Genomic DNA, 223,857 nt, shown 5'->3' with positions numbered 1-223,857 from the left:
TGCCAAAACCATCCCTTAACTAATAGCATACAAAAGACAGAGCACTACAGAGAACATGTACTGTTTTATTAATAGGGGAATATGTTGCCTTTTGGGATGAGTACTGGTTGAGTTGAACGTCAGCATTCTCCCTCTAGCACAGACTTATTGATAGGTATTCAATATTTAACTCTGTTACAGACTGTGGAAATGGTGCTACATGTAAATAGGTCCCTCTCTCCAGAGTTAGCCTTCAGTTAGTACTGTACTGTCAATGCCCTTATTAAAGAGAACGCTAAGCCATGTTGTATTGGATGCTGTGTTTGCTTCATCAGGAGAACACGTCACATCTCAACCAGCCAAGGCTCAGATTAGCCTGGTCCCAGATCTGTTAGTGCTCTTACCAACTCCATTGCTGTCATTGTCAAGCCACAGATGTTTGGCATAACAATGAGTGACATGGAGTTGACATGGTACCAGGAACAGACGGGCACCCAGGCTAGCTCAAGAGTGTACTTTAACTTAACCTCACGTTATGCCGCTTCACACAAAATAAATAATAAGAAAGACTGTAAGTATTAACAAATGAATATGTTAACATACAATAGCTGGTTGTTGATTCTTGAATTGATCTACATTGTGATGTGTAAAATATCCTGTCTATTTAACATTTGTTGATTGTATATAATAAGGTTTATGGTACGGAACATGGTGGTAACTGACAATATTTTAACATGTGCATATTTTGTAGATTTGATATGCAAATACTGTACTGGAATACTTTAAACTGTTTTTATAATATAGAAACGTATTCTGATCTCTTGGTGTTATTTATGATAACAAGTGTTTGAAAGACCATTTTCATTCAATGCCTTTTGTTTTACCCCCCCCCCCCCCCCCCCCCCCCCGCACACACACACACATACAATAACCCTATTGCACAACTACCCCAGCCAGACAGTTCTTTAGCAACACATTTTAACTGAGATGACTGTTCAGCAAACTGATTGTCTAGAGTAGACTAAGGCCTCTTTCACATAAGCAATCCATGGAGACAACAAGGGGACCAATAGAGAAAAGGCCTCAGCGTTGTGAAGATATCTAAACAAACCCAAATGTGTCCTCGCTCCAAACATCATAGTGTCCAGACACACACAGCAGTCTTTCTCTGTGGTTAGGGATCACCCGACCCCCTGTAGTGCGAAGAGACCTCCTCGGACCAAAGCTCTTTCAGTCATAAAACCGGATTAACTTTCCAAATGGTGTTTGGCGAGAGCTCTAGCCTGAGTGGCCGAAGAGGCGTGGGAGAAAACAGTTGATGTCAAAGTAATCAATGAAATGCGTGAGAACATCAGTAATGGCTGATGATGTTGAAAAGGCTTTCGACCGACCGTCTTGAGTGGTGTTTTCTATTCAAAACATTGGAAGCATTCAACTTTCCAGCTAAAATAATACATTTCATAAAAATATTATATAAATATCCTAAAGCAAGAATATACACAAATAATACATTATCTGAATAAATTGCTTTAGAAAGGGGCACCGGACAGGGATGTCCTCTCTCCCCCCTCCTGTTTGCACTGGCAATTGAACCGCTTGCAGAAATAATTGGACAAGAGGACCCAAACATAACAGGTATCAGTATTGGTAAACATGAATATATACTAAACTTATTTGCCGACGATCTCCTGATATACCTGACTAATATTGAGTTTAATGCCCCCTTTGTTAAAAATATTTTTGGAATACTCTAAAAACTGAAATAATGGCAATAGGAAAAAATAAAAAGAATAACTCATGATCTACAGCAATCCGTTAAGTGGACAACAAAAAATATGAAATACTTAGGATGCTTAATAGGTTACGACAAAGAAAAAATACATAAAGATAACTTCATCTCATTGCTCAACAACTTGAAAGCAGATCTAATTAAATTGATCAATCTCCCCATAAATCTTACAGGTAGAATACACCTCTTTAGAATGCCATTGCTCCCAAAGTTTTTATATTTTGTTTCGGTAATATTAATTACCCCACAGATGACATTCTTAGTATACTTGGCCATAACATACTTTATATGAGCAAATAAAACTCATTAATTAAATAGGAAAGTTTTACATTTCCCTAAGTCTAAGGGTGGTTAGAGACAAAGTAGAGTCGCTCAAACACGAGACGTATGCGGCAGGGTCTACAGTCAATCACGGATTACAAAAAGAAAACCAGCCCCGTAGCGGACATCGATGTCTTGCTCCTAGACAAATTAAACAACTGCGGGCTTTGAGGACAATACAGTGCCACTGACATTTAAATGTGTTAACCCTCGCAAGGCTGCCGGCCCAGACAGCATCCCTAGCCACATCCTCAGAGCATGCGCAGACCAGCTGGCTGGTGTGTTTACGGACATATTCGCTCAATCCCTATCCCAGTCTGCTGTGCCTTCATGCTTCAGGATGGCCACCATTGTTCTTGTTCCCAATAAATCTAAGGTAACTGAACTAAATGACTATCGCCCCTTAGCACTCACTTCTGTCATCATGAAGTTCTTTGAGAGACTAGTCAAGGATCATATCACCTCCACCCTACCTGATACCCTAGACCCACTCCAATTTGCTTACCGCCCCAATAGGTCCACAGACGATCCAATCGCCATCACACTGCACTCATCCCTATCCCATCTGGACAAGAGGAATACCTATGCAAGAATGCTGTTCATCGACTACAGCTCAGCATTTAACACCATAGTACCTTCCAAAATCGTCATTAAGCTGGACGAGGTCCTGGACTTTCTGACGGGCCGCCCCAGATGATGAGGGTAGGAAACAACATCTCCATCCTGCTGATCCTCAACACTGGGGCCCCACAAGGGTGCGTTCTCAGCACTCTCCTGTACTCCCTGTTCACCCATGACTGCGTGGCCATGCACGCCTACAACTCAATCATCAAGTTTGCAGACGACACTACAGTGGTAGGTTTGATTACCAACAACGACGAGACAGCCTACAGGGAGGAGGTGAGGGCCCGTGGAGTGTGGTGTCAGGAAAATAACCTCTCACTCAACGTCAACAAAACAAAGGAGATGATTGTGGACTTCAGGAAACAGCAGAGGGAGCATCCCCCCATCCACATCGACGGGACAGTAGTGGAGAAGGTAGAAAGTTTTAAGTTCCTCGGCGTACACATCACGGACAAACTGAAATGGTCCACTCACACAGACAGCGTGGTGAAGAAGGCGCAACAGCGCCTCTTCAACCTCAGGAGGCTGAAGAAATGTGGCTTGACACCTAAAACACTCACAAACTTTTAGAAATGCAGAGAGCATCCTGTCGGGCTGTATCACCGCCTGGTATGGCAACTGCTCCGCCCACAACCGCAAGGCTCTCCAGAGGGTAGTGCGGTATGCACAACGCATCACCGGGGGCAAACTACCTGCCCTCCAGGACACCTACAGCACCCGATGGCACACGAAGGCCAAAAAGATCATCAAGGACAACAACCACCCGAGCCACTGCCTGTTCACCCCGCGAGGTCAGTACAGGTACATCAAAGCTGGGACCGAGAGACTGAAAAATAGCTTATATCTCAAGGCCATCAGACTGTTAAACAGCCATCACTAACGTAGAGTGGCTGCTGCCAACATACAGACTCAAATCTCTGGCCACTTCAATAAATGTAATATATGGATTCAATAAAGTCACTTTAAATAACACCACTTTAACAATGTCTACATATCCTCCATTATTCATCTCATGTGTATATACTGTATTCTTTACCATGCACCGCATCTTGCCTATGCCGCACGGCCATTGCTCATCCATGTACTTACAGTGGGGAGAACAAGTATTTGATACACTGCTGATTTGGCAGGTTTTCCTACTTACAAAGCATGTAGAGGTCTGTCATTTTTTATCATAGGTACACTTCAACTGTGAGAGACGGAATCTAAAACAAAAAAACAGAAAATCACATTGTATGATTTTTAAGTAATTAATTTGCATTTTATTGCATGACATAAGTATTTGATACATCAGAAAAGCAGAACTTAATATTTGGTACAGAAACCTTTGTTTGCAAGTACAGAGATCATACGTTTCCTGTAGTTCTTGACCAGGTTTGCACACACTGCAACCCCACACATGAATGGTCTCAGGATGCTTTACTGTTGGCATGACACAGGACTGATGGTAGCGCTCACCTTGTCTTCTCCGGACAAGCTTTTTTCCAGATGGATGCCCCAAACAATCGGAAAGGGGATTCATCAGAGAAAATTACTTTACCCCAGTCCTCAGCAGTCCTATCCCTGTACCTTTTGCAGAATATCAGTCTGTCCCTGATGTTTTTCCTGGAGAGAAGTGGCTTCTTTGCTGCCCTTCTTGACACCAGGCCATCGTCCAAAAGTTTTCGCCTCACTGTGCGTGCAGATGCACTCACACCTGCCTGCTGCCATTCCTGATCAAGCTCTGTACTGGTGGTGCCCCGATCCCGCAGCTGAATCAACTTTAGGAGGCGGTTCTGGCGCTTGCTGGACATTCTTGGTTCCCCTGAAGCCTTCTTCACAACAATTGAACCACTCTCCTTGAAGTTCTTGATGATCCGATAAAAGGTTGATTTAGGTGCAATCTTACTGGCAGCAATATCCTTGCCTGTGAAGCCCTTTTTGTGCAAAGCAATGATGACGGCACGTGTTTCCTTGCAGGGTAACCTTGGTTGACAGAGGAAGAACTATGATTCCAAGCACCACCCTCCTTTTGAAGCTTCCAGTCTGTTATTCGAATGCAATCAGCATGACAGAGTGATCTCCAGCCTTGTCCTCGTCAACACTCACACCTGTGTTAATGAAAGAATCACTGACATGATGTCAGCTGGTCCTTTTGTGGCAGGGCTGAAATGCAGTGGAAATGTTTTTGGGGCATTCAGTTCATTTGCATGGCAAATAGGGACTTTGCAATTAATTGCAATTCATCTGATCACTCTTCATAACATTCTGGAGTATATGCAAATTGCCATCATACAAACTGAGGCAGCAGACTTTGTGAAAATTCATATTTGTGTCATTCTCAAAACCTTTGGCCACGACTGTAGACATTTATATATGCAACAAAATGTTGACCTAAAAGCTTTTTGACATCAGAGCAATGTTAAGGGAATGCAATTTGAGTCAGAAACAGATACTCATATGATAGATAGGTCCAGTAGCAATTTTAGAATGTAAATCTTGGTGTGGCAAATAGAAAAGAATGGGGGGGGGGTGCATGCAAGCAAAGCCTCTACACAACACAACACTAACCAATACATTAATAGCATTATAAAGGTGAAGAACTGTGGCCACAAACTGTAACGGCCTACATACCTTGCATTCGGAAAGTATTCAAACCCCTTGACTTTTTCTACATTTTGTTACGTTACAGCCTTTTTCTAAAATTAATTACATTGTTTTTTTCCCTTGTCAATCTACACACAATACCCCATAATGACAAAAGAAAAACAGGTTTTTAGAAATGTTTAGAAATGTATTAAAAATAAAAAGCTGAAATACCACATTTACATAAGTATTCAGACCCTTTACACAGTACTTTGTTGAAGCACCTTTGGCAGCGATTACAGCCTTAAGTCTTCTTGGGTATGACGTTACAAGCTTGGCACACCTGTATTTGGGGAGTTTCTCCCATTCTTCTCTGCAGATCCTCTCAAGATCTGTCAAGTTGGATGGGGAGCGTCGCTGCACAGCTATTTTCAGCTCTCTCCAGAGATGTTCGATCGAGTTCAAGTCCGGGCTCTGGCTGGGCCACTCCAGGACATTCAGAGACTTGTACCGAAGCCACACCTGCATTGTCTTGGCTGTGTGCTTAGGGTTGTTGTCCTGTTGGAAGGTGAACCTTACTTGTCTCCCAGCCCCTGCCGCTGAAAAACATCCCCACAGCATGATGCTGCCACCACCATGCTTCACCCTAGGGATAGTGCCAGGTTTCCTCCAGACATGACGCTTGGCATTCAGGCCAAAGAGTTAAATCTTGGTTTCATCAGACCAGAGAATCTTGTTTCTCATTGTCTGAGAGTCTTTAGGTGCCTTTTGGCAAACTCCAAGCGGGCTGTCATGTGCCTTTTACTGAGGAGTGGCTTCTGTCTGGCCAGTACCATAAAGGCCTGATTGGTGGAGTGCTGCAGAGATGGCTGTCCTTCTGGAAGATTCTCCCATATCCACAGAGGAACTCTGAAGCTTTGTCAGAGTGATCATCGGGTTCTTGGTCACCTCCCTGACCAAGGCCCTTCTACCACGATTGCTCAGTTTGGCCGGGTGGCCAGCTCTAGGAAGAGTCTTGGTGGTCCCAAACTTCTTCCATTTAAGAATGATGTGATTTTGGGGACCTTCAATAATGCAGAATTTTTTTGGTCGCCTTGCCTAGATCTGTGCCTCGACACAATCCTGTCTCGGAGCTCTACGGACAATTCCTATGACCTCATAGCTTGGTTTTTGCTCTGACATGCACTGTCAACTGTGGGACCTTATATAGACAGGTGTGTGCCTTTCCAAATCATGTCCAATCAATTGAATTTACCACAGGTGGACTCCAATCAAGTTATAGAAACATCTCAAGGATGATCAATGGAAACATGATTCACCTAAGCTCAATTTCGAGTCTCGTAGCAAAGGGTCTGAATACTTCTGTAAATAAGGAATTCCCATATATATTTTTTAATACATTTGCAAAAATGAATAAAAAACAGTTTTCGCTTTGTCATTATGGGGTATTGTCTGTAGATTGATGAGGGAAAAAAATATTTTATCCATTTTAGAATAAGGCTGTAACGTAACAAAATGTGTAAAAAGTCAAAGGGTCTGAATACTTTCCCGAATGCACTATAAAACTGTCCCAGCAGCAAATCCCAACAACAGTCCCAACACTGTGCATGTGTCTGCTCAAAGGGTCAGAAACAGACTCCATGAGGGTGGTATGAGGGCCCGACGTCCACAGGTGGGGGTTGTGCTTACAGCCCAGCACCGTGCAGGACGTTTGGCATTTGCCAGAGAACACCAAGATTGGCAAATTTGCCACTGGCGCCCTGTGCTCTTCACAGATGAAAGCAGGTTCACACTGAGCACATGAGCACATGTGACAGAGTCTGGAGACGCCGTGGAGAATGTTCTGCTGCCTGCAACATCCTCCAGCATGACCGGTTTGGCGGTGGGTCAGTCATGGTGTGTGGTGGCATTTCTTTGTGGGGCAGCACAGCCCTCCATGTGCTCGCCAGAGGTAGCCTGACTGCCATTAGGTACCGAGATGAGATCCTCAGACCCCTTGTGAGACCATATGCTGAAACATGCACATTTGTGGCCTGCTGGAGGTCATTTTGCAGGGCTCTGACAGTGCACCTCCTTGCACAAAGGCGGAGGTAGCGGTCCTGCTGCTGGGTTGTTGCCCTCCTACGGCCTCCTCCACGTCTCCTGATGTACTGGCCTGTCTCCTGGTAGCGCCTCCATGCTCTGGACACTACGCTGACAGACACAGCAAACCTTTTTGCCACAGCTCGCATTGATGTGCCATCCTGAATGAACTGCACTACCTGAGCCACTTGTGTGGGTTGTAGACTCCGTCTCATGCTACCACTAGAGTGAGAGCACCGCCAGCATTCAAAAGTGACCAAAACATCAGCCAGGAAGCATAGGAACTGAGAAGTGGTCTGTGGTCACCACCTGCAGAATCACTCCTTTTTTGGGGGTGTCTTGCTAATTGCCTATAATTTCCACCTTTTGTCTATTCCATTTGCACAACAGCATGTGAAATTTATTGTCAATCAGTGTTGCTTCCTAAGTGGACAGTTTGATTTCATAGAAGTGTGATTGACTTGGAGTTACATTGTGTTGTTTAAGTGTTCCCTTTATTTTTTTGAGCAGTGTATTTGTTCAGCACTTTTGAAATGTACAGCGACACCATTCAGAAGATGGGCCGTTCTTACAGTGTTCTCCCTGTACACCAAGTCAGAACCGTAGGATAAATAAAGGGGACATATAAGCAGACAATGAAAGCTCTTACAAAATTCGATGATTACATTTCTCGAAAACAGGTTATAGGCTACATGTGCACCACCAAGTCAGAACAGTAACTTTAGGTGAAATTATTAAGAGGGAAAAATAGACCATATTATTAGGGTGCGGCATATGGACGACTAACAGCCTATTACACAACATACACTTAGTATTACTTTCTTAGCTACAGTATACATATCTCCCTGGCATATTACATAATTTATGCAGCAGCATACAAGGCATTTTTGGACTCACCTTGTTGTGCTGTGTTCACTTGAACAGGACTTGAGCAGATTTTGTCATCAAAGTTAGTCATCAAAGTCTGGCATTCTCTGGATTTATGGTGCTTTCAAGACAATTGGGAACCCTGAAAAAAAAAGATTGAATGATGATGACGTCAGTGATCTTCAGGTTGTAGCTCTAGAAAAGGCCAGAGTTCCCGACTTACAATTCCGAATTGGATGACCGTTCAAAAAGTAAACTTGTTTTTCCCCAATTTCCCAGTTGTCTTGAACTCACTGGTCAGATTTCTCAGTTACAAGTTAACAGCTGTTTTGAGCGTGGCAGAAATCATGCTGGATTGACAGCATGGCCAATGTTGAATATTTATCATTTTAAAGTTCGAAAAGAGACTCTTAAACCCAGACCTGGGACCACACAGCCACCACTGAATAGCAGGCTAGTGATTGCTTTGCAAAGCTTGCAGTTAGCCACGGATTCCTTCCAAACTCATTGTTGAATTTGCGATTTCCAACTTGTTGTGTAATGTTTAGGTCCAATGGCCGGTTAGCACCAATACGTTTTATCTATAATTTCTCTTCATTATTTCTCTCCATATGACAAGGATAAAAAGGATTTGCCAGTAGATTTTCGACTTGATTCATGATGATGACTGCTAGCTAAGATGTTGAAAGACCTTGAGCCTTCTTGGATGGGCACTTCTAATGTAACTCTATGGCAGCACCCAAGGGGCTTGAGTTTTCGAGCTCCTCATGAGTGACAGAACACTGAGCCAATCACTGTGCAACTATAGAACATTACAAACTGCTACTCTCAGTGTTTTCCGCTGGCTGACCCACCACCACAGAAAATGCTGAAACACATGCATTTTGGATCTGCCTTGCTCAAGAAAGCAAAACAAAGTTTGTATGTGGCTTTATTAACTAAATTATTTATTTTCCTTTATTTACATTGTTTGCAAACTGATATGTGACACGTATTAATGGCAAAATAACATGCCCCACATTTGCTAAAAATAACGGGTCGCCACTGGATAGGTCAGATATACAAAACCTTGCAGACAGTCTACTCAACTGACAATCTATTCAAAACATATAGAAACTATTGGATCCAAGACTTAAAAATAACTGATATTGATGGAGGGAGTTTTGAAACATAGTAAACGAAATTACATGCCTTATTATTTAAATATATATTTTTAAATCTGGCTACAGACAGAAACAACATAAAACAATTTGAGGTCTTACAAGCATTAGAAACAACATTGGGTGTGGATATGGTGGGAACATGTGGGTCTGAGCAAGTGTGATATCATTAATATTTGTGGAAATGTATGTAAAAGTTAAGTTGTCTATTGTTTTTGATAACGTGTGTTTTAGTTTATTGTAAAAAATAAATACAGGTAAAATAAAAATACATAAAAATAAAATAAATGCTTGAGTACACAAGAGTCAGTCCTAATTCATTCAGAGATGGAGGCCTGCCACTGTGGTCTCTCTTTAGTCTAGTCACTGCCGTATGGGAAACAAAAGCAGCTCCCAATGCATACAATTTAACATTCATTAGGAGCCCTGAAATTGGCATCTGTTGTGTTTACTCGCATTAATATCCCATTTTCCAAATGAATCATTTACCTAGGAGAGAGAAAGGGAGGGAGGGGAAAGAAAGGGATGGAGGGGGAGGGATTTAAAGAGAAGGGAGGGAGGGTGGAGTTGGAGATTCTCTGAAGTAGATTTATTGTTTCCTTTCTGCTCAGACTGCTGAGCACAGCACTGGGTATAGTTATTTTCAGTTATTCAAATGAGTCTGGCTTATATGCAAGGCACTGGGTTGGGGGACTCACAATCTAGGCCCTATTGAGTCTATGTACTGATCTAATACATTTTTCTAGAACATTTCAGTGAATCAAATGAAATTGAACATCCATATCATAATGCATGGTATGCATTGCAAGTTTGTGCTATTCAGTATTATAAACGGGGTGGTTCGAGCCCTGAATGCTGATTGGCTGACAGCCGTGGTATATCAGACCGTATAAGTTAGTAACCAGTTTATAATAGCAATAAGGCACCTCGCAAGTTTGTGTTATATGGCCAATATACCACAGCTAATCGGCTGTATCCAGGCACTCCGCGTTGCTCGTAAGAAAAGCCCTTAGCCGTGGTATATTGGACATATACCACATCCCCTCGTGCATTATTGCTTAATTGTTGTTGTTCTATTATAAGGAGGGATATATCCGCAACTCAATATATTCATATTTATTCAAGTCACAACATCAGTCAGCAGGTCTTAGTCAAGGACTATATACACTGCTCAAAAGAATAAAGGGAACACTTAAACAACACAATGTAACGCCAAGTCAATCACACTTCTGTGAAATCAAACTGTCCACTTAGGAAGCAACACTGATTGACAATAAATTTCACATGCTGTTGTGCAAATGGAATAGACAAAAGGTGGAAATTATAGGCAATTAGCAAGACACCCCCAATAAAGGAGTGGTTCTGCAGGTGGTGACCACAGACCACTTCTCAGTTCCTATGCTTCCTGGCTGATGTTTTGGTCACTTTTGAATGCTGGCGGTGCTTTCACTCTAGTGGTAGCATGAGACGGAGTCTACAACCCACACAAGTGGCTCAGGTAGTGCAGCTCATCCAGGATGGCACATCAATGCGAGCTGTGGCAAGAAGGTTTGCTGTGTCTGTCAGCGTAGTGTCCAGAGCATGGAGGCGCTACCAGGAGACAGGCCAGTACATCAGGAGACGTGGAGGAGGCCGTAGAAGGGCAACAACCCAGCAGCAGGGCCGCTACCTCCGCCTTTGTGCAAGGAGGAGCAGGTGGAGCGCTGCCAGAGCCCTGCAAAATGACCTCCAGCAGGCCACAAATGTGCATGTGTCTGCTCAAACGGTCAGAAACAGACTCCATGAGGGTGGTATGAGGGCCCGACGTCCACAGGTGGGGGTTGTGCTTACAGCCTAACACCGTGCAGGACGTTTGGCATTTGCCAGAGAACACCAAGATTGGCAAATTCGCCACTGGCGCCCTGTGCTCTTCACAGATGAAAGCAGGTTCACACTGAGCACGTAACAGACGTGACAGAGTCTGGAGACGCCGTGGAGAACGTTCTGCTGCCTGCAACATCCTCCAGCATGACCGATTTGGTGGTGGGTCAGTCATGGTGTGGGGTGGCATTTCTTTGGGGGCCGCACAGCCCTCCATGTGCTCGCCAGAGGTAGCCTGACTGCCATTAGGTACCGAGATGAGACCCTCAGACCCCTTGTGAGACCATATGCTGGTGAGGTTGGCCCTGGGTTCCTCCTAATGCAAGACAATGCTAGACCTCATGTGGCTGGAGTGTGTCAGCAGTTCCTGCAAGAGGAAGGCATTGATGCTATGGACTGGCCGGCCCGTTCCCCAGACCTGAATCCAATTGAGCACATCTGGGACATCATGTCTCGCTCCATCCACCAACACCACGTTGCACCACAGACTGTCCAGGAAAAAGCGGATGCTTTAAAGCGGATGCTTTAGTCCAGGTCTGGGAGGAGATCCCTCGGGAGACCATCCGCCACCTCATCAGGAGCATGCCCAGGCGTTGTAGGGAGGTCATACAGGCACGTGGAGGCCACACACACTACTGAGCCTCATTTTGACTTGTTTTAAGGACATTACATCAAAGTTGGATCAGCCTGTAGTGGTTTTCCACTTTAATTTTGAGTGTGACTCCAAATCCAGACCTCCATGGGTTGATACATTTGATTTCCATTGATAATTTTTGTGTGATTTTGTTGTCAGCACATTCAACTATGTAAAGAAAAAAGTATTTAATAAGAATATTTCATTCATTCAGATCTAGGGTGTGTTATTTTAGTGTTCCTTTTATTTTTTTGAGCAGTGTATATATAATCCATATATATCGACTTTTGAATTGGTCACAGCATTTACGTCTTCATCACCATACAATAGTATGGTGCAATGTCGCTCCCATGTGGACATTAAAGGTATTACATCCACACAGAATGCATTGAAATGACGCGAGCAGAAAAACATAAAATAATATAATAATTTGGTATGATTATTCATTTCCGTTTATTTCGGACCAAATCCCCCCAAAAGTGCAACTTCGTCAATATACTGGAAAGACGTATTTAAATCACTTTTGTTTAGGGAATTGTGCACGTGTTCCATCAGTACAGCATTGTGGGTGCAAGCATAATCCACTTCCTCCACTTGAAGAAGCGCCATTTTCGGCGTTGTCATACAGCATGTCGCTAATGTTTATGACACAATAAGAACCTATTTCAGTGTTTGTTATTATACGTTAGCTTTCCAAGTACTATCTGAAAGATGGGGCGAAAGAAGAAGAAGCAGATGAAGCCATGGTGCTGGTATCCTTTGGTTTGGGGAATAGACAAAACGCATGAAAAGAAAGTGAGGGCTCGAATGCTTAGCAAGGTAGCTAGCGAAGTAAGATAATGTAGGCCTCACAAGACCTGTTCGCACTTTTGATACTTTGTCGTATTTCTGTAATAATGTTGTGGCAATTACATTTTCCAACACTCTCTTTTAGTTTTATCTCAACAAAGTAAAGCCAAATGGTGTATATTGACGAACATTTTAGGCGGAAAACTAGCTATGCTAGCTAAGTAGCTAGCGGCATTATTAGTTAGCAAAGTAAATTATTGTATTCATTATGTAGCTATCTGCAACGACCCAGTTTATGAGGCTTAGTCGGCATACTTTGTCATAGATGGTGGTCAGAAGTTGTGCACAAAGAGTAACTATACCTTACGTTCAAATAAAGGAGTAACGTTAATAGCAGGGAGGAGGCACCCTCGATTGAATGAAACCAACTAGCTAAGTTAGCTTGCTAACGTTAGTATATACTCTATGACATTTCCTTAATTCACAACTTGAAGGTATTGTAATCGAGATTTCGATGATGAAAAGATCCTCATCCAACATCAAAAGGCCAAACATTTTAAGTGCCATATATGTCACAAGAAGTTATACACTGGTCCAGGGCTGGCAATCCACTGTATGCAGGTTGGTATTCACATTAATAACATGTTGGTTATTCTTTAATCTGTGTGGTCATACCTTTTATTTGTGATATGAATCATTGATGGCGTGGGTCGTGTGTGTTTCAGGTTCACAAAGAGACCATTGACGGGGTCCCCAATGCCATACCTGGAAGGGTAGACATAGAATTGGAAATCTATGGCATGGAAGGAATTCCAGAGAAGGATATGCAGGAGAGGAGACGGACATTAGAACAAAAACAGGGTTAGTTAGTGTCAACATAATTTCCTGCATTTGTACTGAGAACCATAGAAGTCTACAGCAATAACAAATCATCTTAAAGAACTGCTGTGTGGCTAAAATACCCCTTTACTTTGTGTTCAGAGAGCCAGAAGAAGAAGCAGAATCAGGACGACTCTGACGAGGATGAAGACGATGATGATGCTCCAGGCCCTTCGTTCGTTCAGCAGCAGATGCCTGCTGCCCAGCCCCAGGCTAGCTATGTCCCTCCCATGGCCCAGCCAGGCATCCCCCTTGGGGCCAGGGCTCCAGGCATGCCACCAGGAGCTTACTCAGGTAGAACATGGGCTGAATGGCCATACGATTGCTGTGTTCAGCCAGTAAGACATTCACATCAAGTAATGATGATTGGCAAAAATGTTCAACTGCTCTGAATTGTGAATGAATCATGCCCATTCTGAACAAACCACAAACTGGAAAAAATACATTCCCAGCATCACCAAATAATGGCTAATAAATTATACCTGGTGTATTGCTTAAAATCTAGTTTCCTTCCCTTTTCTTCCCAATGCAGGAATGCCCCCTATGATGCCAGGTCACGGTGTCCCGCCTATGATGCATGGGATGCCCCCTGGTATGCACGGAATGCCACCAGGGTAAGTACTAACTCATACTACTCAGTGGGTGACATTTTCGTCTCTCAATGACACATGGCATCATCACTCCCATGGTGCGTTTGCTCACTCTTTGCAGGCGTTAAATGTCGCCCTGAACTGGTCCGTCGCTGCAGGATCTGCCTTATTATTAAAACATCAGACAGTTAGATTTGATCATTCAGATTGTAACTCACACCTGTTGGTTTGATCTCCTTACAGCATGATGCATGGGATGGGAGGGATGATGCCTCCAATGATGCAAGGGATGCCTGGTATGCCGCCAGGTAAGCACCGTCGGTACCCCTCTTCCCCTCCCTTACTCCAGTCACTGCACCCAGTGGGGTGGAATGGCATTGACAGGGGCTACAGCACTGTGGCCCTCTCACCTCTCTCATCTAGGACTATTCTCCTATATGAGGCTTGTGAGAGAGCTGACAATTTCAGAAGACTAGCATAGAGCTGGCCGACATGGTCTCAATTCTATTTACCGATAAGCTTATAACATGAATGTGCACCACAGTTTTAATATTACCCTTAAAAATACTACTACTACTACCTTGAATGTTGTAGCTATCAATTGTCTGGTTATCAATCACCTATATTAGCAAACGTATTTTGTTTCAAACTTCACATTTCTCTAGTAGGGCCCTATAGGTTATCATAATGAACAATATCAGCAATATGCCCATGATAAGTGGTCAATGTCGATCATTTTCGGTTTATTGTCCAAGCTCTAGTAGAGCAAAATCATGTTCATTCTCAATTCTATCATGACCTAGAAACAACCTGCTATGATATTTGTCATGGATTCCCTAACTTCCTGAGAAATAACTGTGATTTGATATTGAGACCTGATGTCTTGTCTTCAGGAATGCCACCACACATGGGTCACCGTCCTGGTATGCCCCACATGGCCCAGGTCCCCACTCCGGCAGGGATGCCCCGACCTGCCGCAGCAGCCCCTGCTGCCGTCAGCAAGCCCCTGTTCCCCAGCGCAGTACAGGTGGGTCACCTTGCCAAGAGGCGAGGTGGGATGGAGCTGTATCTTGTCATAACTGTCTCATTGGTTTACCTTGTTCATTTTAAATGGTGTCCATTGAATAATTCACCAAGAGGATTTCCTCTTTATTAAGATGGTTGTACTGGTGCGCTCATCTCAGGCACATGCATACTATCAGAATATCATCATTAATGATGGGGAGTAGGCTTGGGCAGTATCCAGAGTGTCATACCTTCATACTGACCTTGTGCCATATTGGTATATTCAGTAATACCGGCACTGAACACAAGGGGCACTATTTTCAAACCCCCCCCCCCCCCGCTGAGCTTTTGTAATCCAAAGGTTAGCAATGCTAATAAGTAAACTAATAATGTAAAATCCCATAGAATGCAAACTAAATGATAAAGAGTGCATTGCGAACATTTAGACAGCCTCTGACCTAAACTATTTTCAGGACAGACGTCCCAGCTCACAAAGTGACATCCCAGCTAAAAGTAACTCAGAAATGCTACAGGTTGCTGCACGTACAACACAATTATTAGACAGCAAGGCTCTTGATCCAAGAGGGGATTTTCTGCTGTTACCGGCAATATAATACATTTTGTAAGACGCTAACCACTTAGCTAGATAGCTAACTAGCGACTAAATTAGCAAACCAAATGTATAGCTGCAGAGCATTTAGTGCATTTTAGACCGTTTTTACTTAAAAGTTGTAAAATATCTAGCTGGTGAACATTTAGTTGTGAATTCCATACTGTAACCTGATCATCTGGCGTGTGCTGCACAACAATGAATGACTCACAAGGCTCTGGTGTCTCGTTATTGTGTGCTTGTAAACAAACACCATGTGACTGGGTACTAGCGGTAAGCTTCATAATGAAAAATTCTGACAGGTGAAATGAAATACACAATCATTATCTCTTAACATATTGCACAAGTTAACTGCAGGTATTTACTTGAAATGTAGCAACAAATATTCACATTTATGCAATCTTCAAAGAAATAGTTTCAACAGTATTGAAAAACCATCCTGTGGCTATTTCCAAATACCCCGGTATATGGTATACCGCCCAAGCCTAATAGGGAGCAGCAATACCAGCATTGTATCAGTAATGCATCCATAGTAAGGAACTAAATCTCATTATCAAAATGCCCTCGTTTTCCTCTCCAGAGCTGCTGGTATTCACTCTAGGTTCTGCTAGTGTTGTTCACACTCTGCCTCTCTTCTTTATGCTGCAGATGGGCTCTCATGTTCCAAACACCATCACAGCCTCTCCCAGTAGCACTGCAGACTCTCAGTCTGCTGCCTCTAAGCCTCTGTTCTCTAATACTCCACAAGTAGGCAGGACTCTTTCACTTCCATGTCCCATAGACTCTTGTGGCATGCAGCATATCAGCTTGGTTTGGTTGGGAATGCTACAAAATGTCTGTGTTTTGACATATGAACTTAAGTTAACATATTCAACAGGCTTTTTGTCATTCCGTGTGCATTTTTGTGAACCGCTCCACCAAAAGGATGAGCTGACGGTCAGCTTTCCCTTGGGAGGACTTGCTGCATGCCTGTGTGTGGCCTGCCTTAGTTTTCTTAGCACTGGATTGGTGATTTAAAATGTATTTTTGTTTAGGCACAGCTTGCTTTTTGCTTATTTTTCCCCCTCCCCTGACTTGTTGTCATGGATTTCCTCAGATGGTATTTTGCACAATGCAATGCTCATCAGCAATGTGTGATATGATATGAGTTTTTCTTGAGTGTCTCAGCTGAACTGATATTTCAATCACTTTTTGAAACTGATATTTTCTAGTCATTCAAAGTGATAATCTGTTCAGCGTTAGTTTGATGTACAGTGCACTCTGCTTGTGAAAATCTGAGGAATCAACCAATCGCTTGTGATCAAAAATCATGGGACAAATTCTGTTTAGAAAGCACTTCTAAGGAATCAGTAGGTCAAATGTCTGAATATCTGATTCCTCTGAGAGGAGAGCATTGTAATCTGTGTGTGTGTGATCATGATGAGTCACTCACCCATCTGACAGTGCATCTTCCTTCCGGTCTCCCAGGCCCAGCAGAGTGCCTCTGGAGCTGTGCCCCACAGCGCGCCCTCCACCTCCTCTGACCTTCCCAAAGCAACATTCCCCGCCTACACCCAGTCCTCTGCCTCCTCATCCTCCTCTAATCCCCCTAGTAACACTGTGGCCAAGCCCCCCGCCACAGTGACCAATAAGCCAGCCACCCTTACCACCATGAGTGCAACCAGTAAGTTGATCCACCCTGATGAGGATATCTCACTGGTAAGTTGCTCCTGCTTTGCGTTTTGCCCTTTCACAGTAAGTAATGAATGAGAAAGTACATTTTTCTATGTCGCGTTACTGTTGTGATACCTGTAATATTTGTTCAAAACAAATTAGTCAAATATAATGTAATTGAGTTGTGTGATTTGTCCTTGCCGTTGCACTGAAAGGGATAGGCTAGTGTTGTGTCCTGTCTAAGAATCCTCTCTGTGTTTGTCTGCCCGGTAACAGGAGGAGCGACGGGCTCAGTTGCCCCGGTACCAGCGTAACGTGCCCAGGCAGGGGCAGGTTCACATGTCTGCCCCTCCTGTGGCGGCCGTGGGCGGCATGATGCCCCCACAGCAGGGCATGCCTCCGCAGCAGCCTGGCATGAGGCACCCCATGCACGGTAAGATGTTATGGCATCACTAGACCAAAAAATGATCTGATGGAGAGAAACTTGTGGCCTTTGATGGCACGAAAGACCAAGTATCATACCAGTCAAAACATGTTTTTTTTGCGTTTGCTTGCATTGTGATCGTGATGTTTCAATATACTTCCTCCTCCCTCCAGGTCAGTATGGTGGTCCCCCCCAGGGCATGCCTGGCTACATGCAGGGTGGGATGCCTCCGTATGGGCAGGGCCCTCCGATGGGATACCAAGGAGGGCCTCCCATGGGCATGCGGCCCCCCGTCATGTCTCCTGCGGGACGATACTGAAGCAGTCGCAACGACCTGACCCCTCACTAGGTTTGGAGGTTAAACCTTTTCTCACCTTGTGCTTTTTAAAACTAGCCCAAGCCAATGAGCTGTAAGACCAACCAGTGATGGTGAAGAAAAGTATTGATGAAAAAATATATATATACGCAGCACACGGACATTTAACATGACATCTTTAATGGGGAAAAACATAGAAACAACAAAACACACAAAACAACTTGATGATAATGACAACTTTGTCGTTGTGCAGATTTGATACATGTATGGTGTTTTTCTTATGTTTCACTCAGGTTTGTAGAAGTGAAGTGTGTTAAATATGGTTCATATTGTTTTGACTGCTCGCTGCTGGAGTAACATGATCGTATCGCCCTCCCCTTACAAAAAGGCAAGTTTCCTGTAAATATATGATTTTCTGTTGTGTAGAGTAAGTCGGTGACGAGGCCCTCACAGCACACTTGTGTGTTGTTGGACGCCCTGTCCCCAACCGTATGGTTGGTGAGGGTCCTCCTTTATGATGACGATTCCAACTGTTTAGTAGTTTACCACCAGATCTATGGATTATTATTATTATCTTTCAGTCTCTAGCTTCATTCTTATTTCAGGTTTATTCCATGATCAAAAGGGTAACTTGTTTGAATTTATTCTCTGTACTGTTTTAAACAATCTGTTGTAATAAAACTCACTTAAAATCCAACACTGTTTTCTTCCTGACCCGTGGATGGGGATGAGGCTTCATGAAGGTTTGTACCATGGAGGTTAGTACCTTCATCATGAAGGTTTGTACATAAATGTTGTATTTATGAAATATTGCTCAAATAATAGAATGTCAACATTCCAGATCTGGTATTTTTAAACATGTTTTAATATACAAATAGTCTTGATGCAGATAAGTTTATAGCCTGATGTTCTTTAATAATAGTAATCCAATCATTTAAACCTGCACCCTGAATCAGTTTATCTTCCTCACCTTAGGTTCACTAACATTTGCATGCAAGTGCTCTATACTCTGTGTGAGTGGTTGATGATAAATATACATTTTACTTGATGTTGGGTGTATTTTTCCTAAACTACCTACTCATGTCCTCTGGGTGTCTAGCTTTTCAAGTCAGAGGGCCTTATTTGGTGTTATTCCACTATGGTGCATCAGTGTTTCCCCTATATGTATTTAGCAGCGGCACAACGCCGCACACTGCACTTTTTTTTTTTAATTAAATGACTAAAACCAGGAATATAGAAACGATAATGGCGCAATATATTTTTGAGAACTAAAAATCGCCAAAATAAGGACTAGACAGTTGGAGAATGTAAAATAAAAAAATGTCATGATCTAGGGCCCCTTTTGATTTTGTTTGTAATTTAGATAAATTAGGAACAATGCATAAGCCATTGTAGAAAATGTAGCTTTAAAACTAAAATGTTCATGTCAAAATGTGTAGAATTGCAGAACATTTGTTTTAGAACAGCTACAGGTTCTCTGGCCGAGAGGAGGGCCACTAAAATGTGCCATTTGTCATGCCCACTACCCCCACATGCTAACTTTGCCACCGCTGTTGGAAACAAAAATACTGGGGGAAACACTGCATAGCATATTAAAATCGAAAAACCATTACTTTGAAACTTTTTGTAAGCCCATGTCTATTTTGATGGTAATGTCCTTATCTGCTTTTCAGCCTAAAACACAGATTTCTTGCGAAACAGGTCAGTTATATCTGTAAGTACCCATTCCCTTACCATAGTGTGGCTGTATCTTGCACCGGATGTACCGTTTAGTAGTAACTAGTTATTGAATCTGAAGTAATGCATTTTCCAAGATTTGTACATTGTTTTGAGTATTGTAGAGTTATTCTAAAGTACTTGCTCAAGATTTGTTACACCATTTGGTTGCATACAAATGTAATGAATGTTGAATGCTGTGGTGTGCCATTGTTGCCTCTTTCTGTCTGATGGTGAAGGGGGCTGTTCGGTGGAAACTGGACACATTTTTACCCCACTCATTTGGTAAGTAGGATTTCACATCGGCTATGATGTACAGTGGCTTCAGAAAGTATTCATACCCCTTGACTTGTTCCACGTTTGGTTGTTACAGCCTGAATTCAACGGATTAAATAGATTCTCACCCATCTACCCACAATACCCCATAATGACAAAGTGAAATCATGTTTGAAAATGAAATACATATGTATTCAACCCCTTGAGTCAATCATTACATGTTAGAATCACCTTTGGCAGCCATTACAGCGCAAGTTTTTTGGGGTAAGTCTCTTAAGAGCTTTCCACACCTGGATTGTATTATATTAGCATATTCTTCAAACTCTGTCAATTTGGTTGTTGATCATTACTAGACAGCCATTTTCAAGTCTTGTCATAGATTTTAAAACAGATTTAAGTCAACTCTTAACTAGGCCATTCAGTAACATTCAAGCAACCCCAGTGTATATTTGACCAGAGTTTTAGGTTATTGTCCTGCTGAAAGCTACATTTGTCTCCCAGTGTCTTTTGGAAAGCAGACTGAATCAGGTTTTCATTTAGGTTTTTTCATGTGCTTAGCTCTATTCTGTTTCTTCTTATCCTAAACTCCCTAGTCCTTGCTGACGACTAGCATACCCATAACATGATGCAGCCGTCACCACCATGCTTGAAAATATGAAGAGGGGGTAGTCATTGATGTGTTGGATTTGCCCAAAACATAACAATTTGTATTCAGGACATAAAGTACATTTCTTTGCCACGTCTTTTATGCTGTACAGGCTTCCTTTTCACTCTCATTTAGGTTAGTATTATGGAGTAACTACAATGTTGATCAATCATCAGTTTTCGATCACAACCATTAAACTCAAATGTACCTTTTATTTTGAATTTGCAGAACCATCTCATCTTTGCATATAAATATTTTGTGTCATTTTGTAATGGTGGGCGTGGCCTCATGGTGAAATCCCTGGACGGTTTCCTCTCCGTAGTGACTGGGTGTATTGTGTGGTAGAAATTCTAATCGATGAGAGACGAGGTCAATCACCAATCAGGACATTACTTTATTCAAAATGTATTAATAAGGAAAGCATAGAGTCATTGCTTCTATAATGATGAGGCTGGTCGGCTCAACACTTCCAAGTGTTGTGGCGAGTAGCTCTGACATACGAAGAATACATATCTTTTATAGAAAAGATACGCCCTTTTAGTCTTCCTGACAAACAGATGCATGGAATGGGTCACAGGGTGAAACTTGATATATGAGAAAGGAGTATCCCGCCAGATAGCATTTGCTTTGAAGACTGTTCTTATTTAGTCTGGCCCCTAAGACGAGGCTCTGATCTCGTTCCTGGTACTTCAAAGCACAGAAACACCCATTAATTCTATGGCATAACTCAATTGTCAACTCCAGATACTTCCATCTCAAGTAAAACCCGTTCTTGACCACACGCCTGGACACTAAGGGGAGTGAGCCTCTAGGTCATACACTCCCCCAGGACAGGTGCAACATCAGAGATGACATACAATGGTTCCAGACACTACCCCACATCTTTTCTCAGACCTTATCTCCCCCAAGGAGGGAGTGACTGGCTCACAGACATTGTGGAGACAAGTGGTTCCCCATCAATTACGCCATCCCTTCACATGGTTTAGAATAGGTAAAGACACATTCACATATGAAGACAATGCTCCCTCCTGTCCTCTTCTCTTTCTGATATTCTGCATAGCACTAGCGGCATTTGAAAGACGAGCCTGACTTCTCCCCTCTCTGGGCCCCAGCTGAGGGAGGAAGTGCAACTACCAACACCAGAGTCCAAAGGGATACATTCTAATAACAAGCATATCATATAAGCGTATTATGCAGATAAGACATCTTAATTATCTATGTTACCTAACTCATTCTGAGTCTTCCACCACAATTGATATACCATCCAAGTGTTATAACTTCACCATGCCCAAAGGGATATTCAATGTCTGCTTTTTATTTGAATTGTACCCACCTACCAATAGATACCCTTTGCGAGGCATTTGAAAATCGCCCTGGTCTTTGTGGCGAATCTGTTTTGTAATTCACTGCTCGGCTCGGGGACCTTTTTATCTGTATGTGTGGGGTACAGTAATGAGGTAGTTATTCAAATCATGTTAAGCACTATTATTGCACACAGTTAGTCCATACAACTTTTATTGTGACTTAAGCTAATTTTTACTCCTAAATGTATTTAGGCTTGCCATAACAAAGGGGTTGAATACTTTTTGATTCAAGACGTTTCAGCTTTACATTTAATTAATTTGTAAAATTCGAAATAACAATTCCACTTAAACATTGTGCGGTATTGTGTAAGCCAGTGACACAATCTCAATTTAATCAATTTTTAAATTCTGGCTGTAACACAAAGTAGAAAAAGTCAAGGGGTGTGAGTACTTTTGGAAGGCACTGCACATGGCTGTTGTAAAATAATGATTGACAAGTTCATTTGAAAACATTCCCAGACCATATTACAGTAATGTTAAAAAAAAAAGTTATGATCATTGTTTACAGATTAATAGGTTATTCATACTTATGGATTATAGTATTTGGCCTGTTGGATGTCGTCGTCAACACTCGTCCGAACTCCTCTTCCAACTTTCGCAACAATGCTCAAAACTGTCTTGATGTGCTGCTGTCATTAATACTTAAAACTGTTACTCGGATTAGCTTCACCATTATAATTCAGTTCTCCCCAGTTTTATAGTCAACATGCATCCTATGACGTTCTTTTAAAGGGAACATTGGCCTGTTTGTTCATTAACTATACATTTCACATAAAACAAATAGACATGTTATTTCACAAGACAATGTAGGCAGTATCACAGTTTCTCTCCACTTGCTGATGTGCATAAATGTATCCTAATGTACAAATCCAAATGCTTTGTATCAAAACACACTATTATAAGAATAAATCATGTGTATTGTGTACAATTTTCACTGTCTGTTTTTTCAAGCCTATCTTGTTAAGAACCCATTTTATATCAGGAACAGGACAGGTCTGAACCATCTTTGTAAGAGGACCACTAGATAGTCTTGGGTTGTGAACTTGACTTTCTCAAGTAACTGTTTGCAATATCTCCCACGACGTTACAGTGAATAGTTGGTCATTTGTGGTATGTTGTAACTTATATCAGAACATTTTATAAACCTTAAACAACTTCAAAGTAACTAATGTTTTGATACCTAAATATATTCTCTTATTAGCAGTATTTGGCTGAAATTGACAGATTCTTGCAGCTTTACAACTGGCTAAATACTCAGTATTTTATACTCTTAGTATAAGGTCAACACACTTTCTGTCTGGCTTCAGTATTTTGTATTTGCAGAACCCTCATCTTTACAGATAAATATTTTGTAGTAATTATGTAAAGGTGGGTGTGGCTTTTTGCTGTGACACGTGTGAGTAGTTAACAAACAACTCTTCCTGTTATGGTTTGAGGTGGAGAGGTTCCTGTAGCTAGTCACCAATTTCCCCTCATCTGGCTGAGACCCCCCCCCCCCCTCAGTCAAGTGAGTCACACAACAATTCTAGTTTAATACAGACACTTATGTCTGAGGCTCACTGCATGCTGCTCAGTGTGTGATAGCATCATCATATAAGAACAAGGGAAGTCATGACTCTTCATCTGACAGGTGTTTGGCTGTTGCTCATCACACATACAGTGTTGGGTAAGTCTTGTTTTTGCAACTTTTGGTGTGGGGTTAGTTTATTGGGAACTGTGTTGGCCACAGGAGGCTGCTGAGGGGAGGGCGGCTCATAATGGCTGGCGTGAATGGAATGGCATCAAACACATAGAAACCACAGGTTTGATTTATTTGATACCATTCCACTCATTCCTCTCCAGCCATTAACACGAGCTTGTCCTCTCCAATTAAGGTGCTACCGACCTCCTGTGGTGTTGGAATTTTTCTTCTGCCATTGCAAGTTTTGGATGACTTTATCATGGAGTAGTTTAATGCCTATAAAAACAGAACTTGTTTGGTCTAACCAGAGGCCTGTATCTGTTCCATATCACTACATTGATCATTATGCAGATGCTTTCTTGACCAGGGTAGGGAGGTCCAAACCATGCGTCAGTACAGTGGGCTTCCCTTATATGACCACCAACAAGCCATAAAAAACAACCAATGACACTTACTGTGCGCCCGAGTGGCGCAGCCGTCTAAGGCACTGCGTCTCAATGCTAGAGGCGTCACTGCAGACAGCCCGTTTCGTTTCCAGGCTGTATCACAATCGACCGTGATTGGGTGTCCCATAGAGCGGCTCACAGTTGGCCCAGCGTCGTCTGTGGGGTTGCGCCTGGGGAGGCCACCATTGTAAATAAGAATTCGTTTTTAATGGCACTGCCTAGTTAAATAAAGGTCAAATGAAAACGGGGAGCTAACGTTGTATTACCTTCTCTATATGTTGCCTCCTAGTGTTCTGTGATATGGAATTCCTGGGGAGAACGCAGGGTGACTCTGTAGAGTTCTACTGTATCTCTGAGTTCAATGCCTCCAGGCCCATTGGGCTCTACCTGAAACGCAAGTGGCTGCAGCCCAACCAAGAGGTCCTGTTCATGTATACTGAACAAAAGCCTTCGTTTTACGATGACGTCAAAGAGCGCATCCATGTCACGGGAGACCCGAGTACTCACCGGGTCAACGTGACCATCAACCAGCTGAACGGAACAGACACAGACCTCTACTACTGTGAGTTTGTCTTCCCCGATGCCTCCAGCGTCGATCAAAAGATTCCAAGCAATATGGAGTTCTTTCTGTACGTCGACAATGTTGGTGAGTATTCTTTATGGATTCGTTCATTTTTTTTTTTTTTTATGTTTCTTGATGCGAATGGAGTTGTTGATGACTCCAGACGCCACAGCTGAGCCACGCTGTTCATGTTATGCATCCTGCCACTGCTTCCTCCTTAGAATAGCCCTGGTTCTAGCAACATACTCTCCTCTACCCCGTCCACAAAGCCAAGTCGTACTAGTGTTTGTTTCCCATCTGGAGAAAATGTCCCAGACAACAAGATGGATGTAGGCCTGATAGAGACGTGCGCCGCGGGTTCAGCTGTCCTCCCCTGCCTCGCCCCCTACGGTTCCCCCTCGGCCATGGAAGGGGTATGCCTGAAGAGGCGGTGGGGCCGGGCTCCAGTGGAGGTGCTGTTCCACTCAAAGCGCCCCTCTTCCTCTGCCTCGTTCCCCCCAGAAGAGAGGCTTCACCTGGGCACGGGGCTGGGCGGCCTGGCATACAACCTCACCCTGCTAAAGATCTAGCCGGAAGTTAGCGCCTTTTACAGCTGTGAGCTGCTGCTCCCCGGCAGGTCCGACAACAGTGCCAGGCTAGGGCGACACGTGTACTTTGTGTCTGTGCAAGGTGGGTGTTTATCATAGGGCTAGTGGATTCAACCTAATAAGACACCGGATTTATATGGGGCTAGTGGATATAAACAAGTAACACTTGATTTAGTAAGGCTTGTTAATTTGTTGAGTTTACACATCACATTGGGAACTTTCTTTGCGTGCCTATGCGTTGTCTGTCTATACAAGTTTTTGACCAGACCTTTACGAAAAGTCTATCCACTTCCCCTCCCCACATCGGTCTCTATACTCCTTTTGAAAATAGACAGATGCAGTAGGAAACTGTGGTTTTGGTTTTAACGGATAGTTTGTGATTTTGGCAAGGAACGCAATCTACTTCCCCAGAGTCGGATGAACTAGTGTATATATTTTTTTATGTCTGCGTCTAGTATGAAGGAAGTTGGAGGTAGTTTCGCGAGACAATGCTAACTAGCGTTAGCGCAATGATTCAAACTGCACACAGATATAAAATGGTATCCAAAAATGAATCTACCAAAATCCCAAACTATCCCTTTAAACGGTAAATTCATGCCAGTAAATGTCCAGGTCATCTGTGGAAGCTGTTTCTATGACGCTGTATTGTTTATTAACTATAGTAGCCAATTCAGTAACCCAGGTAACAATTATCAAACAGACAATGGTCTGTTAGTAATTAATTTCATGTCCATCATACACAGTATATGGTTGTCAATGTATTTTTAATTTAGGAAATGATTTGACATTCTTTAAAGTCTGACACAACATATTGCTCATTGTTTCCCCAGGTGTTAGGTGTAGCTGTACTGGTTACACTCCACTGCTCTATGCCCTTTCTGCTGTTGTGGGGCTGTTACTCATCTTCCTTATGGCCCTGGGAGTGGCTCATTATGTGAGTAGGACTGTAACCTACTTACTATGGACAAAAAGATTGACACACAGAATATTATTTATATAAATGGTAGCCACTCCAGTTTTTTGCTGCTTTTATGGTCATAATTTAAAAAGCATTACAACCTCACATTCTGCAAATTTCTCATTCATATGACATTTTCTTGAAATCAAACAGTTCTTTGCTCTGAGTTTATAAAGCCACTTTGTAACACTCTATGATTGTTGACTGGGGAGACATGATATTGTAATGTATTTAGGTACTTACTCATTTGGTAGCTACTGTATTCCTCAAGTGACAAATTGTCAGTACCATAACAATGACTAAGAACCAGTGATTTGTCAAACACCTCAAATTGAGGAAGGATGCCACTGAATCAAAGCATCCATCCTCTTACTATTCACATCATTTCACACAGGAAAGACACTAGTTTCACTAGTTGTTTTCACCTGCTGCCTTCTCTGATTGGCTTCTGTCCTCTGTCAGGGTAAGACCCGAGGAGACTGTGTCAAACCGCAGCCCCACCAGGCTTCCACCTACGAGGAGATGGTTGGGGTGCGGCCCCCCAACCGGAATGGAAAAGTGTCTCCCTCTTACCCCCGGAGGCCCCCCCTGCATCTGGAGGAAATGGATGCTTCTGCCTATGAAAACCCCCCTCTGAGTTCTCGACAGGAAAACCACTACGAGAGGCCCGAAGAGTCACCGCTAGTATCTGAAACTGCTGGGGAGATGTGAGGAACAAGGTCAGCCCAATCTCACCAACATGGTGTTTGACTATTTATAAACTGGAGTCTGGACTATAACTACAACTTATATAACCTTCAATTTGGACAAACAAACATCCACCTAACTTTGTTGTTTTGTAAATGCTGGCAGCTAAATGTTGTAGCCTTGCTTTAATTTTTAAAGGTATTGTATTTAAACCCCCAAAAATATTAAAAGTGTAATACTTGTCTTTATTAGTGTTGTATTTTGACATGGTACATTTGTCCAGTCCACAGGGAACTGTCGTTCTTGCCAATCATGGAGATTGATCCTGTGCTGGAAACAGACAAGAATCATGGACTTACAAAATACCAATTTATACCTGGTGCTAACATCCCGTCCTTTGTCTACGTTCTGAGACAGATGTCGACTATTAAATGCATTGTGATCAGATCTTCCTGACCTCAGAATATAGTCAGGTAAATTGTCTTGATATCAAGTGTAGACTGATATAACCATTATAGCGTCAAGATGTCTCAATATTTTGAATACCGGATGGGACCAGGAAACCTGGTCTTAATGCAGACTGTGGAATGGCTAATATGTGGACAAGCTCCAGGACAAAGGACACATGCTCGCATCAGGTATAAAAGGGGCTAGAGAGCAACAGGGTGCCTTTCCACATTGGTTAATACAGATCATTTCTGATATGTAGCATGGTCAGTCAGTGGGATGGTCCCATGGTGTGCTGAACCACAGCATGGCTTCAAAATCTAATTGTATTTGTCACATGTGCTGAATACAACAGGTGTAGACCTGACAGTGAAATGCTTTACTTACAAGCCCTTAAGAAAAGTTAAGCATATAGAAAAATGAAGAGCAACAAAGTGAGGCTATACACAGGGGGTACCGGTACACAGTCAATGTGCGGGGGTACAGGTAATATGTAAGCGACTATGCAGTTAAATTGGATGTAAAAGCTGTAATGTCCTTTTGTGATTTGCAAATTCTGAGAACTCACTGACCTGAAAAAAAGCACAATAGAGATTTAACTCAACAGCTTACTGTAAAAAATAAATTTATAACAAGGGGTGCCTCCAGTGTAAAGTGGATTCCTTGGTGGTGTGTGGCTTCTTTGTGTGTGAGTTGCTTCCTTATCTGGCTTCTTCTGGGGGTTGTGGCTTGTGTCGCTAGAGGTGCATTAATACTAAATGCCCACAAGAAATCGACAAGACGCTTTAACAGCCAAGAAAAATGTCAATTTATTAATATATTCCGAAAGAAGCTCCATGAAACATGTTTTTTTCCGGTGCATGTCATTAACAATCACATTCTATGAGGAGAAAAATAAACATAAAGCCACAACTTTCTCAGTACAGACATTTCTCCTTAATGTTTTTTTAAAATAAAAAGGCAGAGTACCACCCCCCCCTACAAAAACCAGACCGCCTTAAAAGTCATGGGCTTTTTCTCAGTATAACCCACAGTGCTTTAGCAGAAGGATAAGCGCTCATTGCTTAAGGATTACACAGCATGGCGAAGCAATAGAAAGTTTTGCCATAAATCTGATGAGGGGGAAGAAAATCTAACATAGCAAATTTGTAGCACAAAGACACACCCCTACATCAAACCCTGAACCCCAGAGTACAAGTCCCAGGCCCCAAGAGAAAAGAAGGCCTAGACTCTCCCTCCCACTTGTGCATAGATCATGATCCTTTAAAAACCAGCTATCCCCCCCCTCCCTCTCCACTTCAAATCTGTCTCCTGAAAACCATCTATTAGACAGAATCTCTTAACTCATTGAATACCTGCCACAGGAACAGAGACAGTAATGCACAAAGCTCCTGAAAGTTACAGGATGGAACCGCAAAGAAAATGCATAAGTAAAACTATCACTGCCTTTTGACAATTAAAACCACTGATCAATTTTGTTTACATGTAAAGCACTCCACTTTTTCTCTCTCAAAGTTCATTTTCAGTCATTTATTTGGTAAATTATGTAACCGCTATGGATTTTTAGAAGCAATGGTATATCATATTCTATTTAAATCCCTAACTTTCAGTGCCTGGAGTTACATTTCTCAAAGTTATTGTAATTTATAACTCTCAAATTTAAATACAAATGGCGGAGTTTGAACTCTGGAAATCCTGGCCTTTCCGAGACAAGATCCACATCTTTACGAGTGTGCAAGATAGTGAGCAAATTGCGTTGTCTTTTTACAAGACTAAATTCAAATAAATCAATACATACAGTCTGTCGACATCAAAAAAGAGAAATTAGAAATTGAAATACGACAACACTGATCAATCCCAGAGTTCTGAAAGTAGCATAAATCTTCATTTTGCAAAGTTTGTTTTATGTTCATTTTTTGATGGAAGATGGAATTAGTATTTTTCAACATTTCTTCTAAATTCCTTTTTCCTCAACTTCAGACAAATGACATGTTTGTAAACGACAGGTGGCTATGCATAAAGAAAAAGATAGGCACCTCTGAAATGAGTCCTGTAACAAACTCATCTCCCCACATGATCCCTTTCTCCATGAAGTTAACAGAGATTACTAGTCCTATCTATGGCCACAATTCTTAGATCATTTTTTTTGTCTTTTTTTCATTACATTTGTATGTAATCAGAACAAAATGGTGCAATACTCAATGATAATCCTTGTTTTGGATTATTCCACAATAAAAGCCACTATAAGGTAGATAAACATTTTACAGATAAAACAAAAACTTTTTTTCCATTAAGTCCTTGAGTAAACATTTACACATGAATTGTCACCCTCTCCCCTCGTTTGTCTACGATTAGCTGAGTGAGGGGTAGAAGACACTCAGTGCAACGTTAGAAGATAAATGTCTATCAGAATATAGTTTTGACAAGCAACAAATAAACTGAATAAAAGAACAGACAACAATGTCAATACACAACATACTGAATGGAACATGACAGCAGTCCTAAGCCTGCCAAGCACACAGTTGTTTGCACACATACATTTGACTTTCAAGCACACAACCAAATGATTTTTGCACTTTTTTTCTCCAATCTTTTTATTTTTTATATATTTTTTAATTGATGACCTCAAAAAGCTTGGAAGTGTACTAGTCAATTTGTTTTTTTTTCTTTTTTTCTTTCTACAAAAGAGACTTCACATTACGTTATTGGCGCTCCTTGATTCAAGTATTTGTGTTTATATTTTTGTGTTGATATGTTTAATGATATTTTTCTCTACTGGGAAAGTATGCATTTAAAAAACAGGTGATTTCAGGTTGGGTTATTTAGACAAATTCACATACAGTACAAGTAGTTCAAGGTACTTACTGTAATATGTTCATAAATCCAGAACGTGCATATCCAACTCCAGGTAGGAAAGACATTACTCATGATCCATCAAGTACCAGTTTAACCCCTAACCCCATTCCATTTCCTTCATATCACTTATTTGCGGGGGGAATACATATTGCTCATCTTCAGTTTGTATTGAACCCAGACCTTTTAAAAGGAATAAAAAGGTTTTAGAGATTGAGATCCAAGGTGTCTGTTGATGTGCTACCTACCACACACCGTACGTACATATCCGTATATATCTATAGTTAAGCAGTAGAGAGAGAGCATGGCGTGCCCCTCAGTGCTGGTGCACACACACACCGAGCGGACGTTTGGAGGCCCCCACCCGGCTAATTGGTCTCTCTGAGCTTGGATCAAGGCAGTTACAGAAACAGGCAATAGTGATTTTTGCTAGTGTGCTGCAGGACGCCAAACAGTCCCAAAAAGGTAGCCTTATGCCATTTTAGTATTTTTTTTTTTTAAAGACTTTGTACCTTTTGAAATGCGCCCCCTCTCGTTGCCTACCGCAGACACAGTGAGGCGAGCGACCTGGGCTGATACAGTGGGCCCGAAGTCATCTGGGTCTGTGGAAATATACAGTTGTGGGTCCGCTTTGAGAGGAAACACTAACAAATAGGATAAATACAGCATCCACAAAAAGGCTCCCCAGCCTGCATTCTGACTCCCTGGATGGTAGAAGTTAGAGGTTGCTGGACTGGAGACATTTCAGCTAGAAGTGCAGAGCTTAAGTTTTAACATATTATAGATCTTTTATTTATTTTAGTCTGTTTATTTTTTTAAACATTTTTTTAAAAAGATTTTTTGTCAAACTTCATATTAAAATTACGTTAAAATGCAAGAAATTCATTTTTGGTTTAAAAAAATATGTACCCAGGATTACCCAACATCAAACTGACTGTGCACCGTAGGATACTTGGATCCCCCAAACTTAGTAACGATTATATCCTCGACAACAGGGCATTCCCCACAAATGGCACCCTATGTCCCTATATAATGCACTACATAGTGAACAGGGTGCCATTTGAGACCCGGCCATATTATCTCAGTAGTTCAGGATGAGGTGTGTTGCCCCCACCCATCTGTTTGATCCCTCCTGCCCCCCTGCCTCCATCACAAAGGTAAATCAAAGAGCCTCCATCACAAAGGTAAATCAAAGATCCTCCATCACAAAGGTTATCAAAGATCCTCCATCCTGGGAAGAGAAGAGCTCTTTCTCCAGATCGTATAACATGGGCTAGTTTGAGATCTATATAATTTGATTGTATTGGCACATAGGATAACATTGGCATGTTACATGCATAATGGGCCTCTACATTGTAACATTACAGTAGGCCTATAGTTGGGAAGGGAATTCATTACTATCCCGTTCCCAAAAACAATTCTCCAGCCAAAACAAGACTATAGTACTACTGCACAGCTTGCCATTAGTTAGTGTAGAACTTGGCTCTCTTATACTACAGCAAAAGGACATACATACAGAGAGCTGCATCTTTTAACGTCGTCTCCTACCCTGAGATCAAGCTGACAGGAGATCAGTCTTCTTCAGCACAGTAAAGAGAGGCCTACTATACCTCCACTCCAGTGGTACTAACTCCCCATAGAGGGAGGGTGGAAGTTTGGAATACGACAGTGTTGTGGTTTAAACCCAGCTATAAGGACCAGGAGCGGACATATTCTAAGTGCCGAAGGGTACATACATCAGGAGGTTGTTGGGTCTAGCTCTGTGAGTCGGTGCTCAACCCTTAAGGCAGGATTGGCACGTTGGCTATAAAGGGCCCGCAGCCTCTAGTCTTTTGCATAGAAACAGAACTGACTGTTTATGTCTGGTCAAGGGGAGGGCCATGGCCGTGGTCTAGGTTGGTTGCTTTGGAGGGGACTGGAGGGTGTAGCGTAGCAGCTGTGTGAGGGGGCGAGAGGGGACAGCCCTGGTGGAACCCAGGTGGAGCAGCTAGGGTCAGGCAGGACACACTCACCCATCTGAGACACCCTATTGGTCTAACTTACACGTCTTGAGATACTACCTGGAAGTACTACAGAATACTGTCCAAAACAAAGCAATGATCAATCAATCAGTTAAGATACTAACTAATAATAGACAATCAATGACGGGCTGTAGTATTGATCCTCGTTTGCATTCAATACACAGGATGAACATACAGAGGCACCTCTGACCAAAGTGTTTCTGCATATGAACAGTGAAAAGGGCTAGTTTCAAGCAGCCATCTTGAAAAGACCACTGCATGTAGACAAAAATAACAAATCAAAAAATACATAACGTCAAACGAAAACTAAATAAAATTCATCAAACACTGGCAAAATTCCAGAAATTTGACTGTCTCTTGACTTCCAGCTAAAGTGATCTTTGTGTGAAAGAAGATTAGGGGAAATGGAGAGGGTTGGTTGAGACGAGGTCGAGTGCTGCTGGCGCGGTCGTTAGCTAGCTAGCTCCGTGCTGATTGGCCAGTCTTGGAGGGAGCGTGGTTTCCTGCCGGGCTGAGGGTGTCCAATGGGAGAGCTTGGTGCCAGCCCAGGAGGAAATGCTGCTGTGGGGGTAGCCTTGCCTAGCGACCATCGCCATGGGCACCACAGCAGAGAGGCACTCAGTGGACCGTCACCGTCCCCCTCCCCACGCCGACCGACCGTTGGCCGGAGACAGGTAACATTGCATGTCTAGCGTCTCCAGACAAGAAAAAGGCTAAACATTTTGGAGTAACAGTGATATTCACTTTGATATAGTTAAAAGAAAATGTCTTTAGAAAAAAATCAAACACTGCAGACTTTTTTTTTTGTCAGATAAAAGTAGACTTCCTTTTTTTCTCTTCTCTTCATCCTGCTACCATTTTAAAGTTCATACAAGTCCTTGGACCAAAGAGAAACAAACCAATACCAGAAGTTATTTCCAAGTATAGATACAGTACAAAAAGAGCAAGAGTTCTTTTTTGTGTCTTTTTTTTTCAGTTTTCAAAGTTGCTGCTCCATTTATCTGATTTATTGGTTTGCAAGTTGAAGCGTTTAGCTCTCTTCATAAGTGCTATGATAAAACCCTTTGAAATAGACAAAAGGTTACTTAGTCTATCTTTTACATTTTTGTACAGTACCAAATACAAGGAACACTCGTAGTAGATCTACTGCATTAGGAGAAACCCCTCTTATTTGGTATTGTGCCAGATCTCCAGTGACTTCCCCATCTGGATTCAGTCTGTTCGGTGTGGCAACTGGGAGAGGAAGGGCTTTCTGATGGTGCTTTCTCATGTACCCCAGTTCAATGTTTACGTATGAGGAGTTTCAGGGCTGCAGAGACAGTTTCTGAACACACAGTTATAATAGTAAGACCATCCTCGCTCCTCCTCTCCGGCAAGAGTTAACGCAACAGTTTTTCATGGGGGGGGGGGGGGGGGTCAAGAGGGTGGCCTGGTGGGAATCAAAAATTAGAAAAGGTAAAGTTTCTGTAGTTCTTAAGTTCTTTGCTTTGATCAATGACAACAAATATCAAGAACGAAAAATGTAAAGAAACCAGTTCCTGTTTCGACTTGAGCGTGGACGGAAGAAGAAGGGTCTGGCGTATATATTGCACAATGTAACTGTCACATCAAGTTGAAGCGGGTTTTTTTTGTCGTCGTTTCCAGAAACTGGTGGTCCATAATGGGGACGAGGGTCAACAACGGAACCGACAAATAATGTTAATAATTGACAAGAAGCACCTGTAAGTCTCGTTAGGTGAGTATAGCTGAAGTCGTAGTTCTTCTGAGCAGTGGTAATCTGAACTCCCAGACGTGAATGATTAGGTTCCATCAGACATATACTCAAGTACACACATAAAACAGACGCAGCTAGGTCGGTCGATGTGTAATAATCTCTCAGCTTATGTTGCGATAGATATAAAAATGCGCCTCATATACAAAAAGAACAAAAACAGCAGTGTAAATCCCTTTAAGAACAAATGAACGACCAAAAAAACAGAAAAAGGTTTTAACTGATGATCGGTTGGGTCAGTGTTGACAGGCCTCATACTGCCGAGTGACTTGGGGTCATATTCATTAGGTGCACACGTGGCAAAACGTTTTGCAACAGCATGCGAAAACAAGCATTTCTTATTGGACAAAGTTCAGGTAGTCCCTCAGTTTCAGTCCGCTTGCTTCCGTTTCGTTCCTAGTGAATACGACCTTGGTTGATCACACTTGTTCTGTTCCATTCACTGGCTCAGAGATGGGAATTGTGCAAGCTTTCAAACTCACAATTTCTCTTGAGTTTCAAAACAATGAAAAAGGCTTGAGATTGAAGGAGGACCTGGGCTGCAGTAGAGCACTTAAGGCTAATATTAGTGCTTGGAAACAAAACAATAACATAAGTAAAAGGTCTTTGAGCCACATCATTGGCCACAGGCATGCTGGGAATGGTCTTTTTTTAATCAATTTGGAGTTTCGTGGGCAAAGGAAAGATTCAAAATGGCAGCTTCTTCGATTGCTTCTCCTTAAAACACTTCACACAGAATGTGCGATATTCATGGAAAACTTAAAAACACTTAATGGTTCTCTCTTCATTGAGTCTTTTCGGCATTTCATTTTTGTTTGCTTCCAACATTTATCAAATACTAAAAACAAAATCCCCTTTAAAAAAGAAGGGGGAAAAAAACGTAAAAACCGAAGGGCGTAGGGGTCAGCAGTCTTGTGTCGTCGCCCCCAGCCTTCCGGTACACGATTCACAGTTCCGTTGATACTGATTATCGCCACATGATTTGCTTGGTTTTGTTCCTGTTCATTGTCATTTTTTTTGTGTATTTATTATTATTTTTCCACTGTCTGTTCCAGCGTTGAAACATTCATCCTCATGGTTGGTTTGTTAGTGTGTTGTCCTACATGGACTCTCCACTCAGCAGGTCGCCTGGCAACAGCGTGTTGATGGGGTTGGGGCTCCCGATGACGCCGCGACTATCATCGACACTAGGGGGCCCCCACAGGCTGGAGTACTGGGGCACACCCCCCCACAGCAGGTCTCCGCCTCCGCCGGTCTTGGCTCCTCCCCCCAGGCCGCCGCTGCTCCAGTGATGGCCAATGGCGTGCTGCTGTGAGCCTCCGCCCATGCGCGTCTGATTGGTGCCGGGGTTGGGCTGCCAACTGGTGGTGGGCGGGAGCTGCTGCTGCTGCTGGCCTTGCGCAAAGTAGCGGTTCACCTCCTCCTCCCCAGCAAACTCTGCCAGGATGGTGGTGTTCCCCAGCACACACCTAAGAGGACAGGGCTCAGTTATATATCACATACTTACAGTTGTTATAGTATCAACATGGATTTTCTTACACGTAGTGAAGTACAGTACAAGCATTTCTTTATATGCTTTGATATTTTGTCAGTGAGATGTATATAGCCTAGAAGTTGAGACAATATTTTGGGTTTTGTTTAAGGTCAGACTGAGATAATCACTACCCTGAAGAGCATAGAGTATGGATAATAGAGAAAGCCCATTCCAAAACTATCTTTTGGTATTTTTTTTTCATTAGTCCACTGATACAGTCCCACAATGCTTTTTTGTGTCAGCAGTCAAGTTCACACGATATTGGACTTTCAAGAAGCAAACGAGTCACCGGCCACATCATCATGACGACACAAAATCCAGATTGGTTTTCCCCATTCAAGTTCGGTAGTCTTACATGTGCAGGGACTTCTGGGCCTTGGCAGCCTCCTCCTTGGAGCTGTATCGCACCACAGCGTTTCCCTGGGTCAGGAAGAGGTGGAATGTGATGAGGGGGCCGTGCTGCATGCACAGCGTCCGCAGGGTGGAGCCGTCTATCTGGGGGGTGAGGTTCCTCAGTACCAGCCAGCTACTGGTCCTGTTGGAGCTGTCTGTGCTCCAGGTTGTGCCCTCTGAGAGAAACAGAGAAGGGAACATGATCAGTCAATATTCAGGTCCACATAAAATATAAAGCAATCATTTTTGGTCAATAACTTGTCTTCTATTGATGACAACATATTTGTATGCATGTTCATAAGTTGTCCATTGTTTTTGTCTATGGATGTTCTTTTTATCAAAATTACATATTTTCATTGTCTCATGTAAGCACTTTTACACTTGTACTATTACCTTAGTGTGACCTTAGGACTCATGTCAAAATAAGGTCACACGGTTTAGGTTCTCTTTGAAGACATGACAAAAGTCCTTTAAGTCTCATCTGGTAAGCTGCAAGACTTCAGTTTGACAAGGGCCTCTAACCACAGCGGGGTGTGTATTGCTCCACCTTGCTACAGCGAGTGACGAGGGGAGAGGAGCTCAAAACATAGTGGGGGAGAATCACACTCTACAATGAACACACCTAGGAAAATGACACGCCTATGTGGTTTCCTACACTATGCTTCTTTAGGTAAATGTGTCAAAAACATTATGTTAGGGTAGGGTGTTGACAAAGCACAAGGTAGTGTAGTCGAACATATAGGGTCAGCTCAATTCCAGAGTCAATGCTTTTCAATGAGCATCAAGTCATGAATTGACTTTAAAAATCTAATCTCAAAATGACTAACTCCAAACCACAGCGTTCATTGATTTCTCTCTACTAGGTATATTACCAGGTTTAAGTCTTTCCAGTCTTCTTACAGAGCAACTCCCCCGGTCTATATTTCAGGCTGAGGAGTTCTACTGTGGCATCTCACCTGAGGTGTATGAGCTGCTCCAGCCTTGGGCCAGGCCCAGGGAGTTTCCTCCCCAGGTGGAGGAGGGCTTGGTGGGGTTGGTGAGGCCCGGAGGTGGCCTGGAGGGGGCTGTGTTGTTGCGGGGCCCCTGGGGGACCTTCCACAGCTCGTGGGACAGAGAGGCCTGGGAGGGGTGGGAGATGGGCCCCGGGGACCAGGTGGACTTCATGTCAGATAGTTTACCTGAGAGCGAGAGAGAGAAGAGGGGAACCTATGAGATACTGTTGTAGAGATGGAGACCCTCTGTGGAAGCCTATGTTCTATGACAGAATGAGGTCATTTATGTAGGCCTATAATCTGCTATTAGAAAGATTCTTAGACATCTAACTTTGGGCAGATGCAAAGTTTAAAAGTCCCCCCACATTAAGACTTGTTCATCAACAATAAACCTCGGCTTCATGGGTTTATATGTTTCATATCGGAGATCACACTGAGGACTACAGGAAACATGAAGGTAAAAACAGAATGCGGGTCACTCAGACATTTAAAAAGGGGACCGTTTTTAAATATTCATAACAATTCTCAGTGGGTTGCTTAGCGGCAACAAAAATGTCACGTCAACACATGCTTATGCATAGGGGTCTAGAGCCACAACATTCAAAGCATTTCTTAATTCAAACACTCAAACTTTTAATTCCATGAGGAGCACAATGCAATCACATCGTGGAGCACTTGATACACCAGCACTGGGTAGTTGGTAGTAGGATTACATTTGGCAAAGGAAGGACTTATCTACCGTAACACTCAACAAACACAGACCACACACAAACAATAGGATAAAGGTGTGTTGCTATGGTGGTAATTAGGGGAAAGAAGGGGGGTCAAGCATGGGGACCATGGGTCAGCTTGTCCACATAGGGGGCTGTGGTCTGTACCTGCACTCTCCTCATCCGGGGAGGACAGACTGAAAGAGCTAGTGAAGCAGCCACTGACTGGCCAGTCCATGGACGGGGGCAGAGCCCCGTTCTGAGGCGGTGAAGGAGGGGAGGAGCCTAGTCGTGGTGGCCCATTGTTATGGACAGAGGGGGTGGTGGGGAAAGAAACATGTACAACTTGATTTAAAGAAAGTATAAATACAATAGGACCTGTGCTACTGGGTGGCACGGTCACAACAAGTGAGGTAGTACTGTAACCCCTTCAGTGCCATGGAAAGGAATAGGATATAAGCTTAAAGTTGTCAATACAGTGAAATGTCAACACAGTAATACAAGTCAACACATGTGAGACCTGCCCTGTTAATGAATGTATATAGTCTATTTGACGATCCGTGTATCTTAAAGCCAACTATCTCCAGACCCTGTCTCCCTGATAGACCCCCCCTCCTCACCTCCGCTGCGGTCCCGGAGCAGGTAGCGGTTGACGTCCTGGATGTTGGTGTTGATGGTGGGGCCGCTGGGAACACTTCCTGGGGTCATGTTGGGGTCGTTCTCAGGGTCAATGTTCTGCAGGCCCTTCCAGGGCACGCCTGGACAGAACTCTGAGACGACAACATGGAGGACAATACAGTTTAAAACTCACATGTTGTGGGGAACAATTTAAATGCGTTTATCTTTCTAAAATCAAAAGAGTTTAGAAGAGTTTTAAATCGCTTTTCTTTGTCCTCCATCAGTAAAGTGTGTCAGGATCATGTGTGAAATAAAGTTTGATCTGATTGAAAGGGAGTTAGGAATGTCGGTCTTCTCTACCAACCTGGGGGCCAGTTGATATTTGTTCCGTTGGTGATCTGGTCCTTGGGGCTCTTTCCCGGTCCCTGGCCCCAGCTGTCAGGGGGAACCAGGGGGGAGGTGGGGGACTCAGACCCACCCATCATACTGTAGGGGCTGTAGGAGTCATCCATGTGGGGGGGCTTTCCAGGGGGGCCCAGATTAGAAGCAGCAGAAATGGCACCTAGGAAAAGTCAAAGGAATTAATTAATTTATTTATTTGACATTTAAAATACATACAGTACAAGTCAGAAGTTGACACATCTACTCATGAGTTTCTTTATTTTTTTACTATTTTCTACATTGTAGAATAATTCTCTCAACCAGCTTCATGAGGTAGTCACCTGGAATGCATTTCAATTAACAGGTGTTCCTTGTTAAAAGTTAATTTGCGTTCTTAAAGCGTTTCAGCCAATCAGTTGTGTTGTGACATGTTAGGGGTGGTATACAGAAGGAAGACCCAGAGTAACCTCTGCTGTAGAGGATAAGTTAATTGTTACCAGACTCAGAAATTTCAGCCCACTAAGCCACTGCATCGCAGTGATAGCTGTGCCACTAGAGATCCTGGTTCGAGTCCAGGCTCTGTCGCAGACAGCCGCGACCGGGAGTCCCATGGGGCGGCACACAATTGGCCCAGCGTCATCCGGGTTAGGGGAGGGTTTGGCCAGCCGGCAAGTCCGTGTCCCATAGCGCTCTAGCAAGTCCTGTGGCGGGCCGAGCGCATGCACGCTGACACGGTCGCCAGGTGTGCATTGTTTCCTCGGACACATTGGTGCAGCTGGCTTCTGGGTTAAGCAGGCATTGTGTCAAGAAGCAGTGTGGCTTGGCGGTGCTGTGTTTCGGAGGACGCATGTCTCTCGACCTTCGCCTCTCCCGAGTACGTACGGGAGTTGCAGCGATAGGACTAGACTAACTACCAATTGGATACCACAAAATTGGGGAGAAAAGGGGATAACAAAAAAAGAAGAAGATTGCAGCCCAAATGCTTCAAGGTTCAAGTAACAGACACATCGCAACATCAACTGTTCAGAGAAGACTGCGTGAATCAGGCCTTCATGGTCGATTGGTGCATAGAAACCACGACTAAAGGACACCAATAAGAAGATGAGACTTGCTTGGGCCAAGAAACAGGCAATGGACATTAGACCGGTGGAAATGTGTCCTTTGTTCTGATGAGTCCAAATTTTAGATTTTTGGTTCCAACCACCGTGTCTTTGTGAGCCGCAGAGTAGGTGAACGGATGATCTCCACATGTGTGGTTCCCACCGCGAAGCATGGAGGTTGTGGTGTAATGGTGCTTTGCTGGCGACACTGATTTATTTCGAATTCAAGCACACTTAACCAGCATGGCTACCACAGCACTCTGCCATCCCATCTGGTTTGCGCTTAGTGGGACTATCACTTGTTTTTCAAAAGGACAAATCAAATCAAACTGTCACATGCGCCGAATACAACAAGTATATCAAGAAAGAGTTATGAAAAATATGTACCAAATAAACAAAAAACAAAACAAAGTAACAAAACAACAAGGCTATATACAGGGGTTACCGGTACCGAGTCAATGTGCGGGGGTACAGGTTAGTCGAGGTAACTTGTACATGTAGGTCGGGGTGAAGTCACTATTCATAGATAATAAACAGAGAGAAGCAGCAGTGTACAAAACAAATGGAAGGGTCATTGTAAATAGTCCGATGGCCAATTGATTTGTTCAGCAGTTTTATGGTTTGGGGGTAGAAGCTGTTAAGGAGCCTTTTGGTCCTAGACTTGGCGCTCCAGTACCGCTCGCCGTGCGGTAGCAGAGAAAACAGTCTATGACTTGGTGACTGGAGTCTGCCAATTTTTTGGTCTTTCCCCTGACATCGCCTAGTATATAGGTCCTGGATGGCAGGAAGTTTGGCCGCAGTGATGTACTGGGTCATACGCACTACCCTCTGTAGTGCCTTACGGTCAGATGCCGAGCAGTTGCCGTACCAGGCAGTGATGCAACCGGTCAGGATGCTCTCGATGGTCCAGCTGTAAAACTTTAAGGATCTGGAGACCCATGCCAAAACTTGAGGGGGAAAAGGTGTTGTCGTGCCCTCTTAACTGTCTTGGTGTGTTTGGACCATGATAGTTTGTTGGTGATGTGTACACCAAGGAACTTGAAACTCGACCCGCTCCACTACAGCCCCCACGATGTTAATGTGAGCCTGTTCAGCCCGCCTTTTCCTGTAGTCCTCCTTTGTCTTGCTCACATTGAAGGAGAGGTTGTTGTCCTAGCACCACACTGCCTGGTCTCTGACCTCCTCCCTATAGGCTGTCTCATTGTTGTCGTGTGATCAGGCCTACCACTGTTGTGTCGTCAGCAAACTTAATGACGGTGTTGGAGTCGTGTCTGGCCAGGCAATCGTGGGTGATCAGGGAGTACAGGAGGGGGACTAAGTGTTGAGGATCAGCGTGGCAGATGTATTGTTGCCTACCCTTACCACCTGAGGGCAGCCCGTAAGGAAGTCCAGGATCCAGTTGCAGAGGGAGGTGTTTAGTCCCAGGGTCCTTAGCTTAGTGATGGGCTTCATGGGTACTATGGTGTTGAACGCTGAGCTGTAGTCAATGAACAGCATTCTCACATAGGTGTTTATTTTGTTCAGGTGGGAAAGGGCAGTGTGGAGTGTGATTGAGATTGCGTCATCTGTGGATCTGTTGGGGCGGTATGCAAATTGGAGTGGGCTAGGTTGTCCGGGAGGATGCTGTTGATGTGAGCCATGATCATTCTTTCAAAGCACTTCATGGCTACCGACGTGAGTGCTACACGGTGGTAATCATTTAGGCAAGTTACCTTCGCTTCCATGGGCACAGGGACTATGGCGGTCTGCTTGAAACATGTAGGTATTACAGACTTGGTCAGGGAGAAGTTGAAAATGTCAGTGAAGACACTTGCCAGTTGCATACTCAAAGCATGAGCGGACCGTCCTGGTAATCCGTCTGGCCCTGCGTTTTTGTGAATATGACCCGTTTAAAAGTCTTGCTCAAATCGGCTACCGAGAGCGTTATCACACAGTCGTCAAGAACATCTGGTGCTCTCATGCATACTTCAGTGTTACTTGCCTCGATGCGAGCATAAAAGGTATTTAGCTCATCTGTTGCCTGTAATCCATGACTTCTGGTTGGGATATGTAAATACGGTCACTGTGGGGACGATGCACTTATGGATGAAGCCGGTGACTTAGGTGGTATACTCCTCAATGCCATTGGATGAATCCCGGAACATATTCCAGTCTGTGCTAGGAAAACAGTCCTGTAGTTTAGCATCCGCATCATCTGACCACTTCCGTATTGAGCGAGGCCACTGGTACTTCCTGCTTTAGTTTTTGCTTGTAAGCAGAAGGATAGAATTATGGTCAGATTTGCCAAATGGACGGCGGGGGAGAGCTTTGAACGCATCTCTGTGTGTGGAGTAAAAAGCCTGAGGTCGAGAAGACTGAGGTCGAGAAATTACCTGACCACCTGACCTCAACCCAATTGAGATGGTTTGGGATGAGTTGGACTGCAGAGTGAAGGAAAAGCAGCCAACAAGTGCTCAGCATATGTGGAAACTCCTTCAAGACGGTTGGAAAAGCATTCCAGAGGAAGCTGGTTGAGAGAATGCCAAGAGTGTGCAAAGTTGTCATCAAGGCAAAGGGTGGCTTCTTTGCAGAATCTCAAATTTGTTTAACACGTTTTTGGTTACTACATGATTCCATGTGTTATTTCATAGTTTGTCTTCACTATTATTCTATAATGCAGAAAATAGAAAAACCCTTGAATGAGTGTGTCCAAACTTTTGACTGGTACTGTATATAGCCACTGGCATACAAAAATACATAAATGACAATTATAGAGGCTTAAAAACATGACAAAGCAAGAGTGGTTGTCAGTGTTGCTCTTAGAACAGTATGGAGGGCAAAAGGAACACTGGGTCGCAAGGATACATCAAGATGAATACCAACATGAGACATCATTTGAGAAATAGATATGGATTTTAAATAGTCATTTAAACACTAAAGATATAAAAGATACACTAAAGACACTAAAGATATAAACAACTGATTTCCTACTAAATACTTCCAGTTGAGATTTCCCACACCGTTTCATCACTGAGACATGTGGAAACATACAAAAGCCTTTGAGTAATGACAACGCCTGTTTACTGGTGCAAGTTGATTACTATAAGAAGGGCAGAACAGCAGCTTGATGCTCACGCTACAGTGGGAGAGGTTAGGGGACGTGGTGTTTGTGGCTCACACGTTATATTTCCAGTGTTAACGTGTCTGTTGTGAATGCCAAACCGTGTGAAAGAAACCCAGAGAATGTCTGTGTTGGGTGGTGAGAGAGTTGGTGTGAAATACGTTAATGTTATTCAGAGCGAGTCAACAAAGTCACTATTTCTTAGAAGAAAGCGACTAAGTGAGCAGCAAACCCAATTTTGCTATCGAGAAGACTAATAGATTGATTTCTTGTTTGACAGCGTGTATATTTATTGCCCTCGAGGGAAAAACAGAATTGAATGGGACTTTGTCCTACAGTTCCTAGTGTTCCTCCTACCGTGCTTATTGAGGTTGGCCTCCATGTGGGAGGAGTTTCCAGAGAGGCTGTCCATGGAGTTGGGGTGGGTCCACTGAGACAGACGGGACTGGGGCTGGGGAGGCTCCTTCATGGACAGGCCCCCCACCTCCATGCAGTTTACATTCATGTTTAGATTGAGTCCAGCTAAGAGAGAAAAAAATCTAACATTGAATACAAAGCTCAACACAAACCAGATAGATAAAGTAGGACATTGCAGGGACTTATACTGACATATATAAAGCTTACTAGTTATACAAACAGCTTGTTTGTGAGAGAAGTAGCGAGAGCGTAGTGGCTGAAGGAGTGCGTGTTTGAGTGACAATGTGTGTGTATGACCTGTGTGCTGGACTCACAGAGGGGGTAGGGGCTGTAGGAGCTGGGAGAAGAATGCGGCTCTTTGGTGTGCAGGTCGGAGAGGCCCGGAGCCTGGGGGTGGCCTGGGAACGAGTCCAGGGCTGATTTGCCTTGGCCTGGGTGCAGGCCGGAGGAGGAGTGGGAGCCGGGGGGCTGCTGCTTCATCAGCAAGGCCTGGTACAGCTGACGCTGGTGCTGTTGGATCTGCTGCTGCATGTTATTGATTGTACGTGCAACCTGGGGGAGGGGGGGGGGGGAGCATAAGAGAGCGAGAAAGAGAGAAAGAAACAGAACGGGAAAAAGAGGGGGACAAAGGAGAGAGAAAGAGAATGGGGGCATAAGGCTACAATGACCAAGTCCAACAGACCATGGCATGACTCCTACAATCAGCACCTCATCAAGAGTCACTTTATCTAGTGGGAAAAGACTGCCTTTAGTGCGGCGGTTCCCAAACTAGGGATCTATGAAAATGGGGCCAGGTTTGTCTCTCAAAATCATTGTAAATGTGTTTAACCATAAATCTATATCAAAATTATTCAAATCTAAAAGTATAAATTCAACCAGAGAGCGCCTTTAGGTCGTGGGAAAAGGCCGCACTTGACCATTGCACTTGAATCATTCTCACGGTCAATGAATAAGAAACCACACACTATTGCAGAGACTGATGTTACCGACCGCAATCGATATGGTGAAAACGTGTGGGGAAGCAGAGGCACAGAAAAATGACATCAATACCTTTGTCAGATAACACTGAATTGATGCTATAGCTAGCAATCAAGATACAGATGAGTGACCAAATCAGCGAAATCCGTTTATGTCAACTGAGCCAGGATCACGTCGGTAAGTGAAAAGGAACAGCTGATCGAGCTGTGATGTTGCAGACAACGCATTCACGGGTCACTATTGAGGAGTTTTGGTTCCTGACAAAAGGGAATACAGTGTTGTCTCCCTCCGAGCATTAGAACTCATAGTACGCCCATTCAGTGCTCTCGTCTGCATTCAAAACAAATATGGATCCAGGTTGGATGTGACAGGAGAGATGAGGTGCGCACTGTGGACCACTTCCCTTGACTTTAAGAAGCTCAGACGCGACATGTATCAAGTACACCCATATCATTAGTGGTGGTGAGATAATTGATCTTATGTCAGACTAATTTGTAATTGACTCTCATAGGCCCACATTAAAAATACGTGATGGCGAGTTGAGAATACATATCAGAAATACTGTTAGAATGTTTTGCAATTGACTGCCATAGCCCCAATTAAAGAAGAAAACACTGGCTGTTAACCATATGGTTGGGGTCATGAGAATTTTCAGATATCAAAATGGGGTCGTGTGCCAAAAGCGTTTTGGAACCCCTGCTTTAGTGTCTTATCACAGATTATTTTAAAGAAGTTCCTAATTTGCAAGAAAAAAAGGATCCAACCACAGAAACAACCAACTTCCGTAACTACTTCTCCATACATTCTAGAGAAATAGCACGTTTGAGCAACTGGAGATGCTTTTGACAAACACATTTCTCCTGCAACTTTAAGTAAGCATATCCGGTCTATTTCAACACTCACACACAATACAATGTATAGCACATATCTACGCTGTTATAGATTTTTTTTAAGCGTAATTTTTAACTTTATGTCAATGATCAAAAAATGTGTAAAGTGATTGCAGATGTAGCTTAGACCCGATTTTGATATAATCTTCGGCGTTGGTTGAGAGCATGAGACACACCATGCTCTTCAACACAGCGTGGATGTTCTAAAATGGGAATACATTTTAAATGTCAACTTTCAAAATGGTAGCACAAACATGGTTCGAGGTCCACACATCAGAATGTTGACTTGAAAGGTGAATATCAGTTGTACATTATACTGTTAGTCCTCCATAGGAAACCTATTGAAATAAAACAAATAATAGGACATTTATGTTCACATTCGACGGTGGGTGGACCAGCGGCCATCTTTGTCGTAGTAATTGGAAGTAAACGTTTCAATTCAAATGTCAATGGTGTACCAGCTAAATTGCACCGGTTTGAAGGGATATGTCCATTCTGTTTCTATGATTGAAATTACACACACCTTGTATTCAAGAGCATGCCGTGTCTCAATCGATTGCGGGCACAACAACAACCTCAGATGACGTCAAACAGGGTCAAAGCTACAACATATTCAGAAATGCTCCCCCAAAAATCAGAGTTCATGCGGTTTTTGATCAACGACGGTAAAGGATATTCTTTTTTTGTATACTTAACATTTTTCAAGAAATTATAAAATAGTTTGTAAGCGTTTAAATGATGACTGTTTATCTTCTCCAGTGATGAAGACATGGATGTAGGTAGGGTGGGGTATGCAAAATGGGTCAACTTTTGTGGCTCCATCTTCTCACTTTCTGACCACTTGTACCATGGGCAAATACGTATGGAAAGTTTAGTTCAAAATCAAAAGGAGTGCGGTCAAAAAGTGATTGAAATCAAATGGAACGAGCCAGAAGGTCACACACAGTGATGAGAATGTATTGGGGTTGAAACAGGGGCCTCTTACTTGCTGCTCTTGTTGTCTGATGGGACCGGAGACGTTGCGCTGAGCTTGCATCATCTGCTGCTGGATTTGTAAACGCTGGTACGCCTAGAAACACACACACACAGAGAGAGAGCGCAAGAAAGAAAAATAGATGGAAAGAGAGGCGCAACGTGAGAGAGACAGAAAGAGAGAAAGGGTCATCACCTTATCCAAAAGACTGTGGGGTACCCCTGAGGGTGTCCATAAAAAATACAATAAGAATAGCCCATCCTGTCTGGTTCAGTTAGTACGAACCCTGTTTCTAATAGAGCCCGGCCCATCCTGTCTGGTTCAGTTAGTACAAACCCCGTTTCTAATAGAGCCCGGCCCATCCTGTCTGGTTCGGTTAGTACGAACCCTGTTTCTAATAGAGCCCGGCCCATCCTGTCTGGTTCGGTTAGTACGAACCCTGTTTCTAATGCAGATTGGCCCATCCTGTCTGGTTCGGTTAGTACGAACCCCGTTTCTAATGCAGATCGGCCCATCCTGTCTGGTTCGGTTAGAACAAACCCGGTTTCTAATGCAGATTGGCCCATCCTGTCTGGTTCGGTTAGTACGAACCCTGTTTCTAATGCAGATCGGCCCATCCTGTCTGGTTCGATTAGTACGAACCCCGTTTCTAATGCAGTCAGGGGACTTTGGCTTTCACTCACCATTTGCAGTTGCTGAAGTTGGTACAACAGGGTCATTTGTTGAGGGTTTATTGGTGAGGTTAAAAGTGCAGGGTTCAGACCAATGTTTTTTGCAGCAAACTGCAAGAGCTGTGCTTGAACCTGGAGGGGAGGACAAGGAGACAGAGAGAGGAGATGAGAGTTGGTCAGAACACCTCAAAATATCTTCAAACAGAGTAAAGGAGTCACGAGGAGACAGAAAACAAGGTGGTGTGTGTACGGAGAGGAACTTGGCTGAGGTATAGTGGATGTGTGTACCTGAGGGGTGAGAAACTGAGGCACTTGAGCGCGTAGACTAGGCTGGGAGGAGCCGAGAGGCGGCACTGACGGCTGAGGAGGAGGCTGCTGCATGGCCCGGGATAGTGCTGCTCCACTACTGCCCAACATTCCACTCTGCATCTACACACACACACACACACACACACACACACACACACACACGAGAGGAAATGACTAAATGTCAGTAAGAGTTGACATGGCAATCACTCATTCCCTACAGACAGCCGATGAATAGGATGTCCCTCACAATACCCAACTCTGGTATTTGCTCACAGTCTCAGAGAAACCACAAATAAAGACACTACAGTAGTGATCAGCTTATTTCTCCACCACTTTCCAAATCATCCAGGGTCCATTTGAAAGAAAATAGTTGAAAACCTAAGGTCTACCTTATCGAACCACTTACCAATACTGGAGAAGCTGGCACATTTGGAGTGCATTCAGTTGGATTAAATGGTGATCGTGATTAAATGATAGTGCTGTTTAAATGCCTCCCGCAATATGCCAATAAAAGGAAAATTGGACAAGTCGGGAAAAGAGAATTTTGTTCAGTGTCAGGCAAGAAGTTGTTCAATTCAATACTGTTATGACAGAGTTACAGTGCTTTGTTGGGCTTTCAAGGACTCTTACTTTCTATTCAATATCAATGGGCTCTCCATGCAAGGTTACCGATACTTGAGACAGAGTGGTGGCAAGCTGAATGGAATCCTCAACTACATCTGAAGTGTTTTCTCTTGAGGCCCCTATATTCTCCAGCTCCTGGCAATGGGTTCGTTCGTGTGTGAGTGAGATTGTCATGTAAGCATAATGTGTATCTGTGGGTGGGTGCTACTGTATACTTATCTACAGTAAATGTGCTTGTGGGTGTGTGTGTGTGTATACCTAAACTCAGCAAAAAGCCCTTTGTCAGGACCCTGTCTTTCAAAGATAATTAGAAAAAATCCAAATAACTTCATAGATCTTCATTCTAAAGGGTTTAAACACTGTTTTCCATGCTTGTTCAATGAACCATAAATAATTCATGAACATGCACCTGTGGAACGGTTAAGACACTAACAGCTTACAGACGGTAGGCAAGGATGTCTAGGAGGAAATGTCTGTCTAGGACATTAGGATGTCTGTCTATTAAGGTCACAGTTATGAAAACTTAGGACACTAAAGAGCCCTTTCTACTGACTGAAAAACACCAAAAGAAAGATGCCCAGGGTCCCTGCTCATCTGCGTGAACATGCCTTAGAAATTTGTTGCAAGGAGGCATGAGGCCTGCAGATGTGGCCAGGGCAATAAATGGCAATGTCCGTACTGTGAGACGCCTAAGACAGCGCTACAGGGAGACAGGACAGACAGCTGATTGTCCTCGCAGTGGCAGACACCTGCGCAGGATCGGTACATCCGAACATCACACCTGCAGGACAGGTACAGGATAGCAACAACAACTGCCCGAGTTACACCTAGAACGCACAATCCCTCCATCAGTGCTCAGACGGTCCACAATAGGCTGAGAGAGGCTGGACTGAGGGTTTGTAGGCTGTTGTAAGGCAGGTCCTCACCAGACATCACTGGCAACAACGTCCCCTATGGGCACAAACCCACCGTCACTGGACCAGACAGGACTGGCAAAAAGTGCTCTTCACTGATGAGTCACGGTTTTGTCACACCAGGGGTGATGGTCGGATTCACGGTTATCGTCGAAGGAATGAGAGTTACACTGAGGCATGTACTCTGGAGCAGGATCGATTTAGAGGTGGAGGGTCCGTCATGGTCTGGGGCGGTGTCACAGCATCAGCGGACTGAGCTTGTTGTCATTACAGGCAATCTCAGCGCTGTGTGTTACAGGGAAGACATCCTCCTTCCACATGTGGTACCCTTCCTGTGGGCTCATCCTGACATGACCCTCCAGCATGACAATCCACCAGCCATACTGCTCGTTCTGTGCGTGATTTCCCGCAAGACAGAAATGTCAGTGTTCTGCCATGGCCAGCAAAGAGCCCGGATCTCAATCCTATTGAGCACGTCTGGGACCTGTTGGATCGGAGGGTGAGGGCTAGGGCCATTCCCCCCAGAAATGTCCGGGAACTTGCAGGTACCTTGGTGGAAGAGTGGGGTAACATTTCACAGCAAGAACTGGCAAATCTGGTGCAGTTCACGAGGAGGAGATGCACTGCAGTACTTAATGCAGCTGGTGGCCACACCAGATACTGACTGTTACTTTTGATTTTAACCCCCCCTTTGTTCAGGGACACATTATTCCATTTCTGTTAGTCACATGTCTGTGGAACTTATTCAGTTTATCTCTCAGTTGTTGAATCTTGTTATGTTCATCCAAATATTTTACACATTAAGTTTGCTGAAAATAAACGCAGTTGACAGTGAGAGGACGTTTATTTTTTTGCTAAATTTATTTGTGTGAATGTATGTGTCACAGACGGGATCTGAACCAACGTCTTAACAGTAAATCGCAGGAAGGACTACCTCATTACGAGACTTTGAGTTGAGTTGAGTTTGAGTTTATTTTTACAGGGACAGTGCACATTAATCAACGTTTCATTAAAAGTGCCGGTTTTAGCCAGCCGGCTAATTTTCAACCGCAGTCCCTGGGCAGGTTATTAAAAACAATTACAATATAGACAATAGCAACATAGAACAAGCAAGACATAGCAACATAGGACAAGCAAGACATAGCATACAGACAGAGCAACATAGGACAAGCAAGACGTAGCATATAGACAGAGCAACATAGAACAAAAAGCAGCAAGACAAAATTCATAAAAGCAACAAAGTGTTTCCACACCTCACAAGTTACAGACAACAGACATGGAAAGCGGCAACACACAGCTAGGGACCATGTTCACAAATCTGAAATCTTTGTTCCCGACTCCTGTCCTCTACAGGTGCAGCGCATGCCTTTCACCCCCCTTACCTGTCTGTTGTTTAAGTTTTGCATGTTGAGCCCCGGGGAGCCCAGGGCCAGCCCAGGCTGCAGGTTGTTAACCAGAGGGAGCTTCAGGCTGACGGGAGAAGGCAGAAACGGTGAGGGGGGGGCGTCATCTGACAGACCACCGTCCTGGAACCAGGGAAGAGGGGAGACAAGATCAGTCAGTAAATCATTTCAGTTAATCACTTTTTTTGTATGGCACGTTTTACAAAGGATGTAAACTTCTCATAATCCCAACCCCGGTAATAAGAAAAGGTGGGACTGAAAAACTCAAAGACCTCTGTATTTTCACCATTTCATTTTCATTGGCAGGTGTGTGTGTGTGGTTTAATCCTTCGTCAATGGACATGCCTTTCACTAGCTAGCTTTCTATTGTATGGACAGAACTGCGGTCGATTCCTGATACAATGCTAGTGGCATTCATATAGTACCTTGTCTAGGAATGGGCTGCGGTCCGAGGAGGGGTCTTTGGAGAGGGCCTGGGGACGGCAACCCAGCGGCTTGTTCATCCCGTTGTTGTAGTCTGACATGCCCATGCCCCGCTTGTCCAGTTCAGTCTTCTTCTCCAACAAAGCGCCTTGGGAGAGAGAAAGGTCAGATAAATATGGAATACGCATACACACACACACACAGTCAGACCCACACACAGTCAGACCCACACACAGTCAGACCCACACACACACACAGTCAGACACACATACGCACAAAGACAGTCAGACCCACACAAAAACACACACACACAGTCAGACCCACACACAGTCAGTCAGACCCACACACAGTCAGTCAGACCCACACAGTCAGAACCACACACACAGTCAGTCAGACCCACACACAGTCAGTCAGACCCACACACAGTCAGTCAGACCCCCACACACAGTCAGTCAGACCCCCACACACGCAGTCAGACCCCCACACACGCAGTCAGACCCCCACACACGCAGTCAGACCCACACACACGCAGTCAGACCCCCACACACGCAGTCAGACCCCCACACACGCAGTCAGACCCCCACACACGCAGTCAGACCCACACACACGCAGTCAGACCCACACACACGCAGTCAGACCCACACACACGCACACACACGCAGTCAGACCCACACACACGCAGTCAGACCCAAACACACACACACACAGACAGTCAGAGACACAGACAGTCAGAGACACAGACAGTCAGAGACACAGACAGTCAGAGACACAGACAGTCAGAGACACAGACAGTCAGAGACACAGACAGTCAGAGACACAGACAGTCAGAGACACAGACAGTCAGAGACACACACACACACACACACACACACACACACACACACACACACACACACACACACACACACACACACACAGTCAGAGATACAGAGGGAAAACCTACTCATGGCCTGGTCCAGGTTCATGTTGTTGCTCTTCAGAGCCTCCTCAGCAGGATCCCTCTGTAACACATTGACAACATGAGACACCAAGTCAGTGACAACCTCAACTATACAACACACTGACTACATGCTTGATACAGTTGAAGTAGGAAGTGTACATACACTCAAATAGTATTTGGTAGCATTGCCTTTCAATTGTTTAACTTGGGTCAAACGTTTTGGGTAGCCTTCCCACAATAAGTTGGGTGAATTTTGGCCCATTCCTCCTGACAAACCTGGTGTAACTAAGTCAGGTTTGTAGGCCTCCTTGCTCGCATACGCTTTTTCAGTTCTGCCCACAAATTTTTCTATAGGATTGAGGTCAGGGCTTTGTGATGGCCATTCCAATACCTTGACTTTGTTGTTCTTAAACCATTTTGCCACAACTTTGGAAGTATGCTTTGGTCATTATCCATTTGGAAGACCCATTTGCGACCACTGACTGATGTCTTGAGATGTTGCTTCAAAATATCCACGTAATTTTTCTTCCTCATGAAGTCATCTATTTTGTGAAGTGCACTAGTCCCTCCTGCAGCAAAGCACCCCCACAACATGATGCTGCCACCCCCGTGGTTCACGGTTGGGATGGTGTCTTCAGCTTGCAAGCCTCCCCCTTTTTCCTCCAAACATAACAATGGTCATTATGGCTAAACAGTTATATTTTTGTTTCATCAGACCAGAGGACATTTCTCAAAAGTACAATCTTTGTCCCCATGTGCAGTTGCAAACCGTAGTCTGGCTTTTTTATGGCTGTTTTGGAGCAGTGGCTTCTTCCTTGCTGAGCAGCCTTTCAGGTTATGTCGATATAGGACTCGTTTTACTGTGGATATAGATACTTTTGTACCTGTTTCCTCCAGCATCTTCACAAGGTCCTTCGCTGTTGTTCTGGGATTGATTTGCACTTTTCGCACCAAAGTACGTTCATCTCTAGGAGACAGAACGCGTCTCGTTCCTGAGCGGTATGATGGCTGCATGCTCTCATGGTGTTTATACTTGCGTACTATTGTTTGTACAGATGAATGTGGTACCTTCAGGCATTTGGAAATTGCTCCCAAGGATGAACCAGACTTGGGAAAATCAAAAGAACTCGGCCATGTCAAGCAAAGAGGCACTGAGTTTGAAGGTAGGCCTAAATCCACAGGTACACCTCCAATTGACTCAAATGATGCCAATTAGCCTATCAGAAGCTTCTAAAGCCATGACATCATTTTCTGGAATTTTCCAAGCTGTTTAAAGGCACAATCAACTTAGTGTATGTAAGCTTCTGACCGACTGGAATTGTGATAGTGAATTATAAGTGAAATAATCTGTCTGTAAACAATTGTTAGAAAAATGACTTGTGTCATGCACAAAGTAGATGTCCTAACCTACTTGCCAAAACTATAGTTTGGTAACAATACAGTTGAAGTGGTTGAAAAACTAGTTTTAATGACTCCCACCTAAGTGTATGTAAACTTCCGACTTCAACTATACATACATTTAAATACATGGATTCTGAAACAATTTGAAATAATTTCAAATACTGTGCTTGACTGAACTTGCCTGGCTTAATGGACAAAATCATCACAAAACTGTAACCCCCCCCCCCTCCAGGAGGCTGGAGCAAAAGTTATTGAAATATATCAAATAGTTTTTGAAACCAGGTCTGATTCTGACATTGCAAAATGTATCACATTCATACCGGGAAACCCATGTCAGTGAGCTGCTTGATGAGACGGTTCATGATCCAGGCTTCGTCTGGCTGGTTGCCCATCTTGCCCTTGGGCGGGCCCTTCTTGGGTGGCTGGCCCCACGAGTTACAGGAGGTGCTGTTCTCCTGGGAGGCGGGGCTGTTCCACATGTCTCCGGCGTCAGCATCCCATTGGCCAGAAGACATGCCCATCTCCTCCTCCCTCCCACCTCCCCAACCGTCTTGCATAGATTTGAGGGCTGGAAGAGGAGCAGTGCAGTGTAAATGTGAATGTTGTGGAGTTGAATACTAATTAAAGATTATTTAGTAAGTGCCTTCTTGTAATATAGCTAGTTCACTGAAATCTGACACCTGACTGCAGTGCCAAACAATAGTCTCAAGCTAACCTTAGTATCTGTGTTTCTGCTGAACCAATATACTGCAATCTTTGGAGTCTAACCATAGCACGTTGACAAGCAAGAATTTAACTGTACTATGTGCATGGGACCAATACACTTTGATTTGAGTTTTGACTGCTTGCAAAGATCAAGGGCAACTCCTTTGCGTGCAATTGGCAATGCAACCACTTGGTGCCAGTATTGTCACACAAGTCCCTTCATTTCTTGCTTGCCTTCTTGTATAACAGTTATTTAAAAAGCACAAACAAGAACTGCCAAATTGATCAAAGCATGCAACCAGGGAAACCTCTAGTGACACAATGTTATTCAAGACATCTAGAAAAGCAAATCTTTAACAGAAACTTTCAGATGCATACAAACACAATAGAGTATTATTTTTGTTGTTGTTTACTGATAAGATGAGTGTTGACCATGTTCGTATACCAACGGCGTGTGGTCCTAACCTGGCTTGCAGGGTGCAGGTCCAGAGGGTCCGTTGTTTCCCCTCCTGTAGGGTCCATTGGGCTCGTGCCCCCCATCGCCCCAGCCTCCAGGAACACCAGGGGGTTTGCCCCAGGCAGAGGTGCCGTTGTCCACTGCAGGAGAGGGGCCAGCGGGCTCCCCCCATGCCGGCTCTGGCTTGGGCTGCTGGACACTGGGCAGCTCCCCCCAGCCTGGGAGAGGAGAGGACATATTTATAATGTATGCTTTAAAGTTGTGTGCGCAACACTATTGCAAGTATTTTCACTTACAAGACCAGCAAACAGTGATCTGACATATTGTTAGCAATTGCAGTCTGGCAGTCTAGTTTTACTGCCAACTAACTGGTTCCATTACTGATGAAAATGTAACCATAAAACTACTGAGGAACAGTGTGTGCTAGCTTCCATTCATTCACTTGCACTACACCCCGTTCTACTCTCAATCCTCAGGCTTTTCCTCGTAAAACAGTGAGCCAAGTTGTTACATGTTAATCAGAGGCAGTATTGTTTTGAACCAAATGCATCCTATTCTTTATATAGTACACTACTTTTGACCAAGGCCCATAGGGCTCTGGCCAAAAGTAGTGCACTATATAGGGAACAGGGTGCCATTTTGGACTAGAACATTGGTTGACTCTGTGCCATGATGGTGCTCTATATAGTCAGATGGCTTTTAGGCTCTGACAGAAAAGTCTGGCGGAAGAGGGAAGGGAGAGAGGAAGGGGGAGAAGGGGAGGGAGAGAGGAAGGCGGAGAAGGGGAGGGAGAGAGGAAGGCGGAGAAGGGGAGGGAGAGAGGAAGGCGGAGAAGGGGAGGGAGAGAGGACGGCAGCCATGACTGTTTAATTCCTGGCCCAGTTCCCAGACCCTCTTGTCCAGTTCCCAGACCCTCTTGTCCGAGCTGGCTGAGTCCACTGAGGAGGACTGTAAGCAGGCAGACTAGAGCAGTGTGTGCCAAGCCTGGCTGATCAGTCTCTGGTTACAGGGGGGTTGTACATAGAAAAACAGCAGGGGGCACTGGTCTCACTCATCCATAACCTTTCAGCGAGAACAGTGCCTTCCTACCAGTCAGCTTTCACTGAAGCTTTTGTCTTTGCAGTGGGGTGCCCTGAAAAGCCCTGGCATTGTGCATGTTCAATAATGCTGAGCGATTAGTGCTTTTTGAGATCGTTTCGGTTTTGATTAAACACATTTTCAATTCCAATCATTTTACATTAAATGCACTATGCATTATGTGGGTTAAATGCTGTAACACACAATAAAACAATAAATAAAAGTCCCATGATGGTAGTGACTGTCCATTACTGCTCATCACCTATTAACCTTCATTCACATTACTTTAATCAAATATCTCACTTGTTGTGTATATTATTGTGTATATTAAATGTGTTTTATTTGATGACTATTATTTAAACCAAAACATTATCTCATCTCTATAGAGTTGCTGCATGTATTGTCTGACAAAAATCTGTATTTTGTAGTTCTTCAAAGTAAATAAGGCATGACTACTGAATACCAACTATCAATCATTTAGATCATGTATTTTCAGTTAGAGAACTGCTATGCAACTGCTCTCTATCACTCTTGATCACACATTCTTCTGTCTCTTATGTAGCAGGCGTAAAAGAAACAGACCGGACAAGTAGGCACGCAATGGATTATGATCATTGTAGGCAATTACCAAACTTCTTCCCACATCGCACAGTTCGGGCTTCATCTGTTCCATATCTAGCGCTGTGCGCTGTGTGTGCATTGAGCTCACAGAAAACCCCCAAACAAAATAGAATTTCAATAATTGAACCATAGTCGCTCAATTAGTTGTTTAAAAACGATTAATAAAACATTTTGGTTAATCGCACTGCACATATATTTAATGACAAAATATATACTTCAACATTGGATATTTCTTTAGACATACGACATAAGTCTCTCACTTGCAGTCTTTCCAGTATAGGTTAATCACAGGGCTAATACCACAATACATTACAGCGGTGCATAATAACCAGTTTAACTTCTGGGGGCAGAATTGAGTAGCTTGGATGAATAAGGTGCCCAGAGTAAACTGCCTGCTACTCAGGCCCAGAAGCTAAGATATGCATATTATTAGTATATTTGGATAGAAAACACTCTGACGTTTCTAAAACGGTTTGAATGATGTCTATGAGTATAACAGAACTCATATGGCAGGCAAGAATCTGAGGGAAAATCTAACCAGGAAGTGGGAAATCTGAGGTTTGTAGGTTTTCAAGTCTTTGCCTATCCAAGATAGGAAGTGCATTTGGACCAAATTTACACTAAGGCTTCCACTAGATGTCAACCGTCTTTAGAACCTTGTTTCAGGCTTCTACTGTGAAGGGTGAGAGAATAAGAGCTGTTTGACTAAGAGGTCTGGCAGAATGCCATGAGCTAAATCATGCGCGCACCCGTGAGAGCGAGCTGCGTTCCATTTCATTTCTAAAGACAAAGGAATTGTCCGGTTGAAACATTATTGAAGATTTATGATAAAAACACCCTAAAGATTGATTCTATACATCGTTTGACGAGTTTCTACGAACTGTAATAGTCCAGACAAAGTCAAAAAGTTCTAAGTGTGCCTGCGCCTCATGAATTTGGATTTGTGAACTAAATGCGAACAAAAAGGAGTTATTTGGACATAAATGATGGACTTGATCAAACAAAACAAACATTTATTGTGGAACTGGGATTCCTGGGATTGCATTCCGATGAAGATCAAAGTTAAGTGAATATTTATAATACTATTTATGACTTCTGTTGACTCCACAACATGGCGGGTATCTTATCTGTATGGCTTGTTTTGGTGCCTGAGCGCTGTACTCAGATTATTGCATGGTGTGCTTTTTCCGTAAAGGTTTTTTGAAATCTGACACAGCGGTTGCATAAAGGAGAAGTATATCTTTATTTCCATGCATAACACTTGTATTATCATCAACATTTATGATGAGTATTTCTGTAATTTTATGTGGCTCTCTGCACTTTCAACGGATGTTTGTTTGAGAGTGCATTTCTGAACATAACGCGCCAATGTAAACAGAGATTTTTGGATATAAATATGAACTTTATCGAACAAAACATAACATGTATTGTGTAACATGAAGTCCTATGAGTGCCAACTGATGAAGATCATCAAAGTTTAGTGATTAATTTTATCTCTATTTCTGCTTTTTGTGACTCCTCTCTTTGGCTGGAAAAATGGCTGTGTTTCTGTGACTAGGTGCTGCCCTAACATAATCGCATGGTATGCTTTCGTCCTAAAGCCTTTTTGAAATCAGACACTGTGGTGGGATTAACAACAAGTTTATCTTTAAAATGGTGTATAATACTTGTATGTTTGAGGATTTTAAATTATGAGATTTCTGTTGTTTGAATTTGGCGCCATGCACTTTCACTGGCTGTTGTCAAATCGATCCCGTTAACGGGATTTCAGCCGTAAGAAGTTAACCTGTTTGGGCTGCAAGGGGCAGTATTGAGTAGCCAGATAAAAGGTGCCCATTTCAAACGGCCTCGTACTCAATTCTTGCTCGTACAATATGCATATTATTATTACTATTGGATAGCAAACACTCTCTAGTTTCTAAAACCGTTTGAATTATTTCTCTGAGTGAAACAGAACTCATTCTGCAGCACACTTCCTGACCAGGAAGTGGAAAGTCTGAAATCGAGGCTCTGTTCTTCTTCCTGCCTATAAATGGGCATGAGACCTATTAGTATACATGCACGTCATACACCTTCCCCTGGATGTCAAGAGGCTGTGAGAGAAGAAATTAGGTGATTATCTTGGTCTGAGATGGAACACATCATCTTGGAATGACGTGTCCCCCATTTTCGGTACTCTGAAGAGCGCGAGGTGGACAGTGGGATTGCCTTCTGTTTACCTGCCGTTATAGGCGACTACTATCTCCGGCTTTGATTTTATTTGATACATGTCACCATATCATCGTAAAGTATGTTTTTTCAATATAGTTTCATCAGATGATTGAAAAATTTTCGGTAGTTTTGCCGTGTTCCGTTCTCTTCCGTTTGTTGACATGGAGAGCGTCGTGCCACTTGGCTAGTGTGCTTGCTAAATGAAGAGGGAAAGTTGCCGTTCTAAATCCAAACAACGATTGTTCTGGACAAAGGACACCTTGTCCAACATTCTGATGGAAGATCAGCAAAAGTAAGAAACATTTTATGATGCTATTTCATATATCTGTCGTAGATGTGAACTAGTCGTCGGCGCCCAAGTGTTTCTGTCTATTGTGGTAAGCTAATATAACGCTACATTTTGTTTTCGCTGTAAAACACTTAATAAATCGGAAATATTGGCTGGACTCACAAGATGCCTGTCTTTCATTTGCTGTACACTATGTATTTTTCAGAAATGTTTTATGATGAGTAATTAGGTATTTGACGTTGGTGTCTGTAATTATTATGGCTGCTTTCGGTGCAATTTCTGATTGTAGCTGCAATGTAAACTATGATTTATACCTGAAATATGCACATTCTTCTAACAAAACATATGCTATACAATAAATATGTTATCAGACTGTCATCTGATGAAGTTGTTTCTTGGTTAGTGGCTATTTATATCTTTATTTGGTCGAATTTGTGATAGCTACTGATGGAGTAAAAAAGTGGTGGAGTAAAAAAAGTGGTGTCTTTTGCTAACGTGGTTAGCTAATAGATTTACATATTGCGTCTTCCCTGTAAAACATTTTAAAAAAATCGGACATGTTGGCTGGATTCACAAGATATGTACCTTTCATATGCTGTATTGGACTTAGTGTGTGAAAGTTAAATATATAAAAAAAATATATTTTGAATTTCGCGCCCTGCACTTGAAGTGGCTGTTGTCATAAGTGTACCGACGCCGGGCTGCAGCCGTAAGAAGTTAACAGACATTTCAGACAGTGAATGGGGTTTGTTTCTTACCTGGGTTGGCCATAGGCGGTCTGCCCTGGGGTCCTCCGCCCTGGTGCGGGGCAGCGGTGTTGGCGGATCCATTGTTGTTGCCGTGGTGCTGGCTGTGTGGCGGGGGCTGTCCGTGGTGCAGGTGGTGGTGGTTCATGTGGTGATGATTGTTGTTGCTAGGGGGGACGGAGGAGTGGTTGTTGTGGCTGTTGTTGACGGTCAAGCATCCGCTACTCTTGCTGATCGGCGGCTGGGTGGGGTTGTTCCCTTGGCTACCGTTACCTCCAGTGGGGTTGTTGCGGTCCCACATATTCACGGTCTTGTTGTAGGCGCTGGGGTCTCCCCAGGTGGACGTGCCGTCATCGATCTCCATCTTGCGGCGGATGGAGGGAGGAGAGGGTTCCTCCCAGCCAGTGGGCTCCATCGCTGGGTCAGGTTTGGCTCCGGAGCTCCCCGGGCCCCAGCCGGGGTTGGAACTCTGCCTTACAGATGCAGGGCCGCCCCAGGACCCCATGCTGCCTCCTCCTGGTCCACCTCCTCCATTATTGCAGTCGGGGCTTTCTTGAGGCTTGGAGCCCCATCCTGGGGAAGGACCGTTGGGGCTTTCCTGGGGCTTAGAGCCCCATCCTGGTGCTGGGCCGTTGGGGCCTTCCTGGGGCTTGGAGCCCCATCCTGGTGCTGGGCCGCTAGGGCTTTCCTGGGGCTTGGAGCCCCATCCTGGTGCTGGGCCGCTGGGGCTTTCCTGGGGCTTGGAGCCCCATCCTGGTGCTGGGCCACTGGGGCTTTCCTGGGGCTTGGAGCCCCATCCTGGTGCTGGGCCACTGGGGCTTTCATGGGGCTTGGAGCCCCATCCTGGTGCTGGGCCGCTGGGGCTTTCCTGGGGCTTGGAGCCCCATCCTGGTGCTGGGCCGTTGGGGTGCTGGGTCTGGGTCTCCCCCCAGCCACCAACTCCAACAGCAGGGGCAGGCTTCAACCCCCAGCCGCCCCCATTTCCTCCACCCCCTCTGGGGCTGTCCTTCCACCCTCCTCGTCCATTTCCTCCTTCTCCTTCCCACATGTGGCTGGAGGACCCATTCTTCTTCACCTCGGCCGGTTCTCTCCACTCTCCGCCGTTGGAGCCGTTGGATCCATTGCTGCCACTTCCGTGGCCGGAGCCCCAGCCGTGAGAGGAGGACTTGGGCCCCTCTCCCCAGCTCTGGGTTTGGTTCTGCTGGGTCTTGGCTGGCCCGTCGTCCCAGGTAGGGGAGGACTTCTCCTCAGGGACACCCCAGGATTGACCTCCACTCTTTGGGCCATTGTTTGTGGTATTGGGGCCTTGGGCCATGGGGTCCCCCCAGCCACTGACGGAACCGTTGGGGGCCTTGTTGACAGGCTGCTCCCCCCAGCCTGAGGGTGGAGGGCCTCCCCAGCCTGAGGGGCCTTCGCTCTTGCCTCCGGAGCCCCCTGAGCCTGGCCTCTGAGATGGTCCCAGGTTGGGGTTGGCTCCCCCGTTCCGGGGATCCGGTGGGGATCCGGAAGAGGGGCTGTTGGAGCCCCTCCATGTGTCCCCTCCACCGCCTCCCCTCATCTCGCTGGTCTTCCTCTCGTTGGCGACACGCTGCTCCTCCATCTCCCAGGAGGTGTGCTGGCGGACGGGCGTCTGGCCCCAGCCTGTGTTGCAGAGCACACGGGGGTCCAGGTCCTGCCGAGGCAGGGAAGGGGGGCCTCCGTCCTCGCTGCCAGTCTGATCCCTGCGATGGATGCGCCCCTCGCTGCCACCGCTCCCGCTACCCTCACTAGCCGGGGCCGGGGTTGGCTGGCCCCAGGAGCTCACCTGCTGGTCCTGGGCTGGGCCATCTGAGGAATCCCAGCCTCCTTTGACCTCTCCTCCACCGCTGGAGTGCTTTCCCCAGTCTCCTCCCCAGCCTCCTTCTCCACTGCCACTCCCGCCTCCTCCGCTGCCAGAGTGGCCCCAGCCGGACATGCCTCCGGAGGGTGCTGAGTCCCAGCCTGAGTTCTTGGAGGAGGAGTCAGCAGATGTCTTGGTGTCTCCGTTGCCCCAGACGGAGCTCCCTGAGTCTCCGTTGAGCTGGGAGGACTCAGTAGGGGACTGGCCTCCCCAGCCGGGCAGACCGTGGATGGGGCTGAGGGGTTGCTTAGTGTGATGGCTGTTTTGTCCGTCAGTGTTAAGGTTGGGGTGTTCCATGCTGCTGAAAGACACATTCTTATTGGAGGACGGGGCATCAGGGCTCATCATGCCTCCCCAGGTGCTGCTGCTGTTGTTCTCGTCCCCTCCCAGGCTACCGTTGGGTGGTAGTGAGGCGGGGTTCGGGCCACCTCCAGCCCCCTCTTGCCCCAGCACGGGCCAGGCCGAGGGGTTGGCGTTGGGGTTCAGGTTCAGGCTAAAGCTGGGCTGGGAGTTCCAGCTGGGTGCTCCTCCACTCCGACCCATGTTGGGCCCAAGGCCGTCGGGTTTGGCTCCCTCAGTGGGGCCCATGGTGATGGGGCCTGGTCCGGAGCCCCAGCCCCTGCTGCCGATGGCTCCAACTCCCTGGCCACCGCTAGGCTGCATCATGCTAGCTACGTTAGCGACGTTAGCTTTGAGAGAGGAGGGGTAGTGGGCCTGCTGGCTAGTAGCCCCCGCGGCCATGCTCATGTTGCTGCTGGTCTCTGGGTTTGTACAGTCAGCGGCTGTGGCACATTCTGGAGGATTCGCTGGTCGGCTGACGCTGCTGCGACTGATGGAGGGCCAGGCCTCGGTGTCGCTCCCGTCGATGATCACTTGATCCCAGCTACTACTGGTGGTGGTGTTGCTGCGGTCGGTGGCTGGTGGTAAGGCTCCCCAGTGGGGATTCTCATACTGGGCACCAGGACCACTCTGGAAGGGCAGGTCTGGAGGAGAAAAAGAGAGAAAGTTGTATTTATTTAACCAGGAGAAAACATTTGAGAGAGAGACAGAGAAACAGAGAGAACACCATGTAATAAACTCCCTCAGCTCCTGGAAGAAGTCATTGTACTGTATCTCCTTGGTTGGTTAAACTGTTACCATCCGACTTGGCGGCAGTGAGAGGAGAGCAATGGTCACGCTCTCCTGGTCTGTTCTCCAGTCAGATGCCTGCCATAATCAGAATGTACAGCAGACCATGCTCCATATCCTATTAGCTATGGCATATCCATATATTCCTGCTTTGGTGCAGTCAGATGTGGAGTGACTGGGTGAGAGATAGGAGCCCTCCCTCTCCTACTTTCACTCCCACTAGCCCTCCTTCCTTCCTACTCTTCCTCTATGTGAGTGGGTGAAATGGAACACTCCCTCCCACCTGCTCTCTCCCTCTCCCCCCTTCCCTCCCTACTCTCTCCCCCTGAACTGAGAGGCCCATTAGTCTCCATGTAGTCTCCCCTAGCTGTGGCCGTGAAGGGAAGCCCAAGTGGAAAGCTGCTCATTTATTGAAATGAAACCAAAATGGCTCCTCATCTATCACTCCCTATGCTCCAGCAGGTCCCCACAAAGCACTACCAGGTCTGGGCTGCTAGACACAGCTATACTCCGACACTGTGGAGACTGCAGAGTACGCACATTAAAACTCTGCTGTCTTCAATTCTATATTTCTTTCCTTCACACACACACTGAAAAAACAAAATAAAATAATTCATAAAACAGCATAAAAATGTATAATAATCAGAACACAAAAAAATGCTCCTATTAATATATGTCCTCACACCAAAAGAGGGAGAAAAACAAGATATACACTACCGTTCAAAAGTTTGGGGTCACTTAGAAATGTCCTTGTTTTTGAAAGAAAAGCACATTTTTTGTTCCTCGTCAGTCTATTCTTGTTCTGAGAAATGAAGGCTATTCCATGTGAGAAATTGCCAAGAAACTGAAGATCTTGTACAACGCTGTGTACTACCCCCTTCACAGAACAGCACAAACTGGCTCTAACTAGAATAGAAAGAGGAGTGGGAGGCCCCGGTGCACAACTGAGTAAGAGGACAAGTACATTTGTTTCTCAAACTAGACACTCTGACGCCTCACAAGTCCTCAACTGGCAGCTTCATTAAATAGTACCCGCAAAACACCAGTCTCAACGTCAACAGTGAGGAGGCGACTCCGGGATGCCGGCCTTCTAAAGCAGAGCTGCAAAGAAAAAGCTATCTCAGACTAGCCCATAAAAAGAAAAGATTAAGATGGGCAAAAAAACAGACACTGGACAGAGGAACAGGGCCTAGAAGGCCAGAATCCTGGAGTCACCTCTTCACTGTTGACGTTGAGACTGGTGAGTGGAATAGCCTTCATGTCTCAGAACAAGAATAGACTGACGAGTTTCAGAAGAAAATTCTTTGTTTCTGGCCATTTTGAGCCTGTAATCGAACCCACAAATGCTGATGCTGCAGATACTCAACTAATCTAAAGGCCAGTTTTATTGCTTCTTTAAATCAGCACAACAGTTTTCAGCCGTGCTAACAATTGCAAAAGGGTTTTCTAATGATCAATTAGCCTTTTAAAATGATAAACTTGGATTAGCTAACAACGTGCCATTGAAACACAGGAGTGATGGTTGCTGATAATTGGCCTCTGTACACCTATGTAGATATTCCATTAAAAAAATCTGACGTTTCCAGCTACAATAGCCGTTTACAACATTAACAATGTCTACACTGTATTTCTGATCAATTTGATGTTATTTTAAAAATTGACACTTTTTGGGGATTTTCTTTGAAAAACAAGGACATTTCTAAGTGACCGCAAACTTTTGAACGGTAGTGTAAGTCTAGCCCACACTGTGCAACATAGCCTCAGCCTACAGACACACAATACTCTCACTAACACCGATGAGAGAAACCAGTCCCGGTAACAACTAATAATAGGCTCATTTCATGCCATGAGGCTGTAATGAATCAATGAGAGGCAGCTAATCCAATGGCCTTATTAATGCTGCTGAAGAGAGGAGGTGGTATTGATCCACCAACCACCATGCAAAGCCAAGCCAACCACTAAACTGGTCTTATCTACAGAGAGGACCTCAGAACACTGCTGTTCCCACTCGCCTTCATTACTTTAGAGCAGGGTCGGGGCCCATTGTAATTTCAATTGAGTAAATTCAGACTACATAGAAATGAGACTGACCTCAATCCTGCTTATGTTATGAAACTGCTCATTGTTGAAGGCTGTATTATAATATATTTGTTTTTGTAATTCACAAATCCAATAACCTCATCAATTGTCATATCAAAAAGAAAGGTATCCCATTGCTAGCTATATTATCTATGACAAAAGCATTCAATGTCAAAGTATAGCCTCCGGGTTTTTTATTGCGTCACGGAATTTTTTATTAATATGCGTTTGTGTGAAAGTCGGGTAGGCCGTATTTGGTCATCACCTCGTTTCAAATGGAGATTCTTACCTTCTATTAGCTCGCTATTGGAGTCCATTGGATTCTATCAGATCGTTCCGTGATTTGCATAATTGCCTGGAGTTTATCCATCACAGATAAAGCTATGGTCAACACAATCCTGTCAAATAGTGGGGGGGACTAGCTTCCGTTTGAGACGCACTGACTGACAGATATGTGGTTAGGCTTAAGATACTGCGCAACACGCCTCTGAGTCCCTCCAAATGCAATTTCCCCCTCAACATACTTATCTCCTCTTCTCAGACTGCCTTATCACAAAGAGTCGTCAGTGTGTGTGTGTAGAAAGGCACTGACACACACACTGTAGGCTATATAGCTCTACGCATGCACACACACAACCTGCAATCAGCTCTACACTTCCTAGAAAGTGTAACCACAGAGGTACCACAAAATTCCCATCTAAAGTCCTAACTTCCAACAATGTTGCAAAAGATTTCCCATTAAAAGTTTCTCCTATTACATTTTTGGTGAGCAGGCTGTTCGGTTCCGCCTCTCCCACCCCCCCCCCCCTCTCAAAACTGCACAAATAGAAAACATCTGGGGCATCTAGGGTCAAGCTGAGCTGCCCGTCCAAGACACATCATCCCACAATGCACAGTGACAGACCAGCATGCATTAGGCTGAGTGATCCTTATGTAAGCACACCATGGATCCTTATGCAAGTACCCTATAGGCTCTGTTCAAAAGTAGTGCACTATAAAAAGGGAATCGGGTGCCATTTGGGCCAACTTTTCTATGGCTTTGTTCACTTAGGAACACATATCTCCATACCACATTGATCGTAACTCTCCATTGTTACTCACCGGGACTATTTAATACATCTTAAACCCACAACTGAACCACAACCACCATCACTTCCTCATGGCCTTCGAGAAACAAATGCATTAAAGACAGTACACGTAACATCTAATGTCAGTGGCCAGCGCCCACAACAACCAAAGAGGTTTTGCATGATTTGCATATTTCAGGAGTCGTTCCAACAGAGAGCCCTGTGTGAGTGTGGGAGAGTCAGTGTCTTCGGCAGGCTTTTGCTTTGGTAGGTTTGGCACCGTTTCAACACCATTGTTTTGTTGCCGTACGCCTGCCTGCCTTTCAGTCAAATCGGAGAGTTAGCTAACCGCTAACCTAACATAGAAAAGCTCATTGTGGGTGTTGGCGTCAGCAAAAGAATGTCAATCCATATACCTGCAAGGCGGCTAGGTTTTTGTTTATATGTGAGAGGAAGGAGCGAGAGAGAGGACGACAGCACCAGCGGTTCTGACGCACACTAGAGTCGCTCCCCCCCTCTCTCTCTGGGTCTCTTCAAGCCCGCCGAGCAGCAAGGAACGCCATTTTATCAGGCAGACCTGAAACTCAGCCAAGAGCTCAGAGGCTGCTGCCTGCAGCAAGAACGTCTCGCTCTGCCCTCTGCTTTCTCCCTCTCATTTAGTCGCTCCCCCGCTCTCTCTCTCGCACACATTTTCTCTGAAGGGGCATAAAAATAGGTTGCATGATAAATCAATCACATACTACACAGAAAAGCGTGCAGCTCAGCCCTATTTTTTTCCGTCACTGCCTGTCACGGACAACTCTACGAGCAAAACAAAATAAAAACCCTGGAGTAGAGAGAGAGAGAAAAAGAGAAGAGAGCTGACGGCAGCTGTAAAGAAGGGGGTCAGGGGTTGAGCGGAAAAATACCTGAAGAGAGGTGGTGCTGCTGCAACACCATGCTGTGAGGCGCTACGCAGAGCGGGGAGACGCGGCAGCCATCGCCATCCTCCTCCATTCAATATGTCTGCTACTGCTCGCTGCAAAGCGTCGCAACTGCTTACTTGACATGATGCCAAGAAATTGAGGCTGGCTGCGTAGTGTGTACGTGTGTGTGTGTACGTGTGTGTGTGTGTGTGTGTGTGTGTGTGTGTGTGTGTCACGTCTCTTAAGTCTACTCAACCTTGCCCACTCTTTTCCTTACAACTCTGTACGACCTTATTTCTGGTAGGCATTCCAATAGATTAGTGAGAAGTCTTCCTGCTTTGGGGAAAAAGGTGTGTGTGAGAGAGAGAAACGGGGGACAATACCAAAACAACAAGGGAAAACGGGGACAGTTCTATTCCATCTCTGTTTGCGTTCAACCGTCAGTAAGTCTAGCTGCTTCCATTCTGGTCCCAATTAGGAGGGCATTGGGTACGATTGTGCACGCTGAATGAACAGCGGCGTCAGAAATAAAAACAAAAGGGCTTCTATTCTTTGGTTCTGCTGCGGCTCCCTGGCACCAAAGATGCAGTGCTGTGAGAGCACGCACACACTACATCTATCTGCATCAACGAAAACACTTCACATACCAGCTCAGCTTCCTATCATAGAGCACTAGTCCACTACTCAGAATAAGACAAGGCGACAGTGATGCTAGTAGCCCTGCCGGGGAAACAACTACCAGGAGATCAAGCTGCTGCTGATAAATGAGGATGCTGCTAGCAGGCAGCTCACATGGGGAACATGGGCAGGTAGCCAGAAGTTAGACACCGCCTTTCTCTCCCTATGAAAGCCAGGGTGACAGGGAGAGGGGGAATGGGGGAGGGGTTGACAGTGGCAAAGGAAGAGAGAGAGAGCGGAGAGAGAGTATGTATGAAGAGAAAGAAAGACACGGTGCACCAAAAAGGATAAAGTGCCTGAAGCCAACATCATGAGCAATAGCGTAGCCTTGGAGCTAGCTGTGAAATGCAGCAGAGAGCCATACGAACGGGGCCGAACCGGACGCCATTATTCTCCCATTCATTCAACACCGCCAATCCACCACATTATCTCCAGCCAAACCGCACGGTGACGCACCACAAGCAGTAAACGCACCATTTAATCCCCTTTGTCCTCAAAATAGACCCTCTTTCCCCTTTCAGGAACTTCTGAGTTCCGGTCTCTGGGATCAAAAGATTCTGGTTAGTTTTCCAGAAATGGAGAGACAGAGAGAGAAAGGGAGTGAGAGTGGCCACAGGAGGGTTTAAAACCGGAGAGGTAGTTTCCTCTTGGTTCCCTGGCAGAGTCTGGGCTAATGAGGCCACTAGGGGCTGGAGGGGAGAGCGAGCGAGAGAAAGGGGAGAGCGAGCGCGCGAGAGAGGGGAGAGGGCTGGCATTCTCTCTAGCCTAGTCTGGCTCGAGAACGGCATGTGCTTCAGCCAACTCCATTGACTAGTGCAGTCATTGTCATGCATATACCTCTGAACATTGTTCACTTACGTGGCCCTGACAACGATGATCAAAGGAATCGCCTTACAGCTAAAGCACATCAGGCAGTGATCACTGATGGGAATACCTGGCTGAACAGTCATCAATGGGACGTGTTATGGATTGGTCTTTATCCGCAGACAAAACAATAGCGTCTGGAAGTGGAATCAAAAGAACAAATATGCCACCTCACCCAGGCATTTGAAGACAAAGCCAAGGGGCCAAATGAGAAGGGCGGCAGGGCCAATGCGTGTTAACAACATCTAGCCAACAGTATGCCTTCTGCCACACATGCTATGTCACCCGGGGGCTTAGGAGACAGAGCCATGAATGAACCAGCTGTTGTAGACCACTGAGTGCGTTTCCCACAGCATGGCTTGCATCTCAGACCCCCACTGTAGCACCTGCTATGCTACTAGACGAAGAGTTGTAATGCCATCAGCTGTTGTATTGGAGAGAATGGGGAGGGGGGTTGAGATTGTGTCTCAAGACATTGGGGTGTGGAGGTTGGGTTGTGTCTAATGAGGACCACAATGGAAATAGGACCACAATGGAAATAGGCCCACAATGGAAATAGGCCTACGACTTACGTGTTTGTGTCCATTTAGATTTTTAATGCATTGCTGTTCTCGCACTCGAGTCATGTGCATTTTAAAATGGTCAGACAAAATGTATTCATTATTGAATTGTTTGATTGTGTTGTGACCATCCAGGCCTACAGTGTGTATAGCCAGCTGAGCCTGTGGGCAGACAGATGTGAGAGGGTGTATCTGGATCAAGGCAGTAACTGACTCCTGTAGTACAGCCACAGCAGGCCTCTGGGGCTGGAAGCGCCTGTGTCGTCTGAATACCCTCTGAAACATGATGACTACACCAGCAGGGAGGTCAAAGATAAGCTGACCCCAAAGACAGAGCTCATCTACATACACAGTCTCTCACATTCAGCCTGGGGACAAATTAGATTGGCCCATGTTTGCATGAATTTTGTACCATGCTGGCAGGAAAAATGATGTTTTCCTCCTAAAATTGAGAGAACGCAGCTAGATACCAAATCAAATGCATACTTCTCAATACTGCATCCATCCAAAATCTGTATTCCTCACTGTCAGTGCCAAGACTAATGCTGTATCTCTTTCCATAATTGGCAGTGGAGTACAGCAGTAGAAAAATAAGCTATTCATGGTATGACAAGGCAGACAGCCAGAGGGAAGAACAGTTGATCAGAAACCCCAGGGACTTAAAGCCTTCCCCAGCATGGGCCTCTCCTGCCTGCGGCCGTGTTGTGCAGAGGGCCCCTGGGAGAGCTGTCCAGCCAGTCAGTTAAAAAAACGTTGGATATCAGACCATCAGTGTGTGTGCTTGAGTGCGTATACACACACACTGTGTGTGTGGCGACATGTGTCTGCAATGCCCTGTGCTGCCCAGGGTTCTGCAGAGAAATTCTGTTTACAGTGAAGCTGCAGGCAGCCCCCTCAGAGTAAACATGTCAGTCAGTAATGGAAGACAGCACCACCGAGGAGGAGAGAGATTGGAGTAAAATAAAAATGTGAACAGACACCGGAGCAAGCTCTTCCTCCGTCTCGTCCTCTAAGTGTCGTACAACAATTCACGGTGTGCTCATCTGTGTATGTTCTGCATTTAAAGACAACAGATACTAGAGGTGTTGGTTGAAATACCTTCCATTGGGATGTGAAGACTGGTGGTCAGAGAAAAGCTGCAGGGTCGAGGCTTAAAAAGGAAGACGGTAGGCTAACAGTGGTTCACCAGATAGCTTGCAGAGACAGCGCGACTCCACTCCCTCACTGGAGGAAAAACAATGCTGAGAGAGATCTACTCAAGGCTTATATTGTTTGTCCACTCAACTCTTTCTTTTGCTCGAAATTAAAGCCCACTGGCAGAGTGGGTCTCTTGGCCTGACATGTTTCTCTACGCAGTCCACAGATCCAGTCACTGGTGAGTTCATTAAAAAATGTGACCGCGAGCGGTACAGGTCCTGAGTGCTCTCCAGTCTCCACAGCACGTACACTCACCATCACGGCCATATTTCAATAGCGTCAAGCTAAAGCCTATCTGCAGTGCACAGAGCCCCTGTAGAAACACAGTTGAACCAATGGGTCAGAGTGGAGGAGAATCTCAGAGTAACACACCATCATCAATTCCCTAATGTCAGTGGACTAGTACGGAACGAGAACAGGGGTAGTATCACCTGCCCTGAGTAACACCAAGGTTTCGGACTGACCCACAGATGGACCCATCATACGAATTTGCAATTCGCCCCATTCTTCCTCAACCTGTTGCAGGGCTCTAGCACAATATCTGCCTTAAATATTTTGCTGTCGACCTGGAATTTGAATTCTAGCGCACCTAGGGATTTTTGGGATTATAGCTTTAATATCTCAAATACTATTCATTGCGCTCCTAAATGTATTTGTGTGCTCCTACAATTTTTCAAGTTAAGCGCACACGTGTGCCTTGTAAAGGTCAGCGTAGAGCCCCGAGTTGAACAGCCTCATCCATCTACCATGATGACCTGTGACACTTCATTTCATGGGACCAATTTAGTAACATCAGCTTCTCTATCAAGTTACACGGAGAAACGGGCCACATTCCTACTGAGGAAACAGATCTAGCCAAGGGTAAGATGCAATAAGCAGGGAACTGACCTGTGTGGCGCTTGCCTGCGGAGGAGGAAGAAGCGGGGACACCGGGGATGAGCGGGTCAGAGGCAGGGGTCACGGTGAGGCTACTCAGGGCTCCGGCTGGCAGTGGCTGACCCCTCTTCAGTAGCTGCTTGTGCTCCTGCTGGCGGAAACGCGGGGGCACCTCACGGGGCGGGTAGCGGGGGCCTGAGGACGATGACGGCGGAGGTGGGGTCAGCTGCTGTGGTGTTTGCTGGGTGCTAGGGGGGGCGCGCTTCCCATTGGTTCTGACTGAAGAGGAGTAGGAGGGGGGATGTGAGGCCTGGGGCAGGGTCACACTGGTGGTGGGGTGGTGGAGGGGACCGGGGCTGGGCTTAGCTGGCTCTGGCACTGGAGGAGGACGCAAACACAACACAGGAAGCAAGGTATTAGCTAATGCTGCACAGCACACATCACTAATCCACTGTACTTTACAAGACAACATTGTTGGTTGTAGCACCCAGAGCACCCTCTGCACATGAGCTGTGCACCCCTGAATGTGTTATCATTTCCCTGATCGAGTATGACATGAACACACTGATCATTTGAACTGATGTTCATAGGTGGATTTGAACTGATGTTCATAGGTTGAAACATCAAGCGACCTCTAACCCTAGAGCAACCAGGCATGGTTTTATTCTCAAAAACGTTATACCCCAAATATCTGACACCCGTATAACATGGATTGAAAACATATCCCTTAAGGAGAAATCAAGCGAAACTTGGTTAGTAATAACATGTACTAACCTTCCTTATGAGCCGACCTGTGCTTGAACACCACCGACAGACAGCCCAGACAACATGAAAGGGCAGGTTCTTACACACACTCACCTCTGCCTGACCCTGTGCATTCCTCTGTCTTAGTTCCCCAGAGAGAACAGCCCTCTAATCAAACCTTGCCCAGACTGAGTGGTATTAGTAGTCGGTACTAGCAGGACCTACTGCGTCAGCCTACTGTGGCTAAAGGAGCTTAGCTGAGCCCTCTGGGTGAGCAGGAGGCTGAGGCTGGACAGGCTAAGAGCTGCCCGCGAGGGCTGGAGGGGAAACAGCACAGAGGCTTACGGAAGTGTGTGTTTGTCCGCACCAAGGCTTATGTAGCACAAGTGTGTGGGTGCGCATTACGCAACTGCATTGGAAAGAGGTTAACACCCTGCATATGTGTGCTCACTGTCCATGCTGAATAGAAGAGCATGGCAGCCATATTGTCTCTCAATACTTTATGACCTTCATGAGCTGCTACCTCAGTTTGGTGAATGTGAACACTGATTGTTGTGGTTCTATACTCCCTAGGTGGCTACAGAGGAGAATTCATAGGCTGCTTTTAAAAACAACAGGCTGGCAGCTATGCCTCAGGGGGGGGAAAAGAAGAGAGAGAAGACGGGAGAGAGCGAAGGGATTGGCACAGGAGAGATGTAGATTAGCAACCAGGCAACAGATCTCTCACTCTTCTGGGAACACAGGAGCCACTGTCAGGACTCTGTCACGACACACATGAACACATAAAAATGCACACAATGACATTTGAAGTCATATCATTCTGACCAATTAGGACAACTGCAGCTTTTGTCATTTTTTCATGTTTACCAAGTTGTGGCTCCAGAGAAAATCGAGCAAGAAGCTAACATGGTGTGACTGTGTAGAATCCCACACGTGAACAGTTGAGGCCTGATGTGGCTGACTAGCTGTCCTGTGCTGCAGCAGCGGGGGTTAAAGCAAACACTGCAGGCAGGCCCACGTATTCCCTCTGCCTGCCAAAGGCCTGTCCCACTGCCAACACCGTTTCTATAAACAGAGCACCCTCTGCACATGAGCTGTGCACCCCTGTGCCTCTGACACACACACTCAATATACTTTCAAATATGCGCATACACAACTAGGTTCTCTCGCTCATAAACTGCATACTGCCTGCTGATCTACCTCCATCTCTGGTCAGAGCTGGCCCCTCCAGCAGCAGGAACTAGCTAGCTGGTTGGGCGCTGTAGCAGGCAGCTGGTGACGCACATATCTGATTAAATTCAGCCTCAGCCCGCCTGACGCAGTCACAGCCAATCAGCAGGCAGGGTGCTGTGTTCTCACCACGCACCCCCCTCGGCTCTCTCCCTCTCCTTCGTCCTGCGCCTCTCTCTCCTTCCTCGCTCTTGCCTTTTACAATGTCCACCCTCTCCTGTTTCGTTTCACCCTTCGCTCAGCCATTCCATTCTCTCCCTTCAACCTGTCCCTCGCCCTCCCTTTTATTCTCTGGTGCTCCCTCCCCCTCGTTCATCCAATTCAGTCTCTCTCATTGTTCACCGCTGCTCTGAATCCATTAGAGGAAGCAGATGGACTGCTGGGCTGTTACTGGGCCGGCAGCCTCTCACACACACCCTATGAATCACAGCTTCTATGACGTAGGGGGAGGGTGTGCGGGCGTACATTGTGAGTGTGGATATCCCACATTATGTGAGTGTATCCGAGGGGGGTTGGTTGGGTGTGTTTCCAGTCTATTCTCCAGTAGCCTCTGTTTAGGACAACACTGGTGCTTTTACAACACAATTAAATAGCTATTAAAGCACTATGTTGTGCGTGTAAATGATCACAGTTTATCTGGTCTATGATGGGAAATTGCTGTTATTCCAGCCAGCTGGGTATTGTGTATCCATCTTTGGAATAATCTGCATTTAATAACTCAGTGAAAAAGAGTGTACTCAGGAGAGAGTAGCTGTGTGTGTGTGTGCACACGAGCGTGTGTGTGTGAGCATGAATGGCGGCTACGATACGACGTCTCTCGGCTCTAAATAAAAGAGATCTAGCAAGACATTACTCCTTTTCTTTGAGGGAAGAGTTCGTTTTTAATCCATAACGGACACTAAAGCGCTTCGCGGGAGATTTCCGAAGCGAGGGGAAACCAAATCCCTTCACAAGGATGAGAGAAAGCGATATCAAAATTATGTCCAGTCAAGTTCTCTAGCGCCATCATTTGTGAGAGAGAACTTTTTTTTTATATATATGGGAGATTCACCTGTATGTCTGATGGGAGAGATAGCAGGTGATACGTGTGACATTGTCCTACACCAAAGACTTAGAGGGGAGATTGAGAGATCGTAGGAACACCCAGAGCAAGAGGCAAAGTAAAGGGAGAGAATGAAAGATGGAATGAATGGATAATGAGAGTCAAAGAATGGTATAGAGAATTCGAGAGAGAGCGCAAATATGAGTGTGAGAACGAGAGAGAATGAAAGAGAAGGAGCGCAAACAAACTGCAATACTAGACCCTTTCGGGTCGCTAAAGCCTTAAAAACACTATTTGATGTTCAAAGGAGAGTCAATTAAATAAACCATTATAACGAGACACACACTGTAAATTCCATTAAACCCTCAATGGAGAAGCACTCCTAACCAAACTTGTAATTTTGGCCTCCTGTCCCCCACTCAATGGTTAACTAAGCCGAAAGAGAAGAAAAAGCTTGAGCGAAAAGGATGATGGTCAAGAGGGCAGGCCCTGGTGCATAAGGAGCCATTGGCTCGGTTGTGGAGTGTGTGCCTGGCTTTGAAGGGTTCTGGGAATCGTCCATGTCAGAGGTTAGCTACGTGCTGCCATTGTGTGATGAGGACGCATTTTAATATGTGACCGTGTTTATAGTGGGGGAGGGCTGTGTGTAGAACACATAAGTGGACTACAGAAGAGGTTTATCTGCATCCTGTATGTTGTTACATACATGACTCTCATTGGAAATCAAATGTTAATGTGACTCCATGAAAATACATATTTTTCATATCCAAGAAACACATTGGAAAGAAGTGATGTAGCGGAGATTTAACTAAACCATTTGACCGATGAGGTGTATTTGTGTTTAGTGGCCTTGTTTAAGTGGATACAGAGTAGTTGAGAGGACTGACAGTACTAAAGGTTAAGAGGGGCTATAGACTTTAGTGGTACTGAAAGATCAGTAGCTTTGATGGTTGATTGTTAAGATGCACCCAGACAGTCTCTTGTGAGTGCGTGCCATGGGGAGGGGGGGGGGGGGGGGGGGGGGGGTCTGCGGTTCCATCTGTCAGTAGTAAATCCTGTAGCAGGTCAGAGAACCCCACACACACAGAGACTAAAAGGCACAGCTTTCCACCCTTCACCCTTCCCTGGGTACCAGGCCGTCGCCATGGAGATGAGCAACTGTTTCCCTGCCTAATGCACCTCTGCTCTGCGGGCCTCCTGTGACCCACCACCCCACCCTGAGCCCCGACACACACACTAATGAGCAGAGGGCTCATCTCAGCAGTGTCGACCCATTCTCTCCACACTTTCTACGTGCTTTAGGAGTCTGGTTGATCCAGAGATGATTCATAGAGACGGCTTGTTAGAATTCACTGCAGTTAACTATGGGTAGATAACACTAAGCCAAAATCCCACACGTAGATACGATTCAGTCAGTCTTCCCTTATCCATACAGTGTATCCAAAGGAGATTGTTGCCCAAAGACTGATCTAAGGTCAGAGGTGTGTTTTCTTCACGCTACGGTGAGGAGAAGGTAAGCTGATCCTAGATCTGTGCACAAGGACAGCTTCTATCAACGTGCCTTAGGAGTCATTGAGCCAATGCTTCCCACGTAGATATGATTCGTCAGCATATCCTCACCAACACACAAAAATGGCATAGTGGTGTTGGTGGTTTGGACATGAAAAGGCAGAATGTGACCTGAAGCAGAAGACAGGAGGGCAGCCTCTTCCAGACAGTCCTGCTCAGCAACACATACCGTCTCCCCCATACAAAGCCTCATCGTTAAATGCCATTCATATCAGCGCATACGCTTTTCTATTAATCTGCCTTTAAATGTGACTTGAGCCCTCTCAGCTATGATATAATGGAGGGTATATTGAATTGCCTCATCTGCAGCATGTGAGTGATAATCCAACATGAATACATGCAGAAAATCCCCCCCCCCCCCCGCCTTCTGTCCCCTCCCTTTCGCTTCATCCCCCTCTCTACCCCTAAATCAACCCCCTCTACTTGACATGCAAGCAAAGAGACAAAGCAATTATCCTTCGCATCCATAAATCCACAGGACATAAACCAGGATCCATTCCCTCACTATTCATTTAGAGTATTTATTAATGTTGCAGTTTGACACAGAAAGGCGACGGCGCCCCTCCCCCACGGGAAAGTCAATTATCCCCCAATTAGATTGCGATTCAAGAAATCCAACTAAAAAGTGTTGACAATTAATTGAATGTGAAATCGCAAATTAATCCAATATGCATATTACGATGTGATGTCGTCCGGTTTCCCGGGTGGAAATAATGCAGTTCTCCTGTCGCCACGGTGACACCTTGTAAATATGTCAGTCGCTGTGGCAATTGTTGGGTTGCCATGGTAGCAGGGCGGGGGGGGGGGGTCTCCTGGGAAGGGGAGAAAACAGCATGGGTGAAGGTGTCCGCATGCTTCCCAGCCGAAAACAGTTCGGTAGAGTACGTGCATATAATGACGACATTGTGACGTTTTTGTTCATTTTTTTTTGTTGGTACGTTTATCTGGCGCTGTTCGGGCACAGAATTTCTCTCGAATCAAGCCGAAGTCAGTAGCCTAAGTCTACGCCCTTTCGTCGGTGATTGGTCAACAGTAGTGATTCTTCAATAAAAGACTTGTCATTCAACAAGAGAACTCCTTTTCATGCATTTCTCATTGAGAAATACTACACCAAACATCTTACTTAGATGTAAAATTACATAACTAAGAGCTCTTGGATTAATTCGGACTATTTTAAGATGGTGTATACTGGCTATGGCGTCTCAAATGGACAAACCACACTATAGGCGCTTTTTTCATCAAAGGACTTTTAAGGGAGTATGCAAGTACACTCATTCGGGTCGCTTAGCCAGCCGAACTGAAGCATGCCGAAGATTGACACGCATTACAGTTTGTTCTATAACACTTGAAAAGGGCAGGCGCTGTTTTTCTGATTACACCAGGGCTGGGTAGAGAATGCGTCAGGCATACCCGGGTATTACTGATGGCTTTCGCTCACGAAAACTCGGAAGCCGCCACCTGTTTCCATTAATTGCGTCACTCTGAGCAGGGGGGGGGGGGGGGGGGGGTATGGTGCATTATGTGTATGCGTGCAGCAAGATGGGGTTTGATTGTGGGGAATAATCAGCGTTCCCCTGCCCTCCATACTAATAGAGGGCTGAGGCGCTCTCATTCTACCCCAACAGGGACTGCCTGGGTGGGGGAGGCTGGTGGCTGGTCCCCCGTCTCACTGGAGCTCCATGGCTAATGGGGGGCACAAGAGTTAATTCTACAGCGCCAGCGCCTTATCTAATTTTCATACGAACGCACCAGGCAAGACCGATTACCGCAAACAAATTGAAACGTGAGCGGAAGGGAGGAGAAGGAAGCGGGAGAGGTGATTGGAGAAGGGATGAGGCAGCATGGTTGTGGGTGTACAAACGTGTGTTAGAGAGTGATGAGAGATCATTGATATGGACGAAGAGACATCACAGCTGCATACTGATTTGCCCACACACACACCTTATTAGTGACATGGATGCTAACTGAAGTAAAACAGTCCTATGCTACTTAGAGGGCTCTATAGCAAATTGAGCGGAGAACATTTTCTCTCTTGTTTACTTTAAAAGTAGGCTATACTGTGTCCATTTAGTTGTTTCAGCTCTACAAGTTCCTTTTTGGTCCTATTCTCTGTAGGCTGACGCTTGAATGCACTCATCCCACTTTCTTTCCGACTCACTTCCTTTCCCTCTCAGTTTGTACACTCCTCTGTCATCTGACTTCAAACTAACCTTCTCAGTCTGCTGTTAGACGCCCTAAGTCACCCCTCGGCTTAAAATGGTTCCTTCTCGCTTGGTGACTCCCCAACAGACGGAGCAGAGTCTCCCCCCAGAGATAATGAGACAGACCTTAACAAGGTCAGAGGTCAAGAAAGTGCCATTGACCTCTACACAATGCAAACGGATGTCGGGCCAAACCCCAATGCCTATTGGCGAGGGCTGTTAGCTGTTGGGGTGTGTTGGGGCCAATCCCCGGTAACACAAACAGGACACACACACACACCTTTTAGAGGGCGAGGTGCTGACCAGCGCAACCTGAACAGATGCTCTAATGGGCTTTAGAGTGAACCAAAGCCCTGGCCCCATCTGTCTAATGCCTCCCTGCAGGGGTTTAACACCTACACGCATTAACAACGACCCCCTGGCTTATTCACACGCAATGACACACATTCTTCACACACGCTAGACTAATTTGTTGACTAAATACAATAGGAAACGTTTGATGTGGGGGACCGAGCGGCGCTGCGGTCTAAGGCACTGCATCGCAGTGCTAGAGGCGTCACTACAGACACTACAGCTGTATTGAGGCGTCACTACAGACACTACAGCTGTATCACAACCGGACGTGACCGGGCGGTTGTCCCAGCATCGTCCAGGTTAGGAGAGGTTTGCTGGGACAAGGTTAGCATTGTCCCAGCATCGTCCACAATTGTCCCAGCATCGTCCAGGTTAGGAGAGGTTTTGGCCGGGGTAGGCCGTCATTGTAAATAAGAATTTGCTCTTAACTGACTTGCCTAGTTTCAATAAAGGTTAAATTAAAAACGCGCTGAATGGAAACGCATGCAGATTGAGCATACATACTACCGATGTTGAGCACACATGCTGCTGGGAGAGAGCGGAACAAGTCACCATAGAAGGCAAGATGCCCCCTTAAATAATGTCGCCCCTGGAACTGACTGAACTCCTTACCCTCCCAAATGCCCTCCCCACACTGTTAGAGCTCCCATCTGGGTGCCCTCTTCACAAATCATTGGCCAGCACTGCTGAGCTCAGAGGAGAAGTCATTGTGTATCTATGTGTTAGACGACACTGCGCCTGCTCCTACACAGCCCTTATCTGTATGTATACGCCTTTATGGCTCATATGTACTCCCTTAAAATCAGAGCCGATTAGGGCCGTGTGTGTCAATCATTTTCATGTATTTTTAAAAAGCTATGCGGCTATGAGCGGCAGTTAGTCATTCCACTCACCTTTGGTTTTCGTGTCAGCAGCCTAGAAGACACACAGGGAGAGAGAAGTCAACAGCTGTAAACGTAAAGTTGTTTTTGTTCAATGATTCATGTGGAGCTAGCAAAATGGTGTGTCATAAAAGTTTGTCATTAACCAAAACATTAGTGCCTTACAGGAAGGAATGTATGTACTTTTACACAACAGGGAAGGAAACTGTTAAACTCATAATCAAAGTAAACATGAGAAATTATATTCCCAGTAGAACGTCATCACATTGCAGGCTGCCAAATTGGATGCAGCCCACAATCACATATTCATACAACGAATGGGCAAATATCTTAAATGAAAAGCCAATTGAAATTAGCTGAAAATGTAGGGATGTGGGACAGTGAGACATATAACTGGCAAGGTAAAACGCCTCAGTCTTCAAGACCCAAACAGCCCCACCTGGGAAGACGCCTGCTATAAAGTGCCTTGGCACGGCTGCTGGCTAGTGGAAGTGATAACAGGCTGTCTGTCTAATCTGTCTGAGTGCAAATGTGTGTGTTAGCAGCCTGATCAATATGGGATTTGTGGGTCCGATACTAGGAAGGCAAAGGTCACCGATATACACACCAATATGTTTTTTCTTTCTTTTAGGAGGCAGAATGAAAAATATATTTTTCACAAATTTCACTCCAAAGGATTAACAGATAGTCTAAATGATGATTTATTAACTAAATATTAAAATGAACAATATTTAAGAACATTTTATCTGTGGCCTACATAACCACCAAAAAGCCACTATACCCTCTACGAATACAAAAGTAAATAAACTTATTCAGTTGACCTACATCTTTAAGTTGTGTCCATCTATGGCAGTGGATAAGAATGCAGAAGTGAAGCACGACAAGCACACTAATATACAACAATGTCTGAAAGAGTTCCTAATGTCACCACTAGATGTCAGCATCTGTATTGAGTAGATTCACTACAGTGCTTTAAACAGTCAAGTAAAGAACCACTATGTCAACCTCGCAACAAGAGCTTGTTATGACAAGCACAAGCTAGATGTTCATTCCGAAAATGTTTTCTTACTGAAACAATAATGTGAATTATACTGTTATTCAATACAAAATGTATGTATTTGGCTATATATTTCAACTGCAGATGGCATGCGCTGATGTCTGAATACACTGGTTTTAGTCACACACGTTCACGGATGTATCACGGATGAGTCAGTGATCACTTTGGCGCCAGTCCAGTCGCATAAGTAGCACAGATTGCTAGCTAGCTAGGCTAACTACCTTGCTGGCTAGCTAAGTGAGCATACGATGAGGACAGGGCTCCTTGCTTGGTAAAGGGTACTTTTGATTATTTCCTCATTGAAATACACCGCCGCTGGCTGTGGAAAGCCACCATGCCCACTCTCCCACGTCCTGGCGGGCTGAAGGATGTTCAAGGAGCAGCTCTCAGAGCGCCCCCTTCAGGCAAACATTGAAAACAAATTTGTTCATTCTATGTATATAATATCAGCGCTTTATCTGTCTAATAAAGACAGAAACAAATATTTCGGTGAAAAGGCTAATATCGGCCGATAACGTCGGGTATTTCTCGAGTATGTTTGAGCATATCATTGTGTTTTTATATGCCTGTGTATACAATTGTATGACTGTGCGAATGACGTGTGTCTATGTGCGACAGCAACATCTCCTTGGTTACCAGAGCCAGGCTAGTGTTTCCAACAGAGCAGTGTGTGTAGCTTGTGTGCCAGCTCTAATCTGTCTTTAAATAGGGTCCATACACCTTGCAGTGTGCTGCCTGCAGGGTTATAGGCTCCAGGCTAATCCATGAGGTTAAACTAGGGAGGAACTCCCACACTCAGTCATATAGAGACTATACTGAACACACCTACCTGGGGAATAGAGGTGAATGAAGGAGAGGGAGGGAGAAGGTGTAGCCTGACGGAGACGTTTTTCAGAAGGAGGTACTCAGTTTGAGGAGAGAGACGTAACACAACTCACCTGTTTCTGAGCAGCTTCCTTCTTGGTCTTTTCTTGCTTTTTATTTTCTTCCATCAAATGGTTCTCTTCTCGTGTTGTTTGCTTCTTTCAGCTGCAAACAGAAAGGGAGAGGTTTTCAGAACAGGGCAGAGAGGAGCAGCAGGCTTTAAGTTCAGTAACCTAGGGCTACAATTTCCCTTTCATCCGCTTAGAGGTCAATGTCAGAGCTAGCAAGCTTTCTCCAGAGAAGACTTTTAGAAGCCAAGCACATTCAGCATTTCAGAAGTAACACATTGAGTTGCTTCTTAAATGCAATTTCCTTCAAGGCCAGAGAGAGATTGGGGGCGGGGGGGAGCAACGGAGACACCCGGAAACTGACAGAGGGAGAAATGGGGGGGAAGAGATAGAAAAAAAGGAAAGAATGAGAAAGAACAAACTCAAAGCCTTTCCCAAAGTCGGTCTCCAGTGGCCTGCCAAGCAGCCAAAGGAGAGATCAGATAGCTGGAGAGCCTGCGAGAGAAAGTGGTTTATTTAAGCCTTTATTTGTTTTGGCTGAAGTTCGGTGACGGTTCCTGGAAACTATTAAAAGGCATGAGGAGAAGGACTGGGGGAGCCTGTGTGTATACGTATGTGTGTACTTGTGTGTGTGTGTATACGTTTGTGTGTTCTTGTGTGTGTGTGTGTGTGTGTGTGTGTGTGTGTGTGTGTGTGTGTGTGTATACGTATGTGTGTACTTGTGTGTGTGTGTGTGTGTGTGTGTGTATACGTATGTGTGTACGTGTGTGTGTGTGTGTGTATACGTATGTGTGTACGTGTGTGTGTGTGTGTGTGTATACGTATGTGTGTACGTGTGTGTGTGTGTGTGTGTGTATACGTATGTGTGTACGTGTGTGCGTGTGTGCGTGTGTGCGTGTGTAAAGCCTGCTAGTGCCGGTTAGCCATTTCAATCTGGTCAGTGTTGCCAGCTAAGTAACTGCCACTCAGTGGACATTCTGGTTATTATCTGGTCAATGGGAAAACTCAAAAGTGTGGTCAATACTAGACAGCTTCCAACTGACTGGCTGTTCCTCTCACCGCAAATCCAGCCCGTTATCGTGGAACTCTGGGATCTCAACGTACTCTTCAACTCCCTCCACACAAACAAAATCGGCCATTGTGCTCTTTCCTCAGCAATAATAAGGCCATAAACACACATTTTTCTCAGTGCCTGAGTGACTGACACACACACCGGAGCTGACCGGAGTTTCTCCAGCCTCAGACAGTGTCCATAGGGGCCTGCACATGAATACATTGATGAATTATCATAATAATGACGGGAGAGTAATGACATGCCCGCCTCCCAGTGTGTTGCCTGTTGGTAGGGGAATGGAACTGTCAATCAGAGTGACAGGCAGAGGCAGGCTGAGAGTGAGTAAATGATGGGGAGGAGTGTCCATAGGGACAGCCATGTTGAGAGAGAGAAAGAGCGAGAGGGGAGAGGGGGAGAGGGACCTGTTGCCTCAAGTTAAGGGCAACCAGTGAAGAACAAACACCATTGTAAATACAACCTATATTTATGTTTATTTATTTTCCCTTTCGTACTTTAATGATGTGCACATCATTACAACACTGTATGTATGTGTGTGTATATATATATATATAGACATTCTTTTGGAACTTGTGAGTGTAATGTATACTGTTAATTTTTTATTGTTTATGTCACTTATTTATGATCTATTTCACTTTCTTTGGCAATGTAAACATGTGTTTCCCATGTCAATAAAGCCCCTTAAATTGAATGGAGATAGTGCGAGAGAGGGAGAGAAAGAAATTGGCAGGCATGGCCATTAACTGTCAATCTACAGTACAGCTAGTGTACTGCTTAACAGCAAGGAATACTGACAGAGGCCTTGTCTAGCTGTAATGACTGAGGGAGTTCAGTACAACGCACTATCAGACTCCTATTCATTATAGAGGGAACTGTGTGTGTGGTGCACTAGTATCTAATCAGGCAGAAAGGCTGGTTGATCTCTGCCTGGTAATAAGTAGGAGCTCAATAGTGTCTCCTCTCTCAGACCTGCCTATCAACCAGACCAGCGCTCCTGCACAGCACTAACAATCCAACAACCTCATAGGCTACCACTCCCCCTTCACCCGCCGCCTACTACCCCCCTTGACCAATCACAATGCCCGGTCAGTCTAACTGGCATCTCTCCCCACCACCATCCTCCCTGCTGATATTGCTTGGCACCTGTCCAAAAAGCAGGGGGGGAAGCTCGCTGGCACTGTTCTGAATGTTGAAATCACCCTCAGAATAGAAAGGGGTGGAAGGAGGGGGAAGGGGACATTGGATCGGGATATAAAAATATCCGGTGGAACCCTTCAAGTGCTGGAATTTTCCGAAAGAGAGCCTCCGACTCAGTCCATCTACTGCTTAGTGACTACTAGCCTACCGCTGTCCTAGCTGTTGTTAACATGGGATCTCCCATACAGCCCATCTGGTGGGCCAGCTTATGACTGAGAGGAGACAGTAGCGGGGGAAGAGTTATGACAATAATAGTACACCGCGCGTATTTACTTATTGACCTCACTTCCTAGAAAATACACAGTTAACCTGTTGGGGATGGGGGCGCTGTTTAGACTACTTATGCTAATTTGGCTAATTTTTTAAACGGCTTCCCACAAAATCCTTGATCGTACAATATGCATATTATTATTATTATTGGATAGAAAACAGTCTATAGTTTCTATAGGAGTTGAAATTTTGTCTCTAAGTGGAACAGAGCCCATTCTACAGCAATTTCCCTGACATGGAGTCAGATTTGAGAAATGTTGGCCACTGTTCTGAAGTCATTTAAAAGGGCACTGTCGTTGCTATGACTATACGGACACTTCTTACGTCTTCCCCTGGATGCCTTTACGTGATGACGATTCCAACGGGGTCGATTGCGCGTTCACAGGCCCTACAAATGAAAAAACCCTGAAGCTAGTCATTCTTTGGGAGCTGCGTCATGAGCCAAGAAGACACCGGCGCGCACCTGTTCCAAGCGTTAGTTTAGCCTGTTATATTTCTCCGGTCATCTTTTCACTCGTTATAGGAGTTAAAAACATCATAAGGTAGTTAATTTAAAGCGTTTTATAGCAATTTATATCCGTTTAGTGCGATTTTGGGACATTTATTTTTGCAACGATGTGAAAAGTTGGGCACGCTTTTCAGTTCATCCCGAACGCAGTTGACATTTCCACATGGCAAGAGGACAGCTTTCCACCAAAAGACGATTTCTCCCAAGAAAGGATCCTTTGCCCAAGATACTGATGGAAGAACAGCTCAAGGTAGGACATTTTTATTATGATAAATCGTGTTTCTGTCGAAACATTTTAGTGGCTTAGGACGCCATGTTTTTTGACGTAGCTTCGCTTGGCGCAAACTGTATTGAAAAGTAAGGATAAATTAAAAAATGTAATAACGCAATTGTATTAAGAATTAAATTGTCTATCAATCCCTGTCCACCCTGTATTTTTTAGTCACGTTTATGAGTATTTATGTATAAGAGTAGATCACTGTCTAAGTGGCGCAAGGACATTTTCTGACCAACTGAGCTACATTTCACATTGTCTAACCATGATTTTGGGGGCTAAATATAAACATTTTCGATCAAACTGTATATGCATGTTGTAATGTGATGTTACAGGAGTGTCATCGGAAGAATTCTGAGAAGGTTAGTGAAAAAATTAATATCTTTTGGCGATGTTGACTTTTATCGCTCACTTTGGCTAGAATCAATGCTGGGCTGCTAATTGCTATGTGCTAAGCTAATATAACGATTTATTGTGTTTTCGCTGTAAGACACTTAGAAAATCTGAAATATTGTCTGTATTCACAGGATCTGTGTCTTTCGATTCGTGTATGCTGTGTATTTTTACGAAATGTTTGATGATTAGTAGTTAGGTAAACACGTTGCTCATTGTAATTATTCTAGTCCATTTGTGATGGTGGGTGCAATTGTAAACTATGCCATCTACCTGAAATATGCACTTTTTTCTAACAAAACCTATCCCATACCATAAATATGTTATCAGACTGTCATCTAATGAGTTTTTTTGTTGGTTAGGGGCTATAAATATCTTAGTTTAGCCGAATTGGTGATGGCTACTGGTGTTGGTGGACAAATAAAAGATGGTGGATTATGCTAATGTGTTTTTAGGTAATAGATGTACATCTTTACATATTGTGTCTTCCCTGTAAAACATTTTAAAAATCGGAAATGTTGACTGGATTCACAAGATCTGTGTCTTTCATTAGCTGTATTGGACTTTAATGTGTGAAAGTTAAATATTTTAAAAAAATATTTTTTTTGAATTTCGCGGCACTGGTTTTTCAGTGGGGGGGGGGGGGGGGGGGGGTGCCGCTAGCGCCACGCTGATCCTAGACAGGTTAAGGAAACGGATGGAGGATGACAGATGGTCTATTTTGGTAGCGGGCTAGTAGAGGTTGATCTAACACACCACGCTGTACAGTACACAACCACCTGACTGTGTTCCTGTATCCAAGATCATAACAAGCCATTGTTCCCTGCTGTGCTGCCCCACTCATCCATAGGAGCAGCATTGAAATCGAAACCTGTGTATTGATGTGTAGCCTATATTTTGGGTAATTACAGGGCTCATCCGTAAGAGACCTTGGTCTCAGAATGACTTCCTGTCAAAATACAAGGTTAAATGAAACATTTACCCTACGTGTATGCGATTCCAAAAATATCATGTTACAGATATCAATTTCTGCACTGCAGCAGACAAACTGAAAATCATTTTTTTATTATAAATATCCGAAACATACAATATACTTGCAGTGAAGCCACTCAACAACTACAGAATACCAGTCATTCAACACACTCCCATTCAGAGCGACACACAAGCATCCAGGGTCAATGCACTGCTCAAGGGAACGTTGAAAGATCTCCAACGAGCCCAAAAAACATGAACCTGAACCCTCCAAGATTTCCCCAATGTTCCTCAATCATTCGAGACCCCAACCACAGCCCCAAGAGGAAAAAAATACAATTAATTCCATTCTCCACCCCCAAGAACCCCCCCAATGCACCAACAACCAAGAGAATGAACTAAAGAGCAAAATAGCCCACCCCCAAAAATAAAAAATAAAGTTAAAACAAAAGGACATCAAGGACAACTAAAATCAAAACAGCAATGCCAACTGTATATGTTTGTGTGCATGTCTGGCACTATTACATGTATGTGTGTGTGTTCTTGTATGTGTTTATTTGAATGAGAGTGTGTGTATATGCATGTGTACAAACACCTGCACGGCATCAGCCTCAGGCAAGCCGGCATTAGCTTTAAAAACACTGCCCCTCAGTGTCATTCAAACATACTTTTTATTATGTTTTATTTTGACTTTTACCTTTGACCATCATTCTAACGCCACTCGTTGCCAATTCCACATCCCAAACCTCAGCCCATCCCATCTGTCTCTGCTGGCCACCCACGTCGGGTTTCTACGCAACACATATCTTTCAACTATGCCGTGATGTTTAACGTACAATTTCAAATCTATCTAATCGAATAGAATCCACAAATTGCGAGTTGAAGATAAATACTTTTACTTAGAGTATTAGTATATTAGTAATTGACTGACCCGGTCTCTCCATATCTCCTAACAGTACTATTTCTAGGGTCAATTTTAGATCAACGCTATGCATTTTCAGCCATTCCTGAACCTGAGACCAGAAACAGGCTACCTGAGGGCAATACCAAAATAAAGTGTCTACTGATTCTGTATCCTCACATCAAAATCGGCAGAGCCTCAAAGATTTTATGCCCCAAATATTCAACATTTTGTTGGTGGCAAGAACTCAATATAATAATTTTAGCTGAAAAGCACGAAGTCTTGAATCTTGCGTTGTTTTATATATCAACTCATACACACTCTACCATGGAATCGGTACATCAAAAATCTCTTCCCAAATATTTTGCAATATATCTGGCACAGTTGTCAACGTCCTGGTCCTCAAATCAAACTGGTATAATTTCCTATTTATGCCATTTTTATTCCTCCTCCAGTTTAGATCCTTTATATTGGGCAGACAGACCAGTTCCCTAACTCCTCCCGTTGCCACCTGCCTCCTCCATTTTTGGGGTAATGCTGTAATCAATTGGTTGTACTCTTGGATTGAGCAGACCTTTCCGTACAATTCTGATTACTCCAAGAAGGACATAACTCTACCAATTCCAAATTTATCAATATAATTTAATAAGAAAATACCCTTTTCAAACATCTTTCCCATAAATACTGGTATTTTATCAACCAGCACATTTGAGTTCAGCCATAATATATCTTTACAGGGTGATGAAATCGAAGCCAGCTCTGCAATGCTTGTTTGAAAAAGAGAGATACTTTGAAAAAAGTATAATTTTCAATGAATTGAAAATGAGACATGGCAATCTGCACAAAGGCAAAAAGGCAATTTTTAAACAATGGATGAGCTTTTCTTGGTAATCTACTTGAGAACCATTTAGGGTTCAAGTAAAACGTTTGAATAAGTGAAGCTTTTAGAGAGGTTTAGTGCTTTTATATTTAATAATCTCAACCCACCCAATTCATATTCATAATATAGATAGGCACGTTTTATTGCTCCGGTTTGGAGCGAGCGGTCGCATTTGCATTCGCTCTGCAGGTAGTATAAATTTTCATTTCATTTTCATTACATTTCATTATAGTACAACGGTTTAATTTGTCTAACCTTAGCAATTTCTTCTTAGCTAGCTACTTAGCCGTCTGTGTATAAAAGATAATTGCGTAATTATCGTATTCCGTCGTCTATCGTAGTCCACACTGCTATCTGCCCAGTAGCTAGCAAACGTCCACCGTCTACCGAATAGTAGTATAAACTTTTCATTATAGTACAACGGTCTGATTTTCATTTTCACTACAGTACAACGGTTTGATTTGTTTGATCTTAGCTAGCTACATAGCCGTCTTTGCATCAAACATAATTGTGTAGTTATTGAGGTTCGCCAGCCAGCTATTTTCGCCCTAACATAACGCAACGTAGCCAAACACTGCTAGCTAGCCAGCTTGCCACCGAATAGCAGCATTGTAGAAACGAGTGCATTACAACGGAACGACTTGATCAGTGTAGTGTTGGCTGACTACACAGTTGTCTTTGCTATCTTTGATTTGTATTTGTTCGATCTTAGCTAGCTACTTAGCTGGCTACATAGCCGTCTTTGTATCGGTGATAATTGTGTAGTTATCAAGGTTCGCTGAGGTTCGCTAGCCAGGTATTCTCGCCCTAACGTAACGTAGTCAACCCTGCTAGCTAGCCAGCTAGCCACCGATTAGCAGCACTGTAGAAACGATTACATTACAACGGAACGACTTGACTTGTGTAGTGTTAGCTAGCTACATAGTTTTCTTTGCTATCTTTCTATCTAAGATAATTGTGTAGCTTTGAGTAATTATCGGTTAGCTAGCCAGCTATTTTTCGCCTCCCGCGCTGCCGTCCTCCTACCTAGCCAACACTGCTAGCTAGCCAACTTCTACCGAATAGCAGCACTGTAGAAACTTACATTACAATAGGAACGACTTGATTAGCGTAGTGTTAGCTAGTTGTCTTTCCTGTCCTTGTATCCATGATAATTGTGTAGTTTAGAGAAATTTAGTGAAATTGTCGAGGTTACCTAGCCAGCTTCACTTTCAACAACGTAGCCACTGCTAGCCAGGCTACTTCACCAGCCAGCAGTACTATATCATTTTAGTCAATAAGATCTTGTATTTTATTCTTATTTTTTGCAACGTAAGCTTAACTTTCTGAACATTCGAGACGTGTAGCCCACTTGTCATTCTAATCTCCTTTGCATTAGCGTAGCCTCTTCTGTAGCCTGTCAACCATGTGTCTGTCTATCCCTGTTCTCTCCTCTCTGCACAGACCATACAAACGCTTCGCACCGCGTGGCCGCGCCCACCCTAACCTGGTGGTCCCAGCCCGCACGACCCACGTGGAGTTCCAGGTCTCCGGTAGCCTCTGGAACTGCCGATCTGCGGCCAACAAGGCAGAGCTCATCTCAGCCTATGCGTCCCTCCAGTCCCTCGACTTCCTGGCACTGACGGAAACATGGCTCACCACAGATAACACTGCTACTCCTACTGCTCTCTCTTCGTCTGCCCACGTGTTCTCGCACACCCCGAGACCTTCTGGTCAGCGGGGTGGTGGCACCGGGATCCTCATCTCTCCCAAGTGGTCATTCTCTCTTTCTCCCCTTACCCATCTGTCTATCGCCTCCTTTGAATTCCATGCTGTCACAGTTACCAGCCCTTTCAAGCTTAACATCCTTATCATTTATCGCCCTCCAGGTTCCCTTGGAGAGTTCATCAATGAGCTTGATGCCTTGATAAGCTCCTTTCCTGAGGACGGCTCACCTCTCACAGTTCTGGGTGACTTTAACCTCCCCATGTCTACCTTTGACTCATTCCTCTCTGCCTCCTTCTTTCCACTCCTCTCCTCTTTTGACCTCACCCTCTCACCTTCCCCCCCTACTCACAAGGCAGGCAATACGCTTGACCTCATCTTTACTAGATGCTGTTCTTCCACTAACCTCATTGCAACTCCCCTCCAAGTCTCCGACCACTACCTTGTATCCTTCTCCCTCTCGCTCTCATCCAACACTTCCCACACTGCCCCTACTCGGATGGTATCGCGCCGTCCCAACCTCCGCTCTCTCTCCCCCGCTACTCTCTCCTCTTCCATCCTATCATCTCTTCCCTCTGCCCAAACCTTCTCCAACCTATCTCCTGATTCTGCCTCCTCAACCCTCCTCTCCTCCCTTTCTGCATCCTTTGACTCTCTATGTCCCCTATCCTCCAGGCCGGCTCGGTCCTCCCCTCCCGCTCCGTGGCTCGACGACTCATTGCGAGCTCACAGAACAGGGCTCCGGGCAGCCGAGCGGAAATGGAGGAAAACTCGCCTCCCTGCGGACCTGGCATCCTTTCACTCCCTCCTCTCTACATTTTCCTCTTCTGTCTCTGCTGCTAAAGCCACTTTCTACCACTCTAAATTCCAAGCATCTGCCTCTAACCCTAGGAAGCTCTTTGCCACCTTCTCCTCCCTCCTGAATCCTCCTCCCCCTCCCCCCCCCCCTCCTCCCTCTCTGCAGACGACTTCGTCAACCATTTTGAAAAGAAGGTCGACGACATCCGATCCTCGTTCGCTAAGTCAAACGACACCGCTGGTTCTGCTCACACTGCCCAACCCTGTGCTTTGACCTCTTTCTCCCCTCTCTCTCCAGATGAAATCTCGCGTCTTGTGACGGCCGGCCGCCCAACAACCTGCCCGCTTGACCCTATCCCCTCCTCTCTTCTCCAGACCATTTCCGGAGACCTTCTACCTTACCTCACCTCGCTCATCAACTCATCCTTGACCGCTGGCTACGTCCCTTCCGTCTTCAAGAGAGCGAGAGTTGCACCCCTTCTGAAAAAACCTACACTCGATCCCTCCGATGTCAACAACTACAGACCAGTATCCCTTCTTTCTTTTCTCTCCAAAACTCTTGAACGTGCCGTCCTTGGCCAGCTCTCCTGCTATCTCTCTCAGAATGACCTTCTTGATCCAAATCAGTCAGGTTTCAAGACTAGTCACTCAACTGAGACTGCTCTTCTCTGTATCACGGAGGCGCTCCGCACTGCTAAAGCTAACTCTCTCTCCTCTGCTCTCATCCTTCTAGACCTATCGGCTGCCTTCGATACTGTGAACCATCAGATCCTCCTCTCCACCCTCTCCGAGTTGGGCATCTCCGGCACGGCCCACGCTTGGATTGCGTCCTACCTGACAGGTCGCTCCTACCAGGTGGCGTGGCGAGAATCTGTCTCCTCACCACGCGCTCTCACCACTGGTGTCCCCCAGGGCTCTGTTCTAGGCCCTCTCCTATTCTCGCTATACACCAAGTCACTTGGCTCTGTCATAACCTCACATGGTCTCTCCTATCATTGCTATGCAGACGACACACAATTAATCTTCTCCTTTCCCCCTTCTGATGACCAGGTGGCGAATCGCATCTCTGCATGTCTGGCAGACATATCAGTGTGGATGACGGATCACCACCTCAAGCTGAACCTCGGCAAGACGGAGCTGCTCTTCCTCCCGGGGAAGGACTGTCCGTTCCATGATCTCGCCATCACGGTCGACAACTCCATTGTGTCCTCCTCCCAGAGCGCTAAGAACCTTGGCGTGATCCTGGACAACACCCTGTCGTTCTCCACCAACATCAAGGCGGTGGCCCGTTCCTGTAGGTTCATGCTCTACAACATCCGCAGAGTACGACCCTGCCTCACACAGGAAGCGGCGCAGGTCCTAATCCAGGCACTTGTCATCTCCCGTCTGGATTACTGCAACTCGCTGCTGGCTGGGCTCCCTGCCTGTGCCATTAAACCCCTACAACTCATCCAGAACGCCGCAGCCCGTCTGGTGTTCAACCTTCCCAAGTTCTCTCACGTCACCCCGCTCCTCCGCTCTCTCCACTGGCTTCCAGTTGAAGCTCGCATCCGCTACAAGACCATGGTGCTTGCCTACGGAGCTGTGAGGGGAACGGCACCTCAGTACCTTCAGGCTCTGATCAGGCCCTACACCCAAACAAGGGCACTGCGTTCATCCACCTCTGGCCTGCTCGCCTCCCTACCACTGAGGAAGTACAGTTCCCGCTCAGCCCAGTCAAAACTGTTCGCTGCTCTGGCCCCCCAATGGTGGAACAAACTCCCTCACGACGCCAGGACAGCGGAGTCAATCACCACCTTCCGGAGACACCTGAAACCCCACCTCTTCAAGGAATACCTAGGATAAAGCAATCCTTCTGCCCCCCCCCCCCCCCCCCCTCCCTTAAAAGATCTGATGCACTATTGTAAAGTGGCTGTTCCACTGGATGTCATAAGGTGAATGCACCAATTTGTAAGTCGCTCTGGATAAGAGCGTCTGCTAAATGACTTAAATGTAAATGTAATGTAAATGTCTGGTTTAGTGTCCCAGATAAAGCAAAAATATTTTTTGCTCATATCATTTGAAAAACGAATCAGGATTAGGCAGCGCCATAAGTGAGTAAACAGATATGACTAAGGAGTTAATCAGGGCAATTTTTCCATAAATAGACAGGTATTTACCACTCCATGGTTGCAGGATCTTGTCTATTTTTACAAGTTTTCTATTGAAATTCAAAGTGGAGAGCTTATTTATATATTTTGTGATGTGAATACCGAGTATGTCTACTTCATCAGCCCATTTTCTAGGTAAACTGCAGGGTAATGTAAAAGTTGTATTTAAGGATCCAATACATAATTGTACACTTATCATATTTAGGTTTTAGTACAGAGAGCACAGAAAAGTTATCTAGATCTTCAATGAGACACTGCAGGGATCTATCTAGCTTGGGGACTTAATAAAAAACTTGAGTCATCAGCATACATGGACACCTTTGTTTTTAAGCCTTGGATTTCTAATCCTCTAATGTTGTTATTGGATCTGATTTTAATAGCTAGCATTTCGATGGCCATAACGAATAGATATGGTAACAGCGGGCACCCAACCCCTCCTGACAATTCAAAACTCCGAGAAGTAGCCGTTTACTATTTTACACCTGGGGTTGCTATACATTATTTTACCCCATTTTATAAAGAGAATTACCGAAATTGAAGATTTTCGGCACTTATAAATAAAATAGTCTTACTTTATCAAATGCCTTTTCAAAATCTGCTATAAATACCAGGCCTGGCTTTTTAGAGGTTTCATGATGTTCTATTATTTCTAGTAGTTGTCGTATATTATCTCCAATGTATCTTCCATGTAAAAAAATCTGTCTGATGAGGAACAATACCTGCTAAAACCCTTTAAATTCTGAGCTGTATACATTTCGCTAGTATTTTTGCATCACAACATTGAAGTGTAAGGGGCCTCCATTTCTATAGGAGTAGTTAAAACAATCTAACAATGGACTTTCGTATATCAAAAAACACCTCGTATACCTCTACCGGTATGCCATCAAGCCCTGGGGTATTTCCAGACTGAAAGGATTTAACAGCCTCAAAAAGTTATTCCTCTGTAATTTGGCCTTCGCACTGATCTTTCTGTACATTTGTTAAATTTTTTAATTGTATATTATTTGGAAAGAATTACTTACCGTAATCTTCATTCAGTGGGAGAGGATGAGACGGAAAGAGAACATCTGCCTAAAATAATTAGCTTCCTTTTAAAATATAATTAGGAGAATCATAGATGACGTCGTCTTCAGTAACGAGTTTCTGCTAATTATTTTTGTTAGCGTTCCTGTATTGGAGATTCAGGAAGAATTTTGTGATTTTTTCTCCATATACCATCCAGTTTGCTTTATTTTTGTAATAGATTACATTAGATTGTTCTTGAATAAGTTCAAGTTCTTTTTCCTCTTACTTATTTTGTATATCTCTGAAGTATCATTTGTATTGCTATCTACACGTACTATTAGTTCAGGGATTTCCCTTGTTAGTCTTGTCTCTTTAGCCAGGAACTGCTTTTTTATTATTGATATTGACTGACCCCTGAAGGTACATTTAAAAGGTAATCCCAAACAATAAGGGGATTTGCTGAACGTATATTATACTGGAAAAATTCAGCTAAAAATTATTTTGTCTTAGTTAAAAATAAGTTGTCCTCCAGTAAACTTTGATTAAATTTACAATCTCAGTCCACGTGGAAACTCTATAGGACTTTTGTGAATGCCAATTAAATGATGATCCAATCGCATTCTGTATCCTATTAAAACTTTAACCTTTGATGCAAGAGAGAAAGAGACAAGAATGTTGTCAAAACGACTAGTCTATGTATATCTCACTAGGTCGGGGATTTTTTGTCTCCAAAGATCCACTATTTCTAATGTGTCCATAATATTTGTGATTTCCTTAAGGGCACGGTGATGATAGTTTGTAGAGTGATTACCATCACGGTCCATTGAGGTACTTAACTATGTTCTAGTCTCCTACCATAATGATTTGATCATTTGTTGGCTGTAAGTTCAAAAAATTTGAATGTTTTCGAAGAAGTATGGCTCATCCTGATTTGGACCATATAGAATGAGCCAAATCACTTTTTCGTTCACTTTCATATTTAAAAGGTTCACCTTCCTTTTTTATTTATTTATTTTTTATTTCACCAGGTAGGCTAGTTGAGAATGAGTTCTCATTTGCAACTGCGACCTGGCCAAGATAAAGCAAAGCAGTTTGACACATACAACAAAAGAGTTACACATGGAATAAACAAACAGTCAATAATACAGTAGAAAAATCTATAAACAGCATGTGCAAATCAGGTAGGATAAGAGGGGTAAGGCAATAAATAGGCCATGGTGGCGAAGTAATTACAATATAGCAATTAAACACTGCAATGGTAGGGTGTGCAGAAGATGAATGTGCAAGTAGAGATACTGAGGTGCAAAAGAGCAAGATAAATAAATACAGTATGGGGATGAGGTAGATTGGATGGGCTATTTACAGATGAGCTATGTACAAGTGCAGTGATCTGTGAGCTGCTCTGACAGCTGGTGCTTAAAGCTAGTGAGGGAGGAAAGAGTCTCCAGCTTCAGAGATTTTTGCAGTTCGTTCCAATCATGGGTAGCAGAGAACTGGAAGGAGAGGCGGCCAAAGAAAGAATTGGCTTGGGGGTGACCAGTGAGATAAACCTGCTGGAGCGCGTGCTACGGGTGGGTGTTGCTATGTTGACCAGTGAGCTTAGATAAGGCGGGGCTTTACCTAGCAGAGACTTGTAGATGACCTGGAGCCAGTGGGTTTGGCGACGAGTATGAAGCGAGGGCCAGCCAACGAGAGCATACAGGTCGCAGTGGTGGGTAGTATATGGGGCTTTGGTGACAAAACGGATGGCACTGTGATAGATTGCATCCAATTTGTTGAGTGGAGTGTTGGAGGATATTTTGTAAATGACATCGCCGAAGTCGTGGATCGGTAGGATAGTCAGTTTTATGAGGGTATGTTTGGCAGCATGAGCGAAGGATGCTTTGTTGCGAAATAGGAAGCCGATTCTAGATTTAATTTTGGATTGGAGATGTTTAATGTGAGTCTGGAAGGAGAGTTTACAGTCTAACCAGACACCTAGGTATTTGTAGTTGTATACATATTCTAAGTCAGAACCATCCAGAGTAGTGATGCTGGACGGGCGGGCAGCGAACGGTTGAAGAGCATGCATTTAGTTTTACTTGCATTTAAGAGCAGTTGGAGGCCACGGAAGGAGAGCGAATCATTCCTGACTATTTGCACATTCAGATCGAAATTTTTGTTCGTTAATATCACCACACCTTTTGAGTTCCTCTGTCCATGAAAGAGAATTATTTCACCACCCCATTCCTTTTCCCACGCAACTTCATCTAAGGATGTAGAGTGAGTTTCCTGTAAACAGTATATGTTATATTCCTTTTCTTTTAGCCATGTAAAGACAGATTTTTTTATAATCTGCTAAACCGTTATAATTATAACTGGCTATACTTATTTCACCCCTTACCATAACTAGATACTATTCTTAGTCTAAATTGACCATAATTAGTGCTTGTAAAGTTACTGCCATCAGAGGTATTATGATGGTCAAAACTAAAGCTTTCAAATGTCTGATATTTAGAATTCAAGAAATAGGTTCAAGCAATATTCGTTTTATTCCCTGAGCCAAGGCCCCAGTTGTTATAAAATTAAGATTTGTTTGTTACAATATATATTACAAGATATTATGTGTGTAGTAAATCTGAGTCGGTTGATGTGTATGATATTGGATGTGATTTAGTGAGTGTGTACGATGTCTGTATAAGAATAAGACTATAATGTGTGATGTCCAAATAAAAAAATAACTCCACCAATTTGCATGGTTGAGTGTCTGTGTGTGTAACATGTAGTGCGTATATCCTTAATATTCATGATAATTGTAATCCATATCGTATCGCCGTCATAATTACATCATAATTACCTTTAACATCATTGAAAAACACATCCCAGCATTTCCATAGCAATTGACGTGTCACATGGTCATGAAAGAGACTTTGCATTACTCTAGAGACGGCTTCACTACAGTACAAATGTTGTGAGCTTATATAAACTTGTAGACAACTGCAGAAAAGACCAACAATAAAACACATTAAATTATTAAACAGTTTGACAACAGAGAGGGAGAGAAGAGAAAGAGAGAGTGAAGAGAGCGAGATCGTGTGTGTGTGTATGTATAAGTCCGTATGTGTAAGCGAGCATGTAATTAAGTACGTGTGTTCATATCCACTTCATGATGTTGAGATATTTTTACCGTTCCCATACTTTCTTTTTTTGGTAATCTGAAATTGAGATACTGTAGAATTTAGTACAGCCATGGTGTTATGGAGCTGTCTCGAAATAGCTGTCCATCTACAAAGAGTTTGTCCACAATGAGAAAGGCACGCTTACCCTTCTCCCTTTGTTGCCTTCGTACCGGATACAGTCTCTTACGACGTTCGTTTATCTCCCTTGGGAAATAATTTATTGTTATTGTGCTGAATGTGCCCTGCTGCCCTTCATAGAAATAGATTCAATGTAAACGGTCATCCCCATTCAAGTCAATGTTCTACTCGTCTGGTCTGAGCCAGACATTTAACATGACAGCACAGTGCCAGTGCTCTGTCCCGAACAGAGTCTTAACCTGTTGGGGATGGGGGCGCTGTTTAGACTATTTATGCTAATGTGGCTAATTTTTTTACCGGCTTCCCACAAAATCCTTGATCGTACAATATGCATATTATTATTATTATTGGATAGAAAACAGTCTATAGTTTCTATAGGAGTTGAAATTTTGTCTCTAAGTGGAACAGAGCCCATTCTACAGCAATTTCCCTGACATGGAGTCAGATTTGAGAAATGTTGGCCACTTTTCTGAAGTCAGTTAAAAGGGCACTGTCGTTGCTATGACTATACGGACACTTCTTACGTCTTCCCCTGGATGCCTTTACGTGATGACGATTCCAACGGGGTCGATTGCTCGTTCACAGGCCCTACAAATGAAAAAAACCTTTAGCTAGCAAGTCTTTTCTTGCTGCGTAACGCGCGTGGAAGACACCGACCCTCTCCTGTTCCAAGCGTTAGTTTAGCCTGTTATATTTCTCCGGTCATCTTTTCACTCGTTATAGGAGTTACAAACATCATAAAGTAGTTAATTTAAAGCGTTTTATAGCAATTTATATCCGTTTAGTGCGATTTTGGGACATTTATTTTTGCAACGATGTGAAAAGTTGGGCACGCTTTTCAGTTCATCCCGAACGTAGTTGACATTTCCACATGGCAAGAGGACAGCTTTCCACCAAAAGACGATTTCTCCCAAGAAAGGATCCTTTGCCCAAGATACTGATGGAAGAACAGCTCAAGGTAGGACATTTTTATTATGATAAATCGTGTTTCTGTCGAAACATTTTAGTGGCTTAGGACGCCATGTTTTTTGACGTAGCTTCGCTTGGCGCAAACTGTATTGAAAAGGATAAATTAAAAAATGTAATAACGCAATTGTATTAAGAATTAAATTGTCTATCAATCCCTGTCCACCCTATATTTTTTAGTCACGTTTATGAGTATTTATGTATAAGAGTAGATCACTGTCTAAGTGGCGCAAGGACAAATTCTGACCAGCTGAGTTACATTTCACATTGTCTAACCATGATTTTGGTGGCTAAATATAAACATTTTCGATCAAACTGTATATGCATGTTGTAATGTGATGTTACAGGAGTGTCATCGGAAGAATTCTGAGAAGGTTAGTGAAAAAATTAATATCTTTTGGCGATGTTGACTTTTATCGCTCACTTTGGCTAGAATCAATGCTGGGCTGCTAATTGCTATGTGCTAAGCTAATATAACGATTTATTGTGTTTTCGCTGTAAGACACATAGAAAATCTGAAATATTGTCTGTATTCACAGGATCTGTGTCTTTCGATTCGTGTATGCTGTGTATTTTTACGAAATGTTTGATGATTAGTAGTTAGGTAAACACGTTGCTCATTGTAATTATTCTAGTCCATTTGTGATGGTGGGTGCAATTGTAAACTATGCCATCTACCTGAAATATGCACTTTTTTCTAACAAAACCTATCCCATACCATAAATATGTTATCAGACTGTCATCTAATGAGTTTTTTTGTTGGTTAGGGGCTATAAATATCTTAGTTTAGCCGAATTGGTGATGGCTACTGGTGTTGGTGAACAAATAAAAGATGGTGGATTATGCTAATGTGTTTTTAGGTAATAGATGTACATCTTTACATATTGTGTCTTCCCTGTAAAACATTTTAAAAATCGGAAATGTTGACTGGATTCACAAGATCTGTGTCTTTCATTAGCTGTATTGGACTTTAATGTGTGAAAGTTAAATATTTTAAAAATATATTTTTTTTGAATTTCGCGGCACTGGTTTTTCAGTGGGGGGGGGGGGGTGTGCCGCTAGCGCCACGCTGATCCTAGACAGGTTAATGTTGTTACTGTCTCACACTAAACCCAAAGTAGTTGCCATTCAATCTAAATCCTAGAAAGCACAGTACAATTTGAAGACTTAACTAGCAGCTGGGCCTACTCCGAAAAGAGCCAAAAAAGCAGCATAATTGTGCCGACTAAGACAAGAGACAGTACTGCATCCAGCTACGACACTGAAGCAACCGCTCTGTCTGCTCCAGGAGTTCCTCCTCACAGGAGTTCCCTCCAGAGAGCACAGACTCGCAAGGGGTGGTGGTGAGCATGGTGCCCTGCTTCTCACTTCTAATTACCCTCAAGGAAGCCAGGTGAGAGGAGAGGGGAAGAAAAGGAGAAAAGCAAAAGGGGATGAGAGAATGAAAAGCGCGAAAGAGAGAAATGTACAGTAAAGTTCGTCAAATAGCATAGTTGTCCCATGACAGAACGAGAGAGAAAGAGAGAGGAAGCAAGCAATATAGCGATACAGAGAGGGCACCAGTTTAGGGAAATGACAAGGGCAGTGTGACTGTGCCCTTGTGTCCCTACTGAACTGCTGACACCGTCACCCCCAGAGTCAGGCTGACACGTTGGGTTGGCTGGGGATCAAGTTACACCTGCTTGGCAGAGGCACTCCACACAGAGAGAGACTAGCTGACACACTCAAGTGAAGCAGTGCTCTCTGAACCTGGTTGGCACTCCAGTCTAATAGGCCTATACAGTGTCATATGCCTGTGTTATATACTGTGGAAGACCTATAGCCTAGATGCATGTAAACTCAGCAAAAAAAGAAACGGCCCTTTTCAGGACCCTGTCTTTCAAAGATAATTTGCAAAAACCCAAATAACTTCACAGATCTTCATTGTAAAGGGTTTAAACACTGTTTCCCATGCTTGTTCAATGAACCATCAATAATTCATGAACATGCACCTGTGGAACGGTCGTCAGACATTAACAGCTTACAGATGGTAGGCAATTAAGGTCAGTTATGAAAACTTAGGACACTAAAGAGGCCTTTCTACTGACTCTGAAAAACACCAAAAGAAAGATGCCCAGGGTCCCTGCTCATCTGTGTGAACGTGCCTTAGGCATGCTGCAATGAGGCATGAGGACTGCAGATGTGGCCAGGGCAATGAATTGCAACGTCCGTACTGTGAGACACCTAAGACAGCGCTACAGGGAGACAGGATGGAGAGCTGATCATCCTCGCAGTGGCAGACCACGTGTAACAACGTCTGTTGTTGAATCTGATGTTCATACAAATATTTACACGTTAAGTTTGCTGAAAATAAACGCAGTTAACAGTGAGAGGACATTTCTTCTTCTGCTGAGTTTATATCGCCTTTCCCCATGTTTTTGGATTACACACCCTTTGTACATATAGATTGATTTGCTTAGCCACTTTATAGCACACTTCTAACAATTGTTTATGGATAAAAATAGTAGCAGTGTTGAGCATTCAAAGGCATTGCAAAGGTTTCCTTCCATCTGTGAGCTGTATATAAACTCTGCATGACCAGAATCAAAGCAGACAGAAAGCATAACAGGGAGGAAAGACTTTTATGGTCTGTGAGGATCCTGCTACACAAAAATAGCAGCGCTTGTTAAGAGGGACTAACTGGTGTGTGTGTGTGTGTGTGTGTGTGTGAGATGCACAGCGGCACAGGGAGTCAGATGTGTTCACAGAGAGATGCTGGAGCTGCTGCTCACACCGGGGAGGAAGAGAGGAAAACCAGAGGATGAAAAGAGAGGCAGAGCAACACCAATTAAGAACGACAGCCGTCGGGAGAGGGAGATAGGGCAAGAAGAGACGAGAGAGAGGGGGGAGAGCATCTGTGAAGGGAGAGGGAAGAGAGAAAGCTCACTGGGGAGCAGAGGAAAAAACGCAGCAGGATAGAGGAAGGCGAGAGAGAGAGATATGGAGAAAAGAGAAGCTTAATAATATCCATGCACCTTGGGTGAGCAAGCGAGGAGAGCCAGAGGAGAAGAGGGGGCTATAGCAGGGGGGAGAGAGAAAGAGAGAGACAGTCAGGCTCGGGCAGTGTGCAGAGCAGAACTAGACGTCCCTGACACAGAAACAAGGTTGCCGTGATGGCCGCAAGGCAAACAGTGCTGCTGCGTGTTCTGGAGCCCTTCCGGCTAACACTGCCACTGTACGAACGAACGACGGAGCAAAGCCATGGAGGATGAGGAAGGGAAGAGAGGGGGGTGAAGCCACCACAGTCTCCATCCCCCTTCCTTTTGCTTTCCTGCAGCCAGGCATTAGGAAAGCCACAGCTCTCCTGAGTCCTTTCACACGGCCATTATCCAGGACGGCTACCAACAACCTGGCTGGAGAGTAATAATCCCACAGCCACCATTAAAGACTGAGGAGACTAGTGTAATCTTAGGCTGTGTCCAAAATGGCACCCTTTTCCATATAAAGTGCACTGCTTTTGGCAAGCTCTGGCAATAGCCTTAGTCTAGTTCAGTTTTAAAGGATCAGTCAGCAGTTAATACATACATTTTTGGATTTATAAATGAATGATATGTACCCATTGACTGTGGAAAAAATAACTTATAAATGTCTCATGCGCTTTTAGTTTAACTCCCGTACCACATCAGAATCAAAAATAGGCTTGTTTTAATCCAATGTTCGTAAACAAAGTAAATGTAAACACTATTTAGCTTCAAAACATGCACAGAAATATACATTTTTAAATCATGGATGGTCAGTACTTGCATCCATAGCCCGGTCTATGAATTTGAGGGTGGTTACATTTCTCCAGCCCCATCCCTCAGCTTTTTACCGAAACAGTGGTGGGGAGTTGGCTTTGTTATCGTTTCAATTGCTCATTGCCGCTTTAATGCTGATGGACAGGAAAACACGCCTGTAAATTCCCCAACTGAAGTAATAAAAACAGTGTGTCAGTCTCAGTTTTGGAGCATTCTGCTCATTCCAGTCACCAGTGCACTGCTGCTTTAAAGCCAGGTGGAGATCAGCATGTGGAAATATGCCGCCTGCTCTTATGAGTGGGAACAACAGCCATCTCAACTATGCTGCTGGGCTGACTCAATGAATGGAAAAGAGGGGGGCGGTTTTCATGCTCTTGGTTGCTGGCGGCGAGAGCCCAATGAAAGCTAAGAATAAAACTCCTTTGAAGTTTTCTTTTAGAAATTATTAGACGTCAATGTCGTCCATAGCTGCTTCCTCACCAAGTCGACAGGGAACTTTTGTTCTGGCAGTTCATTAGGTAAAGAAATCAAACTTCAAGTTGATAAAAAGCTTCTGTTGTGCCAAAGGCTCTCGACTATTGAGCATATTGCAGTGTATAGAGAAGGCACGGAGAGTCTGTCAGTTTCTATACTTTTATTTATTTAACGAGACAAGTCAGTTAAGAATAAATTCTTATTTACAATGACAGCCTACCCCGGCCAAATCCTCCCCTAACCTCGGACGACGCCGGGCCAGTCACGGGATCGAACCAGGGTATGTAGTGACGCCTCGAGCACTGCCTTAGACCGCTGCGCCACTCGGGAGCCTAAAGGACAAGGCTGTCAATGGCTGCGTTTAGACAGGCAGACCAAATCTGATATTTCCCCCCACTAATTAGTCTTTTCACATGGGATCTTTTTCAGAGCTGATCTGATTGGTCAAAAGGAGAGAAAAAAAGATCAGAATTGGGCTGCCTGTCTAAAAGCAGCCTAAGCTGCCAGAGAAATGTCGATTGTGGACTATGAACCCGACAATAAGGAAAAGTACCCTAGTACTTTTTTCTAAGGCTGAGAAGAGTTACATGACCATAACGGTAATTGAGAAAAGCTCTTAGTAGAGCACTGTACTCTGATAACCTGTACTTTAGCTGGGTTGACAAGCCACATAGCCACTTTTCTCTCACCTCTTCTGTGGCCTTCATTTGTGAGACAGTCATTCTACTTTTTTTTTTCTCACCTTTATTTAACCAGGTAGGCCAGCTGAGAACATGTTCTCATTTACAACTGCGACCTGGCCAAGATAAAGCAAAGTAGTGCGGCAAAAGCAACAGAGTTACACATGGGATAAACAAACGTAGAGTCAATAATACAATGGAAAATCTGTGTACAGTGTGAGCAAATTAAGTAAGGAGGTTAGGCAATAAATAGGCCAATAGGGGCAAAGTAATTTCAATTTAGCAATTTACACTGGAGTGATATATGTGCAGATGAGGACGCGCAAGTAGAAATACTGGTGTGCAAAAGAGCAGAAAAACAAAACAAATACGGGGATGAGGTTGGTAGTTGGTTGGATGGATGGGCTATTTACAGATGGGCTGTGTACAGCTGCAGCGATCGGTAAACTGCTCTGACAGCTGACGCTTGGAAGGAACTGGAAGGAAAGGCGGCAAAAGGGGGTGTTGGCTTTGGGGATGACCAGTGAAATATACCTGCTGGAGCACGTGCTACGAGTGGGTGTTGCTATGGTGACCATTGAGCTGAGATATGGCGGAGCTTTACCTAGCAAAGACTTATAGATGACCTAGAACCAGTGTGTTTGGCGACAAATATGTAGCGAGGACCAGCCAACGAGAGCATAGAGCGGCAGGGTAGCCTAGTGGTTAGAGCGTTGGTCTAGTAACTGAAAGGTTGCAAGTTCAAATCCCCGAGCTGACAAGGTACAAATCTGTCGTTCTGCCCCTGAACAAGGCAGTTAACCCACTGTTCCTAGGCCGTCATTGTAAATAAGAATTGTTCTTAACTGATTTGTCCAATTTGTAAGTCGCTCTGGATAAGAGCGTCTGCTAAATGCCGTAAATGTAAATGTAAATGTATAGGTCGCAGTGGTGGGTAGTATATGGGGCTTTGGTGACAAAACGGATGGCACTGTGATATATTGGATGCAGTCTGAGTAGAGTGTTGGAGGCTATTTTGTAAATGTCATCAATGTAAATGACAATGATGTACACAGAGAAAAGAGTCGGCCCGAGAATTGAATCCTGTGGCACCCCCATAGACTGCCAGAGGTCCGGACAACACGCCCTCTGATTTGGCACACTGAACTCTGAGAAGTAATTAGTGAACCAAGCGAGGCAGTCATTAGAGAAATCAAGGCTGTTGAGTCTGCCGATAAGAATACCGTGATTGACAGAGCCAAAAGCCTTGGCCAGGTCGATGAAGACGGCTGCACAGTACTGTCTTTTATCGATGGTGGTTATGATATCGTTTAGGACCTTGAGTGTGGCTGAGGTGCACCAGCTCAGAAACGAGATTGCATAGCAGAGAAGGTACGGTGGGATTCGTTTGTTCTGTTTGTTCACTTGGCTTTCGAAGACTTTAGAAGGGCAGGGCAGGATGGATATAGGTCTGCAACAGTTTGGGTCTAGAGTGTCTCCCCCTTTGAAGAGTGGGATGATCGCGCCCGCTTTCCAATCTTCAGGAATCTCAGACAATACGAAAGAGGTTGAACAGACTAGTAAATAGGGGTTGCAACAATGGCGGTAGATAATTTTCGGAAGAGAGGGTCCAGACTGTCTAGCCCAGCTAATTTGTAGGGATCCAGATTTTGCAGCTCTTTCAGAACATCAGCTATCTGGATTTGGGTGAAGGAGAAGCGGGGGGGCTTGGGCCAGCCGTAAAGAAATGTTTATTGAAATTCTCAATTATCGTGGATTTATCAAGGTACGGGAGTTACCCCATAAGTAGTTTAATACAAAAGCTGTTTGTCATTTAGTGCAGTGTGCAACTCATGGGAATCTACGACGTCTTGTAAGATGCTGAGAAAAACAGCTAACTTGTATGTAGGCTAAATGCAAACAGACTCCAACCTGAAATGCAAGCCAATGTTACTTCAACTCAAGATAGAGTGTAACATTGGCTGGTTGACAACAGTGCTGCGGCAACCTTTAAAAACTCAGCTTTTGTTAATGTTATGAGGTTGTTTTTATTACTTCATCAAGATATCTACACAGATCAAGAAGTTTATCAGGACCAAGACGAATGGGAGTCCAGGACAAGCTGCAAAGCACCAAGCGAAGACTCCAGTATCTACTATTTAGGCATTGCAAAGCCTCGAGGACTCAACGAAATGAAACCGACAGAAGAAAAAGGCAAACAGTTGGTCTCCTGAATGGAGCCAGTTGACTACATTCCCTCAAGGTTGCTCTGACATTGACTGTCTGCCTTTCACTGCTGCCAACCACAGCAGAGAGACAGGATCTGTCAAAAGAAAAAAAAGCAGAAAGCACAACAGTCTGAGAAAGAGGAAAAATAATATAGCTCAGATCTGATATGTTTGAAAGATGCTGCGAGGAGAGAGACTGGGGGGGTCTGAACTTACTAATGCCTTCATGAAATGGCTGATAAGATAGATGGGAAATTGAGCTAATCTGCAATAGGACAATCAGGCCATCTTATCAAGGTACTGAAGTTACCTCATAAGTAGTTTATTGCAAAAAATGTTTGGCATTTAGTGCAGTGTTCAACTCATGGAAATCTATGAAGTCTTGTAAGATGCTGAGAAAAACAGCTAACGTGCATGTAGGCTAAATGCAAACATGGACTCCAACCTGAAATGCAAGCCAATGTTGAAATATTTTTCCATTCAAAAGTGAAGTGCACAAACAAGTTCTCAATTGCCATGTGTAATAAAGCACTGTCAACACTACGCAGTCAAACTATGCCAAGTATGAATGTCATTCATTTCACTGGGCTGATTTCAAAAAAACATTTTTTTTTATTTTTTACATTGAACCTTTATTCAGATGTGAGTGGGGATTTTGGCAGGTATGTTCAAAATAAACAAAGTCTCAATCTGACCTGGAAAAGCCTTAGCACACATGTGACTTATCCCACAGCATGTAGCCTAATATAACTTAGTTATCCACATAACGGCAAAACAAGCATTGGCTATCCCAGAGAATTTTTATGCGTAAGTAAATTGTCATTACATTGTCTAATAGTCTGACAAACAGTACGATAAGTTCAGGTTCTCACTGTCCTTGACATGTTATGATGCCTCTCCTCACGTCTCTCCAATTAGCCAACATAACAGGGAGGCGGGAGAGGGAGGCCCCCACCGGCCCCCCCTCGACTGGACATTCCCCTAGATTGCTGCCAGACAGTTCCTGCCTGGGCTCCCCCTCCCGACCCCCACCCAGGCCAGGCACTCCCCTCTAACACGGACCGGACGTGCACAGGCAGGCTGCACCATCGTTAGTTACAGCATTCTACATTATGGGTCCTGGCCGATCGACCTCACCCACACCATCCACATAAGCAACGGTTATGGCACTGGGGCCCTTGGGGGAGGGGGGGATATTTCCATTTCCCACTTTCAACCTCTCCTGGCCTCACACACACACACGAGAGGCCGACTCCCCTTGAAGTAATGACATATTGATTTTGTTTACTTTCAAGGAAGACTGCCTTAGTAGGAACTGACAAGTGTTGGCAGGAAAATAACTAAAAACTAGCCGCCACCGTCCACCCCATTGAAAGATCTTCAATTCATTCCAATTTTGATTACATTACACCAGTCAGACAACAGCTGTTTGGCCCAAGCTTTACCCCGGGATTTATAAAGAACACCACACTGCTATAGGATAATGGGTTTGGCAGAAGCCCTCATTGAATTACGTTGATTTCACTGTTGATGCCCCTCTACCGCCAGCCACTGACCAGCCTCAGCCATGATGGCCCCTTGGCACACAGAGAGAGCATGTCATCCATCAGGACTGGGTTGTTGTTTTTTGTTTTAAAGGCTCGTAATCGCCAGGCTTAGTATTGCAGCGGTGCGCGGCAGCCTGGGCGAGACTGAGATCAGTGTGGGATGTGGATGGATGGATAGACTGAGGCAAATGACACCCCGTGGATTTGCCTACTCTGCTCATGATGTTTTGTCTGCAAGGCTGTTGAGGACGTCGATGGAGAGAATCCAAAACGGCTTGTGTTCTTACATCCGCCTCAGGCAGCCTTCACTCTAATTTCAAACAAATGATCCTTCTGAACAGGAGATAAGGAAGGGTTTTGGTGTAGTGTTGCTAGGCAGCCATCCCTCGGCTCCTTTACAAGACTCTAATCAAAACAAACGTGTCGTAATCAGTCCGGGAATGAAACAGCTCCCTCTCCAGTTCCATGCATATTTCATTCCCTAAGCACAGCTCTACATTGTTTTATAACATCAAAACTGTCAAGTCAAATATTTTAATAAAGAACGCTTTTATTCATGAAATAAAAATTATAACTGAAGGCAAAACAATACCTGTAGGTTACAGGAATGTCATAAGTAGCCAACATCCTCATCATGTTAATACAACAAAACTGTCAAGTCAAATATTTTAATAAAGAACGCTTTTATTCATGAAATAAATAAAAATTGTAACTGAAGGCAAAACAATACCTGTAGGTTACAGGAATGTCATAAGTAGCCAACATCCTCATCATGTTAATACAACATGCCCAGTCAGTCCCTACACTGCCCCTTCCTTCCCCATTGCCCTATCACCTGCTGTTGTCTGGAGAGGGTAATGTGTCCGCATGTCTCCAATCCCAAACAGTTTATACATATATTATGACTTTTTTCGTTTCGGTTTTCAGCAAGTTGTTTTCCCCCAGCTGTTCGCAGAGCCGAAGTCTACGCCCCATCGCCGGTCAACAGTAGGGATGCTTCAAATAAGTGTCTGTTGTCCATAACGATGTTCGGTGCAGTATTTTCTCAAAAAACACTTGAGAAATACTGCACCAAACATCTTCGTTAGATGTCAAATTAAAGTGACTAAGATCTCCTTGTAAAAAACACACATTTGTGAAAGATTTGTAGATTAATTCGTAATTCGACTATTTTAAGGAATTGTATAGTGGTTACGCCATCTCCAGATGGACAAAGAGTACTATTGTAGTCTTTTCTCATTTTTCAAGCGAAGGTATTTTAAGGAGGTATGCGAGCACACTCGTTCTGAACCGAAGAATGCAGAAACCCTAAGCCACCAAACAGTATGGCAACCGACATAACTCCCCTTCACCAGCGACTGGCTTCCCCCCCACCCCTTTTTCACATCCACTGAGTACATACAGACCCCTAAAACGTCTTTACAATTTTCCCATCCCCTCCCCCTTGAATGCCCCCTGCAGGGGGGGTGAACAGGGTTGGCAAAGGAGGGGGGGCCGTCCCCCTGATCCTGGGAGAGAGGAAGGTTGCTGGGGTGGAGGGTTCGGGTGCTGTCAGCTGGGCTGAGGCGTTGCAGGGTGGAGGGAGAGGGGAGGCACCTTTACGAACTGATTAAGAACTGCAGCGCATTAACCAACTGGCAGCCAGAGCCTTCAGATTGACATTAATGGTCACACTCCTCCCGGTAAGCACGTTAAGCATACTATATACCCACCATGTCCCCCACTCCCGGTCTCTCTCACTGCTCGCTATGCATTTCATTATTGCCCCACTGGTGTCTGACGATTGAGATAAGATGGGGGGGTGGGGACTATAGGATCTACTCCACCACTTTGGTAAGGGAGGATGCATACGGATAGCAGGGGTAAAGCGACAGTTCAATCACAACTCATACCTTCCTCTACTGTATGCAAAGGGGGTAGTGATGTCTAACAAATAAACAAACACTGCCCAGTGCAGTCCACATTATTGTAGCAATTTGATGGAATGGAATCAGAGGAATAACAATGAAAGGTCTCAAATATTATGGTGTGTGGGGTCTGCCTTTAGCCTACATTTCAAGATCAATATGACACAATCAACTGACTTATGACATGGAAAGTATTCCCACTTCAAGAAAAGCTGCTCTGTTCCTGCAACACACATGTGCTCGCTAGAATCAGGAGAGCCAGTCCATTCCAGTGCCATTTCGACCACTAATTAGATTATGATATAATCTGCCTCTGGTGTTCCTGGTTTGCGATTCTGAACACAAAACCTTCGTGCATTTCCATCCAAACCCATGGATAAATTATGGTTTGTATTTTAGAGAAGACAACCCCTGTCAATAACAGCTAACGTTACTAACGAGTTCTCATCAAATGCTTTATAACCGTGAAACTAAGCTGATCAGCAATGCGCGTTACCCTGTAGTTATATTTAAAGCTTCAGATAATTGGTATCAAGTCTTATCAGCCTAGCTACTATCATTTACATTGGCTCGTTGACTAAAGCAAACTAAATACTGACTAGGCTCGATGTAATTTCATGGTGGTAGGAATTTAACTTGCCATCTAATATAGCTGACGTTACCCTTTCCCATAATGTATTGCTATAAATCATCAGCTAATACAAGTTAGTAAATAAAAGCAACGTAACTATGAAAACTGGAAGAGTAGAAAAACGAACGGTAGAGTTAGTGCTCGAGTCACATAATAATAGAACACAATGTATGGGGCTCGAGCTGGTGTGACGCCGCTTGTCAAACAAGCTGTGGTTGGATTTCAATAAAGTATTCCTTACCTTGCGTAATCACACGTTGAGCTTTGGCAGCTTTCAATACAGAGTTGGTGCATGACAGAGAATGATGCAGAAAAGCATTCTGCTGTGCCTTTTCCGAAAAATACCCGTAAATGACAAATCAGGAATTCAGTCTTCGCAGTTATCCAACTAGCTAGCATTAGCCAAGTTTAGCTCTCCTGCTGCAGGGGCTTACTGACTGGATAACTGTTTGAGCAGCTTAACAAAAAATACCGAGATCGATACTTGGAAAAACACACAATAAGAACTTTGTATTTTAGCGCAACGATGCACTAAAAGTACAATTTTCGCAACAAAAAAACATGCTAAACGTTAAAGTATCACGATATAGAAAAAAAAGCAGCAAGACGAAAAAGCAAGAGAAACAATTCCGATTCGAAAAGTAGCGGAGTTAACGTTAGCTAGTTGGCATTAGTCATCGACTGTTGTAAGGAGTAATTTGCAAATGAAAGTAAATAGGCAGATTTCAGTAAATTGTCGACGAAAATGGCTAGCTAGCTAGGAAACTTGGGTTAAAGTGCAAAATGAAATAATTTGTGTTTAGGCCGCTAGCTGAGGAGCTAGCAGGTTAGCAACAACATCTGACCGACGACCTTGCTACTACGAATGCAAATTGAAAAACGAATCCAAGAAAATACATTCTCGAAAAATCCAAATGTAAGAGTGGACAGTCATAATGCGTTCAGTGAGCTCTCGTTGACAGCGTTCTTGCAGCCATTTTGTTCAAACTAAGACCGCTCGCTCTCTCCTCTGAGCAGAAATCATGTAGGAAGTGGCCCCCATGCCCAAGCAGCCAATCCACGTGATCTCCCACTAACAACACAGCATGATCCAGCCCCGTCGTACCCTTGACAATGGCATTCTGATTTGCTCAGTAGAATAAATGATGGACAGGCAGATACAGAGGATGATAAAATAGTGCATATCTTATTTGCAGCCTACCTTAGGCACTCTTCGGTTGCATTTGTGTGGTAAATGTGTGTTAATCACTACCATATAGGTTATTTCTGTAGGCCATGTACATCACCAATATGTTTATATTTATGGCAATGCAAAATAATACATTGAGTTCTGTGAATAAAAGACTAAATAGTTTCAGTAATGTATCAACATAGTATGTGATTAGTTTGCAAATTAGAAGTTTATGCAAGAAGAATAAATATTTTTACAAGGGCCCTTGATTCTATCACACAACCTTCCTCAAAATCTTGAAGTCACATGAAGTCCACCAAGAAGGAGCATATTTAAATTCCAGACTAATTAACAATTGGTTGATGAAGGACGACTATTCCCCTTGTTCTGCTTCTCAGATTCAAGAAAGGATTCTGGCCCCAACTCATTCTCAATGCCTCTTTTCTTATGGAAATGACCATGCATCGTGCAGTATGCACACAGTGGGAATAGGTCAAAGTTGTGGTCCACAAAGGGGAGAACTGACCAGTGAGAACAGCCTAGACTAGACTGCACAGCCCCATAGATCACAGAAGAGACTGTCAATGAGAAAGCCAGAGCCCAGACAAAGTTTCTTCCTATTCAAGGCAAGCTGCCCAAAGCTATTGCGAAAACCAACTCTAGCTGAATGGGAAAAACAGCTGTTTAAACTTGGGGGTTAAGGGAGGTGAGCAGAGAAGGCTGCATTCCTTGGAGTTTTCATGTGATAACAAACTTGTAATACTGCCACACACACAGTGAGCTCCAAAAGTACAACTATGAGGTTAAAGTACAGACTGCCAGCTTTAATTTGAGTGTATGTTCATCCATATTGGGTGAACAGTTTAGAAATTATAACCCTTTTTGTACATAGTCCCCCCATTTTTGGGGACCAAAAGTATTCTGACAAATTCACTTATATGTGTATTAAAGTAGTAACAAGTTAAGTATTTGGTCCCATATTCATAGCACGCAATGACTAAATCAAGCTTGTGACTACACATTTGTTGGATGCATTTGCTGTTTGTTTTCGTTATGTTTAAGATTGTTTTGTGCCCAATAGAAATGAATTGTAAATAATGTATTGTGTCATTTTAGAGTCAATTTTATTGTAAATAAGAATATACTATTTTCTAAACACTTCTATATTAATGTGGATTCTACCATGATAATGTGGATGCTACCATGAATCCTGAATTAATTGTGAATAATGATGAGTGAGAAAGTTAGACGCACAAATATCCTACCCCCAAGACATGCTAACCTCTCACCATTACAATAACAGGGGAGGTTAGCATTTGGGGGGGTATGATATTTGTGTTGGCGTAGATGTCAGTGTCACTGTCCCAATACTTTTGGAGGTCACTGTATATACTGTAGGTAGGTGTGAGGTTATTTACGTTACAATACTGCACTTTTGTAGAGTGCATTTTGCAAGCACCTGCCAGCATCAGAGCAAGCCTGCCATCCAGGCAGGATAATGCAGAACTAAGTTTGCAGAACTCTCATCACCAATTCTGTGACCTCACAAGTCATTAGTGCACTTTAAAAAGAGAGATGGAGATCTATGCCCCCACATAGGACACCATCACATCTCCCACTGTAACAGTGAGTGGCAAATAGATGGACGTGAATACTGAGAAGAACAAAAGGGTAAACAATTGACATCTATTCTGAGTTTACATCCCAAATGGCACCTTTTTCCATACATAGTGCACTACTTTTGACCAGAGCCAGTCAAAAGTAGTGCACTACATAGGGAATAGGGTGCCATTCATTTTTAGGTGTCTCGGATTATTCTTTGACTTGGGCCAATTTCCCTAATTGCTTTCACATTTAAGATAGCCGTCTGATGGAGTGGCGGCAATGAGAAAGGTCTGGTTGATATTCTGATAAGAGGAAATCCAGACGTAAGGCGAGGCGGACGGACTGCGGCGCTGGCAATCACTCACTTTCTCCTCTCCTGGGATACTCCTCTCCTCCGTCTTTCCCTTTCTTTCTTTTCTTCGTTTAGGCGCCCTGTGCGCATGTCCTTTGTTTTAATTCCAGTTCAATCATGAGTGCGTTCCACAGAAGGTTTTAATTTCATGCCTGCCGTAAGATCTTGCTAGCAGAGAGACACTCCCACACACAAGTTACTGTATATCTGCGCACACACACTATTGTGGCTACGGTGTACATGTATATCTGATTCATGTGCTTTGGCAACAGTTTAACATTTGTAACATTTTATACTTTTAGCATGCTTGCCATGAGGGGAAGTATCACTCCCTTCTGAAACATTTATAGACAGTCAAAACTGAGACAGACACATAATCAGGAACCAATTGTACAAAGCGAATCTCACTAGGTTTGGCATTTCTTTAAGAAACAGACAGACATATTCCATGTGTTATGATGATGAAGAATACTAGCCTGGTCCCAGATCGGTTTGTGCTGTCTTGCCAACTCCTATGGTCATTGGCGAGCTTAACATTGAAGTTGTCAAGCCCGCAGAAACAGATCTTGAACCAGGTCAGAAGAATAGTACATCTAAATGACAATCCAGCTTTTCCAACAGTATACAATTTAGCAGTTCTCATAACACTTAAGACCCTTTCCCAATTTCAGTTTATTGCCTTATCTTGTGGAATTAGGAATTAACAAAATAAATATGACCGGGTGAGAACCCAAACAATTCACTGAACGATGAGCCAAAAAGTGGATCTTTGTTTAGACTCCCTCCCTTGTCATTACGTCTGAAAATGGCACCCTATTCCCTATATAGTGCACTACTTAATATTGTAACTAATGCACTATATGCAGTAGACAGGGAACCCATCACTGGTTCCCTATCTGGTGCAGAATGATAGATGATAGGCCAGGTTTTTGGTATTGATCATGAATCCTGAATCATCCAGTCTGGAGATTATGCCTAGGAGTAATCAAAATGCAGACAGTGGCTGCCGCTCCGTTCAAAGTGACATTTCCAAAGGCATGACTTGACGTATGCTAAATGCTACAGTGATGATAATTCTGACATGGGAGTACCAAAAGATAACAACCAAAGTAGAGCCTGAGTGTCCCCAACTCTGCTGTTTTCACCCTACTGAATAGACAGGTGACTATCAACGCTCCACACACCAATGATACAAACAAAAACATAATTCCATGCCGCTACAGATTCATTTAGCAATCTATAAACTGTGAAACTAGTTTTTTTTTTTTTTTACTGTATTAGTGGTAGGGCTGTCATATTACCAATACTGCCATCTTCTCTGAGGGCCATACCATTGTAATGTGAGAAGAGGGGCTTTAGAAAGCATATTACCATACCCATCAGGTGGACAGGCCTTTTTTTATTATAGGCCTTGTAAACATTACAGTGAATTACCCAGAGAACAAGGCCAATAAAATCTGTGAAAGAGAGCGAGAGGAATATAATCTGAAATAGAGAGAGAGGCAGAGCCTGTTCACCGGTGCAGTGTGTAGTGGACCTTGGCCACAGAGTGACTGATTCAATTTCTATACAGGGGACAACAAACAAGCAGAGCTTCGACAGAATAGCCGGTTACAGCAGCAAGCCTGGGGGACTGTATCGACTGAGGGAGGGGTGTGTGTGTGTGTGTGTATGTGTGTGTGTGTGTGTGTGTGTGTGTGTGTGTGTGTGTGTGTGTGTGTGTGTGTGTGTGTGTGTGTGTGTGTGTGTGTGTGTGTGTGTGTGTTGTAGTGCTGGTGGTTTGTTATATGGGCCGAGAGGAGAGTGGAGCAGTGTGGTGCAGTAGGACAGCGTTTCTGAGCTGTGGTAATTTCCCCCGAGAGTACTGGCCAGGGAGAGGGAGGAGAAGGAGGGAGGAGTGGAAGAGGAAGAGGAAAGGAGGGAGGAAGAGAGTGGGTTCAGAAATAATGAGGCATGATACAAACAGCATAGACTGGAGTAATGGAAATAGTGGTGAAAGAGAGGAAAGGAAGGTTCATCCAACGCACAGCATCATTAAAAAACTATTTTCAAGCTTTATTTTTGTGACCACTCCTGTCAACACATTTAATAAGCCCATTTCTATTCTCCTCTCCAACGTGTCATTTTTATCAATAAGCATTTTAAGTCTATTAATTACACTTCAGGTTTACTGATGAGCTTGCTTATTTTGTTATTCGTGGTGCCCCTGAATATTATCATACATTAAGCCCAGCTTATCTTTCATCCCCAATGAATAGCCGTTTGCATCTTGTTTTGTGTGTGTGTGTGTGTGTGTGTGTGTGTGTGTGTGTGTGTGTGTGTGTGTGTGTGTGTGTGTGTGTGTGTGTGTGTGTATACCGTTCTGTTTGTGTGTGTGTGTACAGTGCTTGACTTGGGCAGGAGCTCACCGGAGCAGAGTACCGGCAACTTATTTTCTACTTCTAGAGCTCCTGTTCCGCTTATAGAATATTAGCGCAAAGGTATTGTGGAGCTCCTGCACCTAAATATAAACAGTACCGGCACCCAAAATTAGTACCGGAACCTATTTCAGTCATAGTTAAGCACTGTGTGTGTGTTTGTGTGCATACATGAACGTATGCATGGGTATTTGCCCCCGCCTCTCCACATATTAATTAAAGGGAATAAGACCTGCGTGGATTTTATGGTGTTTTGGTAACCGACTGGCTAATCAGATTTATTGCACACTTAAGCTTAATTAATTTCCTTTATGGATTCAAATGAATAATGAAGTGCTAACAAGCGTTGTTTCTGTTTCATCAACCTGCAGAGAGGCAAGCCGCTGGAACGATGATAATGACCTGGGGATGGGACAGGAGAGCTGTCAATCAACTAAGGTTCAACTCAACAATATCTACTCTTACTGTATAGAATGCCATGTTCCTCCAACTACCAATGGAATTAGCCAAATGTAGCCTATTAGATGTATTTCAAATGGAGTTGGAATAATTCGTTTTGTATGCAAATATGGCTTCTGGTTTAGAAATCTATGATTATAGGAACAGACAACTGATTCAACCACTAACAGATTTACAACAGAGGGGGAAAATAAGTGTGTGTGTCTGCACGCACGCACGCTCTACGTCTTTGTTCTCATTCCCATACGCTCCAAGATTCTATTAGAAAAGGTGGCACTTGTTCAATGAAAGCCAATGTGTATTACTGTGTATTACTACCTGGGCCTCCACAAACAGACAACATATCCTGACCTTCATATGATCTACCACCAGATCAATAGCATCATCATTGCAGAAGACTGTCCACAGATTAACCCAGCCAGGGCCCTGGCACGCACGCCTTCCCCCAGCAGGGCCCCATCGTCTTCGATCAGCCTGTATTGACTGACACAGAGCCACAGAACTGCCGAGTGTATTGTACACACACACACACACACACACACACACACACACACACACACACACACACACACACACACACACACACACACACACACACACACACACACACACACAGCTGTTGACTTTAATTTTCACTGGCTGCCTGGCTGGTGTGGAGATTACTGGGGGGAGGGAGAGTGTGGGTGTTTTGGAATAGGAGCGATGGCTTGACCTTTGACTTGAGAGCACATACTGTACACAATGTAGGTGGGACATGCTGTGGTTTCACATTAGCTGGCAGAGTCACAATGTTATGTCTATGGATGGAAATCATATTATGCACACACACACACACACACAGACAAACCGCATCTCCATAAACATGCACCCACACACAAACAAAACAACAATGCGAGGAACAAGCAAATCAACAACAACACGGCTTTTATCGCCGAAAGACAGCCAAGTCATTCCCTCTCCCATGTAAATGTAGGTGGCATATCCAAAGGCTAGGGCTGATATTTAGGAGTCCATTAACAGAGGTCTGAGATGGGTTAATTCACTGTTTGCAGCACCAGGAACCCCCGGGCCTCAGGGCACAAAGAGAGAAGGGGGGGATGCAGAGAAGATGGAGGGGGTGTTGGTTGGGCGTTGGAGAGAGGGGTTTGTGTTGAGCAATATCATCCCTTTCCCCTCTTTCTCTCTTTGCCTCTCTGCCCACCGCCGCGTCATTTTGATTAAAAAAAGGTCACAGGAATAGTGGGAACTCAGCGACCCCCCCCACACACACACACACACACACCAGCACTGGAGGGGGGTAACGGCGGCATAATTCACTCCCTGGTGAAAGCTGTGCTCTCTCCACGGCGGCTGTGGCTCTAATCTGAAATGTAATCAAAACTGTCCATAATGCAATGTGTTTCAAGAGGCTAGAGAGAGATGGAGGGAGTGGAGGAGGGAATGGAGGGAGTGGAGGATGGAGGAGTCCCGAAAGGGGTTATTGGGGCACACACTAATGCTCAGATATATAAATATACAGTACCAGTCAAAAGTTGGGACACACACAATACTCATTCAAGGGTTTTTCTTTATTTTTACTGTTTTCGACATTGTAGAATAATAGTGGACATCAAAACTATGAAATAACACATGGAATCATGTAGTAACCAAAAAACTGTTAAACAAATCAAAATATATTTTATATTTGAGATTCTTCAAAGTAGCCACCCTTTGCCTTGATGACAGCTGTACACACTCTTTACATTTCAATTAACAGGAGTGCCTTGTTAAAAGTTACATTTCTTTCCTTCTTAAAACTTCTTATGGCTGCAGGGGGCAGTATTGAGTAGCCAGTTAAATCGTGCCCATTTCAAACGGCCTCGTACTCAATTCTTGCTCGTACAATATGCATATTATTATTACTATTGGATAGAAAACACTCTCTAGTTTCTAAAACCGTTTGAATTATTTCTCTGAGTGAAACAGAACTCCTTCTGCAGCACATTTCCTGACCAGGAAGTGGAATGTCAGAAATCGATGCTCTGTTCAACTTCATGCCTATACATGGGCAATGAACGTAAGAGTCTACGTACACTTCATATACCTTCCCCTGGTTGTCAAGAGGCGGTGAGAGAAGAAATTTCGTGTCTATCTTGGTCTGAGGTGGAATTAAAGCTCTTTGTATGACGTGACCGTCCATTTCCTGTTTCTGGAGCGCGCGAAAGAAGACATGGATTTGCCTTCTGTTTAGCTGTCGTTATGGATCTCCGGTTACATCTCCGGTTTAGATTTTATTTGATACATGTGACCATATCATCGTAAAGTATGTTTTTTCAATATAGTTTATTCAGATTATTGAATTTTTTTCCGGGAGTTTTGCCGTGTTCCGTTCTCTGACTTTGTTGACGTTGGAGAGATCCGTGCCACTTGGCAAGTGCCCATGCTAAATCAAGAGGGAAATTAGCCGTTCCAGATCCAAACAATGACTGTTCTGGACAAAGGACACCTTGTTGGAAAATTCTGACGGAAGATCACCAAAAGTAAGAAACATTTTATGATGCTATTTCTAATATCTGTCGTGCATGTGAACTGGTCGTCGGCGCCCAAGTGTTTCTGGCTTTTGTGGCTACGCTAATATAACGCTATATTGTGTTTTCGCTGTAAAACACTTGAGAAATCGGAAATATTGTCTGGAATCACAAGATGCCTGTCTTTCAATTGCTGTACACTATGTATTTTTCAGAAATGTTTTATGATGAGTATTTAGTTATTTGGCGTTGGTGTCTGTAATTTTTCTGTCTGCTTTCGGTGCAATTTCTGACTGTAGCTGCAATGTAAACTATGATTTATACCTGAAATATGCACATTTTTCGAAAAACAAACATATGCTATACAATAAATATGTTATCAGACTGTCATCTGATGAGGTTGTTTCTTGGTTAGTGGCTATTTATATCTTTATTTGGCCGAATTTGTGATAGCTACTGATGGAGTCAAAAACTGATGGAGTAATAAAAGTGGAGTCTTTTGCTAATGTGGTTAGCTAATAGATTTACATATTTTGTCTTCCCTGTAAAATATTTTAAAAATCGGACAAGTTGGCTGGATTCACGAGATGTGTACCTTTCATATGCTGTATTGGACTTGTTAATGTGTGAAAGTTAAATATTTAAAAAATATATATTTTGAATTTCGCGCCCTGCACTTGAAGTGGCTGTTGTCATAAATGTACCGACGTCGGGCTTGCACGCCAAACAGGTTAATTCGTTTGAGCCAATCAGCTGTGTTGTGACAAGGTAGGGGTGGTATACAGAAGATAGCCCTATTTGGTAAAAGACCAAGTCCATATTATAGCAGGAACAGCTGAAATATGCAAAGAGAAACGACAGCCCATCATTACTTTAAGACATGAAGGTCAGTCAATGCAGAACATTTCAAGAATTTCAAGAACTTCAAGTGCAGTCGCAAAAACCATCAAGCACTATGATGAAAATGGCTCTCATGAGGACAGCCACAGGAAAAGAAGATCCAGAGTTGCATAAGCCCAGTATATCATGAACAGAGAGGAGGTTGTTGGGTTGGTCGCAGGAGTGTCAGGGAAGGTGTCTCTCTGTGTCAATTTGTGCCACCTCCGTGGAAAGTCCGGACCAGGCCAACCACGTCCCTATCCCGGAGCAGTACCGGGACCTACAAGTTGACTTTTCGAAGACTCGTGCCACGTGCCTGCCCCTTCATCGCCCAATCAATCTACTGTCTGGTTCTACCCTCCCGCGGGTGCACATCTACCCTCTCTCGCATGCAGAGACCGAAGCCATGGAGGCCTACGTCCAGGAGGCGCTGGCCCAGGGATTCATCCGTCCGTCCACCTCTCCGGCCACCTCCAGCTTATTTTATGTGAAGAAGGAGGGAGGTCTGCACCCCTGTATCGATTACCGGACAATGAATAAGGCTACTGTTAAATTCAGTTATCCCCTGCCTCTCATACCCACTGTGACCGAACAGATGCATGGTGCTAAGTACTTTACTAAATTGGATTTACACACTGCCTACAACCTGGTGCGCATCAGAGAGGGGGATGAATGGAAGACCGCCTTCAGCACCAGCACCGGGTACTACGAATACAGGGTAATGCCCTACGGCCTGACAAATGCACCCTCTGTTTTTCAATCATTCATTAATGAGGTGTTTAGAGACATGTTGGGCCGCTGTGTAGTGGTGTACATAGACGACATCTTGGTGTACTCCACTACACGCGAGCAACATGTCTCTCATGTCAAGTCTGTTTTGGGGAGGCTGATAGGGATTCACCTGTATGCCAAAGCGGAGAAGTGCCTGTTCTTTCAGCAGGCAGTCTCCTTCCTAGGCTATCGGATATCCACCGCGGGAGTGGAGATGGAAGAGCAGAGGATCAGTGCAGTACGGTCGCGGCCTTTTGCATCCCACATCAAGGAGGTGCAGCGCTTCCTTGGTTTTGTCAACTATTTCAGGCTCTTCGTTAGGGGTTTCAGCAAAGTGGTGGACCCTCTCACCTCCCTCCTGAAGGGAGGTTCTCGACAGCTGCGCTGGACTGGGGAGGCCAACGAAGCCTTCCGTGCGCTCAAGGAACGTTTTACTAACGCGCATGTTCTGGCTCACCCTGACCTGTCTCTGTCCATCGTGGAGGTGGACGCCTCCGAGGTTGGAGTAGGGGCTGTTCTCTCCCAACACAATGGATCGCCGCCTAAGCTTCATCCATGCGCCTTCTACTCACGGAAGCTGTCTCCTGCGGAGTGGAATTACGACGTAGGGGATCATGAGTTGTTGGCCGTCAAGAAGGCGCTGAAAGCATGGCGGCACTGGCTGGAGGGTGCTAAATACCCATTCATTGTCTAGACGGACCACAGGAACTTGGAGTACATTCAAGCAGCGAAGAGGCTGAAACCGCATCAGGCCAGGTGGGCCCTATTCTTCACCAAGTTTGACTTTACCCTCTCCTACCGGCCGGGATCAAATAACTTTAAGGCCGATGCTTTGTCCCGGGTGCATGACACAGAGGATCGGAGGGAGAAAGTGACACCCATTATTCCCCTGAACCACATTGTGGCTCCTGTCGTGTGGAATGTGGACCCGGACATCAGTCGAGCCCTGCGACAGGAGCCCTCACCTGCCCACTGTCCCGAGGGGCGTACCTACGTGCTCTCTGTGTGGGACCGTCTCCTCGCCTGGGTACACACAGCACCTGTGTTGGGGCACCCGGGTATAGCCTGTACTATCGACTGTCTCTCTGCCAAGTACTGGTGGTCCACCTTGGCCCAGGACATCCGGGTTTACTTCTCTTCCTGCTCTGCGCACAGTGCAAGACAACTAGACACCTCCCCTATGGCAAACTCCACCCGCTGCCGGTTCCACAACGACCCTGGTCCCATCTCTCCGTGGACTTTGTCACAGACCTTCCCCCCTCAGAGGGGCAAACCACCATCCTTGTCATTGTGGGCCGGTTTTCCAAAGCCTGATGTTTGATTCCTCTGACTGGTCTCCCTACGGCCCTGCAGATGGCGGAGGCTCTCTTCTCTCACGTCTTCCGGCACGGGATCCCAGAGGACATCGTGTCTGACTGTGGTCCTCAGTTCACCTGCCGTGTCTGGAAGGCCTTCATGGCACGACTGGGGGTCACAGTCAGCCTCACCTCCGGGTACTGTCCCCAATCAAATGGGCAAGTGGAAAGGGTAAATCAGGAACTGGATAGGTACCGTCGTAGTTACAGTCAGGACCAGCCGGGGGAGTGGGCTGCGTTTCTGCCTTGGGCAGAATATGCACAAAACTCCCTCCTCCACTAACCTCACACCCTTTCATTGTGTTCGAGGCTATCAGCCGGCCCTGGCACCGGAGTCAGATCGAGGCTCCTGTGGTGGACGATTGGTGGGGAGGTATGGAACACCGCACACCTGTCTCCAGCGCGTCGTCCTCCAGCAGAAGGCGCAGGCTGATCGTCACCGCAGTGTGGCCCTAGTCTTTCACTCTGGTGACTGGGTCTGGCTTTCTGCCGGAAGCTGAGCCCGCAGTTTGTGGGGCCGTTCAAAGTCCTAAGGAGAGTCAATGAGGTGACCTACAGATTACAGCTCCCCGTATCTCACCCTCATTTCATGTATCTCTCCTCAGGCCGGTGGCAGCTAGTCCCTTGGCTAGTGCTGGACCCCACGACGCACCTCCCCTCCCTTGGACGTTGAGGGGGCCCCGGCGTACCTCGTCCGCAGCCTGTTGGACTCACGGCGTCGTGGGGGCTTCTCCAGTACCGGCTCGACTGGGAGGGGTATGGTCTCGAAGAGCGGTGCTGGGTTCCGGCGTGGGACGTTCTGGATCGTTCAGCCTTCGCTTTGGCTCCCCCTCCTGTCCAGCTCAGGCGTTCAGCATCACCGGCCTTCTAGCTGCTGCCGAACCTACTGCTGGCAAACGCCCTTCACTCATCAACCCCGGACTTGTCTCGTCATCATTACACACACTTGGTTCCAATCCCCACTCTATCACTGTATATATACTCCCTCTGCCATATGTCTTTGTCGGTCCTTGTAAACTTGTCAATGTGTTTTCCTGAGAGGAATCTCTCCTACTATTTTCTGAGCACTTTATATTTTGCACTTTGGGTTCACTCTGCCTTTTTGTTTATGAAGATATATTTTGAGCACAACAGCATTTTGGCTTCGTCCCTCTTTGTTTTTTTAACATTTATTTAACTAGGCAGGTCAGTTAAGACCACATTTTTATTTCCATTGAAGGCCTAGGAACAGTGGGTTAACTGCCTTGTTCAGGGGCAGAATGACAGGAAAGAACGACAGATTTTTACCTTGTTAGCTCGGGGATTCGATCTTGCAACCTTTCGGTTACTAGTCCAACGTGCCAACCACGAGGCTACCTGCCGCCTGTTCTATGGAGTTTAAATAAATTCAGTAGTTCTAAACCTGCGACTGCCTCCTGCCTACTCCTCTCTACACCAGTGACAAATAGACTCCCGAAGACACATACTGACACACACAAATACAAACACACATACTGTACATCATAAATGGACACTGACACATCAGCATTCTATGTTTGCTTCAAAGCCACAACACGAGTCCTCCTTCTCCTTTCCCATACCCATTCCCAGATGACTACCAGAGTGATGTCACAATCTTATGAATAGAGATGTGTTGGCTTGGCTCTGTCACCATGCTTCCTTTGGCCATGGCAGCTCTTCGCCACCGATGCCCCAGTCACCCACCCACCCCCCCCCAGTTTCAGTCTGCCCCGGCTTGGCACAGACCTCATAGGATACGTTCCAAATGGCAACCTACTCCCTATATACTCCAGAACCCTATGGGCCCTGGTCAAAAGTAGTGCACTAAAAAGGAAATAGGGTGCAATTTGGGACGCATCCATAGACCAGACTGGAGCACGGGAGAGTGTGCCAGCCTGATTAACTCCATCATTATCACAGCACATGTTAGTACAGCAGACGCCCTCTGCTCTCTCCGTCTGCTCTGAATTCAATACTGGTCCATCAGAGAAGCATGGAGCTCTATGGCCTACGGTCTATTTTAAAGCCCATTAGAGACAATGCTTCAGAAAGAGGGCATATAGGTTCTGTGAGTCAGTAGTGTGTGTGTGTGTGCGACCCTTGCATGTGTTTGATGTGTACGTGTGTTTTTTGTGTGTGTGGGGGTCAGTGACCAGTGCAGTGAACCGCAGGCCTGACCAAACAAGATGGCCGCCTCTGACTTTGGTCAAAGGAGAAGCCTGTAATCTCAGCCTGGAAGCCAGTCCTGCTGTGCACCATCAATTTGTCTCTCACTTCTTTCTCCCCCTCCCCCTCTCGCCTTTCTTCTCTCCCTGCTCCCTTTTTCCAGTCGGCGTGCACACACACACACACACACACACACACACACACACACACACACACACACACACACACACATACACACACACACACACACACACACCGGATCGTCATGAATCTTTCATGGCATCACTCTGTATAATCCCTGAGGCGTGCTCCCCCGAGACCCACACACACCCCGCCTCCATCACCTCATGCCAGGCGAGAGAGAGGGAGGGAGGGATGGCGAGAGAGAGGGAGGGAGAGAGAGAGAAAGAGATGGGGAAAAGGCGAGAGGGAGAGAAGGGCGGGAGAGCGAGAGTGACAGAAAGGGGAAGGGAAGATAGATAGAGAGGGGGAGATGGAGAGGGAGGGAAGAGAGAGAGAGAGAGGTAGTCAAAGACAATTTGTAGGTGTGCAGAAGTACGGGCTTCACAGGGGTCTGAGTCCACCACACCTTGGACCAAAGAGAGCGACTGACTGATGAAAGGAGGAGGAGATAACAAAAGAAAGGTTTGTTCTTTTCTTTCGCGCTCCGGGCATCAGTGCAAAGTCAATTGGCTGAGGAATGGTCTGAGCGAAACACTGCTGAAGATATTGATCCCTATGATAATAAAAAGAGCTGTGTGTGTGTGGTGTGATTAAAAACGTACACATGTACTTAATATGTATTGTGTAATAAATGTGTAACTTATGCTACGTAACTAAATTCCCATGATGTAACGTAATACAAGCTTAATAAATTCAGCTCAATAAATGCTGAATATTTTAACCTCGTGATGTCACATAATTAACGTCATATAATACATGCAGAGTATGCTTAAATGCTTAATAGTAAATGTATTCCGGTGCAGTGGGTTTTTGAGAGAGAAAGTATCTTGGGGACATAAGTCAACGTGGGAGCAGCAATGCACCCTGGGAGAGATGAGGTTTAGTGTGTGTGTGATGTATTCATGGTAGGAGGAGGGATGGATTAGATGCGTTAATTATGAGGAAAAACACACGGGAGGCGTCAAGGCATGGAGCAGATCTCCTCACAGCCCAGATGAGCTTATTACGCCTCCTGATTTACACTGACACTGATTAAGAAGGCTGTCCAGAAGTGAAAGTATGTGTGATAAAACAATAGAAAGAGGTCATTCCTCGACTGAGGTTGCAAAGTCCCCATACATGCAGAGAAAAAGAAAGAGAGAGAGAAAGAAAGAAATTAAGAAAGAGAGAGAAAGAAAGAAAGAGAAATAATGTCATTACGCTGCTGAGGTTACAAGGTCGCAATATACAGTATGTGCCATATATACTCAAGACATGAGGCACCCCTCTCACCTTAAAGGAGGAGGGTACACTTCAAGGTCTTTGATAAACAGGTTAGATAAAGGGTAACGTGTGTGTGTCATAAATATCAGTGCATTTGGAGGGTCAAAAGTAGTGCACTATATAGGGAAAAGGGTGCCATTTGAGGTGCATACTAAGAGGTCAGTAATGTGTCCCTGCTGGACCTCTGCCCTTTTTTCCATTACGGCTCCCATAAATCCTGCTGTATTAAACATAGCAGAGGCTCTTTGCACATCACACACATACACACTGCTCTGCCATGCGCTCTGTGTTTGAGCACCACCTACGAAATGTAATTAGGGTGAGTTATGGCCAGGCTGTAGTGGTGGGGGAAGGGGGAGGGAGCGGAGGCTAAGGGGTGAGAGGGGGATGCATCCCCTCAGCAGCACAGCAACAACCTCACCCTCTGCAGCCCAGCCCAGCCAGCCAGCCAGTAAGCCAGCCAGCCATCTATGGTCCTTCCAGTCAGTCAGTCAATCAGCCAGGCAGCAGCTCCTTGGCAAGCAGAGAGAGAGGGGGCAAATGGAGGGGGCAGTGCCAATTTCACGCCTCTGCTCCTGCCTCTTCAAGGTGCACGTTGCCTGCCTCGCTCGCTTCAAAACCTCCCTATCCTATCACCCTTCCTCCACTGACTATACCCTCTCTCCCTCCCTCCCTTCATCTCCTCCTCCCCCGGTCAGAGAGTGACAACGCGGTGGCATGGGCATCCATCTCCAGATAATAACCCAGCTGCACAATAAACCGCCGCCCGCCACATCTGAGCTGCCGAGGAGGAATAAAAAAAGAACATTTAGCATCAGCCAGCAGCAGCATGACAAACCATGTCCCCTTTTAGCAGCTCTGCAGCGATGCCTCGCTACGAGAAGACAAATGCCTCGCTGTAGTCGCTAGTACATACCCAGTACAAGGACAAAAGGAGGGCATAAAAATGCCTTTATTTGCATGCGTAAAGGTAACATTTGTTTACCATTTGCGCAACACGGCACCAGATTGAAGCGCCTGCTAATTAGCCGTAATTGCTCAACAATAGAATCAGCAATTAATGTGAGATGCAGATGTACGTTGACATATTCCCACCTGTGCAAATGTCAAAAATGCATTATTAAATGCCTGCTGTGGCTACCGCTATCTAAACAGTCATTAACATCAGTTGCTAACGTGTATATCTTGTAGCTGTCCGCACGCATGACACACACGGTGAAACACACTACAGGACTACAATACGGTCTCTTTTTCCCAGTAACATGGCAAACAACACCCCTGATGAGTTTCCTGCCGCTAATTGGTGGCAGCAGTTGGATTTTCAAAGGCAGGGGCCGGTGAGGGTTTCCCTTTTTAGTGGCACACTGTTTACAGCCTCCACTGCAGAGCAGAGATGTAGGCTGAGTCCCACATGGCACCCTATTCCCTTTTGAGGGCACTATGTTTGACCAGGGCCCTGGTCAAAAGTAGTGCCCTATAATAGGGAATAGGTTACCATTTGGGAGTCAACCAGAGCCAGGGCCGCATGGCTGCCTTTGTTTGTACAGCAGCTCCTCCACGCAGTAACAGATAATCTCCACTGCTGCTCAGAACAACAGACTGCTGGCTAGCAGAGAGCCATGGTAGTCTAGCGAGAAGCCCCCCGAGGGAGAAGGATGGGGGGGGTGGATCGTTGTGAATGTCTGGGTGGGAGGATGGAGGTAAGGGTGATGAGGAGAGGGGTGGGGTAGAATGAGCAGTGTGGATGTCTGGGTGGCTGGGGTGGGTTGGATGGAAGGCTGATGAGGAGAGATGTGGGGGTAGAGTAGCATGGATGTCAGGGGTGGGTCAGCTGGATGGTGGATGGATGGAGGTAAGGGTGATGGTTATGGTGGAGGTAGAAGTGGGGAGCAGGACGTATTCTGTTCAGCCAGACATGAGATGAACGCAGTCTTGTATAGAGATAGAAGAGCACAGGAGGTTGGTGTCACCTTAATTGGGGAAGATGGGCTTTTGGTAATAGCTGGAGCATAATAAATGGAATGGTATCAAATACATCAAACATTGTTTGATGCAATTCCAAACACTCCGTTCCAGCCATTATGATGAGCCGTCCTCCCGTCAGCAGCCTCCTGTGGAGAGGGGGTACTGTATAGGGAGGGAGTTTGGGGGAGGGGGGGAAGGGGTTTGACAACTTAGAAATCGAGAGCGTCCCTCCCAAGGCCATCAATGGGATTAAGCAGTGCTACCAAGATACTTTTATTGAACCAGGGGGACCAATTGAATCAGGGGACAAATTTCATCCAGATTTTCTCACCATTATATCCATATGGTGCCTTGCCTTTTCCCCCACGATTTAAGGGAAAGAGACCGTGTCACCTGTGCTCCCTCTCCGGCCTCTAGGGCACCATGCTGCTCGTTATGCCGCACCCTTGTCACCATCGTTACGTGCACCTGCGTGTCATCCCTCAGCTGGACTTCATCACCTCCCTGATTACCTTCCCTATATAAACTCAGCAAAAACGGCCTCTCACTGTAAACTGTTTTTATTTTCAGAAAACTTAACGTGTAAATATTTGTATGAACATAACACGATTCAACAACTGAGACATAAACTGAACAAGCTCCACAGACCTGTGACTGACAGAAATTGAATAATGTGTCCCTGAACTAAAAGTAAGTATCTGGTGTGGCCACCAGCTGCATTAAGTACTGCAGTGCATCTCCTCCTCATGGACTGCACCAGATTTGCCAGTTCTTGCTGTGAGATGTTACCCCACTCTTCCACCAAGGCACCTGCAAGTTCCCGGACATTTCTGGGAGGAATGGCCCTAGCCCTCACCCTCCAATCTAACAGGTCCCAGACGTGCTCAATGGGATTGAGATCCGGGCTCTTCGCTGGCCATGGCAGAACACTGACATTCCTGTCTTGCAGGAAATCACTCACAGAACGAGCAGTATGGTTGGTGACATTATCATGCTGGAGGGTCATGTCAGGATGAGCCTGCAGGAAGGGTACCACATGAGGGAGGAGGATGTCTGTCTGTAACACACAGCGTTGAGATTGCCTGCAATGACAACAAGCTCAGTCCGATGATGCTGTGACACACCGCCTCAGGCCATGACGGACCCTCCACCTCCAAATCGATCCCTTGCTCCAGAGTACAGGCCTCGGTGTAACGCTCAACATTAAACGCGAATCTGACCATCACCCCTTGTGAGACAAAACCGCGACTCATCAGTGAAGAGCACTTTTTGCCAGTACTGTCTGGTCCAACGACGGTGGGTTTGTGCCCATAGGCGACGTTGTTGCAGGTTATGTCTGGTGAGGACCTGCCTTATAACAGGCCTACAAGCCCTCAGTCCAGCCTCTCTCAACGGACAGTCTGAGCACTGATGGAGGGATTGGGTATTCTTGGTGTAACTCGGGCAGATGTTGTTGCCATCCTGTACCTGTCCTGCAGGTGTGATGTCCGGACGCACCGATCCTTTGCAGGTGTTGTTACACGTGGTCTGCCACTGCGAGACGATCAGCTGTCCATCCTGTCTCCCTGTAGCGCTGTCTCACAGTACAGACATTGCAATTTTTTGCCCAGGCCACATCTGCAGTCCTCATGCCTCCTTGCAGCATGCCTAAGGCACGTTCACGCAGATGAGCAGGGACCCTGGGCATCTTTCTTTTGGTGTTTTTCAGAGTCAGTAGAAAGACCTCTTTAGTGTCCTAAATGTTAATAACTGTGACCTTAATGGCCTACCATCTGTAAGCTGTTAGTGTCTGAACGACCGTTCCACAGGTGCATGGTCATTCATTGTTTATGGTTCATTGAACAAGCATGGGAAACAGTGTTTAAACCCTTTACAATGAAGATCTGTGAAGTTATTTGGATTTTTACGAATTATCTTTGAAAAGAGTTAATGCAACACCGTTTGGTTCATTCCCCAGGCGTTATTGTTTTCAGTTTCATGTCTGTGTGCTGTTAGTGTTTCTTGTTTTGTATTATGTTCCGTTTATTTCATTAAAACACTCACTCCCTGAACTTGCTTCCCGACTCTCAGCGCACTACTCTCAGCGCACATTCATTACAGAATGACGCCTCACCTAAGGGAAGCAGCAGGGAGTGTTTTTTGTTTCGGTGGGCATAATGTCGGGTCTGGAAGCTGCTACAGGCTCTCATGCCTCAGACAGATTGTCAGGCTCCCCTGCCTCAGCCGGTTCGTCAGGCTCTCATGCCTCAGCCGGATCGCCAGGCTCCCCTGCTAAAGCCGGCTCGTCGGGCTTTCATGCCTTCACCAGATCGCCAGGATCCGGTCCGCTCCTGATCTCCGGGATCGTCCTTTTGGTTGGCGTCCTGCGGCTCGAGCCGAACGCGCCGGGGACGGTGCACCGTCACGTATGCTCTTTTCGGCGCTCTAGGTCACCATGCTCCTGCGTCTCAGCCGGACTGACAGGTTTCCCGTGCCTCAGCAGAGGTGATTGGTCCGCTCCTGATCCCCAGGATTGTCATTATGGTCGGCGTCCTGCGGCTGGAGCCACGGGAAGGGGGTACTGTCACCTGTGCTCCCTCTCTGGTCACCAGGCTGCTCGTTATGGCGCACACCTGTCACCATCGTTACACGCACCTGCGTGTCATCAGACTCACCTGGACTCCATCACCTCCCTGATTACTTTCCCTATATATCTCACTCCCTTTGGTTCCTTCCCCAGACGTTATTGTTTCAGTTTCATGTCTGTGTGTAGTTAGTGTTTCTTGTTTCGTTTTGTTTTTTAAAACACTCACTGCCTGAACTTGCTTCACGACTCTCAGCGCTCATCGTTACAGACAGCCAATTTGTGATCTACAAATGAATATAATCGCCAACATGGATTGCCAAGACCACCTCAGAACTCACGATACCTGAAAATTCCATGATTCCCTGGAATATCCCTGGAGAACGCCAGAAATGGATTTCACACAAATTAACTGTGAGATTCCTTTTTTTTCCCTAAGGCATCTTTCAGAGCGTTGAGAAAACCCTGCCATTTTCTGGTCAATCTTTCCTTATTCCCTGGCACGTTGTCCCAATTACACATTAGTCTTGGATTTTCCAGAAAAACGGGAATAGCCTACATTAACGGTCTAAGAGAGGTCCTTTTGCAAATGACACATTATCCATGCGCGGGAAGTGGAGACCTATTAAAGTTGAATCAGACATCCACGCTGTGCGTATCTGGAGAACAATCCCCCGGTTACGTTAATAACGGGCAATTAATCACCGGTCACTTAGCAGACGGATAACGACATGCTGTTAAAGACGTCCTAATCTGTCCGTCCGCCGAGGGAAGGATGGAAGCAGAGAGTAGGATGAGGAAATTCGCACCGTGTAATCTGTCCGTCAATGGAGACAGAGGAGAGAAGGGTGGGGGAAATTGGCACAAAGTGGAATCTGTCCATCCGTCGATAGAGGAAAGAGGTAGATACAGATGGAGGGAAATTGGCAAAGTGTAAAATCTAAGAAGAGAGCTGGGTGTTTTTCCTTGACAGCCTGCCAAGGTGAGGGGGTTATAGCCTGGTCCCAGATCTGTTTGTGCCTTCTTGCCAACTTGGCTAGATAGCAATAACAGATCAGGGACCAGACCATGAGGGGGTAGCTGGCTGCTGAGATCCCTTGCCATGCCCAGTTTCTGGGCACTGTTCTGGGCAAGGGATGAAAGCTGGAATGGGGATTAGATATGGGCAACAGCACTGGATAATGGCATAATGATCCAATATGTTCACTACATGTCTCTAATGCTAAGAGTTCTGAGGATGGACCTGCGACAGAAAACCATTCCATTGTTCTGTCAGAAAACCGAGAGAGAAGAGACAAGGGAGTAGGCAAGGAGAAACCAGTGGTGTAAAACATTTTGCAACAGAGCTGCACCCCCTCTCATATTCACTCCCTCCCTTCTCTCCCTCTCCTATCTCCTCTTCATCACCCCCCCTCTTTAAACCCTTTATACCCCCCCCCCCCCCTCCCCCACGATGGTCTACGCCAGTGACACTTCCCTATAGAGTTCTCACTGTACAACAACAAACTACCCTGTCCCTGAACCTGTGAAGTCTACCCCCTCTCCAAACAAAACAATGACTGCACTTCCACCTACTACAATACCTGATAGATGGGAGGGGTCAACCGAGATTAAACTTGAGCATTGAATATTAGAGTGGGTGAATTGCGCACAACAAAGGACATAATTGAGACGCTCCAACAAAGCAATTACATCCTTTAATAAAGCCATAATTGTGTTTCATTACGACGCACGCGGCAGCGACATCTATTTGCGGCCTCCTTTTATTCTCTCCACTTCAAGTGTTGTGTGGGCCGCTAACCTCCAAGTGCCTCAAACAATGCCTACTATTCTTTTGCTGGTGATCAGAGCCTATACGTACACGAACACAAAGTGCACACACACACACACACACACACACACACACACCAGCGAGACACTCTGCTCGCAGCGACACCGTGGAGATCTCTCCATTGAGAACCTGTAATTATAGACTCTCAAGATAAATCAATTAACGAGAACATATAGCCTTTAATTTAATCCACAGCTAATTAAAGAGGGATACAAGGGTGAGGAGAGGGAGAGGGAATGAGTTATGGGTGGTGTGTGTATCTAATGTTGTGAGTGAACGAGGCTGGGGGATTGTTAGGGTATAGAGAGAGTATAATTGCGTCACAAATGGCACCCTATTCCCTTTGTAGTGCACTACTTTTGAGCTGGGCCCATAGTGGCTCTGGTCAAAAGACGTGCACTATATAGGGAACAGGGTGCCATTTGGAACATACGTATGAATAGCCTGATTGAAGCCAAATCCGTTGGTAGTTAAATCTCCAATGTTAGTTCAACCAACTAAAACATCACCAGCAGGTAGAGAGACTGACAGGTGACACTTTAATTGAAATGAATGAGAAGTTGATTAGAGAAAAGGTAGGTCTGATGGGAGTGTGGGGTAAGAGGGGTATAAATGAACGCTGGAGGCAGACACAAAAGAACCTTGATGAACGAATTGTGGAGAGCTCGAAACACGTAATCCTCCATCCTGCAGACCCGAATCTGTCACGATCTTGGAAATGAGCGGACCAAGGCGCAGCGTGATTGGAGTTCCACATCTTTATTTTTTGTGAAACTTAAAACAAACCAAGAAACAAACAACGACCGTGCAGTACTGAGGTGCAACATGCACTCACTCAAAAACAATATCCCACAAAGCAGGTGGGAACAGGGAACCCTTAAGTATGATCCCCAATTAGAGACAACGAACATCAGCTGCCTCTAATTGCGAACCATACCAAGAGCACCAACATAGAAATATATAACCTAGAACACCCCCTAGTCACGCCCTGCCCTACTACACCATAGAGAACCAAGGGCTCTCTTGGTTTCTCCAAGGTCAGGGCGTGACAGACTCTCTATGCGCAAATAAACATTCATTCTCACATTCACTTTACTATACCAGCAGTCTATTCGCAAGATGTTGTGTGTCTCTTGCAGTGGTAGTCAATGGGAAGCATTTAAACAGGATATGACAAGTGTGTGTGTGTGGATATTGGAGAAACTCACTTCGCACATATCCCCCAATCGGGGATGGGAATCTGCATCAGCTGGTTGTATGTATGCGGCCCTGCTCTGCGCTGATGGCAATCTCCCGGTTTCAATTTAGCCGAGCGGCACGGAGATGTCGGTGTGTTCCGGTCCCGCTGACTATCTCCTTTTTCAATCCCCCTCACCTCCACATCTTGCCGCGTCCGCCTCTCACACCGGCAAATTGAACAGAGTGGAACCGGAAGGAGGTGACAGACATCAAACTGTCCCGGTTAGGATAGGTTTGAACAGTTGAGTCCCTGGGATGGAGGGGTACCAGGGGTGGGGGTGGGGGGAAGTGGGTCTAGTCTTGTGATAAGGCTAGACCCAGAGTTTTCAGTGTGATACCAAGGTGCAAGGCAAGGGTTACAGTATAAGCCCTAACTTTACAATATTTTGATCTGATAATTTATGATAGCAACTGTATTTTTACTGAATTTTGAAAAGTAATGTTAGCTGGTATTACTCTAATGGTACACTATGCTGAGAAAAGTGATATTGGATGATATTCCAAGAAGTTAATCAATAATCACATGTAGTAAAATGTGTATAACTATCATGAAACTATGTCAAACTCAGAGGGACTTACAGGAATCTCTTTGATCGATAAGAGAGAGGGAGAAAGAGAGAAAGGATAGGAAAAATGAAAGAGAAGCCTTGACTGTGTCAATGTGAAACATGATGGATTCCTCCTACTTACGGTCATTTCTCTTCCTTGCGTGGCGTGCTGAGCGTGATGTCACCACAACACTACCACTACTGTTTATGACACAGGGAGTGTCTCTGGTCCGCCCCACACTGGGCACCAGTGGTGTAAAGTACTTAAGTAAAAAATACTTAAGTAGTTTTTGGGGGTATTTGTACTTCACTATTAATATTTTGGACAACTTTTACTTTACTACATTTCTAAAGAAGATAAAATACTTTTTAATCCATAAATTCTCCCTGACACCCAAAAGAACTCCTTAGCATGACAGGAAAATTGTCTAATTCACACATCAAGAGACCATCCTAAACACATGCTTATTTTGTAAATTATGTCTGAGTGTTGGAGAGTGCCCTGGCTATCCGTAAATTGAAAAAACAAGAAAATGGTGGCGTCTGGTTTGCTTAATATAAGGAATTTGAAATGATTTATACTTTTGATACTTAAGTACATTTTAGCAATTACATTTCCTTTTGATAATTAAGTACAGTGGGGCAAAAAAATATTTAGTCAGCCACCAATTGTGCAAGTTCTCCCACTTAAAAAGATGAGAGAGGCCTGTAATTTTCATCATAGGTACACTTCAACTATGACAGTCAAAATGACAAAAGAAAATCCAGAAAATCACATTGTAGGATTTCTAATGAATTTATTTGCAAATTATGGTGGAAAATAAGTATTTATGTACAACCTTGAATCAAGATAAGGACAAAAGAGAACCAGTGTAAGAGAAAAAATATAGGCATCTGAGCTGTATCTAAATGTATATGCATCATAAAGCTACCTTCAAGCTAACGAAGATAGACTTCCAACCAACTGCACTACATCTAAGGTAACCTATAGGCTACTGAGTGCATATAGATGGATTATATGCGTACATTCCGCACATACACACTGCACACATACTCTCCCCCCTCTGGGCTCATAGAGAGCTCATTAATTCCATAAATTAGCTTAAATGCCCTTATTTGATAATACCTTTCATGATTATTTGGACCTTAAGTATTCCCTAAGTGGGCCGCCGCCTGCGTGCCTCTGGTTCTGACAGTTTAGGGAAGGGGCTGTGTCCCAAATGGAACCCCATTCCCTATAGGGCTCTGGTCAAAAGTAGTGCACTACATAGGGAGGCAGGGCGGCTAGACCTCTCTTGCCAAGCACCGAGGGTCTTCACTAGCACGGTTACCTAGGCAACGGGCATCTCACGGCTGGCAGCCGATATAAAGGCTGCCAAATGGAAAATGTCAATTACAGGAGAATATGTAGATCTAGAGGAGAGAGGCGGGGGTGGAGGGAGGGAGGCTGGTGCCTCGGAGGGGGAAGAGGTAGACAACAGGCAGAGAAAGGCAGGGAGGATGGAGAGAGGGATGGGAGGGAGGAAGGGGTGTTATTTATGCTGCAGTAATTTATGTGTCACGGGGCTAGGGTCAGTTTGTTATATCTGGAGTACTTCTCCTGCCTTATCCGGTGTCCTGTGTGAATTTAAGTATGCTCTCTCTAATTCTCTCTTTCTCTCTTTCTTTCTCTCTCTCTGAGGACCTGAGCCCTAGGACCATGCCTCAGGACTACCTGGCATGATGACTCCTTGCTGTCCCCAGTCCACCTGGCCGTGCTGCTGCTCCAGTTTCAACTGTTCTGCCTGCGGCTATGGAACCCTGACCTGTTCACCGGAAATGCTACCTGTCCCAGACCTGCTGTTTTCAACTCTCTGAGACAGCAGGAGCGGTAGAGATACTCTTAATGATCGGCTATGAAAAGCCAACTGACATTTACTCCTGAGGTGCTGACTTGTTGCACCCTCGACAACTACTGTGATTATTATGATTTGACCATGCTGGTCATTTATGAACATTTGAACATCTTGGCCATGTTCTGTTATAATCTCCACCCGGCACAGCTATGAGCCACCCCTCATAGCCTGGTTCCTCTCTAAGTTTCTTCCTAGGTTTTGGCCTTTCTAGGGAGTTTTTCCTAGCCACCGTGCTTCTACACCTGCATTGCTTACTGTTTGGGGTTTTAGGCTGGGTTTCTGTACAGCACTTTGAGATATCAGCTGATGTAAGAAGGGCTATATAAATACATTTGATTTTATTAATGCAGAGATGAGAGGCTGGCTGGATTCGGAGAGAGAGCACAGTGCTGACAGGGAACGTCTGTCTACATCCATTATAACACCTTTCCCTTTGGAGAAGAGAGCCTGCTGTCTGTGTGGAAGTCTCACCTAACTCTCTCTCCCACATCTCGCTCTCTCGCTGCCTTCCCCACCACCGCCTGCCACCTCGACTGGCAATTTGATTACGCTTGTGAGATAAGGTCGGAGGGGTGAGCGGGGGATAGCGAGAGCGAGAGAGAACAGGATAGAGGGACAAATAGAGAGAGAGAGAGAGAGATAACCATTCTGTGGGTAATCAAAACATTGATCTCCTACCATGTGGCAAGTGCTGATTGTGGAAGAGAGTTAGGTCCATCATGGGGTGACTATAAAATGGAGAGACCATGGGGAGGGGAGTGTGTGTGTGTTCTACTGATCTATACAGCAGGAGTGATGAGATAATGCTGAATTAATGTCCCCCAAACCTCCCTCACCCCTACCACCATCTGAGGTTCCTTGACCCAAGCACTCACTGGAATACACAATGGTTCATTCGAGGTTTGGAGGAGACCATTGCTGGAGAAAACAGGGCTGAGGCTATTTCCATAACATTGGGACATGTACATGTATTACCCCACTCCTTTGTGTCTGGGTGGTCACATGTGCGATCTCTACTGGGGACTACACAGCACACATGACAGGTAACAGAAAAGGATCACAACGAAGAAGACAAATAGACATTAGAAAGGCAGATATATATTTAAGCAAGAAGGCCCGAGGGTGTGTGGTATATGGCCAATATACCACGGCTAAGAGCAGTTCTTAGGCACGACGCAACACAATTTAATATTGTCTCGCAGCCGACATGCTCTCTCTCTCTGCTGACCTAGTTCGCAATGATATCTTCAAGGACCAAGATGAGTAAGAAGGAAAATAAATTAAAAAGGCAATTTTAGTGTTTCTATAGGATCTGAGTTTGTCTGGGGTGCTGGTAGCCTGGAGGGAGGAAGTCTCTCCATTAATTTGTTCATGGCTTTTTGTAATGGGATTCACCTGGGTTTGTGACAGATGGCTATTTCATCACACACAAGGGAGAATAATGTTGATGAAGGGAGAGCGAGCTCATGATGTTGTTGTGGGGGATGGGGAGGTGTGTGTGTGTGTGTGTGTGTGTGTGTGTGTGTGTGTGTGTGTGTGTGTGTGTGTGTGTGTGTGTGTGTGTGTGTGTGTGTGTGTGTGTGTGTGTGTGTGTGTGAGACAAAGAGAGAGAGGGATCCCTATATATGACTATTCCTGCACAATTTTGCCACTGGACCAATCACTGACTGGAGTTTATAAATGAGCCCCCTCCATAGAGCTTATGGGTATTGTGGCGATCCTTAGGCAGATATGTAACGCTAACTCCCAAATGAAAAGTACTATCACACAAAATACCATGGCAACTATTTAAGAATATAGGTCCTCCTGGTACTTGTCTATGTACTTGTCTATGAAGGTACTCAAGTGTATTAGAATGAGGAAAAGGAAAGTTAGTAGTGCAGCTGGTATGAGACATGCTGTCACCTACAGCGAACTCTCTAAGCCTGCACTGACTAAGGACTTGTGCTCCCACAGTGCTAACAAGAGCCTGTAGCATATGCAAAAAGACTCGTCTTCTACAACCTCAACATCAGGAATAAAGCGTGGCAGTTCCTCAACAAAATGGAGTAGTAGTAACCCAATGGAGTCATTTGAGATGGCCTGCTGCTCTGGGTCACCTGTCACAGCAGACCTCGGACAACGTCATTACGTGACATTAACCCCCTCCCCCTTATATCCTTCTCCGCGTCTTTCCCCCCCTTGCTCAATCCCTGCTCATTTACTCCTGGCCATGCTGACTAATGATGGGGACGGGGGGTGAGGGGGGAGGCAGGGTGGGGGAGGGAGAGGGCAGGGTTGGAGGCCAGACGGACTCGCATCCAGAAGACCCAGCCAGAAGACCCAGCCTGGACCCCCTCCAACTGACCTGGAGCCAGTGTCTGAGATGCGTGAGGGCGTGCATAGCCAGACAGAGGCACTGTAGACTCTAGACTGAGGGAGAATGTGTGTGTAATGTGTGGGTGTGCCTTTATGTCTGTATGCAAGTGTGTCTTTGAGAAAGAGTGTGTGCGCGAGCGTCGTGTGTGTGTGTGTGTGTGTGTGTGTGTGCGTGCGTGCGTGCGGGCGGGCGGGCGTGCGTGCGTGCGTGCGTGAGAGACACATACATGAATCATAAATAAATCACCCAGCCAGAATGTGAGCCGAAACAAAAGGTAAAGGACAAAGCAACCAAGGCGACCAGAAAATGTCAACGAAAAATAAGAGAAGGAGGAAATGGAGAGGAAAAGGTTGACTGAAGCGTATAAAAAAATCAATATTATGAAGGGAGAGAAGAGGAAGTGAAAGCAGAGTTGGGGAAACCTTGTTCTGTCTGTTGACAAGGCTGTGCTCTGGAACACCACAGAATAGGAATGTCTGTTCTGTCTGTTGACAAGGCTGTGCTCTGGAACACCACATAATAGGAATGTCTGTTCTGTCTGTTGACAAGGCTGGGCTCTGGAACACCACAGAATAGGAATGTCTGTTCTGTCTGTTGACAAGGCTGGGCTCTGGAACACCACTGAATAGGAATGTCTGCTCTGTCTGTTGACAAGGCTGTGCTCTGGAACCCCACAGAATAGGAATGTCTGCTCTGTCTGTTGACAAGGCTGTGCTCTGGAACACCACAGAATAGGAATGTCTGTTCTGTCTGTTGACAAGGCTGGGCTCTGGAACACCACAGAATAGGAATGTCTGTTCTGTCTGTTGACAAGGCTGGGCTCTGGAACACCACAGAATAGGAATGTCTGTTCTGTCTGTTGACAAGGCTGGGCTCTGGAACACCACAGAATAGGAATGTCTGTTCTGTCTGTTGACAAGGCTGGGCTCTGGAACACCACAGAATAGGAATGTCTGTTCTGTCTGTTGACAAGGCTGGGCTCTGGAACACCACAGAATAGGAATGTCTGTTCTGTCTGTTGACAAGGCTGTGCTCTGGAACACCACAGAATAGGAATGTCTGTTCTGTCTGTTGACAAGGCTGGGCTCTGGAACACCACAGAATAGGAATGTCTGTTCTGTCTGTTGACAAGGCTGGGCTCTGGAACACCACAGAATAGGAATGTCTGTTCTGTCTGTTGACAAGGCTGGGCTCTGGAACACCACAGAATAGAAATGTCTGTTCTGTCTGTTGACAAGGCTGGGCTCTGGAACACCACAGAATAGGAATGTCTGTTCTGTATGTTGACAAGGCTGGGCTCTGGAACCCCACTGAATAGGAATGTCTGCTGCGAGAGAATGATAATGAAATGGGCCTGCACATTGGATAGGTAAGAGAACAGTGAGTGAGTGAGAGAGAGAGAGCGAAGAGTGACAGTGAGCAAGAGAGTGACAGAGAATGAAAGCCAGAGAGACACTGAGCCAAACAATCCCATGACAGATGACAGAAGTCAACCTCAACAAAACATCCGCTTTACATAAACGACAATCAAACGAACACATGGCGCGATAATCACATTAAATCATAAACGCTTTCAAACACATGCAAATATATCATCTCAGAATTAATCACATGCACAGTACACACGATTTGATTAGGCTACGACGCTAACGTGATTGATATAATCCTGATTATCATTGTCATAATTACAAGTGACACACACACACACACACACACACACAGTCCCATGCTAAAGTACTCTTCCCTTTCAGTGTATCAAGGTGAGAAACCCCTCTCGTCACATACAGTGGGTCTTAGCTAGATTTACTTAATTCATCCACTCATAATCTCTATTAATCTGCCTTTCACAAATAGGGCTAATTTACTCTCTCTCCCACACAGTTTATTAGCGAGTTTGCGCTAAGACCCAGCAGTGCATTACTATCGCCGCTAATCCAATTAGCGCAATGTGTTGGTGGAGGCCTACAGGGGAGGCAGGGGGAGCGGGTAGGCAAGGCATGCAGCCGAGGCAGATCCCTGCTGGGGGGGGGAGCGCATTAGGGAGGCCCCCTCCGGTAGGGAGGCCCCCTGCCTTTTGATCGCCATCGTTGTGATAATGGCCTGATAACCCATGTGTGATTGTTTTGGGACTAGGGAAAGGCAGTGTGTTGTGTGTGTATACACAGCTCAGGCTGGGTGATCACGGAGACCTCATGGGGCAGCCCACAGCATACAGACTGTAACGTCCTCCTCTCTATCCCCCTAACTCAACTGGTCACCCTGACCAGCGGCTCTGGTGTCTGACATCCATAGCCAAAGCCATAATTCAGTTGTACATGTAACACAATACTGTATAATATGATTATACTGTATGTGTACAGTGTCTTCGGAAAGTATTCAGACCCCTTGACTTTTTCCACATTTGGTTATTCTATAAAATGGATTGAATTGTTTTTCCCCCCTCATCAATCTACACTCAATAACCCATAATGGCAAAGGAAACACATTTTAGACATGTTTGCTAATTTATAAAACATAAAAAATTGAAATATCACATTTACATAAGCATTCAGACCCAATTACAGCCTCGAGTCTTCTTGGGTATGACGCTACAAGATTGGCACACTTGTATTCGGGGATTTTTTTATTTAACCTTTATTTAACTAGGCAAGTCAGTTAATAACAAATTCTTATTTACAATGACAGCCTAGGAACAGTGGGTTAACTGCCTTGTTCAGGGGCAGAACAACAGATTTTTACCTTATCAGCTCGGTGATTCGATCTAGCAACCTTTCAGTTACTGGCCCAACGCTCTAACCACTAGGCTACCTGCCACCCCTTCAAGTTTCTCCCATTCTTCTCTGCAGATCCTCTCAAGCTCTGTCAGGTTGGATGGGGAGCGTTGCTGCACAGCTATTTTCAGGTATTTGATCATGTTCAAGTCCGGGCTCTACCTGCGCCACTCAAGGCTCAACCTGGGCCACCCACTCCTGCCTTGTCTTGGCTGTGTGCTTGGGTCGTTGTCCTGTTGAAAGGTGAACTTTCGCCCCAGTCCGAGGTGGTTTTCATCAATTTGCCTCGATCCTGACTAGTCTCCCAGTCCTTGCGCTGAAAAACATCCCCCACAGCATGATTCTGCCACCTAGCATTTTTCTTCCAGATGTGACGCTTGGCATTCAGGCCAAATAGTTATATCTTGGATTCGTCAGAATCTTGTTTCTCAGGGTTTGAGAGTCCTTTAGGTTCCTTTTGGCAAACTCCAAGCGAGCTGTCATGTCTTTTACTGAGAAGTGGCTTCCGTCTGATCACTACCATTAAGGCCTGATTGGTGGAGTGCTGCAGATACGGTTGTCCTTCTGGAAGGTTCTCCACAGAGGAACTCTGGAGCTTTGTCAAAGTGACCATCAAGTTCTTGGTCACCTCCCTGACCAAGGCTCTTCTCCCCCGATTGCTCAGTTTGGCCGGACGGCCAGCTCTAGGAAAAGTCTTGGTGGTTCCAAACTTCTTCCATTTAGGAATGTAGGCCACTGTGTTCTTGGGGACCTTCAATTCTGCATAAATGTTTTGGTACTTTGGTGTTTTTTGGTGTCTCGGAGCTCTACGGACAATTCCTTCGACCTCATGGCTTGGTTTTTGCTCTGACATGCACTGTCAACTGTGGGACCTTATATAGACAGGTGTGTGCCTTTCCAAATAATGTCCAATCAATTGAATTTACCACAGGGAGACTCCAATCTAGTTGTAGAAACATCTCAAGGATGATCAATGGAAACAGGATGCACCTTAGCTCAATTTCGAGTCTCATAGCAAAGGGTCTGAATATTTAAGTAAATAAAGTATTTCAGTTATTTTTAATACATTTGCAAACATTTCTAAAAACCTGTTTTCACTTTGTCATTATGGGGTATTGTGTGAATAACGCTGTAACGTAACAATATGTGGAAAAAGTCAAGTGGTCTGAATACTTTCCGAAGGCACTGTACGTTGCTCTGACTATCTAGTTGTTTGACAGTAGTTTGACAGTAAGTAGCCTTTGGTGTATAGTTTTGAAATTGATGGAAATCTTCCATTACCAAGATGGACTAACAGCAGTTGTTACGCGAAAATGCAAGACTAAATTCTCAGGCTAATTTCGCCGCAGTGTTCAGAATTTCAGACAAGTAAATGGGTTCACATTATTTCACACAACAATTTTATCCACTGCGGTATAAAAACCCAGACTGAAGAGTGGTCTTAAGAGGGGTCTTAAAATATTTTGTTCTTCACAAAATAAACACTCATACACAAACACTATGCACGTCACACACTAGCATTAGCACTTGGGTGCCAACCAGTCATCTCCTGTTTTCCACATTTCTTCCTTCTGAGCCTCTCTCTGCCCTTCTGAGCCTCTCTCTGCCCTTCTGAGCCTCTCTCTGCCCTTCTGAGCCTCTCTCTGCCCTTCTGAGCCTCTCTCTGCCCGTCTGAGCCTCTCTCTGCCCTTCTGAGCCTCTCTCTGCCCTTCTGAGCCTCTCTCTGCCCTTCTGAGCCTCTCTCTGCCCTTCTGAGCCTCTCTCTGCCCGTCTGAGCCTCTCTCTGCCCTTCTGAGCCTCTCTCTGCCCGTCTGAGCCTCTCTCTGCCCTTCTGAGCCTCTCTCTGCCCGTCTGAGCCTCTCTCTGCCCTTCTGAGCCTCTCTCTGCCCTTCTGAGCCTCTCTCTGCCCGTCTGAGCCTCTCTCTCCTGAACCAGCCGGATGCACTAATAATCTGCACTATTGTCCTGGTTCCATTGTGAACAGGAGCGCAGAAGGACACGCACGTGTGTGTGTGTGTGTGTGTGTGTGTGTGTGTGTGTGTGTGTGTGTGTGTGTGTGTGTGTGTGTGTGTGTGTGTGTGTGTGGTAGAGTGGAGAGCTCTAGTCCTGTGCAATTATGACTTGTATATTGAGGATGTACGAGGTTTAAGGTTTAACGCCAACAAATAAGACCTGCTCAGGCATCATTATAAAGAAACACCCGGCAGTGACGTTCTCTCAGTGTCCTTACCCTCAAGGAATATTCATTTCTCTCAAATCAGAGGACGCAAGCTCCACTTGAGTACTATTTGAAATCATTTAAAATCCTTTATTTTGTGCTGGATTGAGATTGCATGGCTTAAATGGACCGAGACAATAGTCCCAAACCCCACACATCTAACACTCCAAGCAGGCTTGGGAAAATGCTCAAAGTATTTGAAAGATGTCAAATGCTGCTTGAACCCAGGACTGGCACGCTAGCTGGATAGTAGATAGGTTTACAATAGGATTTAGTCAAAAAGGCTCAACTAAAAAGGCTTCATGTACACGCTCATCCAGTGTGAATAGAGCAATTTTCCAAGGCGCATTAGCGACCCAACATCCATCTTCATGTTATTACCATGCACTTATGAATACAACAACCCCACTTTGGCTTCTAAGACGAACCATTTTTTATTTGTCCTCCTTGCTTTTTTCTCCTTCCTATTTCCCTGAAAAGCCTGGAGGGCAAATGTTAAAAATGGAGTGATTGTCAAAGCTATTCATGGCCTTCCAACGAATTCCATTGAAGGCAGCTAGCAAATCTTTCTTCCATTAACAATCATGTCTTCTTTGTGTCAGGACTAAGTATTGAGGCCTGTAGAAACTGGGCCTCAATCAGGAAGCCACCGAGGGGAATCATACACGACAAGCCTAAAATGAAGAGAAATCAGGCCCTGTGATTGGACTGGGGACTTTACCGCTATGATGGATGTTTGGGAGCTCTATTTCATGGAGCTATTCGACTGGGTTGGATCTATCCATTTGGATGGTCATTATCGACGGAGAACCTAAACTCCTCATTGGGAATAGTACAGAGGGGTACTAGAAAAGTGTTAACACAAAAACATGGGAGAACAGACAAATAGCACTGGCCAACACACAGAGAGATATACCCCACCCACCTTGATTATTAGGTATAGTAAAAAGGGTTAACGAAGGGCTAACTTAAAAACATAGGAGAGCACACAGGCCAAAACACAGAGACATTGAAACACACGCGCGCGCTGCCCTGGCCTGCACTGATCATGAAGCCCAGTGTGTTTCTATGAAGTTGGTCTGAAAGAGGTGTCCCATGCTGGCCCAGAGGCTCCCTGGTGGACAACCAGTCAGGCTTTTTCTCCTTGATCATAGTTACAACTGAATCCGCCGACAGAAAAAAACAGACCGCTATGTATTTGACTACACACAACGGCGCAGGTGATCATGTGGAGCGTATCATGACAGCTTTACAGTCGGAGGAAAGACAAACGGCCCTGGATAGAAAAGCCACGTAATTAATTGAAATGTTCACAACCGTTTGGGTGAACATTAGTGGTATTTCTCTACAGAGGCTCATCTGAAACATGTGGGGATGCGGATCCCTGACTGCGTCTCCCAGGACACCCCTGCTGTGGCTCAAACTGTACCCTGCTACAATACCCCTCCTCAGAGCTTACTGAGGCACACCACCCATGGAGCACTGCTTTCACTCCCATAAGCCTTTCATTCAGAACTTCAATGTATATTTGTATAAGGGTAAATTATGTATCATGTGTATATTATGAAATTGTATTATATGATTTTTTCTTCAGTTGAAGAGACAGAGGACTGAAGCTGTCAGTCCAACCAGCAGGGAGTCTTAGGTTGTGAGAACGATCCATATACACCTTTTACATAAATACAAAGGATATATACAGTTGAAGTCAGAAGTTTACATACACCTCAGCAAAATACATTTAAACTCAGTTTTTCACAATTCCTGACATTTAATCCGAGTAAAAATTCCCTGTCTTAGGTCAGTTAGGATCACCACTTTATTTTAAGAATATGAAATGTCAGAATAATAGTAGAGAGAATGATTTATTTCAGCTTTTATTTATTTCATCACATTCCCATTGGGTCAGAAGTTTACATACACTCCATTAGTATTTGGTAGCATTGCCGTTAAATTGTTTAACTTGGGTCAAACGTTTTGTGTAGCCTTCCACAAGCTTCCCACAATAAATTGGTTGAATTTTGGCCCATTCCTCCTGTCAGAGCTGGTGTAACCAAGTCAGGTTTGTAGGCCTCCTTGCTCGCACACACTTTTTCAGTACTGCCCACAAATGTTCTATAGGATTGAGGTCAGTGCTTTGTGATGGCCACTCCAATATCTTGACTTTGTTGTACTTAAGCCATTTTGCCACAACTTTGTAAGTATGCTTGGGGTCATTGTCCTTTTGGTAGACCTATTTCCGACCAAGCTTTAACTTCTTGACGGATGTCTTGACGGATGTTTTCAATATATCCACATAATTTTCCATCCTCATGATGCCATCTATTTTGTGAAATGCACCAGTCCCTCCTGCAGCAAAGCACCCCCACAACATGATGCTGCTATCCCCGTGCTTCACGGTTGGGATGGTGTTCTTCGGCTTGCAAGCATCCTTCTTTATCCTCCAAACATAAAGATGGTAATTATGAACAAACAGTTCTATTTTTGTTTCATCAGACCAGAGGACATTTCTCCAAAAAGTACGATCTTTGTCCCCATGTGCTGTTGCAAACCATAGTCTGGCTTTTTTTATGGCAGTTTTGGAGCACTGGCTTCTTCCTTACTGAGCGGCCTTTCAGGTCATGTCGATATAGGACTCGTTTTACTGTAGGTATAGATACTTTTGTACCTGTTTCCTCCAGCATCTTCACAAGGTCCTTTGCTGTTGTTCTGGGATTGATTTGCACTTATCACACCATAGTACGTTAATCTCTAGGAAACAGAACGCGTCTCCTTCCTGAGCGCTATGACACCTGCGTGGTCCCATGGTGTTTATACTTGCGTACTATTGTTTGTAAAGATGAGCGTGGTACCTTCAGGTGTTTGGAAATTGCTCCCAAGGATGAACCAGACTTGTGTGGAGGTCTACAATTGTTTTCTGAGGTCTTGGCTGATTTCTTTTGATTTTCCCATAATGTCAAGAAATGAGGCACTGAGTTTGAAGGTAGGCCCTGAAATACATCCACAGGTACACCTACACTTGACTCAAATTATGTCAATTAGCCTATCAGAAGGTTCTAGAGCCATGACATAATTTTCTGGAATTTTTCAAGCTGTTTAAAGGCACAGTCAACTTAGTCTGACCCACTGGAATTATAAGTGAAATAATCTGTGTGGAAACAATTGTTGGAAAAATGACTTGTGTCATGCACAAAGTAGATGTCCTAACCGACTTGCCAAAACTATAGTTTGTTAACAAGAAATATGTGGAGTGGTTTGTGGAACTGGAAATGAACAACCAATTTGACAGAGCTTGAAGAATTTTGAGCAAATCTTGCACAATCCAGGTGTGGAAAGCTCTTAGAGACCCAGAAAGACTCACAGCTGTAATCGTTCCCAAATGTGCTTCTACAAAGTATTGACTCAGGGCTGTGAATACTAAATGAGACACTAAATAGTAAATTAGATATTTATGTTTTCATTTTCAATACATTAGCAAAAAGTGGGGTATTCTCAATCTAATCTATTTAAAATGCAGGCTGTAACACAACAAACATGTGGAATAAGTGAAGCGGTATATATACTTTCTGAGGGGTTCTGATCGTCTAGTCCGAGGGACAACGCATCCGGAGGAACAGCTGTAGAATCAGCAATTCCATGGGGACATCAGAGCTGGCTAAAGTGACTATCTATTACCAGGCAGCACGCAGCATGCAGGGGAGCGAGCGCGCGCACACACCCTAGAGGTCGACTGATTATGATTTTTCAACACCGATACCAATACCGATTATTGGAGGACCAAAAAAAGCCGATACTGATTAATCGGACGATTTTTATATATATTTGTAATAATGACAATTACAACAATACTGAATGAATGTCACTGTTATGCTGATGAAGGAGGACCCAAAAGCGACGTAATAGAAACAGAGTCTTTATTCCAGTCTTAAACAAACAATGATGTTCCTGGATATAATCCAAAGGTAATCCAAAACAGGAAACTGAAAACCTCTTGTCAGTAGAGAGGAACGACTGGAGACGCGACCACCGACTGCAGGTCGCTTCAGGAAGGCACAGACCGTAGCTGACATAGACACCTGCTCACACGCAACATCTGACAAATGCAAAAACAACAACAGGGCGGAACAAGGACACAGAGCAGCTAACCTCAAACAAGAATCCGACAAAGACAGAAGCGGAAAACAGAGGGAGAAATAGGGACTCTAATCAGAGGGCAAAATAGGAGACAGGTGTGAAAGAGTAAATGAGGTCGTTAGGAGAAAGAGAAACAGCTGGAAGCAGGAACGGAACGATAGAGAGAGAGAGCGGGGGAGGGAGAGAGGAAGGAGGAGAGAGAGGAATAGAAAGAGGGAAAGAACCTAATAAGACCAGCAGAGGGAAGCACAGGGACAAGACATGATGATCAAAGCCAAAACATGACAGTACCCCCCCACTCACCAAGCGCCTCCAGGCGCACTCGAGGAGGAACCCTGGCGGCGACGAAGGAAATCATCAATCAACGAACGGTCCAGCACGTCCCGAGAAGGAACCCAACTCCTCTCCTCAGGACCGTAACCCTCCCAATCCACTAAGTACTGGTGACCACGTCCCTGAGAACGCATGTCCATGATCCTCCGTTCCTTGTAAATAGGAGCGCCCTCGACAAGGACGGGAGGGGGGGAGGGAAGACGAACGGGGGCGCGAAGAAAAGGCTTGACACAAGAGACATGGAAGACAGGGTGGACGCGACGAAGATGTCGCGGAAGAAGCAGTCGCACAGCGACAGGATTAACGACCTGAGAGACACGGAACGGACCAATGAACCGCGGAGTCAACTTGCGAGAAGCTGTCGTAAGGGAAAGGTTACGAGTGGAAAGCCACACTCTCTGACCGCGACAATACCTAGGACTCTTAATCCTACGTTTATTGGCGGCTCTCACAGTCCTCCCCGCAGACGAAGACAGACCGGTCATAAAGTCTAAGGCGATCTGAGACCATGGTCGAGAAGGAATGGGAAGCGGTCTAAGACGACCGGCAGGAGAAGAGTTACCTGACTTAGTCTGCGCGCAATCCGAACAAGCAGCCACGAAACGGCGCGTGTCCCGCTCCTGAGTAGGCCACCAAAACCGCTGGCGAATAGAAGCAAGCGTACCCCGAACGCCGGGGTGACCAGCTAACTTGGCAGAATGAGCCCACTGAAGAACCGCCAGACGAATAGAGACAGGAACGAACAGAAGGTTACTAGGACAAGCGCGCGGCGACGCAGTGTGAGTGAGTGCTTGCTTTACCTGTCTCTCAATTCCCCAGACAGTCAACCCGACAACACGCCCTTCAGGGAGAATCCCCTCGGGTTCCGATGGCGACAATCGATGAGAAAAGTAAGCGCAAGGATGGACCTTATCGTCAGACTGGAAGCGCTGGGACAGAATGGCTCCCACGCCCACCTCTGAAGCGTCAACCTCGACAATGAATTGTTTAGTGACGTCAGGAGTAACAAGGATAGGGGCGGATGTAAAACGCTTCTTGAGGAGATCAAAAGCTCCCTGGGCGGAACCAGACCACTTAAAGCAAGACTTGACAGAAGTCAGAGCTGTGAGAGGGGCAGCCACTTGACCGAAATTACGAATGAAACGCCGATAGAAATTAGCGAAACCGAGAAAGCGCTGTAACTCGACACGTGACTTAGGAACAGGCCAATCGCTGACATCCTGGACCTTAGCGGGATCCATCTGAATGCCTTCAGCAGACAGATAATCATCGAGAGCCTTACGTTCTGGAGCCGACAGAGAGAATAATCTACCCCGAGGAGAAGTGGTCCCCGGATGGAGATCAATACAACAATCATACGACCGGTGAGGAGGAAGAGAGTTGGCTCTGGACCGACTGAAGACCGTGCGTAGATCATGATATTCCTCCGGCACTCCTGTCACATCACCAGGCTCCTCCTGAGTAGAGGGGACAGAAGAAACAGGAGGGATAGCAGACATTAAACACTTCACATGACAAGAAACGTTCCAGGAAAGGATAGAATTACTAGACCAATTAATAGAAGGATTATGACATACTAGCCAGGGATGACCCAAAACAACAGGTGTAACAGGTGAACAAAAAATCAAAAAAGAAATGGTCTCACTGTGGTTACCAGATACTGTGAGGGTTAAAGGTAATGTCTCATATCTGATACTGGGGAGAGGACTACCATCTAAGGCGAACATGGGTGTGATCCTCCCTAACTCTCTGAGAGGAATGTCATGTTTCCGAGCCCATGCTTCGTCCATAAAACAACCCTCAGCCCCAGAGTCTATCAAGGCACTGCAGGAAGCAGCCGACCCGGTCCAGCGTAGATGGACCGACAAGGTAGTACAGGATCTTGATGGAGAGACCAGAGTAGTAGCGCTCACCCGTAGCCCTCCGCTTACTAATGAACTCTGGCCTTTAACTGGACATGACATGACAAAATGTCCAGCAGAACCGCAATAGAAGCAAAGGCGGTTGGTGATTCTCCGTTCCCTCTCCTTAGTCGAGATGTGAACACCTCCCAGCTGCATGGGCTCAGTCTCTGAGCCGATGGAAGGAGATGGTCGAGATGCGGAGAAGGGAAACCCCGTTAACGCGAGCTCTCTTCCACGAGCTCGGTGACGAAGATCTACCCGTCGTTCTATGCGGATGGCGAGTGCAATCAAAGAGTCCACGCTGGAAGGAACCTCCCGGGAGAGAATCTCATCCTTAACCTCAGCGTGGAGTCCCTCCAGAAAACGAGCGAGCAACGCCGGCTCGTTCCAGTCACTGGATGCAGCAAGAGTACGAAACTCTATAGAGTAATCCGTTATGGATCGATCACCTTGACATAGGGAAGCCAGACCCCTGGAAGCCTCCTTCCCAAAAACAGAACGATCAAAGACCCGTATCATCTCCTCCTTAAAGTTCTGATAAACGTCAGAACACTCAGCCCTTGCCTCCCAGATAGCTGTGCCCCACTCCCGAGCCCGCCCAGTAAGGAGTGATATGACGTAAGCGATCCGAGCTCTCTCTCCAGAGTATGTGTTGGGCTGGAGAGAGAACACAATATCACACTGGGTGAGAAAGGAGCGACACTCAGTGGGCTGTCCAGAGTAACATGGTGGATTATTAACCCTGGGTTCCGGAGACTCGGAAGACCAGGAAGTAGCTTGTGGTACGAGACGAAGACTCTGAAACTGTCCTGAGAGATCGGAGACCTGAGCGGCCAGGGTCTCAACGGCATGACGAGCAGCAGACAATTCCTGCTCGTGTCTGCCGAGCATTGCTCCCTGGAACTTGACGGTAGTGTTGAGAGAATCCATAGTCGCTGGGTCCATTCTTGGTCGGATTCTTCTGTTATGCTGATGAAGGAGGACCCAAAAGCGACGTAATAGAAACAGAGTCTTTATTCCAGTCTTAAACAAACAATGATGTTCCTGGATATAATCCAAAGGTAATCCAAAACAGGAAACTGAAAACCTCTTGTCAGTAGAGAGGAACGACTGGAGACGCGACCACCGACTGCAGGTCGCTTCAGGAAGGCACAGACCGTAGCTGACATAGACACCTGCTCACACGCAACATCTGACAAATGCAAAAACAACAACAGGGCGGAACAAGGACACAGAGCAGCTAACCTCAAACAAGAATCCGACAAAGACAGAAGCGGAAAACAGAGGGAGAAATAGGGACTCTAATCAGAGGGCAAAATAGGAGACAGGTGTGAAAGAGTAAATGAGGTCGTTAGGAGAAAGAGAAACAGCTGGAAGCAGGAACGGAACGATAGAGAGAGAGAGCGGGGGAGGGAGAGAGGAAGGAGGAGAGAGAGGAATAGAAAGAGGGAAAGAACCTAATAAGACCAGCAGAGGGAAGCACAGGGACAAGACATGATGATCAAAGCCAAAACATGACAGTCACGTTCCTGACCTGTTTTATGTTATTTTTGTATGTGTTTAGTTGGTCAGGGCGTGAGTTTGTAAGGGCTGTCTCTCTCCTCATCCTCGGACGAGGAGAGGAGAGAAGGATCATCAGACCAAAATGCAGCATTCGGGAAATAAGCCATCTTTTTATTATTAACACGACGATGGCAACACGAAACAAAACACTTTCAAATATACAAAACAAGAAAACGACGTTGACGAAACCTGAACATAAACTTACATAACTAAACGTAAACTCACGGATAGGAAACAGACGACATCAAAATAAACGAACAGCCAAACAGTCCCGTATGGTACATACATTCGACGACACAGGAGACAATCACCCACAAACAAACAGTGAGAACACCCTACCTAAATATGACTCTTAATTAGAGGAGAACGCAAAACACCTGCCTCTAATTAAGAGCCATACCAGGCAACCAAAACCAACATAGAAACAGATAACATAGACTGCCCACCCAAAACACATGCCCTGACCATAAACACATACAAAAACAACATAAAACAGGTCAGGACCGTTACAGAACCCCCCCCTCAAGGTGCGAACGCCGGGCGCACCAGCACAAAGTCCAGGGGAGGGTCTGGGTGGGCAGTTGACCACGGTGGTGGCTCAGGCTCTGGACGCTGTCCCCACACCACCATAGTCACTCCCCGCTTCTGTCTTCCCCTTCCAATGACCACCCTAAAACTAACATCCCCTAAATAAACGGCCAGCACCGGGAGAAGGGGCAGCACCGGGAGAAGGGGCAGCACCGGGACAAGGGGTAGCACCGGGACAAGGGGCAGCACCAGGATAAGGGGCAGCACCAGGATAAGGACCAGCACCGGGATAAGGGGCAGCACCGGAACAAGGGGCAGCACCGGGACAAGGGGCAGCACCGGGACAAGGGGCAGCACCGGGACAAGGGGCAGCACCGGGACAAAGGGCAGATCCCGGCTGAGGGACTCTGGCAGGTCCCGGCTGAGGGACTCTGGCAGGTCCCGGCTGAGGGACTCTGGCAGGTCCCGGCTGAGGGACTCTGGCAGGTCCCGGCTGAGGGACTCTGGCAGGTCCCGGCTGAGGGACGCTGGCAGGTCCCGGCTGAGGGACTCTGGCAGGTCCCGGCTGAGGGACTCTGGCAGGTCCCGGCTGAGGGACTCTGGCAGGTCCCGGCTGAGGGACTCTGGCAGGTCCCGGCTGAGGGACTCTGGCAGGTCCCGGCTGAGGGACTCTGGCAGGTCCCGGCTGGACGGCTCTGGCAGGTCCCGGCTGGACGGCTCTGGCAGGTCCCGGCTGGACGGCTCTGGCAGGTCCCGGCTGGACGGCTCTGGCAGGTCCCGGCTGGACGGCTCTGGCAGGTCCCGGCTGGACGGCTCTGGCAGGTCCCGGCTGGACGGCTCTGGCAGGTCATAGCAGGACGGCTCTGGCAGGTCATAGCAGGACGGCTCTGGCAGGTCATAGCAGGACGGCTCTGGCTGGTCATGGCAGGACGGCTCTGGCTGGTCATGGCAGGACGGCTCTGGCTGGTCATGGCAGGACGGCTCTGGCTGGTCATGGCAGGACGGCTCTGGCTGGTCATGGCAGGACGGCTCTGGCTGGTCATGGCAGGACGGCTCTGTAGGAAGGAGAAGGAGAGACAGCCTGGTGCGTGGTCTAGGCACTGGCTGCGCTGGAGAGGAGGAAACATCTGGAGAGAGAACCCGGAGAGACAGCCTGGTACGGGGGGCTGCCACCGGAGGACTGGTACATGGAGGTGGCACCGGGTCTACCGGACCGTGAAGGAGGACACGTGCTCTTGAGCACCGAGCCTCCCCAACCCTACCAGGTTGAATGGTCCCCGTAGCCCTGCCAGTGCGGCGAGGTGGAATAGCCCGCACTGGGCTATGCAGGCGAACCGGGGACACCACCTGTAAGGCTGGTGCCATGTACGCCGGCCCGAGGAGACGTACTGGAGGCCAGATACGTTGGGCCGGATTCATGACATCCGGCTCGATGCCCAACTTAGCCCTCCCAGTGCGGCAAGGTGGAATAGCCCGCACTGGGCTAAGCACGCGTACTGGGGACACTGTGCGCTTTACCGCATAACACGGTGTCTTACCAGTACGACGCCTTCTACCTCCACGGTAAGCACGGGGAGTTGGCTCGGGTATCCTACCCGGCTTTGCCACACTCCTCGTGTGCCCCCCCCCAAGAAATTTTTGGGTCTGACTCACGGGCTCCCAACCGCGTCGCCGCGCTGCCTCCTCATACCAGCGCCTCTCAGCCTTCGCTGCTTCCAACTCCTCCTTGGGACGGCGATATTCCCCTGGCTGAGCCCAAGGTCCTCTAACATCCAGGATCTCCTCCCAAGTCCAGGAGTCCTTGTTGCTCTGTTGAGCATTCCCTTGCCGCTTGGTCTTAGCGTGGTGGGTGATTCTGTAAGGGCTGTCTCTCTCCTCATCCTCGGACGAGGAGAGGAGAGAAGGATCATCAGACCAAAATGCAGCATTCGGGAAATAAGCCATCTTTTTATTATTAACACGACGATGGCAACACGAAACAAAACACTTTCAAATATACAAAACAAGAAAACGACGTTGACGAAACCTGAACATAAACTTACATAACTAAACGTAAACTCACGGACAGGAAACAGACGACATCAAAATAAACGAACAGCCAAACAGTCCCGTATGGTACATACATTCGACGACACAGGAGACAATCACCCACAAACAAACAGTGAGAACACCCTACCTAAATATGACTCTTAATTAGAGGAGAACGCAAAACACCTGCCTCTAATTAAGAGCCATACCAGGCAACCAAAACCAACATAGAAACAGATAACATAGACTGCCCACCCAAAACACATGCCCTGACCATAAACACATACAAAAACAACATAAAACAGGTCAGGACCGTTACAGAGTTGGGGTGGGCATTCTATGTTTTGTGTTTCTATGTTTAGGTCACTTGTAATTAGCCTAATATGATTCTCAATCAGGGACAGGTGTTTGACGTTTTCCTCTGATTGAGAACCATATATAGGTTGGCTGCTCACACTGTTTGTTTGTGGGTGATTGTCTTCCGTGTCTGTGTATGTTGCACCACACGGGACTGTTTCGGTTTGTTCGTTCGTTAGTTGTAGTCTGTACCTGTTCGTGCGTTCTTCATGTTATATGTAAGTTCTCATGTTTTAGGTCAGTCTACGTCGTTTTGTTGTTTTGTAATTTTCCAAGTGTTTTTCGTGTTCGTCTTCGTCTGTCAATAAATTCATTATGTATTCACAACCCGCTGCATTTTGGTCCTTTGATCCTTCTCTCCTCTCCTCGTCCGAGGAGGAGGAAGAACTAGACACCCGTTACAGAATCACCCACCTACCAAAGACAAAGCGGTGTGGGAGAGCGCTACAGCGAAATCAGGACTCGTGGACATGGGAGGAGATATTGGACGGAAAGGGACCCTGGGCTCAACCAGGAGAATATCGCCGCCCCAAAGCTGAGCTGGAGGCAGCGAAAGCAGAGAGGCGGCGATATGAGGAGGCAGCACGGAAACAAGGCTGGAAGCCCGTAAGTCAAACCCCAAAATTTCTTGGGGGGGGCTCTCGGGTAGTTTAGTTGGGTCAGTCGGGAGACGTGAGCCAACTCCTCCTGCTTACCGTAAGGAGCCGGTGAGGGCGGATTTGGAGGTGAGTGACGCAGAGACAGTAAAAGAGTTAATGGAGAAATTGGAGGAGAGAGTTATGAGGGATGTACTGGTTTGGTGCATGAGGTACGGCATCCGTCCGAATGAACGTGTTGGTGAGTTAATGTCACCGGGAACAGCTCTCCATACTCGTCCTGAGGTGCGTGCTAGCCGTCTGGTTAAGACAGTGCCTACAGCACGCACAAAGCCTCCTGTGCGTCTCCAGAGTCCTGTGCGTCCTGTTACTGCTCCTCGCACTAGCCCTGTGGTGCGTGTCCCCAGCCCAGTACCACCAGTGCTGACACCACGCACTAAGCCTCCTGTGCCTCTCCAGAGCCCTGTTCCTCCTCCACGCACTCTCCCTGTGGTGTGTGTATCCAGCCCAGTGCCTCTAGTTCCGGCACCACGCACCAAGCCTCATGTGCGTATCCAGAGCCCTGTACGCACTGATCTTTCTCCCCGCACTCGTCCTGAGGTGCGTGCCCTCAGCCCGGTACCACCAGTCCTGGTACCACGCACCAGTCCTATAGTGCGCCTTGAGAACTCAGTGTGTCCTGTTCCTGCTCCCCGCACTAGCCTTGAGGTGCATGTCTCCAGTCCGGTACCACCAGTTCCGGCACCACGCAACAAGCCTCATGTGCATCTCCAGAGCCCTGTACGCACTGATCCTTCTCCACGTACTCGCCCTGATGTGCGTGCCCTCAGCCCGGTACCACCAATGCCGGTACCACGCACCAGGCCTATAGTACGCTTTGAGAGTCCAGTGTGCCCTGTTGCTGCTCCCCGCACTAGCCTGAAGGTGCGTAGCTTAAGCCCGGTACCTCCAGTTCCGGCACCACGCACCAGGCCTACAGTGCGTCTCAGCCGGCCAGAGTCTGCCGTCTGCCCAACGGCGCCTGAACTGCCCGTCTGCCCAACGGCGCCTGAACTGCCCAACAGCACCTGAACTGCCCGTCTGCCCAACGCCATCTGAACTGTTCGTCTGCCCAACGCCGTCTGAACTGTCCGTCTGCCAAGCGCCGCATGAACTGCCCGTCTGTACTGAGCCTTCAAAGCCGCCCGTCTGTACTGAGCCTGCAAAGCCGCCCGTCTGCCATGAGCCTTCAGAGCCGTCCGCCAGACAGGAGCCGCTAGAGCCTTCCGCCAGACAGGAGCAGCCAAAGCCTTCCGCCAGACAGGATCAGCCAGAGCCTTCCGCCAGACAGGATCAGCCAGAGCCTTCCGCCAGACAGGATCAGCCAGAGCCTTCCGCCAGACAGGATCAGCCAGAGCCTTCCGCCAGACAGGATCAGCCAGAGCCTTCCGCCAGACAGAATCAGCCAGAGCCTTCCGCCAGACAGGACCAGCCAGAGCCGTCAGCGAGCCATGACCAGCCAGAGCCGTCAGCGAGCCATGACCAGCCAGAGCCGTCATCCAGCCATGACCAGCCAGAGCCGTCATCCAGCCATGACCAGCCAGAGCCGTCATCCAGCCATGACCAGCCAGAGCCGTCATCCAGCCATGACCAGCCAGAGCCGTCATCCAGCCATGACCAGCCAGAGCCGTCATCCAGCCAGGATCCGCCAGAGCCGTCATCCAGCCAGGATCCGCCAGAGCCAGCCAGCCAGGATCCGCCAGAGCCAGCCAGCCAGGATCCGCCAGAGCCAGCCAGCCAGGATCCGCCAGAGCCAGCCAGCCAGGATCCGCCAGAGCCAGCCAGCCAGGATCCGCCCGTCATTCTGGTGTTGCCCCTCATTCTGGTGTTGCCCCTCATTCCGGTGTTGCCCCTCATTCCGGTGCTGCTCCTTATCCTGGTGATGCCCCTTAATTTAGGTGGGGTTATTTGGAGGGTGGTCATTGTGAGGTGGATAAAGAAGCGGGGATTTATTATGGTGGGATGGGAACCACACCCAGAGCCTAAGCCACCACCGTGGACAGATGCCCACCCAGACCCTCCCCTAGACTTTTGGTGGTGCGTCCGGAGTTCGCACCTTGAGGGGGGGGGGGGGGGGGTTCTGTCACGTTCCTGACCTGTTTTATGTTATTTTTGTATATGTTTAGTTGGTCAGGGCGTGAGTTGGGGTGGGCATTCTATGTTTTGTGTTTCTATGTTTAGGTCACTTGTAATTAGCCTTATATGGTTCTCAATCAGGGACAGGTGTTTGACGTTTTCCTCTGATTGAGAACCATATATAGGTTGGCTGTTCACACTGTTTGTTTGTGGGTGATTGTCTTCCGTGTCTGTGTATGTTGCACCACACGGGACTATTTCGGTTTGTTCGTTCGTTAGTTGTAGTCTGTACCTGTTCGTGCGTTCTTCATGTTATATGTAAGTTCTCATGTTTTAGGTCAGTCTACGTCGTTTTGTTGTTTTGTAATTTTCCAAGTGTTTTTCGTGTTCGTCTTCGTCTGTCAATAAATTCATGATGTATTCACAACCCGCTGCATTTTGGTCCTCCGATCCTTCTCTCCTCTCCTCGTCCGAGGAGGAGGAAGAACTAGACACCCGTTACAATGAACAATGAACCCTTTCATTTGAACTAATATAATACATAAATAAAATCTATTAAGTCTCAAATAAATAATGAAACATGTTCAATTTGGTTTCAATAATGCAAAAACACAGTGTTGGAGAAGAAAGTAAAAGTGCAATATGTGCCATGTAAAAAAGCTAACGTTTAAGTTCCTTGCTCAGAACATGAGAACATATGTAATGCGGTGCGTGCTGGTGGCAGGGAAGTCAGACGCAGGAGAATGAACTTGGTAAAAACTGAGCTGTTTAATAAACATTCAAAAAACCTCAGAAAACCAAAGTATACAAAAATAACATAATAGGGTGCAAAACCCGTTGCACACCAGAACAAATAACACACCTATATACAACAAAGAATCTCTGACAACAATCTCTGAGGGGAAACAGAGGGTTAAATACACAACATGTAATGAATGGGATTGGAACCAGGTGTGTAGGAAGACAAAACCAATGGAAAATGAAAAATGGATCAATGATGGCTAGAAGGTCGGTGACGTCGACCGCCGAACACCACCCGAACAAGGAGAGGGACCGACTTCGGCGGAAGTCGTGACAACAAATGAAAGCTGGTGGTTCAATATTCCCAGTTAAGAAGTTTTAGGTTGTAGTTATTATAGGAATTATGACGTGTCGATTATTCTCCCTATACCATTTGTATTTCATATACCTTTGACTATTGGATGTTCTTATAGGCACTATAGTATTGCCAGCCTAATCTCGGAAGTTGATAGGCTTGAAGTCATAAACAGCGCTGTGCTTCAAGCATTGCTAAGAGCTGCTCGCAAACGCAGTAAAGTGCTGTTTGAATGAATGCTTACTAGACTGCTGCTGCCTACCACCGCTCAGTCAGACTGCTCTATCAAATCATAGACTGAATTATAATAAACACACAGAAATACGAGCCTTTGGTCATTAATATGGTCAAATCCAGAAACAATAATTTCGAAAACAATGTTTGTTCTTTCAGTGAAATACGGAAGCATTCCGTATTTTGTCAAACGGGTGGCATCCATAAGTCTAAATATTGCTGTTACATTGCACAACCTTCAATGTTATGTCATAATTATGTACAATTCTGACAAATTAATTACGGTCTTTGTTAGGAAGAAACAGTTGTCAACGAGCCAGGCGGCCCAAACAGTTCCATATACCCTGACTCTGCCTGCACTGAACGCAGAGAAGTGACACAATTTCCCTACTTAATATTGCCTGCTAACTTGCATTTATTTTAACTAAATATGCAGGTTTTAAAAAAAGATACTTCTGTGTATTTATTTTAAGAAAGGCATTAATGTTTTTGGTTAGGTACATTTGTGCAACGAATGTGATTTTTTCACGAATGCGCTTTAGTTAAATTGTCACCCGTTTGGCGAAGTTGAATTAGGCTTGATGATAAATTAACAGGCACCGCATTGATTATATGCAACGCAGGACAAGCTAGATAAACTAGTAATATCATCAACCATGTGTAGTTAACTAGTGATTATGTGAAGATTGATTGTTTTTTATAAGATAAGTTTAATGCTAGCTGGCTACTTGCCTTGGCTCCTTGCAGCCACAAGGTCCTTTTGATGCTGCACTCACGTAACAGGTGGTCAGCCTGCCACGCAGTCTTCTCGTGGATTGCAATGTAATTGGCATCCAAAAAGGCCGATTACCGATTGTTATAAAAACTTGAAATCGGCCCTAATTAAATCGGCCACACACAGGGGTCTAAGAGAGGCTGACTTCAAACACACAGAACATGCCTCCTCCCATGGCCTCCTCTCCACAGCCCTGTGGGAGGCCCACACACACACACACACACACACACACACACACACACACACACACACACACACACACACACACACACACACACACACACACACACACGCACACGCGCACGCGCACACGCACACACGCCATGGCTGTCGGACGAAGAACACACCCTTGCCTTTAGAACACACACATCACAGACTAGCCATCATAGGCCCACCTGTCTGCACCAGCACACATGCACACAAAAGTGTAAACACACACACAGACACACACACACACGCCCCTCTCATTCTTCCATCTGCCAATCATCCCATTCCAAGCCCTGTCTGTACGGATGACCACAATGGATAAGGAAACTGCTTTCTGCATTTACGATTGGATTCCACTGTTCAAAAGCCACAAAGCCACAATTGATATACTGCTTTGGGATTGATGGATTCATGCTAACATTACTGGTGAGCACATAACACATCTCCATACATTATGCTACACAAAAAACTTCTACTCAAAAACTGCTACGTGCATGCAAGTTTTATAATCTTCTACGTACCCCAAGTGTGTGTGATAAACATCTGCCAGTAGCGGATGCTAATCTGCAGTGAAAGTCATTAGCTGTGTTTCCTGGGCCATTACGTAATGCTAAGGGATTAGCATAGGCTGTGAATGAGGCTACATTGCTAACAGGAGCTAATCAGGGGGCATGTTTGGGCTGCTGTAAATGGGTTGTGAATCCCTTAAACCGGAGCAGTTTACATAGTACGTTTTGCAAACTGGTATTATACAGTCAGTGTCTCTGCATACTATTGGACCAATGAAGAGTTTCCATTCAATTTTTTTTAATCACTGTATTTTACCTAGCAACAGAAAGTCTCCAAAGCTTTCCTCTGGCATGTAAGGTAAAAACCATCCTGGGGGGCCTCCCGGGTGGCGCAGTGGTCTAGGGCTGCGCCACCAGAGTCTCTGGGTTCGCGCCCAGGCTCTGTCGCAGCCGGTCCGTGGGGCGACGCACAATTGGCCTAGCGTCGCCCGGGTTAGGGAGGGTTTGGCCGGTAGGGATATCCTTGTCTCATCGCGCTCCAGCGACTCCTGTGGCGGGCCGGGTGCAGTGCGCGCTAACCAAGGGGGCCAGGTACACGGTGTTTCCTCCAACACATTGGTGCGGCTGGCTTCCGGGTTGGAGGCGCGCTGTGTTAAGAAGCAGTGCAGCTTGGTTGGGTTGTGCTTCGGAGGACGCACGGCTTTCGACCTTCGTCTCTCCCGAGCCCATACGGGAGTTGTAGCGATGAGACAAGATTGTAATTACTAGCGATTGGATACCACGAAAATTGGGGAGAAAAGGGGATAAAATGAAAATAAATAAAAGTATTTTTTTTTAAACATCCTGGGCTTTTACTAAATGATCAAATCCGTCAGCTAACGAGGCATGTTTCACAGCCATTTTACTTTTTAATGAGCTGCTACCCAGAGAGGTTGACCCGCCACTCTGCAACGGGCCGCTGCTATCGTACGCACCGCCAAGAATGAATCAAGGCCATAACTCCATATTAAACAGTCACAGATCCATATTTACCGAGGGTTAATTCACAAGCCCGGCCCCATGAGATATATACTAACTCACTATATGGCGGTGGGCAGTGTCGGTGGAGGGGTGCTTGTGTGTGTGTGTGTGTGAGTGGGGGGGGGTACTTTGTGTGTGTGTGGGTGGGGGGGTACTTTGTGTTTGTGTGTGTGTGTGTGTGTGTGTGTGTGTGTGTGTGTGTGTGTGTGTGTGTGTGTGTGTGTGCTTGCTTGGGGAGGGGGGGCTCGTACGGTGTGTGGCAGGACGTCGCCTTGTCACAACCTGATCTGTTTCACCTGTCCTTGTGATTTGAGACACCCCTCCAGGTGTCGCTTATTTTCGCTGGTGTATTTATCCCTGTGTTTCCTGTCTCTCTGTGCCAGTTCGTATTGTATGTTTGTCAAGTCAACCAGCGTGTTTTTTTCTGTACTCCTTTTTCTATTCTCTTTTGCTAGTCCTCCCGGGTTTGTTCCTTGCCTGTTTTCTGGACTCCATTCCCGCCTGCCTGACTTTTCTGCCTGCCCTGACCTCGAGCCTGCCTGCCACTCTGTACCTCCTGGACTCTGAACTGGTTTTGACCTTTTGCCTGTCCACGACCATTCTCTTGCCTTTCCCTTTTTGGATCAATAAACATCTAAGACTCCAACCATCTGCTTCCTGTGTCTGCATCTCCACCGTACTACTATGGCTGACCCTGTAAAACAACACAATTCACTGCACCTATCCTGTGTATGTGACAATAAAACATATATATACAGTATTAGTCAAACGTTTAGACACACCTACTCATTCAAGGGTTTTTCTTTATTTTTACTATTTTCAGCATATTTGTGAACTCCTTCAAAACTGTTGGAAAAGCATTCCAGGTGAAGTTGGTTGAGAGAATAACAAGTGCAAAGCTGTCATCAATGCGAAGGGTGGCTGCCTTGAAGAATCTAAAATGTAAATATATTTTGATTTGATTAACACTTTTTTAGTTACTACATGATTCCATATGTGTTATTTCATAGTTTTGGGGTATTCACTATTATTCTACAATGTAGAAAACAGGAAAAATACAGGAAAACCCTGGAATGAGTAGGTGTGTCCAAACTTTAGAGTGGTACTGTATATCTTTTTTTCATTTGTTATTTTTATATGTGCATGCGCCTGTGTCAACATGGAGGGTAACTGGTCTGGGTTAGAAAAAAAACTTCCACTTCAGACAGACTCTTTAAAGCTTTAAAAGCAGAAACAAAATGGTGGCTTCTTCTTCTTAGACCCTGGGCCATCAACATCTGCCTGCATTTCAAAGCTGGATCTGGAATAGATGACTGGATGATGCAGAGCAGAGCTGAAGGAGAGCCAGGACATTTGATTAGGGATACGGAGGAACAAACTCTGTGGCCAGGTGGGGAGATAGACGGCTCTGATAGCAACCCCGCGGCGGAAGAGAAGACGAGAGTTGGCGAAAGGAGCAAGCGAAGGAGTGAGGCAGAAAATGAGGGAGAGAGCTTCAAACGGTTACAGGATGAAAAGAAAAAAGAAACAGAAAAGAAGAGGACGAATTGGACTAACAGACGTCCTCAGTGGCCGCCCTGCTTAGCATATTAGCCCCTTCATTAGGCAGGTCTACGCTGATGGGGGAGGCGATGGAGGGATGAATGGAGCGATAGAAAAGAGAGGAGGGGGAGGTCAGGAGCAACCCTATTAGCACGGTCCTTCACCTCTTCCCCTCTGGATCATCTCCATAAAAAAGCTGACCCCCTGTGTTGGTGGCTCATTAGACCAGGGGGAGGGGAGACAGACTCCTGTCACCTCCGAGACAGATGAAACGATGGAGGCTGGGGGAGGGGGCGAATGACAGGTTTGATCCTCAGAGGGAGGAGAGGGGAGAGCTGAACAGAGCTGACCCAACTGGAGGAGGCGGGGGGACGATGACGACAACCACAGAAGGTGGGTGAAGACAATGGGGGCGGAAGGTTTGATCCCTAGACGTAGGAGAGCAGCGAGGTGAAGTTGACCCTTCTCTTCTTTGTCCCTATCTGAAGCTATAATACAGAAATGGACTGGAGGACGGCTCTCAATGGCACTTCCTTTAGTCAGTTCTCCTTATTCATTCTGCCGTCACTGAGGAACCAATATTGTAAATGAGAGCTGGTTTTCTATAGATCTGGATACCAGGTAAAGATGTGTTTTGCAGAACAGGTCACCTCAGCTGTGTCTACATCTATAGTCTCACTTCCACACTGAACCGCAACTGAGAACACATTTTCCAGTGAGCTGATACACAAGGATATGGAGTGCGAGAGAAAGATTGATTGACAGATTGTCTGGCCATTCGGGTCAGTTCAATGTTTTTTTGGGATCCTCGCTAGGTAGCCCAATTAGTCCATGCAGTTCCCTCCCAACCTGCCATTGATTAAGCCTCGCGTCCCCACGCCAGACTCCCACAGGACCAAACCAGGACAGGGGTCATAGTTTAGAAGTTAGGGGTCAGGTACCCAGTCTGGCTCACTCCTATTGGATGTTGATCACCTCATTGCAAACAGATTGATATATTGCAGACTGACCAACTGACCAATAGATATATAGCAGCTGGCCCCAACAAACGAGTATCTGATCCCTGATTAGTAGTGTTTGATCTCCATTGCAAATGAACAGATCTGTGACAAATGGACGTATTTGGATCTAAGACCTCTTGTCTCTTGCCTACCATCCAGAAGAATGCTTTTGATGCTTTGAGGCCATCGCTTTAAAATAATGTTTTACAATTTCTAATAATATACGGAAATGTAATGGTCTTCTATTGGTTTGTCAAAACAGAATTGATGTGGTATTGGAGATATTGTAAGTCTTCTCTGGCTAGTGAGTAACGGCTAGCCATCCTTCATGTGTCTTGCCTGCCTTCTTCATGTCCACTGTGATAGAATTTCCTCAGAGAGTTGTGTTATAGACTGCAGAAAGCAGAGAAGAATGAGAATAACCTCACATCTGAGGCTTCACGGCCCACCGGCAGAGAGGAACACTGTCAGAGCAGAGACTGTGCACGTGAGTGTGGCACTGTGTGTTGGCGTGCATGCATCTGTGTGCCAGAGTGTATATGTGTGTGTGTGTGTGTGTGCGTATTACCCAGTGGTTGTGTGTCCTTCCCTGTTAGCCCTGAGCGTCTGGTCCAGTGTGATTACTGCTGCCTTTCCTCATCACTGGCCTCGTCTCTCCCAGCTCATTTCCCCTGCAGCTCCGCCGGCGATTGATAAGCCTGATCTCATCTCACCCCTCTCTCTCCCTCCACCCTTCCCCCCTCTCTCTCCATCTCTTTCCCCCTCTCTCTCTCTCTCAAACTCCCTATCCTCCTCTCCCATTTTCATGCTCTCTCTCTTTCTGTATCCCTTCCTCCCATTTGAATGCTTTCTCCATCTCTCCCCTTCAATTTCTCCCTCCACCTGCCTCCCGCCTTTCCAGGGCTGTGAGCCTGCTTGCAATCTGCAGCCTAACACACAGAGGGCTCCCCAGAGAGCGGTGTGGGCTGGTTCATACTGTATGTCCGATTGGCTTTGAAAGGTGTATCATCTGTGCTTTCATGGATCTGAGAGTGTGAGCTCCCCACAGGCGATCGCTTCCTCCCCAAAGGGTCCTCTAAGGATTAAAGTGTAAACAGCACAGCCCTCCCAGCAAGGTTCCCACCTTTATTTGTGATACTGGAATATTAGTGCGCTTACAGTCTCGCACACAAACACGCACACGTACGCACATATTGCATATCAATACACACATTTACCTCTGAGTGAATTAAGGATTCAGTACCTTTTCCCACCAAAGGGAGATCCCTAAACAAATTTGCCGATCTCACAAACCGCTGTCTCTCTCTACCGCTTTACCTCTCACATTCCTCCTCTTTCGGACTACTGTTTTAACGTGTTCCCAGGGACCTAGTGGCCATTTAAACATTTAAACAGGCACACCTGCCTGTCAAGGGCTAGAGAATGGAGAAATAGAGATGGAGAGAACGGGGTAAACTAAGAGAGTCTCTCTTCTCCTCCTCTCACCCTGTCCCTCTGCCACTACAACACCACCCTGACTTATCTAGGATATGTCCCAAATGGCACCATAATCACTTTATAGTGCACTACTTTTGACCAAGGCCTATTGGGCTCTGGTCAAAGGTAGTGCACTATATATGAAACAGGTTGCCATTTGGGATGCATAATCTAATGTTTGCTTTAATTTGCTCAGCGGGCTGCGGCCCCTCAGCTTCTTATTTATTTTGATAAATCCAAGGGGAAGTCCTGCTAATAAATCAGCCTGGATGATGAATACAAGCCTTAAATAGGATATTAAGATTTATATCAGCCAGGCCTTGGACTCGCTGACAAGAACACAATCGTGGAGCGATTCTCTCTCAAGTCAAATTGGCCTGACTGATTTTCATGGCGCCGACAGAGAGGAGATGGATGGAGAGAGAGGTAGGAGCGAGAGAACGAGAGGGAAGCGAAGGAAAGAGAGAAGGGGAACAGAGAGTGAAGGGGGGGTGGAAGAGAGAACGAGTGGTAGCAAGTGAGAGGGAGGGAGGGAGTGATAGAGCGGAGGGGGCTCTTTTTGCTGCAGCCTGTGTGTCCTTGGCACTGTGTGTGTGTGTGTGTGTCCCTCCCTGGGTCTGCAGTGTGATCACACACAGCCTTACTTACCGTGGAGGAGAGGCAGGGCTCTGACCCCAGGTACTGAAGCCCCGCCTGGAATAATTGCTTTTTTCCATCCCCCTGCGGCACCAATCCCCTTTGTTCCTAAACCCAGAGCTCAGATCTGTTTGTGTGTACGCGTGTATGTGTGTGTGTGTACGTGTGTGTGCACAAGCGTGTGCAACCAAATAAATGAGTGACTGTGTGTATTTGAATGTATGTTGTGTGTGTGTGGCTTTCTCTGTGTATGTGCTTTCATCTTCACATGTCCCCTCTATAAATGACGCACGGGCTCTATTGAATCCCCCTGCACACACACACACACACACACACACACACACACACACACACACACACACACACACACACACACACACACACACACACACACACACACACACACACACACACACACACACACACGTGAGTAATTGCTGTTGCAGCTTTCGTCAGTCACTCCAGTATCTGCTCTATTAGACTGTTGAGTAATGCAGCTTTTAACTCGGTTCCCATAATTAAGCCCAGTGTACAATTGAACACTCGGAGGCGCTGGGTAAGTTTCATGGGTAATGATTACAATTAAGGGTCACGCACAAAGCTGGAGGCTGCCATTGGAGGCACGAGCGCACAACGACGGCAATTAATTGAAAATGCAAATACGTACAAACGCTGCCACTGATGAATCAGAAAGTCCCTCGCTCGGCTCGGCGCCGACCCGCCTCAGAGGGGAATGGGGATGCTTCTTGAATTCAAATCAAATCAAAAATCAAATTTTATTAGTCACACGCGCCGAATATAAAAGGTGTAGACTTTACAGTGAAATGCTTACTTACGAGCCCCTAACCAACAGTGCAGTTTCAAAAAATACAGAAAAGAATAAGAAATAAAAGTAACAAGTAATTAAAGAGCAGCAGGGAAATAACAACAGTGAGACTATATACAGGGAGGTATCGATACAGAGTCAATGTGCGGAGGTACTGGTTACTTGAGGTAGTATGTACATGTAGGTAGAGTTATTAAAGTGACTATGCATAGATGACAACAGAAAGTAGCAGTGGTGTAAAGAGGGGGTGGGGGGAAATGCAAATAGACGTTCAGGAGTCTTATGGCTTGGGGTTAGAAGCTGTTTAGAAGCCTCCTGGACCTAGACTTGGCACTCCGGTACCGCTTGCCCTGCGGTAGCAGAGAGAACAGTCTATGACTAGGGTGGCTGGAGTCTTTGACCTTTTTTAGGGCCTTCCTCTGACAGAGCCTGGTATAGAGGTCCTGGATGGCAGGAAGCTTGGCCCCAGTGATGTACTGGGCCATTTGCACTACCCTCTGTAGTGCCTTTGTCTGTGATCAGGCCTACCACTGCTGTGTCATCGGCAAATTTAATGATGGTGTTGGAGTCGTGCCTGGCCGTGCAGTTATAAGTGAACAGGGTTGTGTTGAGGATCAGTGTGGCGGATGTGTTGTTACCTACCCTCACCAACCGGGGGGCGGCCCGTCGGGAAGTCCAGGATCCAGTTGCAGAGGGAGGTGTTTAGTCCCAGGGTCCTTAGCTTATTGATGAGCTTTGAGGGCACTATGGTGTTGAACGCTGAGCTGTAGTCAATGAATTGCATTCCCACATAGGGGTTCCTTTTGTCCAGGTGGGAAAGGGCAGTGTGGAGTGCAATGGAGATTGCATCGTCTGTGAATTCTTGTGGGTACAGAGAAATCAAATAAATTGGATGGAGAGAAAAGGAAATGCATTGCTGTGGGACTAGGGGGAGTCACACAGTGGGATGTGTAAGATACAGAGCCAGAACACAGACAATGGATGGTTCCATGTAATGCTCTCAAGGCTACATGATCTATTGTTGGATTCTAGCTTGAAATATACTGATTCATGTTACCAGACTAGAACTTCTTGATTACTGTACATGTATAAGGAATGCATATGTTGGGGTCAATGGAGGGTGGATAGGAACTAAGTTTATGAAAAGTTACTGACTGAGACAAGAGAGAGTGCAGAAAGTTAATATTCTGTTCAAACATGTTATTGTTGAATATCAATGTTCCTAAGGAGGGAGGCAAAGGGCTATGGTCTAGCTTCAGTTCCTGATAAGGCAGGCCAGCTGCAGAATGAGGGAGGAGTGATGAATTCGGCTCGAGGTCAAGACAACAGATGAAGTGAGAAGAAACCTCTGGGAGGGGAGCCAAAGGCGCCGACCACAGACCCTCCTACTACAGTCCTATCTCACACACATACACTTCCACCAAGGTTATAGCATCAGGCAAGGCCATGAGAGGAACCAATTAAGTTCCTGCCTAGCAACAGAGATGAATTGGCTGTCTAAATGTGTAAGGAGTTGACCCCGCCTAGTAGGAGTTTATAAATATATATACTTGTGTAATCATACTTTCTATTTGCAGCTGTATGACTTGGTGGGTGAATAAACTTGGTTTGAGCTTTTCCTAGTCGTCCGTTTGAGTTATTACTCTGTTTGTTCAGAACCTAACAGTATCTATCCATCTACAGAAATATAGCATGGATTTGTCATTAGAGGTACACGTTGAGGTTACATACCAATGATCCAGCAATCAAACCATCACCTGTTAGTGTAACCTGATTGGAGTGAAATATAGGGTTACCATACGAGAATACACCCCGTCAAGGTACGCATAAACACAGGTTTGCTGGTACGCAGGCATAAACACACACAGCCCTGCAGTGTGCTGTTGTCTTGACAACAATGGAGGCACAGTGGCTCAACCCTGAGCTTTGGGTAGCGTGAGGAGAATGAATAAACAGAGTGCGAGAACGAACATAGAGGGCAGGGGAGCTTCATGCATTATAGTCTGCACACATGGAGACAGCCAACACATCACATCCAACACACGCCTGTGAATGAACATCAGTCTCGACACAAACATGCATGCACTCAGGCAGACAGCAACAGGAACCACAGTCCTACATAGACCTCATAGAGCTGGAGGAACAGCCTCAGTGTGTGTCTAAAATGGCATCCCATTTCCTAAACAGTGCACTAATTTTGACCCGAGGCCAAAGTACTATTTAGGAAATAGGGAGCCACTTTAGATGCAGCTTCAGTCTCCTTCTCTCATTAGTATGTAGTACTCCAGACTGAGCAGCGCTGAATATTCCCAGTGTTCCCAGTCATTAAGCCAGTAGCTTCCTCCTTCTCCTGTGCATCATTAAAAGAACCAGAGAGAAGCCCCCAGGACCAAGAGGCTTAGAGCCTCTTCACACTTACTACACTCTTGGTAAAAACACTGGCTACACGTATTACTCAAATGTAAACTTGTGTACTTGTTACGTCTCAACCGATACCGTCGGAGATAACACACAACACTCGCCCCGACACTTACCTGACAGTTTCCCCCCTTGAAGCAGGGCAGTGTAAATGGAATGGTCTCGTTGAGCCAACAGTCCCACAGTATAAATGGTAATGGCTGAGTGGTGTTTTTGAATCAGAGGACATTTTGAAATGTTCCTAATATTATATAATATACCTGAAATTGCAGTAACAGCCTGTTACAGTCTGAAATGATCGCAGTAGCTGTCGACTGCACAGAGCCAAGTAAAACTACGGAAGCCCATCCCCACCAAAATGTACAGTGCACTCGGAAAGTATTCAGACCCCTGCCATTTTTCCACATTTTGTTACGTTACAGCCTTATTCTAAAATTGATTATAAAAATGCTTTTTCGTCATCAATCTACACACAATACCCCATAATGACAAAGTGAAAACAGGTTTTTATAAATATTTTCAAATTTATAAAATATATAAAACAGGAATACCTTATTTACATAAGTATTCAGACCCTTTGCTATGAGATTCGAAATTGAGCTCAGGTGCATCCTGTTTCCATTGATCGTCCTTGAGATGTTTCTACAACATGATTGGAGTCTCCCTGTGGTAAATTAAATTGATTGGACATTATTTGGAAAGGCACACACCTGTCTATATAAGGTCCCACAGTTGACAGTGCATGTCAGAGCAAAAACCAAGCCATGAGGTCGAAGGAATTGTCCGTAGAGCTCCGAGACAAGATTGTGTCGAGGCACAGATCTGGGGAAGTACCAAAACATTTATGCAGCATTGAAGGTCCCCAAGAACAGAGTGGCCTACATTCCTAAATGGAAGAAGTTTGGAACCACCAAGACTTTTCCTAGAGCTGGCCGCCCGGCCAAACTGAACAATCAAGGGGGAAGGGCCTTGGTCAGGGAGGTGACCAAGAACCTGATGGTCACTTTGACAGAGCTCTAGAGTTCCTCTGTGGAGAAGGGAGAATATTTCAGAGGGACAACCATCTCTGCAGCACTCCACCAATCAGGCCTTTATGGCGAGAGGGAAGCCACTCCTTAGTAATTGGCACATGACAGCCCGCTTGGAGTTTTCCAAAAGGCACCTAAAGGACTCTCAGACCCTGAGAAACAAGATTATCTGGTCTGATGAAACCAAGATGCCTGACTGCCAAGCATCACGCCTGGAAAAAACCTGGCACCATCCCTACGGTGAAGCATGGTGGTGGCAGCATCATGCTGTGGAGATGTTCTTCAGCGGCAAGGACTGGGAAACTAGTCAGCACCGATGGAAAGATGAACGGAGCAAAGTACAGAGAGCTCCTTGATGAAAACCTGCTCCAGAGCGCTCAGGACCTCAGACTGGGGCAAAGGTTCACCTTCCAACAGGACAACGACCCTACGCACACAGCCAAGGCAACGCAGGAGTGGCTTTGGGACAAGTCTCTGAATGTCCTTGAGTGGCCCAGCCAGAGCCCGGACTTGAACCCGATCGAACATCTCTGGAGAGACCTGAAAATAGCCGTGCAGGGTCTGAATACTTATGTATATGTGATCTGTTTTTTATTTTTAATACATTTGAAAAAATGTCTAAAAACCTGTTTTTGCTTTGTCATTATGGGGTATTGTGTTTAGATTATTTCAGGGAGCTGTCTGACAGGCGTGATCTAGTGGATCTAATTGAACTACTGCTATGGTATAGAATAGGGAGTAGGGTGAATCTGCCCCATGACATTAATCTCAGGTCAGTTTGACGTTTTACCCCCTGGTAGGGATGATTCTAAATCTGTGCCTAAGGGTAACTTCTAACTGGAGATTGCTTTATAGGAGCAAGGTCAATGAGAGGCCAGTCACTGTAAGTGGTTTCTGATGAAAGGGGAGAGTGGAAAGAGGGGTGAGACTGGCAGGCTGGTCCACTCAGAAGGAGGGTTGTGTGTGTGCCCATATATCTAGGACTAGATGAGCTTCTCTCTGTGCCAAGTCTGCACCAATGCCCCACATTACTGCCACTGGTTAACCCCGGTCGGTCGTCTGTGCTGTGGCAGGGCACGGCTGGTTGTGCATGGCAGGGAGTGGGACGGCACCTGACTGGTGCCAAACCTGATCTATGGCAGCGCCAGCCTTCCTCCTCATGGGCCTCACTGTGACACGAGGAACTAAGGGGGATAGCAGAACAAAGGGTTACTCCAAGACACCCCATCAACCCTGTCAGCCCCCCCCCCCCCCCCCCACACACACACACGAGGGGGAGGATGAAGCAGTCAGCCAGGCTCTCACACAGTCACGGTGATGTAGCCAGTCAGCCAGTCTGCTCGTTTACGTGTTAATTAGCCAGCCTGGCTCTCTTGTAGGGTAATTAAACTCAGCCGGGGCCACTGTCACTCGTTACGGACCACTACTCATGCCACGCAGGGTTGGCATGACAACATCCGGGCAGCGGGGAGACGTCACACTGGCATGAAGATAAGACGAACCCTAAGATTCTACCTCTACTTGGGGACAACAAATGCTAATATTAAGAATTACACCACTTCTTTATACTGTATAGTATAGAAAGAAAGGTCAAAAGACAGGGAGAAAGAGCATGAAAGAAACAGAGAAGAGAATGCAATAAAATTGTTCCTTTAGAAATCAGTGCGGGTGTTAAATTCAGAGATGAGAGTGAGATGGAGAAGCCCAGTGACTGGTGTCTCCCTCACACGAGAAGCGGCCCGTCTGCCTGTGTGCATCTGTCTGACAGGCCAGATTAAGAGGAGTTTGTTTTATGGACGGCAGCTAATTGAGTTGGTTAGATTGCAGTCATCCCCTCGCCTCATTCCCTCCTTTCATATCTCAGTGCTGCAGCCGCCTAGCACATCTATCTCCATTCCTCCCTTCTCTCGCTTCTCCTCGTCTTCGTTTGGGCTTATAATCCTTCGTTTTAATTAGAGCCCTCGCCTGCCCTCCATCACCAACCGCCCCAGACACCTTGGCCTGCCTCATCCTCTCATTTCTCGCTCCCTCCATCTCTATAACCCCCTCGTTCTTGTTATCTCTTCCCTTCTCTGAATTCCACCCGTCTCCATCTTTCCCCTCTCCGTTTCTACCATTCCTCACCGTTCTTCACTGCCCTCTCCATTTTTCACCGCCCACTTCTGTTTCTCTACCCTTCTTTCCATCTTGCTCTCTACCCCTACTTCTCTCCTCCTTTTTCATCCCCCTCTCATTGTCCATTAGTTAATTAGGCTCGTCTCTGGCACCCTCTTGCCAAGCCCTGTACCCAGAGGGGCAGCTGCCTGCCTGACCCACTACGCTGATGATTCGGGGAGACTTTAAGAAGACAACAGAGAAAAGAGAGGAGGCAGAGAGATGGTCATCCAGTACACACTTCACACTGTGTGTGTGTGTGTCTCTCTCTCTGTGTGTGTGTATGTGTGTGTGTGTGTCTCTCTGTGTGTGTGTATGTGTGTGTGTGTGTCTCTCTGTGTGTGTGTGTATGTGTGTGTGTGTCTCTCTGTGTGTGTGTATGTGTGTGTGTGTCTCTCTGTGTGTGTGTATGTGTGTGTGTGTCTCTCTGTGTGTGTGTATGTGTGTGTGTCTCTCTGTGTGTATGTGTGTGTGTGTATGTGTGTGTGTGTGTGTGTCTCTGTGTGTGTGTGTGTGTGTGTGTCTCTGTGTGTGTGTGTGTGTGTGTGTCTCTGTGTGTGTGTGTGTGTGTGTGTCTCTGTGTGTGTGTGTGTGTGTGTGTGTGTGTGTGTGTGTGTGTGTGTGTGTGTGTGTGTGTGTGTGTGTGTGTGTGTGTGTGTGTGTGTGTGTGTGTGTGTGTAGAGAGCAAGAGTGGACATAATAGTGAGGAGGAAGAGAGCGAGAAAGAAAAACATCATTATGGATTTGACAGTCTCTTCACAGTCACGTGTAGAAGACTACAGTATTTCCCAATGAAAATGGTTCCGTTATAAAACCCCTATAGACCCCAAGGCAAAAACGAGCCGTTTCACAGGAACACAGCAATGGCACTAGTAATGTGGCTCAACATTCCTCCATATCAGTGTGTGAATGAGAGCTAGAGTACATGCTCAGTGTCAAGGCTTTTCCATTGGAGTTCTCAAGCACAAGCCACTGACTATTGTGTCGAATTATAAACTGGCCTTTCATTCTCTGCTAATTAGCACACTGCTACTCTGAAGAGGGCTACGGTGCTGAAGCCTCTGTCTCCATGGAGAATCTGTCAGCGGAGTAGTGATCCTCTGGACAAAAGGGCCACAATTTAACCCTCACACTGCTAGAGTACCTAGTCCTATGCCAACACGAGAGAGTCAATGAGGTTTCTCTATGGCAGGGGTATTCAACTCTCACCCTACGAGGTCCGGAGCACGCTGGTTTTCTGTTCTACCTGATCATTAATTGCACCCACCTGGTGTGCCAGGTCTAAATCAGTCCCTGATTAGAGGGGAACAATGAAAACAAGCAGTGGCACTGGCTTCAAGGTCCAGAGTTGAGTTTGAGGGTGTTTCTCCATGGTTAGACAGACGTTTTTAATTTCGTAATTGGTTGATTAATAATAGTAATTAAAATAGATGAGACTCATATAGCGCTTTTCGAGGGCCCAAAGTCACTCAATAATTGTTGAAACGAAACAAAAAAACCTGAAATCAAAGCAACATCAGACTAAACAAAAACATGAAACAAAGAGAAAGAGTGTGGCGTGTCAGTGTATGGAAGGTGGAAGAATGATGATTTGACCGTCTGTCTTTATGTGGTGGTCGAAGGACAGGGTGGAGTCCAAGGTTTTCCAAGCTTGCGTGCGTGGGGGCAGGGAGAGACAGTGATGTCGTCAATGGCGGGTTGCAAACTTTGGTTAGGGTGGATTTGTGCCTAAAGATCAAATTGAATTGCTACTTGCTATTTATATTTATTATGGATCCCCATTAGCCAAGGCAGCAGCTACTCTTCCTGGGGTCCAGCAAAATTAAGGCAGTTTATACAATTTTAAAAACATTACAATACATTCACATATTTCACAACACACTGTGTGCCCTCAGGCCCCTACTCCACCACTACCACATATCTACAGTACTAATTCCATGTGTATGTGTGTGTGTATGTGTGTATGTGTGTGTGTGTGTGTGTGTGTGTGTGTGTGTGTGTGTGTGTGTGTGTGTGTGTGTGTGTGTGTCTTTGCCTATGTTTGTGTTGCTTCACACTACATAGAGCCATGACTACATGGAACTCTATTCCACACCAGGTAACTGATGCAAGCAGTAGAATTTTTTTTTTTTTTTTTAACAGATTTAAAAAAAAAACACCTTATGGAACAGCAGGGACTGTTGTGCACCACCCATAGTCTGTTCTGGATTTGGGGACTGTGAAGAGACCTCTTGTGGCATGTCTTGTGGGGTATGCATAGGTGTCCGAGCTGTGTGCCAGTAGTTTAGACAGACAGCCCGGTGCATTCAACATGTTAATACCTCTCATAAATACAAGTAGTGATGAAGTCAATCTCTCCTCCACTTTCACCCAGGAGAGATTGACATGCATATTATTAATATTAGCTCTCTGTGTACATCCAAGGGCCAGCCGTGCTGCCCTGTTCTGAGCCATTTGCAATTTTCTTAAGTCCTTTTTTGTGGCACATGACCACACGACTGAACAGTAATCCAGGTGCGACAGAACTAGGGCCTGTAGGACCCGCGCTAAACATGCTATCATGTTAAGAGTGGGTATGCAGAAGCAGGGACATTTTAAAGATGACAACTGTATACGACTTCTGGTAAGTAATCTCCTTTTCCCGTATGTCCCCCTCGTCTTCCTTTTCAATCCAATACATTTACCCTACAGTGTCATTTTAATATGTGATAACCAACCAATTTGGTGTCGTTACGAAACATGTTCCACTCCGTCACGCGTTGTCAGGACGACCAGGCGGTTCTACTTTCCATGATCAGCTGAACCCTTACTGTAGGAAAACAAACGACTTGTCAGGAGTACCGGGTGTACTTTCCCTAACAACTGAGCCCTTACTGTAGGAAAACAAACAGGTTCAGGCTGTTGATCATGCATCATGACAAATATAGAAACACGAGGTCTAGAAAGTGGTGAGCTGGCCAGGAGATCGTTTCCCTGCCTCTCCTCGATAAACAAAGCAATTGGTGACAGTCTGTGACACAATGAGGTAATTATAGAAAATAACTATTTCCTCTTCAACCTTCCGTGCACACACATATATTTGCATACACACACACACCACCCCCCCAGAGCCCCTCTTAATTAGCAACCAATAAGCCATCTCATGGCAACACACTTGTCCATATCACTCCGCGCCGTGGAGAGCACTAATTAACAGATTTAAAAGTGAGTATGTAACAGAGTGACACAGAACACAGGTCTCCCCTTCCCCCTCCCCCATTCCTCCATCCCTCGATTGACCTGGCTGATTACTGGTATCACCGCGTGAAGCGCCTCTCTGCCAACTGGCAAGCCCCCATGCTCTGTGCCAGAAATAGTGGGTTGCATGGCTGGCTGGCACAGGCTAACACGTTTCACAACATGGTCATTATACAATGGCTGGGTCCGTTGGGAGGGGATATGCTAAATGTTTGAATTAGAATGACATCGTGGTTTCAGAGAGCAGTAGTGAGTGACTGAGTGTTGATGAAAGCTAGGCAGGTAGCCTGAGGGTGAATTGAGCAAAAAACAAAAAATATATGAAAATAATAGAAATATCTTGGGGGCACTAAGACAAGCAAACTGTCATTTTTTGTAAGAGGGGGATGAACAAGATTGACAGTCTCTAGAAAGACATTCTCTGTTTTTCTTAGGGCGTCCAGGCTACATGGGCCTAGTACCAATGCAGAGAGGGCAGATACACAGGGGTACACCGAGAAGACAGATCGCTGTGGTCCCCTCTGGGTACCCGATCCTAACTAATGTTGAAGGCCAGCTCCACCAGAGGGATGTTAGCAGCATTAGGAGGATAAATGATGGTCAATAAATCCTCCTGACCAACTGGGTGACTAGCACCACCTCCTTCTCCAGATGAAGTCTGGGAGGAGGCATCATGGGAGGTCCTGGCCTGGGCGAGGCGTTACCTAAATATATATATACACACACAGTGGGGAGAACAAGTATTTGATACACTACCGATTTTGCAGGTTTTCCTACTTACAAAGCATTTTTACTTACAAAGCAAAAATCCAGAAAATCACATTGTATGATTTTTAAGTAATTAATTTGCATTTTATTGCATGACATAAGTATTTGATATATCAGAAAAGCAGAACTTAATATTTGGTACAGAAACCTTTGTTTGCAATTACAGAGATCATACGTTTCCTGTAGTTCTTGACCAGGTTTGCACACACTGCAGCAGGGATTTTGGCCCACTCCTCCATACAGACCTTCTCCAGATCCTTCAGGTTTCGGGGCTGTCGCTGGACAATACGGACTTTCAGCTCCCTCCAAAGATGTTCTATTGGGTTCATTTCTGGAGACTGGCTAGGCCACTCCAGGACCTTGAGATGCTTCTTACGGAGCCACTCCTTAGTTGCCCTGGCTGTGTGTTTCAGGTCGTTGTCATGCTGGAACACCCAACCACGACCCATCTTCAATGCTCTTACTGAGGGAAGGAGGTTGTTGGCCAAGATCTCGCGATACATGGCCCCATCCATCCTCCCCTCAACACGGTGCAGTCGTCCTGTCCCCTTTGCAGAAAAGCATCCCCAAAGAATGATGTTTCCACCTCCATGCTTCACGGTTGGGATGGTGTTCTTGGGGTTGTACCCATCCTTCTTCTTCCTCCAAACACTGCGAGTGGAGTTTAGACCAAAAAGCTCTATTTTTGTCTCATCAGACCACATGACCTTCTCCCATTCCTCCTCTGGATCATCCAGATGGTCATTGGCAAACTTCAGATGGGCCTGGACATGCACTGGCTTGAGAAGGGGGACCTTGCGTGCGCTGCAGGATTTTAATCCATGACGGCGTAGTGTGTTACTAATGGTTTTCTTTGAGACTGTGGTCCCAGCTCTTTTCAGGTCATTGACCAGGTCCTGCAGTGTAGTTCTGGGCTGATCCCTCACCTTCCCCATGATCGTTGATGCCCCACGAGGTGAGATCTTGCATGGAGCCCCAGACCGAGGGTGATTGACCGTCATCTTGAACTTCTTCCATTTTCTAATAATTGCGCCAACAGTTGTTACCTTCTCACCAAGCTGCTTGCCTATTGTCCTGTAGCCCTTCCCAGCCTTGTGCAGGTCTACAATTTTATCCCTGATGTCCTTACACAGCTCTCTGGTCTTGGCCATTGTGGAGAGGTTGGAGTCTGTTTGATTGAGTGTGTGGACAGGTGTCTTTTATACAGGTAATGATTGGAGAACAGGAGGGCTTCTTAAAGAAAAACTAACAGGTCTGTGAGAGCCGGAATTCTTACTGGTTGGTAGGTGTTCAAATACTTATGTCATGCAATAAAATGCAAATTAATTACTTAAAAATCATCCAATGTGATTTTCTTGATTTTTGTTTTAGATTCCGTCTCTCACAGTTGAAGTGTACCTATGATAAAAATGACAGACCTCTACATGCTTTGTAAGTAGGAAAACCTGCAAAATCAGCAGTGTATCAAATACTTGTTCTCCCCACTCATATATATATATATAAATATCACTCTCCTTTGTCCTCTAGTCCTGGGATCATCAACTAGATTCAGCCGCAGGCTTATTTGTTCTTAAGCGGATGGTCAGGGGGCCGGAACATAATTAAAAAGAATTTGTAGACTGCAAATTTAACACAACAAGCCCAAATATATTTAACATTTGACTAAAACAATAATTTCAAACCTTTTTGTATACGATCACATACACTACTGGTCAAAAGTTTGGAATACCTACTCATTCAAGGGTTTTTCTTTCAAAGTTCTTGAAATTTTCCTGACTGACTGACCTTCATGTCTTAGAGTAATGATGGACTGTCATTTCTCTTTGCTTGTTTGAGCTGTTCTTGCCATAATATGGACTTGGTCTTTTACCAAATAAGGCTATCATCTGTATACCCTCCTACCTTGTCACAACAGAACTGATTGGCTGAAATGCATTAAGGAAAAAATTCCACAAATGAACTTTTAAAAAGGCACACCTGTTAATTGAAATGCATTCCAAGTGACTACCTCATGAAGCTGGTTGAGAGAATGCCAAGATTGTGCAAAGCAGTCATCAAGATAAAGGGTGGCTACTAATCTCAAATATAAAATATATTTTGATTTGTTTAACACTTTTTTTATTCTACAATGTAGAAAATAGTAATAGTAAACCGTTGAATGAGTAGGTGTTCTAAAACTTTTGACCAGTAGTGTCGTCTCTCTCTCTCTATTGTGCGTGGGAATACTTTGGAACAGATTTCCAAAATTAAAATCACTTGGCGCTGATTTGTTGGTGTTTGTAGAGTCTTATGTATAACTGTATTTGTTTGTTAAATGTGATACGCCGTGTGTAACGTCCATTTTTATAGTTTACTTTGCCACTTGTTATGTATTTCCGCTCTGTTTCTCTCTACATGCCACTTTCCACACAGACCGAGCCTCGCCCCGTCACTGAAGGAGCGCATTTGTTGTTCCTCGACCACGAGACACTTGCGCTCAGTCTCTACATGGTCAATGCAACACATGCAACAATGTTGATGACAATGATGCTGTTTTCACTTTTCTTCTTAATATAAATCCACTAGACTTCTGTAATTACTCTTTTGTATGTAGTTATTTTTGTAAACATTTTATTTTTCCATAATTTTTTGAATGTTATTATTATTATTAATTTTTTTAATTACCGTTAAAAAAAATGTAAATAATTTGTATATCTTTTTTTCCCCAAAAAATGTTTATTCGATTTTTTTAAACTTATTTTAATATATATAGATTTTTTTTATTTTTACTAATGCCAATTGCTAGCTAACTAATAAATGTACTGAGTCAGAGCAAACATATCTAGCTATACAGCCTGATAATACCAGTGATTGTGTAGACCAACATTTGCATATTTTTTGTGCAGCAGTATCTTCTAAATCAAAGAGGAATATGCGAAGCAAGAATATGTTAGCTTCATGAAAACATTTAATGTAGCCAAAGATTATAGAGTCCCCTAGGAAACACTTGTCAACACTTTGGTTCCTACCTCATCACAATAACTCCTCCCTGGCATTTTCATTTGTTGTCATGTCAAACACTGTATTCAAAGTGACCACTATTATATTCTAACTATAGAATTAGAAAAATCATTATATTTCCATGATTCCAACAGTTCACCCAAGTGTTTTGCTCAAAATCACAAGTCAATTGCAACATTTGGTTAAAAATAAGGCCTAGATTGTTTGCTTACATCGAGCAGCCCTATGTGGCAGTGTGGAAATGATCTCAAATGAGTGCAGGAAATGCAGCAATTGATTACAATTATTTTTGGTTGAAGTTTAATTGAACAGTATAAAACAATCAGAATGGAGAAAGACCCATTGAAATAACTTAGAATGTATGTGTTGCCACCCTAAGGTCACGCACTACTCATAAAGCAAACGTAGAACTTTTATTATTCAAAAACATAAAATACCATCAAATACCGTCATACCGTCCAATTGTTTCAAACATACTGTGATATGATATTTTGGCCATATCGCCCACTAGTCTTTGGCTGTGTCCCACTAGTCTTTGGCTGTCCCACTGGTCTTTGGCTGTCCCACTGGTCTTTGGCTGTCCCACTAGTCTTTGGCTGTCCCACTGGTCTTTGGCTGTCCCACTGGTCTTTGGCTGTGTCCCACTGGTCTTTGGCTGTGTCCCACTGGTCTTTGGCTGTGTCCCACTAGTCTTTGGCTGTGTCCCACTAGTCTTTGGCTGTGTCCCACTAGTCTTTGGCTGTGTCCCACTGGTCTTTGGCTGTCCCACTAGTCTTTGGCTGTGTCCCACTGGTCTTTGGCTGTGTCCCACTGGTCTTTGGCTGTGTCCCACTGGTCTTTGGCTGTGTCCCACTGGTCTTTGGCTGTGTCCCACTGGTCTTTGGCTGTGTCCCACTGGTCTTTGGCTGTGTCCCACTGGTCTTTGACTGTGTCCCACTGGTCTTTGGCTGTGTCCCACTGGTCTTTGGCTGTGTCCCACTAGTCTATGGCGGTGTCCCACTAGTCTTTGGCTGTGTCCCACTAGTCTTTGGCTGTGTCCCACTGGTCTTTGGCTGTGTCCCACTGGTCTTTGGCTGTGCCCCACTGGTCTTTGGCTGTGTCCCACTGGTCTTTGGCTGTGTCCCACTAGTCTATGGCGGTGTCCCACTAGTCTTTGGCTGTGTCCCACTAGTCTTTCGCTGTCCCACTGGTCTTTGGCTGTGTCCCACTGGTCTTTGGCTGTGTCCCACTAGTCTTTGGCTGTGTCCCACTAGTCTTTGGCTGTGTTCAATGCAGGCCATCAAAGGATGCATCTGAAATGGCATCCTATTGGGTGCCATTTCAGCCGGCATTGAATCCAGGGCCCAAAGCTGTGGGGTTGGGATCCCATAAGGTCCAGTCTCATCGATATTCTCCATTATCACTCTCGTTCTCCCCTATTCTGTTTCTACCATTTGCTGGACTAGTCTATAATAGCCTGCTTTGAATTGCAGCCCCCTCCCCCCCAAGTAGTAGCTGTATCACGGTGGATGAAGAATAAAATAAATAGTCAACACCTGAACAAAACCCATGACTATGCCACAGATGTGGTTAAATCAGGAGGAAACAAGTCCGATTGTGTGTAAAGTGAAGCCTGAATTCAGCAACAGGCTCAATAGAAGGTCTATTGGTCCAAAATAAAAGCCTACAGTGGGGAGCTTGGCCACCCCAGGAGATTGTGCCACAGACCCATAAAATAACCCAGGCTGCCTGTCAGCTTGGGATCCTATCAGACCTGGTTGTTTACAAATCACTCTCTCTTTTCAGGACAGATGGGGGGAAATTATAAAAGAGGGATGAATTGAAAGTAAAGGGGTTGTGCAGTGCTGGGTCTGGGCAGCCCAGTTCAGGAGGGCATTGTCCGTTGGCCATTCATTCTCCACAGCAGCTACTGCATATCTAGGATCATCACAATCCCCAGTAATGCCCTCTCTTCCTCTCCTCCTTCCTGCGCTAGGCTCTCCATCACGTCTCGAGATCCTCCGTTTTTCATCATTTTATCGCGTATAACCAATTCTTGCTTTATCCCCGAGTAATATTGCCCTTATCATGGGGGGAGGCGAGGGGAGGCAGGAGCCAGTTGGAAGTTGGAATGTCAGTATGGCGGAACTGATTGTGAGCGCCCAGCGAGGCGTGCTTTGCCGTGCGGCTGCGGCGTAACCCAATGCTGCTCCATTAACTCCCCCAGGGCCCCTGCCCTCCTAAGCCCCACAATATTGCCACTGATATTGCCCTTGCGTTACATCACTCAGCCCACGCACTGTCACTACTGTCACACCAACCCCGCTTGCCCACCACACACACACACACACACACACACACACACACACACACACACACACACACACACACACACACACACACACACACACACACACACACACACACACACACACACACACACACACACAGAGAAAGGCTGATACACACACGTCTGACTGACACAGCCAGGGAAAAGCCATTTCATTCCTTCAACCCCCCTCACCCCACCGCCTCTATTTTCTCCTCCCACCTCCTTTTCTCATTCCCCTTCTCAATTACTGGCAAGATACGGTGGGTGCAATCCTCAGCAACCCCCCGCCACACACACAGTAAACAAGGTATAGATGTCAGGGAGCATAGGAGTGTAGAGTACAACACCACACACTTATAACGTAACCTGTATACACACACACTCGTGCATGCGCACAGTCCCAAGGTCAGTTTACATTGCTGTGAAGTAAATGACACAAGAGGTTCTCACTACATACAACATGTACTGTACTGTATGCAAATCATCCTCCCTTCAATGTTTTATAAAGTACATTCAATTTGACACACATCCCTCAAACCGGGGACCTTCCAGGACACACTTTTACACTTTTATTAATGAAAAACTATGACAGGTGTAGAATTGACATTTAAAGACATTCTTCATCTGTCCTTTTGCACCATTTTGTCCTGTGTGTCTGTCGGTCATTGGTTTTGGACCGAGAAACAAGCAGACAGACCCTGTAATGTGGAAACAAGCTCTGCCCTTGGCTACTACCCTCTCCCCTCTTTTCATCACCCTACCTTTCTCCCTACTCCCCTCCCCGTCTCCGCTCTGCTCTGAGGGCACAGGCACTGGGTGATTGATGTGGTGAGTGAGCGCGTTGCCATGGTGCTGTACCTGATGGGGAGGAATATGCTGCGGTGGTGTGTGTGTGCTGCTAGCATTGCACGGGTCGCCTGCCAATGAGAGAGCGGTTAGAGAAGCTCTTGTTTCACACACACACGCTGTCAGAAACACACACGCACACGCACACACACACACACTGTCAGAAACACACACACACACAGACGTGCACAGACATACACAAACACACACCCTCTCACCATTCTCCACCAGAATTAAATCATGGTAGCTCCCAGACAGTAGTGCAGTTGAATTATTTATGGGTGCCCGTTGCTGAGGCTGGCCGTAATAAAGTTACCACGGCGACTAATTTGCAGTTTGATCAGGTGGGCTTTTAGCAGTGGGTCCTGGGCCCCAACATTAAGTAAATATTGTTATTACAGATTTGATTACTTTTTTATTGTTATTTTTATTAATGCACTGGGTTTGCACAGTGTAAAGTAGGCTAGACCGCCCAGCCTGGCTAGCCGGCTCAATACAAAACCAACGGGAGCTTTTAGATTAGACTGAATGTCTACTACCATGTGGGGAGCACAGGAGGCTGGTGAAAGGAGGGCGGCTCATAATAATGGCTGGAAGGGAGTGGTATCAAACGCATGGAAACCCTGAGTTTGATGTGTGATACCATTCCATTAAATCCGTTCCAGCCATTACTATGAGCCCGTCCTCCCAAATTAAAGAACCACCAGCCACCAATTGTAGGAAGCCATACACATTATATAGGGATATCAACTAAGCGCTTTAAGCATCCCAATAAGCTCAGGGCTATGTGATTAAAAATACATAAGGCTGAGTATGAATCAGAGCTGAATTGGACCTGTGCGTGTGGGGGCGTGTGCATCGAACAGTCGTCGTGTTGGGTGATGATAAGGACTGTATAGGACAGAAATGGGAATGGCAATATGTCCTACACCAAATCCTCTTAGCCATTATGAATGCTATGATAATCTGTACTATTATTTAATATGTACCATTATTTATTATTATAATAACCTAATAATAATACTACTTTTAGTGATGTTAATACTACAATTAACATTATCCTCATTATTGGTATTGGTATTACTTCTGATCCTATTTATCGTCATTATTGGTATCTTCAATAATATCCGTTTGCTTCAATAGTTAAATTCTACTGACTGCTCCTGGTTAAAGTGCCTACATTATTACGTGTATTATCTCATTTGAAAGGAATTCATGCTTTCAGGGATATTTTTTTTCCAAAAGTTATTTTCAAGGGAAGGGTTACAATTTGTTATGGGCCCTAGGATCTATGTGAAAAATGGAAACCGACTGATCAAAAACTAAAACAAAAATTTTAAAATACCTAGATCAAACTAAGTCGGAAAACATAGAAAAGTGTTGATATTTACTAAACAGAAATATTACAATAGTGGCCCAGAGGCCCAGAAATTACTAACATTGTTGTTACTAACAAAACAAAGTAAAAGGGCCAACATTCCAGGAATTAAAGATCCTCCTGAAAATAACCTAAATAACTAATGAATTTGTCAAATAATACCAAAAACTATATACTCCAGGAAGTACAAGAATCTAACAGAGAAATTAAGTAATATAATTCCAGATATCATAAACCCAAACGGGTTGTGTCCAGCAGACTCCTGAGTGATAATGTTAAGTCAACGTTTAATGTAACGCAACACGGTCTCAAGAAAAAACATCGCCCGTCTATGCGAACTCTAGATGCAGATAAAGCCTTTGACAGGGTGTCATGGCCTCTCATCTTTGAAACATGTAAAGAAATTGAACTTTTGTGAAACTTTCCTGAACTGGCTGCAAATGATGTACAAAACACCAAATGGCAGAACAAGGATAAATGGTACACTATTGCGCTCTTTTGACCTCCTAAAGACTTCCGCATGATTCGGTTCGGCTGGCGCCCAGCCTAACTCACCAAGGTGAACCGAACAAGTGCGCTCATATAACTCCCTTAAAAAAATTCTAAGACCTAAACTTGAAAAATGAGAAAAAAGCGGCAATAATAGTGTTTGTCCATCTTGAGATGCCGTTGCCGGTATACTTTTCTTCAAAATAGTCAGAATTCATTTAAGATTACTCAAGAAAACATAAACATTTATGACAGTTTTACGTTTTTGCCAAGGAGATCTTAGTCGCGCAATTTCACATTTAACTAAGTTGTTTGGTGCAGTATTTCTCAAGTGAATATTTTTGCATGAAAACCAGTCTATCATTGAAATACAACAAACACTTAATTGAAGAAACCCTACTGTTGATCAATGACCCACAAAGAGACGTACTGTAGACTTCGGCTAAAAAACCCTTGCTGAAGACCGAAACTAACAAAAACTTCAGAATATATGCACAAACTGTTCTGGAGTGTTTCGGATGGGAAGCATGCGGTAGGTCAACCAACAACCCAAGACGTCAAGTTGAAACTTAAATGGGATCAAAATAAAGTGAAATACTTATGGATTACTATCCTTCAAGATCTGATGAAACTACATCAGTATTGCTTTAGAACACTGGAAAACCAGTTTAAACAGGACCTTCAAAGATGGAAATGAGTACCTTTAACAATAACAGGAAGACTTGAAACTATTCAAATGAATATCCTCCCAAGATTTGTATTCCTGTTCCAAAGTCTACCAATAACTATTACTTCAAATACTTTTAAACAGTGGGACAAATTCCTGAGTAAATGTATCTGGGGAGGAAGAAAAGCCCGTGTCAAACTTAAAACAATCAAACGATGTAAACAAGAAGGAGGACTAGCACTACCGAATCTAATTATTACACAGCCGCCCAACTAAATTAAATTATTGTATGGATGAACCCGGCATCAACAGCTAAATGGAGACAGATGGAACTCCAACTAATGGAAAAACCAATAAGTACAACTATATTTATGAAGACAACCAATACACACACTAGGAAGATAGAAAACACCTGCATCAATAACACCTGGACAAATATCACCAAAACAAAATGCATCCAAACAGACCTGATCTACCTGCGAGAAATTGTTATAGACAGCGACTTTAAGTCAAGTATGATTCGCGATACATTTAAAAAAGGACAGACCCGGTATCAGATGTTCACAGACATTTAGATCCATTTGAGAATCGATCCAAAAAAAGGTACAACCTCCAGAACTCTTAGTTTTATAATTATTCACAAGAAGTTATCTTACTAAGGAACAGTTCGCAATTTACTGGACACGCTCCCCCCTCATAGAAGAATGTTTACGACCACAAATAACAGTAACTAGCGACCCTGTGTTTATAAACATGGATATGAACTTTGCCACTTCAGCATGCTTTGTGGCACAGTCGATGTCACGCAGGGCTACGGGCCAAGAGGTTGAGGGTTCGCTGACCACCATGGAGGAGCTCGCTCTCCCTGCCAGTTTCATTACACTGCGATCAGAGCCGGCTGCAGACAATGACCAGCTAGGGGGAAATCCGATGTTCAACATTTTTATGCATATTTATAAACATATCAAATATATGCAACACATTTTCCACCAACAGGCTTCTATGCCAATGCAGCGCAGAACCAATAAACAAAGTTGAGGCACTTCAATATCATGGTTTGCATTTACAACACCACAGTACATAGATAATGTCAATCTTGACAAACAGAAAATACATCCCTATCTTGTAGGCATACCCAATATCGAATTGTTTTGTAACAGAAGTCGCATTCCATTCATCAAATGGCCGCTGTTTGGATTGATTTATTTTATTTGTCACTTTAAAAAAACACACACACACACAAAGTACAAAGATTTTTTAAAAGTACATAATAAAGTCGGGAACTTATTTTCATTGTGGTCCCGTTTTTTTTTACACAAATACATATAAACTCAGCAAAAAAAGAAACTGCTCTTTTTCAGGACCCTGTCTTTCAAAGATAAATCGTAAAAATCCAAATAACTTCACAGATCTTCATTGTAAAGGGTTTAAACACGGTTTCCCATGCTTGTTCAATGAACCATAAGCAATTAATGAACATGCACCTGTGGAACTGTCATTCAGACACTAACAGCTTACAGACGGTAGGCAATTAAGGTCACAGTTATGAAAACTTAGGACACTAAAGAGCCCTTTCTACTGACTGAAAAACACCAAAAGAAAGATGCCCAGGGTCCCTGCTCATCCGCGTGAACGTGCCTTAGGCATGCTGCAAGGAGGCATGAGAACTGCAGATGTGGCCAGGGCAATAAATTGCAATGTCCGTACTGTGAGATGCCAAAGACAGCACTACAGGGAGACAAGATGGACAACCAATGGTCCTCCCAGTGGCAGACCACATGTAATAACACCTGCACAGGATCGGTACATCCGAACATCACACCTGCAGGACAGGTACAGGATGGCAACAACAACTGCCGGAGTTACACCTAGAACACACAATCCCTCCATCAGTGCTCAGACTGTCCGCAATAGGCTGAGAGAGACTGGACTGAGGGCTTGTAGGCCTGTTGTAAGGCAGGTCCTCACCAGACATCACCGGCAACAACGTCACCTATGGGCACAAACCCACCGACACTGGACCAGACAGGACTGGAAAAAAGTGCTCTTCACTGATGAGTCACGGTTTTGTCTCACCAGGGGTGATGGTCGGATTTGCGTTTATCGTCGAAGGAATGAGGCCTGTACTCTGGAGCGGGATCGATTTGGAGGTGGTCTGGGGCGGTGTGTCACAGCATCATTGGACTGAGCTTGTTGTCATTACAGGCAATCTCAACGCTGTGCGTTACAGGGAAGATATCCTCCTCCCTCATGTGGTACCCTTCCTGCAGGCTCAGCCTGACATGACCCTCCAGCATGACAATCCACCAGCCATACTGCTCGTTGTGTGCGTGATTTCCTGCAAGACAGGAATGTCAGTGTTCTGCCATGGCCAGCAAAGAGCATGGATCTCTTGATTTTAACCCCCACCTTTGTTCAGGGTGTCACGTTCCTGACCTGTTTTTCCTTTTTCTTGTGTTTAGTTTAGTTGGTCAGGGCGTGAGTTAGGGGGGGTTGTCGAGGTGTTATTTTCTTGTTGGGTTGTTTGTGTTCGGCCGGGTATGATTCTCAATCAGAGACAGCTGTCAATCGTTGTCCCTGATTGAGAATCATACTTAGGCAGCCTGTGATTCACGTGGTGGTTGTTGGTGGTTGTCTCCTGTGTCTGTGTATGTTGCACCACACGGGATTGTTTCGGTTTGTTCGTTCGTTCGTTTATGTAGTCTGTACCTGTTTCATGCGTTCTTCGTGTTTATGTAAGTTCGTTAGATCAGGTCTGTCTACATTGTTTATTTGTTTTGTAGTTTAATCAAGTGTATTTCGTGTCAGTGTTTGTCTTGTCAAATAAATCATTATGTGTTCTCAACCCGCTGCATTTTGGTCTGATCCCTACTCCTCCTCTTCAGACGAAGAGGAGGAGAGAAACCGTGACACAGGGACACATTATTCCATTTATGTTAGTCACATGTCGGTGGAACTTGTTCCGTTTATGTCTCAGTTGTTGAATCTTAGGTTCATACAAATATTTACACATGTTAAGTTTGCTGAAAATAAATGCAGTTGACAGTGAGAGGACGTTTTTTTTTGCTGCTGAGTTTACAATTACATGGATACAGACACATTACAGAGATACAGACAAAAAATGCTCAACCTCCAGATGAGTACGAGGGGGGAGTTCAAGTACAAATCTTACAGGCTTGTTTGGCTGGTCTGTAGCTTTTTCTTTTGATGTTTGGGGCTGCTGGTGAACCATGATGTGCAGGCATAATGGATGTGACACTGGACTAGCCCACTTACCAGAGTTGTTAGGGTGTCTGTAGCTAGGTTTCCATCCAATTGGCGACAGATTTTCATGCAAATATTCTAAAATCTGCATAAAAACAATTAGCGCATTTTTCAATCAGAGTCGTTTCCATCAAATTGGCTTGTTGAGGATAAAAGTGTGCATAAATACTTAGTGCACACAAAAATAACAGTTCAATTCCCATGCAGAGAATAAAAAGTACAAGCTAAATGGGTTTCCATCCCATTTTCCACTCTAGACCCACTGATGATTTTGTCACTATAAATGTTGCCTAGGTATAGCCACTCTGGTATTGTCACGTGTGCTCTAAAGGCTGGACAAAAGTGCAAGACCATTTTTATCTGGCAGGATCGATCTCCATGTCACCAGAATAAGAGAGCTTCAAGCTCATCAACGTGCACTTTCACCACCCTTTGAAATTCATCATAACCCATTTCATGTGTAGCCTAAAACGGCATGCTTTCCCATGATGTCGTGACATTTTCTATCCTACATAAGAAGTAAAAACACAGCCAGACTGGCCTGCTACTGTGCCTTTCTAGACCTTATAAAGTGTCGAGAATAGACCCACAACTGATCCAAAGAGAATGAAACATTCAAATCACAGGACTTATGCCCGTTATTCAAATTCCATTTTCACTGCAGCCTGGAGTAGAATGTTGTACTCCTGCATTGTAGGTTAGTCTAGGTAGGATAACTGTATAACTAAACAAGATCAATAGGGGAGCTTTTTGAGCTGGGTGTCTCATGTCTTCACTGTTCTTTCACGCGCAATGATGTACCTGGCCTCTCCGCTGCCTATCAGCTATTCTTATTTGTTCTTGTGGATTCATACTGAAAATGTATGCAGCTCTGAATGCTTTTATGTGTGGTATGATTGCTAGTTAGCCTATTGCAGCCCACCCCCGCCCCCAAAAGCAGGGGGACCTAATAAAAACTCTTAATGAAATACATCCTTTAAATTAGATATAGCAAAGGCATATAACAATGTAAATGCCAAGATTGTGCTGGGGCACATACAGTATACAGAATTATCCAAGAAGAAACAAAAGATGAGAATATCATAGCGGTAACCAATTGGAAAGATGAGCTGTATTTAGTGATAACCCAAGAAGACTGGGAGGAAATATCTAGAAAAACTTCCAAGAATCCACTCTACTCTGGAGGGAATATTTCTCATAAGTCCTATAATACAGTCAAAATACACCTGTGACATCACACCAAGTTGCTGGTGTAACAGTTGGGAGAGCAGGGCTAACCACACCCACATACTATAGTCTTGCCCAGTCCTCAAACCCCTCATGCACTGCTCCTCAAATCCTCTTCAGCATTCTGAGAATAACAGCACTTAAACAGATTACTAGAAATTGGCTTAAACCGCTGGCACCACAAATAAGCAATTGGAAATAACGATTAATGAAATCTATAGTACGGAAATAATAGCTCACAGAATAAGACACCAAATGACTATTTGAGATACGGTAGAAGTGCAAGTCTTTATGCATGAGTGGGTGTGTGTCTGCGTGTGTGTGTTATGCATGCAAAGACGGTGAAAACGCAATGCAGATAGGGATACCAACACTACGCATGAGATTTAATCAACAAGTACATAAATGAAAACAATAACAATTCAGATACATGTCCACTGCCCAAGCAAACGGAAAACAAAGACCTTGCTTTTGCAGTATATATAAATAAATAAACAACATATGTGTGTGTGTGTGTGTATGTGTATGTACAGTACCAGTCAAAAGTACTCATTCAAGGGTTTTTCTTTATTTTTTACTATTTCTACATTGCAGAATAGTGAATACATCAAAACTATGAAATAGCACATATGGAATCATGTAGTAACCAAAAAAGTGTTAAACTATATTATATATTCGAGATTCTTCAAAGTAGCCACCCTTTGCATTGATGACAGCTTTGCTCCCTCTTGGCATCCTCTCAACCAACTTCATGAGGAATGCATTTCCAACGCTTGAAAGAGTTCCCACATATGCTGAGCACTTGTTGGCTGCTTTTCCTTCACTCTGCGGTCCAACTCATCCCAAACCATCTCAATATTGGTTTGAGGTCGGGTGATTGTGGAGGCCAGGTCAACTGATGCAGCAGCATCATTTTCCTTCTTGGTCAAATAGCCCTTACACAGCCTGGAGGTGTGTTTTGGATCATTGTCCTGTTGAAAAACAAATGATAGTCCCACTAAGCGCAAACCAGATGGGATGGTGTATCCCTGCAGAATACTGTGGTAGCCATGCTGGTTAAGTGTGCCTTTGAATTCTAAATACATCACTGACAGTGTCACCAGCAAAGCACCCCTACACAATCACACCTCCTCATCCATGCTTCACAGTGGGAACCACACGTGCAGAGATCATCCGTTTACCTATCCTGCATCTCACAAAGACACGGCCGTTGGAACCAAAAATCTCAAATTTGGAATCATCAGACCAAAAGGACAGATTTCCACCAGTCCAATGTCTAATGTCCATTGCTCGTGATTCTTGGCCTAAGCAAGTCTCTTCTTATTGTCCTTTACTAGTGGTTTCTTTGCAGTAATTCAACCGTGAATCAGGTATTCAACAGTCGATGTTGAGATGTGTCTGTTACTTGAACTCTGAAGCATTTATTTGGGCTGCAATCTGAGGTGCAGTTAACTCTAATGAACTTATCCTCTGCAGCAGAGGCAAATCTGGGTCTTCCTTTCCTGTGGCGGTCCTCATGAGAGCAAGTTTCATCATAGCACTTGATGTTTTTTGCGACTCCACTTGAAAAAACTTTCAAAGTTCTTGACATTTTCCTGATTGACTAACCTTCATGTCTTAAAGTAATGATGGACTGTCGTTTCTCTTTGCTTATTTGAGCTGTTCTTGCCATAACATGGACTTGGTCTTTTACCAAATAGGGCTGTCTTCTGTATACCACCCCTACCTTATCACATCACAACTGACTGGTTCAAACGTGTTAACTTCTCTAGGGTAGGGGGCAGCATTTTCACGTTTGGATGAAAAGCATACCCAAATTCAACTGCCAGTTACTCATCCTCAGGAGATGAGATATGCATATTATTAGTATATTTGGATAGAAAACACTCTGAAGTTTCTAAAACTGTTTGAATCATGTCTGTGAGTATAACAGAACTTATTTAGCAGGCGAAACCCTGATGACAAACCATTCAGATTTTTATTTTTGAGGTCACTGTCTTTTCAATGAGATTTCATTGGGAAACCAGATTTCTAAGCGAATTGCTTGCAGTTCCTACGGCTTCCACTAGATGTCAACAGTCTAGAGAAATAGGTTGAGGTTATTCCTTTGTGTAATGAAGAAATACGGCCATCTTGAAGTTGAGGCACTCCAGGTGTCCTGGACATACGCTTCAATCAAACAGAAGGCATGCTACATATCGTTTTAATTCTGTATTGAACACATATCATCCCGTCTTCAATTTTATCGATTATTAACGTTAAAAAATACCTAAAGTGGTATTACATAAATAGTTTGAACTTTTTTGGCAAAGTTTACAGGTAACCTTTGAGATATTTTGTCGTCACGTTTGAGCAAGTTGGAACCGGTGTTTTTCTGGATCAAACGCGCCAAATAAATGGACATTTTGGATATATATCGACGGAATTAATCGAACAAAAGGACCATTTGTGATGTTTATGGGACATATTGGAGTGCCAACAACAGAAGCTCGTCAAAGGTAAGGCATAAATTATATTTTTATTTCTGCGTTTTGTGTCGTGCCTGCAGGGTTGAAATGTTTTCTCTCTTTTGTTTACTATGGTGCTATGCTCAGATAATAGCACCGTATGCTTTCGCTGAAAAGCCTATTTGAATTCTGACATGTTGGCTGGATTCACAACCAGTGTAGCTTTAATTTGGTATCTTTCATGTGTGATTTAATGAAAGTTTGATTTTATAGTAATTTTTATTTGGCGCTCTGCATTTTCTCAGGCTTTTTGCCAAGTGATACAGTAGCGTCTTGCCTAAATTCAGATTTTTGGATATAAATATGAACTTTACCGAACAAAGAATACATGTATTGTGTAACATGAAGTCCTATGAGTGTCATCTGATGAAGATTATCAAAGGTTAGTGAGTCATTTTATCTCTATTTCTGCTTTTTGTTACTGCTCTCTTTAGCTGGAAAAATGGCTGTCTTTTTCTGTGACTTGGCTCATACCTAACATAATCGTTTGGTGTGCTATCGTCGTAAAAACTTTTTGAAATCGGACACTTTGGCTGGATTTACAAGTGTAGCTTTAAAATGGTGTAAAATACTTGTGTGGTTGAGGAATTTAAATTATGGATTTCTGTTGTTTTGAATTTGGCGCCCTGCAGTTTCACTGGCTGTTGACGAGGTGGGACGCTACCGTCCCACATACTCTAGAGAGGTTAAGGAAATAAATTCTACAAATTAACAAGGTACACTAATTGAAATGCATTCCAGGCGACTACCTCATGAAGCTGGTTGAGAGAATACCAAGAGTGTGCAAAGCTGTCATCAAAGCAAAGGGTGGCTACTTTGATTTGTTTAAGACTTTTTTGGTCCCTACATGATTCCATATATGTTATTTTATAGTTCCGATGTCTTCACTAGTATTCTACAATGTAGAAAATAGTAAAAAAATAAAATAAAAACCCTTGAATGAGTAGGTGTGTCCAAACTTTTGACTGGTACTGGTCCTGTGTATACACACACTGTACCAGTAAAACGTTTGGACACACCTACTCATTCCAGGGTTTTTCTTTATTTTGACTGTTTTCTACATTATGTATTTATATTTTGTTGTTATTCTGTTGTGATCTAAAACCAATAAATAAGAAGTATTACTTTTCTTTTAAAAAATTTACACAATTACAAAGAATTCTATGGTAGTTTAAAGTTGTGTACTGAAATGACACTTCTATAAACCAACAGAATGACAACCAATTAAGTATCCATTCAAATGATGATGCTTATTAACAGCAGCTAATTAACTATCCAATACAATAAATATCTTACAGTATCTCTCCAAATAAGACTCCCACCAATTTAAGCTATTCAATTATTTGATTAATGACGCCATATTAATATATTTTTAATACACAAGAAAGAAACATGATGACACGCTTAACAATTAGGTCATTACTGCATGACAATAGTTATGTTGGGGTTAATGAGCAGCTCTCTTCATGAGGACGCTGTTCATCCGAGTGCCAATGACACGTTACAAAGCACACATGCTAATGAGTTAGCTCACCTACTGCACCTACAGACATGCAGAGATGCATTGTGTGTTATCGACAGGGTGGTTTGTGACGTGCGTGTGCATGTGAGTGTGTGTACAGAATTTGTATCTGTGGTGTGTGGTGTGTACAAAATTTGTATGTGCCTCTGCAGTACGTGTGTATAGGTGTATATCTGTCTGTGTGTGTGTCTTAATATGTGTGTGTGTGTGTGGGGGGAGGGTGTGTGTGTGTGTGTACGTGTGTGTGTTGGTATATGAGCCCAGGCTCCAGCGTGTTATCTATGCAGTAGCTGTAGGTATTAACTGTTCTCCTGATGAGCTGAGAGATAAGGCGAGGCGGTGCTCTCAGCCTGTGTTAGGGGGGCTAGCCGCAGCCTGTGGAAGCCGATTAATTAATCAAAACAGGACACTTGAATCGCAGCGAAGCCACTCCACAGGGCTCATCATCATCTCTCCCACTCTTTTCTCCCTCCCTCCTGTCTCTGCACACACACATAGGCTATTCATACACACACACACACACACACACACACACACACACACACACACACACACACACACACACACACACACACACACACACACACACACACACACACACACACACACACACACACACACTCTCTCTCTCTCTCTATTTGGCATGCAGTGTGCTATAGCGGTGAGTGCAAATGACAAATCCAGTGAGGTCATTTCCATATTCACTTAACAGTGGAATGTCACAGCTCCCGCTCCTTTTTCAACTGAAGCGGTTTTAATCAAAGAGCCACGCCGCGGTGCCACCAGGTCGTAAATGGCCCTGAAGCACCTTTGAAACACAGTAAGCATTGACACTGGTGTCGCCCGTGAAAAGGACAGGCTTTTTATCCCCTTAAATGGCTTGTAAAAGGGCCCCATTGACTAAACAGTCTTTCTTTCTTGTTCTGTAAAGCGATGACTGATGCAATGAAACCTCGACGACAAGTCTGTTCTAGCGGCATGAGTGTTTGTGCATGCATGTGCGTGCGGGCGGGCCTTTCAATAATGCAGAAAGCACCAGAGGTAGCAAATATTTCTTGACATTTTCAAACCCGTCTTCTCTACTTTAAAATGAAGAGTCTGGATCCCATAGAGCAGAGCAGTATCAAAACAGATGGAATGCTATTACTGTAATGTAAAATTCCCTCCTTCACACACACAGTCACACACACACACACACACACACACACACACACACACACACACACACACACACAACGGCGGTGAAAGGAAGAAAATAAAAGCCATGGATCCTAACGGCTTCAATAGGAAGGCTGTCATCCATCAGAGGTTATTGCCTGTCCTTGTTATGAGTCCTAATCCACTTGTTTCTACCAGTTATTCTCCTGATAGTAGACTAGCTCTCCTCAAGACTAATGGCTATGCAGTGCTGAGGATAGAGATATTCTGTATAAAGCGAACACACACACACACACACAAAAGCATGCCAACCAGCATAAACATCATGCACACACACAGATGTCAGATCTGCTCACTTGCCCAAGGCACAGATATATAGTGCCTTCATCAGACTGAAGGGGAAGGTACAGCGACATCACACAACAATGCATCGACTATTTGGTTACCCCTACACCGAGTACTCACTGATGTCGTATCAAGTGCAGTCATCTCCAAAGGTGTGATTATGGTGTGAGGTTACGTAAGCGTGTGTCTGTGTGCTTGTGTGTGTGTGTGTCAGTGTCTCCCTCTGTGTAATTGAGCCTGTGTGAGTGTGGCTCTATCAGCCGTCTCTGTGTAGTCTCTCAATTAGCCCTGAGAGGAGGCCCGTGGGGAGGCATTGTTTGAGCTGCACTGGAAGACAAACAGGGCTGCTACCACTGAACACTCCCTGGGCAACACTTGAGACTGCAGCAGTACTCAGTCTGTACACGCACATACACACACAATTACACTTGAAAGCACACACACACACAATAACTATCTGGCGAATGAACCATAACCAAAGATCCAGAAAAATAGAGAGGGCCTAGTTGTTTTCCGACAAATTGTACCCAGTGGGATGGGCCCCATTTCAACAAGGACAGACCAAACAGCATTTGACGAGTGAATCGATATTCTCTCCTGCCACTTTCCATACACACTTCAATGATAACAGCAGCACCAGTGGTCATAGTTATATTTAACTTTGTAACATTGGTCCAATTTGGAAAGGAATACAACCGATTGTTATTGATTTTGTCTCTCCAACTATCTATGCTTCTCTCTCCCTCTCATCCCCCCCAACTCTCTCCCTCTCTAGAGACCAAATAGTGGACTTTCAAGTCAAAAGTTTTATTTCATCCATAATGAGCGACCGTGTACTTTTGGCCTTTTGGAGCTCATTCTCAGTTTTTATACTCCACTGAGAGGAAGGGAAGAGAAGGGAAGATGTTCAGGTAAGTCTAATAGCTCTCTCTTCATCTATTCTAGGATGCGTTCAGTTATTTTCATCCTCTTCCAGGGCCAACTAAAATCTCTAGAGGGAGACGAAGATGCACTTTCATCTCCTTCCAGGAGTCTATTTAGCCTTCTGAATGTAGAACTGTAGTGATGACAGTATTGAAAGGGAAAGGAACGCTCAGTGAAGGATGTTACTAGCCCAGTAAGCCCACGCAGGCTTTGGCCCTCAGTCAACTAAGCCCGTTTGTAGTGAACGAATGACGTTCCTGGTTGATTAAGAAGTGTCTTATTCAAAGCACAAGAATAGCATGTTAGAAAGCACGCGAATAGAATACATTGTATTACATTAACCATGTTTCCATCCACAGTTTTTATGCGAGTAAGGTCATACCACAGAGTTTCTAAACCCAGATGCGCAACATTGCGAGACTTCCTGGAATGCTTGCGAAACAGACCAAGCCGGAGTTTGGGGTTTGAGAAGTCAATGAGAGAAGTAAATAATTCTTCCTTAGTTGTTAATTTTCTCGAAATCTAGAAGGCACAACCCATATGCGAGCCAATGTCTTAAGTAGCTGAACATGTTATTACTCCAACCTCGTAAAAGTGACAAACTGACACGTAAAAAAGTATATCGATGGAGTCACATTCGCAGTTCGGCGCGAGACGACCGTTAGACCGATGACGTGTTTATGCACATTAGCTTAGGTAGACAATGACCATGACATTGTCTATACGTGTGATCGGTGATTTCTATTGCAAAAGCAGTTGATTCCCATCTTCATACTGTACATTTTGGTCACGACAGCTGTGATGAAAACAGGAAGTTTCGGTACAATTTTATAAATGCCAACAAACAATTTGTTCGTTCGACAAGGTGGGATCTTTTTGTGTCAGTATAATTAATTATGCGAGAAATGGTGATGGAAACACCTTAATGCGGAAATATTGATATAATAACCATCATATCAAAGTAAACTTGGGAGTCACGCAGCGATACGGTGTGGTTCTCCCACTACGACCCGGGAAACCGGGGTTTATTAGGCTACATACGAAATAATGAACTTCACACGATGGTGAAAGTGTACGGTGTTGCGCTTGATGCTCCTTTCCAATGAAAATCAAAGGTCTTATTTTGGTGACATGATGATCAATGCTTGACCACCGTTTGACAAATGAAAACATTCTCGCTTTCATCTCATCATGTCGACTCGCCTACCCGCACTGTATCTGCGAGCTGTTGGCCAGAGCACACGTGCAAATACCAGATTAGGCACATTTGCTATTTAACGCAACAGTTTGTGACAAAACTAAATCGGTAGAGTTGAAAATGTGATGGAAACACATTGAACTTTAAAAAATATATATTTGGTATGTGAAAACTTAAAGTTGCAATATGTAACTTTTTGGCAACCTGACAAAATTCACATAGAAATGTAAATTATTGATCTGTCATTTTCATAGAAAGCAAGTGTCACGTTCCTGACCTGCTTTCTGTTAGTTTTTGTATGTGTTAGTTGGTCAGGATGTGAGTTTGGGTGGGCAGTCTATGTTTTCTGTTTCTATGTTGGTTTAAAGGGTGACCTGATATGGCTCTCAATTAGAGGCAGGTGGTTTTCATTTCCTCTGATTGAGAGTCATATTAAGGTAGGTGTTTTCACACTGTTTGTGGTGGGTGGTTGTCTCCTGTGTCTGTGTATGTTGTTGCGCCACACGGGACTGTTATCAGTTTGTTTGTATGTTCGTTCTTTTATGTAGTCAGTTTCCCTGTTCATGCGTTCTTCGTGTTTCATGGAAGTTCGTCGTCCAGGTCTGTCTACGTCGTTTATTTGTTTTGTAGTTTGTTAAAGTGTTGTCGTGTTTTTTCGTTTTGTTTAATAAATATTATGTCGAATTCGAAAGCTGCATTTTGGTCAAATCACTACTCCTCCTTTTCGGATGAAGAGGAGGAGGAACGCCGTTACAGCAAGTCCAAGAAGCAGTAGATGTGTTCTATGTGCGCTATTTCTATGCTTCCCCTTTTTAAGGTTAGTTTTTGTATCTTTTACTTCGGTTTTATGGTAAAATATATTTCACAGTGGTTTAGATGGTACAATGATTCTTTCCACTATACTTGTTTTGTCACAAACTGAAATTAGGTGAACTATTAGAATTTTAAGCAACCAGGAAAAGGCGGAGCGATTTCTGCACAGTGCATCCGTAAGTACATTGTGTGCACTACGTCATCACTCATTGATTGTTATCCGCAACAAGTGGAAACACCACTGGTGGGAAAATGCAACTATTTTCTTTTTGCGGATTTTAGAATATTTGCATGAAAAGATGTCGCCAATTGGATGGAAACCTAGCTAATGGCCATCTCTATTAATCCTATGACAAACAGTTTGACACTGGGCTCAGAAATCTTACATGACTGTCGGTATTCAGTTGGTATTCATGCCGTGGCATCTTGCACTTTCTACCTTCCTCCTGTCTAACCCATGCCAATTGGAAAGCAATAAAATACAGTGAGCAGGGCATCAATAAGAGAAATGACTTTCTGGACAAAGGCGGCAAAGCAGAATGGAATGCACTTCTCCTGAGGCTAAGGAGAGGGGGGGGGGGGGGGGTGAGAGAACGACAGACAGAGAGAGAGAGACAGCGATGGATGGAGAAATCACCTTGCGCAGCAGCCCCATATCATTTGCATGGTTTATACTCTCCAAGGCCCTCCATGCAAATGAGTCATAAAGTAGGAATAGAGAGACTTTGGAAGGGGTGTCGGAGAGAATTTATATATGATTGCCGAGGCGCTGAGTGTCCTAAATCATTTTCAATTAGGTGACACTTTCAATATCGAGCGGCTGATTTAGAGATATTAAAACTTCTCCCCTCACTCTGGCTCTTTCCCAAATGGCACCGTTTCCCCTATTTAGTGCACTACTTGACCGATAGGGCACTGGTCAAAAGTAGTACACTATAAAGGGAATAGGGTGCCTTTTGGGGCACAACCTCTATCTTTGGCAGAGTTGATGGAAGACAGGCTATGCTATTCCTGCAATACTGGGGTCTCCCCTTCTCTCCTCCTCCCTCATGTTTTTCTCATCTCCCTCCTCTTAAAGGTGCATATTAAAAATATATTTAACAGGAATAAAACTAATTGAAACTATAGAGGAAAGGTATTTCTCCAAGAAAAAAGCATATTTTAGAGCAAATAGAGACTTTTAATGTTGAAGGAGGACATTCTGGACAACCATATGCTAGGGCAGCAGCTGAAAAATACTGTCCATAATGTCTATATACACACCATCAGTTTCTGAATGTCCTTGAGGGGCCCAACCAGAGCCCGGACTTGAACCCGATCGAACATCTCTGGAGAAACCTGAAAATGTGCAGCAACTCTCCCCATCCAACCTGACAGAGCTTGAGAGGATCTGCAGAGAGGAATGGGAGAAGCTCCCCAAATACAAGTGTGCCAAGCTTGTAGTGTCAGACCCAAGAAGACTCGAGGCTGTATTTGCTGACAAAGGTGCTTCAACAAAGTACTGAGTAAAGGTTCTGAATACTTATGTAAATAACGGATTTGTATTTGAGGAAACTAATTATTTAATCAATTTTGGAATAAGGCTGTAAAACAAAATGTTGAAAAAGGGAAGGGGTCTGAATACTTCCCGAATGCAGTGTGTGTGTGCGCGTAATATATATATATAACGCAATATTATTATATATATATATATATCTACTCTCTGTATATATATATATATATATATATATATATATATATATATATATATATATATATATATATACATACACTGCTCAAAAAAATAAAGGGAACACTAAAATAACACATCCTAGATCTGAATGAATGAAATATTCTTATTAAATACTTTTTTCTTTACATAGTTGAATGTGCTGACAACAAAATAGCACAACAATTATCAGTGGAAATCAAATTTATCAACCCATGGACGTCTGGATTTGGAGACACACTCAAAATTAAAGTGGAAAACCACACTACAGGCTGATCCAACTTTGATGTAATGTCCTTAAAACAAGTCAGAATGAGGCTCGGTAGTGTATGTGGCCTCCACGTGCCTGTATGACCTACCTACAACGCCTGGGCATGCTCCTGATGAGGTGGCGGATGGTCTCCTGAGGGATCTCCTCCCAGACCTGGACTAAAGCATCCGCCAACTCCTGGACAGTGGCGAATTTGCCACTCTTTGTGTTCTCTGGCAAATGCCAAACGTCCTGCACGGTGTTGGCCTGTTAGCACAACCCCCACCTGTGGACGTCGGGCCCTCATACCACCCTCATGGAGTCTGTTTCTGACCGTTTGAGCAGACACATGCACATTTGTGGCCTGCTGGAGGTCATTTTGCAGGGCTCTGGCAGTGCTCCTCCTTGCACAAAGGCGGAGGTAGCGGTCCTGCTGCTGGGTTGTTGCCCTCCTACGGCCTCCTCCACGTCTCCTGATGTACTGGCCTGTCTCCTGGTAGCGCCTCCATGCTCTGGACCCTACGCTGACAGACACAGCAAACCTTCTTGCCACAGCTCGCATTGATGTGCCATCCTGGATGAGCTGCACTACCTGAGCCACTTGTGTGGGTTGTCTCATGCTACCACTAGAGTGAAAGCACCGCCAGCATTCAAAAGTGACCAAAACATCAGCCAGGAAGCATAGGAACTGAGAATTGGTCTGTGGTCACCTCCTGCAGAACCACTCCTTTATTGGGGGTGTCTTGCTAATTGCCTATAATTTCCACCTGTTGTCTATTCCATTTCCACAACAGCATGTGAAATTTATTGTCAATCAGTGTTGCTTCCTAAGTGGACAGTTTGATTTCACAGAAGTGTGATTGACTTGGAGTTACATTGTGTTGTTTAAGTGTTCCCTTTATTTTTTTGAGCAGTGTATATATATATTGTTTTTTAAACTGCTTCTACTCGCTGTTTATTATTATCTATGCATCGTCACTTTACAAATGACCTAGACTAACCTGTACCCCTGCACATTGTTTCGGTACCGGTACCCCCTATATAGAGCCTCGTTATTGTTATGTACATTTGTTGTGTTACTTTTTGATTGATTAGAATGTTTATAACTTCTTTTATTGAGTAAATATTTGATTAACTCTATTTCTTGAACTGCATTGTTGGTCAAGGGCTTGTAAGTAAGCATTTCACGTTAAGGGTACCTGTTGTATTCGGCGCATGTGACAAATAAAATTTGATTTATTACTGCACTGAGCTAGGAACATAAGCATTTCGCTACACCCGCGATAACATCTTAAAAGTATGTCACAAATAAAATTACATTTGATTTGAAATACACATCAGAAAACAGACACACAATAAAAATAAACCATTGTCTGCATGTCAAATATTCATATTCCACCACCAACCAATAACCCAATGGGCATCAACCAATAACCCAATGGGCATCAACCAATAACCCAATGGGCATCAACCAATAACCCAATGGGCATCAACCAATAACCCAATGGGCATCGCATTCTTATTACCTCCACATCATGACAAAATGTATTGATCTCAGTCACTTCAAATCACCCTGGCTAATTCTCATTACAGACAGGCTCCTCCATCTCGACCTTCCTCAATAAAGACCCATCTAAATGAGGTCAGGGGGCATACTGAGATAGCTCTACTACCACCCTCTCTCGATAGGCTCAACCGCAGCACCTTGAAAGACCCCATAGACACCGTCCTCCCACCTTTTTGAAGGCAATAAGGGAGGTTAAGATGGACATCTCCCATCTCATCCTCCTCCCCTCACACCACCCTCCCTCCTATCTCCATACAGTTAACCCCAGCACCTTACGAGACATTACATACACCCTCATTCTGAGGCAATAAAGTCAAGGCTTAGATGGACATCTCCCTTCCCTCCCTCCCTCCCTTCCCACCCTCCCTCCCTGTTTGATTGTCCCTCACACGGCCAAGGCGGCTGGCCGCCAGGTGTGGCTTCAGGTGATAACGTGGCGTCTGAACAATGGGAATATTGTAGAGCTAATGGAAGAACTGGAGGTGGAGGATTCAGACACATAAATCAGCCTAGCTTGGCACTGATGGGGGTTTTCAACAGCAATAAGGGAGGCAATACCTCTCAGAGAAGAGGAGGCCCTCCGCACCTCCTCCCCATCTTGTGTGAAATAAAAATGTTAAAAGCCTTCCAGATGAATGATACTCGCAGCCGCCAGCCAAAAGCACTCTAGAGAGGCAATGTGTCAATCTAGGAAGGAGTTTAAGCTTGCGAGAGTAATAAGCACAGAGAGGGAGTCATTTTACCTTTACGGTCTGTCACGCACACGCACACACACACACCTTGGCTTTTCAGTGTTAGCTAAGATAATGATGGGGGCTCTTAGTAATCACTGTCAACTAAATGTTTCCTATTGTGTCTTACCTCAAAGCTTTTCTCTCTCCGCCGTAATGCAGATTGAGTAATTGCCCGTACACTCTCATGGTTAGGTCAATGGGCAAAGAGCCTCATCACTCACAGGTTGATGCCTGAAACAACTTTAGCTACAGTCACTGTCTTAGTACCTATAGACAGCATGATACAAAACAATATATAGCCATGCCATTGCTCAGCCGTACAAAATGAGACCCAGCAACTTGCTCTTAACCGCTCAAACACAGGCGTACGCACACACAGGAATCTGGCAGTGTAAGATAAGTACTTCGCCGGTCTAAAATCTCAACACTGTAATTGGCTATGGTGTAATTTCCTGACGGTGGCAAGCGGTCCACTATATATATATAAATAGATATAGAAAGATATATATATATATATAAGAGAAATAAAGCGGGAGAGAGAGAAATAAAGCGGGACAGAGAGAGAGAGAGAGAGAGAAATAAAGCGGGACAGAGAGAGAGAGAGAGAGAAATAAAGCGGGACAGAGAGAAATAAAGCGGGACAGAGAGAGAGAGAGAGAGAGAAATAAAGCGGGACAGAGAGAGAGAGAGAGAGAGAAATAAAGCGGGACAGAGAGAGAGAGAGAGAGAGAAATAAAGCGGGACAGAGAGAGAGAGAGAGAGAGAAATAAAGCGGGACAGAGAGAGAGAGAGAGAGAGAAATAAAGCGGGACAGAGAGAGAGAGAGAGAGAGAAATAAAGCGGGACAGAGAGAGAGAGAGAGAGAGAAATAAAGCGGGACAGAGAGAGAGAGAGAGAGAGAAATAAAGCGGGACAGAGAGAGAGAGAGAGAGAGAAATAAAGCGGGACAGAGAGAGAGAGAGAGAGAGAAATAAAGCGGGACAGAGAGAGAGAGAGAGAGAGAGAGAAATAAAGCGGGACAGAGAGAGAGAGAGAGAGAGAGAAATAAAGCGGGACAGAGAGAGAGAGAGAGAGAGAGAAATAAAGCGGGACAGAGAGAGAGAGAGAGAGAGAAATAAAGCGGGACAGAGAGAGAGAGAGAGAGAGAGAAATAAAGCGGGACAGAGAGAGAGAGAGAGAGAGAAATAAAGCGGGACAGAGAGAGAGAGAGAGAGAGAAATAAAGCGGGACAGAGAGAGAGAGAGAGAAATAAAGCGGGACAGAGAGAGAGAGAGAGAAATAAAGCGGGACAGAGAGAGAGAGAGAGAAATAAAGCGGGACAGAGAGAGAGAGAGAGAAATAAAGCTGGACAGAGAGAGAGAGAGAGAAATAAAGCGGGACAGAGAGAGAGAGAGAGAAATAAAGCGGGACAGAGAGAGAGAGAGAGAAATAAAGCGGGACAGAGAGAGAGAGAGAAATAAAGCGGGACAGAGAGAGAGAGAGAGAGAGAAATAAAGCGGGACAGAGAGAGAGAGAGAGAAATAAAGCGGGACAGAGAGAGAGAGAGAGAAATAAAGCGGGACAGAGAGAGAGAGAGAGAAATAAAGCTGGACAGAGAGAGAGAGAGAGAAATAAAGCTGGACAGAGAGAGAGAGAGAAATAAAGCGGGACAGAGAGAGAGAGAGAAATAAAGCGGGACAGAGAGAGAGAGGGAAATAAAGCGGGACAGAGAGAGAGAGAGAGAAATAAAGCGGGACAGAGAGAGAGAAAAATAAAGCTGGACAGAGAGAGAGAGAAATAAAGCGGGACAGAGAGAGAGAGAGAAATAAAGCTGGACAGAGAGAGAGAGAGAAATAAAGCTGGACAGAGAGAGAGAGAGAAATAAAGCGGGACAGAGAGAGAGAGAGAAATAAAGCTGGACAGAGAGAGAGAGAGAAATAAAGCTGGACAGAGAGAGAGAGAGAGAGAGAGAGAGAGAGAGAGAGAGAGAGAGAGAGAGAGAGAGAGAGAGAGAGAGAGAAATAAAGCTGGACAGAGAGAGAGAGAGAGAGAAATAAAGCTGGACAGAGAGAGAGAGAGAAATAAAGCTGGACAGAGAGAGAGAGAGAAATAAAGCTGGACAGAGAGAGAGAGAGAGAGAAATAAAGCTGGACAGAGAGAGAGAGAGAGAGAAATAAAGCTGGACAGAGAGAGAGAAATAAAGCTGGACAGAGAGAGAGAGAGAGAGAGAGAGAGAGAGAGAGAGAGAGAGAGAGAAATAAAGCTGGACAGAGAGAGAGAGAGAAATAAAGCGGGACAGAGAGAGAGAGAAATAAAGCTGGACAGAGAGAGAGAGAGAAATAAAGCTGGACAGAGAGAGAGAGAGAAATAAAGCTGGACAGAGAGAGAGAGAAATAAAGCTGGACAGAGAGAGAGAAATAAAGCTGGACAGAGAGAGAGAGAGAGAAATAAAGCTGGACAGAGAGAGAGAGAAATAAAGCTGGACAGAGAGAGAGAGAAATAAAGCTGGACAGAGAGAGAGAGAGAAATAAAGCGGGTGAGAAACAGTAAGAACGAGAAGGAGAGAGAAGAGTGCGGGGTAGAGCGAGAGTGATTAGACGTCTTCCACAGGTCTTAAATCTCCATTAATCATTGGCGTTACTTCCATTCATTCCCAGTCTGGGGCCTCTGACACTGATAAGGGCCCGTAGAAAAGAGAAGGACAGAGAGAAGAAACGGAGGGGAGATCCCAGACTTGTTAAAAATAATAAGCTGCTAAGGAGGAGCCACGTGGAGTGGACCGGCGAGATGGGAATCACGGATTCAATTAAAGGCTCGTTAATCAGCCCTTCTTGACGACTCCCGTTTTTCTTGTTCATCTACATCGCCCCAGTGGGTTGCCAGGTCTACACGTCCACGTCCCCCTCACGGTCCTGGAGAGGGTCAGGGTCAAGATTCAGCAGGAGGGGGATAAAGGGTGGGGAACCTGGCAACCCGCTCATGTCATTAACCAAAAACCATGGCTGTAAGGCATGAGTAGGCACGGTGGTTGTGGTGATGAAGGAGGTGGAGGGTGTTGGGAAAGGCAGCGTGTTTTATAATGACGCTAAATATGCTGATTATGCTGCTGAAGTCATTACGAATACCGCATACTATTATTACGTCACTCTGCCAGAGAGGGGTTTCCCCGGAATCAGTTCACGATGTGAAATCCCCCCATTACCATAATGAAATCCTGAAAAAGCGAAATCCTTGTGCCTTTGGGTCGGTCTTGCAGTTAAAGCCGTCTATATCGCATGTGGCCTACAATCCCCTGCCTGTGTGGGATCAAATTCCTTCTACAGTGATACCCCTCGATCTGTCTCCGCCTCATTCAACCAATCACTGTCAGTGAAACACTTTTTAAAAAGAGCCTCATCCCCATACTTTACAATGAACCAAGCCCTTTAAACCGTTGTCTTGTCAGTGGACCTCATGTATTGAATGGGAAGAAAACTAGGTATCAGACGGACTGGCACACCCACTCTCACATAGCCCTGTGAGATCCCCTTAGGATCACCATATAAATTGAACAGAGCCCTTGACATATCTGACAACACCCACTTCTCTCCTCCTCCACAGCCCCCCCTCCATCCCTCCTCCCCATTCCTCGCTCTGCCACAGCCCCCCCTCAAACCCTCCTACCATCCCTCCCGCCCCCCCTCCATCCCTCCTCCCCTTCCCTCACTCTGCCACAGCCCCCCCTCCATCCCACCTCCCATCCCCCTCCATCCCTCGCTCTGCCACAGCCCCCCCTCCATCCCGCCTCCCATCCCTCCCACCCCCCTCCATCCCTCCTCCCCATCCCTCGCTCTGCCACAGCCCCCCCTCCACCCCTCCTCTCTATCCCTCGCTCCGCCACAGCCCCTCCCTCGCTCTGCCACAGGGCAGTGGAGTAATAGGATCCCTGGGTGAACTGACCCCCACATATCTAAAGGGCTGACACCCACAACACCCACAACACACACAGTTACAAAGGAAATGGAATGGAGGCGAAGACGAAAGAGAGGAGAAAAAAAGAGGGAGAGAGCGGAGGTGTGTGATGGGAGGAGAGAAAAAAAACAAGCGGCCAGCCATGTGTGAAAGACATAATTGAAAATGTCAAAAGATGTAAGGAATGACAGCAATGAACTGGCTGAGCACGGCGATGCAGTCTGTCAGAGCAGAGAGGCTGCAACCCTGAATGGATTTGTTCAATCTCACACACACACACACACACACACACACACACACACACACACACACACACACACACACACACACTTTGTCTATTTCCTCCCATTGTAATCTTGTGTCTCGTTGCTACCTAACTCACAGTATTAACAGGCCTTATTGGCACATACTGTATATCTGCCCTCGTGATAATGGGTTTGTCGGTGTGTAAGCAGGCACATGTAGACACTAATACGTGCATGTAAGTATAACACAGAGGGTTCGTCTCAACAGGTGGTGAGGAGAGACACAGGGTCTGGTCCCGCGTGAACCACATCTCAGGCCCTTGACCAGACACAAGGCCTACTCCCCCTCTACTTCTCTCCATCTATCCAGATTTACTTCTTCAAAGATGTGATGCTCCCCCCCTGTGTGTGCATACATAACAGATCATTCACTTAACTATGCTCCGATCTGATAGCTTCTATCTCATTTTAGCTGGTTAATGATATTCATTCTAGGAATAACCAGATCCTGAACATGTCTTACGGGTACAGGACAGCTCTGAGAAACATTGAACTGAGAAACATTGCCAAATAAGGGGGCTGCAGGTAACCTAGCGGTTAAGAGTGTTGCGCCAGTAACCGAAAGATCGCTGGTTCGAATCCCCGACCCGGCAATGTGGAACAATCTGCCATTCTGCCCTTGATCAAGGCATTTAACCCCCAACAACTGCTGCCTGGGTGCCGATGACGTCGATTAAGGCAGCCCCCCACACCTCTCTGATTCAGAGGGGAAGAACGGCAGATTGAATACCCATTTCGGTTGAATGCATTCAGTTGTGCAACTAACTAGGTATTCCCTTTCCAATCCTTTAATGGAGACTCTTCTTCATATAAGCCCTTTAGGTTTCATGTCACACCGGTCCTCTGCACACTCCATTGGCTTCCAGATGACGCACGCATCATCTTCAAGACCCTGGTGCATGCCTCCGGAGCAGCAAGGGGAACTGCCGCTCCTGACGTTCAGGCTATGCTCAAACCCTACACCCCAACCCGAGCACTACCTCTGGTCCCTTGGCCCTCCCACCCCTACGGGAGGGCAGCTCCTGCTCATCCCAGTCCAAGCTCTTCTCTGTCCCGGCACACCAGTTGTGGAACACGCTTCCCCCTAAAGTCCGAGTCCCTGCCCATCTTCAGAAAACTTCTGAAGCCCTTCCTCTTTGAAGAGCCTCTTAAATAACTCACGGTGCCCCCGACACTCTCTTTCCCCACAAGTACTGACTTTTCTAATAAATACTTTGTTGAGGGAAAATGTACATGATACAATTGTGACGTGTTGCTGTCTCACCCAGCTATCTTAAGATGAATGCACTAATTGTAAGTTGCTCTGGATAAGAGCGGCTGCTAAATGACTGAAATGTAAAAAACCTCAGGGAGAACTTGAATCAAAACAAATGAAAACAGAATGAGCAGTGTGATAAAAAAAAATATCTGTCGACTCCTTGGCAGATGTGTTTTGTAGCTGGGGAAAGTTAACAAAAATTACTGTTGTCTGTTAAAATTCTTCGCCACAATGCATATTTGAAGACAATTAGCTACCATTTTCCCTTGAGAGAGAGCGCTGAGCGAGAGAGAGAGCGCTGAGCGAGAGAGAGAGCGCTGAGCGAGAGAGAGAGCCCTCTGAGAAAGAGAAGGAAAGCTCATAATGTAGCGTCTCCTGGTTACAATGATCTCTCTATATGGAAATAGCACGGGAGCAACATATAATTATAATTATTTTATTTCGATCTCAGTTCGTCTAATTTGGCAGAGCGATCAGTTGTCTCTGTCTTTATAATAGGCAATCAATCCCCTAACATGAACTTGTGGCATTTTTGTTCTGTCCATCAATGACGTGAACGACAGAAAGACTTAAAGCTTGTGCAATTTCCCCAAAAAATATAACGTTTGTCAATATGGTGTGTTGATACGTCTCTCTATGGACAAATTGCATAAAGCTATTGAGTGTACAGTAAATCAAGCTATTGAGTGTACAGTAAATCAAGCTATTGAGTGTACAGTAAATCAAGCTATTGAGTGTACAGTAAATCAAGCTATTGAGTGTACAGTAAATCAAGCTATTGAGTGTACAGTAAATCAAGCTATTGAGTGTACAGTAAGTCAAGCTATTGAGTGTACAGTAAATCAAGCTATTGAGTGTAGATCAAGATATTGAGCGATGCTCATCCACCACCAAAAGGTCAGATGAAAACCCCAAGGCCTACAGGGGTTTTCACAGCCCGGGGCTTATAAAGTGCACTATCTGTAAGTTAACTCTGGGTTAAAACAGGCCCCAGGGCCAGCTTAACCCTTCTCAGCCTAGCAGGTTAAGCAGAACAAATGGCTATATCACAAGCGGAGCTATGCTACAGTAACCCTGCTCTGGACTAAACAGGGCCTTGAAGTGCTGGGCTCAGGATCAAAATGAAGGTATGAAATGTTGCTTAGACCTGGGCTATGAGAAAGCCTAAAAATGGTCCAGTCACACGCCCTTATGTGAAAGCTGTGGTGGATCTCCTCATGCCTAACAGTAGTAGGAATGATCCAGTTGGTATACTGTCGGCCTATCAGCAACAACAATTCAATTCAGGAAAAAAAGTGACATCACTGCTTCTTACCAAAAACCAAAGTGTAGCCTCTGGCCAGGAGGAAAGACAAAGTAAAGACAAAACCCTGAACACACACGATACAAAGGCTGTTCCTCCTCATCGCCTGTAGGTAACAGTTATATTTACATGGTACTGCTGCCCTCCCAGAAGAGAGAGGGATAGGGATAGGGTAGGTAGGCAGGAATGGCTGCAGGAAGCACCAGGGACGTTAATTTAACATTTGAATTACACATCTAGAGCAGAGGCGCCAACCCAAATTAAACCCTTAATGGCCATATTAACACAGTTGATGTCGGAAGTTTACATACACCTTAGCCAAATACATTTAAACTCCGTTTTTCACAATTCCTGACATTTAATTCTCGTAAAAATTCCCTGTCTTAAGTCAGTTAGGATCACCACTTTATTTTAAGAATGTGAAAGTCAGAATAATAGTAGAAAGAATTATATATTTCAGCCTTTATTTCTTTAATCACATTCCCAGAGGGTCAGAAGTTTAAATACACTCAATTAGTATTTGGTAGCGTTGCCTTTAAATTGTTTAACTTGGGTCAAATGTTTCAGGTAGCCTTCCACAAGCTTCCCAAAATAAATTGGGTGAATTTTGGCCCATTCCTCCTGACATAGCTGGTGCAACTGAGTCAGGCTTGTAGGCCTCCTTGCTCGCACACGCTTTTTCAGTTCTGCCCACACGTTTTCTATGGGATTGAGGTCAGGGCTTTGTGATGGCCACTCCAATACCTTGACTTTGTTGTCCTTAAGCCATTTTGCCACAACTTTGGAAGTATGCTTGGGGTCATTGTCCATCTGGAAGACTCATTTGCGACCAAGCTTTAACTTCCTGACTGATGTCTTGATGTTGCTTCAATATATCCACCTTCATGATGCCATCTATTTTGTGAAGTGCACCAGTCCCTCCTGCAGCAAAGCACCCCCACAAGTTGTAAACCATAGTCTGGCTTTTTATGGAGGTTTTGGAGCAGTGGCTTCTTCCTTGCTGAGCGGCCTTTCAGGTTATGTCGATATAGGACTCGTTTTACTGTGGATATAGATACCTTTGTACCCGTTTCCTCTAGCATCTTCATACGGTCCTTTGCTGTTGTGCTGGGATTGATTTGCACTTTTCGCACCAAAGTACGTTCATCTCTAGGAGACAGAACACGTCTCCTTCCTGAGCAGTATGACGGCTGCATGGTCCCATGGTGTTTATACTTGCGTACTATTGTTTGTACAGATGAATGTGGTACCTTCAGGCGTTTAGAAATTGCTCCCAAGGATGAACCAGACTTGTGTAGGTCTACAATTTTTTTTCTGAGGTCTTGGTTGATTTCATTTTCCCATGATGTCAAGCAAAGAGTCACTGAGTTTGAAGGTAGGCCTTGAAATACATCCACAGGTACACCTCCAATTGACTCAAATTAAGTCAATTAGCCTATCAGAAGCTTCTAAAGCCATGACATAATTTTCTGGAATTTTCCAAGCTGTTTAAAGGCACAGTCAACTTAGTGTATGTAAACTTCTGACCCACTGGAATTGTGATACAATTAATTATAAGTGAAATAATCTGTCTGTAAACAATTGTTGGAAAAATTACTTGTGTCATGCACAAAGTAGATGTCCTAACCGACTTGCCAAAACTATAGTTTGTTAACAAGAAATTTGCCGAGTGGTTGAAAAACGAGTTTTAATGACTCCAACCTAAGTGTATGTAAACTTCCGACTTCAACTGTACATACATATGGATGAGCGATGTCAGAGCGGAACGGACTAAGCTACAGTAGAATAGTATAGAAAACAGTATTTACATATGAGATGAGCAATGAAAGATGGGTGATGGGTGTGTGCGCATGAGCCTGTGCATACGCATGCGTGTGTGTGTGTATGCATGTGACAATGCATGTGTGTGTATGTGTAAGGGTGGCAGGGGAGAGTGGCGAGATACGTGTTTAAATCATGTACCCCCCTTGATCAGACTTCAACATCCCTCGGGGGAAAAACTTCAGGAAAATCAGATTTGTCAACGACAAGTCATTTTATGTAATTACTTGAGCTTCAATATGGACTACCGCATAATTATTATCCAATATTAATTCATGCATATGAACAATTTCCTAAAACACAATAAAAAAGGTAAACCATTAAAGTTATTTGTGTCCATTCAGCCAAGAAAACATACAGTTGTGCTCTTTTTATGACACGTGTGTGTGTGTGTGTGTGTGCGTGCATTGTCTCTGTGTGTGTGCGTGTGTGTGTGTATGTGTCACGTGTGTGCATTCACAGAACACGCATGATGCATTCACATTGTGGGAAAGCTGAGCGTGAGAAAGAGTGCAGACACAGCAGAGGCGAGGGACACCCCGGCGAGGGACACCCGGTAATGGGATAAGTGGTGGTTTGCAAACGTGTCAACTAGACTGTGAACGCAGTGTTACGTATGCAAATGGGATGCCAGCCAGTGCCCCGGCATGGGCCATCTAACCTACCACTGTGCCATCCAGCCAGCCAGCCAGCCAGCCAGCCAGCCAGCCAGCCAGCCAGCGAAAGAAAGAAAGAAAGAAAGAAAGAAAGAAAGAAAGAAAGAAAGAAAGAGAGAGAGAGAGAGAGAGAGAGAGAGAGAGAGAGAGAGAGAGAGAGAGAGAGAGAGAGAGAGAGAGAGGGGGGTTTGGTCTTAATTGTCTGTGGTTGTGCCAGGAAAAGGTTGAAGGTCAGTTCCATTTCAATTCAGTTCAGTTAAGAGATTAATTGAAAATGTATCTTCAATGAGGTTATTGTCCATGTTTGAATCGAAATTTCAATTCACCTCCCGTATAGTGAAATTGAAATGGAATTGACGCCAACCTAACCCTGGTATCCAGTCAAAGATTATAATGGAAATACGTTCAACCAACAATGACCTCGTTTTATGAATAACGTATGTCTGACTGTTTGGATACTGCTGCTGCTGTCCAGGTTCTCCCGACTTCACAAGGAGATGCACTGTTCACTAGTGAGTATTGTACAGAAGCTCACCATCGCCACATCTCCATGCTATCCAAAACCAAACCGTTCCCACAGTGTATCGTAGCCTTCAGTCACACTCTTGTGATATTTCACAGACAAACCCAGGATATTCAAAATCTTACGACTTTGAGGATTCTCCTCTGGAAGTATAATGCAGCCCTGAGGCAGCTCCGATTGTAGGCTAAAATGGCTGAAGAGGAGAGGCAATTCAAGGCGAATATATTTTAAGATGCCATCCACATACTCCCTCTACATCCCTCCCAAATCACAGGCAATCTTGGCCGTGCTTTGTGTTTTGTTCTGTGTTTGCATAATCAAAAACATGGGCCCAATGACGTCGTTGTGGCTGTTCTGCATTGTGTCGATATCTTGTGTTGTGTTGGCAGGTGTTGTGTTGTTGTGTGAAGCCTGGTATCACAGTGCAATATTACTCAGTGAGCCAATTTGCACACTGTCTTTTTGATCTGCCAACCTTACAGCAGGGGAGTTTGTTTGTCCCTTTGTCCATAAACAAAAAAGACGGAAAGGGGAAATTTATGGCGAGTGACAAAAAGAAAAGTAAGAAAGAAAGGAACGGCTTCCTGATGAAATGGCCGCGACTCTTTTGAAGGAAAGTCAGGGGCCCTTAAGGTTCAGAAGGAAAAACCTGAATTCTCCTCGTCCTCCTCCTCCGACACATCTTTCTTTGTCCTTTCAGCCCTCTCCACCCCCTCCTCCGTCCTTCCCCTCTCCTCCTCCTACCCCCCCTTTCTAATTTTCCAGAGGACTGAGGAGCCTGGCACATGACATTGATTTCCATCAGCGCTTGGAAATAACCTCCGCCTGCAGTTGCTGGGGCAACCTGCATTTACCTTTTTGCTTTTTTTGCATATTGCTGCAAGATTTCCATCAGCGTCGGAGAGGGAGGCTGAGGCCGGGACTCATAATAAAGGGAATCGTCTGGATGACAAATGCGCTCAGTTGGGGCGGCGATGTGATGGCAGGGCTGGGGGTAGAAGGGATGGATGAGTGAAGGGGGCAAAGAGAGAAATAGAAACAGATGGGCAGGAGCAAGGGCGCCACAGCAGCTCTCTATTCTGTCATAAGCTGTCTATGTGTTGGTGTGTGTGTGTTTGTGTGGGTGGGTGGGTGAGGAGGGGGTTACTGATGGCCTTCCATCTGATTCCGGGGACGAGAGGGAGGAATAATAAAACACCAGTGCTCTGACACCAATGGACTGCTGCTTCCTAATTAACTCTATATAAGACAAGAGGCAGAGAGGCAGAGACTGAAAGTGAGAGACAGCGCGCGAGAGAGAGACAGACAGAGAGAGAGACAGCGCGTTAGAGAGAGAGACAGCGCGAGAGAGAGAGAGTGCGAGACAGCGCATGAGAGAGAGACAGCACGCGAGAGATACAGTGTGCAGGAGAGAGACAGAGTGAGAGACAGAGTGAGAGACAGAGCGAGAGACAGAGCGAGAGACAGAGCGAGAGACAGAGCGAGAGACAGAGCGAGAGACAGAGCGAGAGACAGAGCGAGAGACAGCGAGAGACAGAGCGAGCGAGCGAGAGAGACAGCGCGCGGGCGAGAGAGACAGCGCGCGGGCGAGAGAGACAGCGCGCGGGCGAGAGAGACAGCGCGCGGGCGAGAGAGACAGCGCGCGGGCGAGAGAGACAGCGCGCGGGCGAGAGAGACAGCGCGCGGGCGAGAGAGACAGCGCGCGGGCGAGAGAGACAGCGCGCGGGCGAGAGAGACAGCGCGCGGGCGAGAGAGACAGCGCGCGGGCGAGAGAGACACAGCGCGGGCGAGAGAGACACAGCGCGGGCGAGAGAGACACAGCGCGGGCGAGAGAGACACAGCGCGGGCGAGAGAGACAGCGCGCGGGCGAGAGAGACAGCGCGCGGGCGAGAGAGACAGCGCGCGGGCGAGAGAGACAGCGCGCGGGCGAGAGAGACAGCGCGCGGGCGAGAGAGACAGCGCGCGGGCGAGAGAGACAGCGCGCGGGCGAGAGAGACAGCGCGCGGGCGAGAGAGACAGCGCGCGGGCGAGAGAGACAGCGCGCGGGCGAGAGAGACAGCGCGCGGGCGAGAGAGACAGCGCGCGGGCGAGAGAGACAGCGCGCGGGCGAGAGAGACAGCGCGCGGGCGAGAGAGACATTATACTTATTAGTACTATTATTACTATTATTGTTGTTTATCATTCCAAATAGTAGTGGTACGGGTAGTAGGCTGATAGTAATGATAGCAGTTTAGTGATGTGGTGGTAGTTGTAGTACTGATGTAATTGTGAAGATGACAGTTATATAGTTATAAGTTAGTTATAGTTTAATTTTCCATGTTTAGCTTTTTATATTTATAACATTTCTACTATATTCTACTATATTGTTGTTTTTGTACTATTATTTACAACCATTTTATATTTTTATTTGTTAATGTTTATCATTTTCTTACAATGTATATTGTATACATTGTTGCTTTGGCAATATTGACACAATGTTTTTCATGCCAATAAAGCAGCTTGAATTTGGAGAGCGAGAGAGAGAGAGAGAGAGAGAGAGAGAGAGAGAGGGAGAGCGAGGGAGAGCGAGAGGGGGGGGGGGGGGGTGAGAGCGAGAGAGTGTGGGGGGGACAGAGTTTGTGACGGGATTAAAACAAGGGCGCCTGTACTGTACCTCTTCACGTCATCCCAACACTAACACGTCACCACATCTCATGTTACACCTCCCTTCAACTCTCTGGGGATTGAGTACACCATGTTCCTCCACTCTCTGGGGATTGAGTACACCATGTTCCTCCTCTCTCTGGGGATTGAGTACACCATGTTCCTCCACTCTCTGGGGATTGAGTACACCATGTTCCTCCACTCTCTGGGGATTGAGTACACCATGTTCCTCCTCTCTCTGGGGATGGAGTACACCATGTTCCTCCACTCTCTGGGGATTGAGTACACCATGTTCCTCCTCTCTCTGGGGATGGAGTACACCATGTTCCTCCACTCTCTGGGGATTGAGTACACCATGTTCCTCCACTCTCTGGGGATTGAGTACACCATGTTCCTCCACTCTCTGGGTATTGAGAACACCATGTTCCTCCACTCTCTGGGGATTGAGTACACCATGTTCCTCCACTCACTGGGGATTGAGTACACCATGTTAATCCACTCTAGGGGGATTGAGTACACCTTGTTCCTCCACTCTCTGGGGATTGAGTACACCATGTTCCTCGACTCTCTGGGGATTGAGAACAACATGTTCCTCCACTCTCTGGGGATTGAGTACACCATGTTCCTCCACTCTCTGGGGCTTGAGTACACCATGTTCCTCCACTCTCTGGGGATTGAGTACACCATGTTCCTCCACTCTCTGGGGATTGAGTACACCATGTTCCTCCACTCTCTGGGGATTGAGTACACCATGTTCCTCCACTCTCTGGGGATTGAGTACACCATGTTCCTCCTCTCTCTGGGGATTGAGTACACCATGTTCCTCCACTCTCTGGGGATTGAGTACACCATGTTCCTCCACTCTCTGGGGATTGAGTACACCATGTTCCTCCACTCTCTGGGGATTGAGTACACCATGTTCCTCCACTCTCTGGGGATTGAGTACACCATGTTCCTCCACTCTCTGGGGATTGAGTACACCATGTTCCTCCACTCTCTGGGGATTGAGTACACCATGTTCCTCCTCTCTCTGGGGATTGAGTACACCATGTTCCTCCTCTCTCTGGGGATTGAGTACACCATGTTCCTCCACTCTCTGGGGATTGAGTACACCATGTTCCTCCTCTCTCTGGGGATTGAGTACACCATGTTCCTCCACTCTCTGGGGATTGAGTACACCATGTTCCTCCTCTCTCTGGGGATTGAGTACACCATGTTCCTCCTCTCTCTGGGGATTGAGTACACCATGTTCCTCCTCTCTCTGGGGATTGAGTACACCATGTTCCTCCTTTGAGGGATAGCCTGCAGTAGCACTGGCTACTGTTTTTGTGTGTTTGTGGTGCCCAGGTCATCTGCAGTGAAGTGTGACCTTTGAGTCTACTCTGGGGTTGATTACATTTCATCTACTGTTGTTGGTCACGTCATACATTGGTCCAGCGTGGAGGGTGGGTTGTGGTGGCGGAAGGGTACATGTGTGACAGGGACATGGAGTGGGTGGGGGGGGGGGGGGCATAACGGGGTCAGTGAGCCAGCGGAGTGTCAGCCAGGAGAGCTAGTGGCAGTCCGCTCCGAGACATCCTGAGAAATCCCTTGACTTCTTCACCTTGTATCAACACCCCAGTCAAAGTGCAGCCAGGGAGAAAATGGATTTCTTATTACCTGATTATATTATTGGGTTTGGCTTGGAGTGTCTGTTAAATATTCCACATCAGCGTTTCATCAGCAGCAGGGCAGGCAGACCAGGGCTGAGGCTGGGAGGGCTGTAATCACCTGAGCCGTCCCCATGAATATAAAGACTGGCGTTGGCAATATGCTGGCAGAAAGTCATTATCTAGAGCGCTATTCCCTCTAGTCTACACTCGGCAGGCGCGCGCACACACACGCGCACACACCCAAATCAATGCCCATTCATTCACAATGGGTCCGGGGAGTTCCGCTCGAGCATCTAGGCGCACACACCCACACGGACACACGCCCACGCGGACACACACCCACACACAAACCCACACGAGCCGTGGGCTTTCTTTTAAATAAACTTGAGCTTACTGGATACATCAAGCCAGCCCTTAGTCCTCTTTTCGTTCTCTCATTCCCCCGCTCCTCTCCTCCAAACAGCGAGGGTTAAAGACATGTACCTCTGAGCCCCCCCCACCCACCAAGATGCTTGCCAACATTCCACAAACACACCACCCTCATGACGGAATTTTGAGAGGCATTAGAGAGGAGGGAAAATGAAAAATGATATTTTTTAAGACCGCCCCTGGCAGCAACAACCCAACAAAATAAATAATGAAATATACACAGCACAAGAAAGACGGACATTTCTACTCTTAAATCAAATCTTAGGTTATGTACCCATGGCTCAAAATAGACTGATAAGAGCTTTAAGGGGGGTAGGGAATGGATCATTACCAAATTCACGAGATCCAGAAATCCCAAACGTGGGTCTGTATCTTCCTACAGGGCAATGTTATTATTTTTCTCTACCCGGCAACAAATCTGTGTGCTCAGTGACCAAGTCTCGGGAAAAGGGTACATTTGCATACAGTCCATAAGGAAGCGAAAATCTGATCATATAAATGTAAATAAGGTGAGCTTAACTTATATTTTCCTTGAAAAAACTGTGATAAGATGAGTGAGAGAGGGGTGGATGGAGTGGAGAGGGCTCAGAGCGGGCTGATGAATCAGAATATGCATTAGTGTCAGAAATAAATTAACTTCAGCCCATGGTGAGGGTAAACAGGCAGGAGGGTGAAATACTACCGATATACAGCAGGGGGCAGAGTAGCAACACTATCAGCAGAGCAATAGCCTATACGCATGAGCACGGTCAATAAATGAATCCCTACCAAAACATAGGCTGTGAACTCTTAAAATTAATAACAACCTGTCCATTGTCCCCCAAATAAACTACATTCACAGATTTTGCTCCAAAAATAAAAATTCCGCAGCAATTTGCTTCAGTTTCACAAAAAGAACAGAGTTGTACCGTGCATTCCTGCACAACACTATGTGATGTGACTGCCCAGAGAAAAACATTAGCCCTCTGAGAAAATGAAAGGACACAGCCTGAAGCACCGCTGCCCATCTTAGACGGCAAGAAACAAAAATACAATCTGCGTGGATGCCAACCTGGTCCATCCGTATAAATGCCTATTTCATTGACATGACTTTCACGGCACCATTTCCTCTGGTTTTTGTCCTTGGTCTATGTGGCCACCCTTGGCTTGCACCTGCCCACCACTTACCAACCCCCTACTCCCATCTCCTTGGTATGGTTGGCTCCTTGTCTCCCTACTTTCATCGTTTGTGATTTATTATGCACCTCCCCATCCTTAACACGTTCCACTGGAGCTGGCTGCATGCCAACAGTCCCACCCTCCTACCCTCACCCACCCCTATGGCCTCACAGTGTGCACACCCACCCATACATCACTCACGTCCCCGTAGGGGACCCATACACCACCCCCTTAGCCCTCAGGGACGGCAAAGAGGACAAACTGAAGAAGACAATACAAGCTCTCCTTTACTTGGCTCAAGGATGGTGAAGAGAAAGTTGCACATTTCCCCTGCCAGTGTAACCAAACCTGAGACTTTGCAAAGCGTCTGTGACGTCACAGAACCACTGCATTCTAGCGTCCGTCTGTGTGATTTCACTCTCAGTTGGTCTTGCTATCGTCACACAACACATTACTACAGTGTTAGCTTCACCCTCCAACCAATGAGCCAGTGTGGTCCATTACCCCCCAAAGCAGGCCCTGGGCAGCTCTTCTGTTCCACTCTTTCAGCTCCCTGTTTCCATCTGAAAACAGCAAACACTCACAACATTCACTAAGCTAAACAACCCTCCACCTCCCTGGAGATGCAGCATGCCTCATCCGTGCTTCCTGTGTGTGTGGTGCCAAGTTTAATCAAATATGCAGCTGTCTTTTAATCAAAACTAGGCTAATTTGTATACAGGCAGGGCGGGGGCGGCAGCCCCTCCTCTCCGAGGGCGGTCTGAGGGCTGGCTACAAGCCAGGAGATGGAAGCCCAGGGAGTGTCCTGACGTGGTTATGAATGCCGGTAATGAGGTGTGTGTGTGCATATGTGTGTGTTTGTCGATGGGTGACAGAGAGGGTGATAACATGGCTGGAAACAAGCAAAATCAGAATTAAGCAAACGAACAGATGGACGGTGGGGCATTAACATAGATCAACAAAATACAGGGGTACGGAACTCTCAGCCGTTCGGGGGGGGGGGGGGGCTCTCAAGGGTAAAGTGGGCAGAATAAGGGGGCGACTGGGTGTCTGGGGGGGGGGGGGGTCCCACCGGACAAACCCGGGGTGTCGAAAACCACCCAAAACACAGATTTTTCAAGCGGCTTATTAACAAACGGCGAGGGACAGGAAAACAAAACATTCACGCATGCTTTAAATGCGATGCCATTACCAATCCCGCAATTAATTAGCGACAAATTACCTTGTGTTGATTATTTGCGTCGGGCGGGGGAGAGGAGCGGGCGTGGCTGGCGATCTTTTGTTTTGCTGCCGATCGTTTGTTTAGGCTTGAATGGGCTGTTTTTCACAGACGACGAGGATGGGGAGCAGTGACGACAGACTGACTAGACTGACTTCTCCTGTGCTGCGTGTCTGAACCTCTGGAAGAGAGACCGAGGAGGATATGGGTTAGTTAAAGATGGAAGAAAAGAGATGGAAATTTCCATCCTCTGGTGCAATATTACCAATACAAACAGTGTATCAGCCTATCAACTCTGCCTAGCAACGACATAGCGAGCAATCAGTACGACTACATGCAGAGTGATTGTAGAGGCACCAGACAGTCAGCACTGTGACTGTATGTACGCCATCTTCCCTCTCTACTACCCAAACAACGCTTCCTCTATATGACGACACGTCTGTGTATACACGAAGACAGGATTCAGAAGTGAACCGTCTCGGTGCCAAACGACCATGGCACCATGCCACGGTAAAGCAATATGTTGTGAATACGGCGTGGCTGGCAGTCTGGCACGCAAGGATGCGGTATATGAGTCCCTATAGACCGAACCCCCTGTTACACTTGGCATGAGTACCAACGTTGACTGAGCACTGGAGGGAAAAGGTGTGGGTTGGTCAGTTCCCCTTGCTGAACGACACCCTCAGCTCAACATTGGTGCTCAAGACGCCACCCCTCACTCTCCCATTGCATAGTTTCTCATAAACGTTAACAAAATCAAGATTTAGTTCTGGGTTACCCAAGATTACCCATTCCGTTTATTTAGTAACACAACTGTCATAAATAAAGCATTGAAATTGACAAAGAAATCATTGCATTCCCAAAGCAACAATATTGAACTATCCAACTAACTCCCATCCACTACAAAAGGCACAGATAGTCATCCACAGACCACACACCCTGTCAAAAAAAGAACTGAAACCCTATTGAAACCCTGCCAAATGTGCATGTCGACGTCTGCTGCCCCCAGCCTCCAGCTTATGTACATTAGACTGTGTGATTGTCTCATTAATGCAGACCACCCAGTGTTTCTCATTGTACCACAGCATGTTGACTCCCCTGGTGCCGTGTAACAAACAACACTGGAACTGCAGTAACACGGGGGCATCGCCCTGACACATACGCAGCAGAGGATACAAACACAGCACGCACGCACACACACACACACACACACACACACACACACACACACACACACACACACACACACACACACACACACACACACACACACACACACACACACACACACACACACACACACACACACACACACACACACACACACACACACACACACACACACACAGCGCCAGAGAGAACTGTCTGGGAGACAAGACTAGGGCTCCCTTGAGCACTATAAGCTCAATGGGGTTTCTCGCGCTGCCTGACAAGGGTCGCAGATACATGGTGGAAAAACAAACCAATCTACAGCTGTTTGATTACTAACTAACAAGTATGGCGCTACACTGCCCAGCCGCTCGCAAAACACAAACACATAGACACACACACACACACACACACACACACACACAAACACTCCATCGAGTCTCTGCGCCTGAAAAGGTTCACTGAATGGCAAATTAATTTAATTACACAGCGACACAAAAGCGGTGCCTTGGCAAATAAAAAGGTAGGGGAGGAGGGAGTGTGTGTGTGTTCGGGAACAGAGTGAACTCTGCTGCTATGGATCTGAGGGCAGCACATGTCTCTCTCCCTCTCCGTCTCTAAGGGATACGCCGGCGGCACTGTGAGATAATGAGCTGCTCTTTACCTGGCAGTGGCAGACAGAGCAAAATCCAAAAGGTACTAGCCAGAGGAAAGGGCGTGAGAGAGGGATAGAGAGCGCCCACCCGGCTGGATGGTTCAGGGGAAAAGGTGAGAGAAAGAGCCAAGGCGGGCGCCATTTTGAGTGCTGCCGACCCCGACGTCTCGCCATTTTACAAGAGAAGAGAAGAGAAGGGGTATGAAAAGTCCCTGACCCACACACACTTCTAAACAAAAGCATTTGCATACCAACACAATAAGCTTCGCTCTTCACCATTCCGTTAATTGGCCAACAGACGACTTGCGTTGAGTACAGACCGTTTTCAAGGCATCCTTTAACGATGGTTGTGGAGTGGTTGAGATAACTACTAAGTTATTCTGCGTTCATAACAAGTGGGGAACTAATTGTAAACTGGGCGCAACGAGTTGTGTGCGTTCACGTGCTTGGAACTCGTTGAGAATGCCATTTGGCTAACGGCAAACAAGCTCTGTCAACTAAAAACAAAAAGTACAGCTTTTGTGCTCGTGAACAATTTATAGTGTACAAACACACTATAAATACATTGTCATTTATTTCATAAATAATGTTTTGTTGTTCCATTTAACTGCTGAAAATGCTGTTATCAAGGTCATTTCCTTAGTAGGTGATGTCAGAGCTCAGCATGTGGAAGAAGTTGGAGCTCAGAGAGGAGACAAGTTCCCCACTAGTAATTACGAGTTGGAGGGGCGTATGCTCATATCTGTGAATTTAAGAGATATTATAAACACAGCATTAGGTACCATCCTAGTATATGAACCAATATATCTACATTACGGCAGGTGTCATTCGTATATACCACATTTACACAGCCAGCACACGTTATTAGCTTGAACACAGTTGTGTATAACCCATCACCTTTTCCCTAGTAGTAGTCAGCATCCATGTCAGTCGAGTAGATGATTAGGCTTCTTCAATGTTCAGGCGGGTCTTCCAAAACGAGTCTGGGGAGGCAGGGAAAGGCATAGAGCGAAAGTGTGAGATAGACTGACCTATTCAACTGAACAGCTAGTTAAACATGCCAACATGGATTTAGGAACTGATGGTACTTGGCAGCTGAGAAAAGATGACAGGAGAGGTAAGAATGAGTGTACCCAGCGTTGCGTGAACAAGGTGTGATTCGTGAAGCTCCGGTTTGAAGCGTTGTAGCCCCGCAGGACATGGCCTGTCGTGAGCTAGTTGCTATTTTCCCACTCTACCTGTCTGGCCTTGACAATTGAAGAGTTGTCAGAACTGCAATTCTACTAGGCTACAGTAAAATTAATAAATTCGTTCTAGAAAACAAAAAGTAGCCTAATGTCTTCTGTTGTAGCCCAGACCTAAACTTGTTTGCCTGAACATTTTGGAATAACTTTGTAGCTTCTCTATTGTATTTTATTATCCAACATTGTTTATTAGGCCTATAAAGGCAGTTAAATACATTGACCACCTTCAAATCCTAGAATATTTCCATTAATTATATTCCCCAAAGATGTGACTTACTTGCAATGGTACAATCAGTACACTTCCAGTATCATATTGTTTGATTGTTTTCGAAATACCTTGTAACTTGGTTCTCCTCATTATAACTTTGAAAAAAAATACTCCGTCATGACAATAAAACCCAAACTTCAATGATAAAGCTTTGGTAAAAAGCCTTTGTGGTAGTTTTCGAAATTAACACGTGTTTCGCAAGGTTTCAGACGTGCCAAATTGCGTATGACGAAAGGGGCTTTTGTGATTGGTTGAGTCAGGTTGATAATTGGCAATCAATACAGAATAAGTGTAAACAAGAAAATAGTCTATTTCTTTGAGATAGCGTATCAATATACGTCTTAATCTATCATACCATAAATTACACAACAATAAACATTGTATTACCTTTCGTCATTGTTTATGTTATGTCATTGTGTTTGGCTGAAGGGAACATTTATGACTTTTTGGAATAAATGTTTAGTAGGGAAGATAAGGGTGTTAGTTATACATTGACTACACCGGGAATGCAAAACTGTCAGGGAACTAAATATTATTACAAGCGGTGTATGTAGGCTACATATTACTGTAGTCCTATTCTGTATCATGCCCAAAAATACAGAATGTAAATCTAGATTCATACAATTCTCTATGAATAAATGGGAGACAAAGTATGAGGGCAAGGAGATACTGATAAATATAACCAAATAGGGTCTACATAGGTTTCCCTTGCCTGGTTACCCAGACTCAAAGGCTACGCCAACGGACGTTAGTTTCTTCTCCGTAACGAAAGACAGCAGGAGAATGTCAGAAGAACCACGGGCGTGTTTAGACGCTGGTAGCTTATGAGCATCATCTAACTCAATTAAAAGTGAGTACATGAGAAGCATAAACAGAAAGGATATTTAATTGGTTTACAGAAAAGAAAACGCATAGGGAGAAAACAGGTGCGTTCCCTACACCCAAATCTAGCTAAAAACAACTCAATAATATTATAATAATTATAATATTATAATAACAACACAACAGTAAATGTAAAATGCACTGTCACAAATATGACATTAGCATATTGGTATAGACAGGATGGTTTGGCAAGAGGTCTTGCATTTATGAAAACACAATGGAAAAAGACAAAGGGATTTCAAAGCTGCTCCACACTGCATTGCTGTTTTACTGGACAGTGCAGATGTGTCAACATTTACAAAGAAACTAAACCCTACCTCCTAATAACACTATACAGCACAACATAGACATAGACCAGGTCATTTCGACCAGGTCTTTCAAGTTGAACTAAATGTGCTATACTTAGTTAGCTGGTCTGTACACATCTGTATGCTATAATACTGTGGCATCCCATCTCCCCAGGGGACATCTTGTACTGTTTATCCAACAGCTCGGACCTACAACGACGTACACTAGAACTTCCAGCTAACAGAAACTCTGTTTAGCAGTTGATCATGTATGAATTATTATATACTTGATATTGGTATGTACAGTCCTTTATGTCACGTCAGCCAGTGATGATGGGGAGATGTCAGAGGAGGCTCAGTGTGAGTGGATGTGTGTGTATGTGTGTCACGTGGTGTTTGCATGTTTGTGTGTGTGTGTGTGTGTGGGTGTGTCACATTAGTTGCCAGCCATTAAAGATATGGGTTGTTCCACAAAATGAGTCCCTTTTGCATCCCTTTGATATTTAAAGTAGAAATTGTGCATTAATTACAAAAGCCTGTTTATATGAATGAAATAAAAGTATATTTTTTATATGAATAAGACTTGATAAAGTGCCAAAATTCAGCATTTTGACATGTATGCTCTGGGATTTCTAGTAAGATTTGAACCCCAACAGTTCAAGTTTTCACCATCATTGTAGAGCCCTAGTTATTTTGTTGCTTTTACAAAGTCATTTTTTAAAGATTAGTATTTTTTAAATATGATTAGTGATTCATTTTAAGGGAAAAAAATAAAGAAAACTTGTTCCTCGTTTTAAGGTCAACCCTGTTACGTGAACTGAACTCTCATTTTAATGATGAAACTATTGCTTTTTTTATTCAAAGAAACATATGAAAATGAATAAACTGAGCAGGTCGAGCATAATACATACATATAATATATAGACAGGCAAAAAATGTTTTAACAATAAAAAAAATTGAATGGCCCCTCCCTGTTGCACACAAGCTTCCATTCCCCTGTTAGAAAGGGATTTATGAATGATTTAAGATTAAATAATCAACCCTGTTACAGTCAACCCTGTTATTTGATTTGGCTTTGAATAGGCACTTACTATAGTCATTTTTTTATTTAACCTTTTGAGATGGGGAAAACATGCATTTTAAATTAAGTTGACCATGTGCTCTTAAAACTCTTCAAGTCACACTACCCAAAAAGGGTGTCATTTTGTGGAACAACTCATATGCGCGTGTGTGTGTTTCTGTGGTGGTTAGACGTCTACATCTCATGGGTCAGGACTTGGTGCTGTGCTGCCGCCCCGTTGGCCTGCTGTGGGTTAACCAGTGTGTTGGAGGGCTGGCCATTGGGCTGGGCGTTGGTCTCGTTCAGCCTGCGGACGCGGTACACCTCGTAGTGGATGCTACTGGGGATGTCCTTGATGTTCTGCATGTGGATCCTTACAGAGAGGAAACACAGATGAAGGTTTAGTGATAAATGTTACATAGAGAAACATCAACCCAAGGACGGACCATCCATTATATCAAAATTATAGTTTTAACCATGTTTTGAGGCTATACAGTGCTTGCTTAAATTTACATTGTTTACAAATGTTGGTGTAAAACAATCTTATATTTAGGGTCCTGATGGGGTACAACAGTTGAACTAAGCTCATGAGGCATTCATAAGTTATATTCTCGAAGAACCAATTGGTATATACCATTTATTTAAAAGCCCAAAAATGTATTAAGCAACTGCAGATTGCCCCTTTAATAATACACGTTTACCTTTTAGATAGTATTTTATGTGCATTCAGAAAGTATTAACACCCCTTGACCTTTTCCTATGACAGCTGCTGGGCACGTCTACACCTCTCTCTTCCACTCACTTGCTCCTCCATACATCCCTCTCCCACTCCCACTGCCTGCGCACACAGCCTGGCCAGGGGGCAACCACATTTCTCACATCCATGCTCCCACAAACATACCTTTGTCTAAAGTTCAATTAAAGTCCATGTGTGTTTTAACCCCATAGAGTCTAAGCCTTGGGGCAAAACAAATAGTCAAAAATGTAATCAGAAGGAAGTATGTTTTGAAGCGTCTGTCCTATATTTTTACCCATATTTACCCCCTTTTCGGGGCACAAAATGACTTCCATACACAGACGACTCTTGTGAAGCTTGTGGGTGTCGTAGAGAAAAACAACATGTACGTGTCCGTGAGTCTCAGCTTTCGACAGTGGGGTCATAATAGTATGTAGCTCAAAGAGTTCAGATTGTACAGACCGAAGTTGGCACAGTCAGTACAGACTTCAGATGAGTCCCGTGAAGCTAGTGGGGGTCGTGGAGCTAGTGGGGGTCGTGGAGCAAGTGGTGTCGTGAAGCTAGCGGGGGTCGTGAAGCTAGCGGAGGTCGTGAAGCTAGCGGAGGCCGTGAAGCTAGCAGGGGTCGTGGAGCAAAAGATGCCCAAACTCTGAACTCTGCAGACTTTTTAGTGAGAAAAATCTATTTTCGGGATGTCTCCTGGTCTAACAAACACCTCTGTAACTCTGACACCTTCCAGCGCAGATGAGGAAGGATGATTGAGAAGCAAGTGTCTAGCTTGAATAGAAAGATTTGTATTCTTATGCTAATTAGAGGAGCTTCAATCGATTATGGGGTAGGAGACCTTGACAGTTCCAGAACAGGACTCAAGTACTAGAACTCTAGAAAGCTATGTATGCTAAATTCTGGTTGGTTGGTCCTTTGAACAGACCTAACAGCAAGAGGTCCAGAATAATATAGTTGTTCAATACAAGTGGGGAGTGATGAAAGGAGCATTCACCAAGGGCCAAGAGGGGCCCTGAAGGGGCCAGGTGCAATCTAGGAAGGAAACAGTCGGTCCGCCAGTAAACAGGCGCTTTGACATTCCTCTTTCCCCTCCTCTCTCATCACCTCCACCCCCCTATTCCCCCCAGTGGTGAGTCATGGACGCTCACTTGATATGACCCCCAACTTGGCAGTAAGAATGCTCAGCGCAGTCCAAAAAACATAAACACTATGAGAGTTTGTGTGTGCGAGTGCACGCATGCTCTCAACTACACTATTGTCTGTCTACACCAGTGTCTGTCATAGACATTCAAACCAGTAGATCGTGATAGCGCTGACGTCCTCCACCTATTCCTATGGAAAACTCCCAATGGCGCATGAAGCCGGAAATATTCTAATTTGAAGCGCACCATATTGCTGAATGGGACTGAATGGCACCAACTAAAAATCCGCTAAGGATCATGGTGAAAGTGACCGTAACTAGCAAAGGAACATGGTCGATGTGGTCATTTTCATCCTGCCTGAGAGAGTCAACCGTAATGTCTACAGCATGAGGGCGCAAGCCTCCTCGTAGCCTGCCGGCCCGTGATTGGTCTGTGTCAGCACGTGGTCCTGTGTGGACAAATGTAGTAGTCAGAATGGATCACTATTTAAAATATGTATCTCGATTGGTAAAATAATTCACAGTGGGAATCGAACTTGATCATAATAAACACATATTAGAGCCCAAAACGACGTTGACATTTTTTTTTGGGGGGGGGGGGTCGCCATGGCAATTGTAATTTACATAGGGCAAACCAGGGCAGTAGCCGACCAGCAGGGCTCATGACATCACATTCCAGACCTGACACGGCGGGCCTGGTGTCTGTGCACAATTTCCCCCATTGTGCTCCGGATT

At 45.2% G+C, this 223,857-nt stretch overlaps 3 protein-coding genes and 1 non-coding gene across 10 annotated transcripts; 3 read left to right on the top strand and 1 right to left on the bottom strand.

Annotated features, from left to right (window-relative positions):
• Nucleotides 1-12,449: 12,449 nt before the first annotated feature.
• LOC129836613 (BUB3-interacting and GLEBS motif-containing protein ZNF207-like) lies at nucleotides 12,450-18,844 on the top strand. 3 transcript variants are annotated; one of them, XM_055902909.1, is made up of 12 exons: nucleotides 12,450-12,633; nucleotides 13,165-13,291; nucleotides 13,396-13,531; nucleotides 13,652-13,843; nucleotides 14,082-14,163; nucleotides 14,383-14,447; nucleotides 15,033-15,166; nucleotides 16,403-16,501; nucleotides 17,222-17,452; nucleotides 17,684-17,840; nucleotides 18,005-18,058; nucleotides 18,101-18,844. In XM_055902909.1, the coding sequence occupies exons 1-12, from the start codon at nucleotides 12,593-12,595 to the stop codon at nucleotides 18,148-18,150; spliced, it is 1,368 nt and encodes a 455-aa protein (XP_055758884.1). In that variant the 5' UTR covers nucleotides 12,450-12,592; the 3' UTR covers nucleotides 18,151-18,844. The 3 variants fall into 3 exon arrangements, with proteins under 3 accessions (XP_055758884.1, XP_055758883.1, XP_055758885.1); XM_055902908.1 differs by having other exon boundaries at nucleotides 18,005-18,844; XM_055902910.1 differs by lacking the exon at nucleotides 16,403-16,501 and having other exon boundaries at nucleotides 12,451-12,633; nucleotides 18,005-18,844.
• Nucleotides 14,469-14,602, top strand: LOC129851613 (small nucleolar RNA SNORA49). Its single transcript, XR_008758989.1, has one exon. It is a non-coding gene; the product is annotated as a small nucleolar RNA SNORA49 (small nucleolar RNA).
• Nucleotides 18,845-18,942: 98 nt separating the features above from the next.
• On the top strand, nucleotides 18,943-28,176 carry LOC129836649 (uncharacterized). 2 transcript variants are annotated; one of them, XM_055902912.1, is made up of 5 exons: nucleotides 18,943-23,815; nucleotides 24,566-24,922; nucleotides 26,256-26,359; nucleotides 26,846-27,102; nucleotides 27,354-28,176. In XM_055902912.1, exons 1-4 carry the CDS (start codon nucleotides 23,761-23,763, stop codon nucleotides 27,092-27,094), a joined length of 765 nt encoding a protein of 254 aa, XP_055758887.1. In that variant the 5' UTR covers nucleotides 18,943-23,760; the 3' UTR covers nucleotides 27,095-27,102; nucleotides 27,354-28,176. The 2 variants fall into 2 exon arrangements, with proteins under 2 accessions (XP_055758887.1, XP_055758886.1); XM_055902911.1 differs by lacking the exon at nucleotides 27,354-28,176 and having other exon boundaries at nucleotides 26,846-27,318.
• A 125-nt stretch (nucleotides 28,177-28,301) lies between these two features.
• Nucleotides 28,302-215,884, bottom strand: LOC129836567 (trinucleotide repeat-containing gene 6C protein-like). 4 transcript variants are annotated; one of them, XM_055902904.1, is made up of 20 exons: nucleotides 215,698-215,884; nucleotides 80,289-80,379; nucleotides 78,306-78,327; nucleotides 70,285-70,650; nucleotides 59,052-61,901; nucleotides 54,104-54,313; nucleotides 53,254-53,501; nucleotides 51,536-51,593; nucleotides 50,595-50,740; nucleotides 50,149-50,292; nucleotides 47,208-47,348; nucleotides 46,932-47,051; nucleotides 46,261-46,344; nucleotides 43,722-43,959; nucleotides 43,348-43,512; nucleotides 38,774-38,971; nucleotides 38,412-38,561; nucleotides 37,046-37,267; nucleotides 36,052-36,265; nucleotides 28,302-35,631 (listed from the first exon to the last, which is right to left on the bottom strand). In XM_055902904.1, exons 2-20 carry the CDS (start codon nucleotides 80,340-80,342, stop codon nucleotides 35,262-35,264), a joined length of 6,000 nt encoding a protein of 1,999 aa, XP_055758879.1. In that variant the 5' UTR covers nucleotides 80,343-80,379; nucleotides 215,698-215,884; the 3' UTR covers nucleotides 28,302-35,261. The 4 variants fall into 4 exon arrangements, with proteins under 4 accessions (XP_055758879.1, XP_055758878.1, XP_055758882.1 ...); XM_055902903.1 differs by lacking the exon at nucleotides 215,698-215,884 and adding an exon at nucleotides 108,132-108,940; XM_055902907.1 differs by lacking the exons at nucleotides 70,285-70,650; nucleotides 215,698-215,884 and adding an exon at nucleotides 108,132-108,940.
• Between the last annotated feature and the right edge of the window lie 7,973 nt (nucleotides 215,885-223,857).

Source organism: Salvelinus fontinalis, chromosome 3 (assembly GCF_029448725.1).
Source record: "Salvelinus fontinalis isolate EN_2023a chromosome 3, ASM2944872v1, whole genome shotgun sequence".
Taxonomy (NCBI): domain Eukaryota; kingdom Metazoa; phylum Chordata; class Actinopteri; order Salmoniformes; family Salmonidae; genus Salvelinus; species Salvelinus fontinalis.
The sequence above is the reverse complement of the archived record's forward strand: the minus strand, read 5'-3'. Positions and strand labels throughout refer to the sequence as shown.

Bases quoted from the DNA above. Each gene is read 5' to 3' on its own strand.
- LOC129836613 (XM_055902908.1), top strand. From the start codon at position 12,593: ATGGGGCGAAAGAAGAAGAAGCAGATGAAGCCATGGTGCTG. The intron at 17,453-17,683 runs GTAAGTTGCTCC...GCCCGGTAACAG, and splicing joins CTGATGAGGATATCTCACTG to GAGGAGCGACGGGCTCAGTT. The intron at 17,841-18,004 runs GTAAGATGTTAT...TCCTCCCTCCAG, and splicing joins CATGAGGCACCCCATGCACG to GTCAGTATGGTGGTCCCCCC.
- LOC129836649 (XM_055902912.1), top strand. From the start codon at position 23,761: ATGACTCTTCATCTGACAGGTGTTTGGCTGTTGCTCATCACACATACA. The intron at 23,816-24,565 runs GTAAGTCTTGTT...GTTGCCTCCTAG, and splicing joins CATCACACATACAGTGTTGG to TGTTCTGTGATATGGAATTC. The intron at 24,923-26,255 runs GTGAGTATTCTT...TTGTTTCCCCAG, and splicing joins TCTGTACGTCGACAATGTTG to GTGTTAGGTGTAGCTGTACT.
- LOC129836567 (XM_055902904.1), bottom strand. From the start codon at position 80,342: ATGGAAGAAAATAAAAAGCAAGAAAAGACCAAGAAGGAAGCTGCTCAG. The intron at 47,052-47,207 runs GTACACACATCC...CCTCCCCTCCAG, and splicing joins CTCAGTTTCTCACCCCTCAG to GTTCAAGCACAGCTCTTGCA. The intron at 46,345-46,931 runs GTGAGTGAAAGC...GTGTGTTTCTAG, and splicing joins AACTTCAGCAACTGCAAATG to GCGTACCAGCGTTTACAAAT.